Here is a 288358-nt window from a genome sequence, read left to right as displayed (position 1 = left end):
ACAAGCGCATTTGCTCCAACCCCTCAGACAGAGACAAACACCTACAAGATCTCTATCAAGCATTCTTACAACTACAGTACCCACCTGCAGAAGTGAAGAAACAGATTGATAGAGCCAGAAGAGTTCCCAGAAGTCACCTACTACAGGACAGGCCTAACAAAGAAAATAACAGAACGCAACTAGCCGTCACCTTCAGCCCCCAACTAACACCCCTCCAACGCATTATTAAGGATCTACAACCTATCCTGAAGGATGACCCAACACTCTCACAAATCTTGGGAGACAGGCCAGTCCTTGCCTACAGACAGCCCCCCAACCTGAAGCAAATACTTATCAACAGCCACATACCACACAACAGAACCACTAGCCCAGGAACCTATCCTTGCAACAAAGTCCGTTGCCAACTGTGCCCACATATCTATTCAGGGGACACCATCACAGGGCCTAATAACATCAGCCACACTATCAGAGGCTCATTCACCTGCACATCCACCAATGTGATATATGCCATCATGTGCCAGCAATGCCCCTCTGCCATGTACATTGATCAAACTGGACAGTCTCTACGTAAAAGAATAAATGGACACAAATCAGACGTCAAGAATTATAACATTCATAAACCAGTCGGAGAACACTTCAATCTCTCTGGTCACGCAATTACAGGCATGAAGGTCGCTATCTTACAACAAAAAAACTTCAAATCCAGACTCCAGCGAGAAACTGCTGAATTGGAATTCACTTGCAAATTGGATACTATTAATTTAGGCTTAAATAGAGACTGGGAGTGACTAAGTCATTATGCAAGGTAGCCTATTTCCCCTTGTTTTTTCCTCCCCCCTCGCCCCCCCCCCCCCAGATGTTCTGGTTAAACTTGGATTTATGCTGGAAATGGCCCACCTTGATTATCATACAAATTGTAAGGAGAGTGGTCAGTTTGGATGAGCTATTACCAGCAGGAGAGTGAGTTTGTGTGTGTGGGGGGGGGGGGGGTTGAGACGACCTGGATTTGTGCTGGAAATGGCCCACCTTGATTATCGTGCACATTGTGGGGAGACTGGTCGCTTTGGATGGGCTGTTACCAGCAGGAGAGTGAGTTTGGGGGGAGGGGGAGGGTGAGAAAACCTGGATTTGTTCTGGAAATGGCCCAACTTGATTATCATACACATTGTAAGGAGAGTGATCACTTTAGATAAGCTTCAGAGTAACAGCCGTGTTAGTCTGTATTCGCAAAAAGAAAAGGAGTGATGTGAGAAAACATCACATCATGGGGGGATGTGAGAAAACCTGGATTTGTGCAGGAAATAGCCCAACTTGATTGTCATGCACATTGTGTAAAGAGTTGTCACTTTGGATGGGCTATCACCAGCAGGAGAGTGAATTTGTGTGAGGGGGTGGAGGGTGAGAAAACCTGGATTTGTGCTGGAAATGGCCCACCTGATGATCACTTTAGATAAGCTATTACCAGCAGGAGAGTGGGGTGGGAGGAGGTATTGTTTCATAGTCTCTGTGTATATAATGTCTTCTGCAGTTTCCACAGTATGCATCCGATGAAGTGAGCTGTAGCTCACGAAAGCTTATGCTCAAATAAATTGGTTAGTCTCTAGGGTGCCACAAGTACTCCTTTTCTTTTTGCGAATACAGACTAACACGGCTGTTACTCTGAAAAGTATCTTTTCGTGAATTGTGTTACCATATTTGGGTAAGTTTCTTTCCTCTCGCCCACAATGAGAGGACTGTTATTATTTTGTCCTTCATGTAAACCCCACATTGCTGTTAAAGAAAGTCCTGTGCAGGGATCTAGTGAAGAATATGCAACTGAGAACTGTACTGCTGAAAAGATACTTGCAGTGTGTGCCCAGAAGCCAGATCTTGCCTGTAATATTACTGTTTAATTTTGTATGATATCACTGCATTAATGTTTGTAGGTTTTTGTTTTGTTTTTTAAGTTTTCTATTGTCATGATCTTTAATATGCTTAAAAGAGTAGTGGTCTAATCCTGCTCCCAATAAAGTTGATAGAGTTTTGCCAATGACTTCATGGGAGCAGCAGCAGGCCCTGAAATTAAAACAAAGTTTGCCAAGTTCTATACTGATTCATTTCCCTGTGTGACATTGAATTCAATGCAGTTGACCAGGTTTAACTGTAGGGAAATGTTTGTGTAATATACATAATCTTGAAGACACTCAATTAGCTATCCTAGATGAATAGCAAAGTATTTGTGGTGATTTACAGTCACAGAACTGAAGGCTGTTGTTTAGCTCTTTGAAGACGTCTAACCGTTTCTTTTTAATAATACTGAGCCAAACTGAGTAAGCTATTCTTTTTTTTATCAAGTTTACAGCTCCCCTTAGAGTACCCCAGGCACTGCTATACTGTGACAGATTAAACATGTGTGGCACTAATTGGCAGAAAGCTCTTAATTAAAATAAATTTTTGCCAGGCATATACGAACACAAAGGTCAGAATGTCCTGCCGGTTGTGAAGTTTTAATCAACGATGACAGCAAATGTGCCATACATAGGAAGGAAAGGGCACAGAACAGATGTGCAGACAGCTACAGCAATGTCTCAGAACATGATTTATATGTCTGAGTAGGAGGGGCTGATCATCATATCAATGCAGGAAATGCAAATATCATGCTTAAGGAAAAGTGACAATAAAATACCAGGAAGACTGGATCAGACATGTCGGTGTCAACATCTGTTACTGCTAATGAGGTCTAGGTACTTATAATGACGGGGATTCTCAAAAGTAAGTTACACAACCTTGTAATTAGCTATTTTCAAGGAATAACCTAACATTAAACCATTTTTTTCTTGTGTCCTTTCCATCTCTTTGTGATTTGCACAAGGTCGCTATTTTGTAAACATAAGAAATGCGTACTGACAACAAGCACTTCCCTTCTAAGAGGTTCGGTTAATCTCCAATGAAGAATAAGCCAAATTTCTAGCATTTGATTTATGGTGAGTGATATAAAGTACATGTCAAAAAGGAGGTAGTGTGGAGGGAGTAGATATGTACTCCTGCTACAGGCCAGTAGTTAATTACTTCCTTATGAAAGCTAGTGGGTAGACCATGAAGGGAACTGTGGTTCAAGGAGTGTATTCTGGGAAGCTGTTGGTGTGGTACAGTTTATACACTGACCCTTAATGTGAGCTGTGTCCTTATGACAAAATTTATACCCAAAGATTTAAACTGGGATTTCCATGGAGAACTAAGGGAGTTAAGCCACCGCTTTGAAGATGAATGGAAGTTGGTCACCTAAGTCCCTTAGGGCCTATGAATATTCCAAACTTACTTCAGGTGGTTCAACTAATTTAGTTTCAACTATAATAAAATTGTTACAACATATTTTCTAAATACTTATTTATTATAAATGTAAAAAGTATATCAAGCCCATTAAGGGCCAGACTCTGATTCCCTTATTAGCACTTTATGCCATGAATACACCCAATGAAATCCACTTGACTGCTCAGATTGCAGTGTGTTACAATCTAAGCACAACTGGGTCCTTGGGGTTAGACTGTGCCATTTGACATGGTTCTGAGGTCTGGTTGCACCAATAAAGGCTGGTTGAAATTTTTCCATGAAAATTGTTTTGCTGGAATATTGGATTTTTAACTAAAGGAAAATTTTCATGAAATGGGTCTGGTTTCTGTGGGAAATGTTGGCTTTTGTCAAAAAACAGATTGCCCCCACACCAAAACAAATATTATATAAATATATTCTGCAATGTCACTGTGGACTCTCATGGGAGTTGTAGGATGGATGTCGCATGCTCCCATTCTCCTCTCTGGGGTAGGCTCCCAAGCCAGATTTCTTGTTGTGTAATAAACCGCAGTCATGCAACTGCCTCAGGCATGGCTTCCCTCACCAGGGGGAGACTGTGATGCATCACGGGAGATGTAATCCAACCAGGAAATCTGGCCTACAGAAGAAAATGGGAGCATGAGACACCTGAGTTTCAACTCCCATGAGACACCATGACAGTATTTCACAATAGAAATATTTGGGGTGGGGGAGAGGGTGGCCAAAATAGTTCAGATTTTGACTCTGCCAAAAACCTGAAATTTTCCAAGACAAAAATGTTTTACTATCAACTCTAGCACCCACTTTCCCTCAAAGACACTACCTTTAGGCAAAACATCCTTTCTGCTTTCTCTTGTTCCATGAAGATAGGGAGAACAGAGGTATTAATTTGCTGTGGGCCTAAGTCATAAGAATTTACAATGCCCATTTCTAACCCCCATACCAGATCAGCTCTGGTAACTGGTGTTCTGGAGGGTAGGAGCAAAAGATCTGGCTAGTCCTCATCATTTCACACCAGCTGCTCCAGAAGTAAGTGGGTGCTATGATTGGACCCACGGTCCAGGTTGCTTCTGTGGGGGTGTAAGAGGGTTCATATTCCCCTTTCTTCCATTGCATGGGTACATACTTAGATCATAGTCTAGAAAGTGATCAGTCTGAAAAATTCGAAGTAGTATGCAGTTGTTCAGCCATAATGAGAAGGAGATCTGAGAAACAACAACCATGTAAAAGAAGCAGTGAGAGATAAAAAGGCATCTTTTAAAAAGTGGAAGTCAAATCCTAGTGAAGTAAATAGAAAGGAGCATAAACACTGCCAAATTAAATGTAAAAATGTAATAAGAAAAGCCAAAAAGGAGTTTGAAGAACAGCTAGCCAAAAACTCAAAAGATAATAACAAAATGCTTTTTAAGTATATCAGAAGCAGGAAGCCTACTAAACAACCAGTGGGGCCCCTGGACGATTGAGATACAAAAGGAGCACATAAAGACGATAAAGTCATTGCAGAGAAACTAAATGAATTCTTTGCTTCAGTCTTCACAGCTGAGGATGTTAGGGAGAGTCCCAAACCTGAGCCATCTTTTGTAGGTGACAAATCTGAGGAATTGTCACAGATTGAAGTGTCACTAGAGGAGGTTTTGGAATTTAATTGAGAAACTTAACAGTAACAAATCACCGGGACCAGATGGCATTCACCCAAGAGTTCTGAAAGAACTCAAATGTGAAATTGCGAAACTATTAACTCTGGTTTGTAACCTGTCCTTTAAATCTGCCTCTGTACCCAGTGACTGGAAGATAGCTAATGTAAAGCCAATATTTAAAAAGGGCTCTAGAGGTGATCCTGGCAATTACAACGTCTAACGTCAGTACTGGGCAAATTAGTTGAAACAATAGTAAAGAATAAAATTGTCAGACACATAGAAGAACATCAATTGTTGGGCAAAAGTCAACATGGTTTCTGTAAAGGGAAATCATGTCTTACTAATCTATTAGAATTCTTTGAAGGGGTCAACAAACATGTGGACAAGGGGGACCCAGTGGACACAGTGTACTTAGATTTCCAGAAAGCCTTTGACAAGGACCCTCACCAAAGGTTCTTACGTAAAGTAAGTTCTTATGGGATAAGAGGGAAGATCCTTTCTTGGATTGAGAACTGATTAAAAAACAGGGAACAAAGGGTAGGAATAAATGGTAAATTTTCAGAATGGAGAGGGCTAACTAGTGGTGTTCCCCAAGGGTCAGTCCTAGGACCAATCCTATTCAACTTATTCATAAATGATTTAGAGAAAGGGGTAAAACAGTGAGGTGGCAAAGTTTGCAGACAATACTAAACTATTTAAGATAGTTAAGACTAAAGCAGACTGTGAAAAACTTCAAAAAGTTCTCACAAAACTAAGTGATTGAGCAACAAAATGGCAAATGAAATTTAATGCGGATAAATGTAAAGTAATGCACATTGGAAAAAATAACCCCAACTATACATACAATATGATGGGGGCTAATTTAGCTACAACTAATCAGGAGAAAGATCTTTGAGTCATCATAGATAGTTCTCTGAAGACGTCCACAGTGTGCAGCGGCAGTCAAAAAAGCAAACAGAATGTTAGGAATCATTTAAAAAGTGATAGAAAATAAGACAGAGAGTATCTTATTGCCCTTATATAAATCCATGGTATGCCCACATCTTGAATACCGCGTACAGATGTGGTTGCCTCATCTCAAAAAAGATATACTGTCATGAGAAAAGGTTCAGAAAAGGGAAACTAAAATTATTAGGGGTTTGGAACGGGTCCTATATGAGGAGAGGTTAAAGAGGCTAAGACTTTTCAGCTTGGAAAAGAGTAGACTAAGGGGGGATGTGATAGAGGTATATAAAATCATGAGTGGTGTAGATAAAGTGAATAAGGAAAAGTTATTTACTTGTTCCCATAATATAAGAACTAGGGGCCACCAAATTAAATTAATGGGCAGCAGGTTTAAAACAAATAAAAGGAAGTTCTTCTTCACACAGCACACAGTCAACCTGTGGAACTCCTTGCCTGAGGAGGTTGTGAAGGCTAGGACTATAAGAGGGTTTAAAAGAGAACTGGATAAATTCATGGAGGTTAAGTCCATTAATGGCTATTAGCCAGGATGGGTAAGGAATGGTGTCCCTAGCTTCTGTTTATCAGAGGGTGGAGATGGATGGCAGGAGACAGATCACTTGATGATTACCTATTAGGTTCACTCCCTCTGGGGCACCTGGCATTGGCCACTGTCAGTAGACAGGATACTGGGCTGGATGGACCTTTGGTTTGACCCAGTATGGCTATTCTTATGTTCTTATCTGGAGTATTTGATCATAGGTAAGTGCATCATGGGAATTATTTATTTAGTTACCAGTGGGAGGAAGGCTGATGATGCCCATACATCTTTGATATATCTATATCTATCTATCTATAACTATACATACAGTATGATTGATACTATATATATATGTATATAGTATCATAAGGAAGCAGCAGCATTAATTTGCCATCCTGAAGCCCATGCTGCTAATCTACCCCTATATAAATATGGTATTTAATATACTTGGCACCTCTACAATATTATATAAATTTAATTTCCCTTAAATGTTAATGACATTTTATTCTTTTCTTTTCTACAACTGCAATTACAGGAAATTGTCCTGGTAGAAAGATTTTTGGCAACTATGCTAAGGCAGATCAATAGTACCTCAGGCTCATTGTGGTGTAAAAACCCTAATGGAAGGTGAACATGCTTGTTGTAAATGCTTCCCACCAGAAAACTTGGCAATCAGACAAAATATGGGTTGCTCAGATCTCAGCTGATTGTTAATTGGGTCAGTTGATTAAAAAGTCAGTGCAACACTTGCTAATTCTAGTCTTGTATTTTTCATTAGCAAAGCAGATATTTTATGATAAAAAAGCGCATCATCCCCCAAATAAACGTGTTAAAAAGGGAAGACATGTTGCTTTAAGGACACCAAAAGGTCTAGTCTTGCAAAGTTGACAGTACTCTCAGCTCCTGCTGAAGTATCTGAAATTTTGCATCTGCCAGGAAGCAATCAGTTTGGCCTCCAGGGGGGATTTCACCCCTGTGCAGAATGCCAGCTCAAAGTCTGTGCACCATTTAAGCCCTTTGTAAGCCCCATTTTGAATCTTAGTGGGGCTTAACCTGTGTGTACATGCCTTTTACCGGCCTTCTGAAAAGGAGCGAATAAAGTCTAAACAAAATTTTGTGATGGCCAGGGGAGAGGCAGCCAGGTCAGGGTCAAAGGCAGGAGTCGGGACTAGTTACTAAACCAAGTCAAGAGACAGATACCAAGGTCAAGATGAGCTGGGACCAAAGGCAGAAGTCCTGGTTATCATGCCTAGATGGGGGACAAATACAAAGGTTGAGTCAGGCTGGAGTTGAAGGCAAGAGTCAGGAGCAAGATGGGGGCAAAAGACAAGATCTGTAACAGTAGTGAGCCAGAATCTGAATTATTGCTCACACAGCAACCTGGGGCAACTTCCTGGTTTAAAGAGTTGTTGTGGAACAATCAGGTAGCTGCAGGATTCTGTCTCTTTGGCCTCTTTGGTCAGTACTTCCTGCAGTGCTTAACCCTCTAGTAATAGTTGGGTGCTGTTTCACCTGGCTCCCCAGTGATGACATGCAAACCCCTACAAACCCAGGTTCTAGACCAGCAGATTCTTACATATTATCTAAAATGATGTCCATCATTGCAGTTGGATGTAAAGATAAATTCACTGAATTTTTGTGTACACTACTAGACAACAGAAACTAAATTTTCATCCAGGCCTTAACAGGGCCTCAATTTTGCAACACCAAATTGTAGGCCTAAATAATTGTAGGAGAAATTTGTCCCCCATATTTTGACACCTTGAACACCTAGCTACAGGACACCAGGGTGGAAAGTTGGTTCTGTGCCACCTCTCTGCTCCTCCAAACATGGGCTAAATGGGTTCTGAAAAGACACCCACATAATTTAGGACAGGCGAAGTGTTTCTTTAACGTATGGAGGCTGCATCAGCCCCACATTCCCATGGCCATCTCCATGTTCTCCCTTACAGCCACTTCCCAGCCCAATCTACAACCTATGTGAAGACGAAGTGGGTGTATCTGGCTGTTTGTCCTCTGCAGATTCCCCTCTGCAAGGAAGGATCCTTGGCTGCCCTTAGGGCAGTTTTTCTGACTGCTTTATGCCACTGATTTCCTACTTATATTTAATGTCTCCTATTTCAAAAGAAGATGTTGCAGTAGCTACTGATTAAATATTATAATTAGGGCCCTACCAAATTCATGGCTATGAAAAATTTGTCACGGACCGTGAAATCTCCTCTTTTGTGCCTTTACCCTATATTATACTGCTTTCACCGGGGAGACCAGTGTTTCCCAAATTGGGGGTCCTGACCCAAAAGGGAGTTGCAGGGGGGTCACAAGGTTATTTTAAGGGGGTCATGGTATTTCCACCTTTACTTCTGTGTTGATTTCAGAGCTGGGTGGCCGATGAGCAGCAGCTTTTGGCTGGGCGACCATCTCTGAAGACAGAGCCCAACCAGCAGAAGCACAGAAATAAGAGTGGCAGTACCATACCATGGCACCCTTACTTCTGCTGGTGGTGGCTCTGCCTTCTGAGCTGAGCTCCTGGCCAGCAGCCACCGCTGTCCATTTGCCCAGCTCTGACAACAGCGGCTGCCAGCAGCAGTGCAGAAGTAAGGGTAGCAGTACTGCAACACCGCCCCCCACCCCGCAACACCTTTTGAGGTCAGGACCCCCTACAATTACAACATCATGACATTTCAGATTTAAATTGCTGAAATCATGAAATTTATGGTTTTTAAAATCTTATGACCAAATTGACCAAAATGGACTGTGAATTTGGTAAGGCCCTAATTATAATTATGAAAATAAGAAAAATATTGTATTAATCATAAGAGTTTTAAAAGAATCACTTGCAATAAGAATGTGACAGTTGAAAAATTATTTTAAAAGCTTTTTGTAACAGTACTGTAGGATCCTGGAAAACCACCTTTCCTGTATATTGCATTATATAAAAAGATTATTGATTCATTTGTCTTGATTTATTCCCCCCCCCCTTCCCCTTTATACATGCATTGTGACTTTAAGTGACTTTTTGGAGCCCTGAACTTTTTCCTCCCCATACTAGTGCATCTAATGCATCTTTTAGTAAATAATTAGCACAGTAACATACAGAAAATGTTTCAGCAGAATTCATCACCAAATAAGGAGAGCAATTGTTTAGATTCTCTAAAGGTGCATAAAACTCAGTCAATTGGATGAATGTAGAGAAGGAAAAATATAGTTCCGTATTTGAAGGAAAACACAAAAATATTCCCTAACAGCAAATTCTACTCAATTTTAGTTGAGTCTCTCAAGATAAGTGCTGGAAGCCCAAACATTTATGTAATTTCAAGCTAGATTTGACAAAGCACTTGAAAGTATACTGTAAAGAACAGATCGTCAATAACAGGAGGATGGAGTAAAGACCTAATAAGGACTGAATTTTGCAATCCTTATGTGACTGATACCTTAGTCGCACAATGAAGACAGGACTACTATCCCTTTTGAAAAAGGACTAGGAACATGCACGAAGGTTGCAGGCTCAAGAACCAAGTCTTTTCTCAGCTCCATTTTCCATAAGAGGTGATATAAGGAGCAATAACAGAATTTAAGTTTGCAAAGTCAAACCCTTGAAAGTTAGGAAATGCCAGAATTAAGGCTGCCAATTCAGGATCCACACGATAAAAGCAGAAGAAATTAATGAACAGTCCCTAACATTCAGTTATTGCACAGAAAATGAGCCTTTTTTAATGCAATGGGTAGAAAATGCTTTCGTCAGTTACACTTTACATCAATGCAATGAAGTTTCAGGGTGTAACTGAGAGCAAATTTTTGGCCCCTTTTTGCCAGAGCATGTATTTGCATGTTTAATAGTTAGTTTCCATGAAAAATTTAGGTGCCTTTATCTGAAAATTCAACACTATACTCTGGATTGTATTGGTACCATGATAACAAGAGGGTTCAAGCACTAAACGGAGACAAAAAAAGACTAGTGTAGACATACCTTCAAACACATACAATCCAATCTGAATAATTTCCCATTGGATGTAACATTCTGTCTGACCAAGGAACATTGCCATAAACAAATCTCAAGGTTATAAAGGCATGGATCCCAAAAGAAACGGCCACAACATCCCAGCCTGACATATGTAAAAAAGCCATTTTAATCAGTGTTGCTGTATTATTGTCCAACAGCAACTGGTGAACCAACAGTACTTCTAGCTGGTCAACTCAAGTAACATGTTGTAAGCACACACCTTCTGTTAAGCAAGGGGGGAGGAGTGTGGTACAATCCTTGCTAAATTTTTACCAACCTTCATATGAGGATCTTAAATTACACTTACAGACATTAATTAAGCCTCAAATTCACATGGGAGATCAATAAATATTATAATACCCATTTCATAAAATGTTAAACTAAAGCACATTGGAGTTGTATAACTTGCCAAAGATCGGAAAATAAGTCACTCAAGACAGGGAACAGAAGACCTGAATTCTAATCCCCCTTTCTAACCTCCCAGCCACATAATTACCATATCAGACATTACAGATCCAGGCAGTACTACAGAATTGTTTGGAGAATTTGGGGAATATTTATATTCATTTTGGTATAATAGATTGTGGAGGTAAGATAGTTAAGCTTGTCCAATAATTCCCATTATAGACCCTGCTTTCAGTTGCTCATAACTTTGCCAAACTTAAACCATTTAGGCACTATTTCTCTTTGCTGGGGGCTGCTCATGGAAAAAATAGTATGTGATCATGTAATTAAAGACTGTATCATAATGCATTGGCACAAGGGGGCCAAATTAAGGTTCCATGGGCAACCTTATTCCAGACATTATCTAAATTCTGATTCCTTGATTCTGCAGCCTTAACATTGTTTTAATGTCATGTTTTGTAATGCAATTTTATGTAACGGGTTACTTTCAAGTAAACCTTGTACAAGTAAAAACTTGTATAGGGCCATCGCTGTCAAATAAAAACCTAAAGCAAACAAGCCTACCAGGATTTATTTACTGTGGTTAAAATGTATAGAAGTGAAAGAATAATCCCAAATCAACGATGTATTCCATATTATAACTGATTTCTTTTTTTCTTTTCTTCTTTTTAGAAAGACATGTTTCAAGACACTTATTTTAAAGTGATACTGATTAATGAGTTGTAAAGAGAGAACCTATATGCACACTTTTTTGGTATTTAGTAATGTACGGGATTTATGGCACATTTCCATCATAGCACTGATATAACATATACGTTACTTCAAAAGTATTTATTTTGAGAATTCTGTAGTTTATTCTAGATAGCCTTATAACAATTTTTAGTAAGCCATTTAAAATGGAACAGATAGCCCCTGATAATGAAGACTGTACATTTGTAGTAGTTCTTGATGTACTATAGTTCTCTGCTGGAAATACATTGTGAGTTCTAAATGACTTGTAAATGGTCTTTAAATTTAAAAGTACAGTCCTATGGTATAGTACATTGATTTATAACTGATTTAAGGTTGCTGATGAATTTATTTCACTTATAAGTTTTGAAATATGTTTATTTAACTTAAATGAGATTTTTCTCAGTATTTTAAAGGTTTTGGTTTTTTTTTAAATAAATCTTACTAATAGTTTGTGTGCATTGAGTACATGATTTCAATGAAGGTTGCTGTAGTATTCAACAGGTGTAGCAAAACAACCTTGAGAGAGAAGAAGAAAAAATACTGGAAAAAAATTAAGATCTAGGGTAAAATCCTGGCCCTATTGAAGTCCATGAGAGTTTGGTTCACCTTTTAAAAAATGATTATGCAAAATCTGCATCTACTTCCACCAGAGAGCTTTTCATTTTCTTCATTCAGAGTTATAGCCACTGACTTTTTGTCAAACTCTGCAACCTCCCTGGCTACGTAGTGGCCTGCTTGGTGCGTAGGCCTGGAAATATAGCCCCAGTCATCCGTTACTCTAGTCCAATGATACTCAGACAGACTCGTGAGCCACAAATTGCTCTTTAATGCATCTCCTACATCTCTTTCCAGCACATGATCTTAAAACAGTGTGTGATCTGATTATTAACCAGTCTAAGTTACTAGCCAATCAGGGTGCTTTTACTATGTTAATAACCAATTAAATTATGAACTTGAACTAAGTTATTAACTTATTTGCTGTTGACAATTTATTATATATGACCACATATAATATATAAACTAAATATACTACAGGAAATGAAACAATAATTCACACTACTGTGGCTCCTTTGCGTAGTACTGATCTCTAATTGGGCTCCTGAACCATTGATGTGTGAGTATCATTGCTTTAGTGTATATGGCTCCTTAAAACTAGGAGTTCAAAGTATAACGGTAGAAAAGTTCTTGGACTCAATGGGCAGCAAAAGACATTAAAATCCAAGTCCATTGTGACTCTTTTAAACGTCCAAAGTCCTTTTGGCTCCAAAGATTCCAATCCTAGCTATAATAAAGCTGACTAGTAATTTTAACTAGCCTTGAAAAACTGAGGATCCTACACATTAATCAAGCCAAAATCTTCACTTAGACCTTGAGGTTTCTGAACAGTCACAGAATATGCAAAACATAAAAGGAGCTACTTTTTAATGACATAAAACACAACTGAATATTTGAGCTTATATTTCTATCTCACAGCCTCAACTTTATTATAGCCTCACAAATTAACCTAAGTGCTCCTCTAAAGCCTAAGTAATGCACCGATTATTCATCCAAAGAAACATTTCTCAATTGAACTGTTCTTGTATCAATAATGCACAGGTTCAGTAAACTGTCAAGGCTTGTAATACTATAAGTTAAATGGCATTTAACTTTATTGGCTGATGCAGCTTCGTACATCAAGCATTTTGTCTTTCAAATATGAACTGATTAAATTCATCATGTTCTGAAGTGCTAGGCATTAGTGTACAAGGATAAGAGCTTTTTAATTATTTTCAAGAATTTGGAGACAGAAGTGTGGCCTGATATCACCATTGAGGAAAAAAAGGATGAAACTTCTGGTAGGAAGGAGCAGGGAATCGGCGCCTAAGGTGCCACTTTTGATGTGATCAGTGGGGGGAGCGGCCATGCCCCCTACTCCCCGCCTAGCTACACTCCCCCACAGCTAGGAGCCAGAGGGACCTGCCGGATGCTTCCTGGGAGCTGCCCCAGGTAAGGACCGCCAGGACTCCTCACGTCACCCCCTGGCAGGTGCCTCTGTCTCTTAGAGGCCCATGAGACCCTTCTGCCTGGTTCTGGGGGCAGTCAGGGGACAGGGGAGGGGGGTGAATGGGGCAGGGGTCCTGGGGGGGGCTTCAAGGAACACGGGGGAAGGGGGGTTGGATGGGGCAGAAGTCCCGGGGGGGCGGTGGGCAACGACCCTCTCGTGGGGTGAGGAGGGAACCCGTTGTTAAGATTTTGGCAGCTCATCACTGCAGAAAAATACAGTACAACATCTATAACTTTGATACTGGAAATTGTGGGGGAATAACCAAGTTACTCCAAAATTTCTTTGGAACACTGATACACACTTCACACACTCTCACCTTGCAGTCACAAGTTTTCAGGTGCCAGTAGTTGTAGAAGGAAATTGATTTGAATTGTTCTGTGCATAAGCACTTTCCACCAACATCAGTGTGAAATTGACTAGGACCCCAATCTTCATGGCAGTCAGTTTCACACTACTTAGGACAACATGGGAAATATTGGTTTTATTCACATTGGGCCACAGGGGGAGTGGGGAATATAATCTGACACCTAATCAAGGTGCTTCATAAGTGCAATGACTAACACTTTTTCATTCCTGGAAGACATTTTCTGAAGTCACGAGACACACAGAATTGCTGCAAACCCGGTAAAACTTAAAATACTGCTTTAGGCATGAGAATTAAGCCTAAGCTTGGAAAGAGGTTCTACTCAACATGAGGAAGAGTTGTGTAATAGAACCCTCATTCAAAAAATAATGCCCTAAAACTAATTGTTGTTAAATATATATATTATGCATTTAATTTAGCCCTGCAATTATCTTTATACAGGAGGTCAGACTAGATGATCACAATGTTCCCTTCTGGCCTTGGCATCTATGAATGTAGTTACTATAGGCAATAGATAAAAGTACGGATACTGTAAGATTAATATATTTTAGAATAATATAAAATACAGTGTAGTCAATAACTTCATCTCGTAGCATATTGATGCTGCAATCACAAATGAAGATAAAAACTAAATTCAATCATAGGCTAATATTAAAAAGGAAACTTTAAATCTGAATGAAAAAACGTACTATGTTTAGGAACTTTTATGAGAAACTGTAAGATAGTAGGGCCAATAATAGGGGGTTAGACCAAAAGAAAACTCTATATACGCATTTCAAGTAATGGTTCAGAAACCTCAGAATCACTGAAACTCTGACAAACTGAAAGGATCTCTCTCTTACACTTGGATTCTGCCCTAGGTCTCCCGTACAATGATCTTTGTAAGTCCAGTTTTCCCCACAGTTGGTAGTATCGTTCCACTAGTGGTGGCAACGCGGGCAGTGATGTTGTAAATCAGAGAATGTGGGCCAGACCAAGTTTGGGATACTCGTCATTTTTCATATCATGTTCTGAAGTTCAAAAACCTTCTTTCAGGAACCCTGAAATAGCCCAGTTTTACATTCCATTATTCAAAATTATATATATCACACAAAAACTACATTAAAAGAACAGTATTAAGGTTGCAAAAGTCAAGCATTCAAAAGTTAGGAAATGGCAGGGAGTAGAATTGAGGCTGTATTGCAACCTTAATTCTGGCATGTCTACATTATGTTACAGTGTTTAATGTCAAGATCATATACTATTTTTCTAGAGGACAACAAGTTGGTAAGGTTCCAACACATTTGGTGAATATAACGTATTGTAGATGCCTTCTTTAATAACCTATTCTGGCTAAAATGATGTGAAAACAAACTAAACATGACTAGAAGGCAATCATTGACTGGAGTAGAATTGCTAAAATCAATGGAAAATTATATGAAAATAAAATTAAAATTAAATCAAATAAATAAAAACTGAAATAAATAAGAATGTATTAAAAGAGAACACATTGTATAACACAATTACTGCTAGCAGCCAAGTATGTAATAGAGGGTTTTTTTGGAAAAAGGACAGATCCCCCATTAGTGGTATAAGTTATGGAAAATTCTTTCAAGGAAAATAATGACAGACAGGCTTCTATAAGGTCAAGTAGGTGTTATGTTTGGTTACCATTTTTTGAATGTGTACAAAATGAAGGTGATAAAGGTGTTGATAATGATAAAATATTGACAAAACACAAATGAGTCTTTTAAAGGTAGCTAATGCAAGTTAGGAATACAATTTGTTAATACTTGTATGGAAAGTTTAAATGTATATTAATCATTGTAAAATAAACATTTTTAAAAAAAATGTATAAAACATTATTTGAATGTTGTTGGTATTCATCCATTCCTAGCCAGATCTTCCATGCTCAATGTAGTGTTGTAATTTACTCTATTGTTTAGCTGCTATAACATTAGATATATGCTCAAAAGTTGTTTCACTTGTAATAATTATGAAAACTCAGCCAGATTACCATTTGGATATTACTGACATTCTAGTGATCCCCGTTCATGTCTAGATTATCATGACAGAATCTCCATTGTTCTTTTTTTGTTGGGGGTGGGAGTGAGGTGTGGCTGTTTCCCCCATAATTTTGTGGTCTGTAATACATCATTAGGGGCATCAAAATTATTCTCTGTGTGTTCCAAATATGAGATATATAAACCTTAAGCACAGAATGGGAAAGTTTTTTGCCATGTTCTTCATGGCAAGAATCACATTTTCTATGGTCAATGTGCCAAGATTTGCAGTGCTAATCAAGAGCACAATAATCTTTCCAAAAAGAAAAGTATATTCCCATTTGTTATCGTCCTTCATGGGGTTAAGTGAATTCACTGAGTCATTTCATATAGAGGATAAAGTATCTTTGAAAATTATCTGTGCAATCAGGAGATTATCTGTGCAATATTTCTTATCAAGTTGGACTTTAGTAAACCTGTAATTTCTGGTTCTTTCTTTACTGATTCTGTATAAAAACCATGAAAAGTTTTTCTGACATTCACACATTTAGTACCAACAGGTTATTTATAACCAGTCAGCAGTTTATAAGTAAATGTTTGTGTTTTTTATTATTTTAAAATGTTGGATCATATGTCAGATTAGCAGCCCTAGATAATGAAAACCACAGCTTTATCTATACAGCAGATGACAATGGGAAGGAACAGGGAAAGTTTCTCCACATTTTCCTCAACTCTGTTCTGAAAATGCTAGCTCTCGGGGTGAGAGGATAGTTTAAGTCAGTATTCAGCATTGACACTTACACATCCATAAAGAGTGGTTGAAAATCACTCAATTGAGAATTTCAGACTTGCACACAATTTTGATACTCTTGATATTTGCTTTCATACTGAATTGGGACAAGAAAGTCAACATATTGTGGGGGAAGTGTTTGTTTTTGTTAGCTGGTTTGTTTGTTTTTCAGAATGGAAAGTTCTCAAAAAATTAAGTTCAGAAATATTTCATTTTGACATTTGTAATGGCCATTAAACATTTTGATATTCTTGAACTGAAATATTTTGCTGTGGTTTGTTGAACTGAATACGCTGGAGGATAGGGATAGGGTCCAGAGAGACCTAGTCAAATTGGAGGATTGGGCTAAAAGCAATCTGATGACATTCAACAAGGACAAATGCAGAGTCATGCACTTAAGACAGAAGAATCCCATGCACTGCTACAGGCTGGGGATCGACTGGTTAAGCAGCAATTCTGTAGAAAAGGACTTGGGGATTACAGTGGATGAGAAGCTGGAGTCAGCAGTGTGCCCTTGTTGTCAAGGAGGCCAATGGCATATTGGACTGTATTAGTAGGAGCATTGACAGCAGATCGAAAGAAGTGATTATTCCCCTCTATTTGGCACTGGTGAGGCCACATCTGGAGTACTGCATCCAGTTTTGGGCCCCCCACTACAGAAACGATGTGGACAAATTGGAGAGAGTCCAGCAAAGGGCAGTAAAAGTGATCAGGGAGCTGGGGCACATGACTTATGAGGAGAGGCTGAGGGAACTGGGCTTGTTTAGTCTGCAGAATTGAAGAGTGAGGGGGGATTTGACAGCAGCCTTCAACTACCTGAAGGGGGGTTCCAAAGAGGATGGAGCTTGGCTGTTCTCAGTGGTGGCAGATGACAGAACAAGAAGCAATGATCTCAAGTTGCAGTGGGGAAGTCTAGGTTGGATATTAGGAAACACTATTTCAGTAGGAGGGTGGTAAAGCACTGGAATGGGTTACCTAGGGAGGTGGTGGAATCTCCATCCTTAGAGGTTTTTAAAGTTGGGCTTGACAAAGCCCTGGCTGGGATGATTTAGCTGGGGATTGGTCCTGCTTTGAGCAGGGGGTTGGACTAGATGACCTCCTGAGGTCTCTTCCATCCCTAATGATTCTATGAATCAAAACATTAATTTTTAGCTCATTTGGACATTAATATGTGTTTTTCTTAGGTGCCACGGTGCCTCATAGGAATTATAGTTCAAATGGTTCATGCTCCCTGATCCCATTCAACTCTATAAGACAAGCTTCCTGACTAGACTAGATCCCTTATGATTCATCATGGTCACATGAACGTCCATGATACCTGCATTGGTTCAGCCAGAGTGGAGATCTCAGTGCTTCATAGGAGATGTAGTTCAACTAGGAAGCTTGGACTATAGAGGAGAGTGGGAGTATGAGGCACTCAAACTATAACTCCTATGAGGAACTGCAGCAGAGCAGATGAATGTTGATATGGCACATAACACAACATTTCAGTTCAGTACAACAGACCAAAATGTGTCAATTCCAACTTGCCATCAACCAAATATTTTGTTTCAATTTTCTAAGGGAGAACTGAAAAGTTTAGGCAAAACTGAAAGATAAGAACTTAATCCTTCATTAGTCTCTATGGGCCTCATTTGGAAAAGGAACTTAACCCAACTTTTATAATGGTACCTTTTGGACTGCTCATATATTTTTACTAATGTGCAAAAACTTTGATTTGCTTGTGCAAACTGCCTTGATATATGAAAACTGGATAATTTCCACCTGAGCAATGCATGCAGATATACTTTTCAGATGCAAATTCAGTTTTAGCATGTGCCAAAATTTAAGCATCAAAATAAGTATGTGTAAAGTTATGCACTTACAAAGTGTACACAATTTCAAATCCTCCTTTTGAAAATTCAACTCTGAAAAAACAAACACATATCCATCTGGGATATTATACACATAAGCACCTTTAATTGTGTGTGTGTGTTCATTCTCCTATGTATAAAATTATATATGCCGCTCTGACTAACACTTCTGAATATAAAAACTTGTGATGGCCCTCACTCAGGGTTGGTTAGTAGAGAATGCTGAAATGGATCTTTAATGGCCCGCAGCTGGGCAGATTGTTACCGGTATCAATCGGATTCAATGTGCTCAATGCACAGCAGTTTATTTTGAGAAAGAATCACACAAGCAGTAAAATTTTATATAATATGTCTTCTTAATAAGCCTCCATTCCCCAAGTATAAACCCCTCAGTAACTATGTTGGCCTTACTCAGTATCCAGATTGGCAAACAAAACAAGTATAACTACCAGTCCTAGATGGAGACTTCTTTTCTCCTCAAGTACTTGGTCTGTCAAATGTTCCCCAAAGCAGGGTCTTGGTTACCCCGAGCCCCTCTGGTTCAAAAGTCCTCAGAAAGTCAGGGTCTTGGCTACTCTGAGACCCTCTCTCTTACAGCATCACAGACCTCTTCAGATGTTAATTTGGGAACTAACTAACTAATTCTCCTTAGCATTTATGCCTCTTGTTCTCAAAGGAGTCACATGTCCCAGAAATATGCTCTGTGGGCATTCCATTATTGGTTTTTCTAATTAATATTTTAGAAGGGGCTGCAAAACAGTCAGAGATTAAGGGTCAGCCTGTTCCAAGATCACTGATAACGTGTCTTCTGCATTTTCTTTACTTTCATGAGATGGCCATCAGCTGATACGACCAAAGTTTCAAGCTGAAACACACACATAGATAGAGCCTCTGATTAACCAATTTCAGCACTCTTAGTAAATTTCCATACCAACTGTCTGATGCTAAGATAACCCTGCTCCCAGAAACCGCTAGCAAATTCAGATGTGCCAAGCCACACCAAACTCACTCTCACCACATTCATTCATATCAATCACAGTAATTCATAATAATAATTTGGCACTGTCCCAACCGGGAAGCACTACCTAATGCTTAAGGCTTAGGCTGGTGAAATACCAAGGGGTTGTTTGTAGGAGAACCTGGGCTCTGAGCCAGGGCCCTTTGAGGCAATCAGTGCTCTAACACTGAGGGAGGCTTAAGGCAGCTCTCCCTGATCCACTTCCTATCATCTCCCTGCAATTATCCCAAGGTCACCATCTGGGGTAAGGCAGCAACTGTGTCCTCCTGGGGTATGGCCAAGCCTCTTGGGCCAGCTAAGTCCAAGGCATTCCCCTGCTGGGGTAGTCCAAAATAAAGCGGATCAATCCAGTCCAGACTTCATAGAAGAGGGGAATGCTTCCCTCTCAGGCGGTTTCTGCAGCAGGCTCTCCCTTCCCTCAGGGAGGGGTCCTTGGGCTGTTGTTTAGGGAGAGATTCCGCCTTCGATTAGCTTGGCTCCCTGGAGCTGCTGGTAGCAGGTCTGTTCTCTTCCCTAATCTTCCCCAAATGAGCTGATCACTTGCCTTTTAATTCCTTTTCTGGTCCATGGATTTGCTACAGGTGTGGTGGTGTGGGGCTGACTGTGCCCAGAGTAGTTCCTTAACCCCTTGTTGCTCAGTGTGGAGTTTGTACATCCCATCACAGATCTCCAAATAGAAATATAAATTTGAGGACAAATACACCATTAAAGGAAACAAATATTTTTTCTACGTTCCCCAAAAAATGAATCCACTGAACTTCCAGCAGTTCACATTTAGAATGTATTCAGAATAATAGCCAAATTTCCCCATCTGCTTGTCAGTGGTTCCCAGATCAGGTAATGGTGCTGTGACACAAAATATGGACCCTTCTTTCTTGAAACAAACTTGGAAATTTCAGTTATCTATCAGCAATGGCTGTACCCTGGGTGACTTATTAATACTATGATGTAATTATTGAATGAAAGTCAGATTTTCTTAATGGTACTGAAACTCATTATTATGGTGTGTAGACAAGAGTTTGAGCGGCCCCTTGCTTCAGATATAGAGGATTGGTGGGAGCTGAAAAAAGGAGCTTGCAGAGGGTTCAGAGGGTCAAAATTATTAACTAATTCCTACTCACCTTCTGGAATAATTATAATCTCAGTCCATCATAGAGCCTTGTGCGCTGTGCAGGAGTCCCTCTGTACTGAATATTATCATGAAAATGACCAGAGGATCCTCTCTATGGATATTTGTTTGTTGTAAGTGGTTTCTAACTCTTTGACCGGCTCCAGCGTTGTAAAGACATAACTAAGTATATGCTATTTCTTCTTCACTACTGCTAGGTAGAAATTGCTGCAAAATGGAATTCATGGAAATCTATGATCTATAATATCTCTTTTCTTGAGGCATATTATCACCTAGCAGCAGCCCTCCCATATCTGTGTTCTCTATTGTCACCTAGTATATTGACGTTCATGTAATTCTGCAAATCCCCTCTGCAATCTGTCTATTTACACCCCCAGGCTACAAAGTGATTGGCTAAGTGCCTGGACAATGATGGCCAATTTGAAATATCCCCTCAGATTGTTAGCTGCAGCACATATGAAGTTGTGTTCTCACTGCTAAAGGGCTCCTTAATTACTGTCAAGGGACAACATTCAATACTTTTAAAAACGTAGTTCTTAGATTTCTTGTTTTCTAAACAAAACCTAAAAATAATGAGTTAACCATTGCGTATATATTTTGATGAATAGGTTTAAGGCACACATTTGGCATTTTCCCACCAATTTAGTCACTTGGAAAAGGATACATATTTAATATGCACTGAATGAGATTGTTTAATTACTTAGTTTATACTGCACTTTGAAAATCTAAAGAGCTACTGTGCTAAATATTATTATTTATAAAAGTATAGGAAACATTTTCTGCATAAGGAATAAAGGAATAGCCCCTGTATAATCTTTGTGAGATGTGTAGTAATTTTATTCATTTGAAAGCATCGATTTTTATAAATAGAGGTGTGCGAATCTAACCTTGCTCTAAAACTTTGTGGGGAAACCAAAATGTTCTTGAAATATGTACTACTAAAACTGCCTACACTCAACATATATTTCAGACTTTCAAAGTGGGTAGAATTCCCAAACCTCTACACAAAAATTGAGGTTTTGTTGCCATAAAATTGTTTTAATTTGTGGTTCCCAGGAATTCCCCCCCACCCCCTGAGGTCTTTTTTCGCCATTAAGAGTGAGAAAATTTGACCTTTAATTATGAAGAGGTTGCTCTGTCTCTTAATAATATTATATGCATAATATATTGGCTGTTGTTGTTTCCAGTGGAAAACTATTGCTCTAGAACTTGGAAAAGTTGATTGATAGTGGTGTGTAATTTGGGCTCAGCAAATATGTAATAAATCCAAAAACAAAAATAATTACTGTCCTATCTTTCATTCCATTTCATCATGTGTAACCATACCGACACCTAGCAGGGGTCAATAGCAGGATTTGGAGTGTTAGGTGCACAGCAGAGGCCTCTGACACTTGAGCTAATGGAGAAGTTGATAGCAGTAGTAGTCTGTTAACCTCGGTGTGGATCAAGTATTAGAGACGGGTGAAAAACACACTTTGCCAGTCGATTTCACCAGTGGATTTGCGGACTACAAGGGAAATTAGAGGCTAAGGACTCCTGGGTTCAGTTCCAGATTCTGTAGGACAGCAGTTCTCAAACCTTATTACACCATGACCCTTTTGACAACAAAAATTACTACATAACCTCAGGAGGGGGGACTGAAGACTGAGACTGCCTGAAACCCACTGCCATGGGCAAGGGGCGTGGGAGAAGCTGAAGCCCAATGGCTTCTGCCCTGGGTGGAGGGTATGTAACCTTAGCCCTGGGCGGTGGGACTTGTGCTTAGGTTTCAGACTTGCTGGGGCCCAGGGCCAACACCAGCCTCAGTGACCCCATTAAAATGGAGTTGTGACCCACTATGGGGTCCCAATCTACAGTTTGAATCATAGAATCATAGAATATCAGGGTTGGAAGGGACCTCAGGAGGTCATCTAGTCCAACCCCCTGCTCAAAGCAGGACCAATCCCCAACTAAGAGAACCTCTGCTGTAGAGGAATGTTCTTTAGCAGTTAGACACTTGTCCCTATCTCCCCAAGCCTGTCTCTGTTCCCCTCCACTTCTATCAATATCACCCCCTCCGAAAAAAAGAACTTCTACTCCCCTGCTCCTATCCATTCCCCCTATTTTTGCCTATGTATTCCCCAGAATTCTTTTATACATTCCCTCTATTGGCACCTGTCCCATTCTCCTTGCTGTATCTACTCCCCCCAACACACATACCAGCTTTTCTCTCCCACTTCTTTCCCTTCCCCCTTCCAGCTATTTCTACCCTTTTAATCTACTTTCCCCCATCCCTCTGTCTCCTGCAACCCCTTGCCCCAACAAACCCTCCTTTCCAAGTCAAGATGTTTCCTCCTGCTCCTCACCCAGCGCTTGGGTGCCAGTAGGCAGAGCACTGAAAATGCACGAGACATATGCTCGCTGCTCGCAGTTCTAGGACTCAGCAACACAGTGTCCTGAACATCAATTGCAGAGAAAAGTTCAGCTCAGCTCCTGCAGCTGCCATGCTAAGCATGCTTAGTTGCTTTGTGTGGATGGCGTACATGCAAACATGGAAACTGTAAGGGGCTACAGCATGTTCAGTGAAGACAGAATCTTCAGATAATTGAGCAGTGAAACTCTAACAAGTCTCTAAAGAGTATGTGCAAACTGAGGTTTTCCAAAGGCTCACAAATTAACCAAATTTGAGCTTGCTTTCAGAAATAGGGACAGCAAAAAAAGCAAACCCCTGGCACAAAAGGAGAAATTTTCAAATTTCCAGTCTCTGATCCAAAGCATAGATTTACTAGAGCTTCTTTAAATAAATAAATCAAGTCAGTCACGGGGCAAAACAACATATTTTCCCCTAATATCATTCTCAGGAACGGCTGAACCATTTTTTGCTGAAACTGTCCAAAATCTTTCATCCTGAGGTGACACCCAACATGTAAAATATCGGTCCAGTAAAATAAAGTTTGGCAAAGTAATAAGCAACTGAAAACAGTTTTATAGTGGGGCACATCAAAACTTTGCCTGTAGGCGCCACTAACTATAGTACAAAACATACAGCATATTCATATTGGTCATTCAAATATAAATGCCTAGAAAGATCTGTTATGTTCAATATTTCTATAGTCTATCCCTCATATATACATATGCAAATATGTTGTTTCTCTCTATTTTGGACGTTCTAATATTTATTAGGGCCAAAAACACATTTTAAGGAAAATAATTCAAAATATCAAATGTCTGTCTACAACATTCTGCTAAATGATTTGGATAGAAAGGAATTATTTGGCTGCAACTGGCTGTTTGGATATTTTTTTTTTAATTGTTAGCTAAATTCCTAGGCCCCAGAAGTATTGTGACACATGCCAGAGGTAATGATCTAGTAAAATTGAAAAGTGTGATACTGATTAGGCAAATAAAGAAAGATATTTCTTCTCTGCATGAGTCATTACCAAAATGTTTGATAATGTACTCAAGCTTTATGCAGTGACAGACTTTTAGCAATGGACAATTAGGGGAATACAAATAGAGGAACAAACAGAGCTCATAATTGGATAAAAACAGTGATAGTTTCATTTCTGAAGCACAGTAATGGAAATAAATCTGTCACTTCGTAATTTCACTACAGTGGATAAGATTTTAATTTGGAAGGATGATATGTATAGAAATTAAATTTATTCGGAAGACACTCTTGTGTTCCAAAGATTGAAATGAAAAAATGACTCACCCTCTCCTCACAATTCTCACTGACTTATTTGCTTAGTTTTGTTCTTCACAGCTCCTTCCCCATAGCTGTCTAGTATGTATAGTATCTTCTCACCTAGCTACCAAATGAGCTAAGAGGGGAATGCAAATTGTCCCCTGAGACTGGGTAAACAGCTGCCAATATGAGGAGCAAAGAACTGTCCATATGAGGGAATCAGCTTCTCCAGTTGTAGAGTGAGAGTCCTAATGGCATTGATTAATTATTGAGGGGGAAACAAGAAGTAGATGGAAGATAACTTTGTTAAACTGCAGTTAAGGATGGAAAATATCTACCAGTTTGGGGTGGGGAGAGTGTTTTCTATTTACTGAAAAAAAAATGAGTGCTAGAAACACTAAATTCACTTTTAAGATTCTTCTAAACAATCAATGAATAATTGTAAAATATGGAATAATTGAGTGAACACAAGAACCAGGGGTCACCCAATGCAATTAATAGGCAACAGGTTTAAAACAAACAAAAGGAAGTACTTCTTCACACAATGCATAGTTAACGTGTGAAACTTGTTGCCAGGGAATGTTGTGAAGGCCAAAAGTATAACTGGATTCAAAAAAGGATTAGCCATTGATGGACCTATCCTCCATGAATTTATCTATTTGCTAAGCTGGTCAGGAATGTAACCCTGTGCTCTGGGTGTCCCTAAGTCTCTGACTGTCAGATAATGGGACTGAACAACCTCACCACACAAGGGCATTCAGGCCTGCAATGACTCTTTAAGGTATATAGTTTCCTCCACATTATGGAGCCCACTAGTGTGGAATAATCTGGATTTGTGAATCCTGGGGAATCAACCCTGGGCTAGTGTTACTTGTGGGTTGTACGGTGTTACTAATGTATCCCCTCCAAATCAATCTTCCCCTTTCCTTTATATGCTTTCCTCTATATTTTGCCTTGTAAATAAAGTGTACATTGGTTGTTGGTTCATCCATTACGTAGGTGTCAGAGCAGTATATATATCAGGTATCAGGATAGTCACAGGGATAAGTACCAAGTGGGAATCATCAAAACCACATAGGAAGGTAAGGGAGCGTTCCTGACTACTGTAAACAGTCAGGTCGAGACACCACCAGTTAGCGGCTAGGAATCCTGGCCCTTGAAACCCACTGCAGCCAAAGCAGAGGGACACCAGGCAAAGGCTCCTGTTGATGATTAACTGTCCTCAGGGGTATGGTGACCCATAAAACCTTAATGTCTAATTTAGGATGGTCTACCTGGGCCTTATACTCCACAAAATAAATCAAAAGTCTCTCATTGACTAAAATGAAAAGTACAGTCAGGATCAGCCTCTGAGCAGGATTGGCTTCTTGGGCTAAGGAAGAGGGAGAATCCTTCCTCTTTTCTCATGGCATCCCCAGAACTGAAATTTGACAGCAGCAGACAGTCCTTTTATCTGTCCTACTGGGCCCTGATTGGCCTCTGCCTAGTCCCAGGCCGTCTAGCTGCTGAAGGACTATGTCTCTCTCATTACACCAATAGCTGGCCCTGGGAGGCCTTATAGGCAACCCCGCAGATCCAGACTTGCTGCCCTTCTTTTCTTAATGGTCCACTTCCTAGGGCATGGTGCATTAACACAGCATGGTTTCCACTGGGGGATGGGAGGGGATAGTGAATGCCTGGTACACCCTGTAACAATGAGATTCAGAATTAACGTGTGTTCCACAATCAACTTTACTACCCAATTGTAGGGCAGATATTTATTACTTTGTTTTGCCCTTGAACATGCAAATTACTGCTACATCTCTGTGGAAGAGGTGCTACTTCTATTCCTAGTTTTATCTCCAGGAATATCTTCTGTGGTGCTCCTTCCTTACATAGTATTCTTGGTTTCAGAGAAGCAGCCGTGTTAATCTGTATTTGCAAAAAGAAAAGGAGGATTTGTGGCAGCTTAGAGACTAACCAATTTATTTGAGCATAAGCTTTTGTGAGCTACAGCTCACTTCATCGGATGCATACAGTGGAAAATACAGTGAGGAGATTTATATACACACAGAACATGAAAAAATGTGTGTTATCATACACACTGTAAGGAGATGATCAATTAAGATGAGCTATTACCAGCAGAAGAGCGGGGGTGGGGGGAGAAATCCTTTTGTAGTGATAATCAAGGTGGGCCATTTCCAGCAGTTAACAAGAACATCTGAGGAACGGGGGGGCGGCGGGAGGGAATAAACATGGGGAAATAGTTTTACTTTGTGTAATGACTCATCCATTCCCAGTCTCTATTCAAGCCTGAGTTAATTCTATCCAGTTTGCAAATTAATTAATCCGATGAAGTGAGCTGTAGCTCACGAAAGCTTATGCTCAAATAAATTGGTTAGTCGCTAAGGTGCCAAAAGTACTCCTTTTCTTTTTGCGAATACAGACTAACACGGCTGCTACTCTGAAACCTCCAATTCAGCAGTCTCTCGTTGGAGTCTGTTTTTGAAGTTTTTTTGTTGTAATATTGCGACTTTTAGGTCAGAGATCGAGTGACCAGAGAGATTGAAGTGTTCTCCGACTGGTTTATGAATGTTATAATTCTTGACATCTGATTTGTGTCCATTTATTCTTTTACATAGAGACTGTCCAGTTTGACTAATGTACATGGCAGGGGGGCATTGCTGGCATATGATGGCATATATCACATTGGTAGATGTGCAGGTGAATGAGCCTCTGATAGTGTGGCTGACGTGATTAGACCCTATGATGGTGTCCCCTGAATAGATATGTGGACACAGTTGGCAACGGGCTTTGTTGCAAGGATAGGTGCCTGGGTTAGTGGTTCTGTGGTGCGGTGTGTGGTTGCTGGTTAGTATTTGCTTCAGGTTGGGGGGCTGTCTGTAAGTGAGGACTGGCCTATCTCCCAAGATTTGTAAGAGTGATGGGTCATCCTTCAGGATAGGTTGTAGATCCTTGATGATGCATTGGAGAGGTTTTAGTTGGGGGCTGAAGGTGATGGCTAGTGGCGTTCTGTTATTTTCTTTGTTGGCCTGTCCTGTAGTGGGTGACTTCTGGGTACCCTTCTGGCTCTGTCAATCTGTTTCTTCACTTCAGCAGGTGGGTATTGTAGTTGTAAGAATGCTTGATAGAGATCTTGTAGGTGTTTGTCTCTGTCTGAGGGGTTGGAGCAAATGCGGTTGTATCGCAGAGCTTGGCTGTAGACGATGGATCGTGTGGTGTGGTCAGGGTGAAAGCTGGAGGCATGTAGGTAGGAATAGCGGTCAGTAGGTTTCCGGTATAGGGTGGTGTTTATGTGACCATTGTTTATTAGCACTGTAGTGTCCAGGAAGTGGATCTCTTGAGCATAAGCTTTCGTGAGCTACAGCTCACTTCATCGGATGCATTCAGTGGAAAATACAGTGAGGAGATTTATATACACACAGAACATGAAAAAATGGGTGTTACCATACACACTGTATGGAGAAAGAAAAGGAGTACTTGTGGCACCTTAGAGACTAACCAATTTATTTGAGCATGAGCTCACGCTGTAGCTCACGAAAGCACATGCTCAAATAAATGTGTTAGTCTCTAAGGTGCCACAAGTACTCCTTTTCTTTTTGCGAATACAGACTAACACGGCTGTTACTCTGAAACTGTAAGGAGAGTGATCACTTAAGATGAGCTATTACCAGAAGGAGAGCGGGGGGGGGGGGGGAAGGGGAGGGGCGGAGGGGAGGGGAAGAGAGAAAACCTTTTGTAGTGATAATCAAGGTGGGCCATTTCCAGAACTTAACAAGAATGTCTGAGGAAGAGTGTGTGTGTGTGGGGGGGGGGGGGGAGAAACATGGGGAAATAGTTTTTCTTTGTGTAATGACTCATCCACTCCCAGTCTGTATTCAAGCCTGAGTTAATTGTATCCAGTTTGCAAATTAATTCCAATTCAGCAGTCTCTCCTTGGAGTCTGTTGCCTACAGACAGCCCCCCAACCTGAAGCAAATACTCACCAGCAACCACACAACACACTACAGAACCAGTAACCCGGGAACCTATCCTTGCAACAAAGCCCATTGCCAACTGTGTCCACATATCTATCCACGGGACACCATCATAGGGCCTAATCACGTCAGCCACACTATCAGAGGCTCATTCACCTGCACATCTACCAATGTGATATATGCCATCATGTGCCAGCAATGACCCTCTGCCATGTACATTGGTCAAACTGGACAGTCTCTACGTAAAAAAATAAATGGACACAAATCAGATGTCAAGAATTGTAACATTCATAAACCAGTCAGAGAACACTTCAATCTCTCTGGTCATTCGATCTCTGACCTAAAAGTCGCAATATTACAACAAAAAGACTTTAAAAACAGACTACAACGAGAGACTGCTGAATTCGAATTAATTTGCAAACTGGATACAGTTAACTCAGGCTTGAATAGAGACTGGGAGTGGATGAGTCATTACACAAAGTAAAACTATTTCCCCATGTTTATTCCCCCCCCACACACACACACACTGTTCCTCAGATGTTCTTGTTAACTGCTGGAAATGGCCCACCTTGATTATCACTACAAAAGGTTTTCTCTCCGCCCCCCCACCCCCCACTCTCCTGCTGGTAATAGCTCATCTTAAGTGATCACTCTCCTTACAGTGTGTATGGTAACACCCATTGTTTCATGTTTTCTGTGTATATAAATCTCCTCACTGTATTTTCCACTGAATGCATCCGATGAAGTGAGCTGTAGCTCACGAAAGCTTATGCTCAAATAAATTGGTTAGTCTCTAAGCTGCCACGAGTACTCCTTTTCTTTTTATAGTATTCTTGGAAATTATAGTGCTGTGTCAGAAATGTTTGTTTGGGGGATGCTTCCTGAAATGATGTTTCAGTGTCATAGTTTAAACCATCATTTTAAAAGACATGCGGGGGGAGAAGAGGGGCAGAATGTCAGTATCCCCACCCTTTATTATCTTGCAATACATGGATTACAGCAGTGATGAAGGAGCAACTGCATTCAAGAACAGCCAACAAATGTTTGTGTGAATAGTTCTTATAAGAAACTTTGGAGAAGGGAATTTGAAAGAAAACTTTGCACTGCTTAAAGAGTTATTCAGTCATGGTGGCCAGAAATTCCATCTCTCCAGTTTAATAAACTGGTTCACTGTTTAATAAGCAATAAGATATGGCAGGACATAAACTGCATTGCATTAATTCATGCCTAGTGTATTGCTGCAAGCCAGGCGGCTGAAGGATAAGTCACCACCAATGTGACTATGTGTGAATTAGCACTACAGAGTGCTCATATTGGAGTGTCTCATGGCCATTGTACAATGTGATTTTGAAAATATTTATATTGTTAATTAAAGGTTGCAGCACTGCATCTCACTTTTAAACTATACTCAGTGTATTTGTAATGTTTAGGTCTATATGTGGATTCAACTTCGGTGGAGTTCAACCCTTCCTGCACAAAGCCCATTTGCAAGGAATTAAGTGGAAGTGGGGAAATAGAATTTACCCCCACAACCACTGGGCAGTCCCTCTTATCCCTCTCACCCCTGCTTTGCCCATTGCTACTGCCCTTCCTGGGGGTGGGGTGGGGGTGAGCAACTGAAGTCACATACGTGTGGAATCTAGGGTACTACATTTAAAAAAGTAATTGCTGGTAGCCTTTAAAAAGAAGGTTCAGAGTTTTGAACAGTGGCCAGATTCTTCTCCCTGTTGTGCAGCTGTAACTGTGGAGTGAAACAAACAAAAAAAAAACTTGAAATTTTGAAATTTCCCATGCAAAGGAGATTCCTCCTTCCCCTTCTCCCCTCAAATCATTTTGGAAAACTAAAAATGTTTCCATTGGATTTTCCAATAAATGAAACAGAGCAGTGGCTGTCCCAACTCCAGGGGTTCCCCAGGCTGCATCCAGATCTTGGGGGAACATCTTAAGGAGTCCCTCAGAGTCAGGAGATGCGCCAGCAGTGGAGCTAGGAGCCTGGACTACGTAAGATTCCCAGATCTCAGGAAGTCAGGATGACAGGGGTACCCCAGAGCTGCAGCTCTTGGGAGCTCAGGGTCTGCAGCAACCCACCAGGTGAGCTGGTAGGAAATCAAATGGAAATCTGCCTCTGTGATGGTGGAAGTTAATCAATATTGGGATATTTCCACACAAAAAATTCAGTTTCAACAGAGGCATTTTCCAGCAAAAACCTGTATGGTTGGAAAATTCCCAACCAGCTCTAGTAAAGAATGACTGGTTTGTGGCCCCTTACAGAGTCAGTGTGTCTGTTTGCTTCACTATCCCATGTCCCTGAAGGGGTAACTGTGAACGTAGATGCTCACAAGATTAGAGCTCTGGAAAAGAATATGCTTAAATAACTGATGAGTTGGGAGTGGGGAGTTGAGGAGGGGTTGTCAGCACCAGTCCTGGGGCCTTGACACTGAGGCTGTATGGTCCCATTTTCATGAAAAGGTAAGAAATAGAGTTTCTGTGGCTAGGAAGCATGGTAGAGAGGCTGAGGAAAGAGACAGTGCTGCCACCTATTCATATTAAGGGAACTTTAAGGGACATGAAGGAGTACATGGGCCCTAAAGACAGCACTCTGGCAGTGTCCAGTTAGGGGAGCACCACTATGGCTCCCATGAAAGAATAGGCTAGGGATTTGTGAGAGTCTTCATTCTGGAATGTTCACTCTAAGCAACAGGTTGTGGTAAAAATTTGCTGGCAACAAGTTCTGTGTTTAATATATTCAATAGTCAATTTCTGCAATTAAATCAGGCAAAATGTATGGAAATATACTGCACTCAGAGAACATTGTATGATTAGATTCCTTTTAACTAGTGAAAACTAATTAACAACACAATAGGATGTGATACAATGCAACCTTCCCACCCCATATCAAAGTAATTACTGTATCTCTTCTGAACATTATTTCAGGGTTTTCCCCACACCACACGGTACATGCAAGAGAGTTTTTGGCAGGGTTTAGTTGCTAAGTCTGCCAAAATTACTCTTCGGAAAGCTGTAATTCAAGTGGCAAATAAGTTTTTATGGATAATTAGCTGATTGAATGACCATGTGAAGTAGGTACATTTTAATATTCATGGATAATTCCTGTCTATGAATATTTGCTTACTTTTAGGTTTGTTTAAAAGTAATCACTTTCAGATGGTTAAAAAGATTGACTTTCTATTAATAACACCAAAGAGTACTAACTGGGATTTAAAGTGGAGCAAATGATATAGGCAGTGTAGTTGTGCAGTGTGGCATGAAAATTGCATACAATGTTGTGCAGTCACAGGGGTTAAGTAATCCATTATTTCCATGAGAGATAACAGGAACTAGAAGTATGAACTTCATTAATGTAAGAACACTTACACTCTCTCTCTCATGATCTCACAGGACTGAAAGAGTTTCACTCACCACTAGAGTTCTCCTTCATAGTGTGAGTTTGATCTGTTGACCTAGATTAAATAGACACTGGTTTTTCAACTAAGCTACAAGTACACTGTACTTTTAAATGATTAAATCTCCTTGCAGGGAGCCAAGGAGGGAGGACTTTGAAGACTTTCTCTTCTAAGAAACCCTCAAAAGAATCAACAGAAGATTCCCCTGTAGTTCAGAAAAGTTCTAAAGCTAAACTGAGGTTATGTGATTCTTAAATTTTCTAGTCATCATTTGTTTTTACATAGTCCTAACTGCTTTTTAAAAATCAGTAGGAACTTTTTTCTTCTGTCCATTTTTATTTTTAATTAAGCAAGTTACAGTAATCCATAAATCCCAGGAATAGCCCATTAATTTAATGCCTCCATTTTCCAAATTATTAATGTGGAGTGGAATTTTATTCTGAGTTGTCCCATTTCAATAATTTCCACCTCACTATCAATCTCAGCCTGGGCTAGTCCACACAAGAGGTCCACTTCCTAGACACTACAGTGCTAATAAGTGATGGTCACATAAACACTACCCTATACTGGAAACCTACTGACCGCTATACTTACCTGCATGCCTCCAGCTTTCATCCAGACCACATCACACGATCCATTGTCTACAGCCAAGCTGTAAGATACAACCGCATTTGCGCCAATCCCTCAGACAGAGACAAACACCTACAGGATCTCTCTCAAGCATTCTTAAAACTACAATACCTACTTGCTGAAGTGAAGAAACAGATTGACAGAGAACAGAAGGGTACCCAGAATTCACATCCTACAAAACAGGCCCAACAAAGAAAGTAACAGAATGCCACTAGCCATCACCTACAGCCCCCAACTAAAACCTCTCCAGCGCATCATCAAGGATCTACAACCTATCCTGAGGGATGATCCTTGCCTGTCTCCCAAAGCCTGTGAGAGTGGAGCCCTCACTTACAGACACCCTCCCATCCCCCAGCTAAAGCAAATACTCACCAGCAACTACACACCACACAACAAAAACACCAACCCAGGAACCAAACCCTGAAACAAACCCCAGTTCCAACTCTGTCCACATATCTATTCAAGGGACACCATCATAGGACCTAACCACAACAGCCACACTATCAGGGGCTCGTTCACCTGCACATCTACCAATGTGATATATGCTGTCATGTGCCAGCAATGCCTCTCTGCCATGGACACTGGCCAAACTGGACAGTCTCTATGCAAAATAAATGGACAAATCTGACATCAGTAATCATAACATTCAAAACCCAGTAGGAGAACACTTCAGTCTTCCTGGTGACTCAATAACAGACCTAAAAGTGGCAATTCTTCAACAAAAAACCTTCAAAAATAGACTCCAATGTGAAACTGCAGAAATTGAATTAATTTGCAAACTGGACACGATTACATTAGGCCTGAATAAAGACACAGTGGTTGGGTCATTACAAAACCTAAACCTAAATTTCCCCCATACAATTTCCTCCTACTGTTACTCACACCTTCTTGTCAACTGTTTGAAATGGGCCACTCTCATTACCACTTCAAAAGTTATTTTTCCTCCCTTGGTATCCTACCGTTAATTGAATTGTCTCATTAGACTGACCTCACACTCGGTAAGGCAACTCCCATCTTTTCATGAATTTATATCTGCTCCTGTATTTTCTACTCCATGCAACTGATGAAGTGGGTTCTAGCTCACAAAAGCCTATGCCCACATACATTTGTTAGTCTCTTAAGGTTCCACAAGGACTCCTCGTTGTTTTTGCTAATACAGACTAACCTGGCTACCACTCTATATGAGTAAATATGGCAAAGTTAGGCCCTTAGTTGTTACCAAGGTGCCTGATTTATTCAATATTCATAAATGAAATTTTTGTCAGCAACTCAAGACATCATGCCATTGCTACAATAGACAAGATGATTGCACTATGAACTTTATTTTTAATCACTAATGTGCATATTTCTAACCCAACAGAAGGCTGACATAAGAGGTAGCTGGAAATTTTCCATCTGAATGATTTTACAGTGGAAAGTGCAGTTTCTATAAAAATTGAAATTTTACTTGGGAAAATCTCAATTTTTCCATTTTTTTTATTTTGCATTGAGAAAAATCAGTTACATATTTTGTTTTAGGTCAGTTTGACCCAAATCAGAATACTTTGTCTTATTGAGTTGACCATTAAAATAAATTTAATTGCATTTCCCTAGATCATTGCCTTTTAGGATTTGTAGTTTGGGCCACTATTGTCTCTGATAGGCCAGCATCCAAAACAGATTACCTCTCCCATAATGCCATGTAGACCCAGCTGACCAAACTGGGTGGTATATTAGATGCAAACTCTGGATGCATCATGGAAGATATCCTCCAGTATGGACCAGCATCCTTGGATAAAGTATACCTCCTATGATGTCCCTAGAGCCATATGACTCCCCGATGTACACACAGTTCAGTCAGTTGGGTGTGCATTGCACTGTGGGAGATGAAGTCCTCCAGGGAGCACATAGAAGACAATAGGATCCAATCTACACCTTGCATAAGGCAAAAGAAATGCAGTTTGATGTTGATCAAATTTGAAAGGAAGTGTTTCAAGTCAGTTCAACAAAATCAAAAGAAATATGATTTCTTTCTCCATATGTGATTCTATACATCTTTCAGCTAACCCAGACAGTACAAAACAAATTGCCACCCGAGGGCATCATATGGATCTTCCAACTTCTTTGCAATATTTTGGACCCATACACCTTAAGAAGCACATGTGTGGGCATGCATAGCGTTTACTGAAGGAAAGCCAAGTTAAGGATTCTGTGAACGTGCAGAAAGGTGGAGTGAAGAACATGGAGAATCTATTCATTTGTTTTCCCATTCAAACAAAAGTTTTCATATAAGCCAAGCCAAAGAGGGAAACAAACAACTGGTTAAATAAACTTATTAAACAATAATTTGCTAATGAAATTGAAATAGTTTTTAAATGAGGCTGGAGTGAGAAATAGTGGACTTTTATAAAAGAAAACAAATTACAAAGCCCATTTTTGAAGGCTTAGGTCAATAGAACTCTTTTAGTTAAATTCTGATGTCAGTTACACTCAGGTAAATCAAGAATAGCTCCAGTGCCATCAATGATTTTACTCCATAATTACATCAGTAAATATAGTACAGATCCATATTCCCATAGCTCTATGCACCTTTAATGATTCCAGTTAGCACACATAGAATTACATTTGTATAATTATAACTCAGGACTGACTTAGTTTCTTTGTTTGAGATATAATACTATATAGAAAACAAATGACCATCATCATCAAAAAGGTAGTGATCAATGATCAATTGGACCCAAACTCTAGTGTCAGCCTCTATTATCTATATCCATTTTACATTCAACACGTAATGAAGAGGTGTATAAAAGAAAAATAGATTAATAATAACTCATAAATAACAAGAAGAAAAAAAATAAAGGGAAGAAGATTGAATATGAAGGAAAAATTAGCCCTTCAAAATTCAGAAGCAATCATCTGAATTTCAATAAAGGTAAGAACAGTCTAACATAGCAAAGATTCTTCAGACTTGTTAGTTTTCAAATTAGAGGATGCATGCGGCATAGTGCACTTTTACAAGGCTGTAAAATAGTCACATTAATGGCCAATATCTTTAAAATCAAAAGTCTGCAAAATTATTCACTTGCCATGCCACTAAATATTAATGACATCTAATCCTGTAGTTTATTAACCTTTTACATTAGTGGTCAGAAATGAAACATGCTGGGAACAAATGCATGACAGAAGGGAAAAATGTTTCTGACGGCTATTGGGCTTCCTTTGACAGTTAATAAAAAACCATCAAGTACATATTATGTTAGATTAACCAAGATCTGGATTCCACATGACATGTCATTATTATTAAAGGCAAGTGGAGGGTATTTTCAAATACACCCTGGAGTGATGCATGCTAAAATGTGTATGGCAAACTCTTGAATGTCAAGGACATTTTGTGCAGTATGTAATGGAAAACTGCATGTAATGTGCAATTTGGGAACTATTTTATGTACCTCTGAAGACCTCAAAGCATCACAATGAATGTTTTATTGTAAGTGGTCACACTTGGCTGTAGGTCCAAATGCATAGCAAATATTTATGGACAATCACAGTTTGGTGAGAGAGATTGTGTTAAAGCAAAATCTGACATAAAGGAAAGCCAAATTTTCTCCCCCCCACACACTTTTTTTTTCTTTATTTCATTTTCTGTGCTAACATGTGAATTTATATTCCAGCTTTCATTTTATTGTTGTTTTGTGCTTCTAAATACAGTAGTATCTCACTAGTCTTGACTTCATTATTCCACAAACCCCATATATTTCACAAGGCCTACTGGTCTTACCCAACTTTTCTGCATAGATTTAATAGAGGATTGTATTGAGGTTTTGTATTGTTTTCATTCCTTTTTTGTTCAGTCACAGTCCCTTACATGACCACCTAACCCAGACCAGGGTGTACAAAGACCCTAAGCAGTGAGTCTGACATTAGGCAGCTCTGGCTGTGTCCACATATTTTGGGAGCTTGAGTGCCAGGCAGAACTATAGGCTCCTCTTTGTGTCTTTAAAGAGGATAATCTCCTTTAGGCTTATTACAACCAAATCTTATCTCTTCTCTCCTATTAGAGCTGCTACAACCTTGACAAAACACTGCATTTTAACTACACTGAATGTGAGTTCCAAGGGCAGGGTGATAGGTTTGACCCCCTTTCGGGGTGCCATCTGATGTGCTGGGGTCCCACTGAGCCCACCTGTCCCACCAGTTTGGGTACCCCCCCCACTCTGTGCTACTGTGTCAGGCTCTCAAGCCCCCTTCCAGCACACACACAGGTAGGGACACACCCAGATTTAGAATCACACAGAGTTTGCAATCAGCTCTGTGTGGGAGGGCTCAGCTTGGGGAATTGCCCAGCACTCTGGGGAACACACCCTCTGGAATGTAAACCCAAAATTATATTGTCTTGCATTGTTTAGAAATTTATAGAGCACAAACTCATGAAATTCGCCCCCTCCCTCAATGTGGAGGAAGATATGCCTAGCTTTCTAAGCCCCCCGCCAGTTCTGAATGGCAAAAACTGCGGTTTGGATAAACAAAAAACAACTTTGTTATCTACAAAAAGTGAAATTTAAGTGATTATAAGGGATAGCAAACAGAACACAGCAGATTACTGAGCAAATAAAACAAAACATGCAAACTAAGCTTAATACACTAAGGAATGCTGGCTACAAATAATAATTTCTCACCCTAAATGTTGTTTCAAGCAGGTTGCAGAGTTTCTTGAAGGTAAACTGCACTACTTGCAGCTTAAATCTTCAGGGATTTCTTTTACAGGCTGATCTTGTCTTGTTTGGGCTCACCCCTTCCTCCCCTAGCTTAGTTCTTTTGTTTCTTCAGGTGTTTTCAGCAGTTTTCTTTCTTGGGCTGGGATGCAGTTGAGAAGAGCCCAGATTAACTCACTCCCCAGCCTTAAATAGGATTTTCATATGGCAGGAATCTTTTGTTTACCAGTTTTGACCCCCCACCTCCTTCCCATGGAGAAGTACCAATATTTCAAGATGTATTCTGTACCAGGTGACACGATCACGTGACCCTAGCGTGTCAAATCAGCTTCCCAGGAAACTTCTCAGGAAGGAGGGTGATTAGTATCTTCAAAGCTCTATTGTCCTTCCTAATGGCCCATCCAGGCTGATTGCAAACTGTCTGGTGGGCGTTCCCCAAATACACACAGTTTATATAATTATTACAACTAGTCAATATTTCTAACTTCAGATACAGAAATGATACATGCATACATATTAGATAATCACATTCAGTAAATCATAGTCTTTCCAATGATACCTCACATGACACATCTTGCATAAAACATCTTAATTATGTCATATTTATATCAGAAGTATTTTTCTATGAAGATTATAGAGCATAGGATCACACACATCTTTTATGTTCTGTCCAGCACACAATTCATCCACAAATAATAATTTTGTATCATTTCATGAAGTTAAAAGTTAAAACAAAACTTGTGAAAATACATACACAAAGCGTTTTTTACACCACAGCATCCTTGATTGTTGTCAACATACTTCTGTCACATTTGATTGCTTAGTACCTCCCCATTGGTGTCCTAGTCAGTGTGAATTACCAAGGTTCTTCAGTAGGGGTATGTTTTTCTTGTTTTTTTCCCTATATAATACCTAGAAAGGATAATCATGTGCACTTCAGGGTCAGAGGGTCATTCGTATAACCCTTAACCAAGATTTAGGGAGACTTTATAAATGATGATCAGGACAAAGAATATAGGTGACACTGGCCATGCGTTAATGAGATCCATGTCCTTTCTTAAATGTAGTTGCCTGGTTGAAAGCATAAGGCCAAAGAGGGAATGTATAGCTAAGTGATTCATTTGCATGAAACACATAACAGAGTCATAACTCTTCAATATGCTCATTTTCTGCTCACTATAGTGATCAGTGAACACGTAGTGTTTAAAAGAAATCAGCTTAATTTTGTGTCCAATTCCAAATGACTGTTCATGACAGCAACACAAGATACTGAAGCACCCCACGCAGACTCTGTCTAGGGGTATGTCTACACTACGGAATAAGGTCGAATTTATAGAAGTCGTTTTTTTAGAAATCGGTTTTATATATTTGAGTGTGTGTGTCCCCACAGAAAATGCTCTAAGTGCATTAAGTGCATTAACTCGGCGGAGTGCTTCCACAGTACCGAGGCTAGAGTCGACTTCCGGAGCATTGCACTGTGGATAGCTATCCCACAGTTCCCGCAGTCTCCGCTGCCCATTTGAATTCTGGGTTGGAATCCCAATGCCTGATGGGGCTAAAACATTGTCGCGGGTGGTTCTGGGTACATATTGTCAGGCCCCCGTTCCCTCCCTCCCTCCGTGAAAGCAAGGGCAGACAATCGTTTTGCGCCTTTTTTCCCTGAGTTACCTGTGCAGACGCCATACCACGGCAAGCATGGAGCCCGCTCAGGTAACCGTCACCCTATGTCTCCTGGGTGCTGGCAGACGTGGTACAGCATTGCTACACAGTAGCAGCAACCCCTTGCCTTGTGGCAGCAGACGGTACAGTACGACTGGTAGCCATCATCGTCATGTCCGAGGTGCTCCTGGCCACGTCGGCTGGGAGCGCCTGGACAGACATGGGCACAGGGACTAAATTTGGAGTGACTTGACCAGGTCATTCTCTTTAGTCCTGCAGTCAGTCCTATTGAACCGTCTTATGGTGAGCAGGCAGGCGATACGGATTGCTAGCAGTTGTACTGTACCATCTTCTGCCGGGCAGGCAAAAGATGAGGATTGCTAGCAGTCATATTGTACCATCTTCTGCCAGGCAGGCAAGAGATGAGGATGGCTAGCAGTCTTACTGTACCATCTTCTGCCGAGCAGCCATGAGATGTGGATGGCATGCAGTCCTTCTGCACCGTCTGCTGCCAGCCAAAGATGTAAAAGATAGATGGAGTGGATCAAAACAACAAATAGACCAGATTTGTTTTGTATTCATTTGCTTCCTCCCCTGTCTAGGGGACTCATTCCTCTAGGTCACACTGCAGTCACTCACAGAGAAGGTGCAGTGAGGTAAATCTAGCCATGTATCAATCAGAGGCCAGACTAACCTCCTTGTTCCAATAAGAACAATAACTTAGGTGCACCATTTCTTTTTGGAACCCTCCGTGAAGTCCTGCCTGAAATACTCCTTGATGTAAAGACACTCCCTTTGTTGATTTTAGCTCCCTGAAGCCAACCCTGAAAGCCGTGTCGTCAGTCGCCCCTCCCTCCGTCAGACAACGGCAGACAATCATTCCGCGCCTTTTTTCTGTGTGGACACCATACCAAGGCAAGCATGGAGGCCGCTCAGCTCACTTTGGCAATTAGGAGCACATTAAACACCACACGCGTTATCCAGCAGTATATGCAGCACCAGAACCTGGCAAAGCGATACCGGGCGAGGAGGCAACGTCAGCGCGGTCACGTGAGTGATCAGGACATGGACACAGATTTCTCTGAAAGCATAGGCCCTGCCAATGCATGCATCATGGTGCTAATGGAGCAGGTTCATGCTGTGGAATGCCGATTCTGGGCTCGAGAAACAAGCACAGACTGGTGGGACCGCATAGCGTTGCAGGTCTGGGACGATTCCCAGTGGCTGCGAAACTTTCGCATGCGTAAGGGCACTTTCATGGAACTTTGTGACTTGCTTTCCCCTGCCCTGAGGCGCATGAATATCAAGATGAGAGCAGCCCTCACAGTTGAGAAGCGAGTGGCGATAGCCCTGTGGAAGCTTGCAACGCCAGACAGCTACCGGTCAGTTGGGAATCAATTTGGAGTGGGCAAATCTACTGTGGGGGCTGCTGTGATGCAAGTAGCCCATGCAATCAAAGATCTGCTGATATCAAGGGTAGTGACCCTGGGAAATGTGCAGGTCATAGTGGATGGCTTTGCTGCAATGGGATTCCCTAACTGTGGTGGGGCTATAGACGGAACCCATATCCCTATCTTGGCACCGGAGCACCAAGCCGCCGAGTACATAAACCGCAAGGGGTACTTTTCGATAGTGCTGCAAGCTCTGGTGGATCACAAGGGAGGTTTCACCAACATCAACGTGGGATGGCCGGGAAAGGTACATGATGCTCGCATCTTCAGGAACTCTAGTCTGTTTCAAAAGCTGCAGGAAGGGACTTTATTCCCAGACCAGAAAATAACTGTTGGGGATGTTGAAATGCCTATATGTATCCGTGGGGACCTAGCCTACCCCTTAATGCCATGGCTCACGAAGCCGTACACAGGCAGCCTGGACAGTAGTCAGGAGCTGTTCAACTACAGGCTGAGCAAGTGCAGAATGGTGGTAGAATGTGCATTTGGACGTTTAAAGGCGCGCTGGCGCAGTTTACTGACTCGCTTAGACCTCAGCGAAACCAATATTCCCACTGTTATTACTGCTTGCTGTGTGCTCCACAATATCTGTGAGAGTAAGAGGGAGACGTTTATGGCGGGGTGGGAGGTTGAGGCAAATCGCCTGGCTGCTGGTTATGCGCAGCCAGACACCAGGGTGGTTAGAAGAGCACAGGAGGGCACGGTACGCATCAGAGAAGCTTTGAAAACCAGTTTCATGACTGGCCAGGCTACGGTGTGAAAGTTCTGTTTGTTTCTCCTTGATGAAACCCCCCGCCCCTTGGTTCACTCTACTTCCCCGTAAGCTAACCACCTGCCCCTCCTCCCTTCAATCACCGCTTGCAGAGGCAATAAAGTCATTGTTGCTTCACATTCATGCATTCTTTATTCATTCATCACACAAATAGGGGGATGACTACCAAGGTAGCCCAGGAGGGGTGGTGGAGGAGGGAAGGAAAATGCCACACAGCACTTTAAGCACAGCACTTTAAAAGTTTACAACTTTAAAATTTATTGAATGACAGCCTTCTTTTTTTGGGGCAATCCTCTGTGGTGGAGTGCCTGGTTGGCCGGAGGCCCCCCCTCCGCGTTCTTGGGCGTCTGGGTGTGGAGGCTATGGAATTTGGGGAGGAGGGCGGTTGGTTACACAGGGGCTGTAGTGGCAGTCTGTGCTCCAGCTGCCTTGCTGCAGCTCAACCATACACTGGAGCATACTGGTTTGGTCCTCCAGCAGCCTCAACATTGAATCCTGCCTCCTCTCATCACGCTGCCGCCACATTTGAGCTTCAGCCCTGTCTTCAGCCCGCCACTTACTCTCTTCAGCCCGCCACCTCTCCTCCTGGTCATTTTGTGCTTTCCTGCTCTCTGACATTATTTGCCTCCATGCATTCGTCTGTGCTCTGTCAGTGTGGGAGGACAGCATGAGCTCGGAGAACATGTCATTGCGAGTGCATTTTTTTTTCTTTCTAAGCTTCACTAGCCTCTGGGAAGGAGAAGATCCTGTGATCATTGAAACACATGCAGCTGGTGGAGAAAAAAAAAGGGACAGAGGTATTTAAAGAGACACATTTTATGAAACAGTGGCTACACTCTTTCAGGGTAAACCTTGCTGTTAACATTACATACATAGAACATGTGATTTCGTTACAAGGTCACATTTTGCCTTCCCCCACCGCTTGGCTACCCCCTCAACCTTCTCCCCTCCCTGTGGCTAACAGCGGGGAACATTTCTGTTTAGCCACAGGCAAACAGCCCAGCAGGAATGGGCTCCCCTGAGTGTCCCCTGAAGAAAAGCTCTCTATTTCAACCAGGTGACCATGAATTATATCTCACTCTCCTGAGGATAAACACAGAGAGATAAAGAACGGATGTTGTTTGAATGCCAGCAAACATACACTGCAATGCTTTGTTCTACAATGATTCCCGAGTACGTGTTACTGGCCTGGAGTGGTAAAGTGTCCTACCATGAAGGACGCAATAAGGCTGCCCTCCCCGGAAACCTTTTGCAAAGGCTTTGGGAGTACATCTAGGAGAACCGCGAATGCCAGGGCAAAGTAATCCTTTCACATGCTTGCTTTTAAACCATGTATAGTATTTTAAAAGGTACACTCACCAGAGGTCCCTTCTCCGCCTGTTGGGTCCAGGAGGCAGCCTTGGGTGGGTTCGGGGGGTACTGGCTCCAGGTCCAGGGTGAGAAACAGTTCCTGGCTGTCAGGAAAACCGGTTTCTCCGCTTGCTTGCTGTGAGCTATCTTCTTCGTCCCCAAAAACCTGCTTCCGTATTGCCTCCATCTCCATTGAAGGAGTCAAACAACACGGCTGGGGTAATGGTGGCTGAACCCCCTAAAATGGCATGCAGCTCATCATAGAAGCGGCATGTTTGGGGCTCTGACCCGGAGCGGCCGTTCGCCTCTCTGGTTTTCTGGTAGGCTTGCCTCAGCTCCTTCAGTTTCACGTGGCACTGCTTCGGGTCCCCATTATGGCCTCTGTCCTTCATACCCTGGGAGATTTTGACAAAGGTTTTGGCATTTTGAAAACTGGAACGGAGTTCTGATAGCACGGATTCCTCTCCCGAAACAGTGATCAGATCCCGTACCTCCCGTTCGGTCCATGCTGGAGCTCTTTTGCAATTCTGGGACTCCATCATGGTCACCTCTGCTGATGAGCTCTGCATGGTCACCTGCAGCTTGCCACGCTGGCCAAACAGGAAATGAGATTCAAAAGTTTGAGGTTCTTTTCCTGTCTACCTGGCCAGTGCATCTGAGTTGAGAGTGCTGTCCAGAGCGGTCACAATGGAGCACTCTGGGATAGCTCCTGGAGGCCAATACCGTCTAATTGTGTCCACAGTACCCCAATTTCAAGCCGGCAAGGCCGATTTAAGCGCTAATTCACTTGTCAGGGGTGGAGTAAGGAAATCGATTTTAAGAGCCCTTTAAGTCGAAATAAAGGGCTTCATTGTGTGGACGGGTGCATGTTTACATCGATTTAATGCTGCTAAATTTGACATAAAGTCCTAATGTAGACCAGGGCTAGGAAACTCAACCCCTAAAGGCATAGTTCCCAATACCGCATCTTCCCTTCCCAGCAAAAACATAACAAAAACATTAAAAAAAAACCCAACACAATATAATACATAATTAAAAATCCTTGTATCCAACTGTTATGTTTACAGAGATGTCAGATAAAAACATAAAAATACACTGCAACCTTAAAGCAAGAGTAACACTATTTATTGGAATTCAGAACAATAACACACATTAATCTAAAACAGGGAGAGAAAAAGCAGGCTGCTCCCAACATCAGGGAACAACAACTCAATCCACTTTACAGTAGGCTGGCTCTCTGGAGAACTGAATGTGCTAGGCCCAGATTGTATGCTTCCTTACAGAGCCTACTAGCCTGCAAGCAGGACCAGGAAAAAAAAAACATATAATTTAAATTGCACTCTATAAGTTTAAAACAGTTTTTTCATGTAGCATACCAACCTCATAACCAAATTTACTACTGATGTTCTATTAGTCTTTAAGGTGCCCTGAGATATCACTTAGCCCTCAAAGACTCCCTTTAAACATCAGCACTATTGCTATTTGAAGGTGTCAAGTCCACTTACTGGTTTCAGAGTAGCAGTCATGTTAGTCCGTATCCGCAAAAAGAAAAGGAGGACTTGTGGCACAGCTCAGAAGTGAAATGTAGCTCACGAAAGCTTATGCTCAAATAAATTGGTTAGTCTAAGGTGCCACAAGTATGCCTTTTTTTTGTTGAAGTCCACTTACAATGGTTGTTACATGTCCTGGGGCTGTATTGTCTTGACCTGCTGTGGTTGTTGTCTGCTTCTTTCCTCTTATCTCATTCCCTGCTTGGTTTTAGAGAAGTTGTCACTTATTCCTCCTCAGTATGACTCTATTTGGTGTGACAACTTCATATGACTCTAAGGCAACATCTTTTGACACCACTGCTGCTTATGACCATTTTGTCACCCATCGTCAGAATGCATAAACTCTTTTTTTTCGGCCAAGAGGTGGCAGCTTCCAGAACCCCAAAACATGTTGACTTTTAAAATTTGTCTTTTTGACCCTTACATGGTTCCACAAATCCCCAGTGACTCTAACGTGAGTTTCCAACAGTGAAGACATTCTTTTTTTTTTTTCATTTTTTTGTTCAAATAAATATCAGCAGGTGCAACCAGGCTTCATTAGTGCCATTCTGTAATTTAACAGGGTTGAATATGGATCAGAGCCTGACTCTGCAGCCTTTTTCTGAAGATGCTTTATTATTCTGACAGTTTTCCACCAAGCTGTTGGACTGGAGATAATGGGGACTAGTGATCACATGACTAAATCCAAACTTCACTGCAAACTGCTTAAAACTCATGCCCACTAAACTGTAGCCCTTTGTCAGACATTACTATGTCAGGAATGCCATGTCTAGCAAAAATAGATTTGACATGCACAATCACATGTTTAGCTGTAATATATTCAAGTAAGACGCTCAGGGAAGTAAGAATAATGATCTAGGACAAGTATGTATTTTTTTCCAGCCAGTGTAAATAAAACTATCCCCATTTTGCTCCAGTAGGCCATTTATTCCTGTGCCTCCAACATGGGCTCTTTCACTTGACTAGGATTGCAATTTTGGCATATATGACAAGCTTTAACAGCTTCTTCAATGCCATTGTTCATTTGAGGCGAGTATAAAAAGTCTCTAGTCCTTCTCAGAGAGTTTTTAATCCCTACATGACCTTTATGTATCCTTTTAAATATCTTTTTCTGTAAGACCTCAGGGATCACAATCCTGGTGCCATTTCTAGTCCTGAAAGCACCCCTTCAATTTATAATAAAGGCTGGAAACATGCTGCCCCAACCACCCCTCCCAAAAGCCTTAATTATTTTCTGCACCATATCATCCTCAGCAATAGCTCTGGTAATCACAGTCCACATATTATCTGAGACTGGATAGAATTTTTTTAATCAGTTTGACCTGTAAAAAAATCAAACTCTGGACTTTTCTCCAATGCATTTTGTCAAATGCTCTATAATTATGTCTGCAACCATCAGATCTCTCCCAGGTTTGTATTCTATTTGCAAATCACACATTTGTAGCTCAAAAATAATTTCTGTATACTCACAGGGTTGTGGCAAATCCCCTTTTCAGCAATGGCAATATATGGGCTATGGTCAGTTTCAGTTAACATCAGCCTCCCATAAATAAAGACATGAAACATTTTACACCAATAGACTAAAGCCACAGCCTCCCTCTCTATTTGAGCATACTGACAGTTTCTGTTAGCACCCATGATTCATAAGCCATGACTCTACACTTTTGATCATATTGCTTTATACCACAACCCTTGGTAAGTTGTTCCAATGACTAATGATTAGCATGCTACAGGGAGTCATTCAGATTCTAGGTGTTGTAAATGTCATCGTGTCTCAGTGGGTCACAGCTGAAGATGCCAAATTCAGGACAAACTGCTGAGAAATGGGGCAGACCCACTCCAAATTGATGGTTATTCTTCCATTAGATTTAACAAAAGTAAACTTCTGTCTCACCAAACTGGTTAACAAGAAGTCAGAAATGCACTCTCCTTAGGCATTCCAGCTCTTATTTCACCACCCAGATGCTAGACTTTGTGATGAGTGGTTATTTAAAACCAATTTAATCAAACAAAGTGTCCTTCTACTCCCAAGAGATCAGCCAAACAGCCAGGTCAATATTTAACTCAGACCTTACCAATGATCACGTGATTGCCAATCCTTGGGTATCTAATATCTAAAGGTTTATTTAAAAGAAAAAAGAAAGAGGAGAGAGTTTAAATGGTCAAGAAAAAAAAACATACACTTCTTGCAAAGTTCTTGTGCCAAGTTTGAAGCAGTAATGTTACAGAATGCTGGCTTGTAAAATCTCTAGTAAATTCCAAATTATTGGAAGGTCCTCAGTCCATTGGTTGGAATGGTCCTTTTAGTGTAAGTCCAGAGATCAGAGCAGAAAAGAGGCAAAGTGGAGACACTTCCAAGGTTTTTTTATACCTTCTCCCAGGTGGCGGAAACACTCTGAGTCTTAGTTTGTGGGAAATTACAGGCACAAGATGGAGTACAGGGTCACATGATCAAGTCACATGTCCTTACATGTTTTGATGACTCATAGGAGGAGCCATTACCCATATTTTGGCTAATGCATCCACTTGAAGGCTCACCAGGTGGGGACAAGCTTCTTCTACAGGCACTGTGAGAGCTAAGTGTTCTTTGATGGGCTATAAGTTTGAATAGCTCATTCATAATGTGCTGGCTAGACTGAATGTCAATTACCTGGTGGGTGTTACCACAGGACAGAAACATTTGAAATATTAGTACTTACTCAATATTCATAACTTTAGATACAAAGATGATATGTGCATACACACAGGATAATCATATTCAGCAAATCACTTTTCCATTGATACCTTACATGACAAACTTTGTACAAGATTTGTTGCAATTGTCTAATAGTGGCAATATTAATGATATAAATGATCATGTTTCAATCATAAATCATCACAGTATATGAACCCGAATAAAGCAGAATGCCCAGATTTCAGAATAACTACTTAAAAATTCATGATACTGTAGGAACTTTATGGGAAAATAATTATCAAAATTTCAGCAAACATTGCATCGTATTTTAAAGGCTGATCTGACAACATTAGTATCTCAAAGTCTGCCTAAGAAGCAATGTGATAGTTACTATAAGTAGAAAGACAGAATGACAGGCTGGCTGATAAATTTAGTTCCAGGTAAATCCAACCAATCACTGTAAAATGGTCTCATAGAATATTTAACTAAACAAAACACAGCAAACCACTTTATGTTATTGATTAGAAGCAGTATATGTTTGTATGCATTGCATTGGACTGAAAATATTTTGTTGTGCTATGTATGAAAGACACTACAGAAAGAGATGTGTTATCTGGCAACATTGTACAAATTGGAAAGCTCTATAAACTGGCATTTTGGGATGGAGTATGGGGTGTGGGCTCTGGGAGGGAGTTGGGGTGCGGGATGGGGGTTGGCGCAGGGGGTTGGGGTGAGGGAGAGGAAGCCAATGGGGCATGCAGGGGTGGTGCCTGCGGTCCCCGGCCAATGGGAGTCATGGAGCCAGTGCTTGGGGCAGGGTGGGGGCAGCACATGGAGCCCCCGTGGCCATTCTTTGGCCTAGGGGCATTGACCTTGGCCAATGGGAGCTGGGGGGGGGGCACCTGCGGGCGGAGGCAGTGCGCAGGGCCACCTGGCCACACCTCTCCAGATATTTGGCCATTGCAGGGAGCCACGCAAGGGGAGTGCCTCCAAGATCCAGCACCTCAAAACTCCTCCCACACTGCCCCGAGCCCCCTCCTAGATCCCACATCCTGTACCCCTTCCCATATCCCAACCCTCAGCCCTGAGCACCCTCCTGCACCCAAACTCTCGCCCTGATTGTTATCCAGCATGTTGTGGGATTGGGGGGGGTGCCGGTAAGTCCAAAATTCTGGTTAACTAAGGTTTTACTGTATAAGGTTATCAATTTATAAATAGGGAAACATTCACTGGTGTATTCTTGGTGTTTTGTGCCATCCCCATAATGTAAAGCAGCCATAGCATATGAGTGAACCTCTTTAGGTCATAGTGTTGTCATAGCCTGATCTGAGCTTACTCCAGGGACTGAGATGAAGGTTACCTTAGTAGTCAGCAAAGTTAATATCAGTTCTTTTTTTTTTTTTTTTTGTAAAATGATCTTAGCACCTCTACTACTCTCTCCACCAATACTCTCCTTTGTATCTTTCGGAAGCTAGTAGTACTTGAAAAAATACACTATTTGAAAAGTCTGGAATTCAGAGATGGCAAATTGTGATCTGTCATCAGTAGCTATTTCTTCCAAAATGAAAATATGTGCTTTGGGACTCTTATAGGAACAGCTGATGTGTGGGCCTAATGAGAATTTCCACAAAACTAGAGGAATCGCTGGCTACCAAAAAACGATTCCCTTTTCTTCACACAGATCTAGGATTATTCTTTTTTAAGGCCTATCAAGTAATTCTGTGGGTAAGAGATTCTTTGTATTGTGACATTGTGGGCATTCTGCAAAGCTGTCATAATTCTACTTTTGTATGCAGTGTTGTTGTAGCCAGTCAGTCACAGATTAGAGACACATTAGGTGAGGTAAGATTGTCTCTCTCACCAAACAGAAGCTGGTTCAATAAAATATATTACTTCACCCACCTTATGTCTATAATTCCACTTTGTGTGTTAAGTCCTACCTTACACTAAGATATCACGTCCACTTTTTGGCTCCCTTCCTCCCTCCATTTTGTGAAATTCTATTTCCGTCATGCATCCTTTCCAATATATTATCCTTTAAGTACTGTGGGACTGCAATAAACTTGTCATAGCTACTCAGACATTCAACTTCTGAGAGTTCCACTCTTATTGCACAGACATTAGGGGCTGGATATGAGACCCTTGGTAAATAACTAAGCCAAATGTGTCATAAATTTGGATATCGTGTACAGCTGTGTATCAACACTAGTGGTTATTTTCATCCATTCCAAGTGTGGCAGAAGAGGCTGGCACCCTACTAAAAAAATACACTCCTATAGTGCTTTGATATTATCCCCAGCTGCTGGAAAATATGAGCAATCAAAATAACTCCTCAATAAAGTGTCAGCTACTACTAAGGAATTCCTTGGTACATATTCTGCAATAGGCTTAAATCTCATCAAGTAACTGAGCAATCTAAAGGCATCTACTGGGCAAATGGTCTATGTCTTCATGTTTATTAATGATGTGAGTTGTTTGTGGTCTATCACTAGATTGAAAGTATGAAGACCTGCAAGTATCTTGTAAGTCACAAATACGCTCGCCAAATCTCCTCTCTGCTCCCAGACTTTATCATACCAAGATAACACATGGACTTATATGTGCGAGTTAAGTGTGCTGTTACATATATGTAAGTCACATTATAGAATGACAAGTTAAGACATATGGACACATGTCCCTTACTGTGACTGGAAATAGATAAAATTTTAGTTTATGGGAATTAAGAAGAATCTTCCACATCATTACAGCAAGTTTTTAAAGTCACTGAGGCTGATGAAATAAAAATTAAATAGGAAATAAAACCCTGTACCATGATAAAGGAAAACACTATAGTTCTTAGGACATGTGATTGTCAGACAAGTTGAAAGCAGATACAGGGGGGAAAAAATCAGAGCTGCAGTTGAAGTACCACCACCTAAAAAGTCCTGGAACTCATGTTTATAGTGTATATATAAACATATATATATATATATATATATATATATATATATATATATATATATATATATATATATATATGTTGTATTAAGCTGTGATTATTACTATAAAGATTCCAAGGCCAGAAGGGACCATTCTGATCATCTAGTCTGACCTCCTATATAACACAGGTCACAGAACATCTCCAAAATAATTCCTAGAGCATATCTTTTAGAAAAAAAAACAGTCAATCTTGATTTAAAAGTTGTCAATGATGGAGAATCTAACACCATCTTTGGTAAGTTGTTCCAATGGTTAATTATCCTCACTGTTAACATTTTACATTTTGTTTCCAGTCTGAATTTGTCTAGCTTCAAGTTCCAGCCATTGGATCTTGCTATATCTTTGTCTGCTAGACTGAAGAGCCCATTATAAAGAATTTGCTCCCCAGGTAGATATTTACAGACTGTAATCAAGGCACCCCTTAACCTTCTCTTTGTTAAGCTAAATAGACCTATCACGAAAAGGCATGTGATTATGAAGCAATGCCATTTTGTGGTTCTTCTATGAATCCTCTTCAATTTATCCATATCTTTCTTGAATTGTGGGCATCAGAACTAAACACAGTATTCTAAGCCTTCTTTTTTGGTATCCAAAGACCACATTAGCCCTTTTGACTACCGCACTGTCTTGGGTATTCATGTTCAGCTGATTATCCACTATGACCCCCAACTCTTTTTCAGTCATTGCTTCCCAGGATAGAGCCTCCCATCCTGTAAATATGGCCTACATTCTTTGTTCCTAGATGTATACATTTCATCATCATCATCATCATCATCATCGTCATCATCATTCCCTTAACCGCATGGGTCATTGGGGCACCATCACTGATGAGCAATCAATCAATTGTCTCCACCCTGACGATTGGGTGTCAGTGCTTGAGTCTCTGCAAAGTCCATTCCTATCCACTCTTTTATGTGGTCAATCCATCTCTTCTTCTGTCTACATCCCCTGTACTGTCCCATGGAGAATGTTACTTGGCGAGGCCAGATGATCGTGTTACAGGGCCATACCACTTCAGCTTGTGTTTCTTCATGGTCATCAGGAGGTCTTCATATGACCCAGCGCATTGGGTAATGATGTTGCAGACCTCTTAATTAGTGACATGGTCAAAGTAGGAGATGTCCAGGATTTTACAGAAGTATCTAATCTCTACTACCTGCATTTTCCATTCAAGTTCTGCTGTAAACGTCCATGTCTTGCACACATACAGAAAAATAGAGATGACCCAATGCATGCAGCAGTTTCAGTTTGGATTCCAGGGAGATGTTCTTATTCCTCCAAATTGGCTTTAGATTTGCCACTGCTGCTATTGTTTGTTCAGTTCTTGCCAGAATTTCTGCCTTTGATCCTTCATCAGTGATTATTCAGTGATTATTATACCCCCAAATACTTGAACTGGTTCACTGTCTTCAGGTCTTGTCCACTGACAGTGATATGTGAGCTGATCCTGTCACGTGTGTTTGTCATCAGCTTGGTTTTCTCTGCACTGATTTCCATGGCATATTTTGCAGAAGTTTCATCCAATTATTTCACAAGGTTGGCAAGTTCCTCTTCGCTGCCTGCCAGGCCATCAATGTCATCAGCGAACCGAAGATTTGAGATTGTTCGTGCCCCCCAATGCTGACTGTGCTTGTGTTATCTTCTTGGGCATCAGTCATTATGCTCTCCAAGTAGATGTTGAACAGTGTGGGTAAAAGAAGGCAGCCTCCAACAGTGGTGTGAAACCACTCTCCTATTGTGCCATTGACAAGAACTGCACTGCTGGCCTTGGCATACAGTTGTTTAATGGTAAGAATAAGCTTACAACCAACTTTCAACTTTTTTCGTGGTTGCCCAGAGAGCTTTATGCCATACTCTGTCAAATGCCTTTCTGAAGTCAACAAAGATTTGGTTAATGTCCTGTTGGTATTTTAAGTACTTCTCACATAGAACACAAAGGTTGAAGATCTGTTCTGTGATACTTCTTCCAGCATGAAAGCCAGCCTGTTCTTCAGTGATTATATTCTCTGCTCGTGGCTTTAATCTGTTCAGCGTGACTTTCAACATCACTTTGCTGGGATGGCAAATTAAGCTTATGGTCCAGTAATTTTGACACAATTGCAGGTTGCCTTTCTTTGGCAGAGTGATGATTTGTGACTGTGTCTACATGGAGGGCCACTCACCGATCTGCCAGATCTTGTTGAGTACATCTATTACTATTTCTCCTCCGAATTTCGTCAGTTTGGCTAGGATGTTGTCAATACCTTTAGCCTTTCTGTTCTTGAGTGATTTCACAGCTGTTTCCACTTCTTCATGTAGTATTGGAAAGTCATCCTCCTCTGTTGAATCTGGGCTGTCTAGGACACTAGGCTCTCCATTTTTCTGGCGGTTGTATAGAGCAGAGCAGTAGTTTGTCCACCTATTGATGGTGTCCCTTTCTTCCGTAAGACTGTTCCCTTCTTTGTCTTGAATTGCATTAGCTTTCGTCCAACTTTCCTTTGTCAGATCTTTTACAACATGGAAGGATAATTTGCTATTTTTATTATTGATATACTCTTCAATTTTAGAGCATTGTTTTTCAATCCATATCTCCTTGGACATCTTCATTCCTGTACATATGACCATGCACTTAGTTGTGCCATAGTCCTTCTGCTCCCATATCTAAACCCTGGAAGCATGTATCTGAAGACAAGTACAGAGTGTAATTGCATGCTAAACTTACTATACTGTTCAGCCACTAAGTGTGCTTATTTCAAGCTAACCTTAAAGCAGAGCATTAAAAGGATCTTATGACAGACACGTCTGGTGTGTACAAGCAAGCTGTGTGACCAGTCTGTATCTGGTACAGAAGTACATGATGTGGTGTCAAAAATGGGATAGGAATCCTACAAGGTGTATGCACACTGTATGGTTTAGCATTGCCTCTTAAGGGGTTTGTCACCTTTCAAAAATACAATATCAGCAATAGTCCATTGAGTTCTTCCACCTTTTTTACTAGACCCATCTTGGCTGCCAACTGTGGCTGAGAAGTCTCTTGCTCTATGGTCCTTTGATCACATACAAAGACAAAACACTGTGTATTCAGAGTGTAAGTTGTTTTTGTGATGAACTGGTCCATGCAGTGCAGAGTACCTCCATGGCTTTTCAGAGTTGTGTCAGGTGACTTCAGCTTTGGGTGTGATTGAAGGGGATTGTAAGTCCCTCTGAGATGAGTGTGATGTCAGTTCCTGAGTCCATTTTAAAATCAATAGTCTTGCCATGATTATTTAATTTCACTCTTCATGCAGATTCTATGTCTTCACATATGATAGAGCCCAGAAAAAATTACTTTTGATAGTCTGCAATACAAGTCAACTCCCTGACAGCTTTGGCAGCTGCGAAATGTCCATATTTCATGTATTTACACTGGGCATCTCTGACTGGCCATGCATCATTTCTTAGGATATGACTTTTTCCACACATTGTGCAAGTAGGCTGAAATTTGTCCCTCTTAGCTTGAGAATTATTTCTCCTTGCCTCGGGGATCTTATAGTAGCAACTTTTAGCACTCATATTGCATCTGTTTACAGCTTCTAAGCTAGTGTCTTGTTTTTTTAAGTCTGACAAGGATAAAAATTCTTTTTAACTGGAGCTGCTGTGAAAGGGTTCTCTGTTAACTTAATAACCAGACTGTCTCTTATATTTTTATGTTTTGTTTTCCCCAAAAAATCAGTTTTCAGCAATGTATATAGAGCTCTTCTAAAACATGCAACATTTTCCCCTTGTTGTGTAATTCTCTGGGGAAACCCACATTTCATAACCTATATTTGTCTGAGGCATAAAGTATGCATCAAACATAGTAACAAAGTTGACTAGTAAAGGGTTATGACTGTCTTACTCATATACTTTAAAGTCAGAAGGGACCATCTTGGTCATCTAGTCTCACCTCCTGTACATTGCAGGCCACAGAACCTCATCCTCCCATTCCTGAAATAGACTCCAGATCTCTGACTGAATTACCAAAGTCCTCAAATCATGGTTTTAAGATTTCAAGTTACAGAAAATTCACCATTTGCACCAGTTTAAACCTGCAAGTGACCTGAGTCCCATGCTGCAGAAGAAGGCGGAAAAAACCCAGGGTCTCTGCCAATTGCTTCCCAACCCCAAATATGGTGATCAGTTAGATTCCGAGCATGTGGGCAAGACCCAGTAGGCAGATACCTGGGAAAGAATTATCTGTAGCAACTCAGAATCCTCCACATCTAGTGTCCTGTATCCAGCAGCTGAGGATTTTTGTCTTCAGTAAAGTCAGTCAAAGGATTTAAAGATACACTCTGCTTCCTTCCACATCACATACATTAAAAAAAAAATCCCTGTCTATTTCCAGTTTCTTCGGGTTTGTTTGGAAATTGAAATTTTTCAAAATATGGCTTCCAGTTTGTCCATTGTGAAAACATGTCAAAGCTGAAGTTCTCTGGGGCATTGAAGAGTTGCATGTTGATGTGATCCTGCAATCTTTGTTGCTGTTTTCCTTCTGTTTGCAACCTTTGTTGTTTTTCTTCTGTTTCTGTTCTTAGTTTATTCTTGACACCATGTCATGTACTTCTGTGCTAGATCACATGCAATCGAGACTGACAGTTGAGAAGCTATCAAAGTCTATAGGTTGTTCCTCAGAACGAACAAACAACAGAGCAAGCTCTACAAATGGCAGATGCAGAATAAGATGACAACAACTGAAGAACTCCAGATAAATCACAGCAAGTCATTGCAACTAATGGAAAGCCAGATAACCAAGTTATTATGCATTTGGGTCATGCAATTAGAAAACTAGTACAATTCAGAGACACTTAATAGATGCATCTGTACTGAACTTTAAAGATAGCATGATGGTGTGTGTATATTTTGTAAATGGTAGGAATGTAACACTTAGTGGGCAGTATAATTGAATGCTAAACTGTATTATACTGTTCAGCAACTCAGTGGAGATATGTATAAAATACTTCATTTAAAGCTAACCTTAGCCATACCCAGCAGAGCATTAAAGGATCTTATAATGAACATGTCTGGTGTGTAGAAGTTCTTAAACCAGAACATATCTGGTACAGAAGTACATTACACAGAGTGAGTAAGTTAGCCCACCGGAGGTGTATGGGTCAATACATGCTTCAGCCTATGGCATGGCCCTGTACCCATGCCAGTGTGCAGTGAGGATGGGAGCAAGGGGAACATACCAGGTCTTGAGTTTCAATAGTCTTCCACCTCCATTTCTACAATACAATGACCCCTTTTCTACCTGACCCTTACTTAATCTGTAAAAGGTCCCTGTCCCTCCCCGCATTTTCACCCATAGTAGCGGGCTGTGCTGACCACATCAGAACAGTTTTCTGTTGCACTGTTGGTTAGGACAGGTGAACATGGACCCTGCTCTGAGAGGAGCCACCTGACCACACTTTCCTCAATGACTTCTTCCAGAGCAACAAGTGCATTTACCTGTACAGGGAAATTTCACAGAGGCTGGAGCAGGCAGGCATTGAGCAGATTCTGGCCTAGTACCAGGAATACATCAAGCTTCTGAGGCTCCTGTGCTGGAGAGCAAAAGACTCCAACAGTAACTCTGGAAGGGCTCATTGTATGTGCCCCTTCTACAACAAGCTTGACTTGGTACTACCAGTGGTCTTCCAGTACAGAGCCTGAAGAGGCTAACAATCCCCTCCTCAGCTCTGTCAGCCTTGTCACCTGATCGGATGCCAATTAGAACCAGAACAAGGGGGGCAAAGGGGACTCTGGAGGACACCCTAGAACACCTGGAAGATGAGGAGAATGGCATTTTGCACCTTTACCCAGAGAAGCCGGTTGAGAAGTCTCCCCAAAAAGCCTGATGTGGATCCTGAACCGCAGCAGGAACCAGAATCATAGAATATCAGGGTTGGAAGGGACCCCTGAAGGTCATCTAGTCCAACCCTGAAACTGAGTCTGGTCCCCACCCTCCCTGCCAAAAGCTCCTCTTGCTCTGGTGCTACATTCCTGATTTTAAACTCAGCGTCTTCCCGCATCCCTGCCCCAGCCCTGATCCCCCTCCTGCCCTCCGAACCCCTCAGTCCTAGCCCAGAGTACCCTCGTACATCCCAAACTCCTCATCCCCAGCCCAGAGCCCGCACCCCCTCCCGCACCCCAAACCCAATTTTGTGAGCATACATGGCCTGCTATACAATTTCTGTTCCCCGATGTGGCCCTCGGGCCAAAAAGTTTGCCCACCCCAGGCTTATGGCAACCAGCTGCGGGTAGATCACAGTGCAGTTTGCCTGCACATGACCTTGACAGTGGACTTTGCAACCTCAAAGTGGTTTCCAACTCACCGATAGATGTCTACACTCATATGGCTTCCCTGAATCGAATGTTCTGGCACTGGAGGTGTGGTGCAAGCTTGTCACACAGCTCCATGAAGGTCAGTTACTTCATTCAGAAGTTTTGAAGCCAGTTATGCTCATCTCAGGTTTACAAAACAATGTGATCTCTCCAAAGTGTGCTGATTCTTCCACACCAGAAGTAACAGTCCACCTATGGGTGTATCATGGCAATACTGGCATTCATCATATCTGTTCCAAGTGACCAGAATGGATTGTCATTCATGCTCAGCCATCTTCAGCGTGTCAGAAAATTCTGTCCAGATTCCCTCCTGCATTTCGTCAATTGCCTGCTCTACCTCATAAACATTTTGAACCACAATAAGGAGCAGGAGCAGAACCATATCATCATCTAGTTACTCCATGTCTTCCACCCAGCTTGGCAGAAATGAGAGGTGAGCAGGAACTGCCATCGGCAAATGTGTGAAGGCAAAGGACTGTACCAACAACACACAGCTATTCCTAGAGCTTCTTCTGTGATGAACAGTACCAGGGGTTCAACCACCAACATGGTAGCACTAATGTCATGTAGCAAAAGTGGCAGTGTGCACACGGGTATACATGTGTACACAGAGTGATACCTGTGTCCAGCACAGCTATGTGGTCACTCGATGTGGGTATAGCATGCACCAGGGTAGACGGGGCCTTAGTCTCTGAAGTTAGGCTGATTTTTCTCCTCTTTATCTAACAAATACTACAAGGAATGTCACATAAAAACAATATCTCTCATGTCTGTCCTTCAAATGATCCTAACTGCCTCCGAGTTCTTAGATTTTACAGAGATGTTGCAGTTCTGTGCACTTCTATTAAATATCTTTCTTCGGCATATTATTCATTCAGTAGTAACCTTTGTAATAAACCTCTTAAGATGAGACCTGTATCTCATATTGAAATTACAGAGCTGTTATTTGTAACACTTCATTTCTTGTATTTAGGGATCTTTTAAGGGGCATAACATTGCTCAGATAGTCCATCATTATTAGTTATTGAACAATACAAGGAGTGAAAGAGTATCAAAAGGAGTTAAGGGTGGACTCTCCCTAGGGGAAAATAAAACAATATTTTATCTCCATTCCCCATAAGTGCAGATTTGGAAATTTCTGTGATCCTGGGACTTCACAGACAGTATAAATAAGATAATCGTCAAAAGTCACCCTGCCAAATACAAAGAAATAACATGAGCTGAAGTGCTGAAGTTCATACAACCTTTATTATCATTACATGAGAAAAGAAAAAGTGATGTGCTGACTCAGTGGTGTAAATATACTGTGATTAGTTTAGCATATTTAGTGTCCTCTTCTAGATGTTGAATAATGGCTTAATCTAAACACCATGAAATTGTTTGAAGGGAAGGTGCTCTCTTCCTTCCACTTTAAAGAACTTCATTTAGAAAACTTTAAAAACATACCACAAATATTTTTCTTTGTTCTTACAAAGAAGTACTTTTGGTAGCCACATGTGTTTCAATGTCCAAGACTTTTAGAACTAAAAGATGAAACTGGCTCACTGGAGGAATGTAGGCCCATGTTAGACCTGGGTGAATTACGCTTTTCAATTAAGTTTGGATATTACCATGAGCAACATGAAAAAGAAAATAGTTTGTGTTAAACTTGTAGTGACCCTTCAGGTTCAGATCGAGGTAATGAAAATAAAGGAAGCATAGTTAATTTCACACCAAGTGCTGTAAATAATTGGTTTGAAAGGCTTAGTCCTGTAGTTGGGAAGAAACATGGGAAAATAAGATATGAAGAAGACCTAGAGAAAGAGGCCCAGCCATTAATTTTGTCTTGACTAGGCAAAAGAATAGCGTTCAGCCCTAATTGCCCTTCTGGTCTTAGCTAAGATCCGATAACCAGCAATGACATGACTTGTTTGTTATGGCACATACAAAGACAAGGTTTTAGAGCAGTGGTGGGCAAACTGCAGCCTGTGGGCTGCATGCAGCCCATCAGGGTTATCTGATTGTGGTCTGCGAGACATTTTGCTGACATTGACCATCAGTAGGCAGGGCCCTCTGTAGCTCCCATTAGCTGCGCTTCGCCATTCCCAGGCAATGGGAGCTGCGGGAAGTGGCGGCCAGCACGTCCCTGCAGCCCACCGCTTCCTGCAGCTCCGATTGGCCACGAATGGCAAACCACGGCCATTGGGAGCTGCAGGGGGCCATGCCTGCAGATGGACAACGTCAGCAAAATGTCTCGCAGCCCCCAATCAGATTACCCTGGTGGGCTGCATGCGGCCCACGGGCTGCAGGTTGCCCATCACTGTTTTAGAGGTTTCTTTGTCAGAGCTTTCCCTTACCTCTCTAGAGTCATGCCATGATGCAAAGGTACTTCCCTGGCCTAATCCTGTTTTGAGTATCTTGGCCAGTACTTATAACTGTATTGTTGGTAGGATAGAGAATATCATAGAATCATAGAAGATTAGGGTTGGAAGAGATCTCAGGAGGTCATCTAGTCCAACCCCCTGCTCAAAGCAGGACTAACCCCAACTAAATCATTCCAGCCAGGCCTTAAAAGCCTCTAAGGATGGAGATTCCACCACTTCCCTAGGTAACCCATTCCAGTGCTTCACCACCCTCCTACTGAAATAGTGTTTTCTAATATCCAACCTAGACTTCCCACACTGAAACTTGAGACCATTGCTTCCTGTTCTGTCATCTGTCACCACTGAGAACAGCCTAGCTCCATCCTCTTTGGAACCCCCAACCCCTTCAGGTAGTTGAAAGCTGCTATCAAATCCCCACCTCGCTCTTCAATTTTGCAGACTAAACAAGCCGAGTTCCATCAGCCTCTCCTCATAAATCATGTGCCCCAGCCCCCTAATCATTTTCATTGCCCTCCGCTGGACTCTCTCCAATTCATCCACATCCTTTCTGTAGTGGGGGGCCCAAAACTGGACACAATACTCTAGATGTGGCCTCACCAATGCTGAATAGAATTAATTCCCTCAATCTGCTGGCAATGCTCCTACTAATACAGCCCAATATGCCATTAGCCTTCTTGGCAACAAGTGTACACTGTTGACTTATATTCAGTTTCTCATCCATTGTAATCCCCAGGTCCTTTTCTGCAGAACTGCCACTTAGCCATTCAGTCACCAGCCTGTAGTAGTGCATGGGATTCTTCTATGTTAAATGTAGGACTCTGCACTTGTTCTTGTTTAAACTCATCAGATTTCTTTTAGACCAATCCTCCAATTTGTGTAGGTCACTCTGGACCCTATCCTTACCTCCAGTGTATCTACATCTCCCCCCAGTTTATTGCAAACTTGCTGAGGGTGTAATCCATCCCATCATCCAGATCATTAATGAAGATGTTGAACAAAACCAGCACCAGGACAGACCAGTGGGGCACTCCGCTTGATACCGGCGGCCAACTAGACATCAAGCCTTTTATCACTATCCATTGAACCCGATGAACTAGCCAGCTTTCTATCCACCTTATAGTCCATTCATCCAATCCATACTTTTTAACTTGCTGGCAAGAATACTGTGGGAGATGTATCAAAAGCTTTGCTAAAGTCAAGATATATCATGGTCCACTGCTTTCTCCATATCCACAGAGCCAGTTATCTTATCATAGAAGGCAATCAGGTTGGTCAGGCGTGACTTGCCCTGGATAAATCCATGTTGACTGTTCCTAATCAGCTTCCTCTCCACCAAGTTTTTCAAAATGGTTTCCCTGAGGACCTTCTCCATGATTTTTCCAGGGACTGAGGTGAGGCTGACTGGTCAGTAGTTCCCAGGATTCTCCTACTTCCCTTTTTAAAAGATGGGCACTATATCTGAATTTTCCAATCATCTGGAGGTTGCCACGAGTTTTCAAAGATAATTGCCAATGGCTCTGCAATCACATAAGCCATCTCCCTCAGCACCCTCAGATGCATTAGATTTGGCCCCAGGGACTTGTGCATGTCCAGGTTTTCTAAATAGTCTTTAACCTGTTCTTTCACCACTAAGGCTGCTTACCTCCTCCCCATACTGTGCTGCCCAGTGCAGCAGTCTGTGAGCTGACCTTGTCTGTGAAGACCAAGGCAAAAAAAGCATTGAGTACTTCAGCTTTTTCCACATCATCTGTCACTAGGTTGCCTCCCTCATTCAGTAAGGGTCCCACACTGTCCCTGACCTTCTTGTTGATAACATACTTGTATAAACCCTTCTTGTTACCCTTCACATACCAAGCTAGCTTCAACTCCAGTTGTTCTTTGGCCTTCCTGATTACACCTCTGCATGCTCCATCGGGGGCATGCATATTGGCTGCAGTATCGGCTTATATTTGTATTCTGTATGTAGCCAGCATTAGGTGGCTTTTGGACTAATAAAGGAATGCTTGTATGGAAACTGAGTCATGGTAAACCACAATAAACTTATTTGGAACTAATTTCCCTATGTCCACAAAATGGGGCACAACAAGAATGGAGCATTCACAAATTATTAGGCACTTTGAAGAGTGCTGATAGGAAAGGTGATTACAAAATAATGTTTCTACCAATAATGACTGGAGGACAATTCCATTTTGTGGCATCTTTTGAGGTATCAAAGTCTGTTTTTGTTCTTCATTGGAACTGACATTGGAAGAGAAGGATACTGGAAGGTAAAAATGATCATTTTTAAAAATGTCAAACTACACATACCTTTATATCTGTCTATCTATCTATCTATATATATTATACATTTATACACACATTGAGCATCATTCTCTTCTCTGTTGCCATACACTGAAGCAAATCAGGATTATCCTCTCTGAAGTCAGTGGAAATACATTTGTGTAAAACCAAAGTAAGTGACACACAAACCAGGGACTTTTAAAACACAAGATGGGGTTGGTGAAAGGCTTTAAATTTTTATTCCTCAGTTGAAACTAGCTAAACATTTGCAAAATTACAGGCAAAGTAAGCAATTTATGCTGATCTCTGAGCCATTGAAATTGTAGTTGTTTGGCTTTATTTTCCAACTACTTGTCCATATGGGATTGTCCTAGTTGAAATGTTTTTAATGGAAGTGCATTTATGCATAATAGGCAAAAAACAAGAAAAAAATAGTAACGATTGATGACCATTTTTGATGGTCTAAGAAATTCTACTTAATACCATTAGTCAAGAAAATAGCTCTTTATATAATTGTGGCAAATATCAGTTCAAAGGTTTTAGGTCTACATTTGGCTCTTTCACATATGGAGATATATTTAATTAAGAGTCTTTAATATTCCCCCATATAGATTAGGGGAAAATCTTTAGGTTTTTTTCTTACATGATACTGCATGTACTTGTAAAATAGTTGATATTGTGTGGGCTCTTAATGAAAAATCTATGGGTCACATGAAAGCATGAAAGATCTAATATGCGTACAACTATGCTGAATACTTAATACAATACAAATAATGCTGAATATCTTTTATACAAAATGTGGAATTAATACTCTATTTGAGATATATATGCTGTTATCCTGGATTTGAGGGGTGTGTGTGCCCCAGAATGTGATCAAGCCAATTGCAACCATATTATGTGCATTCAGCTACTATGAATTAATGAAATAGAACACCACATAGTATAGGGTTCATTGGAAAGCAGGCTTTTAGATACATGGTCAAAACTTGCTGGCAGTTTCTGCTAATCAGAATGGGAGTAAGGAAAGAGAAGTCAACAACTGAGACGGAAAGAAGATAAGTGGATGGAGGACCTTGAGTCTAGACACCTCTGATATTAAAAATTTATTAAAGTTAGAAAAAGTGATGATTTATTAGGGGTCATTATGACCTATGTGTTTTCTAGAAGTTAATTATAAAAGATTAGTTAAGTGTACTTTGGAGCAGTCCTCTGAAGCCATCTTGAGAGATATTTTTTCCTGACACCTTTTCACCCCAGTGGGTGAGCAACTGGCCACCGTGAACCTGCTGTTAATTACTGAATACCACTCCAGATGTTAAGTAAATATCTGGGATGTTCTAAATTTATTGCTTATGTTTGCGTGTACTTAAATCTAATAAACGGCAGCGTTCGACAAGAGCATGCTTACTTGCATTTAATCTTTAATCAGACAGAATTGCTGTGTTCTTATTGCTTTATTCCTGACACTGCTTGAAGTGAAATAGTTAAGTTGCTCCTGCTGTGGGTTCTGAAAACCCTGGGTAACAATGTCTTATCAACACCACCACCCCTTTTACAAGAAGAAGCAGTATTGTTTACAGTATCAGTGAAAGAAGTCATGGCCATGAGTCAGAGGATTTCCTTTTCACTATTCTATTTTTAATAATGTTCAGGGACAATTTTAACCACAAGCAACTTCCTGAGGCTCAGGGTAGGTTCATCAATCTGGCCAGAAATCCACCTATGGCAGTGGGGCAGAAAGGCCTAATCTCTGGATTTTCAGCTGGATATTAAAGGCTTTCAGCTCCCTGTTCATATCCTCAGTCTTCATGTCCTGCCACAAGAATTATTTTTAGTTTTTATCCCCCATCAGCTTACACAAGCCACACTCATAACTATGGCTGGACAGGAAGGAGGTCAGAGTGTGGCTATGACTATTACCTCTTTAAGTCAGTCGGTGTCTTCCAGGTTAATCTTCCTGGCTTCTCTCTGCTCTCAGGTTTCAGAGTAGCAGCCATGTTAGTCTGTATCCGCAAAAAGAAAAGGAGTACTCATGGCACCTTAGAGACTAAGACTTAGAGACTGTAGCTCACGAAAGCTTATGCGCAAATAAATTTGTTAGTCTCTAAGGTACCACAAGTACTCCTTTTCGCTCTGCTCTCAGTGCCTCATTACAATGTTTTTAAATAACTCATATGGCCATGTTTAACAAAAGGTCGTCATACATAATAACATTACTTACAAATGTTGAATGTTCATGGTATTATGTGAATACTTTTAGAAGCTTTTTTTAAAACAGAATTTAAAACTGACCTTTCTTCAGAAAAAAAAGAACCATTTCCTGTACCTCATAGACTTCAGAAGGATTCTTTCACCAACTCAGCCTCAAATAATTCTTTCACAATAATGATGACATCACCACCAACTGCCACTTTAGACACAACAAATCCTGCATCTTGGCAGTGGGTTAGACTAGATGACCCTTGCGTTCCATTCAAACCCTACGGTTCTCTGATTCTAAGGGACCACTTCACACAAGAAATGATCACATACTCCCACAGAAGAAAAAAATCAGTAAATCTACCTGATGATCATGCAAGAAAACCAAAACAACAACAACAAAACCCCCATAACTGCCCACAAGTGGAATCGACTACAATAACTGTACAACTCACAGAATACCACCTCTGGGAGATACCATGAAATCAGGACCCACCATGTGGACACAACATGACACCCAAATGTCAATTTATCAAGACCACCCCTATCTGGACCCGAATTGTCTATACTTGCAAATAGGTTGAACTTCTGCCCCACCTCAAAACCTGATACTGTACTTACACATGGAGAACTAAAATAATTCTTTCACTGACTCTGCCTCAAATAATTCTTTCACAAAAATGATGAAACCACCCACAGCTACCATGTCCCCACTGACAGTCATAAGTAAAAAGAATCATCTGACTGGACACCCCACAGTGGATGAAACCACATATTTGATCATTATATTGATCGCTTATGAAAAAAAATTGACTGTGAAATCCTTAACAAACATCACATCCACCACAATTCCTCCACTGCTGAGAGAACAACTATGCAGTCTCTGAAATCCAATGAACAGCTAATGATCAAACCAGCAGACAAAGGGAGAGTCATCATAGTTCTTAACTGTGATAATCATGTCAATTAGGCCAACCAACAACTCACCAACACCACCTGCTGTAAAGGATTCAAAGACGACCCACATCACAGTTCACCCAGGAATTTAAGGATATTATCAAATCCTTCCCCAAACAACTCCAAGAGAAACTTTACAACCTAATCCCCCACCAATCTACACTTGGGACCTTCTACATGTATCTCAGATACACAAACAAGGGAACCTAGGAAGACCCATAATATCTGGCCATGGCATTCTTACTGCAGGAATGTCAGGACTCATAGAAATCATCCTCAGACCTTCTCTGCTTATGCAGATGGTCAGCATTAAAACACTGGTCAGAGCTTATTTTACGATTTATTGAGCCTCTTTCTGTATCATCCCTAATTTCCAAGTGCCTGGGTGTCTCTACTTTACAGCCTTGGTGGTTATAACTCTCCTTAGGGACATTCTGGAGGTGGGGGTGCTTTATCAGCAGCAGAAAAATATTTTTTTTAAATTTTAGTGGTGAACTCCCTGAGTTTCACCCAAAGCTGCTTTAATGTGGGGAGAGGGGAGGGGAGTTAAGGTCTCAGGCCTACACAGCAGCTTCCTGGGAGAGTGCCTGGAGGTGGCAACTGGCTGTCCCTGCCCAGACCTGGCTTCTGGTGACAGTGGACAAGTGAGCTGGAGTTGGCTCCTGTCCCTGGAAGCCAAACCTGGACAGGGAGTGGGCTGCTGCCCCTCCCCAGCCAGGCTCTCTCCCAGGCACCAGGCTACACTGCATGGAGAAGCATCTGGGAGAAGCTCTGTCCCACTCCCCGCCCAGGCCTGGCTGCCAGGGAGGGCAGCTGAACATGCTAGGGTGGGAGCCCACATAACTGGAGGATGAGCCCTCCCTCCCCGCAGGTAACGTGGGGCAAGGGGAGAGTACTGGTGTCCCAGGCTGAGTGCGGGACAGGAAGGAGATATGTGGGGAGGTCACTTGTCTTCCTCATTTTGCTGGGACCCCCCCCCCCCCCATTATGGGGAGCCATCAGTCATCTATGCCCAGAATTGTACCATCTTGCACTGGGCACAAACCTGACCAGTGGAAAAGTTTATTAAGTTTGCCAGTTCTGCAAAGGAAAGTGGGCATGCACCAGCCTTTGTAATCTGATCTGAGATTTCCCAAACACTTCAGCCAAAACACACAGTTTTAGGTAAAATATAAAATAGATTTATTAATTATAGAAAGATGGATTTTACATGATTATAAGTAGTGAGCATAGAGATCAAAGTTGGTTACCTAAGAAATAAAATAAATTTGTGCTCTAAGTTCTATAAACCAAACAGGATTTGAATTGAGCAGTGTCCCACCCTGACAGATATTGCAAGCAGGTTACAGATCTTCAATACACAGGCTGGAACTCTCCTTCAGTTCGGGACCATCCTCCCCAGTTCAAAATCTTTGTCCTGACTGGTTTCCAGGTGTTGAGTTGTGGGACGAGTGAGGCCAAGTGATGATGTCACTTTTCCTCTTTTACAATTTATTCCAGTTTTCTGGAAAGGTCTTTTGCTATGATGTGGGTCAAGCAGTCTCCATGTTATCTCTGAGAGGTCTCCATTGTTCTTTGGAAGTCTTTGGGAGTGTGGATTCTCTTTAACAGACCATCTGGCTCCTCCATTGTTGCACCTGATAGGCTGGTTGTGGGTGTTCCCAATCTCACAACATATTTCCATAACACACATATAGAAAACCTTCATATCTTCCTATACAATGATAGCACATACAATCCAACAGGATATTACTGTTTAAACAGATCAAGACTTTTAAAATGGCACCTTACAAGGCATACTTTGTATAAAACATATCAGAATTATATGGCAGTGGTGAATATGAGGGTTCCAGGATGCTGTTTTGAAACATAGAATGCCACAATACCCTACTGTATATAAAGAAATACACAGGCAATCACTCTTGTCTTCACAGATCCAGTAACCACCCCAAACACACCAATTAATTGGTTATCTACAGCCAGGCACTCAATACTACAGAATGAGTTCTAAGGAAAAAGTCCGGGATACATACTATCCTGGATACATATCAAGAGAACCTGCTTCAATACTGGAAAAATAACAAAACACCTTTGACTGCACACGCCTTGTTGGCTCCTATCACCCCACAGTGGAACTCATACGGGGTATCATTAAACAGTTACAACCCATAGTTGATGGTGACCACATTCTGAAAGAAATCTTTCCCTAACCCCCTCTCCTGCCCTTCAAAAAATGCCCCAGCCTCGTCAAGCTCATCAGAAGAAGAAAACTCCAAGCAGACCAGGAAACACCAAATCAGAGTGACACCAGAGCCTGCCAGAACAACAGTTGCCACATCTGCAGATATATCTCCACTACTATGATAGTCAGTACTTCCCAAAACACACCTTTCGAGATCCATGGGTTCTACACATGCCTATCACAACATGTGATGTATCTCATGCAGTGCACTAAATGGCCCAACAATTGTGTGGGTGAAACCAGACAATCACTATGCTCTCAAATGAACTCACATAAAAAAATTGTGAAAGACAAAGACACCACATTACCTGAGTGTGAACACTTTTCACAAAACAATCACTCTATATCTGACCTTCAGGCCTCTTCCTCAAAGGAAACCTCCATCGCATCTTCAAAAGGTTATTTTACATTCATAAAAATTTCCTAGACACTAAAAATCGTGGTCTTAATGAAGATGCTGGATTTATGGCTTATTACAACAATCTATAACCCACTAAACCCCCCTTTTTTGTCCTATGACTGCAGAAGTGTTTATGGGACATTTCACCTTGAATGGTCTTTTAGAATTTGTGGTAACTGCTTATGATAAACAGTCTCTTCCATCTTGTATTTAGCTGTGACACTCTGAGCACCATTCCCAGATCCAAAGAAAAACACTCAAAAACTTGTCTCTTTCATCAGCAGATGTTGGTCCAATTAAAGATATTGACTTACACATCTTGTCTCTTTGATCTTTTCAGAAAGAAGAAGTAAACTGCAGCATGAGAGGATGCCAAACACTGAGTAATGATTTTGAAAAGGAAGAGATGTTTCAACATTTCTCTGCTCCCCACTTGAGGTTCTAGCGGTAGCTTTAACAACAGCTTCTCTTTGGCTTATTGTTATAGAACAAAAACTGCTCATCACAAAGGTTACTTGAAACTCAACTGGATATAATATTACTATGGGTTTGACTCAGTGATAATTCTTATCCTTCCTGCTGTGTGATGGGAGTAACATTGGAGGAAAGAAATCCAGAACTCTGCGTGCTGCTTGCCATGTGTTAGAATCCTACCTTTATCATGAACCTCTAGTTAATACACAATATAAAAATCATATTGCTCCCACTGCTATTGTGCCTTTGGGTGTCTGCATATGGATACTGAACCTTGGTAACGTACAAAGAATCATTCATCAGCTTTAAGCACAGAACAGCTTCCAAAAGTATTATAAAAGACATAGGAACATTGCCATAAACTCTTAGACCTTACCTGATTTTTCAATAGCTCCATATATAATTTTACTACTGAAAATTTCTTGCCCATACTTTCCAATTATTATAAAGAGTAAACGCCTGGCCCTCTTGAGATAGTATTTTTTATGATCAATTGTCACAATTCTCCTTTTCCATCATGGAAAACTGAGTGCTTAAAGCAGTGAACAGAATACCACATTTTCAAGCCTGCTTTCCATCAATCTGAGGCTCTTTTCTACTGCAGTTAAGGAGGACAACAAATTATCTGTTGGTACTTAAAACCTCCAAAAGCCTCAGAATAGTTTTATACTCAGTAACTCTTACCTCATATTCTCATCACCAAGAAGCCCACTAGGGGATCCCCCAACTGGCAAGCTCCGTGAGAAAATTTCATTTTTCTATCATTTTTAAAGTGAGTTTTTCTCAGTTATGAACACTTCCTTCAGAAGTCAATTGCAAAAATGTATTGTCTGTAGGACATATTGGATTGTTCTTTTAGAGTGACTATAAAACTGGCATGGTGGGGTTCCATTTTGCTGTCTCTCAGCGATTTCCAAATATGCTCAGTTTCAGTTTGCCTGCAAAAAGATATTTAATCTGACTATCAAGCCTACAAATTCAACCTGGGCTCTGAAAGGCATGTTGGGGTGGGGGTGTATCTCTCGTTCTTCTCCAACATCATTAGTGATAGCAATTCTGTATGACCAATTAGGTACCCGTTCAATTCCATTATCCTAACTTTCTTATTTATTGTTGTTACAGTAGTTCCCAGAGCCCCATTGTGCTGGGAGCTGTACAGACACATAGTAAGATCTGTTTTCTGACAACTTACATTCTAATTCTGAGACAAGTCATGATAAGTGGGTTTAACAAATAGGAGGAGGAAAAAGGGAGGGAGAATGAGAATAAGAGGAGTAGGGTCACATAGATCCCCATCCAGCAAACTCTTAGGCAGGTGTATAGTGCCATCGACTTCAACTTTAAAGCTAAGTATGCAGAGGCGCAGTCGTTCTGAGTTGCCCGGAGGGTGCTTGAACCCTGTTCTGCCCCAGGCTCCGACCCCACTCCACAACTTCCCCCAAGCCCATACCACCACCCTGACTCTTCCCGCCCCTGCTCCATCCCCCTACCCCATCTCTTCCCATGCTGTTCCACCCTCTTCCTGCCCCAAACATGCCCGCCCGGCCTTCGCTCCTCCCCTTCCCTTCCAGTGCCTCCTACATGACACTGAACAGCTGATCACCAGCTGGAAGGAGCTGCTGGCGGGGAGCAGGAGGAGCTGATTGGGAGGCTGGTGGTGGGTGCTGAGCACCCACTATTTTTTCTCTGTGGTGCTCCAGTCCCAGAGCACCCACAGAGTCAGTGCCTTTGTAAGTATGTACCTAAATGTTTGCATATTTACGGCCATAGTTGTATAACCCTAACTACTACACAACTCAATTATTCCAGTTAAATTAAAGGTATTTTTTAAAAATTATATATCTATCTATTCCAGTTTCTTTGAACCTGTCTGATTCCACTTAAAAACCCTAAAAGGAAAAAAAAAAGACAGGGGCAGAGAAAGAAGTAAATTAAATCTTTTTTTTGTTGTTTTTAAATCATTGTCTTTTCCAGTTTCCATGTTTGCATATAGAACTTATATATATATATATATATATATATATATATATATATATATATATATATATATATATATATATGGAACTTGGTACACAATTCTATTGATAATACATGGGACAGATTATAATGTAGCTGTGAGGCTGAAGATTAAAAAAAATCAACTCTCCGTGGGTCTCAGGTTTTGTTTTTTAAATAGTGAAAAACACAACCAAACAAAACAGTTTGGGGCATCAGGGTCTGTTTGTTTTTGTGTCTTTGGTTGACCCGGCACTGTTTACACCAGGGGTTAGGTTGGTTTAAATGTGTTGCTCAGGGGTGTGGATTTTCCACACCCCTGAGAGATGTAGCAATGCTGATGTAGGATCCCAATGCAGACTAGTCCTAAGGCTTGGTCTACACTGGGAAACTAGGTCAGTATAACTACGTCACTCAGGGGTATGAAAAATCGGCACCCTTGAGTGACGCAGTTAAACCAACCTAACCCCTCATGAAAACAGTGCTGGAGTCGACCTAGCTACTGCCTATCGGGCAGGTGGCTTAGCTATGCCAACAGGATAAGCCTTTCAATTGGCATAGGTAGCATCTTCACTGACATGCTACAGCCACGATGCTGTGCTGTTACAGTTTTCTAAATGTAGACAAGCCCTAAGTGCTCTGGAGCTAAATCTGTAAACCGCAACACCTGAAACCATCTATAAACAAAGCTACTTCATCAGGGCAGCTCTTCAGTCCCTAGGCTAGAGCACCTGGCCTAGCTTCTAGGTAGCAACAATTTTCTCCCCTTTGAATTTTGCCCAACCCTCTTTTAGAGGTTCTGAGTCTCAGGGTGGTCAACACCGGGAACCTACACTGGCATAGCTGCATCTCTCAGGCATGTGAAAAATGGGGCCTGGAGTATTCTGTCATGTAGTCCGAAAGGGAATACCAAACATCTAGCAAGCCTTCTAAAATTAAGGATGTCCATATGGACACTTAATAGTAATACCATACATATTATTTGCATATATCTTTACACTGTTTTGCATATATAAACTTATTCAAAGAATGGTGTTTAATATTATTGTATTACTAGCAATTAAACAAAACAATCCCTTCTAGATAGAATTTAATATAAAATATTGTAGACTTAATTAAGCAGTTAGAGAACCACTGTGCTGTTTTATGAGACCATAATTTTGTTCCTGAGTGGATAAGCTATGAGGCTGAAGGACAAGTAGACCATCCCGATGAGAGATAAAAATGATTTCCTCATAAAACAGTGCAGCGGAAGCATTTTCACTATTATGCTGCAGAGGTTGTGCCTTTTAATACAGCAGACTATAAAGATTGGGTCCATTATTTAGGCTCAGTCATGACCTTACCTATACACACACACAGGGGAGTAAGTGGCATAAGTACGCGCATAGTCCCTTGTCAGGGCTGTCCACATTATGGATCACAACACAGCACTGGGAGAGCAGCCATCACTGGGTGGCTACTCTTCATCCTGGTCAGATAGGCAAGGGGTGGGGGAGTCAAGGCTCTGGCCCCACTAAATGTATCAGCCAATGCAGCTGAGACAGTACAGGGGCAGGAAAGGGGGGTAAGCATTTCCAGGAAAATGGCTGGATCAGCTTACTTCCTCAAGGATGGTCATGTGGCTAAGGTGCTGAAGTGAGACTTGTTATGTTGCTGCCTCTGCTAGAGACTTCCCGTGTAACCCTGGGCATGTCACTTAATCTCTCTGTCCATCAGTTCCCCATTTTACAGATAATTTAACTTCCATGTCTTGAGAAGTGTACCAATGTTGTGAGGAGAAACACATTAACAATGGTGAGGAGTTCTGATACTAGCAAGGTGGTAGCCACATAAGCCAGTACATAGATAAAAAACTGAACGAACAGTCAGAAGGGAGGTACAGCATGAGGAGAGCAATAGCACTGAGCTGCCAATCAGAGGGAGGAAACTGAGTCCAGCTGATAAGTATCAGTTGCACAAATTGGGGAAAAGGGTGGGAGCAGACAGTAAGGCTTGGTCTACACTACAGTGCTAGGTCAACATAAGGCAGCTTTTGTCAAGCTAATTATGTCAGTGTACACACTACAGCCTCGCTCCCACTGATGTAAGTGCCCTACTGCACCGGCATAATAACTCCACCTCCACAAGTCTCTGTGTAGACACTGAGGGTTACTTACATTGACTGTTGGCTAGAGCTGTGAAATTGACAAGAAAGCCACTCACAGCTCAGGCTGTCACCCCAGGGACAGCTAGAACTCAGATGCCCCCGCCCCCGGCTTCCACTCCCAGCTGGGCAGAACCCCAGTAGGGTTGCCATCTTACTGTTCACTGGACCCCAGAGGCCCCACCCCTTCTTTTCTTCCCTTGAGGCCCCACCCTCATCACTCGCTCCCCTCCTCTCACCTCCATCACTGGCTGGATTGTCTCCACCTCCCACCCCCCACCTGGGCTCCCTCCGCTCCAGGGATGGGATGGGAGCTGCTGCAGCCTGACAAGGAGCCTACCTGCAGGTAGGAGGTTGCCCCAGCTCATCGGAGGCTGGCATGGGTTAATGACCCAGCACCTACCTCTGTCCTGCAGTAACTGGACTTTTGGTGTCCGGTCAGGTGTGCTGACCAGACACTGACCGATCCCTTTTTCGAATGGACTTTCCAGTAAAAAAACAGGCACTTGGCACCCGGACACAGTAGCTAAAAACTGGACTGTCCATGTAAAACCTGGATGGGTGGCAAACCTACTGTCTGGGCTCTGCGCTCACAATTCCCCTCTCCGAGCCGGGGTGCTGGCCAGGTTCCCCACTCAGAGCCAAGCTGCCCCAAGGGCCCAGCTCCCAGCAGAGCTGTTGCCTGGGCTCCTTGTGCCTGGCTCCCCACTTTGGAACCAGGCTGCCCCTGAAGTCTCAGCGCCCCGCTCCCAGCTCCCAATTCTCCACCAGGACCACAGGTGTTGCCCAGGCTCCCAGCTCCTCACTCCCCACTGGGACCCTGGCTTCACTGAGGCTCCCCACTGGGCTCCAGTCTCCCACAGGTTGATTTCAGTTTGTAGTGTACACTGTTGACTACTATCACATTGATTTCACCAGCTGTGCAGGACTGAACCAGCAGCCTAATCTTTATCACCTGATTTTTTAATCTACCAATTTCATCTGTGGCAGTAGTTTCATGAAGGTACAACTTCTTGTTCTTTTTCAAACATTTTTAATCCCCTACTCAATATATTTTTTAAACCAGTGATACATCAGTTCACACATACATTCTGGCATCTATCCACCTTGCTGATGCACTTCTGCATTTTTGAAAATGTAGCCTAATAGACATGTGGTTTACTATATTATTTCTTATGACTGAGTTTTATAGACTTTCACAGAGAAAGATGTGAGGGGGTAGGGGGGTAATATCTTTTATTGGACCAGCTTCTGTTGATGACACAGATAAGCTTTCAAGCTACACAGAGCTCCTCTTCAGCTCTGGGGAAGGAAACAGAGAGTGTCTGACTCTGAGCGAAATACAGATTTTTGGGACAGATTGTTAAGCAGAATGGGTAACATGTCAGAGGCAGTCATTTGAAATCAAGTGGGCAATTGTGGGTTATATTGTTTGAAGTGGGCAATTAAGGGTAGCAGGCAGCATGGTGAGTTTCAACTTGTAATGAGCCATAAAAGCAGGGTCCCTGTGAAGTCCATGGTGTTTGGTGTCTAATCATAGTTATGAATTTAAGTTTCCAGACTCTCCTTTTGAAGGTGTTGTTCATGGTTCCTTTGAGGACATGTATTAAAAGATCAGATCGCTGTGTGAAAAATGTTTGCCACAGGGGATACAGTGTTTTTGTCATATTTTCCATAATTCATTTGAAAACAGGGTTGCAACTTTCTAATTGCACAAAACCAAACACCCTTGCCCCACCCCTTCCCTGACGCCCCACCCCTGCTCCGCCCCGTCTCTGCAGCCCGGTTCCCACTCACTTCCCTGCCTCCCCCCGCCGACACTCGCTCTCTCCAGCCCTCACTCACATTCACTGGGCTGGGGCAGGGAGCTGGGGTGTGGGAGGAGGTGAGGCTTCCAGCTGGGGGTGCAGGCTCCAGGGTGGGGCCAGAAATGAGTGGTTCAGGGTGTGGGTTGGAGCTCCAGGCTGGAGCAGAGGTTTGGGGTGCAGGTGGGGTGAGGGCTCCGGCTGGGGTGCAGGCTCTGGGGTGGGGCTAGGGTTGAGGGGATTGGGATGTAGGAGGGGGCTCAGGGCTGGGGCAGGGGGTTGGGGTGCGGGAGGGGGTGCAGGATGCTTGCTCCAGGAAGGAGTTTGGGTGTGGGAGCAGTTTCAGGGCTGGGGTAAGGGCATGGGGTGTGGGAGGGAGTGCAGGCTTAGGATTGGGGCAGATAGTTGAGGTGCAGGAGAGGGTGCAGGGCTCTGGGAAGGGTGCAGGATGCAGAAGAGGGTGCAGGGTGAGGGGCTCTGGGAAGGAGTTTGAGTGTGTGAGCAGGAGCAGGGGCAGATAGTTGGGATACGGGAGGGGTTGCAGGGTGCAGGCTCTGGGAGGAAATTAAGGTGCAGGAGGGAGTTCTGACCTGGGGCAGGGAGTTTGGGGCTCAAGCTCCAGCCAGGTGGTGCTTACCTCAGGTGGCTCCTGGTCAGTGGTGCAATATGGCAAAGGCTGTGGATCCCGGCCAATGGGAACTGCGTAACTGGTGCTCGAGGCGGGGGGCAGCACATGGAGCTTCCCTGGCCGCACCTGCACTTAAGAGCTGGACATACTGGCTGCTTCCAGGGGCCACGTGGAGACAGGGCAGGCAGGGAGCCTGCCTTAGCCCTGCTGCACTGCCAACCAGACTTTTAATGGGGTGTTCCAGTCTAAAACTGGATGCCTGGCAACGCTATTTGAAAACATAGAGATTGTCTGTTTTCACCTACATAATTTTAATCAGGGCATTCGAACATTCTGAGATACACCACATAGTTTTGTTTTTTATTTTTCTTCTCTGATCTGTTATGATCAGGGGACTGGGCTAGATGACCTCTCGAGGTCCCTTCCAGTCCTATCATCCTATAATCTGGGAGTAATTGAAGGAGTCTGCTTATTTAAATATATGCTCTTAAAGACATGGCAAGGGTACCCAGATCCTGGGATGGGCACATTTTGTTTGTTACTATTAATGTAATTTGCATCTAAAATAAACAAACTGCCTAAAATGTCTCCCAGGGTAAATTTGGAGTCACGTCTACTTATGATGGCCCTCTGAACAAAGAAAGAGGAGTAGGGAGATAGTTGGTTAAAAAGTTGAAAAGTTTAAAAAGTTAAAACAAATGATGTTTTTAAAAACAGTTTCCCACAATTTTTATTTTTCAGAATGTTTGTATTTCAGTGAAAATCCCAAATACCTTAAAAATCTGGTTTTACATTTTTTAATTAAACTGTACAAAATTAAAATAAGAACTGTTTCTCAAACTTTGATCATTTCATGTATGGGAAATCTGGAATAAGGATGGAGTACTGTCTTTTACAAAGGGGAGAAGAGAGCACGATAAAGAGTACAGCCACTGTCAGTGAATCTTGTTAGCACAGGTTTTTAAGATTCCTGATATTTTATACTTTCGCTATGTCTGAAATTTCAAGGCGAAGAGGCGTTTGCATTTATCTTGGTGCTTCTGCTTATGATCCTGACCAGAACTTAGAAATGCAGAGGTACATGGATGTACATACACAGACAAAATCAATCGGGGAGGGGGGAAGGGGAGTAAAAAAAAACAACCATGCACATTATCTTACTAAAAAATTATCTAAACTCTATCTAACCTCTCAAGTTTGTTTTGAGTCTAAGCCAGAAGTTCAATGACTGACAAGCAAAAAAAAATATATTTGTATGGTTTAAACAAAAAACAAAACAAAAGGGAATGAGAGTTAGGATTGATCTAATCCTTGATCCACCACAGACTTCAGTATAACCTTCGGTAAATCGCTTAACCTCTTTTTGTATCTCGATCAGTGGAACCAGTCAGAGGGCCTGTATTCCCTGGAGGGATTGTGATTGAAGAGAACAACAGGAAATGGATGGAGTTAGACTGGAGGCAATGCAGACAGGTGGACAGAGTGATCCACAAATTGATCCACAAAGTTCCACTTGTTCAACTTAATCTGTGTTCAGTTGAACTCTTTGCAAATGAAACTCTGTCTCAGCCTCTCTGTTTGCAAAGTGGGGATGATCACACTTAGCTACCTCCTAGGGTTGTTGTGAGTCAGTTTATTAACATTTGTAAAGCACTTTGTCCTTACTGGAAAGATTACTTTAGGAACATATGAAATTCTGAGCTTATACTACAGTCTTTTATTGCATAATTTTCTGTGACATTATTTCCAAGAGAAATAGCAAAGTGCTTGACTTTTTTACACACATCTTTGAATAAGACTGACAGCTAGATATTGGCAAATCCCACCTACAGTATGCTCTGATTTTATGATGTGAGATTTGACATGTTACATTGTACATAGTTCAAGACAAAGTTTATCTTGATATTTATGAGTAATGGCATTTAAAGTGAATACAATTGAAATAACTGTTGTTCTATTTTCAGTGATGTTAGATGCACTAATAATAAAAATATTAACCCAGGAGAGCTAGAAAGCCCAAACTGAGTTTTTAAAATGTGTAATCCTTCTGAAACCATTCTCCATCCCAGATTGTATAAAAAAAGGGCGGGGGGGGGGAGGAGTTTTAAATAGAAGCAACATATGTCCAAATGGTAGTGCTCAAATGGTTTAATTTGTGCTAATTTTCAGCATATGTTTTCTAGTATTATCTGATTCTAAATGCCATTCAGACAGAAGTCTGTGGGCCTGATTTGCAATTGTTTGCATTATTGCTTTTAACATTTTATTTTGGGCACTTGTGCAGAAATCAGGCAAATTAAAAATTCAAATATGAGCAAACCATGTTCAAACTTAATTTATCACCTGAAGTGAAACAGACGTAGACTGATTGAGGTAAGAATCCTTCACTTCTCCTGTCCCTAGTCAACAAGAGTAAGGTTTCCCCATCTGCAATAGTCTCCAGATTCTGTCTTTGTCTTGCTCATTTATGTTTCTTTTACCTCCCTACTAATATTTGCTCTGCCAATAGGTCTGCACATCTGACTCTTCTTCATTTCATCACCCAACCTTCCTTCAATTCTCTCTCACTTTTGGAAATGCATTGGTGAAGTCAAGCATCTCGGGTGGAATTTCTACTGGGCCTGGCTTCCATTAACTATTCTATTAAAATCTGATGTGCTCTGTGCCATGGTGAGCAACTCCCTTGCTAACATACCTCAGAACATGTCATAAAAATAAAGGGAAGGGCAAAACCCCTTTAAAATCCCTCCTGGCCAGAGGAAAAATCCTCTCACCTGTAAAGGGTTAAGAAGCTAAAGGTAACCTCGCTGGCACCTGACCAAAATGACCAATGAGGAGACAAGATACTTTCAAAAGCTGGGAGGCGGGAGAAAAACAAAGGGTCTGTGTCTGTCTCTGTGATGCTTTTGCCGAAGACAGAACAGGAATGGAGTCTTAGAATTTAGTAAGTAATCTAGCTAGAGATGCGTTAGATTATGATTTCTTTAAATGGCTGACAAAATAGCTGTGCTGAATAGAATGAATATTCTTGTCTGTGTGTCTTTTTTGTAACTTAAGGTTTTGCCTAGAGGGATTCTCTATGTTTTGAATCTAATTACCCTGTAAGGTATTCACCATCCTGATTTTACAGAGGTGCTTTTTTTTTTTTTTTTACTTCTATTAAAAGTCTTCTTGTAAGGAAACTGAATGCTTTTTCATTGTTCTAAGATCCAAGGGTTTGGGTCTGTGGTCACCTATGCAAATTGGTGAGGATTTTTACCAAACCTTCCCCAGGAAGTGGGGTGCAAGGGTTGGGAGGATTTTGGGGGAAAGACGTGTCCAAACTCCGTTTTTTCAGGAACCCAGATAAAGTTTGGTGGTGGCAGTGGAAATCCAAGGGCAAAGGGTAAAATTAATTTGTACCTTGGGAAAGTTTTAACCTAAGCTGGTAAAAGTAAGCTTAGGAGGTTTTCATGCAGGTCCCCACATCCGTACCCTAGAGTTCAGAGTGGGGAAGGAACCTTGACAGAACACATGGTATGTCTATGTCCTAGAAACTGAGACTCAGAAGAGAAGCTTTCCAAGAGGTGCTGGGCTCTTCAGTGGGATGTTCAAAGGTTTCCACCTTTTTTTTTTTTTTTGAAAGGCCATTGGAAGGAGTGTGTGTTTGTTTAGAGAGCTGCTTCAAGAAGAGAATAGGCTGTAATCCTTTTGGGGTTGAGAAAAGAGTACCCATGCAAATCCTAAAGGTTACTAAAGGAGGAAGAGAAAGGAAATTAAGTAATATTATTGAAAGATACTGCCATTTTGTTTATTATTAATTGGGGTGTGTATATAGGTCTAGATATAAAGAAATCTGGACACACACACTCAGAGAGTGCCTAAAATCCCTGTAATAAATAAAGCCCCAAATTCTGCAAATATACATATGCTTAAATTGTTTTACGCACATAAAGAGTCCCATTGATTTTAATGGGCCTCCTCTCATGCTTAAATTAATCATGTAAGCAAGTGTTTCCTGTATTGGGGCCTATATATAACTATGTATTATACATATATTTGTATCAGGGAATTTTAAAATTAAGATACAGGAAATACGTATATAATATAAGAAATTTGATGTATTAGTGAAATATTTTTTGCTGCCGATGTTATTTCTAAAATACATCTTTACGTTTGAGAGTCTGAAAAAGTATTGTGTGTTTATATGTGCTTTCATAAAGAAAATAGGAAACGAATCAGGATTTGATCTTCATGTTTGAGCAAAATCCTTCATGAAGGGTATGAAGTTCAGAAGGCAGCAAAAATAGATTGTATGAATTTAGTACTGTATGATTATTTAAGTAAGGGAAAATTTCAATGAACTTCAAGGGACACTGACAGCCTTTCAAACTGAAATTTAGACTTTTTCTTTTAAGTGTTAAAAATAAATCAGTTATTGCACTTGCTAAAGAGCTCCTCTGACAGGTTTTTTTTTTTTTTTTTTTTTCTGATTTAACAATCACCTTTTCCAGTTTGAAAAAAAAAAAAAAAAAGCTTTTCTCTTCCGTATTCTTGCATGAAAGAAACACATGAATAACAGGGCAATCTGACTGTCTTCTGATGGGAAACTGAAGTTAACTGTAGATAGTTTTTTTTTCACATGCACAAAGTATTGAAACAAAAGGATTAGTCTTCCCGGCCCCTCTTATCTTTCCTTCATAGTAATCGTATGTGGTATTTCTAAATTGTAAGAACAGCAAGCACAAAATGTTCCAGATGGAAGTGAATTGGAAGAGATGTTGTTCCTTTAAGACAGTGATCTATTTGATTCTAGGTCTTTATATTACACAACACAGATAAGCAGGCTTAAGAATTGGAAATGAGTAATATCAGCACTAAGAAGGACCTGGTTTAGGGGGAAAAAAATCCAGCTGCTTTCCATATCATGAACATCTTTTTTCAATAGAAGACATATGGATTTTTATTTCCGTTCAGAATCATCCCCAAAGTGAACAGTTCAAGCAGCCTGCTATTTTTTACTAAAGGAATTAGCTGGGACATATTTGTGCAAACATAGGGGTGGAAAACAGACGAAGGCTAGGCCAATGGTTCATAAAAAACAAAATACAATGCTTTCTTTCAAGCACTAGAGTTTCTGGAGCCAGAACATAATTGTGTCAATGTTCCCAGTTAGTTGTACAGAAAAAGAGTCAGAAGTATCTGTTCTTTTAATGGCAGTGATGTCAGCCTCAGTTGCTGTCATGAACCAGGACGACCAGAAAAATAAAGTCAACAACTGAGAACAAGTTTGTTTTTAATACTACGCTGTTGAATCTTTAGGTACTGGATCAATGTCTGAGCACAATCAGAAAAATGAGGCAATTCTCATTTGAGGAACAAAGACTCAATTATTTGGAAGCTCGGGGAGGAGGATGAACTTTGGCAGAACAATTCTATGCAAAAGGTTAATAATTCATGGAACAGCTTGTCACAAAAGGCCACTGAAGCAACTATTATAAATGAGTTTGTGACTCCTATAGTAAAGACCCCCTGAAACAGTGTACTCAGTTCTCGGGGAGCATATGCAACCAGTAGTAGGCCAACCCTATACATTTACTGAGGGAGGGTTACACTTTTTAGTGTCTTCCAGTGTAGACTGCTTTTTTTGCGGTACTTGAGGCGTGCAAGTGGTAAGGAAGCACCAGAAAAATGGAATTCAGATAAAATAAAAGGACATCGTGTTCATGTAGTGTTTTATGTTCTTTTAAGAAAAAGACAAGTTGCATAGGCAGCCAAGTTATTGACACTGGGATTCAAGAAATTAGATTCTATTCCTGGATCTCTCTTAGTGCTTTATTAACTCAGGCAAATCATTTCACCCCACGATGCTTCATCTTCCTCATCTGTAAAGTGGGTCAAATGGTATTTACCAAACTCATGAGCATTCTCCGGCTGGTAGATGATCTACCGGGGGTTTTATAGGCCACCTGTAGTAGTTCAGAGCTTTACAGCTTTTCTACACTACACAATGTTTTTGTTCTGTGACCATCTTTTTGTTGCGTGTTTGTACAGTACAGAGCACAATGGAGTCCTTGTCCATGATTGGGATCCTAGACACCATTGTAGTACAAAAATGCTAGTTTTAATTAATGCTAGAGTGAGTTCTGTTTGCAACAAGTGATGGCCAGGAATGGATCCGAACCCCAAAGAAACATAAAAGAAAGGAGAAAATCAGTCACCAGAGAAAGACTGAAAAGATTTACACAGAAATCAATGCACTGACAATGGTGATGAGAAATCGTATCCATTAGTGATTGAAAATTGACAAACTCATGGCTTCGATAAGGATCTCAAAAGAGACAGGGAGCCTCATGATGAGTGCACAAGAGCAGTCCTTAAGGATTAATTGTGTTCAAAACAAAATTTTGACCAACAGAACTGCTCCCCAAACTGCAGAATGTGTTTCATAAAGGGAGAGATGTAGAGCATGTGTTGAGTGCCTGCAGGAGCCTGGCTGGGAGAATATATATGAACAGACACAATGAGGTCACCAAGCATCTGCATTGGAGCCTCTGTGGCAAGTATGGATTTCAACAAACCATGCAGTATTACAACCACAGAAATGAATGAAGATTTTATGAGACCTGGCAATTGTCAGAGACCAAACACTGCAGGCAAACAGGCAGGATGTAGTTGTGGAAAGGAAGACAAAGACCATGTTAATTGATATCACCGGCAGACAGCCACATAGAAGAGAAACAAGAAGAAAAGATGTCGAAGTATGAAGAACTCTGCCATGAAGTGAAGTGATTATGGAAGACTAGAACTAAGATGATTCCAGTGAACATTCATCCCTAAGAGTGTGAATGAGCAACTCAGAAACCTGTTAGGAGTGCAAGACTTCATAATTGGTGACCTCAGCAAGACAGCTCTCTTACACACTGAGAACTAAAAGGAAATTCAAAGGAGAATGAGTGCATTTGAACACCTAAACTCCTGACTGCCCAAACCTAGGAAATCAGTTTGCTGGAGGATTTATTGGTGGCTCATAGGGGAAAACAATGTAGACAGTAGCTTTCCCTTTTTTTATACTGAAAGATCTTATAAAGAAATAGCCTTCACAACATACAGTAACAGCCAAACACCACAAACATGATATAATATTGTAGGATAACCAACACTTTGCCCCAGGATTGGGGAAGTCGCAAACAGCTTCTTTGCATGTACACACCTTCAACTACTCTTAGTCGATATTAGACAGACAAAAATTGAGCTCAATGGAATTCACAAGTGTAAAACTACTGTGTGTGAGAGTCAGGTTGTCAGAGTAAGGGACAAGGAAGAGAGCTGTGGAAGGCAAATGCATTTCAATGAAATTAAAAGTGTTCATACTATAGGTTTACAAAACCACAGCATAAAGTTATGTACATGGTTATTTTCTCTAAAATCTTTCTGGTTATTGATTTTTCCATGCAAGACCATTACAAACTCAGAACCACACTCTGTACACCCACATAGAGTCTGCAAAGGTTTAAAATATATCGAGTGTTTTTAATTTCTTCGGTTCCTAGCAACAATGTCCTTCAGGGTTCTTTATCACAACAGCTCAGTATGTTTTCCTCAAGAGACCACATCTCATGTCAAATTCATGCTGCAAAAAAGAAGCCCAAACACAAAAGTAATATTTTGTTAAAGAACTAAATTTCTTAAATAAGAACAACACCAACAAAATATTGCCGAGAGTTGTCACTATTGGTTAGCGTGTCTGCTCAAAGTTCTCAGAGAGTATGACAATCTGTATAACAAATAGTTTTCCATTATATTAAATCCTTAATGTGGGGATAAAAAAAGAATGGCTTCTGTGACAACTCTGGGTGAGAATGCTTGCTTTATTATGGTCATATCTTTCCCGCTGGCTACAGTTGTAGAGCCTGAGTCAAGGGAACAATATATTGTTACCTTGGCAAGAGGATTTTTAAATATGTGTTCTGGTGGAATGGACAGAAGTGTTAGAGAACTTTTATTATTTGTTTCAAGGACTGGTAGGGACAGAGCGATATGGAGTCAGACAATAGTACTGAATTAATTCCTGATGAAACAGATGGGATACAGTATCTTCCCTTTGATTGGTGAATATGTCCCATGCTATTTATCCTAATCACATTTTACATGCTTTTAATTTGTTCCTGTCATCTGAAGATGTCAAAACATTTTACAACCATTGCTGAATGAAAACTCATCACTCTCCTTTGAGGAAGGCACACATTCTCATTTTAAAAATGGCTCAGACAAGGAACACAGGTAATAGAGAAACATTTTCTGATTTGGGTGGCTAAAGTGCTGTAACCATGTTGATCCCAGCCCAGGAGATGAGGGATAAGATATTTTATTAGATCAGCCTTTGTTGGTGGAAGGGACACATTTTTATGCTTCACAGAGCTTACTCACATCTGGAGAAGGTAACTGAAGTGTCTGAGCTAAATAAAAGATGAGAACCTAGTATGTTTAACAAGCAGCCCCACCTTGTATTTAGCTCAGATGCTCCAGTTACCTTCTCCCGATCTGAGAAACAGCTCTGTGAAGTGAAAAAGCTTGTCCCTCCCACCAACATAAGTCAGTCCAATAAAAGATTTTTAGCCATCCAAGAGAGGCAAGGTAGATAATACTAGGCAGTTAGCCACTGAAATAAGTGGCCTTATTTTCAGTTGTGATTACTGACAACCCACAGTTTAGGTGCCTACCTGTAGGTAGGGGCTCACATATGATTTTTTTTAACCAAAGTAATTTTCAAGGTTGCTTAAGCAAATGGTGGCATAGTTGGGAATAAAATCCCATAGTACTGACTTTTAGTCCCTGGATTTAGTCCATTGTCTCAAAACACCACACACCAAATTCTGCTCTTGGTGCTTCAGTTCAATATTCTTGTCTTTCATAATGTGAACAGGAAAGAAAACAAAACCCTTCATGATGAGAGCTTTGTTATTGTCCATAAGAAAAAAACCCAAAATCCTAGAGCTTGAACCTGCATGCAAAACTCTCAGTGATATTAACGGGAGTGCAAGATTTGCAAATTTGGGTACTTAAGTAACTAGGTTAAAATTACAAGTTAATTTCATTCAAATAAAAAAAGAGGTGCCTAAAAGAGGCCAAAACCGAATAAAGAATATTTTAAACTCAGTGGATTTTTTTGATTGTGTGATCCGGTAGGGCACTGGACTGGGAGTCAGGAGGCCCTGTTTCTACTCCCAATTTGATCAGTTAAACTCTATCCCTGTTTCTCTTCCCACTGTCATTGTCAAATTCTTTGGAACTGGGGCTGATTCTTCTGATATGTAAATACGGCATCTAGCATGATGTGTTCCTAATCCTGGTTAGTGCCTCAAAGCACTAACATAATATAAATATTTCAGATACCACTGTGTAGTAATGGTTGGCAAATGACTTGATAAATGGTGTCCACCATTTGTTTATAATCTATAAAACAAGTACAAAATAAAAAAAAACAAAACAAAACCCTGCATCTCAAATATATGAGGCTGCATAATATGTCACCTATTCTGTACAATATCCTAAAGGAATAAAATAGTCTTGAAATGAAAGGAAGATACATAAGAACTGATACGTGGGCAGGTTGACAAACAATTTCCCTTGTTTCACAGCTCACCTTTTGTTATTTCTGATGATGGTCTTAGCCAAGAGCTGTAACTTTTAAAAAGGAAGCTACGCTTTGAGTCTGTTGGTTGAACTAATATTCCCGCTCAATTTTTTTTTCCTCCCAGAGCTGTTAGCACGGGCTGTGATACTAATGCAGTAAGAGCAATGTAATGTGGGGGGTATGTGTGTGTGTGTGTGGACCATATTGAACTCCCTCTCAAGTTACTAGGACATATTTTTTATATTTTTAGAAAGAAGTATCAAATCTTTTTTTAGCAGATGCTCACAATATCTGCACCCATTTTAGTCACTATAAAAAGCCCCTCAACCCATGTGAGAACTGCTGGAGATAGACTATGTTCTGTCATTCAAATTAAAACCAGAAGTTCCAACTTAACTTTTTTCCCCACTTGGTGAAAGGGCTCGTGGAACAACAAATACACGAATAAACTAATACTCTAGATACAAAGGGTGTACAAGGTACAGGGAAAGAAATGTGTTTTTCTAATCTCTGATCAATTAAAAAGATCAGATATTGAAATATTTGGATGGAGACATTGAAAAACATATTGCTATCCATCACAAAGAGCCATTTTGGAAAGCATTCTAGACCTAGAGATAAGGGGCCAGATTCTCCTCGCACATCAATACAAGTCAGTAATGAAGCCAGAGGCGTTATACCATGTAAAAATCAGTGACTTAAGAGCAGTATTAGGCCAAATATTCCAAATATTGGAATGAAGTTGATGAATACAGATGCAATCTGAAAATAAAAATAAAATGTTTACGTACAAAGAGAAGGAGTGTTGCCTTTTCAGTGTAAGATTACAGTTCTTAATCCTACTCAGTCATCAAAATTCATTTCCCTCAGATGGATTCTGAACGCCTACTTGATGTGAGTTGATTTGCAGTGTATAGGAATCCAATGGGATTCCTGGGTCTTCCAGTTAGGGACCATTTCTTTAACTTGTCTGTGAATCCTCATCAACACTTATGTTGCTGTATAAGTAATCACCACCGAATGTCACCACCTGTTAGCATTAAATGGTAGACTTATTGACAGAAAAGCCAAAGGTTGAATGGAGATACCCTCTCAGTCGTTTTGATAGTCTGGGTGGTTTAAGGAAGAAGGCCACCAGTGAGGTAGCATGGGAAGCTTTCTGTCCTGAGGACAAATGAAGGAATTGGATCTGTACAGCTGTTAGTCTGGCACTTTTCATGAGTATTAACCTCACTTAAGGGGCAGAGGGGAAGAATTGATCACAAAAAGCAGCTAATAAGAGCTAAACTCCAGCAAACACAACATTCATTGATACAGAGTGTAAGCTATAAATAGAAGCCAGTCATCTGCCTTCTGTTTCTTCTACCTTATACTATATGAACTACTGTAAATTGGGGCTACAAACAAATATGAGAACAATTGTTTGATGCCACAGATTTACACTAGCTGAGGATCTGGCCCATGGAATTTAAATTGTGTGAGATATCTAGCAGAAATAGGCCACTGCCATTCATTGCCAGATTCATCTCTGATGGAAGTCTATTTACATGACTATACAACAGTATCAGTCTAGCAAGAGGAAGACTACCACAATACACTCATATATTGGTTTCAGATTCAAAAAGTATGGTCCTCATGGACTATAAATACCACTGAGTTTTTAGCTGCCTGGCCAGTTTTTATGCAAAATTCATTCCCGGCACAGCTGGGTATGTTGTTTCTAACTACTAAAGGCCAACTCTGAATACTGAGATTGGAGAACAATTGCCATTGTTATCAGGAAACAGGGAGATCTTTCATCCAAAGCATATTACAGCTGTTACAGATGCTAGTATAGCTTCCATCTGTGATAGTGATGAATGGTGTGCAAGTGAATTAATGCTGAGATACTGAAACACAGAGAAGGAATCCTCCAAACGGGAGAATTGACTTTACTGGGAGACCAGGTATGGAATTCATTATTTTACTTGCTTGTCTGTTTTTGTTCTTTCTAAAACAGAGGGCACTTTAAATTAGTAGATTCTCCTCCCAGACATTCATTTAGGCTGTATATTTTCAATGGAGGACATTATGATTTTGGAAGAGGCATAGGAAGCAGTACAGTTTTACCTGCTCTACGAGTTTATTAGGGCTTGTTACATCACTATCCTACTGCTGTATATATTATTTAGGGGAGGTGATGTTTCAAATAATCTATAGATTTTTATAGAAATTGAGTTTAGAAAGGAATGGGAGAGAACACTGGCATATGTGATCACCTATGTGGGGCATTTCTGCCATGGATATTGATCAACAAAGGCATAATGCTACAAGGAACTGAGTGTTTTCTATGTGGTGCTGTGCATAGTTAACTGGTTAAGGTGGGAATTGAGGGCACACAGTAGCTCATTGAATCATTTCCCAAGTCTCCATCATTCTGTCGATATAGTTCTTATGCCTTCTGCTCTTCCCCTCACCTTTTACCTGCAATTCTGCCACACTGCAGCTTTAACAATTTATTAAGTTCCCTCTTCTTGATGCGTCCTATCCCTTGCATCAATCATGCCATCAATCCTGGTTTCAAGATCCAGCATTGTTTTACTATTTATTTCTGCCCTACTTTCTTCTAGTTTTCCCTTTCCACCCCTGTACCCCATCACTGATTTGAATTTATCTCTCTCTAGGACCACAAACTGACTGGCTATGTTTATTTTAAGAGTGTTTGGGTATACCAAGCTAACCCATCTCTTGTATTGAGCTATATTAAAGTATATTTGTAACTAAATAAGATAAATTAATAGTATAGCGTTTCACACCTCAATACCTCAGTCAGTCACTATCTTTTAATTATGCATCTTGGCGTCTTTAATTTTTCAGCATCTAATTTTCAAACTCTTCAAAAGATGGCTTAGGAGTCAGCAGCATATATAGTCCACCAATCCTGATGGTGGTGTAATGTAGCAACAGTATCATATGCCTATGCTGCATATATAGGTTTGGCAGAATCCAGTTTTTATTTGTTTATCATTTACACACATACCAATGCTGGAGCTCTTCTTTTTATCTGTTTAAATTCAGTTGTGCAAACTTATGGGTTTTAAGCATTTTTTAAATTTTATCAATTTAATTTGTTTAGTTGCAGGAAATGATGGCAGTGTCATGACAGTACAGGTGATGATTCAAGAAGTTAAAGCTTTATAACAGTTAAAACAGAACTGTCTACATCACACGTCAAAAGATGCAAAGTAAAAATCATTAGGTCAACCTAATAAGTTCTCCAGCAGCATTTTTGTTCCTTTATCTCTATACATTTTGATTATTAATGGAAACATTTGTCAGTCTGTGTGTGCGGTGATGTCTACATGTACTGATATTTACCAATAAAATCCCCTAATCCTTCCAAGACCGCATGTATAGCAGGTAGAAGTGGGGGTATTACCAACATCAGAAGCAGCAAAGGATTGACTCATGGGCTATAGGCCTTCTCTGACTTGTGCCAGTAGCTGAACTGGCTTTTGGGGAAAAGGGGAAGGTCATATCGTTGGCTGCTGTTCCCTTGGGTCTTGTATAAAGTGGAATTGACCTCAACTCGAGAACTGAGCCCACTGAGCCTGATCCAACACTCACTGAAGAAGCCTTTCCATTGATTTAAGTGGACATCAGAGCAGACCTGTTGATTTCATTGGGAGTGGAAAGTGCTCAGCACCTGTCAGGGTAAATTAAAATAGAGAATATTAAAGGATTCAGTTTTATGTTTCTGTGTCCATTAGTAGGGAAGTATATGTTTGACAGGAGGCATTTTCTCATTCAGGAGCAAGGAACTGAGTGAAAATGTTTTTAAAATTCATTTTCATACTGACCATATATTTTCCAAGCTTTTCATTTTTGCAATTTCATGGAAACAGGAAAAAAAAATTCCTGGGCCCAACTTTGTTCACTTTAGTCATCAGGATTAATCCCATTGGTATAGGTAAGGACACAATTCCTACTTTCATTATTATCCTTCTGCTTAATTCCCACCCAAAATTATAACCCTTTGTGACAGACTAGTTTCCACTTGACCAATTATGATGTCACAAAGAGGAGTGGGAAATAAAAATAGGGATTAAGGAGCAAGTATAGTTTAAATCCTACACAGAGTTCCTGTTTTAATGGCCATTTTCTTAATCACGAAGAATACAGGGAAGAGAAAGTTGGAAATAGTTAACCTATTGTGGCATAGGACCATATTCTATGGACTTCTATGCTTTCTATGGACCATATTGTTCAATGGTTTCCTAGATTGTCAGTGTTTTTTTTTAGGATTAGAATATGGAGCCCTGAATACAAGAATACAAGCCCTGAATACAAGAATACAAGCCCTGAATAAGGGGCAGCACAGAGTTGTAAAAGTCACAGTTTGGTCCCTAGTTAATCCCTCAACCTTTGTCCTTGCTCCAGGGAGATGTAATATGACAACCCTTTCCCTGATGCAAGTTGCTTCTCCTCCATGTCTTAGCTATGCCGGCCAAAACACCAAGATGTGGAGTCACTTTGCCTGCCCCTCTTTGTCTGTTGCCCTTACCATGCAGATGAGCAAGGAGTTGCCACCTTGAACCGTAACTACCACTGATGCAGCTCTGTCATAGTTCTCAGGCTGCTGACAGGCACGTCCTACCAGAGAGGTGCTTAGAAGTCCTTATGGTGCCTCCATCTGCCTAAGTAGGAGCCCCAATTACACAATGTTTAAAAAATCTTTTTGGATTGATGAGGATGGGCCTTTTGGCTCCCACTCTCCTAGACTTACTCAATTCTCAGATTGTCTAACTCCAACAGGAGCAGAAGGGAACGGCACCAACCACCTAATCAGCTTGTCTTGGGGCTTACCCAACTTGTCTTTACCACCAGTATACCAGAGTCACTGTTTCCCTGTATATGGAGGAGGGAAGAAGGAGAAGGGAGAGAGGAATGATACCGAGGGCCTTCATTGAGGGTAGTTGCCCAAACGCTTCCAGGAATCCCCTTTGGGAGCTATAGCACTGCCATCTGGCCTCTCCCCTCCACTGCTCAGCAACTGCTGGGAACTTCATGTTTCTAAATCCTTATTCCACCCTTGACATGACTGATTGGGCTGGAAAAGCAGGACCAGCCTTGCCCGCAGCAGGTTTTTAACACCTTCATCACTGGTGCAGGGTTTATACATCGCATCATAGGCTGTTTATATGCCTCTTTACTCCCTTTTGTTAGCGTGCAGGGAAAGCCATGTACTCTTCTTTAGATACCTATTGAAATAGAGGATGTCTCCACTGCACTACTCTGTGGTGTATTCTGAAAAGAGGTCAGAGTATCGACAGAATAACTACAGATCAGATGCTAAAAGATGGATACATACAGAAGTCATGATTTTCATCTAAGGATCTCCAAGCACTTTAGAAACAGCAGGCCAAATCCTCTGATGATGTAAATTAGTACAACTCCAAAGTCAGTGGAGCTGTGCCCGCTTACACCACCACAGAATGAAGCCCAATTAATTAAGCCTTGAAACACCTCTGTGAAATAGGGGGAAACGGGGCATAGTGGCAAAGACACTTTCTAAACTTGTTTCTCAGATTTTTGGTTCTTTTTGCATCTTCTAGCTACCCTTTCCACATAAGACATGTCACGGGCACTAAAGAATTCCACTTACTCATCAGCTCTCTGGCAAAAGGTTTTGACTCAATGCTAAAGTGATATTTTTATACAAATTACGTGTCTGGGTTGATGTGGTGGAGAGGCAGTTACTGATGAGTCAAACATTCAGCCACTGGATAGAGTGTTGGACTCTAATGTAAGATTTTAAATAATTCTGTTAGATACTATTTGTGTCTAAATACAGAGTATAATAAACCAGCCAGACAAACATGGTACAGTCATTTGTATGTTTGTCAGATTTTATTATGTAGTATATCTTCCTTTCTATTATGCAAGATAGCAAACCTTCGTACTAAGCATGAATTTAAGGAATGAACAGGCCACATGAGGAAATCCCAAATGAAGAAAAACATGGAAATTAATGCACATGGTGGTCACTGTAAGACCTTCAGAGGGCAAAAATCCTATGAAACCAATAGTGTGGTAGAAATCAGCAAGCTTATTGCAGAGTCGGTCCTCAATGCTACGCTGCAAAGTAGATGATCTCCATTATAAGTGGTTTTCTTGTTATATTAGAGCACAGAAATTTCAATTTCTTTAAAAAATGTTATTGCCCATTGAAACTTCTTTATGATCTCAGCACAGGAGAAAAAAATAAGGCAAATGTTGAAGTGTTATATCAATTTGATCATTGTTAAATGTAGTTTAGTTTTGATTTTGCTTAAAAAAAAACACAAAGGAATTTTTTTTTTTTTTTTGCTGGTGTAAGTTGGGAAAACTCTAATGAAGTCAAAGGAGCTGAGCCAGTTTAGACCAGAAGTCAATTTGGTCCTAACGTTTATCAGGTTTAGTTGTTTTTTTGTGATGCCAGATCTAATATTAAAAAAAAAAAAAACCAACCCACCAAACACAAACATGTACTTGCATTCAGCTATTATTGGTATATAATCCTTTCTGGATCTGCTCCCTGCTGTTCTAAGTATTGGACATGCAGACAGGAAGACAATATCTGCCCTGAGGAGTTTGTTGACTCTAGAAAGAATATTGCAGCCTAAAACCCCATATTTTTTCCCCTAAAGGAGAATCAAAACTAACCCTGTGTGTGTTAGAAAAGGTAATCACTTACTTCACATAAGGAAATTCACCCAAGTAAGGGTGAAAATCAGCGTGATCTGTTGGCTAGGGAACTGAACTGGGAGTCAAGGGACCTCAGTTCATATGCGTCACAATCAGGTTGATGTGACAGACCATAAGCAGTCAGAGCCCATTGCCTTTTCAGTCGACCAGGAAAATGATCCACAAATAAAGAAAGGTTCGTGCAAAGTATTACAATATCTTAGAACTTTCTACTTTAAGAGTGCATGTGGCTAGTCCATTGTGTAAATCTGTGTTTTCAAAATTTGGACACAAACACAGTTACTTAATATACCACAACAGCTGTAAAGCAAATATGGAGACCTGTCAAATATATAACAGATTTGAAAGTGTTAAATATATATTTTACCTAATGCTACATACATATTTATACAAAAAGAAACTTTTTTTTTTCAAATCAGCTCTCATAGTTGGACAATGTATTTTGTTTGTTTTATAAAAATTAGGGATAGTCAGCTGTGATAAAACAACATACTTTAAACAATGAGAATGTGAACAGTGAGTTCAGATGAAGTATCTTAAAGATGGTTTCAACAAATTAAATGATGTTTATGTCAAGTTTAAATATTGTTGCTTCTCCACTGATCAGTGGCAGATATCCAATTTCTTCTCCAATAAAAAATTGCCCTGCAAGGCTCCAGTGATGTTGGTTCTGTGCATATTTTAGTACAACTTGATTTACAAATATACACCACTTTTGGAATAGAGGAGGCGTCAAACAGCACACAGGCAATTCTCTTTTTTCCAGGCATCTTAGCCCAGCCACTAATGCCCAGTTTGCTGGGACAAACTCTACCTGGAGAACTGACTCTAGTTCAAGAGATTAAGCCAGAGAGCAGAATCCTTTGCTCCTTGCCACAGCTTCCCAAGAAAAGCTACAACACCACCACTAACAGCAATATATTATTTCTTCCAAGATTAAATCCTAGCTCACATACTAAGAAGAACTTGTAAGACTATGTGTAACAGCACCGTTTGGTGAACGCTGGGTATAACAATACATATTTTTTGCTGTAACATTACTTAAGAGTTGCTGTCATCCCTATTGTGACTATTGATTTGCAGTATTATGTCTGTGAAAACTTTTAACATCTAGTCAGATGTCTGTATACCACAACCCTATCCGAAAAAAATCCATTGTATTTAATAATGTGCTATGTTGCCTCCACATTGAAGAAAAGGCATTGTTATGCTACAGCTGCTAAAACTCAGTTACCATAAGCTTGCTGTGAAATATAATTTTGTGAAGTCTGTATTTCTGCATTAGAAGAGACATCTTTAGTTGCAAGGGGAAGGTTTTAATTGCTTTCCCTCTGCTGACCAGGATCAGCTGATTAGTATTCAGACTAAACCTTAGCCATCTCATTCTTAGGCACTGGAAAAATAAGGAAAATGCATCATCCAGATGTCACAATAAGTGGAGGAAGAGCTCATTGGGCCTGATTCACACCAGCTGAGAATCAAGCCTACTCACATTCCAAATTACACAAAGTCTCCCCTATAGCGTTACCTACACATGAAAAGGAAGAGAGGTGGTAGAACAGCATCCAGCAGGTCTTCCGGGTTCATGGCCAGGCAAATAAAGAAAACCCTAAATGCATTATTGTTAAAAATCTCATAAATGTGGGTAGCAATGCTACATTCTCCTCAGTACAATCACAAAAAGAAAGGAACAGAGTCACTGAGGAGCAACTCCTAATCTATCACATCCCTGTCAGATCGCTCAGCTGAGTTAGCAATATCTTGTCATCAGAAGTATAAATAGGCCAATGGCAGAGCTATTAAAGTCAACAGGAACATCTGACCTTTGACCAAATTAGTGAAGTTTTTAAAACCAAAACCAAATTTGAAACCATGCAACTGATAGGTACATAGAAATTTAGAATAATTCACATGAAGATGAAGCTACCCAATGATGGACTGTCCAGTAACATTCCCCAGAAAGGGAGGTTCAGGGTGGTAATTAATAGAGTCATTAACATTAAGTATTAGCTTATTTAGCAAGGGCATAACCCCTCTTTGTTTGAGAACAGCCTGTGTTCTGCCTTCCAGAGGGAGATGTAGTACTATGCCCACCACTTGCCTCAGTTTCCCTTTACCAGGACACTTTTAAGAACTCACTTACTTTCCAGTTACCTTCTCAGCCCAAAGTTCTTTAATTCATATTTAAATAGTATGGCAGGGGAAATATTTAGTTTATCTAAATATAATATAATATTTTATGTATATATTATACTCACAGCAAATAAGTTAATAACTTAGTGAAGTTGATAACATAATTTATTAACAACGTAGTAAAAGCATCCTGATTGGTTAATAACTTAGACTGGTTGATATTAAAACATTATGTGATTTAATTATTATATGCTGCAAAGAGCCACAGAAGATGCACCAAAGAGCCATTTGCAGTTTGCGAGCCACAGTCTGAGTATCACTGGTCTAGAGTCACTACGCCGTTCACTAGAATTATTAATTCTAGTGGTCTAGACTTTAGAGAAGTGTAGGGGACACTTACTTTTTGCCTCTATTACATCAGTGATCTAGAAAACATAGAAAGTCTCTCTCTGATTTGCAATCTGTCAGATTTGGAATGTGGGGGTTTTTTGTTTGTTTTTTTTTTCCACCAGTGCAGTAGTCTCATTCCTTTCCTCTTCATTTGTCAGAGATTATTTGTTTACCAAGGGATAGGGGCCATTGTGTCAACACCGGAAGACAAAAATACATATAATCTATTTCTATTTTGGCCCTTATGCCCCTCCACGGTCTCTTAAATATTATCCCTGAATAGCAGATGAAGAACTAAAACTAGTGATGGATGTTATCAAAGCAGTCATTGAAATTTCTATAAAAGGTGAGCTAAGCCAGGTGCTGAAAAACCCAGTCACCACTTCCTTTCAATGATCACAATCAAAAGGGTTTGCCCTTCCCTTGATTAAGGTTCTATTTGGAAATTTGGCTCATTTGTTTAAAAGCTTAAGCATTCAAGCAGCTGATGTACCATAGAATAAGTTAATGTAGGTGTCCAAAGGTATTACAGAAAGTGAACAACAGGTAGGGAAACCCAGAGTGTGTAGGATTGATTGTCAGTATAGTTTTATGTGCGTGAAATGTGGTGATCTTTATTAGAATGGCACAAGGAACATCACATTGCAGTAAAATAATTTTGATGACATGGCTTGGAAATTGTAGGCCATTTATTTTCTGATTCCCAAGGTTGTTGTGATAGACTCATGGGGAACATGCAATTAATTACTCCCATTTCAGATTTAACAAGGATTAAAAAAACAAAGGACAAGAAATAACAAAGATATGCTAAAGGAATATAAATGCAGCAGATAGTTATTATATAGGAGATGTTTCCTTAACACTGTAGAATACAATGCAAATGTTCTGAATCCTATGCATTTGATGACAGTATGAGTGATTCAGACTCTCTGTTTAATTTTTTGCATACAAAAGAAAAATAATAAAAACAATATGCTTAGTTTATTTCATGTTATGTTACTAAATACAAAATTTGTGAACAATAAAGATACCCAAGCTAAACTGGATGGCATAGGTTGAACATTCTACTTAGGTTAATACAGATGTTTTAACAATGAAGTAATAAAAAAGTTATAGAAATATTTTAAATATAACCTTTTAAGGGGAACTTTATGGGCAAGTCTCTCTCTTGCCCATGAACCCTGCTTGAACATTTGCTTTGTTCATACCATATCCCGTATGCAAAGTCACCCAAAAAAAGAATGAACAAGTACCATTTTTGTCTCTGCTGTTGTGTGAACAAAGCCTAAAGTGGTATGCTTTTAACTCATATTTTGTACAAGTAGCCTGTGCTCTCTAAAAAGGGTTGACTTTTTGTTTTGTTTTGGTTTTTTTAGTCCTCTCAGGTTACTTTGTGTGACAAAGTTCCTCCTCTACCTTGGTGGGTCTTGCGCTTACTGGTGGATTTGCTCGCCTTGGAGCTTCACAGCACCCCTCAGCTTGGCCGTTTTTTTGTACCCACAGTCCAGGCCGACTCCTCCTGTGCCTGACCAGGAGTTGGGAGGTTTGGGGGAACCCGGGCCCATCCTCTACTCCAGGTTCCAATCCAGGACCCTGTGGAATGCAGCTGTCTAGAGTGCCTCCTGGAAAGAGCTGTGAGACAGCTACAACTCCCTGGGCTACTTCCCCATGGCCTCCTCCCAACACCTTCTTTATTCGCACCATAGGACCTTCCTCCTCGTGTCTGATAATGCTTGTACTCCTCAGTCCTCCAACAGTCCATGTTCTCATTCTCAGCTCCTAGCGCCTTTTGCTCCCAGCTCCTCACACGCGCACCACAAACTGAAGTGAGCTTCTTTTTTAAACCCAGGTGCCCTGATTAGACTGCCATAATTGATTCTAACAGCTTCTTGATTGGGTGCAGGTGTTCTAATCAGCCTGTCTGTCTTAATTGTCTCCAGAAGGTTCCTGATTGTTCTGGAACCTTCCCTGTTACCTTACCCAGGGAAAAGGGACTCACTTAACCTGGGGCTAATATGTCTGCCTTCTATTACTCTCCTGTAGCCCTCTGGCCCGGCCCTGTCACATTTTATTATTCCCATTTGCTCTCACTCTTGAAGAAAAGTACTGAAGTTGCAAATATTTTATAGTATATTTTAATTAGATGCTCACAATAATATTTATCTTGTGAATGAAACCCACCAAAGTATGGACATTCATTTAATGTAGAAACTCCTTCCTCAGTTCAGCTTCATGTGCTTGTATGTAGAAGAAGTGAGGTAGGTACAAGAATCTCAATCTGCTGTTGGTCATTTTGAGGGATCCTAACAAAGAATTACTCCAGATCTTCCTTAAGCTTGTGTTCACAGTAACGCAAGATATATTAAGAAGACACAATATTACTAACATAGACATACTACTTACAGATTCCCTAGACAACAAAGACCTCACAGAGGATTTGATAACATTTCTGACTCATTGATGGTGTCCACAGGACAAGTGACCAAGGAAACTTTAATATCCACGTTGGCAACACCTCAGACATAGTGGACCAAATCTTCTTGTCCCCTCAGTCCACTGATAGATTTCCAACATGTGACTTTATGTGCAACTCACATAGCTGATCAGACTCAAGACTGGATCCTTAGCCTAGAAGCAGACATCAGAAAAGGTAGGAGCAAACCCTTCTGATAGAGCACTACCTCCTCAAAGAAGAGATCAAAACAAAACAAGGAAATAAAAGATTCTGCCTTTTATGGCTCACCCCCATGGAGCCAGATAAAAACCATGCCCATCTGAAGAGCTGAGAAGTGGACAATCAGTCAGATTCTATAAGGTGACACTGGCAGCTGCTACTGACACACTCATGCCGACCTGTATGCTTCACTTCCATCATTTCCACAGAATTCCATAATTACCAGTGCCTGGCAGTTCTGAATAAAACACTGTTGGCTGAAGAAGAATCCCAGTAAGACAGGGCATAGGGTTGATGTTGGCGTAGGAGAGGAAAATGTTTTGAAGACCAGAATGTTAACATCATAGAATCATAGAATATAAGGGTTGGACGGGACCTCAGGAGGTCATCCAGTCCAACCCCCTGCTCAAAGCAGGAACAATCCGCAGCTAAATCATCCCAGCCACGGCTTTGTCATGCCTGACCTTAAAAACTTCTAAGGAAGGAGATTCCACCACCTCCCTAGGTAATGCATTCCAGTGTTTCACCATCCTCCTAGTGAAAAAGTTTTTCCTAATATCCAACCTAAATCTCCCCCACTACAATTTGAGACCATTACTCCTTGTTCTGTCGTCTTCTACCACTGAGAACAGTCTAGATCCATCCTCTTTGGAACCCCCTTTCAGGTAGTTGAAAGCAGCTATCAAATCCCCCCTCATTCTTCTCTTCTGCAGACTAAACAATTCCAGTTCCCTCAGCCTCTCCTCGTAAGTCATGTGTTCCAGTCCCCTAATCATTTTTGTTGCCCTCCGCTGGACGTTTTTCAAATTTTCCACATCCTTCTTGTAGTGTGGGGCCCAAAACTGGACACAGTACTCCAGATGAGGCCTCATCAATGTCGAATAGAGGGGAAAGATCACGTCCCTCAATCTGCTGGCAATGCCTCTACTTATACATCCCAAAATGCCATTGGCCTTCTTGGCAACAAGGGCACACTGTTGACTCATATGCAGCTTCTCGTCCACTGTAACCCCTAAGTCCTTTTCTGTAGAATTGCTGCCTAGCCATTCGGTCCCTAGTCTGTAGCGGTGCATGGGATTCTTCCATCCTAAGTGCAGGAATCTGCACTTGTCCTTGTGGAACCTCATCAGATTTCTTTTGGCCCAATCCTCTAATTTGTCTAGGTCCCTCTGTATCCTATTCCTACTCTCCAGCATATCTACCTCTCCTCCCAGTTTAGTGTCATCTGCAAACTTGCTGAGGGTACAATCCACACCATCCTCCAGATCATTTATGAAGATATTGAACAAAACCAGCCCCAGGACCGACCCTTGGGGCACTCCACTTGATACCGGCTGCCAACTAGACATGGAGCCATTGATCACTACCTGTTGAGCCCAACAATCTAGCCAGCTTTCTATCCATCTTATAGTCCATTCATCCAGCCCATACTTCTTTAACTTACTGGCAAGAGTACTGTGGGAGACCGTGTCAAAAGCTTTGCTAAAGTCAAGGAACAACACATCCACTGCTTTCCCCTCATCCACAGAGTCAGTTATCTCGTCATAGAAGTCAATTAGATTAGTCAGGCATGACTTGCCCTTGGTGAATCCATGCTGACTATTCCTGATCACTTTCATCTCCTCTAAGTGCTTCAGAATTGATTCCTTGAGGACCTGCTCCATGATTTTTCCAGGAACTGAGGTGAGGCTGACTGGCATGTAGTTCCCAGGATCCTCCTACTTCCCTTTTTTAAAGATGGGCACTACATTAGCCTTTTTCCAGTCGTCCGGAACTTCCCCCGATCACCATGAGTTTTCAAAGATAATGGACAATGGCTCTGCAATCACATCGGCCAACTCCTTTAGCACTCTCAGATGCAGCGCATCCGGCCCCATGCACTTGTGCTCGTCCAGCTTTTCTAAATAGTCCCGAACCACTTCATTCTCCACAGGGGGCTGGTCACCTCCTCCCCATGCTGTGCTGCCCATTGCAGTAGTCTGGGAGCTGATCTTGTTTGTGAAGACAGGGACAAAAAAAGCATTGAGTACATTAGCTTTTCCCGCATCCTCTGTCACTAGGTTGCCTCCCTCATTCAGTTAGGGGCCCACACTTTCCTTGACTTTCTTCTTGTTGCTAACATACCTGAAGAAACCCTTCTTTTTTACTCTTAACATCTCTTGCTAGCTGCAATTCCATGTGTGATTTGGCCTTCCTGATTTCACTCCTGCATGTCTGAGCAATATTTTTCTACTCTTCTCTGGTTATTTGTCCAATCTTCCACTTCTTGTAAGCTTCTTTTTGGTGTTTAATATCAGCAAGGATTTCACTGTGAAGCCAAGCTGGTTGCCTGCCATATTTACCATTCTTTCTATACATCAGGATGGTTTGTCCCTGTAACCTCAATAAGGATTCTTTAAAATACAGCCAGCTCTCCTGGACTCCTTTCCCCTTCATGTTGTTCTCCCAGGGGATCCTCCCCATCAGTTCCCTGAGGGAGTCAAAGTCTGCTTTTCTGAAGTCCAGGGTCTGTATTCTGCTGCTCTCCTTTCTTCCCTGTGTCAGGATCCTGAACTCGACCATCTCATGGTCACTGCCTCCCAGATCCCATCCACTTTTGCTTCTCCTACTAATTCTTCCCGGTTTGTGAGCAGCAGGTCAAGAAGAGCTCTGCCCCTAGTTGGTTCCTCCAGCACTTGCACCAGGAAATTGTCCCCTACACTTACCAAAAGCTTCCTGGATTGTCTGTGCATCGCTGTATTGCTCTCCCAGCAGATATCAGGGTGATTTAAGTCTCCCATGAGAACCAGGGCCTATGATCTAGTAACTTCCATGGGTTGCTGGAAGAAAGCCTCGTCCACCTCATCCCCCTGGTCCGGTGGTCTATAGCAGACTCCCACCACGACATCACCCTTGTTGCTCACACTTCTAAACTTAATCCAGAGACTCTCCATTTTTTCTGCAGTTTCATATTTGAGCTCTGAGCAGTCACACTGCTCCCTTATATACAATGCAACTCCCCCACCTTTTCTGCCTTGCCTGTCCTTCCTGAACAGTTTATAACCATCCATGACAGTACTCCAGTCATGTGAGTTATCCCACCAAGTCTCTTTATTCCAATCACATCATAATTCCTTGACTGTGCCAGGACTTCCAGTTCTCCCTGCTTGTTTCCCAGGCTTCTTGCATTTGTGTATAGGCACTTGAGATAATTCACTGATAGTCCCTCCCCTCTCGCACGCTCCTGCTCTTGCTTCCTCCCAGTATCCCACTTCCCCACTTACCTCAGGGCTTTGGTCTCCTTCCCCCCGTGAACCTAGTTTTAAGCCCTCCTCACTAGGCTAGCCAGCCTGCTTGCGAAGATGCTCTTCCCTCTCTTCGTTAGGTGGAGCCCGTCTCTGCCTAGCACTCCTCCTTCTTGGAACACCGTCCCATGGTCAAAGAATCCAAAGCCTTCTCTCCAACACCACCTGTGTAGCCCTTCATTGACTTCCACAATTCGACGGTCTCTACCCAGACCTTTTCCTTCCACGGGGAGGATGGACGAGAACACCACTTGCACCTCAAACTCCTTTATCCTTCTTCCCAGAGCCACATAGTCTGCAGTGATCCGCTCAAGGTCATTATTGGCAGTATCTTTGGTGCCCACGTGGAGAAGCAGGAAGGGGTAGCGATCCGAGGGCTTGATGAGTCTCGGCAGTCTCTCCGTCACATCGTAAATCCTAGCTCCTGGCAAGCAGCAGATTTCTCAGTTTTCCCGGTCGGGGTGGCAGATAGATGACTCAGTCCCCCTGAGGAGAGAGTCCCCGACCACCACTACCTGCCTCCTTCTGTTGGGAGCAGTGGTTGTGGAACCCCCAACCCTAGGACAGTGCATCTCATGACTTCCAATCGGCGGAGTCTCCTTCTGTTCCCTTCCCTCAGATGTATCATCTAGTCCACTCTCCACATTAGTACCTGTGGAGAGAACATGAAAATGGTTACTTACCTGTATCTGTGTTGCTGGTACATGGACGCTCCCCTTTCTTCTTCTGGAGGTCACATGTGCCGAAGTTCTTCACTGTCCTCCTGTCCCCGCAGTGCAGCCTGCTCTGAATCTTCAGAACGTTGTGTCCGTAGAAGCATATCCTGACGTCTGTCCAGGAAATCTTCAGTTTCTCTTATGCAATGCAGGGTCGATACCTGTTGCTCCAGACCTTGAACCTTCTCTTCCAATATGGAGACCAGCTTGCACTTTGTACAGACAAAGTCGCTTCTGTCCTGTGGAAGAAAAACAAACATGGCACTTCCAGTGAAGGTCACAACAGCTGAACACTCCGCATCCATATTACCTTCCTTCTATGAGCTTCCTCAGGAGTTGTAGTAACTACTCAGAGAAGCTGGCAAGATGTAAGCCTCAGTGGGCTCTCCCCAGGTGAACTCCCAGGCAAACTCCCTCTGTTAGCCTCTCTGCTGTTCTCAGCTGACTGGCTTTTTAAAACAGTCAGGCCCACTCAAGGCTCACCTGGAACAAAGCACTCCCAATTCACACTTTTCAAACAACCAATCAAGCACATGGTCAAACTGTCAAACTGACACTGACCCCACAACAGACACTCAGATCAAGAGTCTGTCACCAAGTTGTCAAATTGCTCTTCCCTTGGAGTCCCTTTCGGACTTCTCACAATTGCTGGAATCTCAACTACCTCCAGCTGTGAAAAACACCTTATTCCACATGAGACTGGTTAAAAGACTGAGTCTCATCCTCTCAGATAATTGCTTTGTCACTGCGGTCCACACTTTTTGTCCCCCAAGCTGATTACTGCACCATATTATCCAATGGAATGTGCACTTCAACTTTACAAAAGCCTCAGTCAGTCCAGAATGCAGCAGCCTCCCTCCCCCAAAAATTCTAGCAGTTCAGAGAATCTCATTCTGGTGATCTGCTCATGACAATGTGACACAGAAAATAATGTCAGTTTCAAAATTGTGATCCTAATTTTTAGGACACTCCATAGAACTGGTCATGGGCATTTCAGACAACACATCTCTGTAGGTGACAATAATCTCTCTCTCAACAGCCCTGTTCCTCAGGAATTAAGACATTAAAACCTCAAGGGTGAAGCTTGGGAGAGTGGGAGACAGGGCTTTCTCATCCACTGGAGATTATGATCACATGAATTAGAATTAAGAGGAAGAGGAGCATAAAGCAATGGAGACAAGAGAGAAGAGAGAAGGAGGAAATAAAACTAAACAAAAAATAAGCAGAAAAATTTAGAATCAAAAATTAATCTGACTACCTCAGGGTAAGTGAGAAGGAAAATCAGACCATTGGCTAATTGTAAATTTTTGGCTTCCAACTCTTTAGGAAGTACTCAAATTTTACAGTAATTGGTACCATTTCAAAAATGCATGTGGGAGACAGAGAAAGAGAGAGATTTGGGTTTAGAACCAAATCCATATCTTATATTGAACTAATAGAATCAGGTTCAGTGTTTCAAAAGTACTTATAGGTTATAATCTGCAAAGAATTATTTTAATGAGGACAGGACTGACCAGATAAGGGATATATGTTTTTAGTCATAGAACAATGAAATGTTACTTACAGGACTTTAAACAAAAGTAAATTAAAAATGACAAATAGAGACAGACATTTTCCTCACTCAGAACTTTCCCCCACAATCAAAATATATTTCAGTTCACATTATGGTAAAACCAAAATACAATAACAATCTGCTGTGTTTTATATTAAATGTCATTTTGTTCATTCATTTTCAGTTTTCCTTTACACTGTATTGTAGAGAAAATCTTGAAATGTCCCTATATAACAAGTATGTGTCTAGAGACATATAGCTATGTCATGTAAGTGAAAGAAATAAGAAATAACCAACTGCCATAGATAATACTCCTATGCTTTTTGGATCATAATTTCAGTTAAGCAAAAAGGCAGATTTTGTTTACAAGTATGCTTTGACATTTGAGTTCAGTTATCACCATGGTAGAATACTAACCTATTAGGTCATTTACATCATCTAAATGGGTGTCTGAGTAACACAACATTCAAAGAGTAATTGAGAACAGAATAGTGATTGTATCCCATCAAACCAGGCTTTATAATCAAGTAAATAATACTTGGAATGTAGCAATAGGCCAGTTAGATAGAATGTCTGATTGGCTGATATTTAGACTAGGAATTTGGATTGAAATTTGACAAGAACACTGGAGAGAAGAAAATGAAAAAAATATATAAAGATTTCTTTCAAAAAGAATTGCATGCATAGCTAAATATAGCTATAGTTTGAGTCTGAAAAGGTATTCTCTGTGAAATTGATGGTTGAAGACTGAAGTCTAGAGATCTGACAATTCAGGTGTGGTAGAGCATCGGCATCTGGCACTGCAATTATCTGCATATCTTCCACTCACAAATACTGTCTTTATTTATTCAGACTAGTCTTATATCAAATCCATGGCTCTGGGCTCCTTTGCCATGCAGATAACAAATAGAAAAGATAGAAAGTAAAACTTGACCAAAGCAGAAGCACTTCTTTCTCCCGTACTACTGAACATGATTTGATCCAGTCATATGACTAATATAGTTTAAAACAACACACACTTTCCAACAAGATACACATTCCACTCTCAGTTGCCTCAGTCCTTTGCCGATGACCATTCAAAGAGCTGGTCTTAGCAATGTGCCTGAAAAGTCAACAAATTGGGTCTCTTTCTGACCTTGTGGGAGGTAGGAGGCCATTACAGAGAATGTTCTGCCAGAAGCTCCCTCACATTTGTAGTGAAGAAGAAGATCAAGAGTCTCTGCTCCTTGAATACCCAACTCAAGTTCACAAGTTTCACATTGTCACAATATACCGCAGCAGGCAGTGTCATACCGTTACACACTTAACATTGCCTGTTCCTTTGGATTTCCTTACTAGAATCATTTATATACTTCAAGAGCTTTCTATCGTTGATTAGCTACCTATTCATATGAAAATGGCTCAGCTGGTCCAATCTGTAAAATATGCATTCATTTAATGAGGATCCTGGCACTGGAGGTATGTGGAATCTGTTACATACTAAGTGAGGCTTTCTTATCGGAATATTGCAGAAAGCAGAATGTGCGTTAGCAAATTATTTTTATTCACAACACCAACTTTAATCTCCGTCTCATGAGTCATAAAATACCAGATGATCAAAATAAGAAAGAAGAGTCCCAGCCAGGGTTGGATAAGGTGCTGCTGGAGTTCTAATGTCCTCACTTTCAATATAGCTGGGAAGTTTCTCAAGAATTATAAATCCATGTTTTTGTAAATGAAATAGGCCATGACGTAAACCTAACAGTAGAACCGTAATTAATTTTTTTAGCTATACAAAACAGAGAAGCCTTTGGAAGAAGAAACAAAAGTAGTCTGCTGTTCAGGTGATTCAAGATGGTTTAAATAAGTGTTAACACAAGACTTCACTCAGAACGCAGACTAAAGCTGCACTATTTTGTGGGGTTGGGCTTGTTAAGGAGAGGGTGGAAAACCTTTTAATTAAATTATGCACATATCTTTGAACTTCTTGCATTAGGTCAATATCCTAAAGAGAAAGAGGACTCGATTCTGTACTCTGGCCCCGATTCAGCAAAGCATTCTCTCATGAGTTTAATTTGAAGCACATAGATAGTGCCATTGAAGTCAATGAGACTATGTATGTGCTTAAAGGTAAACTCATGCTAAAATACATTGTTGGATCAGGGCCGGACCACTGAACACTTAGGAAGTTCATGCATGTGCTGAGAGGGAAGTTTTTCTCCCACTGTTCTAGACAGACAGAATAAAGAGCATTCCGTTTCCTTTCAGGAAGCTCTGATATCCAGATCAAATAGGTTGAGCTGCTCAGATAAATGATCCTTACATGTTGGGATGCCGACTCAAAATAAGCCTTGTAAGCTTTTCCCATCCTTTTACACAGTGACTGTGCTGAACTGGTACAACTGGCCCTGAAATATTTAGTGAAACTGTGACAGACTAGAGAGACAGGCTGACAGTGTTTCCTGCCTTTGTTTGCCAAGTTTTGTCCCTCTTGATTGTAGCTTTGGCCTCTGTGAACAACTCCCTTAACTTAAAGGGCCAAGAAGCCCAGAGGGTTAAGTGAGCATGAAAACTCTCAAATGAAATACAAAAAAATTGCAACCAGACAATTCAGTCTATATAACTGGATCTGATTAATATATGTTTGTTCTTCTGGGCCTGCTCTGACCCTCACTGAAATCAACACTAAAACTCACCATAATTAAATGACAGTAGGCTCAGTAATGGGACCGTATTTTCAAAAGCAAATGCCCAGAGTTTTATTGGCAACATGGTTAAAGGTTACAAGATACTCAAGCACTCAACTTTCTGGTTGGCTCCAATTGGGATGGAAAAGCTGCACCTGGATCAGTGGAGAAGAAATGAAGAAAGGGTGAGCTGTGTTCCTTTCCCCTGCAGCCCTCAAAGAGGGAAGACAAGGAGAGACAGAGAGAGCACAAGTGCCCACTCCCTGCATTCACACTCCTCAAGCACCTCAAGGGGCCAGAGCGGAAGTCTTGAACAAGTTTTTGCATTAGCTAGACTGGTTTGCCAACGCATAAACCTCATATAAAACCCGACAAGCTTCATCCTCATACTATGGTTAGAACAAAACACACACTCAATACATAGTGACAGTGAAACGAGGCTATACAAGGCACTTTGTATCAAGATAGCTAGCAATATGACTTGCACAGACATTTTGTCATTATAAAACTCTTTATATCTTAACTGACAAAATGTCAGCCAGGACACTTTAGGCATCCTGCATATAAATATTTTTGGAACTTCAGATGAAGATCCATGAGTCTCCCAGTAAAAACTAGGACATATGTTTTCTTTAAGGTTGAAACTCTTGTTTAAACATAATATACAATCCACAGGATAAGGTACCATCTTTTATGGGAAATAAAGACCCCAATGCACTTTTCAGCTAATAGGTATTACTGAAGCAATGGGCAACAGTGGCAAAAATCTGCTACAGAGCACCCTGCAGTAAAATCAAACTAAACTGATAAATTCTATCAGACGCTAGTGAACATAAGACATTTTTGAAGTATAAAATGCCCATTAAGCTCAGCATGCATACTTTTTTATGGTTTAACTTATTCCCATGGTTCAACTTCTCACCTTTTCATCATATCCATCAATCACTTCCTTGTTTAGAAATAATTCTATGCTAGGAGTCTCTTGAACTCATTTATACGCTTTCCTTTATTCACATGTATTTGTATCTTACTCTATGGATTTATTACCCTTTGTATGAACCAGTTCTGTTCCAGTTCTCTATTTGTTCCTAGTGTATAAAATTAGAAAATGTTCCCAACTTGCTGAATTCTTTCACCAATGCATATTAAGTTTTATCAGTGACATTCATAAATTGGAAAACTAGATTTGAACCCATCTCTTGGGACTTGATGACATGTTTTTAGCCATGCTGACAGAGCTCATATGTTCTTTTGAAACAATTCAGAACATAGTAATATTTCGAAGCAGGAAAATGTTTTCCCCCCCCCCATCTGTATCCACATGGACACATATTTTACACTATTAAATACATACACAGATTAATAATAAACCCAGATCATGTTCTACTTGAGCTTGATATAAGGGGTATTGATATGTGCTCAAAAACACATAGGTCTAGATTTTCTGCTCTTATTGTCTGCAGACTTTCCATTTCAACTGGGTGCAGCAGAGAGGGATGATAACCAGAACAACAGTTGAAGTTCCCAGATTCCATGGCTGGTTCTACGCCAACAGTGGTCTCTTTGGACTTTGAGTAGCCTGGGCACTGCCCTAAGCTTTGCCAGTTGGTAGTAGTCACCCGCAGCACACTTTGGTTACACCCCCTTTATGCTACCCGCACCGGGGGTGCAGTTAAGGATGGTGTTGGTGCTGGTTGCATACATGCTGACTGAGCACTGCAGTGTGCAAAGGGAATCCCCATTTAGGGAGATGCAGCCAGTTTCTGTTCTCTGTGCACCACTCTGGTGGTAAAAGAGAGAGGAGAGTGTGAGAGAATATCCCTAATATACTGTATATTAAAATAGGATTATAGCTGTATTTCAGGGTAATTTTTTCCCCCAAATAAGACACTGCTCCTCTAAATGCTTACATGTGTTTAACTTTTCAATTATGAGCAGTCTTACTTTAATCAGGCATATGCATAAGTGTTTGCAGGATTGGGACCTAATTAGCTTGTTACTTAAACTGTGAAAGAAATGCAGGGTTGGGTTTATTTTGAAAATGGATTTTATTTTATTCCATTGATTGATAAGAATGGGCTGAGTAGGCTTTACTTGATGGAAAGATTTTTATCGGTAGGACTTTGGTTTGTATTTGACTCAGGTAGACATGGTCTGAAATTTGCTTAAATCTGGGGTGGCTGTTTAGTAGGATATAAAAAATTAGATGATGGTGACAGTACATTTCCTGGGAGACAAGGTTCTCATAAGCAAAGCCACCTTCAAAACAAGCACACTTTGGCAGCTTCATCAAAGGGACCAAGGATTAAATGAGTTTAGAATAAGAACTATTCTCTCTCTTTTTCCTAGAGATGGATAGACATCTTTGCTCCTTCTCTTCAATTGCACAAAGCAGACCTCAGCTGCAACCAGGGGCTTGTCTTCACTGTAATGTGAGCTCGTGTTACCTACACTCAAGTTAACTGTTTGTGAGTTAGCCTAGCTCAAGAGAGATTGGTCAAACAACTAGGGTTACCAACTCTCCAGGATTGTCCTGGAGTCTCCAGGAATTAAAGATTAGTCTTTGATTAAAGATAATGTCATGTGATGAAACCTCCCGGAATTCATTCAACCAAAGTTGACAACCCTGCAAACAACACTCAAAGTGCACAGAGTGATTAGATTAGCACCACAGAGTCGCTGAGTCCCCATTGTGTTACTAGCTGCAGCATCAGCAGCACTCATGCTTTCATCCATACCTTCTAATAGGCTGGCTAGGTTGAGTAACTCAAGCTACAGATATGCAAGTGTGGATAGGAATTGGGGCTGGGGCCAACACTTGAGCTAAAGCGAAGATAAGCCCTAAGCACTGATCCCCAAGTGTTCAGTTTTTGAGAGTCTAGAGAGACACAAACAAAATAAAACTGTGATACGTGTGAAAACTATGTCCCACTTGAAAAGAAACCGAAAAGTTCTCTCTTTCTTTAGTTGTTTCATGACAGAAAGGGAGCTTTCCTAACTATGTCTCTCTCTTTCTGGGTTTGGTACTGATGTTAGCAATGCTGTAAGCTCAATGGAACAACTTAGATAAAAAGTTTTATAGAAAACTAAAGGATGTCAATTTTTCATCAGTATTTGGGGGATACAGTGCAGTCTGCATTCATTGTTTTGGATTCAGAGATTAAATGTAAGAAAAACTTGGGCCCTCCCTTTCTGGTATGTATGGACTTAAAAAAATGGGGGACATAGGATCCAATATTTCAGAACCGATCAGCTCTCTAACTAGTCTGTTATGCAGGAGTAGCCTATACAGGGAGCAGGAAAGAAAGGACAAAGAGAAACAGTGATGTGTGTTTCAGAGTAACAGCCGTGTTAGTCTGTATTCGCAAAAAGAAAAGGAGGACTTGTGGCACCTTAGAGACTAACCAATTTATTTGAGCATAAGCTTTGAATTTGAATATTTGAATATTTTAATATTTGAATATTCTCTGTGTGTCTATAAAGTCTGCTGCAGTTTCCACGGTATGCATCCGATGAAGTGAGCTGTAGCTCACGAAAGCTCATGCTCAAATAAATTGGTTAGTCTCTAAGGTGCCACAAGTACTCCTTTTCTTTTAGTGATATGTGTGACATCCAAAAAGAGTTAAGCAGCTCTCAAGGATGGGGTGGAGTCTGTGACTCTACCCCTCAGAAAAGGACACATCAAGCCTGATGGCTGTACCACCTATATATTTTTATCACCATGTCAGGGAGCTTCCCTTCCTAATCTTTCATGCTGTGACTGTGGATGCTACTGTGGATGCAGGACCTAGCCGGGCAACAGGGTTCCTAAAGCTCCTCACCACATACATGCTTTGTAGTGTGCCTGGACGGTCAGGGGGCGGGGCAGAGAATTTCAAAGGGGAGAGGTTGTTGTAGAGAATACTCTGCCAGCAGCCAAGTCAACATGCTTCTGTTGAGAAATGAACTCTGCAAACAAAATACTGTGCACCTGGTTGACTGGACACTACACGAGTGTCGGATTTTAGTGGAATTACACTGGCATGAAACTGGAACAATGCAATTATGAATCAGGCCCAGTACTCACAAAATGAGAAGGGACTTATCCTTTTCTCATATTATTATCTATCCCTTCCTAATGCAGGAGAAATGTTATGTGCTTTTTTCACCACTTCTGTGCAGTAAGCAGCTGTACACACTGATGCACGGCTCTCTTTTTCTACCAGGTTGGAAACTAAAGGTATGTCTCCACAGCAGCTGGGACTGTGCTTTCCAGCCTGGGTAGACAGATATGCACTAGCGCTGCTTGAGCTAGCATGCGAAAAATAGCAGTGTGGCCATAGCACCCTGGGCAGCAGCTCAGGGTATCCGTCTGAGTACATAGCCAGGGGGTCGGGCAGATCTGTGCTTGGTGGCCAGCCCAAGCTGCTGCCTGTGCTATCCCAGCCACACTGCTATTCTCAGGGCACTAGCTTGACCAGCCCTAGTGCACGTCTGTACCAGTGCTGGGCACCACACTATCAGCTGCTGTGGACACATACCATAATTCTTAGACTATCCATTTTTAGGAGTAGCTTATTTTTCCCCCTTCCGAGGTATAATACTTTGCACTTGACGACAATGAATATCATCTGCTATCGTGTTCTTAGATACCTGTTTTAGATAGGTATGTTAGCAGTACCATACCATTACCCTTGTGTGGACATTCTGAATATTTTTCTGTTATCCGATGATGTTGCATTTTACTCTTCACCCGTGCTGTGTTCCCTCTCTCTTCCTCTTATTTCTATATGTGACAACCTTCTGACAACCTAATGACCTCCCTCTATTTAAACCTTTCCAGATAGAATCCTGAACATCATGACCTTCATCCTTCCCATTGGTTTTGTCCTTGACAGGCTCATAGAACTCTTTCCAACTTTCATCTTCACCCTGTAGCACCAACAGACCCTTCTGCATTCTCTTTGTTCTTATTGATATACTTGTAGGACAGTCCCAGTTTTGGGGTCTTTTTCTTATCTAGGCTCCTATTACGCCCCACCCCCTGTCCTGATTTTTCGCAGTTGCTGTCTGGTCACCCTATATACTTGCTAGGTAGAGCAACTGTAGCTGCCTCTTGGCTACATTCTTTGAATTTATGTTTCTCACATACTTGGGTTTTCCATGTTAGAAGTTTCCCACTGTGCATTGTGTATCAGAGCACAGTCTTTACACTGTGTAGCACTTTGGGCCCAGTAGCAAGTCTGTCATAGATGTTGAATCTTGCAATTTTACCAACAAAGATAGGTGGCTCTGGGAGATGCTAGCATTATTTAATCTGTCTCTAAAAAGGTTTAGTCTGATTGGGAACATGACTGAGTTTGAGACTGGTTCTTAGTAAAAGCAAATTGTTTTGCTCATTCCTCAGTAAAACCATAGGAATGCACAGGGCTTCCCTAGGGCTTGACAGAAGTCAATGGAAAGCCTTCAAGTGACATCCATGAGTTTTGGATCAAGCCTTTAGCCTTTATCCTTCCTCCAGTAATACCTCCTGTATTTCCAGCAAAAAAGAAGAAAAACACTCCCTTTCTTAATTGCCACTGTAGGGTGTGTCAGTGGCATTTGTTGCAATTCAGGAAGAAGTATAGGTGAAAGAAGTTACAAAATTACACTTCAGCGAAGGATGCAAAGGTATTTAAAAAGATAGTGAGTGAAACCAGAGACCCTTACAATTAATTTATCAAAGTGTTTGCCATTCCATTTCAAGGCAAATTAAATAATATTGAGCAAAAGAAAGTTAATCTGTATCTAGAACATTTTAATAAATAGTTTTAAAAAATAAGCACAGATGAGTTGGCTCTAGACAATTCTTGTTTATCTTCCATCTCTGTCTGTCTTTGATGGATGTTGTTCATGCTCTTTTGTTTACGGTAATAAACAGGTTTTTAATTTTCGTATCTTCTATCTCTCTAGTGCCGATCTGTGATGGATGATGTGACAAAAGATTCCTCAGTAAATTCTGAATGCTAAATAAATTAGTAATGTAAGAAGTGGTGCTGCATTCACCTTTGACAGCATTACAATTGCTGCTGCTCTCCAACTTGTTCCCATCATTTGCTCAACCTGTGTCAATAATATTAATTCTGCACAGGGCTGATTTACAAAAGATACATAGTTCTCTTCAGTAATGATGCACAATATTATATAGTACTATCTAAGCTGCAGCGTTTGGGTTTATTATTGCAGAGAAATTACTAGTGAGCAACCAATAGTACCACCAGCTGTTTCTAAATGCCTGCCCATCTTAGTGTATGCATCTTCCATGATCCCTTGATATACTTTCACTTCCTCACAGAGTGGCACGTCCTACACTTTGGCAAATGTTGCTCTAAGGTTTATGGGTGTTTGGATACAGGGACTGGTTGTTTTGGTTTAATGTTTAGTTTGGATTCTTTGTCTGTTTTAATACAGGGGAGCCAAGATTCAGTTGTTAGAAGTTCCTTGAATGTTGCCAAAGTGCTCGGACCAGAAATGGAGGTGATAAGACTCAAACCGTCCTTTGGCTTTTCGGTGTGAAAAGTAAAGGAGGACTTGTGGCACCTTAGAGACTAACCAATTTATTTGAGCATGAGCTTTTGTGAGCTACAGCTCACTTCATCGGATGCATACCGTGGAAAAGTGTTTTCTTTTAGAAGTAATACTTCTTTGAGAAAGGACAATGAAACCTTTTATACTGTAAATTGAAGAGTTGATTTACCTCTCATCATCACTAGTTTAATGTCTCGTTTCACCTGAACCAGAGCTGTGTTTGGCACAAAAGAATGGGAAGAAAGAACCTCTTATGCCTCCCTAGTTCTTAGGGATAGCCTCAGCACAGATGCTACTTAGTGCAAAAGTCACAGTCTGTTCTTAAAGAGATGAAAGGGTTATATTCACTGAATATATCTTTCGCTGCACGTAGGTCAAGCAGGTCAAGTAATGAACATCCACGTCTTTTTCCTCTTTCCCTTGGAGCCCCAGCTTATCACTCTTGCAACACACCATGGGCCTGAACCTAAGTCTCAGAGTGCTGCTTACCAAACCACAAGGCCAATCATCACAGCTGGATCTTTCTAGTCATTGCTGGTCCCACATGACCATTTTCAGTACTAGTGAGGAGATGAAGGACACTGTGTCCCAGAGCACTTTTATATGCTCCAGATTCAATGGAAAATAATCATCATTGTCATAATACATAACAAACAAAAACCTTTGTTCCACTATAATTCTAGGGATATGGGATAGTCTATTTCTCAGAGATTCAAAATGCAGTACCATATTGCTGGCATAGCAGGTGGCTTCCTTAACACTCCTAAACTAGAACAGCAGTGCCAAACACGAAGGAAGATAAGTGTAAAAGTACTATGTCAGGACAATATAAATTGTGAGGTACATGGGAGGAAGTAAAACAAGTTATCATCAGTACCTCAGACCCATATTTTAGCTGGGATGTCTGCATCTTAAAATTAAAGTCTAACTTGAAAGTCACTGTAAATACAAAAAAAAAAAAAAAAAAGAAAAAGAAGCAGCAGCAGCTCAGAGTGGAGAAGAATGAAAACCAGGCAATAAAGTAACAGGGGGAAAATTACAAGGTAAAAATGTGGCAGTTTACCATTCCTTTTCTGTACCAGAGAGAATAATGGAGGGTGTTTGGAGAGGGAAGTATTCAAAATGCACCTGCACCATACTAGGTTTTGTAATATAGTTCTGCAATGAAAGGAGATAAAACCTATCCACTTATTATGATGATTCTCAGCTCTAACTGTGTTAGGAATACAGTTCTGATATCTAATCATGCTTCTAGTCTTCTTTATCTCAGCACCAAGATTAGGAGGAAACAAGTTAGATGTGACAAACCACAGCACAGTTCACTGCTACCTGCTCCTTATTTTTATAGATTTAGTCAACAAAAACAAGTTGTGAAAATCTGTAAAACATTATTATGAAAATGATGCTCTTATCTGCTAAAAACAGAATTCCTAGAGGAGGCTCAAGTCTGTGAAAAATGGTCCCTTAAAGGGACAATGTCACTGATGTGAAACAACTTTTCTCAACTAAGACATGTCAGATTGCTAGCACTGGACATCAGTGGGAATATGACTGCATGAAAAAAGTTTAAACTAACTGCAGGAAAACAGTCAGACTTCAGATGTCCCCAGCTTTATTTGAACAGGTAGATTTGAGAAGAGGGACAAAAAGCTTTGAATAAAAGATTTGTAAGATTCCTCTGAACCTGGAAGGGTTTTGCTTGTTATTGTTTTCAAGTGCTTGAATTGTGCATGCCACAGCTGCCTGTGCAGCATGCTTCCTCTCCAGTATGCTTCCAGCTATTTAAAATTATGATATGCAAAACTGAAACCAGTAATTGTGTTTACAGGTGAACACAGTGCAAAAGAGTTCTTTTAGTCTAAGAAGCATAGGCATACTGCTGCACCAGTGTACAGCCCCATTGAAGTCTGCGAGATTCTTCCAGACTTCATTAGTCCATCTGTGCACTGCACCACTGTAGGACTGATGCCTATCTTTGGATGGGATCAGTCTAATTGAAGCACAGGTTCGTAGTAAGGAAAAATAGCTACTGCCTGTGAGATATTTGGTGACTTTGATAAATATGTTAGTCTTCAGCTCAGTTCACTTCACCTCCCCCCCAAAAAAAATCTTAGTTTGCATGATTTTTGGTTGTGGCTATTAAATTTAATGTAGTGTTTTCAATATTCCCTGATATTGCCCATTATTATTAATATAATCTCAGTAGGACTTAGAAGCCCTAAACAAGATCTAACTTCATTGCACATGGCACTGTACAAATATAGTAAGTGACAGTCCCTGCCCTTAAGAGCTTGCAAACTAAATAGACATGAAAGACAAAGGGTAGGAGATAGAAAGCATTTATTATCCACATTCTACTGATGGGGAACTGAAGGACAGAGAGACTAAGTGACATGCCATAGAGAAAGTCTGTAACAGAAATGTTAACTGAATCTAAATTTCCTAAATCTAAATCCACTGCATCTTCTTTGTCCCAGTCCAGTGCCTTAACTATAGGACCTTGCTCTCATACTGGGTTTCTCTCAGTACAGGGTATGCTCCAAATAAGGCATCACAATCAAATACTATGCTGTGGTACAAGCTAGTTTTATTTCATATTTTAATGCCAATCAGTTTAGTCACAGCAGAAGCTCAAACGCCACAGAAAATGAACTACCCTTGCAGTGCTAGAAGTTAGCACTTCAGGTCAGGATTAAGGTACGTTGGAAGTTCAGTATGTGATTCATCTCTGCTGCTCACTTTGTCCTTGCTTTGTGAATAAATAGAGAACTGAAGTTTACATGGTTTTCAATATGGCACCAATCACGAGCACCGAAATCACTTACAAAAACAGAATCAAGCCATATTCACAAGTAACACATAATAGATTATAGAAGCCCATTCATTTGCTTTGAAAAAAATCTACCTTATCTTTGTCCCATTAGATGAACCATGCACAATGGAACTTAGGGTACCTTGACACTTAGCCCTGGTCTACACTAGGACTTAAGGTCGAATTTAGCAGCTTTAAATCAATGTAAACCTGCACCTGTCCACACGATGAAGCCCTTTATTTTGACGTAAAGGGCTCTTAAAATCTATTTCCTTACTCCACCCCTGACAAGTGGATTAGCGCTTAAATCGGCCTTTCTGGGTCGAATTTGGGGTACTGTGGACACAATTTGATGGTATTGGCCTCTGGGAGCTATCCCAGAATGCTCCATTGTGACTGCTTTGGACAGCACTCTGAACTCAGATGCACGATTGTTTGCCGTTGCTCTGATGCAGGGAGGGGCGACTGACAACACAGCTTACAGGGTTGGTTTACAGGGAGCTAAAATCAACAAAGGGGGTGGCTTTACATCAAGGAGTATTTCAGGCAGGACTTCACGGAGGGTTCCAATAAGAAATGGTGCACCTAAGTTATTGTTCTTATTGGAACAAGGAGGTCAGTCTGGCCTCTGACTGATACATGGCTAGATTTACCTCGCTGCACCTCCTCTGTGAGTGACTGCAGTGTGACCTAGAGAAATGAGTCCCCTAGACAGGGGGCGGGTTTGCAAATGAGACATACGGTGACAGTGAGCTGAGCAGGCTCCATGCTTGCCATGGTATGGCGTCTGCACAGGTAACTCAGGAAAAAAGGCGTGAAACGATTGTCTGCCTTTGCTTTCATGGAGGGAGGGAGGGAACAGGGGCCTGACGATATGTACCCAGAACCACCCGCAACAATGTTTTAGCCCCATCAGGCATTGGGATCTCAACCCAGAATTCCAATGGACAGCGGAGACTGCGGGAACTGTGGGATAGCCACCCACAGTGTAATGCTCCAGAAATTGACTCTAGCCTCGGTACTGTGGAAGCACTCCGCCGAGTTAATGCACTTAGAGCATTTTCTGTGGGGACACACACACTCAAATATATAAAACCGATTTCTAAAAAAACGACTTCTATAAATTTGACCTAATTTTGTAGTGTAGACATACCCTTACTGAGACTGTTGAAAGGGGTCTCAAATGTCCAGTCCTAAGCACTCAGGAGCACACTAGTTGTTACTTAACTAGTGTGGGAACTGTCAGTTAACGGAGGGGAGAGAGCTTCAAACAAATACAGAATTCAGTCAAGAGGGTTAGTGTCATAAATATAAAGGGAAGGGTAAACACCTTTAAAATCCCTCCTGGCCAGAGGAAAAATCCTTTCACCTGTAAAGGGTTAAGAAGCTAAAGGTAACCTCGCTGGCACCTGACCAAAATGACCAACGAGCAGACAAGATACTTTCAAAATAGCTGTGCTGAATAGAATGACTATTCCTGTCTGTATGTCTTTTTTGTAACTTAAGGTTTTGCCTAGAGGGATTCTCTATGTTTTGAATCTAATTACCCTGTAAGGTATTTACGATCCTGATTTTACAGAGGTAATTCTTTTTTACTTCTATTAAAAGTCTTCTTGTAAGGAAACTGAATGCTTTTTCATTGTTCTAAGATCCAAGGGTTTGGGTCTGTGGTCACCTATGCAAATTGGTGAGGATTTTTACCAAACCTTCCCCAGGAAGCAGGGTGCAAGGGTTGGGAGGATTTTGGGGGGAAAGACGTTTCCAAACAACGTTTTCTCAGGAACCAGATAAAGTTTGGTGGTGGCAGTGGAAGTCCAAGGGCAAAGGATAAAATAGTTGGTACCTTGGGGCAGTTTTAACCTAAGCTGGTGAAAGTAAGCTTAGGAGGTTTTCATGCAGGTCCCCACATTGTACCCTAGAGTTCGGAGTGGGGAAGGAACCTTGACAGTTAGTGTTTTGAATTTAGATGAAAGGGGACAAGTGGGAAAGGACTAAGTGGGTCTGGGAGATAGAGTCATTCACCCTAAGCCTCTGGATGGACTCAGGGTTGGATCCCTTACCTATGAAATCATTTGCTATTGTTAGCCTGCATAAAATGTTTGTCTGTAAGCCTGCAATAGAGCTAGGCTATTTTAGTGCCAAACTCCTGAGAAAAGGACAGTGTGTGACTGTCACTTTGCAGATGCAGAACAAAGAACTACAGATTTTATTTTCTTTGTAAAATAGTTTGGTACAAATACACAGACGGGTGCATCTCTTACACCAGAGAAAAGAACATCCTGCAAGATGAGTTTAAAACGGTTGGAGAGAAGGATCACTATATATTTGGAACGTTGCATGTTTTCACCCAATGAACAGCTCCTCTAATATTTGTAGTTATGAAGATCATCTCTTTCCAGAAGTTTTTCCTCAAGCTGCAAAATGGTCTTGACTGGGAAAGATTATTTGTTGTTTTTTCTTCCATAAGTAGGTTCGATCTGTGGGAAACAGCATGTAGATTTGTTCTTTCCCGAGAGAGCTGATGTGCTTCAAAATGTATAATGGACCATGGCATGCAGACACTGAGGGTATGTGCTTTAGAAATACGAAAAACAACAGTAATAATATATCTAAATGTCTCTGACATTCTTGTGCCTCACTAAGCCCCCCATTACTAAGCCCCCAATGAAAATGAGTAGGAGAGTAATGGAAAATTCATTCTACCTGTTGTTACTTTGGTGTTAGTATCTCAGTGTCTCCCAGCTGCACCATTGCACATCTATTTCACTGGTTGCAATATTTACCCAAGATAGAGTGGCATCATCAATTCTGAAGACACAGACATGGTCATATTTTGCTGCCCTTTTCATTCTGCAGACCATCTGGCAAGCAGAGTCACCTTTCATAGATCACTCCCTCTTCCAATACTCCAGTCACCCCATAAATGGTTCTCAAACTATTTAATTTTGCAAGGACTATGAAAACCACTGGTGCTCTGTTGACCACGATGTGAACATTTCTGATTTAACATGAATCAATGCTACATAAATGTTTACCATTAAAGAAGGCTTCTCTAACACTAATTTGTTAGAGAAAAAAAATCCATTACTCTCAGTTTCCCGGTCAGTCTGTTTTAATTTACTCCAGTGACCAGATTGGGCTCTGGCTGGCCCTCAGATTGCAGGAACATAAAGGTGCCTTAAAGTTGCCTCAGTCCTTTTTTGCCTTACCCTCCCATGACCAAACCTTATCACCAAACACTACTTGGCTTGACCAGAGAATCCGGCCCATCGTATCTCCCACATTATGACAACCTGATCCTTGGGAGGCCACTAATGTGTTTTGCTTGCTGGAAGCAAGAAGAGTTATAGAGGTAGATGAAAACAAAGAGGTACAGTACTTACTTCATTTTAAAGTGAAAAAGGTTTTAAAGGTATTTTGTTGTTCTCTAAATTGTGAAAGAATAAGAATAAAGAAATATTCAAACAATCCAGCAAAGAATGGAGAACATGTGTTTGCTTCTATGCAAAGGCACACTATGGGCAACAATGTTCAGACTAAAGGAAAGACAGATCCTGACCACTTTTCCAATCACTTTGTATCATTCGGAAAATACAAAATCTGGAAACCCAGTGGATCCAACCTCCTAAGGATTCCTCCTCAGGTTGTAAATAGCTACTGGAGCAGCTCCTATGGTATAGCCCTCACCCACAAAATAGGATATGTGTCTGGATAATCTTGAACCATGGTGCTCCCCAACTACTTTCAGGATTCCTCACCTGTAAAATGCAGATAATATGTACTTACATCAAGGGATGTTGTGGGAATAAAATAACTGAAAGTCTTAAAGTGTACAGTGTTCAGATGAAAGTGTTCAGATGAAAAACATTATATACAGCACGTGTAAGTACCAGCACTTCTTCACAGGTCAGTTTACTCAACACTGGAGAATGCACTACTATGAAATAGGTCCTCTCAGAGTCTCATGTTCTACCCTAGCCAGACCAGTTTAACATTAATAGCAGAGGCTTTAAAGGGGACTGTTTGAAAGAGAGAGCGTGGGGAGTGAAGGCTGTTTGAAAATGTTTTATATGGCACAAATCTAGTCAACATATTTTTTTCAATATATATTACCAACTTGGATATTATTCACATATCTGTTAACAGGGTCAAGTGATCAAAAGAGTGTTACTAGCAAAAGTACACACACAGACACACACACCCATGAAGAACACCAGCACAATACCAATGTATCGATAACATCTCTCATAATAGGGCCCCTGCAAAGGGATGAAAATGATAATACAAATATAGCATTAGGGTAGGATTTTAACAGAGGGCTTTATAAGGCACACCATATTTAGAAAACATTTTATTATTATTACAATTATTCATTTTCTGTATCATGTCTATGATTTTCTCCTCTTCATCAAGACCTGATTTTTCCGGTCAACTGAAGGGTCACCAGCAGAACGTGCTTTCCACAGCAAGTAGACTGGACTGAAAAGTAAATCTCACCCAGGGAGAAAAGAGTTTAACTGCAAAAAGCTTCAGTGAATACGCTTATCCCCCATACTGAGAATTCAGACCAATTTGACAGAATAAATTGCCTTGCTGCTCAATGAGTCCCTCTAACAAGTACAGATTACATGTTTAAGACCTGTTGTTGCCTCCAGCCAATGTACCCAGAAAGAGTGTTAACTGTCCCTGTCTCTGCTTCCCAGATAGTAAAAGGAATTTGGCTCCAAAGACTGACTTCTAAGAGAAAGCGAAGCGGAATGCTGAAAAACACAATTAAAAGAAGGATAAATATGTGAAAATGTTTACCACCACCAATTGGCATAACATTCCAGACATATTAAGTAAAGTTACGCTTTCAACTAAGAGTATAATACTTTGTTATTTATTGGAATGCAGAAGAAAATGAAATTTCACAAGCCCCACATATTAATGTGCCAGATGGGGGGAAGGGGACCCATGTTATAGATTCTGCTAATGTGACTCCTTGAAACAGTTAGAGCTTCATGCTGTAACAGGCTGAAAATTAAGTGTAAATTCATCAGTTTAATTATTTCTTTTTTTCCTTTTGTGGGGGACATATTGAAGACCAGACATCTTTTACTTAATCACTGATTACATTTGTTGCAGTATATGTCTGTAAAACAAGTGTGGCAAATCTATTGCTATGCTGTATTGTCAGGAGCCCCAGTTCCCCTTCCTGAGTTTGTAGCTATGCTGTATGAAAAACAGAAAACTCTCTTTCCCCTGCTGGTGGTTTGAATTGCTCTAATTTGTTCTGGTAATAGGCCCCAGATGTCAGAGTATAAAAGGAAGCCGGACCCAGCAAAAAGATTGCCATTCTGACCTTCTATTGAATTCTAGAGCTCTTGCCCTCTTTTGTCTTCTGAGAAAATCAAGCATTCACAAACATGCTGAATGGAGTGGAAAAAGCAGCCTGACTCTTGTGAAAAAAGTCACAAACAGAACTGAGATGGCCGCTTGCCACTTTCCCTGTCAGGGTGACATCTGCCACTGTTTGTTGAGCTGCCTTTTGTGGGGGAAAAAGGAACCTTAACCTCAGCAGGGCTGTCTCTTACTTCCCCCCTCCCTTCTGCCCCCTCCATCTTTGTAGCTGTTTCTTTTTCTTCTTCTTCAGAAAGGCTTTTATTTTTAATTCAGTCTTTGGAGTCTATCTTTTAGGAAAGATGAAGGGTGTATCTTATGGGCTTTTTTCTTCTGCAACTAGCGCCCTGACAATTCCTTTTTCTCCTACTATGAGAATTTCGTTTATAATATTTACCACTCCATTTGTCTTGGCAAAACAGGTTTACATCTGTAAAAATGCTCAGTAGAATAAATGCTCGGTTGAGTAAATCAAAGTGAATACAGCCAGATGCCTGCTAGCATTGATAAGAGTCCACATTCATGATAAAGTCAATCAACTTCTACACAATTTATGTGTCTTAGCCTATAAACTACAGTTTTGGTTAACTGATCCTTGGCATGTTCAAGGAAATCTATGCAGGGCTATATTTTTTTGTTTGTGGGAAAAGATAAGGTTCAGAAGCAATTTTTTAAAAACATGTATTTCAACTATTAAATTTAGCTTGCATGATTCTTACTCACATAGGACTAGACTGCAGCTCTGCCACAAGCACTGAATAAGGGGCAGCATGCAGCTGTGCTGCACCAGGAGCAAACTAAGGATCATAGTGTGACTCAGGAAAAACTTTGAATCACAATATGGCACTTGGTTCCCCTCTTGTTCCAGTGAGAAAGTATTCTGGGTCATCCCAGTATTGGCATAGATTATTTTCCCCTCCAACTTGGTTCAAAGGCACTGGCCAACACACTGTGGAGCAGAGAGAAGAGGCCCCACTGAAGACACTATCTGCACAGTCCCATATGGACCTACGTGTACGCTGAGTAGCCTGTGCAGAAGAGTTAGGTGCTGGCTACCTGGAAGAATATAGAGTGAGTGATCATTTTGCCTACAGCACAAAAATCAACATTGAGGGTTTTCACCATTTTGGGGTCAGATTCTGCAGCCTTTACTCACATTGCATAGTATTTACTCATTTAAGTAACCCCATCCAATGTGTGTCATTGTTCCAGCATGGTGCTCTTTGGTAGTTAGGAAAGCAGAATTGTAGAAAAGTCTGTTTTGTTTAATGTGCAGAGCTCAAATGAGAAAAAAAGTCTATCCCTCTTTTTGATTTTGTGCCTCAGGTTCAAGAGAGTGAAAAACAAGAAACAGATTTAGGAAAAAGGTAAGGAGTCTCCCATCTTGTTCATTCTTTAGGATTCAAATAGTACATCTTGGGCAGCTAGGAAAAGGCCCCCAAAAGGTTTGTGAAACTGTTAAATTATAATTATTTGCTCATTGCCTTAGAAAAAGCATGTCACTATTCAGAAGGAAGCCTGGGGCTCATTCTAGAGGTAATGGCTGTAGAGCATTCTCTGCAGCCACAGCATTCTCCATTATTACTAGAGAAATCTTTCAGTTGTTGCTTTAGATTGATTCAGCATGACAGAAAAGCCAGTTAGCTACTCATATGCCTTGAGGTTTTTTAAAGCTGTGAGTACAAAGGTTTTACCTTTTGTAACAGGTATGCCATCATGTAGCCAGGCTTTGTTTAGGACTGACAACCACAATATTTATGGATTGGGCATCCATGGAATTTAGCATAGGGCCAGCCAGCAACCCAACCCTATCTCTGAAAATGTTGTCAAGCAAAAGAACTGTAGCCTGCCAGACTCAACATCTAGAAGATAGAAGAGAGTTATATGGGTCCAGAGCCTGTTGGAGATTGGTGTCCTAGAAGTGAATTAAACCTGTGTCCAGGATCACTGAAACTTTAACAAAGATCACTGACTCTTTTTCTAAACAAAGGTTGACTTGGGGGTTTTGTGACAAATGCTTTGCACTTTCCTTACTGCATTTAGTATTACCTCAGAACTAGAACACTAGCAATTAGCTGAAACAAGTTTCAGAGTAACAACCGTGTTAGTCTGTATTCGCAAAAAGAAAAGGAGTACTTGTGGCACCTTAGAGACTAACCAATTTATTTGAGCATAAGCTTTCATGAGCTACAGCTCACTTCATCGGATGCATACTGTGGAAAGTGTAGAAGATCTTTTTATATACACACAAAGCATGAAAAAATACCTCCTCCCACCCCACTCTCCTGCTGGTAATAGCTTATCTAAAGTGATCACTCTCCTTACAGTGTGTATGATAATCAAGGTGGGCCATTTCCAGCACAAATCCAGGGTTTAACAAGAACGTCTGGGCGGGGGAGGGGGGTAGAAAAAAACAAGGGGAAATAGGTTACCTTGCATAATGACTTAGCCACTCCCAGTATCTATTCAAGCCTAAGTTAATTGCAACCAATTTGCGAATGAATTCCAATTCAACAGTTTCTTGCTGGAGTCTGGATTTGAAGTTTTTTTGTTGTAATATAGCAACTTTCATGTCTGTAATCGCGTGACCAGAGAGATTGAAGTGTTCTCCGACTGGTTTATGAATGTTATAATTCTTGACATCTGATTTGTGTCCATTTATTCTTTTACGTAGAGACTGTCCAGTTTGACCAATGTAAATGGCAGAGGGGCATTGCTGGCACATGATGGCATATATCATTGATCATCATACACACTGTAAGGAGAGTGGTCACTTTAGATAAGCTATTACCAGCAGTGGGTTTGTGGGGGGAGGGGGGAGGGTGAGAAAACCTGGATTTATGCTGGAAATGGCCCAACTTGATTATCATACACATTGTAAGGAGAGTGATCACTTTAGATAAACTATTACCAGCAGGAGAGTGGGGTGGGAGGAGGTATTTTTTCATGCTTTGTGTGTATATAAAAAGATCTTCTACACTTTCCACAGTATGCATCCGATGAAGTGAGCTGTAGCTCACGAAAGCTCATGCTCAAATAAATTGGTTAGTCTCTAAGGTGCCACAAGTACTCCTTTTCTTTTAGCTGAAACAAGTTTGTCTGTTGTTCTACAGTGTTGCTGTGCACTGTTCGGATGTTGCTGTGTTTCACTCCAGAGCTAGCGGAGCTTCAGGATTAGATGAAGTGATTCTTACATTATCATCATCATTACAGTTCACAAAGCATGGAAGGTTGTATATAAATGTAAGATATTATTTTCAGCAGCAAAATCAGATAACGTAACCAAGTAAAAATCAAATATAATGCCTGCTAGACTAACACTACTTCTCCCAGGACTCATATTCTTTGGAGATTTCTATTTAAGTCTTCCCCCTGCCCATTAATCTCCAGTCCATCTTCTCTTTTTACATTCTACAGCACTAGCTGACACACACTGGCAACAGCAAGACTAGCTCACTAAGGCAGCTGCTTGTACCCTGCTAACATTGGCCACTGATATAGCAGCATGGTGACACATAACAGACAAAGGTCACTCAACTTCTGTCCCTTGGTTATTCATTTCTACACAGGTGACTAGCACTTCAAGATTCCTCCTCCTAGCCTGTCATGTTGCTTCACAGCAGTATGAAAAGTAAGGACAACTCTAGCCTTGATAAGGTCTTCTTTATTAAATGTTGCTTTACTGATAGTTCAAAAATATATGCTCCCTTGCAACTGTTAGCCAAACTCAGATGAGGTGCAGTAGAAAAAAGATTGTATCCAGTAACAATTGCCACAACAGAAAAATTCCAGGAAAGAAAAGAAAAGTGTACTTGTTAAAGATAACCTATTAAATCTAAATGGAAATATGTAGTGGAGGAATCGTATATCTGCAGGGCTGACATAAAAATAACCTAATGTGATGCACAAATTCACTCAGATACCTATGATACTAATTTTTGTTGATGCTGAGCACTTTAGGATATATTCCATCACTGGCACCAGACTATTTATCTTCAAGCAAAAGAGCTTTCAGCAGTTATGCAAGGTCTTTTATTTAACCAGGATAAACTTGTATAGCACAAATAAGCCTAGCATTTGGGTATTCCTTTTTGGCTCAAAAGAATTTAATACAATGTATATATCAGCATGTGAAACCTATTTTACTTTCTCAGCATTCTCCTTCCTCTCATAAATTTGTCCTAGCTAACTTTGTGTAGGAATGAACAGCACATTCACTGATAGGTTGCTACAGCTGTAATTTCGGTCTGACAACAGTATAAACCTCAAGAACACTTCTAAAATATTCAAGTTCAGTAGTGAAAGAACTTGTTCTGAAGAAAGGAATACCATTGATTGTTCTGAGTCCCTGGTCCCTAGCAAATAAAGGTGTGCGGCTGTGAAATCCTCAGAAGTCATGTGTGAGCCCTTGACATGATCTAGAAAAAACTGTAAATATACCTGATGTTATAAAACTGAGAATTAGAATATAAGGAGTCAGATTTTCAGATGAGCTCCAGCCCCTACAGTGGCTAACATAGATTAAAGTGCGAGGAAGACATCACCAATTTTGGTGGCTGTTCTCACAGGTCTTGACGTCAAATTACATGATGACCCGGCATCATATTATCTGGTGGTGATAGGACACAGCAAGAGGAAAAGAATAGGGACAAGAAAAGAAATATATCTTCAAGCAGTTGATGTCCCCAGCAGAAGGACAGAGCTAAATAAGCTAAACTTTCTGACTCTGACCCAGAATATCACTTAAGCATATACTTCATTTCATTGCCACAAAATACAATTGAGGCCAAGAGCATAGCAAGATTTTTTTTAAAATTAAAGAAAGAAGATTAGGCATTTATATGGACAATAAGAACATTCACAGTTTCATTAGATAGTTTTAAAATATTAGAATATTCAAAGTCCTTTGAAGTCATAGAATCATAGAAATGTCAGGCTGAAGGGAACTCAAGAAATCATTTAGTCCATCCCCTTGTGCTAAAACAGGATTAAGTCTACCTAATCTATCCCCAACAGATGATCATCTATCCAGTTCTTAAAAATCTCCAGTGACAGGGACTCTACAACCTGCCTAGGTAACCTGTTTCAGTGCTTAACTATCCTTATAGTTAAGAAGTTATTCCTAATACCCAACCTATATTTCCCTAGCTGCAAAGTCAGGTATTGCAGTCTATTGCCCTGCCACTGTTGGGTTGTTCCTTATTAAATGTTGCTTTTGTTTATTTTTAAATGTCCCAAGCAGTAAATTTTCCACCACCTCTTTGGGAAGACTGTCCTAGAGTCTAACATAATCCTATTGTTTGGATGTTTTCCTGGTATTCAACTTTAATATTCTACATTTTATTTTCAATCCATTACTCCTATTTATATGTCTTGTATTAGCCAAAATAATTCTTCTATTTTTTTTGTAATAAAACCCTTCATATAGTTTTAGATTGTTATCTTGTCCCTTCCCTTTATCAGCACTTAAGCAGGTTGCATAGACTTAACCCTTTAAAGCCCAGTCTGTCAATGTAAAGGGGTTCAGAGTGGTCTAAGGGTCCTTAATTGGAATGACAATCTGTCCCATACTCTTTTCTTGTGAATTATTTCTCAGAGCCCCCAATAATTTATTTTGCCTTTCTCTGAACCCCTTCCATTTTGTGAATATCACCCTGCTAATGCAGTTCCCACTATACTCCAGGTATGTTTGCACTCTCTCTCAATTCAGAACAATATGTAGGTAGCCCAAAAGTGTATTAGCATTTTTTTTTTGCTGTCACGTCATGTTGTAAACTTATGTCTAATTTGTTGCCCAGTACATAACAGTACCAGAAACCAGCATAAAGTGAAGGTTATCACTGAAATACCCAATGCAAAAGTACCCAGTGTAACAGTACCGTGCATAAGCCCCCAAATGCTCACATATCTGAAGGCTTATCCTGAGTGACTTCATTACTGGAAGTGCGGCCTCAGGTAGGTGACACATCCAGGAATATTAGAAAGGCACTAATATTTCCTGTGTCTGTCCCCAAACTGTAAACCAGCTCCAATATTACCATAGGGGTGTACTTCTAAGAGAAGGACACCATCATTTTAAAACAGTGACAAAGTTCATTGTAGCTGGGGAACAGTAGTTAGAAAAAAGAACAGGAGGACTTGTGGCACCTTAGAGACTACCAAATGTATTTGAGCATAAGCTTTCGGAAGCTACAGCTCACTTCATCGGATGCTTTCAGAATGTATCTGATGAAGTGAGCTGTAGCTCATGAAAGCTTATGCTCAAATACATTTGTTAGTCTCTAAGGTGCCACAAGTACTCCTTTTCTTTTTGCGAATACAGACTAACATTGCTGCTACTCTGAAACCAGTAGTTAGAAAATGAGTAGAGGTGGTTGGAACGTTTTAGACCAAATAAAATTTCATGGAAATGTGCTGTTTTGAGAAGAGGTACCAGTTATGATTAATCAGGAAGGTTTTTGAGATCCAGGGCATTCTGATCACTTCTAAACACGGAGAGAAAGAGAGAGACCTGAATCAAAAACCATGCAGAACAAAACCATATTTCTACATCTCAAAAGTTGTCATGAAATGGAAATATCTTCTAGACAGGTATAAAAATAACCATACTGGATTTCTTTGACCCTCAAAAAACACTCCAAAAATGGGATAGGGTGCTTCCCATTTTTAAAGGTCATAGGAGTAGATCTCTCTTGACTGATATCAGTGCTGCTACTGCTCTTTCATTTGCCTCCCTCCAAGCAGTCACAAATGAGCAGATCACCATATTATACGCCCATGTATCAGGGTGGAATCCAGGACTGTGAGGCTGCAATATTAGGTAGCAACTAGAGTCTTCCTCTGCCCCAGTAGGATTCTGCCAGTGCCTCTGGCAGGATGATAGAGCTCCAGACCAATATGGTTCTTCTCGAGTCCCAGGTAGGGCAGACTGAGACTTACTTAGCCTTCCCTGACCCTCTAGAACTGCAGTTTCTGGCTCCTGGGATTTCAATATATATGGGCTGTGCAGAGAAGAGCAATAGAAGAAGAATTCAAGGAAGAAATGTGCTTTGAGGAGAGGACTGGGTGAAGAGAAAGCCCCTGGGGGGCAAGAAATGAGACACTTCTTCAGCCATAGGAAGCAGTATTACAGAGACTGGCACATAGAGCAATAAGGAAAGAGGGCTGTGAGGTCCATAGGGAGCAGGAGGAAATGAGAGCAGAAATAAAGATGGGGTGAAATTAGATGAAGCTTTAAAGATTAGAATATTGAATCTGATGCAATAAAAATCTAAGAAGCCATGTCAGGATTCAAGGTTGAGAGTGATAAAGTGTTGGGTGCAGAGTTTTGGATAAACTGGAGGGGGGAAACTGAGACGGACCCAGGGGATATTACAAATATCATTATGAGAGATTAATAAGGTCCACAGATATATTTCAGGCAAGTGGACAGAAAGGAAAGGACAGGTAAAGGAAATATATTGCAATTTTATGTTGTACATGTTTGTGTCTGTCCAATAAAATTAGTAATGTGTGCTGGTTTTGTGAGGCACTAAAATTATATTTGATTATTACAATAAAATAAAAAAGGGAGTTAGCTGCTATCACATCTGGAGGACTGAGCGTCTCCCACCAACCAGTAAAATAGTTGGTTTGGGGTGATAATGCTAAATCATGATTCAGAATCACAATCCACCACTATTTTTTCCCCCTTCTTAAACGTCAGGTAAAATCACTGAAGCATGAAGTGGATTATTTAACTCACAAAGTGATAATGCGCAGCACTGTTAACACTTACAGGCAGGAATGAAACCTGAAGTTGTAGTAATCTTACTGTGGTTAAACAGATAATTATGTAATTTCCTACCTTGTGATTAAGAGCCCCACGCCATGGGAAAAAGGCAACAAATTGTCAAATTGCCATTGTTTGATTTCTGACAGAGGCCAGGACCTTCCCCGCCTCGTTGTGGCCTTCATCACCCCCCTGCTCAACTGTCTGCTTTGCATTGCCTGCGAAGGGCAGAACAGACTGCTCTTGCAGGAGCTGGAAATTGAGAGGCAGTCAGTCTTTATAACAGGAGAGGGCAAAAGCCAACTCTCCACACTGAAGATTTCAGAACAGCCTGATGAATGGCTACTTGCACTTCAGAGAGAAGGAGGGGAGGAAGGAAGAGAGGCCTGCGATGGTGAGATTGAAAGCATTAACGTTCTACACACTGTTCTGATATACGTCTGAGTTGGCAATTTAAAAGCTATTTTAATTTGTCCCCAGCACACTGAACCATCATTGTTTTCACCCTAGTAGCTTCAGCAAGTGCAAAAACAACAGCAACAACAACAAAAAAAACAGCCCCACAACCTGAGGTATAATCATGTTTTGTTTTTGTTTGTTTTTCCGATCAGTGTTGTGGTTTGGAGGGCATGATAGTGAGCTACAGGAGTCATTATGTATTCATTTTGGTGGTTTATTTTAGTAAGCAATGTATAGCTCTTTCCAGATACTTTATTTTCTGCTCATTAATTGAGTCCCCATTTATGCTGTTCCTTTTGCATTAAAAGATGTATTGCACTATTTAGAGCCTTAATTTAGCCCATATGTCAAAACTATATCTAAATGAGCCACTTACAGTACTTTAGTGTGAAATACAAGTCTCTTCTCCCCTGCATGACCATATTTTTCCCTTTACAGATTTGGCTTCTTCAGTGAAAGTAAAGTATTGTCCTTTAATCAAAAGTGAAATAAAACTGTATTACCAAGAATAATACTAAAAATTATGGGAAGAAATACAAATATTGGGATATCGCACCAAATCCTGAGCATATAATATGCTGAAGGTTTTCAGGGATATTTAATCCTTGGAAAAATAGGTCAGATCCTCAGATGGTGTAAATTGACTAAGCTGCACTGAAGTAAATGGGGCTGATTTACATCAGATACATTGTTCTCCAAACAGCAGACTGTATAGTCCTACGATAATTTTGAATGCCATGCATTTCTTTTTTGGAAAGCCTTATTAAAAAAGTAACTAAGTTGTTTTTCCTGTTATCTGATCATTTTTACCAAAATATATTATTACCCTGCATGTTCCCTAAAAGAAACTCTTCTTGTAAAATATTCTCTTTTGTTGCCAATGTTGTTATACAGTAGAACAGGTAACTGCAGCGTATGTAAGAATAATGAATATCTCTCTGAAGAATCAAGACAAACCATTTTCCTAAATTCTCTCTCAAGGCTGGTGAGGAGTTCCACCTGTTTTGTCAATTTTTCTACTGTAGAATTGCCAGATTGAGCGGTTGGATGAAATCCTAGCACCATTGAAGTCACTGGAAAAATCATAATTGACTTCAGTATGATATCACTCCTTCTGTTCTGAGTTTCCACTGAGAAATTTCTTCTACTGGAGAATTTTATCTTTTTTTTTGCTATTAGTCCTGCACTGGGTCAGATTCTAAGCTTATGTAAACTGGCATAGCTCCTATGAAGTCTCTATTGAATTGGACACTGAATCCAAGACAATACATTTACAGTTGAATATGGGAAATGTAGCTCTTTACCCCTTCTTGGCTAGCAGAAGAGTGATTTTTTTTTTCCTTTTGGGAGTTTCACCTTTGCCCGGTTAGAATGTGTATATAACTTGCATGATGATACTGATGTTCACAATAATGATGTTTGTCATCTGTTCCATTGCCAATGGGATCTGCTCTCTCCCATTAAGCACTATGCAATAACTCTTCATTCTCACAGTTTTTAATTCTACATTCTGAGGGCTCAGTGAACTTTTGCATTGATTTATGTACATAAGGTTCCTTCTCTGTTCTAATGGTACCAATCTCTACTTTCCTTTTAATGAGGAAAGACTGGGTGTGTCTTTTAATGATTTATGGGCACATACCATTTTTTCAAAAATCTCAATTAGTATTTATCTAGAACTTTTTTTCTCTATCCTTAAGAATCAGAACATTTTCTGAACAGGTCCTTTCTCGTTCTGGCAGTACTCTTTATTTATATATTGCTTATTACAAGATAAATATTATTACAACCATGGCAATGTTGTAATAATGATATTTAACATCTGTTCGTTTTATATACCAACTGCTCCTCACTGGTATTTTATATACCAATATACTCCTCACTGTTTCCTAATTCATTACAAAATTTAAAAAGAAGTCTATTGTCAACACTTCAATTCAGTCTCAGGCTATATTTGACATCAGAACATTTCACCAGGTTAGGACCCACTGGTTGACTTTGTTTCTTAGTATCAGAACATTTTCAAGACTTGTAAAATAAGAAATAAAACAATCCCCAAATTCTACGTGGAGTTTGGTTCTAATGGAATTTGGGGTATCAGTATTGCATTTAGTCATACTATAGGCACACTGACGTTTGTTGTAAATAACCCCCTGGTACCCAGTGCTGAGCAAAAGTAATTAATTTCCTAGTTATGGGGTCTTGTTATGGATTTGACACACATGTGGCCAACTTGACTGCTCTCATTTTTTGTAACTGTGTAAGCAAGTTAAATTTCAGCAGCACCTCTGCTGTAGTTTCTAGTTGCAGAGAGCTTATAGCTCAAGGTAAGGGACCTTTTCACTACTTTACATACATTGGACTTGAAAACTTTTCAGTCCCCTGGGACTAATGTGGCACCTGATCCATCAATGTGGACTAGAGTAATTTTGAACCCAAATCTTGAAGGTTATTGTTGAGGTCAGTAGTTGCCAAGAGTACTGCATAGCACATCCCGGTACTCATACAGAATCATAGAATATCAGGGTTGGAAGAGACCTCAGGAGGTCATCTAGTCCAACCTCCTGCTCAAAGTAGGACCAATCCCCAATTAAATCATCCCAGCCAGGGCTTTGTCATGCCTGACCTTAAAAACTTCTAAGGAAGGAGATTCCACCACCTCCCTAGGTAACACATTCCAGTGCTTCACCACCCTTCTAGTGAAAAAGTTTTTCCTAATATCCAACCTAAACCTCCCCCGCTGCAACTTGAGACCATTACTCCTCCTTCTGTCATCTGCTATCACTGAGAACAGTCAAGATTCATCCTCTTTGGAACCCCCTTTTAGGTAGTTGAAAGCAGCTATCAAATCCCCCCTCATTCTTCTCTTCCGCAGACTAAACAATCTCAGTTCCCTTAGCCTCTCCTCATAAGTCATGTGTTCCAGTCCCCTAATCATTTTTGTTGCCCTCCGCTGGACGTTTTCCAATTATTTCACATCCTTCTTGTAGTGTGGGGCCCAAAATTGGACACAGTACTCCAGATGAGGCCTCACCAATGTTGAATAGAAGGGAACGATCACGTCCCTCAATCTGCTGACAATGCCTCTACTTGTACATCCCAAAATGCCATTAGCCTTCTTGGCAACAAGGCCACACTGTGGACTCATATACAGCTTCTCGTCCACTGTAACCCCTACGTCCTTTTCTGCAGAAACTATTTTTTTTCAGAATCCCATTGACATTAGTAAAGCTCTTCATGGTTCTCCTTGCAGACATCACTAATGTATTTTTATTGATTCTCCATTTATCTAGCTATCTAGTGATCTGATAAAGACCCTCTCGAAACAAATAAAAAGCTCCCATTAATCTTGCGCATCAGATATTTGGGGTTGGGGAGGTTGTTATTTTGCGGTCACAAATCCAGTTCTTAGCCAGAGTTCCAGAGCTAGGGTATCCCTTGAGAAAAAAAAAAAGCAGGGGAAAAAATCACTGTGTAGAAGGCAGATGGGCTGGAGACTCAGGTGCAGTAAGAGGAAAGGAAGTCAGAAGCCACAAGGGAAAGAGATCACACTGGAGCAGAGCTTCCTCTCCTGCTTCTGATTCCAAGTATCTTGACATGCACTCTTCAGTCTGCTGAAGAGCCTTAACCACAATCACATAATCAGTGTACCATGTTGTCAAAGTTGAGAAACCTACTTCTGATGGCTAGCAATGGATGTCCCAGTGTGGCTCAAAATAAAAAAGGAAGTAAACATTCAACCTATGCAAAGTTTTTGCAATATGTCCATGTCAATCCTTTCTTAGAGGCACTTCCCAAGTGGGAGACTCTTAATGCCCACTTCTGTCTTGGGATTTCTCCTGAGGCCACAAACAAAGATACCAATTGTCATGTTAGTCTTTATGAACTGACCATCTATCCACTAAGATGTGGTTCAGAACACCAACTCATTTCACTTCAGAGGCCATCAGATTGTAACAATGACTTTAGGACACTACTGATTTACTATAGGTGGGATCTGAACTGACATCTTCACCGTTATTGGAAGGGGTCCATTATTAATCAGTTGATCTATCCCACTCCCCACAAAGAGTTTCTGTCTTTGCATTCTGTTCAGGCCCAGGCCTATGAAACCTGGAAGGGCTTTGTGCTTCAGTCAAACTCTAACTATTGAGGATTAGGAAGCCAGGTTATCCCACAACTACCTACTAAAGGGTTTCTTGTACCTTCCTCTGCAGCACCTGGTACTGGCCACTGTTAGAGACCAAAGACTGTATTAAATGGACCACTCACCTCAGCCAATATAGCCGTTTCTGTGTTCTTTTAAATAACTGTAGTGCTGATAAACAGTCTATCATGATATGCTATCAAGCAGAAACTCCAGGAGCTTGAGTGTCCTGAGTGCAAAGTTTTTTTTCAGAATAATCTATGACCCCCTCCCCCCCGCCCCCAAGACCTGGACCTGCTGGCTGATTCTAGGGTGCAAGCAGCGTGGTGCCAAGACAGGCAGACAGCCTACCTTAGCCCCCCTGCTGTGCCGCTGACTAGGAGCCACCCAAGGTAAGCCCACGCACATCCCAACCCAAAACACCAACCCCATGCCCCAGCCCTGACCCCCCCAAACCTGAAGCACCCTCCTGCACCCCAAACCCCACATTCCCAGCCCAGAGCCCACACCCCAACCCCCTGCTGCAGCCCAGAGCCTCCTCCCACAACCTGAACCCCTCAACCCTAGCCCCACCCCAGAGCCCTCACCCCCTCACCTCAACCCGCAGCCCCCTCCCACACTCCAAATCTGTCAGCCCCACTCCCCAGCATGGAGCCCCCTCCTGCACCCAAACCCCCTCATCCTGAGCCCCATCCTAGAACCAGTGCCCCCAGGCCAGAGCCCTCACCCCCTACCACACCCCAACCCCCTGCCCCAGCCTGGCGAAAGTGAGTAAGGGTGGGGGAATGTAATGAGCAGGGGAGGGGCTAGGGTGTTTGGTTTTGTGCAACTAGAAAGTTGGAAACCCTAGCTAAGGGGCTGGACATTACAGGAAATGCTCTGAGGGTTTGGGGGCTTAGGAACCTGTTACTACCTAACAGGTCGTACAGAGAGAGTGCAAGGTCTACAAAGTCTTGTAAGGGAGTGCTGTGCTGCAATAGGCTGTTCGTTTTAGGGAGCTGATCCGCAGCAGACACAGAAGACTATTTCACTCCAAGTAGTTGTGAGGTGACTCTGTACTTCTTGGGAACAGCACACAAACACTGTGTATTACAGGGTTTTTATAAATGGTTTTACTGAAGTAAAATTCTTTACATAGGCACAGTAGTTTTTGAAATGAGCCAAGTTAGTTGTGCATTCATTTGCTGCATTGCTGCAGAGATTCTTTAGCAGGAATATACAGGGACAAAACAGTGTAATTTTCATTGGAGATGTCAGTTTAACAGTGAAAGCTGCCTTTATTTGTTGATTGATTGGGTTAAAGCAGAAATACTTAAAAGCTGTTAATGTTCCTTTAGGGATGTGCAGAAAAACTTCATGAATCAGAGGGGGGGGGGAAACCAACCAGTCAACCAACCAACCAAAAAACAAAAACAAGAACACTTTATACTTGAATCAGTGGACATGAGCAAAAATGTTTATGTTCTATATTTCAGAGAATTTAGTTTATAATTCAGGTATTAAAAATTACCAAAGGAATTATACTTTCTCAATAAAGATGTGGTGTGTATGATTTAATCTAACAAGTGATTAAAGCACTGTCCCTATAAATATCTCTGACTTCTCTGTTGAATCTCTAAACTGAACAGAAATTAGAGACTAATCGTCTCTTTTGAAATTGAGGCAGTGGGCAGGAAGGGGAGTGCATGCATGTGAATAAAATTTTAGCAACCTTGCTAGAGGACCAAACAAGGTTACCACAACAAAACTTAAGCACTTATATAACTCTTCTCATCCATATATCTCACTGCTTCACAAAAGAGGGACATATTGTCTTCATTTTGTAGACTGGGACACTGGAGCACAGAGGCAAAACACTTAAACTAAAACACGCTTAAATACTTTCCTGAATAGGGATGGCCTTAAGCACATGCTTATAGTTAAGCAATTGCTTAGCCAAATCAAGACGTCGAAAGCCATTCAGCAAGTCAGTGGGAGAGGAACCGAATCCAGGTTGCCTGCCTTCCGGACCAGACCCTATCCAATAAACTATCATACTTTTGAACCAGCAAATAGACTGACATTAGAGCAGTGTTTTCTCCAGGTCAGGCTTAAGGTATATTTGTAAGGCAGAGTTTAGACTGGCACATGCCATTCCATTTTGTTCTCTGTAATAGGCCATGGAATTATTGAAGCTTTACACCTGTAAGCCACTACTTCCCTCATAAGAAACCCACTGCAAATCAGTGATAGCAACAATTTAAAGCAAAAAAAACCCTTGGATTAAAGATATGTACAAATTTGCATCAATGTGAGACACGGAGTGCAAATTCTACCTTTGGTTATAAGCAGAGGTTCCTGTCGAAGTTAAGTGGATCCCAACGTGTGTGTGTGTGTGTGTGTGTGCACGCATGTGCGTGTAAGGAAAAGTTTATCTTTAAGTGTGAATATTTTATAAGCTATTAAATAGAAAGAGAGAACAGTGTTCCTCTAGGAAGAAAATGTGAAGTTTTCTATTTTTAGAGCTATTTTTTCAGCTTTATTCTGCTCTGTTGTTGTTTTACACCAGTAACTCCACTGCATTAGATACAATAAGTGAGAGCAGAGTCAGACCCTTTTGTCTTTAAGGAGAAACTGAGATAAATTCTTGTGCTAATCTGTTTTTTTCTAATGAAGTCCAGAATCTTTATTAGAATAACAAAGAAATCTCAATAACAATACTTTGCAGTTATACAGGGCTGACTTCCACTGACTTCAGACTTTGGACTGAGCCCACAAAGAATTTTATCTGAGATTCTCAAAGTACTTTACAGAATGGGTAAATATAATTACCCTGCTTTTACAGTTCAGGAGTCATAAGGCAGACAAGTAACCTGAAAAAGGCTAAACAGTAAATCACTGGCAGAATAGGCAATAGAGCCCAGGACTCCTGATAGCCTATGTCCTGCTTGAACCAACACACTATAATAGCATCATACTGTTTTTAGCTAATTGGATCCCTATGCCCTTTCAGACATCTTGAAGTAGACCTGCTTAACAATAATAATAGCCATCTTTTCATTTCAGGCTTTTCCACTGTTTGCAATCCCTTGACCTTGCTGTTTGCAAAGTAGGCTGACTGACTGTGGAACTGAGTAGGCCGAGCTGCTGCATTAGCTGGTTCTCCATCTGGCTGGTGGTTAGTTGGCTGTCTCCCAAGACAGGAGTGACCTTGCTGCTGGGTAGCTAGCTCTTAATCTGATTGGGACCTTGCTGTTTTGCTTCTAGCATGGTTTCCTCCACTCCTGGCTGCCACGCTAGCTGGTTCTCCATCTGGCTGGTGGCCAAGATGACCCATTTGCAACTTCTCCATCTGGTTTATTCTTGGAATGATTTGCCGTCTGTTGATAATTTAATATAGTCACCCCACACACTCCTCCTACAGCCTTGCTACTGTATATCCTCACTTATTTCTGGCTTGATTTCTGCCTAATGCAGAGACTGAATCTGGCTCTATTTTTCTGTGCCTCTTCTTCTGTTTCTTTACTGTTCTGCTCTAGCTGGCAGAAGAGCCACCTAAGAATCTCTCGTCTTTACTGTCACTTTCCTCATTTATGCAGCGTTCCATTAATAGTTTGCTGTAGTCCTTTGTAAACCAGCTACAGAATCCGTCTTATATTGTAATTGTATCTTCATGGTCTTTTCCAAAACATCCATATCAGCCTTATACACCTGTTTTGTTTGTTCATTTGTTTGTTTTCACCCCTCTGTTGGTAAAATACTGCCTATTATAACATAGTCACTTTGTAAGCATTACATGAAAACAGACTCTAGCCATTCAAACTCCAGAAAATAGAATGATATCTGTAAAACCAAAGTCTTGTCTCCTTTGGATTGATAATAAATAGTTCATGATTATATGTTTTGTAAATGCAAAACACTATATAGGTGATGTGGATGATTATTCTATTATTACAGATCCCATCTCACCTGGGTTTGCCACAGAATGTTCCCTCCCTACTCCTATTGTGCAGTGTTGTATATTTGGACATCTAGTTTTGGAAACTTTAAGGTTGCTGCATCTCAGTTGTACTATATACACATTTATTTCAAGATCCTCAGTTAGTTTAAAGCAGCGTCCTCTGTATTGAAATCAAGGAGCGAGACCAACATTTCCTCATCTGAGAATCTGACCTATATTGTTCAAATGGCAGCATCTGTTAACAGTTATTACTCAGTGGTATATGAAATATCAGTTATTTCTAAATCTATTATAAGTACAGGGCAAACTTGTGGTTTTTCAGGTTCATTTTTGTGGTAAACTTTGGCCAATGCTAATTCATTAGTAACGATCTCTGCAATGACATTCATCAGAATGAAAAATCCATTCATGAAAATATTACTATTAATTATTACAAGGGTGAAGCCAGAATTCTGAAGCTCAAATCCATTTGGTCATGGGACACTAGATCCACAAAGGGAACTTAAACTCAGAGTTGCAACACTTGGCATTTAGGTTCTGTGACCCCCCCCATCTAGAGGTAGATGTCCAAGCCAGGTCTGCCCTTTCTTGCAAAACAACAACGAGGAAGAGGTGGTAGAGATGCTGGCAAATTAAATTGGGGAAAAAAACAGAAAATGAAATCTAAGATAATGCTCACTCTGTAAACTCTATTTTCAGTGCTTACAACTTCTTTTGGGCACTTCTTACTCCCACCTCTGCTAATTACTTTGGCTGTAAGTGTATGTCTACACCAGGGATCGGCAACCTTTGGCAAGCGGCTTGTCAGGGAAATCCACTGGTGGGCCAGGATGGTTTGTTTACTGCTGCAGTTCACCATTCCAGGCCAATGGGGGCTATGGGAAGTGGCGGCCAGCACATCCCTCGGCCTGCGCCACTTCCCGCAGCACACATTGGTCTGGAACAGCGAACTGCGGCAGGTAAACAAACCATCCAGGTCTGCCACGGGCTTACCCTGATGGTCCATGTGCCAAAGGTTGCCAATCCCTGGTCTTCACTTAGAGCTAGGGATGTGATTCCCAGCTCGTGTAGTCATACTCACAATAGCTCTCATCAAGAGAAGGTGATAAAAATGGTACTGTAGCAAGTGTAGTATAGGCAGCAGTGAGCAACAGCATGAGCTAGTTATGCTGAGTGCAAGACCACCTGAACCTCATGGGTGTGTACTTCTCACAGGTAGCCTGTGCGACCACTAGCTGCTGCCCATGCTACCCTGGCTATGCTACTATTTTTAGCACACTAGTTCAATGAAAGCTAATGTGAAGATTCATAGATACTAAGGTCAGAAGGGACCATTATGATCATCTAGTCCGACCTCCTGCACAACGCAGGCCACTGAATCTCACCCACCTACTCCTGCAAAAAACCTCTCTACTATGTCTGAGCTATTGAAGTCCTCAAATCATGGTTTAAAGACTTCAATGAGCAGAGAATCGTCCAGTAAGTGACCCGTGCCCCATGCTACAGAGGAAGGCGAAAAACCTCCAGGGCCTCTTCCAATCTGCCCCGGAGGAAAATTCCTTCCTGACCCTAAATATGGCGATCAGCTAAACCCTGAGCATATGGGCAAGATTCACCAGCCAGTTACCCAGGAAAGAATTGTCTGTAGTAACTCAGATCCCACCCCATCTAACATCCCATCACAGACCATTAGGCCTATTTACCATGAATATTTAAAGATCAATTAATTACCAAAATCATGTTATCCCATCATACCATCTCCTCCATAAACTTATCAAGTTTAATTTTAAAGCCAGATAGATCTTTTGCCCTCACTGCTTCCCTCAGAAGGCTATTCCAAAACTTCACTCCTCTGATGGTTAGAAACCTTCATCTAATTTCAAGTCTAAACTTCCCAATCACCAGTTTATATTCATTTGTTCTTGTGGGAATCAACATCCTACCTCCAAGTGTAGGAGGTAGCCTAATGCAGAAAGAGTGTGAGCGTTAACTCTTTCCTTTGAAATAATCCCACTTAGCCTGTTTCCAATAGGGAAACAGGTTTATCTCAACCTTTATTTTTCTTTGCTTTCAACTAGTAATCTTTTCAGTTTGAACTAGGTATGAAGAATGCAGCAATTTAAAGATGTGCCTTCTGGGTAAAAAAAAAATGAAATCCCAGCTCTCAAGTGTGACTGGGATTAATCACACACAAAACTAATTACTATACTAATTCTTGTAAAAATCAAATAAACCTAGTTTCAATTAACTCATTGTGGTAACCTTTGTGAAGAAAATAAAACTACAATCAGTCCAACTTAGTAAACAACTCAGCAGTAGGGATCCCTGTTTAAGGAGGCATCTGGGTGCAGGTGCAGCTGCTGCAGCCAGAGGGAGTTCATGGCAGCATGGCTTAATTCTACCACCAGGAAACAGTGGAACAACCAGGGGCCAGAACTTTTGTGGTGGAGCAGAATTACTCTAGTCTCTGGTGCCTATCTTAGGATATACAGGGGTCCCAAATTGGCTCTGTGACATATTCCAGGGTGTGTGTGTGGCGGGGGGGGGGGTATCAACCTCTAGCAGAAAAATGTAGAGGGGGATCCCCTCTGAAAGGGGATTCTTCAGGAGATTCCCTTGCCCTGAGCCCATTCCCCTGGGTTTTAGCCTGTGCAATGAATGGAAAGAGTGACAGAATTTGAGTATGTTCTCTTTCTGACACAATGCACTCCATAATAGCAATATTAATTGCACTGTTTAGAAAAAGAAAGATTCACCTTTGGAAAGGCATGACTACACTATAATGTTCAGATTATTTTCATTAAGAAGGTTATGCACCATTTCCACTAATTTTCACACATTTACTAAGTCTACACTTTTCCCAAAGTAATTATGTTTTGTTGTGATTCATTAAACTCCTATCCCCATTCAAAAAGGATTCCACAATATGGAAATGCAGAGTCAAAGATGGAGGAGGAAAAACATAAATAGTACATAAATGCACACAATTAAGGAACAATATTAAAAACCAGATAATGAAATTGATTGTCACGATTACCAAGGGAAGGGGTCCGATTTGTCAAAAGGGAAGTTACAGCTTGTGGTGGCTACTTAAAGCAATTATCCTATCTATAAGGAAATGGGATTATTGTGTTATTCATCCATTGATATTGCATATTGTATGCACACCTTTTGGCTAAAGATAATTGACCAATTTATGGTTTCTGGATTTATTGTTAATACTTGTTGCTTATAATAGTTCTAATGGGGGAGGTAGGATTTAGCTGTGTGGATGTCATTACCAACAAAAGGGCAAAAAGGGAAATATTTTTATTCAACATAAGGGCTTCAAGCTATATTGTGAAAGGGAGATGCACAGATACAATGCCTCCCAGTGATTTCATTGGGATGGTGTATCTCAGATAAGGACAATGGCCATAATCCAAAACACAATCACTAAACAAACTGAAAGAGGCGGGTAGAGGCAAAAAAGGCATCCTTCAAAATTGGAAGATAAATCCTACTGGGGAAAATAGAAAGGAGCATAAACTCTGGGAAGTCAAGTTTACAAGTATAATTAGGCAGGCCAAAAAAGAATTTGAAGAACAACTAGCAAAAGACAAAAGCTTAGAGCAATTTTTTTTTAAGTACATCAGAAGTAGGAAGATTACCAAACTATCAGTGGGACCACTGAATGATCAAGGTGCAAAAGGAGTACTCAAGAAAGACAAAGCAGTGGAGGAGAAACTCAATGGATTTTTTGCATCAATCTGCACTGCAAAGTATATGAGGGAGATTCTCACATCTAAGCCATTCTTTTTAGGTGACAAATCTGATGAATTATCAGAGATTGAGGTGTCATTAAAGGTAGTTTTGGAACAAATTGATAAATTAAACAGTAATAAATCACCAGGACCAGATGGTATTCATCCAAGAATTCAGAATGAACTCAAATTTTAAATTGGAGAACTAACTATGATAGATAACTATGATATGATAGATAATCAGCCTCTGTATAAAATGACTGAAGGATAGTTAATGTAACAGCAATTTTTGAAAAAAGCTCCAGAGGCGATCCTGGCAATTACAAGTCAATGAGCCAAACTTCAGTACTAGACAAATTGGTTGAAACTATAGTAAAGAATGGAATTATCAGACATATCAATGAACATAAAATATTGGCGAAGAATCAACACAACTTTTGTGAAGGGAAATCATGCTTCATCAATCTATTAGGATTTTTTTAGGCGGTCAACAAACATACAGGCAAGGGTGATCCAGTGGATATAATAATGTGCTTGAACTTTCAGAAAACCTTTGACAAAGTCCCTCATCAAAGGCTCTTAAGCAAAGTCAGCAGTCATGGGATAAGAGGGAAGATCCTTATGGATCAGTGACGCGTTAAAAGACATAAAACAAAGGGTAGGAATAAATGGTCCATTTTCAGAATGGAGAGGGGTAAATAGTGGGGTCTCCCAGGGATCTTTATTGGGATCAGAGGTATTCAACATACTCAGACAATCTGGAAAAAGGGGTAAACAGTGTATTTCAGACAATACAAAATTACTCAAGATAGTTAGGTCCAAAGTTGACTGAGAAGAGTTACAAAGGGATCTCAAAAAGAAAAGGAGGACTTGTGGCACCTTAGAGACTAACCGATTTATTAGAGCATAAGCTTTCGTGAGCTACAGCTCACTTCCTCAGATGCATATCGTGGAAACTGCAGCAGGCTTTATATATACACAGAGAATATGAAACAATACCTATTCCCACCCCACTGTCCTGCTGGTAATAGCTTATCTAAAGTGATTTCCAGCACAAATCCAGGTTTTCTCACCCTCCACCCCCCCACACAAATTCACTCTCCTGCTGGTGATAGCCCATCCAAAGTGACAACTCTTTACACAATGTGCATGACAATCAAGCTGGGCTATTTCCTGCATAAATCCAGGTTCTCACATCCCCCCCACCCCCATACACACACAAACTCACTCTCCTGCTGGTAATAGCTCATCCAAACTGACCACTCTTCAAGTTAAAATCCAAGTTAAACCAGAACATCTGGGGGGGGGGTAGGAAAAAACAAGAGGAAACAGGCTACCTTGCATAATGACTTAGCCACTCCAAGTCTCTATTTAAGCCTAAATTAATAGTATCCAATTTGCAAATGAATTCCAATTCAGCAGTTTCTCGCTGGAGTCTGGATTTGAAGTTTTTTTGTTTTAAGATAGCGACCTTCATGTCTGTGATCGCGTGACCAGAGAGATTGAAGTGTTCTCCGACTGGTTTATGAATGTTATAATTCTTGACATCTGATTTGTGATCTCAAAAGGGATCTCACAAAACTGTCTGACTAGGTTACAAAATGGCAGATGAAATTCAGTGCTGATAAATGCAAAGTAATGCACTCTGGAAAACATAATCCCAACTATACATACGTAATGATGGGGTCTATATTAACTGTTACCACTCAAGAGATCTTGGAGTCATCATAGGTAAATATTTAAAAACATCTGGTCAGTGTTCAGTGGCAGTCAAAAAAGCTAACAAATGTTAGAAACGAATAGGAAAGGTATAAATAATAAAACAGAAAATATCTTAATGCCACTATATAAATCCATGGTATGACCACACATTGAACTCTGTGTGCAGTTCTGGTCAAACCATCTCAAAATATATATTAGAACTGGAAAAAGTACAAAGAAGGAAAACAAAAATGATTAGGAGTGAAACCCTGGGTGTCCCTAAGCCTCTGACTGCCAGAAGCTGCAACTGGATGATGGGATGGATCACTCAATAATTGTCCTGTTCTGTCCATTCCCTCTGAAGCCTCTGGCACTGGTGACTGTCAGAGGACAGGATACCAGCTAGACAGATCATTGGTCTCACCCAATATGGCCATTCTTATGTACACCCCAATGAGAGATTCTCGTTGACTTAGGGTCAGGCTCAACATCTACTAGAATCCAGGGGAAGACAGCCACTACACAATCCTTAAAGAGGCTGTAATGCACCTTCCCACTATTTCTGCTAGGACCCATTGGCTGGTCTGTATGTAGGGTCCTCTCCCTCCCTATCCTTGGAAAGCATGGACTGCTGCTCTAGCCTGAAGTAATCCTTACACTTATAGACTTCCACTGTGTCCACTGCCTGCAATATATGAAACAGGAATGTGTGTGTGTATATATTTCCTTTTATTGTGCATCCATCTGAACAAAGTTGAACCTGCATATTAGGTCAGTATCTAAATATCCCTCAATTTCTTATACTATTTCTATTAAATTGTAGGTTACATAAATATGTAGGGGCGTTTTTTTTGTTTGAGGTTTGTTTGTTTTTTTTTGGTATCATTGATGAGCTGAGAATTCATCAGATTAAAGCCCTTTCTAAGAATGAAACTCCCGGAGATAACCTTCCCTAATACTGCTCATTGCACAGTGATAAAAGCACCATGTAAAGACATACACACAAGAAGCCAATTCCAGTGTACACCACATTCCCATTCTGTTGGCACTGTTCAAAATCCAGGAAAGATGCTAATATATTCTGGATCAGTATGTATTGACAATTTATCTATTAGCCAACTATTTGCGTTTCTAGAGACAGATCTCATTTATAGAGCAGTGCCATAAAACACATCAATTTGCCAGCAATGGGGACACTTGGAGGCCATTTGACTGGTTTCCATTAACCTCTTGCCAAAATGTTCAGTAGTTTTACAAAGTGATTATTTTCTTTCCCCCCTCTTTCTCTCTCTCCCTTTAATGACCATGCTGCACTTGTGATTTATTTTTTCACCTTCTCTAAGATCCATAAATCTTCCTAAAATTAAAAAAAAAAAAGGCAGCTTTGTTTGTGGTGCAATACTCATTCTTTTTCCATACTCTGCTCTAGTTTCAGGGTTCTTATGTTCAGTGTGTAAAATTCAACTCTGTGCAGAGGCCCAGCACAAAGCTTATCCATCACTGAAATCCAATTTAAGCCTCTCTCTCTGTATAGTCAGCCCATTCTGTACGTTAGAAGGATAATTTTAAACAAGGCAAGAAGAAAAATTATAAGGTTTGAATCACATTTTTTGCCCTGAAGGTGAAAAAAGATTTGTCTGACTTCTCCTTTGGGATGCCAAAAATTCCCACATTAAGACATCCTTCACTATGGTGAAACCTCCACATAATGGGCAAGGAATACATACAGATTTTTCTGAAGTCCACTGTAAAGGGGAACACTCACTATCGGTGTTGCCTAGTAGTCAGGCGAGGGAGCAACAAGTTGTCTCCCTCCTTGACGAACTCCCCTTTACATATATATCTGTAACTGGATATATCTAACTGGGGCTGATTCCCATTTACTGCCCTGAAAGCCCAAGTGCTTCTGCATATGCAGCCCCAAGAGGGGCAGGGGAAGGCCGGGAGCAAGGGCCAGAGAGCAGAGCAGGCGCCAAGCAGCTGCCTTGCAGGAAAGGGGAATGGCAAGGCTCCTGGCTCAGTACAACTAAGGGGTGCCTCCCATGTGTCAGCATTGCTTCCTGCTCTGGGCAAGCTCTGCACAGCAGTGGGGAGGAGATGAAGCCGGAACTGCTGCTACCAGGAGAGGAGCAGGAATGGGGAACATGCTCAGCCAGGCAGTAATGGCACTTCTGGCCAACTGTGCTGCTCCTCTGCCACAGGGAACTTTGGGATACAACCAGAGGACTTCCAGAACCTAGTCAAGCTGGGGCCCTGGGCACACAGGAAAGCAATTGGGCTCAGAGCCCTAGGTCCCAGTTTAACATGGGCTTAGACCCTCCAAACTTGCAGAATAACTTTTTCTCCCACAGCAAATTAAAGAACCACAAAGAAAGTTTCTGACCTTCGCAATCAGTCTCACTAGTCTCTCCTCTGCAAGCTATATGAGGTTTGTGTTGCCAGATGTCAGGCAATGAGAACTCCAGGCAGTACTTCCCCTGACCTCAGAGGAGAGCTTCCTTCTACCCCCTGCCTTCTCCAAGTGGCTCTGCTTCTCTTTTGAACCTCACCTCCAGCTTGTGCAGTCTCTGCAGGTGTGGCACGGCAGCACTGCCTGAACCAGATCTGCTCCTTAGCCCCTTGTTCTACAGTGTGGGGTATACAAACATCACAACCACTAATACAGCTGGATGAATCTACCAGAGTGGTATCATTAGAAAGCAGTTTTTCAGTGATGCCTGCCCTCTATTGTGCTAAATTGAGAGCTTGTCCTACTTTAATTTGTTTTATTTTAAAATCTTATTTTTTTAAAGGTTGCCAGTTGTCATTTTCTTTCATCAAAAGAAAGTGTTATAGCCAATGCTTGTTTAACCGGGGGAAAACAACTTGAGTTCTTCAAACAGAGTAATTATTCTATTCTGAATATTTAAACAAACTTCTGCTGCAATTCTCTTCCACTAACCCTAACCCACTAAGCCATCACAATAAAAACATTAAAAAGGTCTCATTTCATTATATTTAAACAGTAATGCAATACTAAACTCCCTGGCAAAAGGGTGGAATGAGGTTGAATTGCAGGTTGTTTAGAAAGATTGGTTAATGGGCAAAACCTCAAAATTATTTAGTGATTTTGATAAGTACCCATTTTTGGCACCTTATTTTAACTATCCAGATAAGCACCTAATGGAAATATCCAGCGCTCTTGACTATATAAAATTTCTTCTGGCCAGGTAAAAATATGAAAAAAAAATCAGCTGGAATTCTGTCACTCTCCCCTCCCCCAGCCCCTGCCCCAAATACCCAGGTAATATTCACTAGTATGAAAATTAAAATTTCATTTGTTTTTAAACTCAGCTTCTTCCAACCTTCAAAAACATTTGTTTCAAAAGTGATGGGCAAATGTTCAGGTTGTTGCTTAACTGTAGCTGACCTAGTTTGCCTATTCCTTTTGATTGTGATACAGATTTTACTGTCAGCAAGCAGAGGTTCTCCCCTGTAGAGATAGCTGATGTTAGGTCTTTCATGTGTCTTGGAGGGAAGCTGTGACAACAGTCAAGGTGACAGTGTCTGCTGAAAGGTACCATCTTTCTGTGAGATACCTCTCTGTTGGAAGTAGTGGACTGTGACCTGCGAGATTCAGGGAAAAGATATCAGGGTAATTTTATTTGTCACAATATGGCAGTCCTAATTATTTACTTTGAATGTTTATAACAAAAAGTTCTGGTGGTAATTAGTAGATGTATTAAAAATCATTGTTTTATCTATCTATACATCAGTAAAACACATTGGGATGTGCATCACTAGCCAAACACATAGCCAGGGTGATTTTATGTGGTTCTTACCCTTTATTGCCAAGAACTTACTTTAATGTTCCATTTATTTTCTCATACAATCAGTCGTCCCCCAATTTGGTGGTCGCCGCTGAGCTAATTTGCTTTGACCACAGTCTGGGAGATGATGTTCTGTTCTCCTCAGAGTAAATTATTTGGGAGATTTCCTCTCACAATCATGGGAAGCCCTCTCCCTCTCAATATGGCCATTTTAAGGCAGCAAAAAACTTGCTTAACTTTTTCATAGCTTTGAAAGTTGTGCACACAGTGCAGCTTACCCTAGCCCATCTTTCTGTGCCATCTATTGCTGCAAGCTTATCTGCTTCTGGCCAATGGTTCCCCATTTCATGGGATAGGTGTGCTTATCATAGCTGGCCAGTCCATTTAATCAGTTCTACTTTCTTTCCTGTTAACCTCTAACTTCCAGTAGCCTCCTATTGTCCTTTCTCTTCTGTATGCACTTAGCATGCCCTACTTACGGCTCATCTACATGGCCTCACAGTCAGGACTATGGGAGTATGAATTGTAGCGTGCACTAAAGTGTGTTGTAACTGCCCCATGTAGACCCTGCTAGAGCAAACTAAAAGGTACCTAGTTCACATTAACATAATCCTAGTAGTTCAACACAGCAACACTACAGCAGCAGGGTTTACACAGAGTAGATACAACTTTGATGCGCATATAACAGATATGACAATATTCTGCAGTGTCTTGGACAAACCTTATGGAATTAAGATAAACATTATTTAACTAAGCTTAATACTTTTGGGGTCCATTGTATTAAAAACACAATTGTGTGTATTGTATTGTGAAAATATGTAACTTCTCCTGTAGATTGACTAATGCAATCTCTGGGAAGGAGTAGGACCTTGAAAGGATTTTGGAACAATATTTGTTAAGTGGATTTCCTAAGAAATATTTGTGTTGAAGTCAATGCAAATGACCCCCCTCTAAGTTTTGAAGCTGTGCATTGAGGAAAAACTCATTGCCTACTGTTTACATGCTGCTGAAAACTCCAGAAAAGGACCCCTGAATGGTGTAAAGGATGGGCTAATTTTTTCATGAGTATTGTAGTTCTGACCTGAGGGTGTTATGGAGTTGTGACCATAGAAAAGACCCCTTGGAGGGGAGTGAGGTCTAAGAACCCAAGTTGGAGACAGTTGCAGAGAACTCTGGTAAGCTTATTCTTTTATTGCTTTGAATATATTTTCTCTGTAATGCTTTTATCCTAAGAATAAATGTGCATGCATAGGAAGTACTTTGTGATGGAGTAATTGCCAACAGTTATGCTATTATTAGTCTCTGTTTAGGCTCCCCATCTTTTGTTCAGAGTAACACAGTCAAGGCAAGGAACCATTTATCCTGAAAATACTCTGGTCAGAAGAGAGACAGACATGGGTCTCTACCCAAAAAAGGCAATGACTAGGAGCTGGAAGTCTGAGACAGAGTGCCCTTGCTGAACCACAAAGGGGAAATGCAGATATAGTTGCCCTGAACAACTTAGACTCCTGGCTGCAGGTCTGTGTAGATAGCCTAGGTAAATTCCCATCACCAGTTTCTGTCCACAGCCTTTTCCCATCTCCTCAATGAGTGAGGATATTGCTGTGTTCTGCCTATTTCTACGTTATTGTTGGTTCTGAGTTAACTTTCATCTCCACTGGAGAAATAATGAAGGATGACACAAATAGTAAGAGCAAAAGTATTTCTAATGCAGCAAATCTCATCATACCACTGTCATGCCATCCATATATCTCCACTCTTTGCAGATACAGAAAGAGGGCTTTCACAGCATAGTCTTACATGTGTAGCCCTTCAGGTCATCTGCTAGAGGCTAGACCTCTCACTTTATTCTTTAAGGAAGTGCTGTGATGTGACAGACAGTTCTGGAGACAGACATCTTAAGCTCTAAAAAGTCTGTGTCGTCAGATGGTATTTTGCACCTATTCACATGCTCTGAATCCGATGCAGATTCACATTTCTTAGGAAGTTACAATTCCTTCCGAGAACTACCACTTCAGAAGTAAGAAGGAAAATCTGACTTTAAATCTTGGTCTAGCCTAAACTTTAAAGGTGTGATGTTAGATCACATTAGTTAAAAAGAAAAGGAGTACTTGTGGCACCTTAGAGACTAACCAATTTATTTGAGCATAAGCATCTGATGAAGTGAGCTGTAGCTCACGAAAGCTTATGCTCAAATAAATTGGTTAGTCTCTAAGGTGCCACAAGTACTCCTTTTCTTTTTGTGAATACAGACTAACACGGCTGTTACTCTGAAACCTCACATTAGTTAACTTACTCCAACATGCTCTGAATTCTAGTCAGGACAAAGCAAGTTGTATTTTAGCATGTGCTCAATGGGTCAAATTAAAGGCTAGAAGCGAACCTAAGCATATCAACAGAAAACCTTTCACCTCCTGATCATCTTCAGGGGAGACTTCTGTCAAAAGTAACTTTTACGAGCTATCAGGTGAAGAAGAAATTTTATGCCAAGTCCAGCATAGGCATCCTGTAATCTCATTTTCTAATGAGGAACCTGCAAAATATGGAATTGCCAAATTCAAGAAGAAATCTATTAAATCCAGAGCAACTTCTTGATCCTCAGATGAAGGGTTAGCCATTGACTAGTTAAAGTAAAAAAAATCTACAGACACATCCTTCTTGAAGGAAAAAAAAAAAAGATAGGGACATGTAAGTCAGGTCATTTGATCAGGAAATAAAAACAGCTCTGTGTGATTTAAGTTAGTAATCTCACAGTGCAAATATCAAATCATCAGAAGTGAATAGCTGAATGAATATTTTGCTGTCAGTGCATCTAGAAATTAATTTGCACAAATGATTAATTACACCAATGCAAGTAATGAACAAGGCCACAATTCCGCAAGCTGTTTTGTATAGGAGGACCTCTGTACCCATGCAGAACACTTTGCAGGGCAGGGCCAAAATGATAAAAATCCACAATTGATACGTGGACAATTTGTGAACAGAATAAAGGGCTAAATTTGCCGGGGCCGGGGGAAACAAACAACGACAACAAAAACACTGAATTGCTGGTGTAGCTTTATGCAGGGAAAGAAAATAATCCCCTTGCAAGTTTTTCAGACCTTAACCAGGTTTGTTAAACCTGAGTTTCACTCAGAAATAATGCAGTCAAATTATAGTAATTTACATTTCCTTTCCTTATATAAAATTAGCTGCCAATAAATAAGTAAAAAAAAAAAAAAAAAATGCAGTTATTTACAAAATACCCACTTTAAAAAAAATACCATAAGGTAATGTTTCACTTCACAAAATAATTAAAATGGGTCCAAATGAAGCCAGATGAAATGAATATAGAGAACAAATAGATATCTTGGAATTTATGCTCTCTCTAGTTGATGAGAAAATTTCAACCACTTGTGTACAAAAAATTGTATCTATGATGACCATGTCCTGAAAAATTTTCCTGAACTCTTCTGGCCTTCAACTCCCCCCCCCCAAAAAAAAAAAAACACATCAAAAGCAAGCTCCCCACAGACTAGGAAACACCAACCCAAATCATCACCCTGCCCCATAGGTCCTGCCAAAACAGATGAAAATCCTCCAGATATAGCTCCACTAGGGCTGACAATCAATTAAAAAGAATATTGCACAATTAAATCGCACTGTTAAACAATAGAATACCATTTATTTAAATATGTTTGGATGTTTTCTACATTGCCAAATATATTGATTTAAATTACAACACAGAATACAAAGTGTACAGTGCTCACTTTATATTTATTTTTGATTAAAAGTATTTGCACTGTAAAAAACAAAAGAAATAGTATTTTTCAATTCACCTAATACAAGTACTGTAGTGAAATCTCTTTATCATGAAAATTGAACTTACAAATGTAGAATGTACAAAAAAAACCCCTAAATAAAACAATGTAAAATTTTAGAGCATGCAAGTCCACTCAGTCCTACTTCAGCCAATCACTCAGTCAAACAAATTTGGTAAAAATTTTCAGGAGATAATGCTGCCCACTTCTTGTTTACAATGTTTCCTGAAAGTGAGAACAGGCGTGCACATGACACTATTTTAGCCGGTGCCGCAAGATATTTACGTGCCAGATGCGCTAAATTCATATGTCCCTTCATGCTTCAACCACCATTCCAGAGGACGTGTCCATGCTGATGACAGGTTCTGCTCCATAATGATCCAAAGCAGAGCTTCATTTTCATCATCTGAGTCAGAAGCCACCAACAGAAGGCTGATTTTCTTTTTTGGTAGTTCGGGTTCTGTAGTTTCCATATATCTGAGTGTTGCTCTTTTAAGTCTTCTGAAATCATGCTCCATACCTCATCCCTCTCAGGTTTTGGACGGCACTTCAGATTCTTAAACCTTGGGTTGAGTGCTGTAGCTATTTTTAGAAATCTCATATTGTTACCTTCTTTGTGTTTTGCCAAATCTGCTGTGAAAGTGTCCTTAAAACAAACATGTTCTGATCATCATCCAAGACTGCTGACATGAAATATATGGCAGAATGCAAGTAAAACAGAACAGGAGACATACAATTCTCCCCCTAGGAGTTCAGTCACAGCATCATCAGCATGGAAGCATGTCCTCTAGAATGGTGGCCAAAGAATGAAGGGGCATACAAATGTTTAGCCTTTCTGACATGTAAATACCTTACAATGCTGGCTACAAAAGTGCCATTTGAACGCCTGTTCTCACTTTCAGGTGAGACTGTAAACAAGAAGTGGACAGCTTTATCTCCTGCAAATTGTAACCAAACTTGTTTGACTGAGCGATTGGTTGAAGTAGGATTGAGTAGACTTGTAGGCTTTAAAGTTTTACATTGTTTTATTTAGTTATTTTTTGTATATAATTCTACATTTGTAAGTTCAATTTTCATGATAAAGAGATTTCACTACAGTGCTTGTATTAGGTGAATTGAAAAATACTATTTCTTTTGTTTTTTTACAGTGCAAATATTTGTAATCAAAAATAAATATGAAGTGAACACTGTACACTTTGTATTCTGTGTTGTAATTGAAATCAATATATTTGACAATGTAGAAAACATCCAAAATATTAAATACATTTTAATTCGTATTCTATTGTTTAACAATGTGATTAATCGGGATTAATTTTTAATTGATTTTTTTAACTTAATCGCGTGAGTTAACTGCAATTAATTAACAGCCCTAATCTCCACTGCTATGTTGATTAGTACCCCCTACTACACACCTTTCAAGATTTAAGCATCTGACGCATGCCTGCCACAACATTTGGTGTACCTCATCCAGTGCATCACATACCCAAATAACTACATGGGTCAAATTAGACAGTCATAGAAATTATAGACATGTAGGACAGCAAGGGACCTTGATAGATCATATAGTCCAGTCTCCTGCATTGAGACAGGACTAAGTATTATCTAGACCATCCCTGACAGCTGTTTGTCTAACCTGCCCTTAAAAACATAACATGAATGACATTTCACAATTTCTTTCTGTAATTGATTTCAATTATTAACAATAAGGAAGTTTTGCCTAATGTCTAACCTTTATCTTCCTTGCTGTGGTTTAAGATCATTACTTCTTGTCCTGTTCCCAGTGGACAAGAAGTACAATTTATTACCCTCCTCTTTATAACGTACTTGAAGACTGTTATATTCCCCACTCAGTCTTTTGTTATTCAGACTAAACAAATCCATTTTTTTCAATCCTTCCTTTGTTGGTCATGTTTTCTAGACCTCTGATCATTTTTTGTGGCTCTCCTTGAGACTTTCTCCAATTTGCCCACATCTTTCCTGAAGTGTGGTGCCCAGAACTGGACACAGTACTCCAATTGAGGCCTAATCTGTGCTTATAGCATTCCTGCTAAAACATCCTAGAATGATGGTTTGTTTTTTTTTTTGGGGGGGGGGGCAAACAGTATGACATTGTTGACTCATGTTTATTTTAGTTTGTGATCCATATAACCCCAGATACGATGACCAGATAGTAAATGTGAAAAATTGGGATAGGGTGCGGGGGGTAATAAACACCTATACAAGACGAAGCCCAAATATCGGGACTGTCCCTATAAAAATCAGGACATCTGGTAACCCGACCCCCAGATCCTTTTCTGCAATACTCCTTCCCAGGCATCATTTCCTATTTTATACTGGTGCAATTGATTAGTCCTTCCTATGTGTAGTACTTTGTACTTGTCCTTACTGAATTTCATCTTACTTATTTCAGACCATTTCTGAAGTTTAAGATCATTTTGAATTCTAATCCTGTCCTCCAAAGCCCTTGCAACCTTCCAAACTTAGTATCATCGACAAGCTCTATGAGTGTACTCTGTCATTATCCAAATCATTGATGCAGGTATTGAATAGAGCTAGAGACTCACCTTGATTGTGAGTCATTGATAACTACTGAGTACAGTTTTCCAACCAGCTGTGCATCCACATTATTGTAGGTTCATCTAGGCTGTATTTCCCTAGTTTGTTTATGAGAAGTTCAAGTGAAACAGTATCAAAAACCTTTCTAAAGTTGAGAAAAACCACATCTGTTGCTTCCCCCCACATCCACAAGGCTTGTTACCCTTGTCAAAGAAGGTTGGTTTGAGTGATTTGTTCTTTACAAGACTATGTTGACTGTTACTTATTACCTTATCTTCTAGGTGATTACAAATTGATTGGTTATTTGCTCCATTATGTTTATGGGTACCAATAATTCCCTGGGTTGTCCTTATTCCCCCTTTCTATATATAGGGTACTATATTTGCCCTTTTCCAGTTCTCTGGGATCTCTCCTGTCCTCCACAATTTCTCATAGATAATCAGTAATGGCTCAGAGATCTCTTCAGCCAGGTCCTTATGTATTCTAGGAAGTATTTTATCAGGCCCTGCCAAGTTGAACATATCTAACTTCTCTAAGTAATTTTTAACTTGTTCTTCCCTATTTCAGCTTCAGATTCTACCCCTTTTAAACTGATGTTCACTGCACTATCATATGATTACTGCTAAAGTTTTTGGTGAAAAAACAAACAAAACAAAAAAAGGCATTTAACACTTTGGCTATTGCTATGTTTTCTGTTATCATCTTTCTCTCCTCATATTAATGGCCTACCCAGCCCTTAGGCTTCTTCTTGCTTCTAATGTATTTGTAAAATGTTTTCTTGTTACCTTTTATGTCCCTAGCTAATTTAATCTCATTTTGTGCCTTGGCCTTTCTAATTTTGTACATGCTTGTGGTGGTGGGTTTATTTATATTCATCCTTCATAATTTGACCTAGTTTCCATTTTTTTGTATAACTTTTTTTTGTGTTTCAGGTGGCTAAAGATCTCCTGGTGAAGCCAGAGTGGTCTCTTACCATATAACCAAACTTTCTTACACATTGAGATAGTTTGCTCTTATTCCCTCAATAATATGTCTCTTTATAAAAACTCCTGAACCTTTTTCTTTAGACTTGATTCACATAGGAACTTACCAATTCTCTGAGTTTTCTAAAGTCTGCATCCATGAAGTCCATTGTCTGTATTCTGCTGTTTTCCCTCTTACCATACCTCAGCATCATTAACACTATCATTTCATGATCACTTTCACGCAAGCTGCCTTCCACCCTCAAATTCTCAACTAGTTCTAGATTTGATTCTGACAAATAGGAGGAAGAGCCTCTCCCACAGTAACTTTTTTTTCTTTGTATTACAAATGATGGAGAAAGTGATCTCCAATGCATTCCAAGAACTTGTTTGGATAATCTACCCTGCCGTACCGGCTGTCTGTGTAGTTTGAATACCCCACCAACACCAAGTCCCGTGCTTTGGATGATTTTGTTAGTTGATTTAAAAATAGCCTCGTGTTTTCCTAGTTAGGTGCTGTACAGTAGTCCCCTACCATGACATCAGTATATTTGAAAAATGTAGAATACATCCAAAAACATGCATAATAAATTGAAATTGGCATAGTACAATTAAAACTGATTTAATCACTACTATATTTTTAATCTCACAATTAAGTGCAATTATCTTTTAAAATAATTTGACAGCCCAAATTATAATCATTTTATATTCTCTATTATGGTAGACTAAGGTTTGTTTTGGGGTTTTTGTGAAAACTAAGCATCAAAATTAGCTTTATTAGTCAGTTACAAGGAAGATAAAATGAGACATTTCATAAAGTGTCAGAAAACAAGAGGCAAGACAAAGCTATACTATGGATATGGTTCTCTCACAGTATCATTTCTGTTCAGAAACAAGGAAAAGATTCGGAAAAGTCATTGCTGGAGAGCAAAAACACAGACTGCTGAAACCCTCTCCTCTTTTATATAATTTTTGTGACTGCTCTAAATTTATCATTTGCTTCCCTGATTACTCCCTAAACAGACGGCATGTCCCTTTCATTTGCAAAATACTCTCACACAAGATGAATTACTTTCTTACCACTTCGGTTACATGCCAAGAAGTACTTTATTTTCCACTAGAAAATAGAAAATAATAAGCTTGTATTTTGCTTGCTGGATCCTTCTGCATTTTAATTCTGGACTCTCAGTGAACTTCAGAGGGGCCTTATGATGTTTAGCACAAAAGTGCCTGTGTTCATACTTTTACTTCCGGCACTGAAAATAGCACGCAGTAAGCAGTGACATACTGTGAGTTTTCAAAACTAAAAGCACAAGTGTCTTACTGGCAGGAAGCTGTAACTTCTAAAATTTTCTGAGGAGGAGGCTGAGAAGTTAAAAGAGAATTCCTTCCTTTTCTTCATCAGATGTTTAATCTGATTTTATACTACTCATTGCTTTAAGACTAGGAGGGCCCGGAGGCCTCAGGTATGTTTGTGATATTTTTTTCTTCATTATCTGTACCAATCAAATGCAAAAATGTTTAACTGAGTGCCTCTAGTATACATCTGAAAGATCTACAAAGGCAAAACCAGAAGCCACTAAAAAACCCTTCAGTAGCCGGGCTCTGCTTCTGTACTCTTTTCTCAAAACTTACTGGGAATCTTGTAATTGTTGGAAACTTGACTTTATTTACTCTGATTCACCTGATGGAGTCATTGACTACACTTGTTCTGTATACCTTGCATGTTAGAACTCTCCTGCTGATTATCAGTCTGTGTCCTGAAAGGCATTCTCTCCTGACAGTTTATGAAAACATCTACTCCATAGTCATCCAGGAGATTTTCTTTTAATATGTTCACAATTTCTGTGACTCTACAGAAATGAGAGAAAAAGCTTCCTGCTGTCTTGAAGAAACACTTAGAAGTGTTATCTGTTCCACAATTCAGCATCCTACTGTAGGAATAAGAAATGTTTAGCCTTCTATGCTGTACATGCACATATCTGATCCTATTTCACTTTATAATTCTATATCTGACAATCAAAATGCCTTTCAGGCTGCAGAAAGTTATTGCTGTGTTTTTATTAGATCTCACGTGTAAAATGGTGCTTGCCCGAAAAACAAGATTTTTCAAACATTAATAGAGTATACCATAAATATATTCTAACTGAGCTTTCCTTTGTAAACCCGCTATTAGCCAGAAGTAAAATTTCCAAGAATATTGGTGGGGTATTTTGCTTTTCTTTCATGTACAACATTTCTGAGGTTAGACTGGACTAAAGAAGACAAGCAGGAAAAAAAGAAGAGGTATTTAATAGTTGAAAATACATCATTTCAATGCAAAATGTATACCAGTGTGTTGAACTTTAAACATCATTGTATTATGAGATATATGGGTTATTATTTCACCACTATAATATATGATAACTTGGAGACAAATTCTGCTCCTATGCAAAAAATCACTTAGTTTCAGTGTCACAATAGTGTTAAGAGTCACAATAGTATAACTAAATACAGAATTCTGTCTGTGGACTCAACCAAGAATGATTGGAGAGATGTATTTTAAAAACTTTGGCTTATCTCTGTTGTACATGATTGAACCAGACAGATAATGTGGTGTGTGTGCGCCTATAGAGCTCTGTTTTTATTGCCTTTTCTCACATTAATTAATTCATCAGACTTATGGCCAACTAATGGACAATGAAATCCATGCATGGAGACATTTTTAATTAAGGGAGGAGTGGAAAGAGTTTAATATCACTTGGGGTATCAACATACACTGAGGAGAGCCATACATAATAGAAGAGGTTAAAACAAATCAGTACATTTGGATTATTATTAGAACTGCAATTTAAACTATTTTTAGCGATGTCAGATATTCTATGAAATGCAGCATTGATTTCATATCTGTGCAGACCAATGTTTAGAGTTTTCACAAATTCTCACAATAATGACTTCCTATTTCAGTGACTACTGAGAATTTATTGACCCAAGTGATAAATATTGACCAAGATCAATAAATCTTGATATTCTCTTATATTCAATAAAAAGTCAATATATGTGCTATGTTTAACAGTTGGAGCTGGATTGATGCCTATAGTTAAGGTTGCCGATCACTTTTCATTTTAATGCTGTGTTTTCAGTTGCTTGTAACTTTATAAATTTTAACTATTTGGGCTGACATTTTCCATGTGTAGTCTCTGTCTCAAGTTCAATTTTACTTAAATTATATTAGGTTTGATCAAAAAAAATGTTTGGCCATTACCAAGAATGTGATTAGTGCAATATTTGCAAACCTCTTTACAGCTTATGTGGTTTGAAACAGAAATTTGAAATGTACAAGGGGGCAATGCTGAGACTGGAGAGATTCAGTCTGTCCCCAAGAAAGACCACACATCTGTCAGGATTATATGCCAGAGAAAAATCTCATTTCCACATGTGCAGTAGAACTTGTTCCACACTTGTCCCTTCATTTTGTGAATGTTCCAACTGCACTGCACCTTGTTCCCAGACCCCATAGAGCCTCTCTTAGTGAATACCTACAACACACAAAGCTAGAGCTCTAGCCAGGGGAACAATTCAACCAAAGATTACCTCCTCCTCCACTTACTGCTATTTCTCCAACACTTTTATCCCAAGAAAATACTCTTTAGCCTAGAAGAGGAGGCACTGGACTTGGATACAAGACCCCAGGTTACTAGCATTAATCACAACCCTTAGCTCATGCCCCTACCTTAGGAATAAGGCAAACATATGTTCCCCATTTTACAGAGAAAGTAACTGAGGATCAGAGAGCTTGCAGAAGATCTTGCACTGGGCAAATTGGAAATACAACCCAAGTTTCTAATATGGCAGAGTCATATGTTATTCCTTTAAGCATATTGCCTATTGAAATGAATATGACAAATATATGCAACTAGCTATGGTATCTTTAAAATGGGGTTACTCCTACATACTTCCTTTGAAAGACACAAATGATAAGGGCTAAATAAATGAAAGCTTCGTTAACAAAAAGCATTCAGGACCCCTAACTCTCACTCTGTTCTCTAATCACTGTATCACTCTTCTCTATGAACCAGGAATAGAATTCAGGAATCCAGAGTCTCAGCATTGTGCTGGTGTCTAGCGAATAACTGTGTGACCAACTGGCAAAAAGTGTATCATTTTGCCATCAAATGACTGATGTACATGGGGCATAACATCCTATTTCTATCAGTTGATTGAGTTACTACTCATTTAGGTGAAGAGGTAAATCAAACCATGCTAATGACCCATGTGGGAAGTTGTTACCCAACTGATTTTTCTTTTCTTTTTTAAATCTCATAAGAAATTTTAAAAATCTGCATTTTTTTTTGGTTTGTATTTAAGGATGCAAAATCAAGTTAAGAAATGCTAGAATTAAGGTTGCCCAAACAACTTCAATTCTGCCCCCTTGTGCATTATGATACAGTCTAATTATTTACTCACAAACTCTTTTTGCAGAGGCAACTTTAATTTTGGCATTTTCTAACATCTGAATGTTTGACATTGTAACTTAAAAATATTTGTGTGTTTGGTATGGAATTATTGCATACTAGGAGCAAAATCCAATTCCCATTAAAGTCAATAGCAACACAATATTTGACTTTGGTGAGAAGAAGTGTTGGCCCTATGCATTCATTATTAGGATAATTCAATTCTAGCAAGGCTAAAATTCTTCTGCTAAATCAACTTTGTTCCATCGTTTCCTAATTCCCTTAAGGATCAGCTTATTTACCCAGAGCAGCATGAAGTAAGATAAGAACATAAGAACAGCCATACTGGGTCAGAGCAAAGGTCCATCTAGCCCAGTATCCTGTCTTCTGACAGTGGCCAATGCCAGGTGCCCCAGAGGGAATGAACAGAACAGGTAATCATCAAGTGATGCATCCCTTGTTACACATTTCCAGTTTCTGGTAAACAAAGGCTAGGGACACCATCCCTGCGCATCCTGGCTAATAGCCATTGATGGACCTATCCTCCATGAATTTATCTAGTTCTTTTTTTAACCCTGTTATAGTCTTGGCCTTTACAACATCATCGGACAAAAAGTTCCACAGGTTGACTGTATGTTGTGTGAAAAAATATTTCCTTTTGTTTCTTTTAAACCTGCTGCCTATTAATTTCATTTGGTGACCCCTAGTTCTTATGTTATGAGAAGGAGTAAATAACACTTATTTACTTTCTCCACACCAATCATGATTTTATAGACCTCTAGCATATCCCCCCTTAGTCATCTTTCCCCCCCCTAAGCTGAAAAGTCCTAGTCTTATTAATCTCTCCTCATATGGCAGATGCTCCATACCTCTGATCATTTTTGTTGCCCTTTTCTGAACCTTTTCCAATTCCAAAATATATTTTTTTGAGATGAGGCGACCACATCTGTACACAGTATTCAAGATATGGGTGTACCAAGGATTGATATAGAGGCAATGAGATATTTCCTGTCTTAATATCTATCCCTTTCTTAATAATTCAACATTGTTTGCTTTTTTGACTGGAGTGGACGTTTTCAGAGAACTATCTGTAATGACTCCAAGATTTCTTTCTTGAGTGGTAATAGCTAACTTTTTGTTGCCAAGTCACCCAGTTTTGAGATCCTTTTGTAGCTCTTTGCAGTCTGCCTGGGATTTAACCATCTTGAGTACTTTTGTATCTGCAAATTTTGCCACCCCACTATTTACCTCTTTTTCCAGATCATTTATGAATATATTGGCTAGGACTGGACCCAATACAGATCCGTGGGGGACACCACTATTTACCTCTCTCCATTCTGAGAGCTGACCATTTACTCCTACCCTTTGTTTCCCATCTTTTAACCAGTTCCCAATCATGAGAGGACCTTCCCTCTTATCCCATGACAGCTTACTTTGCTTAAGAGCCTTTGATGAGGGACCTTGTCAAAGGCTTTCTTAAAAGCTAAGTACACTATATCTACTGGATCCCCCTTGTCCACATGCTTGTTGACCCCCTCAAAGAATTCTAATAAATTTGAGAGGCAAGATTTCCCTTTACTAAAACCATGTTGACTATTCCCAAACAAATTACGTTCATCTATGTGTCTGACAATTGTTCCTTACTATAGTTTCAACCAGTTTGCCCGGTACTGAAGTCAGGCTTACAAGCCTGTAATTGGCGGGGTCACCTCTGGTGCCCTTTTTAAAAATTGGCATCACATTAGCTATCCTCCAGTCGTTTGGTACAGAAGCAGATTTAAATAGTTAGTTACAGACTACAGTTCATAGTCCTGCAATTTCACATTTGAGTTCCTTCAGAACTCTTGGTGAATATCATCTAGTCCTAGTGACTTATTACTGTTTAGTTTTTCAATTTGTTCCAAAACCTCCTCTAATAACACCTCAATCTGGGACAGTTCCTCAGATTTTTCACCTAAAAAGAATGGCTCAGGTTTGGGAATCTCCCTCAAATCCTCAACCATGAAGACCGACGCAAAGAATTCATTTAGTTTTGCCACAATTGCCTTATCCTTCAGTGCTCCCTTAGCATCTTGATTGTTCAGTGACCCCACTGGTTGTTTAGCAGGCTTCCTGCTTCTGATGTACTTATTTATTTATTTTGCTATTACTTTGAGTCTTTAGCTAGCTGTGCTTCAAATTCCTTTGGGGCCTTCCTAATTATATTTTTACTCTGCATTTGCCAGAATTTATGCTCCTTCCTATTTTTCTCACTAGGATTTAATATCCACTTTTTAAAGGAGGCATTTTTGCCTCTCACTTCTTCTTTTACTTTGTTGTTTAGACATGGGGGTTCTTTTTTGGTTCTCTTAGTAGGTTTTTTTAATTTGGGATATACATTTAAGTTGAGCCTTTATTTTGGTTTCTTTCAAAAGTTTCCATGCAGCTTGCAGGGATTTTACTTTTGGTGTGGATAACAATTGTTAGGTCCTTTTACCTTGAAGTTAGATTCCTCATGGTCATGTCAACTGAACATTTTATTCCTACAAATGTATTAAAAATGAGTAACAACCCTAAATGTAAAATGGCACCATAACCTTTTCCCCCTCAGTCATATAGATTGTATAGACCATATTTAATTTATTCATTCTTTGCAGGTATTTCTATAGCACCTACCACCATACAATCTGCAGTCTAAGTCCTCTACACTGCAAGCAATAAAACTGCCCAAATATAGCATAGGGTGCCAGCATACCTTTCCAACACAGCCACTTTACAGAATGGAGACTGGAAAATGTGAACATAATTAATTGTTGGAACAGCTTAGCTAAGGATATGGTGGATTCTCCATCACTTGCAGTGTTTAAGTGAAGGCTGAATGTCTTTCTAAAAGAGATGCTATATTTGAAACAGAAGTTAGGGGGGAAAATATTAGGGGACGTTCTTTGATCTTGGATCATAATAATGCTCCCTCCTGGCCTTAAAAATATAAATAAAACTATGAGTCTACAGAAATCCTGCCAATAGATTGAATTCCAGGGATATTAGTAGAAGCTGGTAGAAACATGATTGAGAAAAATTTCAATAATTTGAAGAAATACTGAAATTTACCAGGTTTAGATCTCAGGAAAAAAAGTTAACCAAAAAAACCCAAGGCAAAGAGGTGTGTTATATAGCATTTTCTCAGTGTACTCAAGTTGAGGTTGACATGTATTTTTGGTACGGTCACAGGTTTGGATACTACATAAAATGCTTTGGTGTCCTAGTCCCCTAGACTCTCACCTTGGGGAAAATTAGCTTAAGAGTTCCAATCCAATGAAAATGTTGTGATATATTAAAAGATGAGAAATGTGAACATGTACTGAACTAGTGGTCATTTCTCAGAGATTTGTAGATAAGCAGCACCCTGAATTTTATCCAGAAGATAGCCAGGCATCACAGGACAAATATTATGTATGGTCTTTATTCACAAAATAGAGCACTAGGAAACAAGACTGAAAAAACAGAGTGGGAGAAAGAGGGGTTATGTTTCCTAGTGTTATATTTTATGTGTATATAAATAAAATAATCTCAATATTTTGTAGTATATATAACAAAATATTTAATCTATCAGATCTGAAATATAAATATTACAATAGGTGTAGCAAGTTATGTTTAGAAATAAATTCACATATACACTCTGAGGCCTGGTCTACACTATGGGGTTAGGTCGAATTTAGCCGTGCTAGGTCGATTTTAAAATGACTGCATCCACACAACCAACCCCATTCTGTCGACTTAAAGGGCTCTTCAAATTGACTTTTGTACTCCTCCCCCATGAGGGGAGTAGCACTAAAATCGACCTTGCTTGGTCGAATTTGGGGTAGTGCAGATGCAAATGGACAGTATTGGCCTCTGGGAGCTATCCCAGAGTGCTCCATTGTGACTGCTCTGGAAAGCACTTTGAACTCCGATGCACTAGCCAGGTACACAGGAAAAGCCTCAGGAACTTTTGAATTTCATTTGCTGTTTGGTCAGCATGGCTAACTCAGCAATACAGGTGACCATGCAGTCCCCACATAACTGCAAACAAGCTCCAGCATGGACCGAAAAGGAGACACTGGATCTGAATGCTGTATGGGGAGAAGCATCTGTGCAGGCAGAACTCTGATCAAAAAGAAGAAATGCATATATATTCGCCAAAATCTCACTGAGCATGTTGGAGAGAGGCTACAACAGGGACACACAGCAGGATGCATGAAAGTTAAGGAGCTCAGGCTAGCCTACCAAAGGAAAAAGGAGGCAAATGGTCACTCCACATCAGAGCCACATACATGCCACTTCTATGATCAGCTACATGCCATTGTAGGAGGGGGACCCTACCGCTACCCTACCACTGTCTGTGGACACCTGCAAGGGGGAGAGTCTCATACAAACAGGGAGGAGGATTTTGTGGATGAGGAAGAGGATAATGTTCAGCCGGCAAGCGGTGAATCCATTCTCCCTGGTAGCCAAGACCTTTTCATCACCCTGGAGCCAATACCCTCCAAATGCTGGATCCCCAACCCTGAAGCTGGAGAAGGCACCTCTGTTGAGTGCACATTTGTAACTACATTACAGGGTTTAAAAAAAGAAATAATGTTTAATTTGCCCCGAAGCATTGGGATGCATTCGTGGCCAGTATAGCTACTGGAAAAGTCTGTTCACATGTCTGGAGATGGAGCGGGAATCCTCCAGGGACTTCTTCATGAAGCTCTCCTGGAGGTACACTGAAAGTATTCTGGACTCATTGCAGCACAAAGCATGGCAGCGAATGGTCCTGGGTTTTGGTCATATTCTAGCAACATTCGGTCTATATCTTTCTGCGTTAGCCTCAGGAGAGTGATATCATTCATGGTCACCTGGTTGAAATAGGGGAAGTTTTGTAAGGGAACAGTAAAAAGGACCCTGTTCATGCTGGTCTGTTTGTGCTTGGCTAAAAGGGATCTTCCCAGAGATGGGATTGGGGGTGGGGGGGGAGGTGTGTGCTGCACATCCACCCAAACACCACAGCCCCTCCTTTTAAATGTGAAGGCCAAAACCATTGCTTGCTATGGAAAAGGATGGCACTGCAGTTTGAAACCATTCCCACATGTTATGCATAAGAAGCCAACCCCACGTACCCTTTGCCTTACCATGGCTGCTGCATGGAAACCAAATTCTGTTGCCCAGCTGTATGTAATGTGTCACCATACTGTCAAGTGCTCAATATAAAAGGCAAAATGCAACCTTGTACCTAAAGCACATGTGCTGTCTGCTGTGAATTGCTTGATTCACTGTGCAAGAGTCTCCTTTTTGTTCTCAGAAATGTATCTTACATTTTATTCTCCCTTTTTATCTCCCCACACGTGCAGATGTTTCTAGGCTCCCCCTATCATCTCTGTCCCTGAGGTTATTGCCTATTAGAAGGCGGGAAAAAACAAAAAAACAAAACCATACACTCACGATAACATGTTTTCTGAGCTCATGCAGTCCTCCCACACTGATAGGGCACAGCTGAATGCATGGAGCCATTCAGTGTTAGAGGCTAGGAAAGCATTAAGTGAGTGCGAAGAGCAGAGGCAGGAGGTGGTGTTAAGGCTAATGGGGGAGCAAATGGACATGATGAAGCATCTGGTGCAGCTGTAGGAAATCCAACAGGAGCACAGACCCCCCACTGCATCCAATCTATGACTGCCTGACGTCCTTCCCAAGTTCCATATTCTCCTCACCCAGATGCCCAAGAATGCAGTGGGGCGGGGGAAGGCTCCGGGCACCCAGCCACTCCAGAGGACGGCCCAAGCAATAGAAGGCTGTCATTGAAACACTTTGCTTATTGTAGCCACACTACAAATCAATGTGGCCTTGTCCTTTCCTCCTCCCCCATCCCACCCTACCCAGGCTACCTTGTCAGTTCTCTTTTTTTTTTTTTTTAATTAAGAAATAATGCATGGTTTCAAAAGAATAGTTACTTTATTTTGAAGGGGGAAGGGTGGTTGGCTTACAGAGAATTAAAAACCAAAAAAGGGGAGGGTTTGCATCAAGGAGAAATACACACAACTGTCACACCAAAGCCTGGCTCATCATGAAACTGGTTTTCAAAGCCTCTCTGATGCGCAGCGTGCCTTGCTGTGCTCTTCTAATTGCCCTGGTGTCTGGCTGCTCAAAATAGGATGCCAGGCGATTTGCCTCAACCTTCCACATAAATGTCTCCCCTTACTCTCACAGATATTATGGAGCACACAGCAAGCAGCAGTAACAATGGGAATGTTGGTTGAGCTGAGATCTGACCTAGTCAGCAAACAGCACCAGCGAGCTATTAAACATCCAAAGGCACATTCTACCACCATTCTGCACTTGCTCAGCCTATAGTTGAGCTGCTCCTTACTACTGTCCAGGCTGCCTGTGTATGGCTTCATGACCCATGGGAGCAAGGGTTAGGCTGGGTCCAAGGATAACTGTTGGCATTTCAACATCACTAACAGTAATTTTCTGGTCTGGGAAGTAAATCCCTTTTTGCAGCTGCTCAAAGAGCCTGGAGTTCCTAAAGATGTGAGCGTCATGCACCTTTCCTGGCCATCCCACATTAATGTCAGTGAAATGTCCCTTGTGATCCACCTGTGCTTGCAGCACCACTGAGAAGTATCCCTTGTGGTTTATGTACTGGTTGGCAAGGTGGTCCAGTGTCAAGATAGGGATATGCGTTCCATCGATCGCCCCACCACAGTTAGGGAAACCCATTGTAGCAGAGCCATCCACTATGACCTGCACATTTCCCAGAGTCACTACCCTTGATAACAGAACATCAATGATGGCATTGGCTACTTGGATCACAGCAGCCCCCCACAGTAGATTTTCCCATTCCAAATGGATTCCCAACTGACCGGTAGCAGTCAGGCATAGCAAGCTTCCACAGGGCTAATAACCACTTGTTTCTCAGCTGTGAGGGCAGCTCTCATTTTGATATTCCTGTGCTTCAGGGCAGGTGAAAGCAACTCAGAGTTCCAGGAATGTGGTATTACGCATGCGAAAATTTCTCAGCCATGGTGAATCATCCCATACCTGCAACACTACGCGGTCCCACCAGTCTGTGCTTGTTTGCTGGGCCCAGAGTCGGCGTTCCACTGTATCAACCAGCCCCACTGCCACCATCATGTCCCAATTGCCACAGCCTGTGCTTTCAGAAATATCTGTGTCCATATCCTCATCAAACTCGTCCTTGTGCTGGTGTCTTAGCCGGGTTCTGCATATACTCCAGGATAATGCGTGAGGTGTTTACAATGCTCACAACAGCAGCAGTGAGCTGAGCAGGCTCCATGCTTGCCATGGTATGGTGTCTGCCGGAGAGCAGAGTTGCAGCGGAAGCGGTGGATGTCAACAACATGGAGAAATTTGCTATTGAGACTGAGCTCATTTACAAGAGCAGGAGAGCACAGTTGTAGCGGAAGCAGTGGATGATGGTTAGCAGTCGTACTGCTCCTTCTGCTGACAGCAGCACCCAGGACGCAACAGCAGAAGTGACAGTAAGCTGAGCTGAGCAGGCTCCATGCTTGCCGTGGTATGGCATCTGCACAGAAAAAAAGGCGCTAAATGATTGTTTGCCATTGCTTTCACTGAGGGAGGTGCAACTAATGACATGTACCCAAAACCACCCACGACAATGTGTTTGCCCCATCAGGCATTGGGAGCTTAATCCAGAATTCCAATTGGCAGCAGAGACTGCGGGAACTGTGTAATAGCTACGCACAGTGCGCCACTCCATGAGTCTATGCTAGCCATGGTAGTGAGGACACACTCCAACTTAATGCGCTTATTGTGGACATACACAATTGACTGTATAAAAAGAGATTTCTAAAGATCAACTTCTATAAAATCGACCTAATTTCGAAGTGTAGACATACCTTTAGAGGGCACAATTGTGTCCCACAGTACATGCCAGCACAGAGGAATAATTGGGGGGCAGGTATGAAGAGCTTTCTTGTTTCCCTGCATGAACTACCCATATTGCAGGTTGCCACATGGAAGACAGAAGAGCCCATGTGGTGCCATTATTCACCCTCCCATGCAAGTGTGAGAGGCGTCGATAAGCGTAAATTAGGAATAGACAGTGACTTGATTCTGCCTCCCCCAATGCACAAGCCATCACAACTGTGTTGCTGCAGCGTGGGAAGTAATCTCCACCAGATCCCGGGCTAGTGTAGATTCCTTTTTTCCTGGAGCCTGGGGGAAACCAGAGATCGTATTGTGTTTCCATCCATGGTTGGGCTGCCCCTTTTCCAGAGCTTGTGCTAAACCCACAATCTATCTTAGTGTACTTATTAAAGTATCTACATTATTAAATCAGAATTAAATTATTTGAGAATGTGCTTGCACTTTAAATGCACATGTAAGGGCACGCACTCCTCAAACTTTTTGTACGTTATGTAAAGGTAGTTTAGGGCCCAGATCTGTTTGCATTGAAGTCAGAAAGCAAAAATGAGTTCAGTAGTAACAGGATCAATCCCTAAAAAATGCCACTGGAAACTTTACCATGGTTATTCACAAAACATCAAAAAGAGTTCCCTTTTGAATGTTGAAAGATGAAGAGTTTTCATTTTACCTCTTCTGATACTATGAAATAGCTTCAGCTACAGTATGTCTTCAAGGCCCGTGGAAAATTGAACTCTTTTCCCAGAGTGTTTAAAGCAATAGAAGTGGCCACAATCTCTTTATACAAAATGACTCTTTACTTGAGGGAGATAGAAAACATTGTCAATTAAAGTACCAACATTTTTTCAGTGACTGGATTTCTGCTGCTGCTTTTTAAGTTCTTATATCTTCTTTTCTGTTGAATTCTCAATAATGCTTTAAAATAAGGCTCCCAACATTTCTTAAGGCACACTTGTAGCCTACATTTTGTGTTTTCAAAAATTTCGTATTCGTGATCGAGGGCTAAATTGTGGCTTTTTCCAAGTGCCAAGATGTTAGCGAGGCCATATTTTGGCCCTAACGGTGGGCAAGTTAGCATCTTTTTATTTCATTCATGGTATAGCTCTGGAAAATAAAAACAAATTCCATACAAATTAAAAAGATGTTAGCCAGTCCTACATAAAGAAAATCTGTCTCCCCCACCCCCCCAACAACAAATGTAACAAATTGAATTGGTTTCAAAAGGCCAGATTAGATTGCTGATGTGCAGGGCTATTTTCATAAAGAAACTGACCCATGAAATATATAAAAAGCATTTGGAAATATCACATGGAGACAGACTGTGATGATGGTTCAGCTTTTCATGTGTGCATTTGAGAAATATGCTAATGTTATAAAATAAGGCCTTTTTGAACAGCATAAGACAAGTAGTGTTTTGTGTATAAAATATTATGCTTTTCAGTTCTTTAGCTCAGTCTTTAATCATTCAGTTATCCTTTTGTGAAAAGCTTTTCTCCTTTGAAAGCTTAAGGGAAAACGAGACCTGAACCTGAAGTACAGCTATATAAAAATACAGAATATTGTAAGAAAGGTATATAAAAATATGATAATAGATAGTGGTGTTATAAGCTGCATGTAACCATATCATTAATGGAAGCTCAGTGAACCCTGAGATGCTTATCCAGGGGGTCAGGTTGTGAGCCCTTTTTTCACATTTGTGAGCAGTTACTTACCTAAATCATTCTGTTACTGTCAATGGGATTATCTTTGCAAGTAACTGCTCACTCTTAGGAATAATGTGGTGGCAGTTTGATCCTAGTTAGCAAGCTTTTTACACTTGGACAATACTAAAGATTTCATAATTTAAAGAAAACACCTCCACATATTTTTCAAAGTCTTTCCAGGTACATTGCACTTTTTTGACCTGAATTATTTTAAATATACAAAATGTCTGACTGGAACAACTAAGCAATAATGTTAACAGCTGTAACAGCAGCTATGTAAACAAAGCAAGAGGCATCTTTACAGAAACTCTTATATCTCTGTCAAGGTTCCTTCCCCACTCTGAACTCTAGGATACAGATGTTGGGACCTGCATGAAAACCTCCTAAGCTTACTTTTACCAGCTTAGGTTAAAACTTCCCCAAGATACCAGCTATTTTACCCTTTGCCCTTGGACTTCCACTGCCACCACCAAACGTTTATCTGGGTTTATTTATTAGGAAAGCGTGGTTTGGAAATGTCTTTCCCCCCCCCCCAAATCCTCCCAACCCTTGCACCCCACTTCCTGGGGAAGATTTGGTAAAAATCCTCACCGATTTGCATAGGTGACCACAGACCCAAACCCTTGGATCTTAAGAACAATGAAAAAAGCATTCTGTTTCTCACAAGAAGAATTTTAATAGAAGAAACAGTAAAAAGAATCACCTCTGTAAAATGAGGATGGTAAATACCTTACAGGGTAATTAGATTCAAAACAGAGAATCCCTCTAGGCAAGACCTTAAGTTACAAAAAAGACACACAGACAGGAATATTCATTCTATTCAGCACAGCTATTTTCTCAGCCATTTAAAGAAATCATAATCTAACACATATCTAGCTAGATTACTAACTAAATTCTAAGACTCCATTCCTGTTCTGTCTCCGGCAAAAGCATTACACAGACCAAATTGTTATGTTTGTGTTGAGGACACATTTCCATATATACCTCTGCAAAGGGAGGGATACACTTCCTTTCACATACTCCTGATCTTGGGGAGTGCTGGGGCAGAGGGTTGAACTAACCACCAGCAAAAGTAAGAGCAGCAGCATTACAATCTGCTGTGATTTACTGGAAATATTGCACTAAACAGGCTTGAGACACTAACATGATAAATTCCTTCACACACAAAAATAAGAACATGAAAAGATAGACTTAAGGGATTTTTAGTCTTGTCCAAAAAAGACGTTTTTCCATTCTTTTGATACTTGAGAAAAGGGAAGGGTTGATTGTTTTAGCGTTTCAATTCAGGAAAAACATCCAAGAGATCAGCTGTTTATCCAAATCTTATCTGAACATCTTCAGTTTTAAAACTGAGCTAGGAAATAATGTAGCCAACAAAATAATATTTTTTAAGTCACCAAACATTCTCCCAAGCTGGAGAAAAAGAACAAACAAACTTGGATTTGGGTAACATTTTTTCCCATTCTTATTTGTCTGAACAGATTTATCCATCTTTACCTGAGATACATGATATACATAAGGTATAAACTAGGAACTACCCAGGTTTAAACTCTAATTTAAAGAGTAACATCTTAAAAATTATGGTCTTCTTTACTATTATTATAAACACTGAAGTAAGTGGGACTGCTTAAAATAAAGAGATATGCAATTTGAGGAAGGAGATCAGAATCAGACACTAAAAAAATAGGTTGAGTCATTTAAAATAGGACTGGATAAAGCACTAGCTAATCTAAGGGAGGAAATATTTCACTAGCATGGGGATAGACAAGATGACTAAGTATTTATCCAGAGAGGAACAATCATTGGGGGGGGGGGGCAGGGAAGAGAGAGAGAGAGAGAAAGAAAATAGGACTCTGCAGTCCAATGGTTAGAGTACTCTCCTGGGGGGTGGGAGACCCGGGGCCCAGTCTCCCGGTTCCAGTCACTCTTTTGTTATTTATCCACAGTGGAACACCTTCAGCAGAGGAAACCCAATTCAGAATATCGCATAGCTCAATGGTTAGAGTACCCCTTGGAGAGGTGGTTCACTTCTTTTTTCCCCCTTCTGGCCGAGAAGGAGGAATTGAACCTAGATCTCATTTCCACCATCCATAAAATTATTTGGATATTGTGTTCTGGAAAAGCCTATTTGATAGCTAATCTTCAGGTATCAGGTATTTGATTGCAGCATTTTGGCATAATTAGCCTAAATACTGGCAACAAGGAAAGTAGGGGTGCAAAGGTGGCATAAAGCTCATATTTTTGCTTAACTGGTCTTGGGCTGGGTGGGTATGGACACAGTGCCTGTATTCTGGTCTACTTTATACCAGCTAGCCAAGTGCTCAGGGAGATACATGGCAGTTAGACAGAAAGTCCCTACAAAAGTATTGGGGTCATAAAGGCTAGTTTAGGAGCATCCCTATACCACCTAAGAAGCTCCCTACATCAGGATGATCAGTCCGAGGACATTTATACCAGATGTAGGGATAGTTTTTGCAGGATAAATGTTTTTATAGTACAGAAGCTGGGCCCTTATGTAGAGGTTGGGAGATGACAAGCGTAACATTTTTCTCCTGAAGAGTGAACATGGACTAAGTAAATATAATGTATTTCCCACCATGAATGGTGTATTTCAGTCATCACATCTGGGTATCTCTAGTCACATTTCCTCTCCCCTACAAACATTAGTTTATATCAAATTTTGTTTGGTTTGAAGTCAGATAAACAATTAAATTCCTTACCACCAAAATCCTTAAACAGGACAAGGTTGACAAAACAGCATTAGTGAACTCTTATATGCATGTACCTACTCCATATTGTATACCTATTAGAGCCTGTAGCACAGTGACCAATTACTGAGCACCCCCTTGTGGCCAAGGGCACCTCTACAGTGCCCTGCCTGTTTTTCTCCTTCACAGGGCTCCTTCAACAAATTCTACACAGTCCAAAGAAAAATTAAAACTTTTCCTACCTGGATTCAATTTATTCAGTCCTCAGGTACGCGCTGGCCCTTCAGGCTCCAGTCACATGTCTTTCTGCATTAGGCAGGGGTGTATGTAAGGCTGTTCCAAGCCCTCTTTCCCAATGGTGGGTCACAGCTCAATATCTTGCCCCCCTGAAGTTGCTTCTTCAAGCCAGCTACAGCCTCTCAGGCTTGTTTCCTAGCTTCCTGCCTCCCATGCTCTCAGCTACTCTCTCATCCACACCCTTCCCTGCAGCTGCCTTTTATATAATCAGGTCATACCTTTCAGGTTGGGCTCATCTTGTAATCAGGACTGGCTTAGCCTGAGGCTCTTCAGTCCACCGGCAAGCCACATTGTTACAGAATCTACCTAGCAGATTGTCCATTCCCAGTGTCTTTCTGTTCTCCTGATAAATATATATTGTGAATGGTATCTCACTGTTACTTTCCACTGAAACAATTTTAAGAGCCTCTTAGCAATCGGTATGCCTGTCTTCCATATTTAGAAAGTCAATTTTAATCTGTTTTAAAGGCATGGCAAAAAGCATTGCATGAGAGAGGAACAATGATCTATTGGGTAGGGCACTAGCCTGGATTTAGGACACCTGAGTTCAAGCCCCTGATCCACCATAAATTCCCTGTGTGCATGGGTGCCAGGTTTGTATAATTTTTGGTGGTGCTCAAGCACAGCCATCCTGTCCATAGGACAAACTGGGGCAACCATCCTAGGCCCCACATTTTGGGGGAGCCCACACTTGAGGGGGGATGCGGGGTCCAGGGCAGCCTGGGGAGTTAGCAGGGGGCCTGGCACTGGCAGCAGTGAGCAACCCGGCCCCAGTCTGCCTCGCTCCGCTCTGCTCCGCACTGAAAAAAACCCAGTAACTTATCTAATAATAATAATAGATAATAAATTCAACTCATAATTAATAAAAAATGTGTGTATACTGTATATGAGATTATTACATGAGAAACGAAAATGAATTTGCTTTGGGATTTTACAAGGCATTTATATCATTTAAACACATTTGGTACCCTGAGTAATAATAAAACTTCTTGCAAATCACATAAATAGGGAACCGATGGTCCCCTTCCCTCACTCCATTGCAAAGGCACAGGGGTTATTGCTGGCTGCCCTAGGGCTGTAGAAAACCCTATGGGCAAAACATATGGAAAGAAGGGGATCAATTTATACAGAGGGCTGAAGGGGGACTCCTATAGTGCATTAATTAACACTTAATCAATGCATCACAATTAAATACATTGCAGAGATAAGAACCTGTAATGACAGACTTTACTTCATGAGACGCTCCAGAGAAAGAAGACCCAGATGGAGTAATGGTAGGGAGAATCCTAGGGAGGTCAACGTGCGTGCGTGGTAGAGGGAATGGACAGAGAACAAGAGTAGAGGCAGAGTGGCTGCAGGTTTGACCCAGTCTTCTGCCTCTCCCCTGTGGGTGGAAGCACTGATCACTATCACTATAGGAGGGAACAATAGAATGGAATGCCCAGAAGAATGAATAACTTACAGACAATTTCCTGAAGGGACTCTTACTCTTGCTGAACTTTTCTAGTTCCAACATTTACATTTCTACATAGGGTGGTTTGGCGCACAGAAATAAAAATCTACACATCTTCCATGTGTTTTTGGACAAATGGAAAAAAAACAGGTGCAATTCAAGTGACTTTTAAAATTGCCTATGAAACTGAGTTAACAAAATAAATGAGCTTATGAACAACCAGAAAATATATTTCTCAAGTGAAAAACTAAATGGACTTCTTTGCAAAGAAATTGTAAGTTTTCCTACAGGAAAAGCCACAAAGTGTCTGGAAAGGAAGAGTAGATTGAATTACTTGCCTCTGTGAAATTAAATACCCAGATAATTGCTGTGCCTGTGATGATGATGACCAGGGCTTGCTCACCTGTGGTGTCCCCTCCCCGTGCTGTGGAGGCATGGCCAGGCAGGTCTACATCTGCAAGCAGGCCCCCTGCCTCAGGTGCAGCTCCCATTGGCCGCGGTGGGCAATAGGTTGTGAGCCTCCTGGCCAATGGGCTCGGGTGGGGAGAGGGAATGCAAAGGGAGAGATTGTAGGGAGCTCAGGAGCAGAGGAAACAGGAAAGGAGCTGTCTCGGGAGGCTCAAAGGGAGGGCTCTCTGGAGAGGGGTGATGGGGGCACAGGAGCTGGTGGGTGTCTTTTGGGGAGGCAGGGGCTTGTGTGGGTTTCTGGGTGGTGGGGGGGACTGATGGACAGAGCCAGCTGCATCCCGGGTCTGCTCTGTGGTGGGGGCGGGACTGTTGTTCTAGCCCCCCAAGGAATCCCCTTCTGTACTCTATATTTTATGCCAGCCCCTGCGTGCCCATTGCTGCTCCTTTCCCCTCCCTCAGGCTCCATCTCTCTGTCCCCACAACCAGTGGCGGATTAAAGATTTTGCCGCCCCTAAGCTCTGAAATAATTCCCGACCCCCCCGCCCCAGCTCACCTCCACTCTGCCTCTGCCTCCTCCCCTGAGTGCGCTGCTGGGTCCTGCTTCTCCCTGCCAGTGCTTGTGCTCGAAACAGCTTCACAAAGGAGGGGAGAAGTGGGGGGAACACAGAGCACTCAGGAGAGGAGGTGGGGCCAGGGAGGGGATTTGGGGAAGGGGACCAATAGGGGCAGGGAGAGGGCGAGGGATGGGGGTGGGGAAGGGGTGGAGTTGGGGCGGGGCCAGGGGCGGAGGGCACGAACCCACGCCGGGGGAAGCGGCCTCTGGCTGCTATTATAAATTTGCTGCCCCTGCAAATTTGCTGGCCTAGGCATTAATACGCCGCTGCCCACAACCCCCCGGCTGTGTCTGTGCATCTCTGTCTGACAGTGACAGACTCCTGCTGCTATCTCTGCCCGGGGCTGAAAGCTGCTGCCTGTGGCTCCCTCCCCCTCCCTGCTGTGGAGGCGTGTCCAGGCAGCTCTGGCACCTGCCCCTCACAGCTCCCATTGGACAGGAGCTGGGTCAGCACTGGGGACGGAGGGGGGACAGACAGATGGAGCCGGAGACTCACTTCCGCTGAGACTCACCTCCGCTGACATACAGGGATGCTGGGAGGCGGGGGGGAAGCTGCTTGTGGGGAGGTGGGGGAGCTGTCCTCAAGGTGAGAGCACCCCACGTTGCTGACCCAGGGCACGGGGCCCCACAAAGTGCGGGGCCTGTGGCCCAAACATTGGTGGAGCCGGGCCCACCTTTATGAATACTGATGGATCACAGGCACCACGGGCCAATATAACTCGCTGCCTATGCCTGTGTTACTTTGGGCAAGTCAACTTGGTCTCTGTGTCTCAGTTCCCCATCTTTAAAGTGGGGATAATAGAACTTCCCTACCTCACAGAGGTGCTGGGAGGATAACTATATTAGTGATTGCAAGACACTCAGTACAATAATGCCTAAGACAGAAAAATAGAATATTGGTAACATCCAGAATGGAGGCTAAACCCAAAATGTATTTAATTCTCTCTCAGGACCCTGTGTTTTTTGATGGCAAAACACATTAGGACCAACAATTGACCTAAATCTCAAGTTGGCCCTCTGCATAAATTTATTCCAGAATAGTCATTTAAAATTCCCTCTCCTCAATCTGCTTCAGCAAAGCGTCAGTATAATGTTTGATGTACTGTGAAAGTACAGCTAACTGCTCCTTTTGGCCTTGATGAGCATGAGTTCTACATTGTTTACCAAGAGCACCTGCACATCTCCTAACGCTTTGGGTGGGATTTTCAAAAACTTTGTATCCATTCACATCAGTGGGAATTACTATGATGTCAGTTGGAGTGGTCAGGCCAAAGCTGCATGCTTGGGAAAATCCTTGTCAAAATTTTCAAAAGTGCCATCTAATTATGAGCATCCAACTGTAGACCCCCTGGGCCAGACTTTTTCTTTGAGATAAACTCCATAGTGAGACAGGATCAGAAATCTAGAAGGGCCTATAGCATATCTCTAAGAGATCTCCCCAGATAGGAATTCCTACACAGTGGTGTAGCCCTGAGTGGGCATAGAGCCAGTATAAGAAGCACATCATCTCCTGCAGTTTCCAGCATAGAAGGCATGTAGTGGGTGGGAAGGAATGAGGAAGGGGTGTAGAACAGAATCTAACCCTTAGGACCTTCACTAGGAGATTCTGACGGTTCACAGATCCCGCTGACTTGTGGGTGCTCACAAAATCAGCTGTCCATATCTAACATTAGTCACCTGAAATCAGAGGCACCCAAAACTGGAGGCCAACAACTGATCCATGTAAGCTGTGCTAGGGGTAAGGTACACCGCCTTTATTGCCCCTCAGTTCTCAGGGTGACTGGGGACACTGGTGTACCTGAAAGCATCTGAAGGTCTTCTCTAATTGATTTCCATTGCACGTGACCCCAACAGTCCATTCCACCAGTGGAGGACTGCCATAGTGTAATCCTCCCTTTTCTCTATCTATGCTTCCTACCCTGAAAATCTTCTTATGCAAAGAGAATATGTTTGGGAAATGGAAGGTGCTGTTGTCTTGTGAGCCAGCCTTAAACTGGGGTGAATCACGGGATTCCACGCTAAGAGTATAGTGTAGGTGTTGGTCTGTCAACAGTAAGAAGTTCTCATGGGGAGGGAATGGAGAGAGATCACAAGTACAGCTCACCCTAAACTGTGAACACAAGGTGACAGTAAGGTTAGAATATTTAAAATAATGAAAGCAATAGTCTCAGGTCCCCACCTCTGCTACCCATATCAAGCACGCCATATTAAAGTAAGTGGAGTCGTCAGAAACCCCAAGAGAAAGTGACATAGCTCCATGGGAGAATCTAGTGGTCCCATGAAATTACACATCTAGGCTATTAGATTTTATAGTATGGGTTATATAAAATGATGAAAGCTAGAGATAGGAAAAGACTTAATCGATCATCTAGTCCAGTGGTTCCCAAACTTGTTCTGCTGCTTGTGCAGGTAAAGCCCCAGGCAGGCTGGGCCAGTTTGTTTACCTGCTGCATCTGCAGGTTCGGCCAATCGCAGCTCCCAGTGGCCACGGTTCGCTGCTCCAGGCCAATGGGAGCTGCTGGAAGCGGCGGCCAGTAAGTCTCGGCCCGCGCCGCTTCCAGCAGCTCCCATTGGCCTGGAGCAGCGAACTGCGGCCACTGGGAGCCGCAATCGGCCAAACCTGCGGATGTGGCCAGTAAACAAACCGGTCCGGCCCACCAGGGGCTTTACCTGCACAAGCGGCAGAACAAGTTTGGGAACCACTGATCTAGTCCATCTCCCTGCCAGTGTAGGGTTGGTTCCAATCGTACATTTAATCTTATATACAAAGATTATGAATAGTTAGAACAAGTTAGGGCAATTAAAACAAAGTGGCCTATATTCTCCACTGCTTTTGCACCTAGTGTAATCATTTACACTTGTGGTTTTCAACCTGTGGTCCGCAGAACCCTGGGGGTCCACAGACTATGTCTAAGATTTCCAAAGGGGTTCGCACCTCCCTTTGAAATTTTGTAGGGATCTGCAAATGAAAAAAAGGTTGAAAACCACTGGTTTACACTATGGGAAGTCGGTTTCACATGCTAACCAATCAGAATGGTAGCATTTTAAACATATCACAGTTATAAATGACTGCAGGGAAATGAACCCAGTTCTCACATATGAAATTATGCATAGATCAAAGAACACACTTATAAGTGATAAGTGGTCAGAACTAGTGTGTGACCTCCATACAATTAATAGTCAAAGATCTGGTGTTAGAGACTATAACAGGCTGCTTGGAAGGCCAAGCTACCTAGCAATTGGCATGCCTGACCTCTGGCCCCTTGTTTCCCTCCTTGAGTTGCCTCATTTTTGTAGGTGGTGGGGTAGCGGACACGGGCCCACCCTCTCCTCTGGGTCCCTGCCCAGGGCCTGTATGAGTCAACCCTTGAACAGGGAGCCCTACCACCAGGGAGTCTAAATCCTGCTCCCTGGGCTACTTTCTTCCAATGTCTCTTCAGTCTGGGGCATGGACCCTTCAGTCGAATTTGCTGGGGTGGCTTTCCTCCTATAGCGTCCTCTCATGGATCTTGGGTGTCACCCTGCCATGGTGTTATGGATTGGGAGGGAGGTTGTCTGGCCTAGTAATCAGAGCAGGAGTCCTATGTAGTAGGCAGAGAAGGCATCCAGGTTGGGGAATGAAGGCAAGGGTCAGCACCAGAGTCAACTGTCAGTTACCAGAGCAAGGGGTCAAGCCAGAATCAGAACCAGGAATTGATAATGAGGGTCAGAGCCAAGGTCAGATACCAAATGCCAGAGCACAGTGTCAAGCCAGAGTCAAGATCAGAAGTCAGAGTCGGAGCCAAGACTGGTCACTGAGGATCGGATGTGAGTCATAAGGACAGGAGGAGACGCAAGGATCAACTATGGAGCAGGAGCACAATGGAAACAGGAGCACAGGCAGGAGTAAGGCAGGCACAGAGCAGGTTGAGTGCAAGAGGCAGGTACAAGCAAAGTCCAATACAGCCACAACAGGAAACTACTTTGTTGCTCAAATTTCCTGTTCCTCCTTCTGGTATAAGTAGCACAGTCGGACTGATTGGTGGAGCAGTGTGATCCTCCAATCAGAGCTCCTGTGGGTGGTGTCTTGGCTGGGACTATAGCCTTAGTAGCTTCACAGCCCACTGGTTTCAGCAGCCATTGGGTGGAAGCTAGGATGTGGCAACTGTCTGGGGACCCCAGGCCTGTGTTCCAGATGTGGGACAGGCTCCTTTGGGCAGGGAAGCTGCAAATTTAGTGAGACCAAACCCCACAATGTCTCTGGGCTTCAGTTACAGAGACTCCTAGGTATCTTCCACAATCACCCTTGGCTAGGGGGACAGTATGTGCTCAGGCAGGTAGCTCCTACCTCTTTACCAGTCAGCAATGAACTAAGCCAGGCTCTCTCCTTTTCTCCCCCTCCAGAACTGGCATTGGCTGCATGTATAAGAGGGCAGGGCTAGCTGGGCCCAAAGACTCTCTTTAACTCCTGCCATGCTGGTGGGCAGTTTCTCTGCTTCATCACAGAGACAAATACATAGAGAAGCAAGCCACTTCTCTGAACTAATGGTAATGTGTCATTTTTTATTACTTAATTTTGACACATTCCATCTTGACATCACAGAACATAACAGATGACTGCATCACATCACACATATTCCAACATAACAGAATTCAAATACATCAAAATAAATGGCACATCTCATGACATACTGATGTAATGCATCAAATATTTTCCAAAAGCCTTTTCCCCTGCCCGGTTGCACAGCTTGCTCATTATTTGGGCAAACAGTGCTCTTCACAAATTATATTTGTAAACTAGAGCAGGGAGAACAGAGGACTGGCCCACCAATTTTCATTAGCTTGCAAAACCAGAAGCACTTTGCCCCCTGCTACTACACTGTCCACGCTATTTTTACAGAGCTTAACTGTTGCACTTCTGAGACCTTTTTTACTATGCTTATCAAAATAAATGTCTAATAAATTAATGACACATATCACATTCTGTACCTTAATATGAAAAGAATTAGTGTTACTGAATTGTGTTCTCCTGTTCCTATCCATCCATCTTGACCTCCTGATTGCCTGAATATCAAACACAAAGTGCTTTTGTGCCAGTACGGGACAATCAAAACACATCTCTTACTATTAAGGAACTGGCACCTATTTATTAAATATATATATACACATTTCATTACACATTCAGTGTACTTTATAGATAATACATAAATAATTAAAAACCTCTACTGTCTGCTGAATCTGAGTTCTGGCTCAGCCAGACAACTGAATTAATTCTTGTCCAATCAGTTACTATGGCAACATTATGGCCTGCCCAATTTTGTCCAGCTCACGATGAATTGTGTTCAGTGGTCACGATCCCTGATTTTTGCAAGAAGGAGAATTATGTGGGGAAAACCAACTTTAAAGGAGAAAGATTATATGGAGAAATTAATTTCATATTGTTTTCCTGTTGTCAGGGTTTACTTTTTGTAGGCAATTGTAAACAATTCTAAAAGGCAATCAAAATTAAAACCATCTTTGTGTGTTTTATACATATATATTTACATACACCTATATGTGTGTCAAAGTTTTTTTGGATGACAGTCAGCCATCAGTGTAGAGGCCAGAGAATGTCCCAATGCAGCACAGTAGCTGAAAGGGGACAGATATAGCTACAAGGCAGGACCACAGGGAGATGTTACACTTTGAGTCTGGCCCAACACCTTTGAAGTTGATTGAAAATACCCATTTGCTTCAAAGGGCTTTGGAGCTGTAAGGCCCAGAAGGTCTCAAACCCAGGCCTGTCGAGTTGCCATGCAAACACTGCCACGCAATGGCAGCTCTAACCGGCTCACAATTCCCTACCCATGCCCGACTGCAGTCACAGACCACAGGCAATCCTGCCTCAAGGGTTTCAATAGACAGCAGCCTCATGGTGCCTAATTGGCTTTCCAAACAACACCCAACTGACCTGATACCTGGTATAGACCCTTGGCCTGATCTGTGACCTGTCTCCAGTCTTACCCTTCTGTCTGAACCTTGGCTTGATCATAGGTCTGACTACTGGCCCTAATACTGACTTCAACCCCAATGGTTGTTCCTACCTACCGAGCTCCTGTCACTAGAAGTGACTACCTTTGTCCAGGATCCTGACAGAAGCAGGGTCTCCTACAGTGCAGCTTTGCATAGGTCACTGTGGCAGGAGTAGTGGTGGAGCTTGGAGAAGTATGACCACTAGGTCCACAATTACACAAATCCAGTTGTCAGAAAAATACAGAGGGCTGCTGAAGTTCATGACCACCATTTGAGTCAGCTCAGGGTGCAGCTGTAGACATAACAGGGCTGAAGAACTACCTCCTACAATCCTGCCCAACACTGGGAAGTAATTTCTATTCATCTAGTCCTCCATAGCTCCTTACACAAAGTCCACTTTAAGCTTTGTGCAGAGTGTGGAAGAAGTGAATGTATAAGAGAGAGGGAATTTAAGGCCTCCTTATGTAACAGATTCCCATTTTTATATAAAAAATCAGTATCAGCATGCAAATAGCATTTTTCTTAATCACCAGTAATATCAACCATTTAGAGGACACAGAATATTTTTCATACTTGTGAAAGTATTTTCTTCCAACTATTGTTTATAACAACTCATTTGAAAATTAAATCAGTTTCCTCATGCAGAATTTACTGACCTCCTCACAAAGACCAGTGTGTTTCCATAGAGTTGCTCATAAACACTATCCCCCTGATAGGATATTTTTTAAGAGTTTGAAATATTTTCTGGAGCAAAGCCCTGCACAAGCACAATAATTTTTGAGAGGCAGAGTCCTTTTCTAAATATGATTATTGTTCACTGTGGATTGAACTCCATGGTGTTATATAAATATTTTATTAATTGTTACGAATTATACCTCACAGGTCATGGACACAAACTGCTGCAAATTATACCTGATAGGTCACGCACAGGAACTGCTACGAATTATACCCGATAGGTCACGTACAGTTCGAGTCTAGGCTGAGGCACACGAACAAAGTCCACAACTGCAGAGTTCCCAAAGATACTAAGTTTATTACGCTCAAGCATGGTGCCCCACTGCTAATCAGGAGGGGACCCCGAATGCAGGTTATACAGATATTATATACCTTTTAGCAAAGCATGTTGCCCTCGTGCATCAGAAACCTTAGCCAATAGACAAACCCTTCCCTTATCTACCACCTATCCCTGCTAAGTGCATCCCCCGTGCTAAACCATTACTTCAACTACACAACATGGTTTTAAAGCAATGCACTAGTAGCCTTTCTTATCAGGATGGGAGGCTCGCATCAAGGCCAGGAGGCAGGGAGTTAGGAACAGACAAAGAACAGAAACCGGGAGTCAAGACAGGCTGGAAACAAGGGGTGGGGGGGAGGGTTCACAGGAATGCAATATCTAAGGAACACTCCTCCTGGTGCATGATGTGTTTGCTTTTAGACAATGGTGGGCCCCAAACCAAAATGAAGTCACATATGCTAACTTTTCCTTAAAATAATAATTATAGTAATTAAATGAACTTTACAAATCAGTATGAGAGAAAGCAAACCAGGTCATAGCTAGTCTGAGTCTCCTTAATTATTTTCTGACAAGTTACCAAAACCATGTTGTGACAAGTTCAGTCACAGAGACCCTCTTGGGACTGTCACTTGATGTACTGAGACTACCTCTGAGCTCATTTTCTCTACCAGTTTGGGCCTCCAGAACACTATCTTGTTGAGCCAGATATGCTAATCTGCTGCAACACAGACCCAAGGTCTGACCCTCACCCCCAAAGCTGCAGACTTTACTGTAAATGGCTTAGCAAGTGCTCCTGTCTCAAGCACCCAGACACTCAGCTCCAAATGGGATCCAAATACCAAATAAATTTGTTTTATTCTGTATGAAGCTTATGCAGGGTAAACTCATAAATTGTCCACCCTCTATAACACTGATAGAGAGATATGCACAGCTGTTTGCTCCCCCAGGTATTAACCAGTTACTCTGGGTTAATTAATAAGCAAAAGTGGTTTTATTAAATATAAAATTAGGATCTAAGTGGTTCCAAGTAATAACAGATAGAACAAAGTAAGTTACCAAGCAAAATAAAACAAAATAAAACAAAGCACACAAGTCAAAGCCTAATACATTTAAGAAACTGAATACAGGTAAATCTCACTCTCAGAGATGTTTCAATAAGCTTCTTTCACAGACTAGACTCGTTCTTAGTCTGGGCTCAATAATTTCCCCTGGTACAGTTCTTGTTAGTTCCAGATCAGGTGGTAACGAGGGGATTTATCATGACTGGCAACCCCCTTTATTATGTTCCATTCCCTTTTATGGCTTTGGCACAAGGCAGGAATCTTTTGTCTCTCTGGGTCCCCACTCCTCCTTCTAAATGGAAAAGCACCAGATTTAAGATGGATTCCAGTACCAGGTGACATGGTCACATGTCCTGTGAGATCCCAAGCCTTCATTCTTCCTGGTCTGACTCACAGGAAGGCTTGCAAGAAAACAGAGCCATTTACAACCAATTGTCCTAGTTGATGGGAGCCATCAAGATTCCATACCACCATTAATGGCCCACACTTTGCATAATTACAATAGGACCTCAGAGTTATATTTCATATTTCTAGTTTCAGATACAAGAATGATACATTTATAAAAATAGGATGACCACACTCAGTAGATTATAAGCTTGTAATGATACCTTACAAGAGACCTTTTGCATGAAGCATATTCCAGTTACATTATATTCACATTCATTAACATATTTTCATAAAATCATCTGGAGTGCAACATCACACATGTATTGATTTACGTTCTGTCAATCACATGATACAATAGCTTCTATTCAGTAACCCAGATAATGTGAAAAAATGCAGATACACAAACTCTGCTTTAGCAATAATATATTTACAAGATTCACATAATTCTTTTAAATTTTGCCTTGTTACTTTGATTCTTTATGTATCCGCACATCTCATTGCACATTTTGAGCAGCTATTTATAGAAACAACCCCCTTCCATCCCAGGACATAGTCTTAACAACAGTTATAAATTGTCTAATTCTCTGTTAGCTGCCTAAACTTCCTACATCCCAGGACAATCCTGCCATCTTCCAGAGCCTCATGTTGTTTTCCCAACTTGATAACCCAGCATCCAAATCCCTCCTGTCCCAATGATATTCCTTGTCTTTGAAGGAAGGCTGTGATTCACTTTGCATCCCATGAACTCTGCTTGTTGTTCAGCTGCATGATTTATTTCAGAACTACATAATAGTCTACCTTTTTAACAAGGTCTGATCATACAGCATCTGTAACACTCTTATTTCCTGCTCCAATCTCTTACTCACCTGGATCTGGAAGGTAGATATCAACTCAGACCCTACAGTGTTATACACTAACCACATAGCAACAAGGCCAGCCCTATATATAGTGTTTTGCTTAGTAATTTGAGACAATTGTGACAGGCTTTAAAATTTAAAATGCAGTTCTGCCATCTACAAAATATGGGACTCTTCTAGTGGATCTTGCATGGTTTCTGAAAAGTTCAACCCAGCAACAGAATATCACTTTAATAATAATATTTTGAATTACCCTACCAGAGCCAAAAACTACATGGAAACTCCTTGCAGATTTTGTCTAAAATCTCCAATGAGTCCTAAAAATGGTGAAGAAAACTGCAACTTTTGACAACATTCCATCCTGATTTCTAGTATCCTAGTATATGACTGTGGACACAGGATACTGCTCTATGTGGAATAAATGAGGGACTAAACTGCTGGAGACCCTCTATAGCTATTGTTTCCCTCTAACTCCATTTAGGTTCTAACTCAGTGCCTGGCTACTTTCCCAACCACTGCAGGAGAATTAAGTTAACTTTATTTTGTTATGCATTCTGAAGGACAGCCTCTACTAGTCACTCACTTTTTCTTTGTCATTTGCTTCTAATTCAGATTCCGCTCCATTAATCCTCTCACGCTCTCTCAAACTGGCCAGGATTTATTTTTTAATGTGGACTCATTCTGTTTCTATCTTTTCCCTCTGCTGGCTTCTCAGCTTGAGTTGTATCTCTTCGGGAAAGAGAAAAGTATGTAATAAAGTTTAAAAATCTACAGTTTGATTATGCATTTTAACACTACAGTGACATAGAAAGCACTGAAGATATCAAACACTATTCAGTTTGAGATATGAAAAATGAGATTACAGAGTTGTAGTAGCTCTTGAGGTAGACTAAATTACCTTCTGAATGAGTCACAGAGACTTTAGTTCAACAACATAATATAGCACAATTTATTTTTTTACAATAGTGTTCTATGAAGCAAAATATCAAAAAAGCTGTACAGAGAGCTATGATAACATTTAACAGAGTTAGCTACAGAGGCTCATGTAGGTAAAGAGGGAATAATGACATACAAAGATTGAAGAGAGTTAGGAAACTTGGATCAAGGTGCAATAAAGTATTCTGGCAGATAAGTTACAGTAGTGGTGATAGAACTGACAGGTGCTTTAGTGAGCAGGTAGATGATCAATCTTAGACCCAAACAAACAGGCAGGTTTTAAATTAAGATTGGAAGAAAGAAATTGATTTAATATCTTTATGAGAGGGGAGGGAGAATTCTATGTAGGCTGGGGAGAGCAAGTAAAAAAGTGACTCAGCATTGCAGTGAGTCAAGGAAGATAAATTGGACAGACAGATAAAGTGGGCAGGGAATTTACTGGATGTAAGGTCAAAGAAGAAGGGTAGAGAGCACATCATAGAGATGAGGATGGGGTTGATATAGTCCTGTTTCTTTTAGATACACAATATTTGGCCAGCATCCAAGATACCATGAAGAGTAGGGATTTAGAAGAATTAAACCTGCCTCCAGAAAAACATAACAGCCCAAAAGGAAATTGATTATTTTACTAATTTTACTAATAACAATAGCTTTTAATTTTTGAGGCATTTGTGCCATGAAGCCTCTGGCTATATTTACATTTGGGATCTGATTCTCCCATTTAATATATATGCAGAGTAAGTGCAAACAGGAAATATAAAATGCTACCATACAAGCGACTGTACCAGGTGCAGAGCAGTGGAAAAGAGATGACTAAGGGGGGATAGTCCCTGAAGCCCGTGCCGCTTCCCGCAGCTCCCATTGGCCAGGAACGGCAAACCACGGACACTGGGAGCTGCGGGTGGCCATGCAAACGTAAGCAAACTGTCTGGTGGGCCGCCAGCAGATTACCTTGATGGGCCACATGCGGCCCATGGGCTACAGGTTGCCCACCAATGAACTAGCCAGTTATTCCCCAATTTGGAAATGTGCATTTGAATTTTCCATCCCATGAGAAGTATTTTTCAGTTATCTTTAAATAATTTCATCTTGTTGATTTCACACAAATTAGCCAATTTGTCAAGATCCTTCTGAATTCTAATCCTGTCCCCCAAAGTGCTTGCAACCCCTCCCATTTTAATGCCATCTGCAGATTTTATACACACACTCTACTTCATTATCCTAGTAATTAGCAAAAATATTGAATAGTAGCAGAGCCAAGTTTAAAGGACTTTATTAGATATTCCCTTCCAGTTTGACAGTGAACCATTGATAATTGCTCTTTGGATATACTCTTTCAATGAGATATGTGCCCATCTTAGAGTAATTTCATCTAATTTCCCTAATTTGCTTATGAAAATGTTACGTGGGACTGTGTCAAAAGCCTTACTAAAATCAAGTGTCCAAAGATCCAGGGATTTGGGTTTGTGTTCACTTTGTAACCAGTTGGTTAGGATATTATTCTCAAGCCTCTTCAGGAAAGCAGGTGTAAGGCTTGGGGGGATATTTTGGGGGAACAGGAATTCCAAGTGGTCCTTTCCCTGATTCTTTGTCTAAATCACTTGGTGGCGGCAGCATACTGTTCAAAGAGAAGGTGGAATTTGTGCCTTGGGAAAGTTTTTAACCTAAGCTGGTAAAAAATAAGCTTAGGGGGTCTTGCATGCGGGTCCCCACATCTGTATTCCAGAGTTCAGAATGGGGAAGGAACCCTGACATGGCCAAACTGGGCAGTCTCTACACAAAAGAATAAATGGACACAAATCTGACAACAGGAATCATAACATTCAAAAACCAGTAGGAGAACACTTCAACCTCTCTGGCCACTGAGTAAAAGACTTAAGGGTGGCAATTCTGCAACAGAAAAGCTTCAAAAACAGACTCCAACGAGAAACTGCTGAGCTTGAATTAATATACAAACTAGATACCATTAACTTGGGTTTGAATGGAGACTGGGAGTGGCTGGGTCATTACACATATTGAATCTATTTTCCCATGTTAAGTATGCTCACACCTTCTTGTCAACTGTCTAAATGGGCCATCTTGATTATCACTACAAAAGTTTTTATCTCCTGCTGATAATAGCTCATCTTAATTAATTAGCTTATTACAGTTTGTATGGCAACTTCCACCTTCTCTGTATGTGTATATATCTATATCTATATATCTTCTTACTGTATGTTCCATTCTATGCATCCAATGAAGTGGTCTGTAGCCCACAAAAGCGTATGCTCTAATAAATTTGTTAGTCTCACAGGTACTCCTGTTCTTTTTAAAATCAAGATGGATCACAAATACTGCTTTCCCCCTAGCTAGTAGGCCAGTAACCCTGTCAAAAAAGGAAATTAGGTTGGTTTGGTATGATTTGCTTCTGACAAATCAATTCTGGATATTATTTAACCACATTATCCTCTAAGTGTTTACAAATTGATTGTTTAATAACTTGCTGCAGTATTTTTCCGTGTATTAAAGTAAGGCTGACTGGTCTATAATTCCCCAAGTCCTCTTTGTCCCCCTTTTTAAAGATAGGAACTATGATTGCTCTTCTCTATTCTTCCAGGACCTCACCTATCCATGAATTCATGAAGATTACTAATGCTTCTGAGATTGCTTCAGCTAGTTCCTTAAGTACCCTAGGTTGAATTTCATAAGGCCCTGCCAACTTATCTAAACAATTAACCAGTTCTTTCCCTATTTTGGCTTGTGTTCCTTCCCCCTTGTTGTTAATATTAATTCTGCTGAGTATCTGGTCACCATTATCTTTTTTAGTGAAGACTAAAGCAAAACATGTATGAAACACCCCAGCCTTCTTGATGTCATCAGTTATCAGCTCTCTTTCCCCATTAAATAGAGGACCTATACTTTCTTTCCTCTTTCTCTTTCTCTTAAAGTTTTTTAAAATCTTCCTATTATTGCTTTTTATGTCCTGTTCTAGGTGTAACTCATTTTGTGCCTTAACCTTTCTGACTGTCCCTATATGCTTGTGCTATTCTTTTGTGCACCTGCTTAGCAATTTGTCCATATTTCCATTTTTGTAGGATCCCTTTTGACCCTTTCAGATCTTTAAAGACCTCCTCATGGAGCCCTATTGGCCTCTTACTGTTCTTTCTATATTTCCTTTGCATGATAGTTTGCAGTTGCATCTTTAATATTGTCTCCTTTGAAGTTACCATCTCCTTTGAACTCCTTTTTCCCCTTAGATTTTCTTCCCATGAGACTTTATCTACCAGATGTTTGTTTTTGTTAATCTGCTTTTTTGAACTCCATTGTCCTTATTCTCCTGTTCTTTCTCCTTCCTTTCTTTATAGTCATGAAGTCTATCATGTTATGATCATTTCCATCTAAATTGCCATCCGATTCACTACCAATTCTTCCCTTTTGTTCAGAATCAAGTCTAAAATGGCTGTTCCCCTAGTTACCTCCTTTCTGAAACAAAAAGGTGTCCCCAATACATTCCAAGAACTTACTGGAAATTTTGTGTTTTTCCCTATTACTTTTCCAACATATTGCTGGGTAGTTAAAGTCCTCCATTATTACCAGGTCTTGATTTTTCGATATTTTTTATTTGTTCTAGAAATTACTCATCCACCTCTTCTTCCTGATTTGGTAGTATCATGAGATAAACCCTATTTTAAACATCCTTTTATCTTTACAGAGAGACTCAACAGTTCTGCCTGTCATCTCCTCTGGACCTCATAACAAGTTTCTATATTCTTAATATATAGTGCACCACCACCTCCCTTCCTGAACAAGCTATACCCCTCTACACTAAGGTTCCAGTCATGAGAGTTATCCCAAGTTTCTCCGATGCCAATTAAATCATAGTTTAGCTTATGTACTAATACTTTCCATTCTTCCTGTTTATTCCCCATACTCTTTGCATTTATGTAATAGGCATCTAAGGTGTTCAACAGATTCTGCCCTCTTGTTGCTCCTATTATCCTATTGGCATTTTCCAAAATCTCATCCTCTGTTATGGTTACTTTTTATGTTTACCTGAGGGCTTTTGTTACATTACTATGGAATGTAATATTACTCACATATAAGTGCCTAGATCTGATCTCATACTGGTTTCCCATTGGTAACTCCGTCAGAGTTATTCCTGATTTACACCAATGTAAGTGAAAGAAAAATCAGCCCATCATGATTTGTCAGATAAGGCAGAAAGACAGACCTAGCTGAGGATACTAAAGCTTTAGACATCTTTGAGACTATCTCATTGATTTCAATGTGAGCAAGATTCAGGCATTTATGTTGTTAGTTTTTACATGGGAAGACAAATTTGAATGAAGACAAAAAGGAACCAAACCCCAAAGAAACATAGTGGAATGTCTCAGGAAGTGCTTTCCTGAAAATCATCTGACAAAACAGATTCAAGTGTGTTAAGTCACAGAATGTGGTCCTTTACAAAGTTATGCTGACAAGTGGTGTTACAGTACTAAGTCATATCCTGAAGAGTTGACAGTGTTCCTCCAGAATTTGCCCAGTGAGTCAAATATTTTGTAATTGGATTTGCCATTTCTCTACAATAGAAATTGGGTACTGAAGGGAGTGATTTTTGTTGTTGCCACTGTGTTTGGGTGTTTTTAAATCATCAAAACATTTATGTTAAGGACATGGTGTCGGGTTTTTTTTTTTTTTTTGAACACACAATGCACAAACTATCTTCAAAAATATCTATCTAACAGAACACTTAGAAAAAACTACAATTCAAATATAACATTTTCTTACTTTAGTCTGTAGATTGTACTTCAAGCATTGACATAATTGAATTTTTAGAGTCCAAGCATCTGTTTGCTAAATTGATTTCTTGATTTGAGATCTCTAAATAAAATTGCTATAGTTACGGAATGACTGTAAAAGTGAATGTAATTTGTCATAATATTCAATTTGCAGATAAAGATTTCAATTTTTCTTCAGCTTGGTAGCATCCAGCTGCAATTTGATTTAAATAGGGTTTGGTTTTATACTAGTGTAATCTGTGAAGGAGAGCAGGAGATAATTATTTATTCGTCAGTGTTAGAGATAAACACTATTTTTAATCAGAAGTTTAATCAGATGCATTAAACTTCTTACCCATATTTTAATATCTGCTGGCAAATGCTAAGTAATCCAAGGGGATTTGGGATTGAGCTCTTCTACAGGTATATCATAAACTCTGTGCATAATCTCTTTTGTGTGACTGCTATGATGTATTGCTCCAATTGTGATGCTGGCTTGGAACAACCTTTTAGTTTTCAGGCTTAAACTCCTTAAAACAAGCATTTGATATAATTGAAGCAACAGTTCTTTAATTACAGTATAAAAATACTGCTGATAATGAGCCAAAAATAGCATTACTTCTTTTTTATTAAAATCAGACAGTGTATATTACACAATAATAAATATAAAAAACTCCCCCAAGCAACCTCATTCGAATTAGATTATTCAAATTGCTTATTTCAGTCTGATGACACAGGCTGTCCTCTGCTTCTGCAAGCAGACAGTATGGCACCGGCATTGCTTGGGCTAGGGAAATGCAGAAGGAGGGGAGCACCTTTCTGGAACCTGTGTAAGCTCCCCCCTACTTGTTTCATGCAGAGCCCTACTGGGAATTCCAGCAGACTCCATTACACTAATTCAGCTGTCCTCTGTTAATTTCTTCTGATCTCTATTCATTTTTTTTTCAAATAGTCTCTGTTGGTTTCAGTTGAAAGACCAATAGTTCTAAGAACTAACAGGGCAGGATTATGGCAATGTTGGGCCCTATTTGGGCTGACCTGAATATAAGCCTGCTTTCAGCCTCAACCCCCTGCAACTCCCTCTACATCTACTCTATGTGCAGCAAGGATGCATAGGAGCTACTGTTAGGGTAGGGGAGCCACTATTCCCATAGAGCTCACTGTCTGTGGGGGAAGGACAGCACCCTCACAGAGCCATTGGCTTTGGCGATAGTCCTCTCAATGTCCCTCACCCACAAACAGAGCCGTCTACTCATGTGGCAGGAGTGGTATGGATGACATGTCTGTCCTATGACTGTTTGGATGGGGAAGGCAGTCTTCACAGAGCTCTCTGTTCAGGTGGAGGTTGAAAAGAATGGCAGTGGTATGCTACTGGATCCTGTTCTCCCGCATGTTGACAGAAAAAAGTACAATGGTGGCATCTGCCATTGAGGTAATCTGAGGGGGATAGAAGACTGTGGCTCAAACTGTGAGTGACAGGCCAATCTGTAGAGAAGTCCTACCCTTCCAGAACACCCAGGATCTTCGTCCTCATTTGCCCTCCCCAGAGCCACAGCAATGGCAAAAGAGGCAGTGGCCTTGGCTCGGTGGAAGACAAGCATCAGAGATAGGCACAGAAGCAGCCTCAGTTTCCCATCTAAAGTATGGGAGCATTAGCCTAACAACTCTGAGCCTAGGACTTAATCTAGTCTCAGGAACATATAGCCCCAGGAACCAGAAGATCAACAGACCCGTTGTTGTGTTCCAAAAAAATGTTGGCCAAATAGAACCAGTAGGAACATGTTGGAAAATATAATTTGGAATTTGGGTTGGAGGGGAGGGGCATAAAGGGCCAGCTACTTTATGCAGCATATTACCATAAAGAGCAACACCATCGCAAATGGCTGAGAGTAAATGTTTCTAAAGTACTTAAATGAAAGGGGCTTAGGGGCTTAACTCATTGAAAGTCAATGGGACTTAGAAACCTAAATGCGTAAGTCATGTTGAAAACAGGACATAAGTACTTTTGAAAATTTTTACCCAGAGTCCTCCCACCGAGCACTGTGGAATCTCCCTCCTGCAGGAGATACCAGGGAATGAGGGAGAGGTACTGAGCAGTGGTTTGGAGGGAAGGAGACTCTGGATGGGTAGTCCTTGCCTGAGGAGGATCTTAGGGACCTGAGCATTTATTAAAGTGATAACACACCTGGCTATGTGATAAAAATAACAAGAGGAACAAAATGTAAATAGTTGCACTAAAAGGCAATTGCATTTGATAGTGACTTGCTCCTTACAATATTAGTCTCCCTGAGTCCTCGTTATAGTCCCAAGAAGTGTCCTATGCCTTTCTTTATGTTTTGAAAAAGCAGTGGCCAAACAAGATTTCGAGGAGAAAGTGTCCCCTCTTACAACACCACACCATATTGTCTTTTACTAGTTTTCCAAATGTGCTTTCATTCTCAGCACCTCCACATGTAGGATTCAGTAGGAAGTGCAGCCTGACAACAAAGATGCTGATTCTTCTACCATATCTAACATTTAAATCAAGTCCTTTGGCTTTTGCTATTGTGACCAATTCTTTGTGTATTTTTAATGATGTTTTCAGGGAGAAGTAGGTAAGAAGTACCTGCAAAAATACATTTTGAGACATGGTTAGAAGGGGCCATTAACTCTTTTGCAGGGTTATGTTGTGCCTATCCTCTTTCTCCCTCTCTTTCTCCTAGTCATGCACTGTGATCCTGTCCCCACGGCTGGTATGCATGTTCTTGCAGTGGAGTGAAAGAGATGGAAGTTCTGGGCTCCAGCACACTGTAGTTGCTTGCACTGTCCTAAGCTGTAGAGCAGTGATTGAATACTAGGCCTCAGGAATGGTCTAAGTTTTGTTATCACATACACAGATGCAAATCCAGACAGCTGGAATCAAAGGAGCTACTTCAGATTTGTGCCTATTTAACTAAGGGTTGATTTGGACCCAGGTACATTAGTTATGGACCTACATAAATATTATACATATGCCAGGCCAATGTATATTGTGACATTTAAAATAAAGCATATGTTGCATCTAACTAAGATCTCAGAAATTAGATTTATTAGTAGGAAACAAAACATGACAGCAGTTAATGACCACTGTATGTATACAGAGATTGTGACACAGTTGCCAGACAATCATTCAGATATGGCGGAGTGCATCAACATTAGTCATTCTCAGGTTGGCGAAAGGCTTATCCATACTGGTATACCTCTCCTTAGAGGTGGCAGGATTCACTCTCTTGAGGAAGAGATGCATAAAAGTTATCCATACAATAGTTTTTTTAAAGAAAAAACAGAATGGCAAAATGGAAAACAGGAGAAATGGTGAAAATCTAGAAATATTATGCAAACATTTCATAAACTAAATGAGATAGGCCTCCTCAGCTTAGTTATAGAAAAAAAAGGAAAGATACCTTACATCTTTCAAAAACAATGTTCCTCTCTGACAACTCACAGGTCAGCCTGATAGCACCCTTTGAGTGATTCCACAATCCACCCATGACAGACATTGTATCACCCTATATTATACCAGATGATATCAAGCACTGCAAGGACACAGCACTTGAGAAGAGTAGAAGAAACTGTGTTCTTATTGAGGCAAAAGTTGCATTTAGGAAGGGTTAAGTAAACTCCATCTGGCTACACCTAGCTTTTACTCAGCCATTTCAGCTGGTCATAACACAGCAAAGGGCGGACTAGGTGCATGCAGATGAATGAGAGAATACAATGAGTTACAACAATATGCCATAAAAAATGGCACATTTACCTACTCATTCCTTATGTCTGCTTATCATAGGGAAGCCCTGGTTGAAACATATCTTCAATAGCTCTTGCCAGCTCTCTTGCCGGCTTCTCTCCAGAGGCAGAATTAAGGTTGTGGGCCAACTTGATTCTGTATTTCTTGGTTTTCAGAGGTTTAAATATATTCATATTCTGGAAGGTACAAGGCATGGCTGGTCAACCTTTACTCTGTGTTAACAAAGTTTTTGGCAGTTAATATTACAATTCACTTGCTCAGACTACCTTACAAATATTAACTAACTAATCCACACAATTCCCTTGGAAGGTAGATATTAGAGCTATTTGGGAAGTTTAGTCAAAAATTAAATTTCAGTGAAAAAAGTTGTAAACTTCTACAAAATGTCTAGTGCCTTTTTTGGGGGTGGGGTGGGGGGTTAGCTCTAATAAGCATAATAATCACTGAAGTGACTTACCTAAGGCCAAAAAGAAAGTTCAGTGGAGCCAAGATTAGAATTAAGGAATTCCTTATTCCCAATGCCATACTCATTCCACTAGATTGAGTGTGTTCCTTTTTCTAGTGTAGAATGCACAGTATTATTAAAAGAACTAAAGAGTAAAAAAGTTACATCAGACTATCCTTCACATAGGTTCCAAAAAGATAAAGCTATAATTAAAAAGCAGGAATAATAATGAAGAGGTTCTATCACACCAAACCTGCTGTAATTGGTCTCTATTTACCATCTTGGTAGAATTCAACAACAGAAGTAGTAAGAACTGGATTATTCATAGATTCCAAGTAACATCCCTGCTCTGTGATGATTCTGCATTTACAATTACATTGAGACTTATCCGTTAGACAATTTTTAATCCATTTAATGTGTGCTGTGTTCATTGTATATCTTTCTAGTTTTTCATCAAAATATTATGTGGTACCAAGTCAAACACCTTAAAGAAGTCTAAAAATATTATGTCAACATTACTACTTTTATCAACCAAACTTGTAACCTCATAAAAAGGGTATCAAGTTAGTTTGACAGATCTATTTTCCATAAACACTCGTTGATTTGTGTTAGTCACATTACCCTCTCAATTCTCGATTAATCAAGTCCCATATTAGCTGCTCAGTTATCTTGCAGGAATCAATGTCAGGCTGACATGCCTTTATTTATCTGGGACATCCCATTTACCCTTTCTAAAAACTGTCATAACATTAGCTTTCTTCCAGTCTTCTGGAACTTCCCCAGTGTTGCAAGAAATACTGAAAATCAACATTCATGGTCCAGCAAGTTCCTAAACTGGTTCTTTTAAAACTCTTAGATGCAAGTCATCAGGATCTGCTGATTTAAAAGTGTCTAACTTGACTAACTTCTGTTTAATATTCTTCAGCAATACTAGTGGAATGGAAAGAGTGTTATCATCATATAATGAGACTATATCATCCATCCAAAATACAGGACAAAACTATTGAACACTTTTGCCTTTTCTGAATTATTATTAACAACTCTACCAACTCCATTTACTAATGAACCTATATCTATCTATCTGTTGGCCATAGATTTCCCCTTGTGTCACTTTGATTCCCTTATCAATTTTCTATTATTCCTAACTTGTGATTTACATTCATTTTCATCAACTTCTCCTTTCTCCCATCTGTGTTGAGAGAGAGAATGCACTGTCTTCATTTTTCCATTAAAGCAGGTCAGTTTTTAACCAGTATGACCTTCTTCCTCAGTTATGGGATTGTGGCTTTTTGGCCATCTAGTAGGGTGTCCACCATTTGGCACACAGGGAAAGAATTAATAATTTCACACCTATTATTGCACAGATGTGTTTTTTTCCTTAAAAAAAAAAAAACAGTTACAAAGAAAAACAACAAACCATACACATTAATTATATAGTTTGATCCATATATGAGTCATCCCTTGGGAATTACAGAAATAATAAAGATAACATTTCAAATAAATTCCATACTTACTGGTTGAATCCTAAGTCGCTGGTGGTATACAGTAGCATGTTTGCTGAGGTAATCTTTTTTCAAAGAAACATATAACAGCTTACATTTTAATATAGTAAAATTATCACTAGCTTGTCATATAAAAGACATATAATCAAATACCAGATGCATAGCTGAAGTTGTGAAGGTATTCTAACTCTTCAAGTCTTCTACTGAAGTAGCTTCTTCTAAAAAATATTTACAAACCCCCTTTTCCTCAAAACCTACTAAGAAAAAAATAAAGGTTATCAAGAACTCAGAAAGTTTACAAATAAAGATACATTTCACTACACTGATAGCAATATACACAACAGATGTAAACTGAATATTATGTGGTTATACCTATCCGCCAGATGAAATATTTAATTCAAGAAGTTGTTCTAATAAAATTTTACCTGAACCTTAATATTTTCATTATAAAAGACATATGAGTTGTCCATATTTTGTTTTTGTTGTTTATTTCTTGCCTTAATCTCCTCCCCAAACGCAATAAAGAATATTTTCTCCCATTTTAGATAGCAGTGCAATGTAACATGTAATATTCTGTGTAATGAAATAACATGGATATGATTTATAATATGCTACTGCCACTGGCTGATGTAGCAGGTTTGTCTGTTCAGTCAGCAGACCTAGTGGTCAGGCCCTGCTGTTCCAGTCTCTCTTTCAGTTCATTGTGCCCAGGACTCCCTGAATGGGGGTCAGCTTGGTTAGTTTCCTTGACAGTAACCTTCTAGTCCAGCCCATACTAGGGCTAGGCATTGGGTAATTTGGAGTGGGTAGGGGGACAGAGGCCCTCCCACTCTACCAGATCCTGGCCCAGGGCCCTGTAACTGTGACAGCACAGTTTGGCCTTCACTCAGCTCACTTCCTGCACACCTTTCCCTGGGCCACTTCCTACCCATCCAATGCCTCAGTTTGTAGCATGTTATTTATTTATAGTCCTTTGCAGCCTCGTAGTCTTAGGGCTGTTGGAGAGAACCTTCTGCTTCCCCCATCCGTGGTCCTCCCTATCCCTTGGATGATGAGGGGACTCCAAGGCATCCTTGGAAAGAGCGTCTTCTTCTCCAGGCTGTGCTCCTCCTGGAAATGACTTCTCTCCTCCCTGAGCCTGTGCTGCTGTAGCTCTCTTTATCCTGCTCCTTTCCTCAGGAGCATGCTTTGCCATGTCTGAGGAACAGAGCTTTCCTGTATTGCTCCATCCTTTCCCCTGCCTCAACTACAGTGTGAGGTTTATAAACTCCTTCAGAGCTGGGTTAAACCTCAGTGAAGCTAGTAGGTTAACAGTTGCCTTTCATTCTGGATAAATGTAAAAAGCAAAGGAGTTCCTTTTTAGAACCAGGTAGCTGAAGCAACAGGAGCACCGTCCAAAACACAGAGACATGGCTAAGCTTGAGAAAAAGCTGAGCCACGAGACTCAAAGTGCTTCCCTGAGGACTGATATTGCAAAAGCTAAGGCTAGGGCATTGATTTGTGGATCTGTGTGCATCCATGTGTTTGAGGGAGGCCGTGAGAAACACCTCAGAAACAGACATAAAGAAGGAACAGAAAGCCAAGGAGACAGCCAGGAGAAGCACTGGAAGCATGGCCCTAAGAAAAAGCCTAGCGAGAGAAGTTTTTGGGTACTGTGCTAGCTGAAAAAAGTTTCTTTGCTCACAGCTCCAAGCCTGTCTCCTGTAGTTTGATTCTTATTGTGTTCAGAGAAATTTGGACTTGTCCCATTCTTTATAAATAAACAGGATTGCATCAAAGAAATACCTGACTCCATCATCAATTTTTCCTACTTGTGGAAACAATCCTAGTGGAAACGAACCTAACAACTCAGGTCAAAAAAGGGGCAACACTACCATGATAGGAATATAGGAAATTTGAAACCTGATCCAACTAGTGATACATCTAAAATAGTATGCTGTTTCTGGCTATTTGTGGAGAAGAAAGGAGTAGAACCCTGTGATGGTCCTTGGGGCACCCAGGACTGTAAGCCACCTTCTTACCCCTTTCTCCAGCATGAGGAAGTCTTGCCTGTGCCTAGCTGGTTGTCGGCTCCCTGACACAACCAGCCTTGCACTCTCCTCTGGTCTATGGCACCCTTGTCTTCATCTTGCAGGTTACCAATAGGTGCACCCTAGTCCCCCTGGAATCTTTCCCCTGTGATATCTAGCCCCTGACACTACTAACTCACAGATATTCCAGATCCTCTGCCCCCAAAGCTGCAGTGTACACCAGTTCATCTGTTTTACCTTAATCCATCACTCCTGCATTACACATAGCATGTGAGAGCACTTACAATAAAAAATAGGTTTATTTTAAAAATAATAGAGATTTAACGAGAAACAAGAGAGAGTGGTAGAAACAAATGGTTATAACACACACAAAAAATCTTAAAATGTGAACCTGGGTCTACATTATCAATAGTTACCTTTCCTAGCTAATAAAGTAAAAATCCCCCCCCCCCCCAAGTTCCATCCATTGCAGAGCTGGCTGGTATCACAAGAACCAGGATCTCAATGTTCATGAAAACACCCTACTCCACAGGGGGGTTACTAAGTGAATAGATCCAGAGATCCTTTCTCTCCTCTGTATTTTACTAAAACAGTCTTTTGCTTCTGTTTACAGACAGGGCAAACCCCTGTCTTATTGTAAAAATTCCTTTTTTTTTTTTTAACTTTAAGAGGTTTTGATTGCTTGCAGTTTCCTCTGTTGGTTTTCCATTCAAAGTTTTAGTATTGTGCAAGGCGAAGCAAATGAGCCTTGCAATGCATCACGAGCTAACCATAGTGGGTAACAACTCTCTTCTGCCTGAATGGGTTATCACTGATACACTTTATGCCCTCGTGACTATTTTTTACTCCAAGTCCTTTCAATACAAATACTTAAATAATACCCATACATGTATTTCACAATTGTTATGAATCTCTGTATATACATTACATTGGGGTTCCCAAACTGTGGTATGTGGACCCTTGGGAGCATGCAAGACATCTCTGAAGGCACATGGGATAAATTGTGTAATGGTGGATTTCATGTATTAATTTCTTTATTTATTGAATTTTCATAATTTTCATAAGCTTTATAATACTTTGGGAATTTGTTATATAAAATACAGTAGTTAATTTACTTCAAGATATACCAATGAGAAGACAGTTACACAAAGATGCTGACATACAGAGCCCTCACTTCCAATCACTATCCAGCATGGGTTCAGTTGCCCAGCAACTGTTCAGTGTAACTGAGCTCAGAATTTAGGGTTTTCCTTTCAGTTGTATATGTTGCACTATAACTATATCTGTACATAACAGTGAAACATGGATAGTTGGCTAAAGACAGTTAGTGTTAAGAAGAACACACAAAGTATGAGTCATGAGAAGTGTAGGCAGCTGGTAGCTCTGGAAGGGTGTATGCAATAAGAAAAGTTGGGGAACCTCTGCATTACTCTCCATAATAAATATCCTGTAAGATGTTTAGTGTAGTGAAAGTTTGGTGTAGTGAGTTTTTCAGGTTTGAAGGAGAGTTGTTTCCAAAGAAGGGGGACTTTTGATAAGTAGCCTCTGTGTCACAAACTCCAGAAATAGACTATTGTGCAATATGATGTCCTTGGGGTAAATTTCTTCCTAATCCATAACAAGTTAATCACCACAGCCCCCTAAAAAGTTTCAGCCTGTCTAGTATTACTGCAGTTGATATTCCTATTATTCTTATCAATGTAATAGGTGCAATCCAACCTAAGTATGGGGCAACATGTAGCCGCACCGTTTGAAGAGTAGGGCAGAGACCAGACTATTATGTTGAAATGTACAATCTGGTCCCTATTTCCCTCTTGCTCCATGTGGAAATTATCTGTGTAAGCCCTTTTGCTTATCCATCCAAACCCTTCCTAAATACAACCTCCACTTGACAATAAATTGGATTTTGTTTCTTTTTTTTTCTCATAAAAGAGGATCATTTATGAGTTCAAAACCACTCACTGTTAAAAATCTCACACTTTTTTTTTTTAAACTGGACTAATATTTTTACATATTTAGTGAACGGTATGCAACACCTGAAACCAAGAACAATGTTTATCCCCCTTAAATTGAAGGTTTGCAATGGAAGTAATTACAGCATACTGTAGATACAATACTATTCTATGAGTATCATAGCCATCATCTCAAATAAGAAATACAGGAGAAATGTATTAATTATGTTCTTTCAGTTGTCTGTCATTGATGGCTAGCTGTTGAGTGCCTTCTTAATGGGTGAGCAATAGTAAGTAACATAGTATTATTCTGTATACTTATTAAGTTGATGTGTATACATACAGTGTTTGTCAGATGAGTTTACTAACAAACTTCGATTTCCTTCTGCTTGAAATACTAGTTTATAACATGCTTGAAGGAGACTATTAAACTGGATGGGTAAGATGGGTAGCATCAGAATGGATGGGTGAAACACAAGCTAATGTGTAGCCAGAAGCAGGTTAAGCCAGAAGTAGCCTAAGCACAAGCTGAACACCTGTCAGTTGATTTAAGTCATGATTGAAATAATTTTCTTTATGAATTATCTCAAAAGGCCACATGGTTTTGATTTTGTTCAGCATGTTTTTCCTTTGCTATGAAATACAGTACAATGAACTGTATATGTTAGATTCCAATGGCTTCTTTGCCCAAATTGAGAGAGATTGTAAATCACACATCAGTGAGGGTGAAATTCACCCTCTGTGAAGAAAAGCCCAAGGCCTATGCACTACTTAAGTCCTCTGTAAGCTTTATTTTTGGAGCTAAAGTGTACCTTTTTCTGGCCTTCTCACATGCCTTGAAATTAATCCTTATTGAGTGTTAAGGAATATGAGAGGGAGATTTTCAAAGGTACAAAGTGGGTAGGCATCCAACTCCCACTGAAAGTTGATGGCAATGGAGCACCTAACTCCAATTCCTTCCTTTCAAAATCTCCCCTATGATACTACAGCTTTGATATGGAAGAAACAGAAGAATGTGCATGAATGTAAAAGCTAAAACATACAACTCTTTATATCTTCCTACTAGCACTTTTTCTTTTCTTCTCGTCCCTCAGCATGTAAAATTTCTTCAACTTAAATTCCTTTACACCCACCTAAAAATGTGACACTTTGCATTATAAGTGAGAGACATTTCAGTTTCTTTCCAAGTAATTCAGCCTTGTGCGATTCCATTCCTTCAGGGCAAGCATGTGTCCCCAACCCCAGGCCAGGTCAAGTGTCTTTAGTTTGTGTTGGTATTCATTACTATTATTATTAATATCATCATGCTTAAGGGTAGGTGAATAGATGTGCCTGGGTAGGTAAGGACACATGACAGTTGTTCATGGTTAAATGGATGTATAGCCAGATGTGTCGTCACTGCTGGAAACCTCCCTTATATTCTAAGAACTGACGGACATGGAGTCAGCTCATAAAACAATTTTTTTCTCATACCTAGATAACCCCATAGCCCCCAGAGACTGGGTTTACGAGTAAGGCTTTAACAAGTGTGTGTGGCCAAGTATTGCAGAATCCTTTATTTCACCTCAGAGAGGATGGCCATTCTCAGTCAAGCATTGCACTTTATTTCAAACTGACAGTTCTGTTAATTCTGTCAATGCAGGATCCACTCACAACAAATGATAATAGCATACATCTTGTGCAAAGACTTGGCTTACCTAAAGAATATTTTGTGTGATCAGTTAAACTGACTGGTGGAACCCAAGGGCTTCCAGGCTATATTTTCCTTTCGTCCGTTTAATTGAAAATATGAAATGTCAGAGGAGGTAGAATCGGATGAGACAGTTAATTTCTATTGATCAGGAAAGAAGAGATGTGCACATTTTAGCTGCTTCTTCTTACCACGCTAGCTCCTTTGGCATTTTTAGCAGGATGATTTTGTTGTGATAGGAGGGAGGGAATGAGGAGGTTAAAAACAACTGTAGGCAATCCTCCATTTTAGCTGTCAGTCATTAGGATCACCCAGGCTACTTATTCACCCTTCAGGCAGTTCAGTAACTACAGCTCAAAATGAGCACTGTCTAAGCAGAAATGTACAATTATTCCAATCAAATTATTGCTGGTCTACACAATACAATTATCCAGCTTAATTTGGAGGATGAATTAATTGAAGGGTGATTTTCTTTTTTGCATAGATGGTCCCTCTGAAGGGATTTCATAAAAAGGAAATTGAATGCAGACTTTTATACCTTTGAATCCCTAATAAAATACCTCTCTTTTTTAATCAGAAGTTGCCTTTCTTCTGGTTCTTCTCTTTTAGGAATAGAAGATTTTTTAATCGTAAAAATTATCTGTTAGATTAACATAGAATCAATATTTGTAAGGGGCTGGGGAAGTGCTACTTTGTAAAAGCTTTTCTTTTTTTTTTCCTTCCACAGATGAATATTGATTGAAAGGAGGTTTCAGTATGAATTGTTATACTTGGCTATCTCTTCTGCTAACACTTGGTCAGCTACGGCCTTGCCTTCCAAGTATGCAGAACCATAACACCCACAAAATGAAGCAACCTTTTGCAACACTTCAGAGAGTCAAACGTGGCTGGGTATGGAGCCAGTTTTTTGTGCTGGAAGAACAGATTTTAACAGAGCCTTTGTGTGTTGGCCAGGTACGTTCTGTGGGAGGTACGGCAACATAGAGTGCAACATTTTGACTTAACAAGTTGATTAACAACTGTTTGCATCATATAAATCTGGCCATCGACAGAGCAATCACCTCCAGAGATTTGGAAGTCTGTGCTCAGAGGCAGGAGGGAAAGTGCATTGGCCGAAAGGTTTGTCAGATGTCTGCACATTTCCCCTTATTATGGTCCTAATCTTACAATCAGGAAGATCATTGCAGGGTCGGAGCCCTACATATACCAGGCTTTTACCAGTGCTACAATATAAGTCCTTAATCTTCCTCAACACCAAATTCATTATGCAATTAAAAGTAAAATCACACACAGTAGATGTTGTCATCAGACTTTAAATTTTCCTTTTATCTTCTGAATGAAAGCTAAGGACTCATTTATCAACATCTGGCAATTTGCTTATGCTATTTTTGGCACTGTATGAAAGCAGCCATACTGAGTGCAATGCAGTTTACAAACAGTATTTAGCATGATTTTCTATTACACTAAGTAGCAGGTGATTTACCCCTCATTAATTTTTAATGAAGCAGTTTAATACTAAATCCTTTTACCATTGAGAAGCTATAGGAACCTGCATGGTTCATTAGATTAATGTAGCTTTAGCACAATGAGCAATTATTTTTCAACCTCTTTTAAAATTGTGCATTAAGATAATTTTCTAAATGAGATCTCCCTCTCTGCTTATTTATTTTTATTAATTATTATTATTATTATTATTATTAATAATTTATTTATTTAGTTGCTCTTTTTTTTTCAACCAGAAATAACTATAATCTCTAGATCTGGTGTCCTTTTCTGTAAGGCACTTTCTAGATGAATGAACTGAAATAACTTTAACCACTAATTAACTAGCACTAAAATTTAATTGGGCCCAGAGGGTGAAGTGCTCAAAATTCATTAATTACTTTTTCACAGCCCTTTCAAAGTAACTAATGTAGAAGTATGATGTCTCACTTCTAAAGGAGCAAGTGTAGATACAGCATATGCTTTTGTGGCTAGGAATTTAGTTTCATGCCAAAGAAATGCTATGATTTCCCTGACCCTTAATATAATTCTTATATTCTTTCCTTCTTGTTCTTCACAGTAATACAGGTAAATTGATATGGAATTGTAATTGAGGATTATGATTAACTTATTGCTGTTTAAATCAGCCACATTTACTTGTGATGTTCCACCAAGAAGCACATGTTCTGTTATCAGTAGGGAAGTGACAATCTAAGATCAGCCAGTGTCTTTTTAGTAAATAAGGCCCTGCAGGGAACTGAATCAACAAGAGTCCAAAAACAGACTGTCTCTGTTATTAACTGTCACTTGTTCCAGCTCACAACTCCCCTACACACTCTGATTATACAATCAGATCTTATGATTCTACAACTTCAATTTTAAATCAGTCCCTCCTAGATTTGCAAATGTAAATAAATCTTATGAATCCCTTTGCAGTGATCACATATGTGAAAAGGTATGTCTCCATCAACATCACATTTGGAATTATTTTGGGGCTGTTCTATGGCCTGTCTTATACAGAGGTCAGACTAGATGATCACAATGGTCCCTTCTGGCCTTGGAATCTATGTATCTATAACCCCAGATATATTCTTAAACCAAGTACATAAAACCTTTTGGGCCTAATTCTCATTTGTAATACAGGACCGTTTACTTTGCTGTTATGCCTCTCTGACTTAATACAATTTACACTCACTCTAAGGTCCTTTTACATCACCAGGGTAGCACAAAGAGTTCTTAGTGTAAATAAGAATTAGGTCCTTTGTATGGATCTGCAATAAATGTTCAATATAAAAAGTCTCCTCTTTTTATGTAATATGGTCATGTCACCTAATACAATCTTTTGGTTACAAGGATGGTAGCACAACATTGGTTAAGAGACCAATGACCAATGAGACCAGCTGATTGTTTTACAGCTGATTTTTCTAAATGCTGTAAAATCCACCTGCTTACATGGTTTGTCTTGAAAATCAGTGCATTCAATGGGCATCTGGGGGTGATGTTAGTGGTAGAGCTGGTTGGAACATTTTCATTGAAATTTAACTTCACAGAAGCTGAAGAATTTCATAGCAATATTCTGGTTTTGATTAACTATTTGTTGGGAATGCGGGAGGAGAAGAGAGAAAAAGAGTCTCTCACACTCTATAGCTTGGTAGATACGGTACTAGCCTGGGATGTAAGAAATCTAGGTCCAAGTCTCTATAAGGCTAATACTGATCTGGGATGAAGGATTCTGCTCAGAAACAGGCAGAACAGGCACTTAAAACTGGGTCTTCCATATCTCAAACCGTTATCCTAACCACTTGGACATATACATATGTACTGAATCAACAAGATCTGGTTGTGGTCCAAAACCAGACATTTTGAACCAATTACATTTCATAAAAAAATATATAAAAAGTCTCGGTTTTGTTCCAAGGTGGAATGAAAACAAATTGTGAAACCTCAAAAGTTGCCACAAAACAAAATGTTCATCCTCTGATCATCTCTAGTTAATGGTCTAAATGTGAGGTTATTTAAGCAAGATACAGCCCCATTAAAAATAATCACATGGCATCAACATGTTTTGGTTCTTATAACACACCTGGAGCTCAAACTATTATGCTGATCTTCTTCAAACTGATATCACCTACTCAGGACGGATCTCAGTTAGTGTCTGGCACCTAGTTGTGGGGAAGCAAGTGTCCTTGTGGGGAAGCAATATTTTAAAAAGTCATTCCAGGTAAAAGTTGGGTCTACATTGTGGCTAGAGCCAAGATGATGCTCCAGAGTTATTTGCACATGTGCAGCAGTGCTATTATTCTGTTGCAAGTTAGTGTTTGTAGGTAACCTGATCTCAAAGTAAGTGTGTGGCTCAAGGTGACCTGCCGTACTCATTGAACCTGAGCAACTACCTTGAAACCTATTCCATATGCAAGGCCAGTTAGACCAGCAGAACTGCAGGGTCACAATGTGTGGATGAGATGGTGGTGTTTAGAGGAGGGATTTGTGTTTATTAGGAACTGGGGAACCTTTGGGGAAAACAGGATCTTATTCAGGAAGGATGGGCTCCACCTAAACCTAAATGGAACCAGATTACTTGAATGTAAATTTTAAATGGTCATAATGGAGTTTTTAAATTAGCGGCTGGAGTACAGCCAACAGGTACAGGCGAGCACACATTTCTGACAGAGACATCCATTAGGGGATGGCGTATTAAGGGGATACTATATATCTGAGTAAAGAGAAGAGGACAGAAGCTGATAAAGTACAGGAAGGAACCTGAAGAGAAACTGTCAAATGAAAAAGAGTCCCACTCAGTTATATCACAATAAGGCAGACTACTAGATATTGACAATTTTTAAGTGCTTGTATGCAAATAGTGGAAGTCTAAATACTAAAATGGGATAAACTTGAGTGCCTGATGTTAAATGAGGATATTGATATAATAAGCATAATAGAAACTTAGTGGAACAATTGTAATCAATGGGTCACAGTAATTCCAGGGTACAAAATATATAGGAAGGACAGAGTAGGGTCATGCTGGTGGGGGAGTGGCACTATATGTGAAAGAAAGCATCGAGTTAAAAGTTGAAAAACCTTAAATGAAACAAAGTGTACCATATAATCGCTATGGATGGAAATCACACGCTAGAGTAATAAGAGTATAGCACTACAAATATGACAGGGGATGCATCAATCAATAATTATCCTGTTCTGTTCAATCCTGCTGAAGCATCTGGCACTTGTAACTGTCAGAAGACAGGATACTGGGCTAGATGGACTACTGATGTGACTCATTATGGTCATTCTTATATTCTGAGACGCTGAATCCTACACTTGGCAGCTTTCTGAGAATGTGTATTATGTGTATACCTGCAATCTGCAGGGCTTCTTCTGAAAGTTTGACCTGAGAGCAAAGCTTCTGGTTTAACAACTGATATTATAAATACTCTGAAATTCATATGCACACTCAGATTTTACTTTAGAAGTATTATCAAGGAAAGTACCATTATGTAAATAGAAAGAAAATGAAAGACTCTAGCAAGCAGCAGCATTAGGGTAATGGAATCATGGCATGTGCTCCTCAATCATTTTGTGAACAAGGGGACTGCATGTGATCAAAGGAAAGCAAATAGCTGTGACTTTCATCAATGTCAGCATGATCAAAGATGTTGTTGAGAATCAGGAAATTTATTTATAATTAGGTGAAAATGCAGAAAAAAATGGAATTTGCATTTTTAGAGAGAATATTTAGTTTTTATATTTTGTGAAAAAAAAAATAAAATAGAATCCCATTTATCTGAGACTCCATTATCCATTCTTCTGTATTAACTGAACTGGGGCTGACAGAGGGACCCCTTCATCCATGTCTGAAGCTCTACAATTATCTGATTTTTTTAATGATCTGATCTGGCCCCAGTCCCACTTAGATCAGATAAACAGGGTTCCCCTGTATCAATAAAACATTGTGTTCAACTGATACCAGTATATACTGTGGCTAGGAAAATTAGAGTTCAGTGTTTCATTTTAATCATGGAAAAATGTGGGTTTTTATGTTTTTTATGTTATGTTTTTATTGGAGAACTTTGTTTTTTTTAGTAGTGGAAAACTAGGATCCCCGGGCTACTGCTTCCTGCAGCTCCCATTGGCCAAGAACGGTGAACCATGGCCACTGGGAGCTGCGAGTGGCCGTACCTGTGGACACTCAGGTAAACAAAGCGTCTTGCGGCCCACCAGGGTCTTCCCCTGAACAAGCTGCAAACCAAGTTTCTACAAGAATTCATCCAACGTGCATAAACCTAAGTTTCATGCCTATCAATTTTACCCTTCAAAGTGATGTGTTTTTTTTCTAAAAAGGGGGTCCAAAGGAAATATCAAATAGAAAACAAATCACATAGCCTTTTAAAAAACAGTTGTAACAAATCTCAAATTATATTCTCCCTCCCTATAGAAAAAAACAAGCAGTGTGAAAATGACAATCAACATTCAAAAATGCTATTCTAACCTGAAAGACAGACTTTTAGTTCATCTTCTTCCCTATACAAATGGAAATCCTGGTGCAGCCTTAACTGTAGTAGCAACTCTACCCATCCATAATATTTGTTGTGCCACATTAGAGCCAACATTGAAGTTGTTAGTTGAAATTGTGGTAATTTGGTCAACGGCTTTCTCAGATATAGCCCCCACAATAAGTTGTTGATTTTAGTTTCAAATTGAAGTAAAACCTACATGCGTACCAAGATTATCCTGAAAATTGGTATTCCACAACACGTGGACTTTGGGAAAGGAGGAAGGAAAACACCCATTTTGATGAATGGGTCAGTTCACATCTCTCAGAGCTGTTGTGTCGGGCTGTATTCACCTCCAGGGGATGTTGTGATTCATCTGAGAACCACAGAGGGTTTTGCACTGCCCCTGAAGAGAAGTATAGAGTCTGAGTCTTCCCTCCTTGCTGACTACAGCTGGAAGATGTGCTCTTCACAGCTAGAGCTAGGTAAAAAAATGTGGACAAATCTTTTTTTCATTTCTAAAAAAATGCAGATTTGGTTAGACAAAATATTTAATGAATTCATGTTGAATTTGCATAATTGCTGTGGCTGAAAAAAAGAAAAATCTGAAAAAAGTTAAAATGATTTTTCAGTTCAAAAGGGCTTTTCATTTTAAATTTTACCTGGATTGTATTGATCTTTAAAAGATTAAAAAAGTCAAAATGTTTAATTTTGGATCAAACAAAATCTTTAGTTTGACCTGAAATGGTTTTTTAAAACTGTTTTGCTGAAAAATTTTAAAAAAAAGTTAGGTTGGCCCAAAACTTTTTTTTTTTTTCCAGGTCAGCAACTGAACTGACAATTTGATAATTTGCACATATCTACTTACAATCCTTCAGTTACCGTCTTCCTTCCTCCCCATGGTCCTCTCAGCCCTATTGGGGCCATAGAGAGGCAAGGAGAAAGTCCAATCTGATAGCTGAGTGCAGTGAACTGTTCTCAGAAAGTGTCTATGCGTACCCCACAGGTGCATCTTAGTCATACCCCTCTCATTACCACTGCTTCCCTAAGGAAAATTCACAAAACAAACTTAAAGCTCTGAAAGCCAGAAAATACAGAGTTAAGGTTCACATCATCCCCACCTCCATAAGCTTAACTCTGTCCTCTTTCAGTGATGCCACAATCTACCCCAAGAGACATTGTAGCATTTTATCCTTCCATATGATATGGAACATGGCAGAGCACACAACATGTGGATACAGTAGGAGAAACTGTCAGACCACATCCCCACTAAGGCAAAAGTCACATTTAAAGCAAGCTTAGTGAAAACCAACTGGATCTGCCTGGCCTGCACTCAACCACTTCCCCTACACTGAACAAACCACTCATTAGTCACCAGATGTTACCACCCTTTGGCCATTATACTAAGGACTTTCTGGAACATTACCTGCACTTACTTCTGCCTTGTAGTGCACTGTCACATACACAACCAGATTGTTACAAATTCCAATGGCTAGAACTCACTATTGTGCTCCTCTGCTTGCACAGCCTACATAGCTCAACACTGAAACAAGGGGACTGGGGAGGGGCAGGACTTACTTTTCCCCTGAACAGATCAGACCCACCTCTGTGTACCTACCCCAGCTGCAGGAACTTACCAGAGGTGGGTCTGATAATCCCCATGGTGCTGGGAGTGCCCCAGCCAGGGGCTCCTAGCTGCTAGTCCCAGCTGGGCTGGAGAGGCACCAGATTTGCTCTTCCCCTGCACGGCTGTGCCTGAGGGGAGATCAGACCCACCTCCACCTCTGGCAACCTCCTGCAGCTGCAGGAAGCTCCAAGACTGCTGCCAAATTCCGGAGCTTCCTACAGCTGTGGGAGGTACCTGGAGGTGGGTCTGATTTCCTTCCAAGCTCTTCCGTGCAGGGGAAGAACAAGTCCTGTGCCTCCTCAGCCTGGCCAGAACTAGCAGCTAGGAGCCTCTGGCTGAGGTGCTCCCAGCAGCATGGGGAAGATCAGACCCACCTCCACCTCCAGGACCCTCCTGCAGCTGCAGGAAGCTCTGGGGGTGCTGCATTCAGAGCCCAGCTTTGAAGGCAGTGCAGAAGTGAGGGTGGCAATCCTGTGATCCGCCCCTTACAACAGCTTTGCAACCCCTCCCCTATGTTACAAGGGAGTGAAATTTCAGATGTAAACATCTGAAATTGTGAAATTGACTAATTTTCATATCCTATGGCTGTGAAATTAACCAGAATGGACTGTGAATTTGGTAGGGCCCTAATCATAGGGCAACCCTGGCTGAAACATACTTACAGTGTTACCCCAGTGGCTCTTGCCAGCTCCAGAGAGGGCAGAGTTTAGCTTGTGAGAAATGACAAGGCTGGTGTGTACCTTAACTCTGTTTCCTGGTTTTTAGAGTTTTAAATATGGGTGCACTTGACATTCTGGAAAGCTATGAGACATTGCCAGTTAACTGTAACTGTGCATTAATGAAGTTTTTGGGAAGTAAATAACCATAATTAGAGCCTACATGAGGGACTATCTCTCTGCTCATGGTACACTGCCACAGTAGCAGCCAGCAGAGGTCCTGATTCAACATCCCCCTTGATAGAAAAGAGAAGATGGCTGGCAGTTCATTCTTCACAAGGTCATGATGGAACTTTGACGTGCCTTCTTTTCCCTGGTCCCAAATAGCGTGGATTTGCCAACTTTCAGCGTGTGATATAGAGCCCATTCGTTTCACTGACTTTTACAGAAAAGTAGGGAACAGTGAAGCACTAGCTAATGAGTTGAGATCTGTATTTGGAGGGAGCTTCTGCTTGATAGAAGGAATGAAATGACTGAGACTGGATTTTTAATTTTATATAATTGGCAGTGTGCTCAGAGGTTGTGTATTGGCACTGATTATGATTCAAAATCAAAAGGAAATAAATGGAACATTATAAAATAAAGGACATGTTGGAAATTGGTGTTCTCAAAATACCATAATTATAGATCTTTGGCAAATTAGAACTGCATAAATGGTGACAAAAGTGCTGTTAATACTAAGAAAATAATCATGACAGCACGAACAAATGCGGCTGGACCAAAATTGTCCCTGTGGCTCAGCATGATTAGAGCAAACCTCATCTTAGCTACAGGAACATAGACCACCACTTTGTAAAGAAAGGAGAAACAGCAATCAATTATTTCAAAATAAATAACACAGAATTACTCCTCCCACCCTCCTCCAAATGGCTTTGTATCCATTTACTATTACTGTATAGGTACAGTGCCACTCTTGTTCAGATTTAGATTTACTATTGTTAATAGTTTAGTATAATAGTATATTATACAAAAGTATAAGAGTATATAGTATAATAGTATATAGTACAATAATATAGAGAAATATATATAATATATATAGAGAGAGAAATAGTATATAGTATATATATAGAGAGAAATAGTATATCTATATCTATATATGAAAAAAGGAAGAACAGTTTTTCACCCCTTCACTACCCTGTTATATAGATATATAGGTCCCAATTCAGCAAAGCACTCAAACATCAAACATTGATGTCAACTGAACTTAATTATGTGCTTAAAGTAAAGCAGGTGCTTATATGTTTAGTTCAATTCTGGCCATAAATCAACAACAACTACTGCATGGTTGGATGGATCTATTACAATACCCTGTAGCCTCAGCCTTGTATAAGATCCTAAGAATGCTCACTGTTGACCAGATTCATATAGGTCTGAACAAAAAAAGCTATAATTCTTTTGATTTATTACCCAGAAAATAAATAGTAATCTTTTTCCCTTGTAGCTGAAGTCTGATTCCGACAAACATGATGGCACTTTCAAATACATTTTGACGGGGGATGGAGCGGGAAGCATTTTTACTATCGATGAGTATACAGGTACAATTCATGTGACACAGAAGCTTGATCGAGAAGAGAAACCTTTCTACACTCTAAGAGCACAGGCAATTAACAGGAATACCCAGCTGCCCGTTGAACCTGAGTCAGAATTTATCATCAAAGTTCAGGATATCAATGATCATGAACCAAAGTTCTTGGATGGACCTTATGAAGCCACTGTTCCCGAGATGTCTCCTGAAGGTAAAAGAAAGTCAAGAACCAACTCTTTTTTTCCCAGGTTGCTCGACAGTTATATTATTTTAAAATATTTATATCCTATTTTATAGATTGCCTTTCATTCAGAAGACACTCTATAAAGGGCTCCAGAAGGGCTCTAGAGCATTTTCCCAAAGGGGAGCTCTAACCCTGCAAAGACTTACAATGCAGGCTTAACTTTAGTATGTGAGTAGTCCTATTGAACCCCTGGGCATGTTTACCTTTAAGTATGTGAGTAGCTCCATGTGCATAAGTCTCTGTAAAATCAGGGTTGTAATGAGCAGATATATAACTATGGTACATCCCTTCATACACCAATGAAACACAGCTAACTTTCTAGGCTTGAAAATAGTAGTGTTGAATATCAGGACACAGCAACATTACATTTCAAGACAGGCAGAATATTGTATCAAGTTGAGGTTGCAAAGGAGAAGCGAGGGAAACAGAATCTAACATTCAAATTTAAAGTTGGCTAGGACACCAATCCTCTAATCTTTCAAAAAGTGTCACTATCATGTTTACTGGTCACAACATGTCTGTTCTTCAGGCTTATATCCATGGAAATCTATCATTATACATTTAAATTGCAAAGGCCTATAACCTCTATTGACTCCTTTAAGTACATAAATGTAAGCTCAAACTAAATGAAAATTACTTGATCACCTCTTTCAGGCTACTCTGATTCTGTATGATGATTAAATCACAAGCTTTTATTACACTCCATGTAACACACCATGTACTGTAAATGGAACAGAAAAGAGTGCCTTTCACATCATGGGTAGTCAGTATTTCCCCTTAGTGCCAGATTTCAAGTTTACTAATCTGGTTTATGCTGGGGATTGTGTGCGGATGCAATAGGGTGGCGTGGAGCTGCACTGTCCAAAGGTACAATTCCTTCCCAAACTTTCTGGCAGTAAGAGTGTTCACACTTCACCATCCTTTAGACTGGCGGCACTTGTTCCCTAATCCTTGCCCACTCAGTTTCTCTCCATTTAGAATGAATTATGCTCTGGAGGTGCAATAAGGGAAACACCTCTGTATTCCTTAAGCATGGAGACAGAAATTTTCCCTGCCCCCTGGATAGGCTGCATTAGAGGGGAAGGGTCTTGAAGGTAATTTGTATTCCCTCTCTGTCCCAGCATCCCTATGTTAGGGCCAGACAGAATTTGGACCAGGATTTGGAATATGTCTGGAAGGTTGGTACTGAACGAATAAGTAAAGATGCCATACTGTCAAAAAAGGAAAGCCTCACAGCCTCACAGCGAGATGTAAACTACAACTTCCTGTGCCAGTCTGGATCTCAGCTTCCAAGAAGGAGAGATTTAGTCCAGAGGCCAGCAGGCAGTACTTCCCTCATGTAAATATAGTAAAGGGATTTGACCCAGTATTGGGATATATGATTTAGAGTGTGTTCAATGTGATTGCACTGTCATTGTTCCTATCCCCTCTCTCTGAGAAAGTGGGAGGAGAGGAATTGACAATTGGAGGAGAAGAGGTGGATGGTGGAGGGACAGAGGCAGGCCAGGGGGAACCTGAGAGAGAGACAGAAACAAAGTCAGTGAGTAAACTGAGAGAAACAGGCTGAGGGGAAGGGTAGACAGATGGACAGAGGGAAACCAGGACTGAGAGAAACCGTGAGTAAGTGGAGAAGCTGAGGATGAGCAGAACAGACATTTGTGTAGGAGAGGGTCCCCTGAGTTCAATGCTGGCTGGTCAAGTCAGTCTGTGTTTGATGGCATGTTCCTGAGCAACCATTCCTGTAGGTTCCTGAGCATTGGATCTGGTCATCTCCTGTCATTGATTCATAATGTCCCAGAGATCTAGAACAGGAGAACCAAAGGTCCTTCAGATCCCGTGGGTCTGGTTAAATGTGCACCACCACAAGTAAGCACTACTGGAATCAAGTCCATCTTTTCAGGAAGTCACGAGAGGCACATGGGGCTCAAAGACTGTCTTGAGTATTAGACAGCACCCAGTGAGATATCTGGGGAAAGGGGAGCCCAGAACTAATAATAATTATAATAATAACAATAACCTATAAGATAATAGCCTCTGCATACTGAGATAGATATAGGTTTTTTTCTTTATTTAGAGAGTTATATTTAGTTAGGTACACTTAGTAGTAAGTTAAAGTGTGTGTGTTTATTCAAATAGTTATTTTTTATTATATGCATTCTTCATATATTTAATGTTATTGGAAGTAGATGGAAACCAGATGCTTTTGTTTTGATTTAAATAAAATCCCTGTTATGTTTATTTTTTGACAACCATCTTATCTATCATTAAATAATCATTTATCATGGTGTAACACCCACACCCTGCCCCCAGCTCTCATCTCATGGTCAGTGATTTTGGGATAGGGTGACCCTTGGATGTATTTCAAATTATAACATGATAACCTACTCTGAGAGGCCAGTTTACACTCATTTGGACTTCCCATAGAGGGAGCACTTTCATTCTATAGCCAGGGATCCATAAGACCGCACTAGCAGATGCTACTGGCAGATCCACTTAATCAGCATATCTACCACCACCAGGCTATACCCATGTCCTGACAGTGATGATCACTTTGGGGCCTGTTCTGGGCCCTTCACTGCCACAGAATTCTGTCCTGGCAGACATTTTGGCCTTAAAACCCCTCCATTTAGGGTTGCATGGAGGCAGGCATAAACCTAGAATTGGCCCTTAGTCTATGTAATTGATATTTAGAATTGACTATACACATGATACGAATATTGAATTAACATAAAAATAGGAGCATAAACAGGCATCAGTAACCCAAGAAAAATGGTTTTAAAATGTAAATATTCTAGAAAATGCCACAGTGGAAGATGAATTAATAAGGAATTAACGGCTAAACCAAAATGTTTCACTTCCCTTTGGTTTCTGAATTTACATGTGTACATTAACATTAAGTGTTATTTGTATATTTGTTTCCATTAAGTATGTGACAGATAAATTCTTGTCCATGAAAAGTGCTGATGTGACACATCAAGAGATTGTAGGCCAGATCCTCAGCTATGGAGCCCGTGAGCAATGCCACTTTATATCATGTGAGTTTTGGCTCAATATTTTTCTATAATTCTTCAAAGAGCTACAACATGGGGTGCAGCTGTGAAAGCTTTCTTGCGCTGTACTGTCAATTAACCTCAACCTTGACACTTACATCTCCACAGGAATAAACTTGGGCCTTGACCTCTTGGCTGAGCCTGCCAACAAGGGTGACAGTTAGGGCCAATTGTAGTGGTGATATGTGTGTGTGGGGAGAGAGGGTATGTGGAGACATGTTCCCAAGAAACCTTTTTTAAAGCCTCATCTTATTTCAAATAGTCCAGCAAACTGCTTTTAGATGATTCTAAAATAATTAGTGACCTGGGATAGAAATTGACCACATAAAATGAAAGGCTCAAAACCCTATAACCAATCCCCTGAGTCATCTATTATATATTTCCATTCTAATATCACAGGATTATAGAATAAGATGAATTAAATATTCCATTTGGTTAAAGGTTTCTTTTAATCTAAGATATTCCTCTGAGACAGGGATCGGCAACCTTTGGCACGCAGCCCACCAGGGTAAGCCCCGTGGCGGGCAGGGCCTGTTTGTTTACCTGCTATGTCCTCAGATTCGGCCAATCTCACCTTCCACTGGCCTTATTTCACTGCTCCAGGCCAATCGGGGCTGCAGGAAGTGGCGCGGGCTGAGGGATATGCTGGCTGCCGTTTCCATTGGCCTGGAGCAGAAAACTTCAGTCAGTGGGAGCCGTGTTCGGCCGAACCCGCAGACGAGGCAGGTAAACAAACCTGCCCATTCCACCAGGGGGCTTACCCTGGCAGGCCGCATGCCAAAAATTGCCAATCCCTGCTCTGAGATCATGTAGCACTTGTACTTCGACAGTGCTAGGGAAATTTTACAGATCTAAAGCCTATATCCTCCCCTTAGCACAGAAAGTACAAAAGTAAACTCCCCCAACCTTACCTGAATGGGTGATCTCTGAGGAGACTCTCTGCATGCTTCCCTCTTGGAGAGACACTTGGTTTACAGAAGTGATAGATTCATGGTCTTCTGATCGCCCCGAGTCATGAACATAAATCTAGGTGAAAGCCTGCAGATCTGTGGACACCCACATGAAGCAGCTTTCTTGGGGTGCACCATGGTGTGGGAACCCCTGCAGCACTGACAACATGGTCATTTCAGGAGTTATACTGCTACAGACAACTCTCATACGCACATTGGCTGAACATGCCCCTTTACCCTCACTCATACCCTCTTTAGAACTCAGAGTGGTGTTAAATACTGGCTACCAGTTGCTGCATCGTGTGTAGAGACTGCACCCTGAATCTGGACAAAGCAAGTAGAGTCAAGCCAAAGACCTTAGTTTCTCGGCATCCTAAAACATTAATTCCAGTAAAGGGTCCTCTAACCTGCCAGCAGATGGAGACTGGAAACAGCAAAGCTTTGTGATATCAACCCCATATCAGTTCAGCAAACCAGTTCTTCTCTCACAGCAGACATAGAATTTCCCTTGGCTGAGTTAAGCATGTCAGTTTGCTTTTATCTTTTAGCTTAGGTTCCCTTCAGATCTGGGCATCACCTAGTGAGGAAACAGCACTACAAGGCTCTGTGCTCATCTTCTGCATTTGGGAAAGAGTTCTCTGCCGGCAGACAAGCACAGACCAAGGAAAATAAGGTGACAGAAAGCACTGCCTAGCCAAAGACAATAATGCATTACTTTTCCTAGTATGACACAGAATGTCCTCGCCCCCAACACTGACCTGCCACATACACTGAAAAATTTAGCCCAAAGTTAGGTTCAAGTACTAATATTTATATGAACATAAATGAAAATTAGCATAAGAGTATGCTTTCTAAGATCTCCCACATCTGCGGGATTTAAATTTTATTAGGATTTGTTATGCAAGTGTCATAGTAAATGAAACATGTATCAGTAAATGGACTCTTTTGGGAGTACAAGACTATGGTTTTCCCTCAGGCATTTGGTATGATTTTACATAAAGTGCTTCCCATAGCGCTATTAAACTCCTACAAATGCAGTACATCTTATAGAATGGGTAGGAGTCAGATTCAATGATATATCAATATGTAATATTTTTAATCTATTTGGGGACTAGTTAGAAAAACAAAAAGATATTTCCTATATGACTCTCCTGTAGCTACCTAATATGTTATAATAGGTAAACGACTCTGATGTTTGCACCATAGGAGGCACCAATAATAAAGAGAACAATTTTATCTTTAAAGAGAACATACCGGAAAGCAGTGTACCCAACTTAGATGGTAAAGTAGTATCATAAAGAAAGTGTAAATTGATTTATTAACTAGATCTATGTTTGAACACATAAAACACATATTTGGGTCTGAACTGTTTTATCAGTATTGTGTAATCTAACTGTATTGTATTCAAAGACACAAGTGTGTGAAAGCTGATGGGTATGTCTGAGTAACTTGCATCTTCGGCATACTAAAGTCAAGTTCATTGTCCTTTCCAAACTTCCATTCCTGCGTAAATGATACTTCCATAAATGGTATCATAACTCTGAACAATACCAATTAGGCCATCAGTTATGTCATTTTACTCCTGGAACTTCAGAAAATTGCTTAAAAATGTGTGAGCCCATTAGTATAAAGTACAACATTTGTATTTGCTGATTTATTTTTTAATTCCAAAGAGGAAGCTGAAAGTATTGTTTATACTATTGTTTCAGGGATGCTAAGTAGCAGTGGCAACTTTTTATTATTCAGGCATAACTGCTCATGTTGACACGTTTAATGAAGAACTATTCCACTGAGGTAACTTCTTGCTTTTGTATGGTAATACCCATACAGAAACATCTTCCACTTGAGGTGAGCAATTCAAAATTGGAAAGGAATCTCTCCTTATTGGGCTGCCTAGTACCAAGTCCACATTTAATCTATGATGTGAAATCTCATTTCTTGGGAGATGTGAGAAGCCAATCCCAAAATAAAGCCCATCCCTTTCAAAAATATATTCCACATTTTAAAATGGAAGTTCTCCTCCATCTGAGGTTCAAGAAGGAGAGGAGCATTTACCCCTGCCTTGAGCCTGGCCTCTCTTTATCAGATTACCACCACTTGCTTACTTCTCCTTTTATACCCTGCACCTAGGCCTGGCAGAGCCCACCTGTATGAGCTCCATGCTCCTTAGCCCTTCCTTGCCTGCTTCTATACCTCAGCAGACCCAACACAGAACCAGAGGGATTGGACTGGAGCTGCCCAAATGGGTAGTACTACAAATCACAGCTTCAAGTATTCATTTTTTAATAAAATGAGTAGAAAATAAAACATGGCCTTAACTGAATAAGATCCAATAGGCTGTAATCATCATATTGCAGTCACATAAGCAATCTCTTTTTCTGTGTATCTATATCCCCGATCTATTAAATATAATCCCATAAAATAGCACATTTCTGAGCTTTACTTTTTATATTTTGGTTCCTGTTTCAGAGATGGCATTAATCATACACTGTATCCACTGGATTATCCACAGTGGTAGCTTTTGTCAATATTAATACTCAGTTACTTCAAAAGGGCTGCATTATTTTCATGCTTAACAGTGATTTTCATATGCAGGAGTGGTTCAGTGAGACTGATCTCTGGTGACCTTCTGTTTCTAGATCACAGTTTGTTTTGAGTTAACATTTATGTACTTGAGTGTATATATATATATATACACCCCTTACTCATCAGTCATGTTTGAGAAGGGTGTTGCTTCTGAAGTTGAAAGCCTCAAATATTTGCGGTTGTTGAAGATTAACCTGTCAATTTATCTTTGAAATTTCTCACCAGCAATAGAAAGATGTATATATCACTAGTTTGATCAGTGGCAGAGGGGGATAATGGGTCGAAAAAGTGTGGTTGATGCATCCCTTGATTTTGACTGCACCTCCCCTCTGGCTTGCACCGTTATAGCATTCCCCATCTGTTCCCTGAAATGCTTCATGGTCTCCTCCATCCCCTGGGGCCAAGGACACACTCCACATCTAGCCCTTGCAACTCTGTCCCTGGAGCTGCTCAGTTCAACCACAATGGGACCCCCTTCCTGTCTCCCCATACTCCACACCCCCAGCCTCCCTCCCCTGCCTGCCCCACCAGCAGCAGTAGCATGAGCCCAGAGTGGTGGCAGCAGCAGCTGGGGCAGCAAGATCCACAGAGACTGGGTGCAGAGCAGCAGGTGCAGGCTGGCACCAACATAGAGCCAGGTGGGTCACTGCATTTGTAGCCACAGCCCCAATCTCAGACACAGGTGCCGAACAGCTCAGGGCTGCTCTTGGTAGTACCCATGATCTTATTTGCTAGGGGGGTGGGGAGTGGCTGGGGGGAGGGGCAAGAGTGCTTCCTCAGCAGGCACAGCTTATTTGGGGGAAGCTTCCTGCTCATTGGAGCCCCTGGGAAAGGGGCAGGAGCACTTCCCCCTAGTGCAGTAGAGGGCCACTTCTGGCTGCTCAGAGCCCCAGCCACCCCCTGCACTGGGCAGCGCTACCATCTTCATACCACGCCATCACCACTGCCATTTATACCATTTCTGCCCATCTGAGGCCTCAAAATTTGCAGACCTAGGCAGCTGTTTAGTCTGCCTATAGGTTGAGTTGATTCTGCATAATACGCTTGAAAAAGTGCCACATATACACCTAAAGGCCATGAGAGTGTGTGTGTGTGGGGGGGGGATCTCTCTTCTCTCCACCCCCCACCCCGATTAGTTTCACTCTGAGACTGATATTATAGGCATGTTCTGCGGGTGGTATTCTGTACTTGCTCTAGACACAGAACTGCTCTTGAAGTCAACAGCAAAGGAACAGCATTTTGCTTCAGAGTAGCCAAGTTACTGATTCTTTAGTCTGAGAAGTTTCTAAAAGAGTATTTTAGTATCCAGAGAGTGGCCTCCACTCAGAGCAAGATATGTTGAGAGGATACTGTATTTTACACTCATGACCCCAGACCCTCTGGGTGTTGCTGACTTAATTATCAGAGAAAACATGCAATGGGAGAGACTGTCTTATGATAAGATGTTATAATGTGATCATATGTTAGAAAGTCATGGAAAGTGGCTCTAGGTCTTGTTTTTCCTCAAGTGAGGTAGCTATTTGTATTCTTATATAGAAATCAGGTAAGAAATAAGATAAACATAATCATTTTCTTATAAAATGATGATGCTGAGGAATATTTCTTTGCAAGGATATCCTCATGGATGGCCCATGGGGATGTTGTCAATTTTGGATCTAGGACATGACTGACTCCCAACTAGAGATGAAATCATGTTCTCTAGATTGATTTTGCTATCTCTTTTGCAGTAGGAAAGGCTCATTAAAGGCCTCAAGGATATAAAATGCTATCAGAGTCTTGTTCTATTTCCTGGCTGCTTTGCTTGTTAACAGTTTTTTTTTTTCTATCAGCTCCTCTGTAGGTTTTAAATTAGAGGTTCATACAATATTCGTCTTTTGTTTTGGCTTGTTTTTTATGTGGAACACTTTAATAAAACATCTTTAAACATATCCAATGGAAAATAAATCTGAAAGTAGCCCATTCACATATCATAAATTAGAAAAAAACTGAGGACAATATACAGTATTTGCCAATATAGAGATAAAAATCCCACTGGAAAGGCGCAAGTTAATCTTTCTTTTTAATATAAATAGAAAAGGAGAATGGAACCAGAACAGAGGCTGAAGAAGAGAAGAAATATTAAGCCTTCTATTGAGCCTATTTTTGGAATATACACTCTTCCATTCTCTCTCTGAACTGCAGGATGACATAGCTGGGTACATGAAATGGTTAGAAGTAGGGTCACCAGATATCCCAATTTTATAGGGACAGTCCCGATTTTGGGGTCTTTTTCTCATATAGACTCCTATTAACCCCCACCCCCATCCCGATTTTTCACACTTGCTGTCTGGTCACCCTAGTTAGAAGTAAGGTACAGTGTACTATTCTATTCTAAGTTATATAGGTTTTTATACCACACTCATCACCATAGTACCTGAGCACCTTCCAGTACTGCATTAAGCAGCATGACTACATATCTATCACAGGTTTGTTTTCTCATTTGCTCTCCAGTAGAGTGTCTTGTTTTGGCAGTGTGTACCTTATATATATATATATATACACACATACTGCTGCTATGTAGTTCTGTTAGAAGGCAAGATCAAAGAAATGAGCCTTGCACTGGAGCAAAAATGTGAAGTGGTTTGTAATAGTCCCTACTTCCTGGAGGAGTTAATTCCACAGCCTTAGACAGTTTCTGGAGATTTTGTCTCCTGCACAGACAAGATTTACTCTTAATTTTGAGAGTCCAGCTGTGTCACAGGAACATAGTTGTCAACCACAGTCTTTGTCCCAGAGCTTCAGATGTTTTTTTTAGACACCCTGGGCCTAGGCCATGGAGTGCTTTGAAGATAAGGACCAAAGACCTTTAACTTGTTTTTAAATTATGTGGGAAGCCTATAGAGAGTGGAAGGTGGGTTTGATGTATTTGTAGCAGCCTTTGTTGCTGAGGAGATGTGCTACAACATTCTGAACTACTTGGAGTTTCCTAAGTGCTGAAGGATTCATGACCAGGGTTGACAGCAATGGAGTGTGCCTTGCACCTGGAAAAGAATGTGAACCAGTCACTCCTTGATCTGCACAAGCTGGCAACTGACAAGAATGACCCTCATTTGTGTGTCTTCATTGAAACTGTATTTGAAGCTGTAATCCAGTGGAGCGGTGACAAAGGCCAGGTCTTCATGCACCAAGATGGAATGGTGTTTCCAAGCAAGATGGAGATGGTAGAAAATCTTATTTGTAGATGCTGATATGTGAGAGGTCAACCTCAGAAAGGAATATAAGAGTACTCCTTTACGGACTGAATTGACCAATTGTGGGTACACTGTGGTTGCAAACTCGTTGAAATCTTGTCCTCTGCCCACCAGCATCACCTCCGTCTTGATCAGCCTCAGCTTCAGCCAGCTTTTCTTCATCAAAGAGCTGATCTCATCCAAACATTGGGCCTTTTTGGTGGTGGTTGTGATATGGTCAGATGTGTTGAAGGATAGGTACAGCTGTGTATCATCAGCATATTGCTGTCATTTAAGTTTTGATTTGACTAGTTCACCTAGTGTTTGTGTATAAATCCTGAAAATAACCAGAGAAAGAATTGATCCTTCTGGGACTGTACAAGTAACAGGTCTAGTGGTGGAGGTGCAGTTTCCCATCATTACTCATTATGTGCATCCCTCCAGGAAGGACTCAAACCATCTTAGTGCATTACCCTGAACCCTTGCATCTCTCTCAGGTAAGACAGCAGAATCTTGTGGTAAACAGTGTTGAATCTTGCAGAGCGGTCCAGGAGGATGATAATGGTTGTCTGTCCTCTATCCATTGACAGCAGAAGATCAACCATCAGTACCATTAAGGCAGTTTCAGTTCCAAGTCCTCACCTGAATCCAGATTATGCATGGTTTAGAATGTTAGCTTTAGTTAGATGAGCATTTAGTTGGCCTTTTGCTAGCTTCTCTATGAGCTTGCTCAGGAATGAGACGTCTGACACTGGGTGGTAGTTGGCCAGTACTGAATATCTAGGGTGGGTTCCATACAGTATGAATTGTTTTATATTAAATGGGTAAAAAAAAAAGATGTAGACAAAGATGAGACAAGAAGAGAGAATCAGACACTGGTTAAAAGCTATAGATATGCCATGAGAGATTTATATGTTATTTATACGGCAAACAGTCATTTCATTTTAAACAAATGTATATATATATATATAAGAAATTTCTTAGTTCACTTCTTTTCTTTTCAGGTACTTCGGTGATACAGGTTACAGCTACAGATGGAGATGATCCTGCTTATGGCAATAGTGCCCGGTTGCTTTACAGTATTTTGCAAGGACAGCCCTACTTCTCTGTGGAGCCAAAGACAGGTATTGTTAGATCTTCCTATAACCCAAGCTTAATTCATGAACTCTCCTAAAATAGCTGTGTGTCAGATAAAAATTACAATAGATTGTAATCTTATTTTCTCAAGACAGCACAAATATAATTTCCTCAGATCAGACAATCTACCTACCTGTAGCACCCACAACTGTAGTATCTGAATGTCTCCTGATTTATGGCTTGATCCTGCTCCTGCTCAAGTCAATGGAAAAACTCCCATTGACTTGACTAATACAGGATCAAGTCCTTAGGGCCCAATCTGGAGACCATTTAAGTCAATAGAATGAGTCATATTTACTTCAGTTGTTTTTGGATGGCGCCCATAGTCACTTCATTAAATAAAATGGAATACATTTCACATAAATCTAAGAAAATTTCAGCCTGCGAGACATTTCAGATATCTCTCTATTTTTAAGACATATATAAAACTGGTTCAAATAATAGTCACGATGCAAACATTAAATTCCAGGACATATAATAATAATACTCCCAAGTCTATAAGATTTTATGCTTAACACCTCAAACAAAATTTAATCAGCATAATTTATTTATGCCTCAATACTTCTCTGAAGTAGGGAATATTATTATTCTCATTTCAGAGATGAGTAAGCGGAAGCACAGAAAGTTAAAAGACTTGCTAAAAGGTGAAAGTGAGACAGTGGGATACCCAAGATATATAAAACAAGAAGCCCTAACTTCCAGCACAAGGCCACATGTGCTATGAACTAATTAGTATGTATATTGTTGGCTGTGGCCATCTACTTAAAACTTGATGGCATTTGTCTGTTTGTCTGTCTGTCTATTTGTATGTAACACAACAGCTTTTCAACACAGAATCTGATCAATTCCAAAACTTCAGGGAATATTCTATGAACCAATGAGCAGAACCCTATTGGTTTGGGGGACCACGAGGGACATGTGTAGCCCCCTTTACTCTGTTTAACCCAGCTTCAAGTACCTCTGCAACTGTATAATGATTAAACCACTGGTTGATGGCACCAATTAATGCCTTTGAGCATAACAATATCCCATTTCTGTCCATCCTCCCAATAAAATTTAAAATGGCATGAGCAGAGAATGGGGGACATTGTGTGGGGGAAGGGCAAATGGGGAGGGGGCACATAGAATCCCTAGCATGGGGGAATGGGGATGCATACAGAGCCCTGGCATAGGGGAATAGGAAACTCTTGCATGGTGGAAAGGCATCACCCAGAGCCCTTGGCATGAGGGAAGGGATGGAGGGTGCAGGGAACCCCTGCAATAAAGTATGATGGGACGGTGGCACATGGGTGGGAGTGTGGGAATGGAAGAATAAGCTCAGCCTGCAGATGTTATGAATTGTGAGAGCTCTTAGTGCTACCAAATCTGGTGCTTCTTTTTGTACTCTTAATGTCCGGTCAGATATTGTAAATAATGTGCTTAGCTAACTGTATCTTCCAGGTGTCATTAGAATTTCTTCCCAAATGGACAGAGAAACTAAGGAGCAATATTTTGTCATTATCCAAGCCAAAGATATGGTTGGGCAAATGGGTGGATTTTCAGGAACAGCAACTGTAACCATCAACCTCTCTGACATCAATGACAACAAACCCAAATTTCAACAAAGTGAGTAAATGCCAAGAAGTTTTATTATTACACAAGAAACGGTGGGGAAAATTTAGTCCTAGTGCAATGTCAGTGAGTTCAGTGGTATACCCATTTAGATCAGATCTACATTTTGCCTTTTGTCTCATATAGTCAAATAAAAGATTGATAAACCAATAACTTTTCCATAAAAAAAATAACCTGGACTAAATATCTTGAGAGCTCAAGCCAGTGCTATGTTTTGTTATAGTTTTGAGATAAAAAAGATACCTTTAGGGAAGTTAAATACAAAAAAGGAGTTTTTTTCTCTTGGGATTTAGGGCATATTTTTTCTTTATTACTGTTAATATATTGACAACAGTAAAATTATGTTTATCTGAGGATAAAAATTCTTTCTTTCAGGACTGACTACTTAAACAATAAATACAAACTGAACTAGTAGGGAAGCTATGCATCGCCACTGCTATCTAGCATGCAGCTGCATTCAGGAGAAAGAAGCACACTATGCTAGATTAATACAGAGATCTATATTTTAATGGCAGTCTTCCCAGAGTGTGCATATGTAGAGAGGAGCTTTCACACCACTAGTTTTCTGCACCCTGTGGTCACTGATCTGAAATAAAGGTTAATTGTAAAAGTGTGGGAAACAAAGGTGGTTACAGAATGAAGTGGTGGGAAATAATTTGGACTTAGATACTTTTTATTCAGAAACCTACAGTAAATAATAATGATGTTGCAAGTGCACACCATTCAAATACTGTAAACCAGTTGGGTCCAACTTTTCAGCATTAGAATTAAACTTAACAGCTGGATTCCTAGTCTCACTGAAGTTAATGTGAGCTTTGCCATGGATTTCAACTGAGCTAAGATTTCATCCAGCAGTTTAAAAAGGCCACAGGGCCACAATCAATATTCTATTTCCCTCTGCTCAGGCATAGGCAACTGAGCTGCTATGCTGTCCTCCCTATGGATCCCACAATCTAGCAAGAAAACAGGAAGTGTAGAACCTTAATCTTCTCTCTCCTCCCTTCGCTTGGCCAGGAAACTGAGCTGTAGGCAGTTAGGCCTAGTGGTTGGAGTGGGAGTCAGGGCTAGTGGTCGGAGTCCAAATGCCAGAACCAGCAAGCAGAGCCAAAGGTCAGAACTGGCTTGCTAGGAGCAGGAGGACAGGAGGGGAACAATGCTTGGTGCAGGGTAGGATCTGGACTGGAGCTGTGGAGGAGCAAAAGAGGAGCAGGGCTTGGCGAGAGACAAGCACAGGGAGGCAGAGAGAGTGTGGGCGTTGAGCAACCAGTGAGCTACCACTGCTGCTGAGTTTAAGAACCAGCCTGTTGGCTTCCTCAACGAATCAGGCAAGGCAGTTCATCAGGCATCCCAGCTGGCTTGTTAGGGTGTCAGGAGTGCTGAGCAGCTGCAGCTGCAGGGACTTACTCGATCCCTATTCCTGCAAAGTAGCAGGCTAGCAACAGGGTCACTGCTGAGCAGCTCTAGTAGGAATATGACAGAATCTGCTCCCAGCTCACCTCAGAGTGGTTTCCCAGGCTGCAGGGGAGCAGTTGTGATGCAGTTATGGAGTTGCTGCCCCCTAGTGCTTCCTCATGGGAATGATGCTGATTCAAACACTTCCCTTTGAAACTCACATTACCCAGCTCAGGAGACATATTTTCAATTTATATTCAGGCAAACATTTTTTTCTTAAATAGTCACCCCCCCATGGCCTCAGGTGAGTGTTTCAACGGCCACTACTATTCCCCAGGCCACAGGTTGCACACCACTGCTTTCAACTGTTACTGTTGACAAAGTTGACAATATTTAATCTAAAGGTACTTGGCTGTTTCTTTAAGAGTTCTACTACATGAATATCTCTGAGGCAGCACCAGCGGGCTCTACCATAGGCAAAATCATGGCAGAAGACAGCGACATAGGGGAGAATGCAGCCATGAATTATGTCATCGAAGGAGATGAGTCACTTGTTTTTGACATCATTACTAACAATGAGACCCAAGAAGGAATTGTTATATTAAAAGAGGTGAGGCATTAAAAAACTCACTAAAATGACACATATCATAATCTTTTAAAATAATAAAATAATAACTACTACTACTAAAACAACAACACTGCATGTTGTTGTCTCCATGTTTTTCTATCTGGCTTCTTTAAGCACTAATAATCTGACTGAAAGTAGGATCTGGAAAGATGTGGGGAAAAACAACCTCACTAGCTTAGAAAGTAGAATGATATTTTTGGTTTGTGGCTCAAGCAGTTGGGGTCTGGATATCTGGGTTTTATTCCCAGCTTTGTAATTGTCTCTTTATGTGATTGTGGGAAAATGTCTTCATCTCTCTGTGCCTTGTTTCCTCACCTGTAAAATGGAAAGAATAATTGGAGAGGAGTGTTCTGAGGCATAACTCACTGTTAGTAAAGAATGTTAAGATCTTGAGATGGAAGGTACTTCTGTGTATTAGTGAAAAGTGTTATGATTTCTTCACTGAAACATACTCAGGAAGCTTCAGTTGTATATGGGACTTACTTTAGCATCACATAGGGAGAAAAAGAGTTAGCTACTAGAATTGAACTGATGACAAGTTTTCATTTTAAACCTTGAAGGGGAGGGAAAAGACAGAAAGTAAGTTCACTGAGTTGGTTACCTGTGTTCTCATGGTATGAAAAGCCAAAAAATATTCTGTGATGGAGCTAGAGAGCACAAGGTATTTACTCAGACAATGTCAGCACTTCTGTGAAGTATGGGAGACTAAAGAATTTTATGTTGCTGTCTTTTGCCCATTTGGAACAGTTACAAGGAAAGGAAGCTATTTCGCTAATATTTCCTGTTATAGTTTGTATTACTAACCCTGACTAAACAGATAGTAGGACAGACAGTATGGTCAGAGAGTTATTCTTCATTTGTTTTTTTAAAGGGGAGGCAGAGTTATTTTTTCTGAAGACTAAACTTTAATAAACTCAGTCTGAGCATCTGAAAATTAATTAATTCCCCTTATTCTACATGAAAATTCATATGATGTATTGTATAGTGTTAACTCTACAGGCATTAAGAACATAAAACCTACATTAGACATAAGTGACGAAGTAAAGGAAGCTATCCATTACAATACTATTAAATCATAACATCAGAGCAAGCCAAGGAAATCAATCTTTAATAGTGAAAGCAAACTAAAGTAAGACAGATTAATAATTAAACTGTTATTGCAGTGTGTGTATATGTGTGTGTGTGTAACTGCTTTTAAAACATTCCCAAAAGAAGTGTACCACTGTTTCTTGTCTTTAATCTTACATCAGTCATTAATGTATTATTAATTTTAAAATTCTAAAAAAAAAAAAGAAGAAGGAATATTCCACTTCCCACTTTGTTTGTCGACAGAGAGTGGATTATGAGAGCAAAAGGAGATACAGTGTTAGAACAAAAGCAGTCAACAGGCAAATGGATGGCCGTTTTATGAAGGAAGGGCCCTTTGAAGACACAACCATTATCAAGATCAGTGTGGAAGATGCTGATGAGCCTCCAGTTTTCACCTCACAGAACTATGTGATGGAAATCGCTGAAGGGGCCACAAATGGTTCCTTGGTTGGTGCTATCACTGCCAGAGATCCAGACAATGCCAACAGTCCCATCAGGTACACACCGTACAATGTAAATAGGTATGCTAGGAAGAAATGATTTAAAAAACAGGGCTGAGATATCAAAGGGGCCCCAAGACTATTCAAGTGAGAAAAATTCCCAGGGGACTCTTTTCCATTACACAGGTCTGTGCTTCACGACTGAACTAAAGTTCACCTACGTTATGATAGCCTGGATATCCTTAAGCCAAATAGTCTGGAATAGTAAAATGTCATTTCCTCCCTCTGGGCTTAATCCTGACCCCTGTACAAAGCCTGAATAAATGGGTGTTGTAAATCAATTCTTCATAGTAGCCAGTGGATGGAAAAATAGATCAAATAGTGGCCCTGTAGAGGATATGGGGCAACAGCAGAACTGTGGTGCCATGTTCACAGCTAAAACCTCAGGCCTGCAGTAGCACAGATGTCAGGGTGTTCTGAATAATTGCTGATCCACTGGCTATGCCCCTATCCCTACTCCAGCCTGCTCCCCAAAATCTCCTTTACAGAGGGGCAGAGGGAAATATTGTAGTGCTGTGTTATGTTTTAGACTTGGGTAGGAACAGTGTCCACTCCAACAGCCAGGATCTAGCCAGCTAGCTCTGTGTAACATAATTGTACCAGTTTCCTTCTCTTTCAGCCTTCTATGACTGGTATTTGCCCCAATAGTGAAATTTTATACTGAACAATTCTACAAACTATGTATTTCACAATATAGTTTTAATGTATCTTAAGGCAGGGCACAGCTGATTAATCTTTAGCATTTGATTTATAATTAAAATAGCTTGTAGAGTCAGTTGATATAATTGAACATCACTTAATTTAGACAACCTAAGGTACAGTATAAACTAGTTTGGTGCAAAATAATACACTAGTGTGGACTACATTATCAAGTTCTTAGTAGATGATATATTCTATTATTATTTATGCTTCAATATACTATAGATTTCTAATATTTTTGTCTTTTATAATACTAGTTTCCTATTATATTATTTTAAGACTTAGTCTGGGGTAAAATTAAGTTAAAAAAAGTACAAATATATGTACAGAATTTTTCAAAACACTTGGTGTTTTTTTCTCAGAGAATTATAGCATCTGTACCAAAACATGTAAATACTGTGAATATTTATAACATTTGTATAGTATATTTTTTCAAAATAAAATATTACTCTAGGGGTTGCTGTGATGTAAATGTGTGTCGATTGCCCCAAACCAGCAATGTTTAAGCAGGGTTGTTGCACCATAGACTTCCTTTAAGATGGAACATTTCATTTTACAGTGTGCATCAACTATGATTTTAAGACATATATATGTATGTTTTTGGGAAAGTATATGCATATGCAGCCAATTATTTAACAACAACTCAGCTGTCAGTGTTTTCTTATAATACAAAAACAAAACAAAACAAACCCAGGCCTGATTGCCATTATGGACACTAGTTTGCAAACAGCAATATATGTTATAATAAATGAAGTTTATTTAAAACAAACAAATGTCTGAAATCAGAAAAAAAAACAGAAACAACAACAAGAAAAGATTGCGTGGGGAGGGAATATGAGAAGATATTCTCATAAATGAAATATGTTTGAAGCTGAGTTATAAATCCCTGAAATAGCAGTTTATAAAGGAGACATTGACAAGTCTCTTGCTAAACTAAAGTGAACAGACTACAAGCTAGTATGGTAGTTCTTGGATTTAGTATCTTGCTGATTTTCACACAGGATGCATGGTAACTATAAATTAAAAGTTAGAGAGTCATCCAACCACTGGCATTTAATAAGGGCTATCAGAGAAGAGTCTTAAGTGTCAATTTGTTATATAAAGACTTTATCAAGCAAAATGAAAGCTGAAGAAGAAGAGGGAATTGTTAAGTATGGGTATTCTGCACAGGACCAATGCAGACTTTCTGAGTATGCGCAAATTTCACTTCCAAGAAATAGCCACCTACTGTACCTTATGAATAAAGCCACACATTTAGTTTTATCTTTTTAAAAAAAATCCAATCATTTAAAAATCTCTGACATTTTAATTTATGTATTTGACTTCACTCTCTGCCTTTTTATAGTCACTCATATGTGGCCAATGATAAGAATGTAACTATCATTCCACCTGCATTTTGTATGTTTGCATATGAACATGGCACACAGAGCTTTTCAAATGATGGCTGTTGCAATAGAGCTTCAAGTTGGGCTCATTGCAGTCATTTTTCACTTTTGGATTTTGTACCTGGGGTTAGCAGACACCTCATTACAGATAGCCAGATGCCTCTCTTTTTCCCTAATGCTCATTCCTTCGACATCATAACATGTCAGCAACAATAAAATAGATTTACCATTATACCTCTACTTAGTTTCCAGTGTTATTCATTTCACAAGGCATTTTTGCTGTTTCTTTTCAACCAAGTCATTCACCTGCTGTGAGACCGACTGAGAAATAAGAATGAATAATGCATTTTAGATTCAGTTCACATTAATATAGATCTGACGCATATTTAGTTTTATGAAAAGAAGAGCTTTGATCTTGGCAGCAGTGAATTTTAAATGTTTATAAGTGTACATTTTTCATAATTTCTGAGCTGCTGCTGCACACATTTATATGTATATATGCACAGCTCTGTTTTCTCGACTGACAATAGCTTTATACGTCCAAGCTGCAAGATGGAACATTTCAGTATTAGGCAACCTCTTTACTCTTTTGGTGCAGGTATTCTATTGTCCACAGCACGTATTTAAAGAGATTGTTCAGCATCAATGCACACAGTGGAACAATCATTATAACTAAGCTTCTGGACCGAGAGACAGCTGCTTGGCACAACATAACTGTTACAGCCACAGAAACAAGTGAGTAAGAATTTAAGGAACACTATGTTTTGTATCCTGCATGCACTTAGTGTAATTATCATCTGAACATCCTTTTTTTAAAATGGAGAATACATGCTAATTTCTCATTATATTGCTGTTTCTTGTTACATTAAGGAGCATTATTAAAATGATGAGTTCAGTGGAAGCAGGATGTTTTTGAGCTCCAAGGTCTTGTGCTCTTTCATAAAAGATGACCTTATTAAAAAAAAAAAAGAAAAGAAAAGAAATTGTAATGAGATGAAGACTCTAACACTTTCAAGTTATACTGAAGCATATGAATTGCTCCCCTGGTGCAAGATCTTATGTTATATTAGACCCTGGTTAATTTCACACCAGATTTTTGACTAGTGTAAAATTAGCCAGGGTCTAATTTAACACCAGTAGGAAACCTGTATTTCAAATTAATGGTTAATGTGGGGCCTAAATCAGCTAGAGTTCTCTACAGTGACAGTTAAGTCTGGGCATTATCCTTTATATAGATTTCACCTGTCAGTTTTGTCTGAAAGTCAAATGCAAATTGCCTCTGTTTGTGCTTTCAGTTATCCAGCTGCCCTATCTTTGGGACAACATTACGGAAAATGCTTGCTTGCTAATTTGGAACTGGATGTGGCAAAATGTGTTTCTTCTCAGTTAAAATTAATCACATCATCCATAGGAAGAGAAAAGGTCAACAAAATAGGAGGATATCAATGGATGAACTACTTATTGCCATGTATTTTTTAATAACTAGCATGTGGTTTAGACATTGTGTCATATACATTTGTTTTTTATTATGACTATTTAGAAATATGTGTAAGACAAGGTGTGTGAGGTAACATCTTTTATTGGACCAGCTTCTTGTCTCTGGTGAAAAAGACAACCTTTAGCTATATGTTAATCCAATAGATTCCCCATAAGAAAGCATTCCCCATGTATATATCAGAATAGTAGATGCAATAGTGAGCTTAATATAGTAAAGTTGGTGGCAATAGTTACTGCAACCCTCATTTTATATTTGTGAACTGATAGTCTTGTTTGAATTCTTGGTTTATCTATGAGGTTTTTAACACAAATGTATCTTCTTTTTCACTTTATTGGACAGCTGGCGGGTGATATGGTGTAATGGAAAGCATCTCTGGCATATTTTTGTCATATCTTGAATAGGTCTATGGAAACATTGCAGGATGACTTCAGTCTAGGATTGTGACTTTTCTGTTTAGCTAAACACTAAAAAGGGAGAGACCCACACATTACAATTGAATGAATGTCTCCTGAACCAGAAGAAATGCCAAGGCTTTCAATGTCAAGAAATATTAAGATATGTATTGTAAGAAGAGGGAGCCCTTCTCATTTTGCTACATTTATTCTCCAGCTCTTTAATGATTATAAGGTCACCATTTAATAAGATGATATCCAGAGGTATTAAAGGTGTTTCACATTGGTTTGGATATCCTTGAAGATGATTTACTTTATCAATAAATAACATTTAACACCTGAATAATAATCATCATGTCTATCCTGTGGACAAAGCAATATTTTCTTGAAAAACAAAGAAACTATGGGTGGAATTCTGGCTCCATTGACCCCAATGGCAAAACTACCATTGATAACAGTGGAACCTGGATTTCATCCCATATGGGCCATGTATGGTTACAGTCCCTTTGCACCAACCAGATGGCATAAATCCAGCTTCAAATCCAGTAAGTGTCCTGGCATCTGCACCATAGTCATGCCTCCATCCCCAACCATTTCTCAGTATAGGGGGCTGAGGGGCACAGGGATGAGTTCCACGGCAATCCTCCACTGATGTAAGTTGCATTAAGGAGCATACATCAGTGGCACAACATATGGTATGTCTACTTGTGCCAGGTCTGACCTTGAGATTCTCAGAGCCAGAACCAGATGCCTAATGACCCTTCTTCCATCATGCACTGTGTGGAGTTCCAATGCAACAGTGAATCAAGCCAAATATTTTCTGTCTTTTGGTAGGTGCTAATCTGCCTATATAGAGTACACCAGGGATCGGCAACCTTTGGCACATGGCCTGCCAGGGTAAGCCCCCTAGCGGGCTGGGCCGGTTTATTTACCTTCCGTGTCCACAGGCTTGGCCAATCGCGGTCCCACTGGCTGCAGTTCACTGCTCTAGGCCAAAGGGGGATGCAGGAAGTGGCGGCCAGCACATCCCTCGGTCTGCGTTGCTTCCCGCAGCCCACATTGAGCGATGATAGGCCGAACCTGCAGACGCAGCAGGTAAACAAACCGGCCTAGCACACCAGGGTCCTTACCCTGACGGGCCACGTGCCAAAGGTTGCTGATCCCTGGAGTACACAATCCAAACCAGAAATAATAGCACTCTAATAATTCAAACAGAACAAGAAAACTTGAGCCACCAGACTGACTTGAAGGTGATTTGTTCATTCACAAAAGGAAGGTCATTAGGGGCCAAAATGTTGTCTGCCTCCAAGTTCTGTCAATTGAAGTATACATCTCCATCAAGTACTTCTGATGGTGACAGCTGACTGAAACATGGGACAACGTTGACTCTAATTTGCTATTTCTTTGGATGCCCAGAGGTGTGGTTCGCTACCAGCTCTAAGTAGTTACCAGCAAGAGATAACAGAAAGCACCATCTGTCCTGAATAGTTCAGCATACCACCCCCCTTTTATACTGAGCTTCAGAATTTTCTTTTGACTACAGAATTCACAACTCTCTCCAGTTCGTAAGCATGGAAGGTAAAGGATTTAACTCACCTCTCCAGTTTTGTCTGATAAGTGTGATTTTATTGATTAGCCTTTCAATTTATATACAGTTCTTTTATATTTTTAGCTTTTAGCATTACCATTCAATACTTCCTTCCTGCTCATCTCCACTAGGAAATGAGGTGGGAGAACACACAGTCACAACCTGGCTCAGCTAATCAAGTAAGTGATCTGATTTTTTTTCCATTTAAATTTTATTTACAAGTGAGCTTATTGTGGGGGGGGGAAATACTCATTGACTCTTTTTGTCTTTTAGGTTTTCGAGGAATTCTTTTCACTGATCGTCCACTTTAATGCATTTCTCCCAGCAATGTTCACATTTCAATGCCTGATTCAACACATAGTATAATTATTTAGGTCAATATTTTCAAAAACGGATGCTTACAGATATGCTCTGGCCCCTAAATGTGTGGCCTGATTTTCAAAAAGGCTGAGAAACCAGCATCTCCCACTGAAGTTAACAGGAGCTGCTGGGTGCTCGGTACTCATAAAAGCCAAGCTACTCAGACTAAGTTTAGGCATCTTCCTATAATTCCAAATACAGTGTTTGCCATTTAAATCACGCTTCTATCTTTGAAACACTTTCCACTCCCTCCAGCCCAATACGCAGCGTGAAAGCCTGGCCCTATAATAGTCAGTGGGAATTTTGCCATTGACTTCAGTCAGGCCAGGATTCCATCTGTAACATTTTCTTTGTTTCTCATTTTAATTAATGCTTTTAGCCCAACACTGTTCTTTTGTTTGCTTCCTAAAAGAAAAGGAGTACTTGTGGCACCTTAGAGACTAACCAATTTCTTTGAGCATGAGCTTTCGTGAGCTACAGCTCACTTCATCGGATGCATACCGTGGAAACTGCAGCAGACTTTCTGCAGTTTCCACGGTATGCATCCGATGAAGTGAGCTGTAGCTCACGAAAGCTCATGCTCAAATAAATTGGTTAGTCTCTAAGGAGCCACAAGTACTCCTTTTCTTTTTGTGAATACAGACTAACACGGCTGTTACTCTGAAACCTGTTTGCTTCCTGTTACACATACATACATACACACACAACCTCACTCCTCCTAGTCTGATAAAAAATGTCACTGCCAACACATAGGGTGACTCCAGTCAGTCACAGCAACAGAGAGGACACTGGAAAGTTTTCCCCATATTGCTCTTCTCTCACAAACTATTTCTCGCTCTGGAATGACTCTAGCAAATAGTGGACATCCTCTTTCAGCCATGGTGTGGTGCATCTCTGTGCTACTCTGAAGCAAGCCCACCCCGTCTGCCTTGGCTGAATTGCTACAATACATCTCATACTCTTCCCAAATGAATCTGCAGTGTCATAAATTTGTTTCATTCTCTTACAGATTCAGTTAATAACAATGAATTACTTTGAAATCTTTTTTTGTTTACACAATGATGACTGAGATACCTTTACTTGGTTATGTTGAGTATAAATTACTTCTGTTTTTTCTGAGAGGCCTCTGTTTCTTCCCAAGGGCATATTCTTCTTGGCATCATGATTAGTCCTAGGCTTTTTTCTCCTACCTCACTTTGGATTGGCCTTTGAGAGTCCAGAACTTCTTTAGTTCTCTGCACCTATTGGATAGGATTTTATCACTAGGGACAATCACATTATTACATTAGCAAACTTTGTTTTGATTTCTGCATGATTTGGCCAGTTTGGTCTCCAATAATTACTGCTACAACCTTGATTTCTTCTTAAAGAACCTTCCTAGACACCAGCCACTCTGTTACTGTGGATCTTCTACTGTCTTGGAATCTAGCTGTCTCTCAGCTTCCTCTTCCTCTCATGCAGACTGTGCTCTGCGTAGTAAATGTTCTGCTTATCGTATCATAGGCAATGAGTAAAATAGCTATGCTCAGATCCAGATATCCTCATTTTCTTGCGCAAGTGATAAGTGGTGAGACAAGAGGTACGTCTTTCTGCATAGGTATTGACCCCTTTCCCTCACCATGCAATGTGCAGCAAGGGTCTAGTCAGATGCCACCTGGCCAGTGCCAAGGACTGCAGAAGCAACTCTGTTCCCCCTGCTACCTCAGTTAACATTCCCTGGACAGATATTACACAGTTGTGACAAATAACTCAATAGTACAATATTTCATCTCAAGAAAAACCTCTTGTGTTCTCTGAGGAAGGTGCTAACTAGCTATGTGGGGGTTTCTGGCCAAAAGCTAAGAGAAAAGTTTGGAATCTACCATTAGAAACAGAGAAATGTCTAAAAATACCAAATGGAAGGGTAACTGGGGAAAGAAAACAAGTGTGAATGGTAGTTCGTGGCCAGGAGGAGCAATATAAACTTCCGACACTCACATTTTCAGAGGGTGCCATCAGGCCAATGAAGTGTCCATGCAGTCTATAAATGGGCCAATCAGGCTCTGAGGGCAGGAACTAAAATCAGCCCACTCCACTAAAGCTCTGTCCATGAAGCTGTCAAGAGGGATGGCGGGGAGGCGCTGCTATTCCCTCCCATACTAGCCAGGAATTCAGAGATGTATTCCCTCTGCCATCCCAGCCAAATCTCCTCACCACATACCTGCATCAAATAGGGTGAGGGCTGCAGTGTCAAAATTGTTTTTAAGATACTTATTTTTTCCATGCTTGTGTTATGTAAAAAATAGCCCAACCAATTTTATTGATACATTCCCAATCAATTCTTATTAACATTAAGCATGAGAAATTTCATCTCAAAAAGAAATCTTTCAAGAAATATATGAAGAGGTTAATATAAGGAGTTATCATGAATTTTGATGCCTACTATTGATGCCTACCATAGATCAGCCCAGCTCCAGTGGTTTCAATGGGGCTCTGCCGCTACTCACCAGTTACAGATCTGACCTGATTTATTTACAGTTATTTCTGATACCGTTCCCTCTTGCATCAGCTCAGATTCCAGTGTTTGTTGATCTTCATGATCCATTTGACTCGTTTTCCTGAGTAGAGGAAGCAGCCTGATGGGAAGGCTGGTCACCAGGCAGTTTATGCTAGCACACATTGTCAACTACTGTGAAGGGTCTTGCCAATATCAATCATGCTGTACTGACAGACCAGGTTGTGCCATTCATCAACAAGAATGTACTACAATGGTTCTATTCACTGGAAAATATTATGCTTCAGCTCCTGATCCAGTAAAGCACCTGAGTTTAAGCATGTGAGTATTCCTGTTGACTTCAGTGGGACTATGTATGTACTCAAGTGCTTTGCTGTATTGGGGCCAAAGTGGTATGTTTATTAGGGTGCCTGTGACACGTACATTCTTGTACTGTCTCTTTCTCTCAGTAGAGGTTTGATTCAGTAATGTGAAGAGTGCTTCCAAAAGTTGTTGATCACCCTCAACCGCCGTGCTCCTATTGACTTTAGGAGGCATTCTGTGAATCTTTTAATAAATGAGCAAGAATATGTCTAGGTCTGATTTGCATACAGATTGTGGACCAGTATAACTATTCTGAGTAGGGTGTGATTTTTTTTTACTGGAATAGTTATATCAGTACCCTGTGGCCCAGGAACTTCTTTGTGCCAACTGGGTGAGGGAATGGGCGGCTGGTCCATGGACTTTTAAAGGGATCCCCTGGGTCAAATATATGCACAATAATTCACAAAATGATGGCATGTGAGATTTCTACTGAGAGCCAGTAGCTCACTGGGTATCATAATTATCTCAAAATGAATGTACAGATAACACCTAAGGAGTTGGGCATCTATACTGGAAATTATATTCTCAGTGCCTTGGAGTTTAGATAAACATGGTGACATGCCTCATACCAGTTCCTTCCAGGCAGGGGGTAATAGAAGCTATCTCACTGGCTGGGAATTGTGTATTGTCTGCTTCACAGTACAACTCTATTTACATACTGAGCTAAAATTCGAAGCAAGAGATTGTGAACTATATGAGAGAGGATATTTACAGGAAGAAATAAAGCAGCAGGAGGGAATATTGTTTCCGAGTAAAGACAGTGGATTGTTGGAGTGTTTCAGGGGAGCAGAGGTACCCCCTGGCATCTCTCACTGAGGAGGCAAACTGGCAGCGTAACTTATATCATGAATGAAAGATCAACCCTGGTTGAAAAACACTGCAAGGTCTTCGGGGTGAGCATTGATCTGTAAAATATGAAAGTAGAAAATTAAATAAATCTAAGTTCTAGAATTTGAGTTATGATTTTATTTTATATGCAATCATCTTTTGTTTCCAATATTTCTACTTGCTATCATTTGAATCTTTACTCTTTGTTAAATAAACTTTTGCTTGTTTTCGCTATGAACGTATCTAAGTGTTGTGTGTTAAGGAGTGCTGTGATCTAAGAGGAAAATTGTAAGCTGCTACTTTGGAAGTAGCAAATCTGTGAAGTCTGTTTCTAATGGACCAAGTCTTCGACACTCTAGGGAGATGGTCAGAGGGGTTGTAGCAAGCCTATCACTAGACAGTAGAGCCTGATTTGGCTAAGAGGGGAGTGCTTGTGTTTCCTGTGGCCAAAGGAGTCAGGGAGCTGACACATGGCAGGCACAAACAAGGCTTCCTCATGCTAATGGCAAGTGGTAGCGAGGTGTCTCATAACCCCCTGGGAAGCATTACAACCCACTACTGTGGACACCATTATACCAATAAAAGATGCCCTATACAAGTGTAGCTAAATCCCCTTTCCATACCAGAGAAAGATATTAGTACAGCTATACTAATATAACTGTATCCACACCAGACGGGTTGTATCAATATAGTTAAAATGATACAACATAGGCTTGTAGACAAGACCTAAGAGGTCATCCTTTTATATGTAGGCGTATTTTGAACAAAGGTGCTAGTTTGGGAAAGTTTGGAAATATTCAGGTTTCTGCACCCATCTGTGTGCTTGGAGGCTTATGGATATGTTGTCACCCATGGGCCTCATTTCTGTAGAATACAGTTTCTCAACCCGTGGGCATGAACCAGAGGATGGTGCATCCATCCTGATTGGTTTATGGCTAGAGCTGGCTGGATATTTTTGAAACAGTGGGAATTTTGGGGAAATTTGTTTTTGCCCAAACCTCTGAAATGTCAACTAAGACCAGCTCTAGTGGCATCCATGACTCCAGTACTCTACAGTGTTCTGCATGGGCAAAGCCCCATTACAGTCTATGGAGCTCTGTGCTGGTACAACAGTTGGCATGCATTGACCAGCTTGTAGGATCAGGTCCCATAGCTTCCTTTTAAAAAATAAATCAATTTATAATCCAATGGATGAATTAACAAATCCAACATTTAACGAAAGCATTGTGGATGATTTTAAAATTGCCTTTTAAAAAAAATATGGTGGTTTGTGGAAGGGTGTTTTTAGACAATGGATTAACAGAAAATAATCATAATCATAATAATAATAATAATAAAGAGAGATTCTGCTTTACAATTTTGTCTGCTTCTCGAAATGAAATACAATATCAGAAAATCTTCTTGGTTGCTGCTGCAATCTTATAATCAGAAGTGTTACCTTGCTAAAATAATTTTACAGCGCAATGGATAGGAATACCCCAACCAATTAATATTTTGGGCAATATTTGTGGGCATCAGTAAGGATTTCCTTCTCAGCTGAAGATTGTCATCACTTAATAGAAAATTTGAATACCCTTATTTCTTGAAAACATGCAATGGGTTAGAACGTAACCATTGATTCTTGATGTCCTTTCCTCCTTTTATTTAGGAAATCCAGAACAAATTTCTGAAGTAACTGTGTATGTTCAAGTTCTTGATGTTAATGATCATGCTCCTGAATTCCCAAAACACTATGAGATTTATGTGTGTGAAAATGCAAGATCTGGACAGGTAAGAGGCTGAAAAGTTGTTGTGTAACCATATTGTTTCCCTTTTCAGTGACCTAAGACATTTGGCATATGGTATTGCTATTTGCTTGAACCCAGTTTATTTCGATATTACAAATGCAGGATAATCGCATAGAGTATAATATTTCTTTCCAATAAGAACAATATCCCTGGCAACCAAACAAGAAAACATAATCTTAGATGGGTAGAGAAGGAAACTGGTAAAAAAAAACACCACAATTTTAGTACAGTTTAATGTCACAGAGACAAAATCCTATTGGGACTGAGATTCTCAGCAATTATGTATAGCATTTTGAGAGGATTATTCATTGTCTTTTAGAATACAGTAAGGTTTAAATCTTTAATTATGTACCCTGATCAAAAGCCCATTGAAGTAAAATGAAGTCTTTCGGGTGCTATTAGCATATTTTAATGCTTTAACTAAAAATGCAATGATATCATTGTAGTAAATAATATAATTTACAAACAAATATTTATATCATCAATATTTTTTTATTTGTTCATAATTCAAAATGACATTGGTTTTCTTTTCTAAAGTTACTACTGTTGCATAATGTTGTTGTGTGCTGATGAATTGCTGTTGTGTTCTGCCCCAAAGATGACTTCTTTTCAGGAGTAGGTGAAGAAATCTCTGAATTTACATATAATTTCCACGGTGCTCTGGAATCCTCTAGGAAGAAAGGCACTGCTGAAAACAATAATACACATTAATGAGTGGAATCTCACCACACCTATCTGAAGTAGGAAAATAATATTTATCAGAGCTTACAGGTGGCAAAACTATAGAACAGAGATTTGTTCAGTCACTTGCTCAACACCAAACACTCTTGGAAGGAATAATAAGAAATTGTTACTGAAATGCATAATTATCACAGTCAATGATTAAGATGTTTTACTTAACTTAATGGTATAAAAAAGAGATTGTTATGGCTGATGTGTAATATAAATTTTACCTTCCTTTACTTTTAACAGACTGTTTTTGTAGGCTTTCCATATAGATACATAGATATTATTAATGTTTTTATATTTTCATCAGAAGGAGTCTAGAGATAAAAATTAGTATTTTTATGATGATCACTTAACAGATCAATTTAGATTTTAGAATTTATATATAGTGAGAATTAATACAAGGCAATTAAAGTTGTAAGCTTCACGTTATGAAGCTCTAAATGGTTTAGTTCCTGCCTAACTCAGATTCCAATCCATAGCCCACTGAATGCAATGGAGCTCTTTCAAACTCTAAGGGCCTGATATATAGACTACTGAAATCAGTGGAAAGGTTTCCATTGATTTCAGTCAGCTTTGAACAGTCAGTCAAATACAACCCCTCTTTTTGGCCATCTTTCCTCAACTGACTCTATGATGGCCCAGGGTTGTCCACACAATGGCAATGGTAGATCAGGGTTTGTGAGGCCATCATGATAAGCTGGAGTGCTTGAGGTAGCTTCCCCCCTATTTATGTCTGAAAAAGGTATTGAGGGGTATTTTCATTGAAGGGCTCCTACCTCTGGAAATTGCTTCCTTCCTTAGCCTAAGAGAGCTGGAGTTTGTTTACTTTCATGGGGCACTGCAAAGCTTACCCTGTATTCTCAGGTTTGTCAGAATGGGGAGGAGTTATTGAAGGGGAAAAGTTCCTTATGCTCTGGGATTTGGAGGATTTTATTGTTGACTTCAATCCAGTTTGTAAGTGAAAACAAAAAGCAAATACATATAAATACATTATTTGTGAATGATTCAAGAGCATAAAAGGGCCATATTTTAGGAAACAAAGGAACTATAACAATACATAGAATAAAATGCCCTTTTGCTTAGCCAAACTCAAAGACAGTGGGGTGATACTATAGCTTATATCTAAGAACAATGCTAACCTTGAATTACATTTTCTTTTCTTTTTGGCAGAAAACCCCCCAAGAGTATTAAAAAGTTCTCAGTCTATTTTTAGCAAATTACTTTTGCTCTCATTTTTTCCTTGTTATATTATGTTTCCTAGCCCCTGGAAGTGGTTCAAATAGAAGAATTGCATTTGGGTCCTTGGGACTATCATCTGAAAAGATAGCTTGACAATAAAAAAGAATGTAAAAGAAGATGGATATTTTTGGCTATGGTCCAAATCCATCCATCAGGTTTATCAGACATTTTTAATGGATTTTTCATTTTCCATTTTATCTTATAGTTCTGCACCTTCCTATAATCCACACATCAACTGCATAGTAGCCAGGAAGGCAGCTTCCTTTTGCACATCGAGAAACCACTTTCACTGCACTACCAGTATTAAATCTATTATGTTCAAAATAACCTGAGCATGAAAGGTGCTATATAAAATAGAATACTATCCTATTATAGCTATTGCTAGCATCAGATCTAATAGAACAATATTAGTAAACCATGTGGCTGTTGGATTCTCTCTGGATTCACATTGAATCTCTTTGACCTTACCACTATATATATATAAATAATAGGCTCATCCGTTTTGGGAACTTGTTGACCACAGTGTGACAGTTTTTCTTTATTGCTTTTATTACAGTAGTTACAAACTCCGTTGAATTCTATACCAAAATCTATAAAAATGGCCAGTAAGCAAAATGGACCAAATACATCCCTGGTGTAAGACCACAGATGTCATAGCAAGAATGAATTTAGCCCAGCAAGACTTACTCACTGGGCATTAATGAATTGACTCTAGCTCAAAACTGCAGCTTGAGAGATTTAAATGTACTACATCAAATGACTTTCTGGGATAGGGTAAGTGAGTTGAGCATCCAGAATGTGTCCAGTTATATGTATAGTAATTTCAACCCCCTTGTGGCTCCTAGTCTTTCTTCATATCAGGCAAGAAGCAGATTTCAGCTGAAGACAAGCTGCACTGAGTTCACCTACATTTTGAATGAGTGCTGTCTTCTCTAATGTATATTTGTTTTGCATGAATTCTTCTAATTTGATGATCACACATGAACTGACTTTGATGTTGTAGTTTACTTTGTAATTTTACTTATTAGATCCAAAAGCAGAGACTACGTAATCTGCACTTTGAGTTAGAGATCAGAAAAAGCCATGCATTTACCCAACTACTTAGCATATAATAAAATAGCCAGTAGTTATAGTGCAAGTGAAGAGAATTTATGTGATATTAGCTTCCTATAAAATGAATTGTAGCACACAGACACACACACACACACACACACAGACACACACACACACAAAACCCTCACAAAGAATACCAAGTTGTATATAGAACTGTCTGTACATGATTCAGGTTGAAAATGAGCAGTTTGCAAAAATAGACCATTCCTAACAAGTCATGTTTTGAAAGAATTTTTGAAATCAGGAGAGAGAAATTGATGGGTAAGACAACATTTATTATTTTACCTTGGTATGTCTATTGATCATGTACAAGTAGCACATAAAGAGGAGTGATAAGAAAACAGGGAGGACGAGAAATGGGGATATCTCCATAGACAATAAAAGAAAACGGAAGTAGTGTGTAGGGATTTAAACCTCCTCTTGCCCTAACTGAATCTGCTGATGCATGGGAATCCAGCTTCTGGTATTTTGAGAGGGTATGTAACTATGGACCAAGTTGCCGTATTGTAATTATGGTTAGCTAAAGCATGAGCTTTTCCTGACCACATAGTTGAGGCTGATCTGGTAGAGTGTGCTCATACAAGAGTTGTCCAAAAGTGGAAATAATTTCAATGAATTTTAAGGAGGCAACTTGTGAATAATTTCAAACAATGAATACCGTGGATAACAGGTTGTGAACATTTAGTACACTTCTGGCAGGCCCATGGTTTATCCAGACTGACAGCTCCATCTACCTCTGATAAATCTGGCAAAAAGAGCTGAACTTTCATGTAAAGAATCAGTGGACTTGACCACTCCAAGGAAAACTCCAAACCACATCTCTAGGGGAAGAAATAATGGATACATTTCAGTTTAAAAACAAATGCACGTTTTCAAATTGGCTCATAGATTATTAGAGCTTCCAGATTAATGAGCTTCAAAGTAACACAATTCATGGCAATTAGATTTAAATCCAATCATCTTATACAACTGTATGAAAGCAATACCTAACCTCCTTATCTTTTTTCCCGACATCAAGCACATAGGATTTGTAGATCTTGATTCACAAGCAGTTAGTGCAGAACTTCTCAAACTGTGATGCTGCCTTCACTGCACTGCACTGAGGTGCCAGCCTGTCCCAGGTTAGATGCAAACAAGACTAGGGAGACTGGAAAAATATATCTTTTTCTTTCTTTCTGGATCATTTTTACTTCACACTTAGAAAAATCAGAGCTTTCTGTTGCACTTAATCATTTATAGACTTATATGGTTTATGTTGATTCCTAGTAAAAATGATCCAATAAGAAATAAAGATTAAGACATTTCCCTACCTATATGTTGACAGTATTCCTTCAATTCTAGGATGAAGCTCACAAGATACATGCATATGCTTAGAATAGTCAGAAAGAGGCAGGTTTCCCATTCCCCCCTCCCTTATTTTTTCCTCTCTTTTTTTTTTAAATAGCAAAGACATAAACAAGGAAAAAGTCAGCTTGTTATTATTCCAGACTGAAAATGAACTTGTCAAAGAAGTATTCATTTTGCTTAGTTATAACTGATACTGCATGGAAAAATATATATACAGATGCCCACATTTATTTATATATTATTTATTTAGCTAGCTAGCTATACATGATGTGACAGGGTCAGGCCAGATGCCTACAGGAGAGTGATAGAAGGCAGATATATTAGCCCCAGGTTAAGCAGACCCTTTCCCCTGGGTAAGATAACAGGGGCAGTTCCAGAACAATCAAGAACTTGCTGGAACCAATTAAGGCAAACAGACTAATTAGGACACCTGGAGCCAATTAAGAAGCTGCTAGAATCAATTAAGACAGGTTAAACAGGGCACCTGGTTTAAAAAAGACCTCACTTCAGTCAGTGCAGAGCGCACAAGGAGCTGAGAGTGAGAGGATGTGCTGCTGGAGGACTGAGGAGTGCAAACACTATCTGGCATCCGGAGGAAGGTCCTGTGGTGAGGATACAGAAGGTGTTGGAAGGAGGCCATGGGGAAGTAGCCCAGGGACTTGTAGCTGTCACACAGGTGTTACACAAAACACTATAGACAGCTGTGATGTACAGGGCCCTGGGCTGGAACATGGAGTAGAGGGTGGGCCCGGGTTCTGCCCATCCCCCCAACTCCCTATTGGATACAGGATGAGCTGACCTGGACTGTGGGTCCCATTAGAGGGGAAGGTCCCTGGCCTGTCCCCCGATCCACTCGGTGGACCAGCAGAGACTGTGGGAATTGTTTTCCTTTCTTTTCCCCATGCTGGCCAGTGATGAGGTTAGCTGAGTGAATGGCAGGTTTGAGCCACTAGCAAAAGTGACCAAACAGAGGGCTGCTGTGAGTCAATGAGGCAAGGAAATCCGCCAATAAGTGCAGGAACCACCAAGGCAGAGGAGGAACTTTGTCACAATGAATTAATAGTGAAATAGCAGACCAGCTCTGTTGACTTGAAACTGCAGATATTTTGAGAATTCCAAACATGATGGATTTGTAATGATTTGTTTCCTGACTAGATGGCTATGTTACTAATCAGCACAATGCAATTGTAAATTGAGAGTATCAGAATCAAATAAATAATTAATAGTTTCTGTGATAATGTCAATCTTCAATGAGCTCCATGTGACCAGACTACATTGTCTGTATGGAGCTCACCACTGCATCAGTATCTTGGTTAGCTATATAGTTAGCCAATCATGGAATTGAAAGAATGTCACATGACATAACTAACCAATAAAGCACAAATTGCTAATTATGAGGTACAAATTTTACAATCAAATAGTCAAACATTGAGGCTCAACTTTCATTTTTCCTGAAACTCACATTAGTAAAGTTCAAAAATTGATGGAAAATGACCATGAAACTGCCATGAACACAACCAAATTGTAATTTGCTTTTGAATTTAAGCAAATATTTGTGGAATACACACAGCCATACAGTTTGTCAGCTATAGGCATGGAGATTATTACCATCAAACCTGCTGAGATAGCCACATTAGTTTGTTGAGTACATGATAGAATAGCATGAGGAAGCTGGACCATGGCTTCCAGTTCTGTACTGGATACATGCATAAGCAAATGGCTTCATTCTCTAGTTCTGTCAATATTGCACTATCTGTGACAATTACATTCACTTTTCAAAAGATAATCTTGCATCTATTCTCACAATAGTGTTGAGAGAGCAGCTTTCCCTGCTATGATTGGGGCTAGTTCGCTCTCCCCCCTTTCTGCATAGTTGAATCACCCTAGATACTCTCTAGTTCTGGGAGAAGAGGAAACATCCCATTATTCCTAACAGTTATGTAGAAGACACCCTTTTGTCTGATGTGGGAGACATCCCATGCAGTAGCAATCAGTGTTCTAGCACTGCCAAGATAAGGCTACATAGGACTTCTGTTTCTCCATGGGATCTTTACACAGATGAAAGATGGCTTGGTCACATGAACAAGACGGAGTGCCAGGAATATGGGGCACCCACAACAACAGCATATCCTGTTGCTTTCACACTTGCCTCGTACATTCCTTAAGTATCATGGCAGAAAAGACAGATATCATGATACTCCCATGATTATTATCTTGCCTAAAAGGAAATGGAATTTTATGTTTACTTAGAACTTTGAATGGAAAATATTTGTAATTGGGGGAGATTTTCGAAGACAAATTGCAGTTAGGTGCTGGGCTCCCATTGGCTAAGTGCCTTTGAAAATCTCCACTGTAGCACCCAAAAGAGTGACGGTCTCTCAGCTTCACTGTGTTCAATGGGAGTTGAGTGTACTCAGAGTCCTGGACGCTCAAATCCATATACAAAATGAAGACACAGTGACTGATAAAATAGAGTCACGTTATTCGAAATGGACATGACATTTTCCTAAGTATCAAAGATTCAGGTCTGGATTTTTGGTTTGGGTCCTTATCTAATTAAAACATACTTTTAAGAAACCAGTCTCTGCTAATGAAAGAAACAAATTGGCTTTTGTAGTGATCTGTGAAGATCTTCATTGAATGATGTACTTGATGATGCATAATTCACTGAATAGCAACTGATAATAGTGATAAATACTTGCTCTTTGCAAGCAGAAATATTGCTCATTATATTGAGTTCATCTTGGTTGTTTATTCATGTAGATGGAAGATATTATTTTCAGGGCTAAGATGTTAATTTTGACTTTGTTCTCTTGCAAATGACAATCTGCTTTGACACATTTGTAACTAAGGCCTGTTTTGTTTTATTGAAAACCAAAACAAAAACTTCCATAATCAGTCTATCATAATTTCCAGAACCAACAATTCAGCACATGGGTTTGTCACCATCTTTCACTTACTGCCACTATAATACATCAGTTGAATGATGCTGCTATGTTTATGGGCTGGAAGGAAATAGCTTTTGCACTAGAGGGTTGGTTCAAATGGAGAATGATATATTTTTCACCTTGTGGGAAAAAGGAAAGGGCAAAATATTTTATATATGATTCTTGTTTGCATATGAAAACTTTATTTACACTTTGCATTTTGATTCTGGAAGCCATTTACATTATCCTAGGCATTTAATGCTTATCTCCCTCAAATCAACACAAAATCAAATGCCATAATGGCAGGACACTAAAAATACATTAGAAAACCGATAACCCCAACAAGGTTACAATTATATACATTTATTTGCTGCAGAATTTGTAGCCTCAGCAATTCATTATAATGGCTGACATTTATTGTGTTAAAAGAAAGTAAATAGTGTTTATTCTTAAACAGTCATGTTTATTCGCAGCTAATCCAGACCATCAGTGCAGTGGATAAAGATGATTCAGTAGAAGGCCATCATTTTTACTTCGATCTGGCTCGGGAGGCCACAAACAACTCAAATTTTACTGTCAGAGATAATCAAGGTAGTGTCATTCATGTAGCTTTTTAAAAATCCCTTCATGAAATATTCATGCTTTAATAGTGCTCACATCACCATCACATCCAGCCATACAGAGAAATGTTTGGTGTTAAGTTTGAAATAGGGCAAAAGAGTTATCATGAGCAAACTTTAATAATAATATAATCCAATAACCTCATGTAGAATAAATAGTCCTTTTAGAATCTAAATAACTTTAATCAACAAAAGATAGTATTATAGAAGAGAGAAAAATACTTAGCACAAAATCAAGAAAAATAGATTTATATTACTTAATAGATAGTTAAATATAGTATACGTTATGGAGCATAATTTTAACTCCTAAATTGTCACATATTGGTGTTAAAAAAAGAATATTAGAGAGATGCTGTTAATAGGGGTTCACTCTTTTACTCAGTTCAGCAAAAATAGAATTATAAACAGAAGCACAATTCACAATTATGTAACTTTGCATCCTGTTACATTTAAAACTGTATGCATTGATTACTGATGACATGATATGAATGACTTCTCTGCATATCCTAATGCTGTACCATTTTGGTATTGATCCAGATGCTTCAAAAGAATGGTCTAGGGGGTCACCAATCGAAACTAATCTGAAGGGAAAACTTAAGTTTAACAGCTGGTGATATTACAGGAAAGATGACCAGTTAAAGTCAGTCTTCTGAGACTTAGAAGAAGAGCTTCTTTCAAACTCAACTAAAATACACATTACTTATATTGATTTTGCTAATTATTTGAATGTCTGGCTAGGTGAATAAATCAATGGGACTAACTTTTGGAAAGTTCATTCTATAGGAAAACTAGTTTTCTTAATGTCTTCAAAAGGAAAGGCAATGTTTTAATACATATTTAAATTTCTGGTTTTCATTTACCTCTGACCCACTGCTAGGAGGTGGAATCCTACGTAGGGTCGCTAACTTTCTAATCACACAAAACCAAACAACCCTGCCACCTGCCCTGCATATTTTTCCAACAAGCTACATAGTTAAAGTGTTTCTAAGCTGAAGTCCCTGGCCAAAGTAGCAGGAGCACACTTGGCCCCTGTTTTGAGGTTGTGGATGCTCACAACCAAGTTTGTCTGCCCCCCCCCCACCACCACCTATCAGAAAGCCATCCTTTGAATGTTGAACCTTTTGATTAGCCACTTATACAATATGCTCTACAAACAGCTGGACAGGATGGTAGCTGGTTGCATGGGTCCATTTCAAAAAATCAGTTCATCAGTTTGAATATGGGGTAGGTATTTTTCCCCACTTTTGGGTTTGAACATTAATACAAAGTTCTTGGTCAAATTCTGCCATCACTTCTGGAATACTTGCATTGAAGTAAATGGAGTTACTCTGGATCTACTGATGTAACACAGAGCAGAGTTTGCCCTCCACACATTAGGTTACCAACAACCACAGATATGCAGGCAAACAAAACTGAATGTTTATATTTGTTCATTTGTTTTGCATACTTTGTTGAAAAGCTGGTTTTACAAAACAAAGCCTGGGGGTTGTTCTGATCAGCCATATTTATATTGCAAAGTACAGAAGGTTTGGATAAATGGCTCTGTATTAGGCCCATTTTTATATTAATTTACTAAAGAAAATTACTGTATAAAACAGTAATGAGTTGTCCCTGGAAGCTGATTTGCATGGTGCATTATAACTGATGCTTTGTTAATCTATCAAAATTGAAATATCTCATCTTGCTTAGAACATCCTGCATTTTACCTGGTTTTGGTGATTTATAAAAGCATTTAAATCAGTAAAGTCCTCCCCACACTTCGCTTTCCTGTGTAAATGAAAGACTATGGGCCTTACTCTGATCTCAGCTTCAATCTCCTGGGTCCAACTCACAGCAGTTGGATCTAAGCCACCCTACCTTTACTGTGACATTTTCTGACTCTCAGTCTGACCTTTTCAGAATGTCATTCATTGCAAATAAGGATAAGTTATTAGCCAGATTTTTTTATTTATTTATTTTTGTTAAAGTGACAAATATCTGATACAAATACTTCATCTTCTAGATAACACAGCTGGAATTCTTACAGCAAAAAATGGCTTCAGTCGACAAGAGCAGTTTGCTTTCTTCCTGCCAGTCCTAATTGTGGACAATGGAACCCCCTCACTTACCAGCACAAACACCCTAACTGTCAGCGTCTGTGATTGTGATACTGAAGCCAGTGCCGAGTCTTGTCGATTTGGAGCTTTCATGTTTTCCATGGGTCTCAGCATAGAAACCTTAGTTGCAGTTTCGGCTTGCATACTAATAATATTAGGTAAGAAAAAATAAGTGAGATGGCTTTAGTATTTATATATGTGTCCCACTGCCCTCTTCTGCTATATGCGAGACTTGATAATTTGAATAGAGGTTCCTTGGTTTGGCTGAGCTAATTATGCTGTTGTGTTTATTGTGTTTCACTGATTACAAATCAAATTGGTTCAGTTTACAAGTAAAAAAAAAAAAAAAAAGTCTTTGTAACTGCCAGCCCTGAAAATCTGGCCAAAGTGTAGGTGTGTTCCTGTATGCACATCTATCATCAGCTGTCGTAAAGATGTGGAAGGCTAAAATCTTGTCTTAGCACACATAAAACTAAAGCAGAATTTAGCCTTACAGTTGAAATTTAGCTGACAGTTCTACTGATGATGCATGAGAAGGAATAGAATCCAATTCTCTCCACCATAACTGTGTGGTTCTGTAGAGCTAAGATAATTTTTTACTGTTTCTTTTTATTTATTTTTGTCATAAAGGAGGCTGCTATGACTCTGAATACAGAGTTGATCTGTTGAATAATAAAGTGACATATTTACATAGTCTCTTCTTCAAATACAACCATTCTTATGTTACTCTTCCCCTTTCTTCCCTACCTCCGCGTCTGTTGATACAAATTTAGGAAGCAGAGTGCTAGGCCTGATGTGACATATGCAGTCTGTGCACTAAAATGTTTCCTCCATTTAGACAGATTCTACTAGTTTGAGATATATTCCCTATAAATATAGGGATAGAGTGTGTTAACCCCTTATGCCTGCACAGGGATGAAGGTTCAAGCAAGAAGCTTCCCCTTTTGCCCTGCTGTGAAAGGACTGCTCACAGTAGCAGGCCCTGCACTCCTTGCACTCTGAGTGCAGAAACTGTTTGTTTCTGCTCTTTTCTCAGCCCACCCCCATTCAGAGTAGATCTAGAGCACAAGGGGCAGTGATCTGGTCCGTCCAAACTTTCAGTGTGAGTTTGAGCGAGACTCAAATACAGACCTTCAGGACTGTAATCAAGTGCCTTAACTCACAAGTTGCCAAACTGTGATGCATCTGCCCCCAAACATGTCTGGACCTGCTCCACAAACACTGCATCAGGAAGCCCCCATTTTGATCTACAAAATGGAGGTCTTCACATAGCATAACCTCATACATACAGTGCGTGCGAGGTCATGCTGTGCAGAAGTTGTCATTTTCTAGATCACAATGGCAACCTTGCAGCATAACCTAGCATATATGATGCATGTGAGGTCACATTTTGTGGAGACCACCATTTTGTAGAGTATAACATTGGGCTCTTGTTGCGGCATTTGTGAAGCAGGTTCAGACATGTTGTCTGTGTAGAGATTGCTGTGCAGACACCAGTTTGGCCATTTGCACCATGCAGCTGTGCAAGTATCCATCTGAGGGACTTGAATGCAGAAAATCCTTATCTGTGGGTAGCAGCCTCAACAAGAGAGCCTCCTCTCTGCTTGAGCTAGTAGGAACCTGTGCTAAGCTTTTCTGAGATGGGAATCTGCACTAGGGTGGGGTCCGTATCTTCTTTCATGCCACCCTGAGTACCCTTGTCACTTGAGGATAAAGAATCATTTTGCTGCCCTAGTATCACCACACAGGGCCTTCCTAAGTCCTGGCCTCATTTGCTGAATAGTGAATTCCTCTTTCAGATTTGTGATAAGAAACACAGAGGACTCATTTTTTTACCCAGAGTATCTGCTTCAGCCTCCAGCAGTGAATCTAATGGTGCAGTTATGAACAAAAAAAAGAGTCCAAGAAACATGCTTGAAAAATATAATGAGGCTTTCTTTGATTATGACTTCACCAGTGATTTGATCAAGAAAGAAGAAAGGCCAAAATGCCTGCCAGAACACAGTGTCACTTAGAGAAAGCATAAAGCTTAAGAAGCTTAAACAACACTTAAAAACCCTTCACATGGAACACACAGACAAACTAAGGATATTTTTCCAGTGTCAGAAAGACAAACTTTCACGTCAACAATTGCAATTCAAAAGAGTCATGTTCATCTCTGATCATGCTCAAAAGGCATCATTTGAGGTGAGTTACCACGTTGCACAGGCCAAGCAGCTTCATACAATTGGAGAAACTTTGATTTTGCCAGCTGCAACTGATGTGATTAACATAATGTTTGGGGAAACTGAAGCAAACAAGCTCAAATCCATACCACTCTCCAACAACACAGTGAAGCAAAGGATCAAAGTGACAGCCGCAGATCAAGAAAACATACTGATGGAGTATCTGAAAAACACAGATTCTTTTGCTCTTCAAGTTGATGTGAGCACTGAGGGTTGTGATGCAAATTTCTTGGCTTTTGTGAAATACACATGAGATGGTAGTTTCTGAAGACATTCTGTTCTTCCTCTTCCAGGACACAAGATGGTGCAAGATGGTTCAATGTGCTACATGGCTACATGCAAAACAAAAAATTATGGTGTGATTGCATGGTGGGCTTTTGCACAGATGGAGCTCTGTTTATGGCAAGCCACAAAGCAGGTGTGCATGCCTTGGTAGAGAAAGTAGCTCCTTTGCTGTGTGAACTCATTGTATGATTCAAAGAGAAAAACTAGCATCTAAAGCTCTGAGTCCAGAGCTATGTGAAGTTTTGCAGCAGGTCTCATCTATTGTGAACTACATCAAGACTCAGCCTCTTCACGTGTGCCTCTTTGTAAACCTGTGTGAAGAAATGGAATCCAATCATGATGTGTTGTTCTTTGACAGTGAAGGTTTTTGGCTCTTGAGAGGGAAAGTACTGGGATGATTTTTTGAATTGAGAGACAAGCTGCATGCCTATGTAATGGATTGCAAAAAATACTGAGTTCATTGATTTTTTCTGGGTGACCAAAGGAAGATATGCCTTCTGTCCTATGTAACAGACATATCTGGGAAACTGAATTAATTGACAGGTTTCAGAGTAGCAGCCGTGTTAGTCTGTATCCGCAAAAAGAAAAGGAGTACTTGTGGCACCTTAGAGACTAAAAAATTTATTTGAGCATAAGCTTTTGTGAGCTACAGCTCACTTCGTCAGATGCATGCAGTGGAAAATATAGTGGGGAGATTTATATACACAGAGAACATGAAACAATGGGTGTTACCATACACACTGTAACAAGAGGGATCAGATAAGGTGAGCTATTACCAGCAGGAAAGTGAGGGGAGGGTCGGGGGGGGAGAAACCTTTTGTAGTGATAATCAAGTTGGGCCATTTCCAGCAGTTGACAAGAACATCTAAGGAACAGTGTGTGGGAGGGATAAACATGGGGAAATAGTTTTACTTTGTGTAATGACACATCCACTCCCAGTCTTTATTCAAGCCTAAGTTAATTGTATCCAGTTTGCAAATTAATTCCAGTTCAGCAGTCTCTTGTTGGATTCTGTTTTTGAAGTTTTTTTGTTAAAGAATTGCCACTTTTAGGTCTATAATCAAGTGACCAAAGAGATTGAAGTGTTCTCCAACTGTTTTTTGAATGTTATAATTCTTGACATCTGATTTGTGTCCATTTATTCTTTTACGTAGAGACTGTCCAGTTTGGCCAAAGTACATGGCAGAGGGACATTGCTGGCACATGATGGCATATATCACATTGGTAGATGTGCAGGTGAACGAGCCTCTGATAGTGTGGCTGATGTGATGAGGCCCTATGATGGTGTCCCCTGAATAGATATGTGGACACAGTTGGCAATGGGCTTTGTTGCAAGGATAGGTTCCTGGGCTAGTGGTTTTGTTGTGTGGTGTGTGGTTGCTAGTGAGTATTTGCTTCAGGTCAGGGGGCTGTCTATAAGAAAGGACTGGCCTGTCTCCCAAGATCTGTGAGAGTGATGGGTCATCCTTCAGGATAGGTTGTAGATCCTTGATGATGCGCTGGAGAGGTTTTAGTTGGGGGCTAAAGGTGATGGCTAGTGGTGTTCTGTTATTTTCTTTGTTGGGTCTGTCCTGTAGTAGGTAACTTCTGGGTACTCTTCTGGCTCTGTCAATCTGTTTCTTCACTTCAGCAGGAGGGTATTGTAGTTGTAAGAATGCTTGTTAGAGATCTTGTAGGTGTTTGTCTCTGTCTGAGGGGTTGGAGCAAATTCGGTTGTATTGTAGAGCTTGGCTATAGACAATGGATCGTGTGGTGTGGTCTGGATGAAAACTGGAGGCATGTAGGTAGGAATAGTAGTCAGTAGGTTTCCGGTATAGGGTGGTGTTTATGTGACCATCACTTATTAGCACTGTAGTGTCCAGGAAGTGGATCTCTTGTGTGGACTGGTCCAGGCTGAGGTTGATGGTGGGATGGAAATTGTTGAAATCATGGTGGAATTCCTCTAGGGCTTCTTTTCCATGGGTCCAGATGATGAAGATGTCATCAATGTAGCACAAGTAGAGTAGGAGCATTAGGGGACGACAGCTGAATTAATTGAATACATGTCTGCAAGGAAAGAACACCACATCTTTCAGCTGAGTGATCACAACACAGGATTCACAAAGAAAATTGTTTTCAGGAAGAATAATTTGCTGAACATAAACTGTGAATCCTTCCTCAAGCTTTGCAAGTTCCTGGCTGACACACAGGTGATGGCTGAGTATCTCAGATGGCTGAAGGACCAGTTTGTATCGTTTTTCTCCAACTTGGACATGACAAAGTATGATTAGATATGAAGCCCCTTTCAAAGCAAGGCTGATGCCATTGGTTTGCCAGCAGCTGAAATCAAACAGCACAGAAATTTCCTGTTATCGATTCCTGCAAGGAACATATACTCAATATTCTTTCCCAGAGTTCTGAGTCACTGTCATGAGATAAAAGGGAAGGTCCTCTCATAGAACTGTAACTGGACTGGTTAAAAGATAGGAAACAAAGAGTGGGAATAAATTGTCAGTTTTCAGAATGGAGAGGTAAATAGTGGTGTCCCCTATGGGTCTGTACTGGGTCCAGTCCTATTCAACATATTCATAAATGATCTGGAAAAAGGGGTAGACAGTGGGGTCACAAAATTTGCAAATGATACAAAGCTACTCAAGATAGTTAGGTCCCAGGCAGACTGCAAAGAGCTACAAAAGGATCTCTCAAAACTGGGTGACTGGGCAACAAAATGGCAGATGAAATTCAATCTTGATAAATACAAAGTAATGCACATTGGAAAACATAATCCCAACTTTACAGACAAAATTATGGGACCTAAAGAGAAAGAGATCATTGTGGATAGTTCCCTGAAAACATCCACTCAATGTGCAACTGCAGTCAAAAAATCTACCAGAATGTTGGGAATCACTGGGAAAGGGATAGATGATAAAATAGAAAATATCATATTGTGTCTTGAATACTGAGTGCAGATGTGGTCTCCCCATCTCAAAAAAAAAAAGATATATTGGCTTTGGAAAAGGTTCAGAAAAGGACAACAAAAATTATTAGTGGTATTGAACAGCTTCCGTATGAGGAGACATTAATAAGACTGGGACTTTTCAGCTTAGAGATATGATACAGGGTGATATGATACAGGTCTACAAAATCATTACTGGTATGGAGAAAGTAAATAAGGAAGTGTTATTTACTCCTTTCCATAACACAAGAACTAGGGGTTACCCAATGAAACTAATAGGCTGCAGGTTTAAAACAAACAGAAGGATGTATTTCATCACACAACACAGTCAAACTGTGGAACTCTTTTCCAGAGGATGTTGTGAAGACCAAGACTACAAAAGGGTTAAAGAACTTGATAAATCATGGAGGCTAGGTTGGTCAACGGCTACGAGCCATGGTAGACAGTGATACAAAACCATGTCCCTATCCTCTGTTTGCCAGAAGCTGGGAATGGGTTCCAGGCGATGGATCAGTTGATGATTACCTGTTCTGTTCATTCCCTCTGAAGCACCTGGCACTGGCCACTATCAGAAGATGTGATGCTGGGCTGACCCAGTATGGCCATTCTTATGTTCTTATGTATGGTCAAGAAGTACCTCAGAACTGATAGTGCCATTCACGAGCATGTATTTCTGTGAAGCTGGATTCAGCATTCGTGTCCGTCAAGTCTCAGTATCGATCTACCATTGATGTCACATCAGAGATTAGATGTGCAATTTCTACCTCACTGCTGGACATGAAGAAGCTGTGTCACAATATGCAAGCCCATGCATCACAAAGAGCATTAAGTAACATACTTAATGCGTAAATTCCTTGGATTCCTTGGCTGCTGTGGTGCTTTGTTGCTATCTTAAGTCAAAGGACACAATAAGCCTCAAAATAGGCTCACACAGGCAAATAATTTATGAAACCCTGCAGTAACCACTCAGACACTGCACTTCCATCTAAATGTAATGCACAGTAATCCCTGCTAGCACTAGAGTGTTCATTTAGCATTCCCTTAGATGGATGCATCAACCCCTGTGAGCTTGTTAAAGAACGTGTTTCCTATGGTAACATTGGCATAGCACATCATTTGACATGCTACAATTTCTGATAGCATGACATGGGCAAAACACCATCCATCATCCAAAGATGTGGGTCATCAAAAGCAAGGACAACTTTTTCAGTGCCTCCTTATCAGCTACTATCAGAACTATATAAACTCACCAGCACTAGAGTTATTTCACAGATGGTGTGATTTAAAAGTCATAAGTTAGGCAAACATAATTGTTTCACTGGAAGTGAAATTTTAATTAAAAAAATGAGTAGAATCTCAATTTAAAATTGATTCCACTGTTACAAAGGGCATGATAACGAAGAGGTGTTACCTTTCTAAATCGTGCAGCTATGGCATGAATTGTACTTGTTCTTCAACCCTTCAGAATGCTTCCTAAGAAAACTATCCCCAAAGATGTAGCATCAGAAACGAGAAAAATAATTTTAAAAATGTTCCAATATATTTTTTAAAATAACAACCCAAACCTTTATGGATAAATATTTTCTTAATTGCCCGAGTTTAGCTAAAGAGGTCAAAATAAATGGGAACTATTTCTTCTTGTCTTAGAACTTTGTTTTAAATTGTTGAAAGTGAATACAAAGTCATCTTAAGGAAGCCCTACATATTTTCAAGTGAAGCATATCATGAGAAAATAAACACTTTATTTTACCCTCATTACAAAATAAAACCTCTGCTAGCCTATTTTGTACAACAAAGAGTGGGATATCACTAATCACAGGAGAGCTGTGAGGCTTGAAAATGAAGACTATGGGCCTTACTCTGATCTCAGCTTCAATCTCCTGGGTCCAACTCACAGCAGTTGGATCTAAGCCACCCTACCTGTACTGTGACATTTTCTGACTCTCAGTCTGACCTTCTTGCTATTTGCCTTAGATAAATGGACTGGGGCTTATGATCTGCTATTAATTAATAATATTAATATCTATTAGTATCAATTAATATCTGCAGTATTCAAAGTATTATCTCTAGCAATTATATGGAAGTACAAAGAATATTGCAGTAACCTTATCTATTTAAATGAGGTAAAACTGCCACGTTTCTAAGTACCACAAGTGTACTGTGCAATATTGTGTTTTGGATAAAGAATTGCTGTTTCCAGAATTGTCAATCAAATTTGTTTGGTTTATTTTTTAAGCTTAAAACTGAATTCAGTTTTCAGCTCTAATTAGTTACAAATTGAAATCATGCATCGTTTTGGATCCCATTGTGTATTTGAAATGGACCCTTCAGTTTGGGATGAAGTGAGCCAGGATTTGGTGCAGGGAGGGTGGCAGGGGGGAAATGAATGCTTATTTTAAAAAAATAAACAAATGGAAAATCTTTTCTATCTGAGCCAGTCATTCTACAATTCAAGCTTTTATGTCAGTTACAAAGAAGGCATTCTTACAGACAGAGCTTGCTGGTGCACAGATATGAGGTACAACATCCCCAAAATCTTATTTCTCAAATGTGCAAGACCTGCTACTAGAAACTATTGGATCAGATGCTCACCTGCTTAGCTTAGGTTCATTGAAGTCAATGGAGTTGAAGCAATTGACACCAACTGAAGAGGATCTAACCCAATAATGTTACTTTTTTATTTCCCAGCCCTTCCAGTGGTTTTGATCTGGGAGAAGGAAATGAAATTTTGAATGGAGCATTGATATATTATGTAATAAAACAAACGAGTTTCAAACAGCACAAGTAACCCATGATTCCCTCACTGCTCCAAACTCTCATTGGCCAAACAAATTGCTCCATTTCCTTAACCCATTTTATAAATCCCTTTGTAGCCATTTCCCCACCAAAAATACTACATCTTGCAACCATAAATCCACAAAAATCACAGCTCTACAAATCCATCTAGATTGCTTGAGTTTGCATATGCTTCAACATTAGGAAGTTTTATTACCCTTAAGACTTTCCAAACACATAAAAAGGCTCTGATTCTTTTCTTTTTTCTTTTTTCTTTTGTGTCAGTGTTTTTTTTGGCAATGCTGGTTTTAAGGCAACGGAGGAAGCAGTCCCTATTTCCTGACAAGCCTGAAGAGTTCAGAGAGAACATTGTCAGGTATGATGATGAAGGAGGTGGAGAGGAGGACACAGAGGCTTTTGATATTTCAGCACTCAGGACTCGTACTGTTATGAGAGAGCACAAGTCTAGAAGAAACATCACAACAGAAATCCAAAGCCTTTACAGACAATCTCTGCAAGTTGGTCCTGACAGTGCTGTGTTCAGGGAATTCATTTTAGAAAAGCTTAAAGAAGCTAATACAGATCCTACTGTTCCACCATACGATTCCCTTCAGACATATGCATTTGAGGGGACTGGCTCACTGGCTGGATCCCTCAGTTCTTTAGGATCAAGCATGTCAGATGTGGATGAGAATTTTGATTATCTTACTGAGCGGGGGCCAGACTTTAAACAACTAGCATGCATGTATGACCCCATTAAGAGTGCAACGGATTAGCAGCCACTAGGGGCCACATTTTCAAAAGTACTCAAATCAAAATCAAGTCTGGATTTGAAAATGAGACCAATTTAAGCATCAAAAAAAGTGGCCAGATTTTCAAGAAGAGCAGTTCAAAAGGATAGTGGATGCTGAGAACCTTTTGAAAATCTGCCCGTGAGCATCACTCTGAGAAGTGTTGAATGCTCAGCAATTTTGAAAGTCAGATTTTATTCAGTTGCTTGCATACAAGCTGCACTTCTTTGAAAATCTAGTTCCAATGGTGGGTGCTTAAAACAGGTCCCACAAGTACAGGAAAAAAAAAACAAAAAAACTATGGTTCCTGGAAATACTCGACCTAGCTTAGGCTTTACAACTATTTTCAAAATTAAGGCTGACTTGTAGGGTTTTTTTGTTTATATTAATTAACCAAAGTTAAAGCTTGCATATTTGTATTATGTTTGGTAATATAAATTCTATTGTGTAAAAAATGTAGACACCAGAAATATTTTAAATGATTGCCATAAACACTTACAAAGTCCTCTATTTATTTTTTTAGCATAAAATTAAAGCAAATACCATTTTTAGCTGTGTAGAAATAAAGGCCTGTTACAGTCAACATTTATTCACTATTAAATTTGAATTTTTATTAAACTGCTGGAAAGTGTGTTAAATTCTTAATTAATTTCTCAGTTAATGCATTCAAAAATTATAAAAGACAAAAAGTATTAGGTTCAAGTTTGAATCAATATTCAACTTATATAGAGTAGTATCAACCATGTTACATTTTACTGTGCATAGCATCAAATACAATTCATATTTGGGCTTTTCCCCTTTTATAAGAGCTTAAAAGATGACTGATTTCCCAGCACAGATATTTTTTATTATGGAATATAAAATTAGCGTCAGTACTCAATTTTATTGTAACAGTATTAAAGATCTTTAAAATGCTAAGCTGATGTATATAAAACTTGATGTATAACATTAGATAATAAGAAAATAAAACACTTTAATGTTAATCCAGTTCTTCAGAAAATGATCCCACATCATACTGAAGGAATCGAGTCAGACTTCAAAATTAATTTCCCACTGTATTTTTTACACAGTCTTTCGGGAGTATTAAATTGTCTCAGAACTATTCCCTTTCACTTATCTGTATGGTGGATCAACAGAAATTTAGTGTTCTAAAAACCATCAAATATATTCAAATGCTGACTAAGAGAGGAAGGGTCTGCCTTATATTTATTCACCATTTTTTCCATTAGTTGTTTATTTTACAGCATCTGCAACATGTAATCAATTGAAACATTTCAACAGCTGAAAGCTGGCATCAGGAAGAGGAAAAGCAATTAGCTTTTTTGTTTAAGCTCTCAGGTAAGCTCCACTGAATTACAGAAAGCTAGGCATATCTTATACAAGAAATGAAAATGCATGAAGCATAGCAAACATCACAGAGCTTGTACAATTGTTTGTTTATTAAAGAAAAACAAGGGATGTAGTCTAAGCAGAAATGCCAGTACAGAAACACTTTAAATACCTGCAAGTTAAAAATAAAACACATGAGAAAGTAAGGGAATTAGGACACAAAGGGGTATGAGTTCAGAGAAAAAAAACTATGGATGCTATTTGTTCTTGAAACAATATTATCAAGCATGTGACTAGCAGCCGATGAACCAGCACATGTATAATGGGGAAAAGTTGAGGGTTTTGTTCTTTTTTTGTGAGAACAATGCTAAGTTCCTCCATAGAAGATTTGTCACAGAGTAACTTTAAAAGATGCATGTCAGTTAAGCATTGCAATAATAGATCAAATGCTTGTATGGGACGCAGACAGATGTGACAAAAAGGTTTCTAGTTAGATAATATTGTGCATATCAATCATTAGCTCCATGGAAAAGAATGGGAATGAGACAACACATGAGCTTGTATTTGTTTGTTTTGTGGGATGGGAGTGTGACGGGGTATATACAACCCACACAGATGAGAAAAGTGCCAGAGTCCCTCTGTGTGGGGCTAGTTCCACCCCTTGGTCCTGCCAACCATGTATTGGAGGGAGGTGACCTTTAAAAAGGAATAAACTGCAGTCAGCTGAGAGGAGAGATCACCCTTAGCAGGAAACTGCTGGAGCAGCTCCACAGGGGGGAACTCCCATCCAGAAGATCTCCACTGTGACCCTATGAAGAGTCCAGCAAACTCCCAGGGCAAGCATGACAGCATGAGCCTAATTCAGGAGCCCCACCAGAGGGACTCCTTGAAAACCATTGCACAGATGCTGTACTTTTGGACTTTTTCCATTTGAATGGCCCTAGTAAAAAGTTATTTTGGGGTATGCTGGAGCATTTAACTTTCCTTAGAATCCTCTATCAGAAGGCACTTAAGAAGGTCCACAAAGGGGAGAGTCCCCTTGCAAGAAGTAAAAAACTGGGCCCTCTGCATGAACCATCCAGTGTAAATAAGTGGGTGTAGTGAGTGTCTTCCACCATCTGGGAGAAAAACATAAGGGAGATCTTTTACAGGGAGTACATATCAACATCCAGATTCTGAAACCGTAAGAGGTACCATACTCCACAATTGGTCCCATTGTCTTTAATTGAACCCCTTGTGGAATGGAATAGCATTCATTATGAAGAAGGATGTCAGCCTCTGCATCTCAACATGGATTGTGAGAAAATGATCACTGTTCAATTGTTCAGACAGGGGACTAGGATACAATCCATGATTATGCTGATATTGCCTTTCATCCTGCTTGAAGTTGTGTTCCATATATCATCCAGTTTGAGTGTATATTCATGTAATAATTACAAAATTATTTAACTGTGTCCTATTGGTTCATTGTGTTATATATCTCCTTCTAGTACAGGAGCGGCCAACCTAAGCCTGAGAAGGAGCCAGAATTTACCAATGTATATTGCCAAAGAGCCACAGTAATATGTCAGCAGCCCCACATCAGCTCCCCTACCCTGCTCCCAGCGCCTCCCACCCACCAGCAGCCCTGCCAATGAGCACTTCCCCTTCCCTCCCCGCACCTCACGATCAGGTGTTTTGTGGTGTGCAGGAGACTCTCAGGGATGGGTGGGAGGAGCGAGGGCACTGCAGGCTCAGGGTAGGGGGTGGGAAGGGGTGGAGTGGGGGCAGGGCCTGTGGCAGAGCCAGGGGTTGAGCAGTGAGCACTCCCCAGCACATTGGAAAGTTGGCGCCTGTAGCTCCAGCTCCAGAGTCGGTGCCTACACAAGTAGACGCGTATTAACTTCTGAAGAGCCGCGTGTGGCTCTGGAGCCACAAGTTGGCCATCCCTGTTCTGGTAGCTGCTTCACATAAAAGGGTAAGAGACTACTACTGTTACCAGCTAAAGAAATTACTCCTTTAGCTCAAGTGATAGAGGACCATGCTTCTAGTCATGAGGGTCCTGCAGTTAAATTCCACAGTAAGCAGCCGTCATTGTAAGTTGGCACTGGAGTGGATTTCAACAAGATTTCTGATAATGAGGCCCAGGGTCAATCATGTGGACACATATTTATATATGATTAAAAAAAATCAGCAAATCACTGGTCTGATCAATTGTAACAAATCCTGTGTTCCTATATTGACATGATCAAACATTATATAAGTAAACCATGTTTAGTTTGGCCAAGCAATGACCAAAGAGGGATATTATTAGAAGTCTACAAATATAAGAATGTAAACACCAAGAAGAGACAGGAATTACTTAAATAGATTAAAGGGATATATAATAAGGATAATGGGATGAAACTAATAAAGAGAAAGTGTAAGCCGAATACCAGGAAATAATTCCTCATTGTGAGATCTCTTACGCTATGGAATGTTACGTTCACAGCATAAACAAAGAGCAGTTAGATAAAAACATAAATACTCTTGATGGAAAAGTTGCAGCTTAACCCTATTTCTTATAATCCAGAATGATAACACATGAAAACACAAAAGAGACAGAGCAGGCTTCCCCCTAAAGCAGAGATGGACAACTCACCCCATCATTTTCTAGGCTGTCTCTTTCCATAATCAGTCTGATTGCATGCTTTCTTACAGAGCCCCCTATCCTGCAAGCATGAACAGGAAATCACCCCCACTCAAAGCAATAGTTTGCAATTCCAACTTAGTCATCAAAACACCACCTGGAATAGTCCTCCTAAGGAAAACCTCCATTACTTAGGTCATCTAAAATCAGACTGGACAATTCAGTTGAATAGGTGCATAACAAACAATACTTCAGTGGCAGGGGGTCATTAATTCCTAGTCTGGAGTTCGTGACTCATGGGAAGATTATAAACATTTTTCAGAAGAATCATGACCACTTTCCCATTCTTCATGTCTCTAAGGGACATATTCTTTTGTAACATAGGGTAACAATTTGGAAAAGTTTGAGAACTGCTGAACTAGAGGACCTAATGATAGGTCTTTTCCACATCTAACTTCTGATCTTGTAGTGATTTCACACTTTGGTATATAAGGAATACTCTTATATTTTGAATATAAGGAAATACAGGCTACCTGTAAACTTATTATAAATTTGGTATAACAAAGCAATGTGAAGCAAAAGTTATGTGTTAACACATTGTGACTTATGAGTCATTGTTATGATTCAAGGGGAGAAAAAGTCTTGCTCATTCACTTCCCAAAAAATGTGTCATTTGCCTTCGTTTGCATTTCAAATTGTATTTTTATGATCAGAACACTGAGAAACTCTTGGTTGCTGCTAAAAATAATCTCAAGAATATTATTTTGGGTCAGACCAATGGTCCATCTAGACCAGTATTCTGTCTTCTGACAGTAGCTGGTGCCATGTGCTTCAGAGGGAATGTACAGAACCGTGCAATTATCAAGTGATTCCTCCCCTGTTACCCAGTCCCAACTTTTGACAGTCAGAGTTTTAGGAACATCCAGAGCATGGGGTTGCATCCCTGACATTCTTGGCTAATTGCTATTGATGGACCTATCCTCCATGAACTTTTCTAATTCTTTTTTGAACCAAGTTATATTTTTGGCCTTCACAACATCCCCTCAGAATGAGTTTCACAGGCTGACTGCATTGTGTGAAGAAGTATTTCCTTATATTTGTTTTCAGCCTGCTGCCTATTAATTAATTGTGTGACCCTTAATTCTTGTGTCTATGACGGGATAAATAATACTTCCCTATTTACTTTCTCCATGCCACTCATGATTTTATAGACCATTATCATATTCCCCTTAGTTGTCTCTTTTTTTAAAGATGAACAGTCCCAGTCTTTTTAATCTCTCCTCATATGGAAGCTGTTCCATACTCCTAATCATTTTTGTTGCCCTTCTCTATATTTTTTTCCAATTCAAATACGTCTTTTTTTGAGATGGAGCAACCGGAACTGCATGTAATATTCAAGATGAGGGCATATTTGGGATTTATATATTGGCATTGTGATGTTTTCTGTCTTTTTATCTCTCTCTTTCTCAATAGTCCCTAATATTCTCTTAACTTTTTTGACTGCCATTGCACACTGAGCAGATGACTTTATGTAACTATACACAATGATTTCAAGATATAATTCTTGAGTGCTAACAGCTAATGTAGACCCCCATAATTCCATGTGTATAGTTGAGATTATATTTTCCAACATTTTAGAGATAATCTTTAATTCACATAATGTATCCACATCTCCTGCCATAAATACTGTCATTCTTATACTAGCTTTGCTTGCTAAATTTGCATTGGAAATACAGTTGTTTTAGCATGCGTACTTAATCGTACAGGGTAACCATGTCAAATAAGAGGAAGATAGGACTCAACAGACAGTATATATTATTATGCCTTAAAGTAGTTTTAATGCACACTTTTTCTCTGAAAATTCCACTCTAGAAGTGGGAGTTAAGAGAGTTTATATATTACATATGGCAAAGAATGAGTTTTACCCTTGGCTCACAAATCATGAGAATAGAACACATAATTGTTTGACATGCCAGTAAAAGCATGTATACATAAAAATATGGTCTGGTATTATTTATGTAAGGTTAGACTCCTTTTCACAGTAGTAATTTACATCTCATATTCACATATCAAAAAAAGATTAATCCTTCACATTCTCCTCTCAGTTTCAACACATAGGGTGCAAGAGGTCAGGGGAAATTAAATGGTGCACTGGTTGTGTGCTGGCCCTTGGCACAGGGGTGAATTCTACCCATAAAGATGTAAAGGGATATAACAACGATCAAGACCATGTATGAGGTTCAAATCCAAATCTACAGGCATTGGCAGGCATGAAGAGCACCTGAAAAAAAGGGGAAGCATTAATAGTGAGAGGACATTCTACTTTAGAGAACGTTAACAGCCATCAACAGTGATCTACAATAGTAGATGTCACAACAGAATAATCTGTGCTATCTGAATGTTGAAACTTTTACATTGTGTTTCAAAACTGTATTGTTTTCTTTTATAATATAGCGGTGAATATACAGGTCAATACAGGCCAATACATAAACTAATGTTGTTTACTCCTATGTAAGTTCTAATGAAATTGGTATGAGAAGAAATATGGAATAATCACAAAATACAGTTTTTTAGGAGTAAATTCACCCCATCCCCACACAAAGCACAGACACATTTTGCAAAGGGAATTTTGGACCTCAGCAACAGTTATTCTAACCTAACATCTGTTACAGCCCCTCTGCATTAATAAACAAAGGTTCCAGGTGACAGGATAGTATTTAATTGCAGTAAGCGCATCTGCAATCTACTTCCAGGGGCCTTCTGCATGCTGGCTGATTTGGAGACCCACTTCAGATACAAAGGATGTGCAGAGGGCCCCTATGCAGCTAGTCCACACCCAGTGCTACCCTGGAGGATTCACAGTGAAGAGGCCCTTCTTTAAACACCATCACATTGTGGACCAAATTCTCTTTTCACCATCAGATAATATGATTTTGTAATGAAAATCACCCCAAAACCAAAACCAAGTCTGCTCTCCCTCTGTTGTGTGGAGTGGGAGAAGGATGTAGGGATCTCATGCCATCCCCAACCCCCATGTACTTTCCTTGAACAACAGCAAACGTGTTTTTTAGGGTGGGGTGGACAATCAATGCACAACTACACAAATCCACCAGTTATTCCCCACTCTCTTCAGAAGGGGACATGTGACTATAATATAGTTCCATTGACATTGCATGAGCTGAAAAGGAAGATTCTTTCTTCCCTAGAACCACTCATATGCCCAGTCCAGATCTTCAAGCTCTTAGCATAAAAGGAGGATTTTGTCTTCATAGAATCATAGAATATCAAGGTTGGAAGGCACCTAAGGAGGTCATCTAGTCCAACCCCCTGCTCAAAGGAGGACCACTCCCCAACTAAATCATCCCAGCCAGGGCTTTGTCAAGCCTGACCTTAAAAACCTCAACGAAAGGAGATTCCACCACCTCCCTAGGTAACACATTCCATTGTTTCACCACCCTCCTAGTGAAAAAGTTTTTCCTAATATCCAACCTAAACCTCCCTCACTGCAACTAGACCATTACTCCTTGTTCTGTCATCTGCTACCACTGAGAACAGTCTAGATCCATCTTCTTTGGAACCCCCTTTTAGGTAGTTAAAAGCAGCTATCAAATCCCCCCCTCATTCTTCTCTTCTGCAGACTAAACAATCCCAGTTCCCTCAGCCTCTCCTCATAAGACATGTGTTCCAGTCCCGTAATCATTTTTGTTGCCCTCTGCTAGACGCTTTTTAATTTTTTCACATCCTTCTTGTAGTGTGGGGCCCAAAACTGGACACAGTACTCCAGATGAGGCCTCACCAATGTCAAATAGAGGGGAACGATCATGTCCCTCGATCTGCTGGCTAGGCCCCTACTTATGCATACCTAAAATGCCATTGGCCTTCTTGGCAACAAGGGCACACTGTTGACCCATATCCAGCTTCTCATCCACTGTAACCCCAAGGTCCTTTTCTGCAGAACTGTTGCCTAGCCATTCGGTCCCTGTAGCGATGCATGGGATTCTTCCGTCCTAAGTGCAGGACTCTGCACTTGTCCTTGTGTAACCTCATCAGATTTTTTTTTGTCCCAATCCTCTAATTTGTCTAGGTCCCTCTGTATCCTATGCCTACCCTCCAGCACATCTACCTCTCGTCCCAGTTTAGTGTCATCTGCAGACTTGCTGAGGGTGCAATCCACGCCATCCTCCAGATCATTAATGAAGACATTGAACAAAACCGGCCCCAGGACCGACCCTTCGGGCACTCCACTTGATAACGGCTGCCAACTAGACATGGAGCCATTGATCACTACCCGTTGAGCCCGACAATCTAGGCAGCTTTCTATCCACCTTATAGTCCATTCATCCACCCCATACTTCTTTAACTTGCTGGCAAGAATACTGTGGGAGACCGTGTCAAAAGCTTTGCTAAAGTAAAGGAACAACACGTCCACCGCTTTCCCCTCATCCACACAGCCAGTTCATTTAACAAGGTTTAATAATTCTTATTAGGGAGGAACTAACCAAGCATGCTTTTATTTTTACATTTGAGGCCTATTTCGAGGGCTAGTGTTCAAACTTTTTTTTTTTGAGAAAAAACAGAAAAATTACAACAAACAAATTCTATGGTTTATTTTAGCAATTAAAACTCATTTCATAAACATCTCTCTCTACCACGCTTATCTGACAATCTTGATCTCATGATTGTTTTGTTGTATTACTGTTGCATTTAGAAGCCCCACTAAAGACCAGTTGTCTCAGTTGAAATGCACTGTGAAAACACATTGTATGGGGGCAGTCCCAGTCCTGAAGGCTGTACAATCCAAATACACTAGACAGACAAAGGATGGGAAATGACTTGCTCCAAGTCACACAGCAGTTCAGCATCTGAGCTGGAAATACAACCCAAGTCTCCTGATTTCTAGTCCAGTGCCTTTCTCACTTATTTTACATACATACATATTTTGGTTTTGATGCATTATTGGAACATTTCAGTTAATTTTTGTAGCTCTAGGCATAATTCCTTAGCACCTCAGGGGAATACAGCTATTAAACTAAAAATGCTGTTTTCATCTGAGCTGACTAGGTCTCCTCTCTGTTTCTGTAGGTCACACTGAACATTTTTTCTCATGTGATCACTGTAAAGTCAGGTCAAAGTAATGCAACTGCTTGCTTTTGTTGATGATGATTTTTTCCCCACAGGAACTAGACCATGAGGGCATATGAATAGCTTTTTGAAATACAAACAAGTGCAAGTTAAGGGCACAGTATAGGAGCAAGGCTGTATGTTAGAAATAAAGAGCACCATCAGCATTTTTGAGGATGATCTTTTTATTCTCCATTAACTGTGTGTACCTTTTCTTAGAGCTTTTTGGGTTCCCTGTTGCAAAAGGGATCAAAGCAGAAAGTCCACTCAAATGTGGGTTAAGTCTCAAAGTAGGTGTGGTGATAAATTCTAATCATCGATGAAACTCCTCCATGTGCTTGGGGTTCAAAAGTTTGTGGGAAGAGGTGTGATGGAATGTGATGAAAGGAAAAGAGCTGAGCCCCTTCCCCACCAAGTCCCCCATGTCATTCTCTCTCAGCAACCAGGAAAAATTCCAAGAGGAAATTCAGATGGTAATTAATGGTGTTCCACTCCACTGTAACTCCCTTCTGCAGCTTCCAGGACACTTTGGTGAATGGTCACTTGCAAATGAAGGAGTAGGTGGCAGCATGACTCCTATATGACCTGTGTCAGCATGGGGAAGGGGGACCCACTGAACAACACAGAGAGATTAGCCCTCCCTAGAGATGACACAGGATCCAAAGAAGTTAGGTTCTTAGTTCTCCTTTGAGCCAGACAACATGCAGGATTTCAAAGTTAAATCACTTGAGCGGTCACCAAAATTTTAGTTTGAAACCCCTCTCACCCGAGTTGAATATTCTCCAATTACAAATATCTGCTATTTGTAAGTATCCACCAAAGAGATCAGATGAATAATTTTCAGAGTGCTGATTTTTCACAAACTGTTGATTTCAACCGTTTGTTTTTCAATATTTGAATAGCTGCTCCTCGATCGGAGGACAAACTTTATCAGGAGAATGACAAAACTTTCAGGGTACGCAAATATGTTCAGGGACACTAGTGGCGATCTAAGAATTCACAAATAAGTTAGACAAAGAACTCACAAACATAGAGATGAATTTGAAGTTTTCCGTAGTGTTTTCTGTTATACATAAAAAGAACATCAGAAAGTAAGTCATTACTGAGACAGTGTATAGATTTCAGTGTAACAGCTAATGCAAAATGAGAACAATCTAGTATCATATTCCATCCTTTGTAGATTAAATGGGTCCTTGCAAACATTATTGAAATAATGTATTAGGTCGGGCACAAGATGTGATCTAAATAAAAAGGAATAATATTTCTTGATACTGATTAGCCCATCCAGCTCTCTGATTTTCTTTTGCAGTATGTAGGGCATGAATCTACTGCAGTGGTTCCCAAACTTGTTCCGCTGCTTGTACAGGGAAAGCCCCTGGTGGGCCGGGCCAGTTTGTTTACCTGCCTCATCCGCAGGTTCGGCCGATCGCGGCTCCCAGGCCAATGGGAGCTGCTGTTTCCAGCAGCTCCCATTGGCCTGGAGCAGTGACCTGCGGCCACTGGGAGCTGTGATTGGCCGAACCTGTGGACGCAGCAGGTAAACAAACCTGCCAGCCCACAAGGGGCTTTCCCTGCACAAGTGGCAGAACAAGTTTGGGAACCACTGATCTACTGCTCCTGAGATTCATTCATTAATATTACAATTTTTAGGCTCTCTCTCCAGAGACTATCCCAACAGTTTCAGCTTTTCAAGTTATACCTACTTATTGATCTACTGGCCTGAACAATTTTACCAGGTGTGCACTTTTTGGTCAGAGCATTTCCACTGATGAGTCCCTCATGCTGTTCAGGAAGAAAATCTTTTTTTTTTTTTTCCGAACAGTAAATTCCCATGAAGCATGACCAGTAAGAAAATAAACTCAACAAGCTATTTGAGACTTCGGCTAGGTCTATATACCATTGCAGCCCACACTGTCAAACACACTCAGAGCTGGATCTGCCTGACTGCTCAACTGCTTAAAGTCTAATGAATAAATAACATGGAACTTCATTTTCCCTTTGCAAGGCACAAGATGCCGTTCATATATATACTGACAAATATAAGAAGAGCTATTGTTTTAAATGCAGGACTCAATATCCTTCTGACACAGTAACATCAGATTCTTGAAAAACTGTTAGGAAAGGCTAGTCAGGACAATTGGCTAAATAAGAAAAGCAAAAGTCTAATGACAGAGTTCACTGTGTATAAAAACCCACTGCGGGCATTAAATGATAAACAAGTAAAAAGCGTCCAGCCACCCTATACTATAAAAGTGCAACTGCATTTCCCATCAAAAGAAGGCTATTCACGGCTATAAGAGGATCTGGTACTGTGGTGGTGAGGAACATATAAGTAGTTACATATAAACCTACATGGTCAGTAGACTGTTAAGAAATATATGGAGGGAGAACACTAGCCAGGTCAAATAGTGGAGTCCATAGATACAACATGGAAAAGCTTTGATCTGGTGCAAAAAACACAAAGCACATATAGTATGGTGCACTTAGGAAACACCTTTGTCATTCACTGAACCCCATAGTGCAGTCACTTTTTTCTCAGAGCAACTTCACTAAAAACATAGGTTCATTCTATTTGGAGCGCCATAGATTTTGCTATAACTGAGTTCACTTTGAATTCTCTTCTTAATCCAAACCCAACTGAGTGAAACTGTGTTATCAACACCAGACTTCTAGCTGTGTGCAATTTCCAGCCTTGTGTTTGTAAGTGTGGACTACTACTGAAGTTGAGATGTGGACCACTGGTACTCCAGCCCAATGAATGAAATTTCACCTATTCCTCAACTGAAAGTCTCACTCTCCATCCTTTAAAAAGTATAGAAGCTGCATGAAATAATGCTTAGCCCTTACTGTAAACAGCCTTTTAAAAGTTCTGTAAACTTTAATTAATTAGTGTTTACCACCTTCCTCCCAAAAATAGGTATTCTTAGAATTTTACAGAGGTGGAAATTAAAGCAGAGAGATCAAATTACTTGACTTTGGCAACAAAGATAATCATTAATAGTAGGACTAGAACTCAGGAGTGCCTAGTAGCCTTGCCTGTTCTTTAACCATGTCCTTCCCTACAGGCAAAGATAGGAATGTCATACAGAACCAGAAAGAGAGCCTCTAGATTAACACTATTCCATTGCATGCAGGCGATCAGAGCAGAGGATCATAATGGTTCCTTTTGGCTGCAAAAATCGATGAATACTGGAAGGAATTATATGGAGAAAAAAATCAGAGGAGGGAAGATATTACTATCTGAGTTAACAGAATTGCAGCAATACAACAGAAAAAAAAGTTTGTCCATTATGCATATTATCTGTGTGTCAAGGCTCCCCAAATAGGAAAACTGTTTTAGTAACTAAATGGGCAATATATTTTTAAGGGCTGGAAATGAGTGATCTTGTATATTAATTATATCTAAAATGGTTCTAGCTAAGGGGAAAGAAACGTGCATGCTATTAACTAGCAGAAGCCATCTGGCTACCTAAAAGGCTGCTTGTAGAATCTGAGCCCAAGGCAAAGGATATTTTTTTAGCCAGATTTGGGGGAGAGGCAAGCAAGTTTGCTTCTTACATTGTAGTTCATATATTAAGAGAGGGAGAGCATATAAACCCTTATTTCTTAAATCCCTACTATTTCTGTAATATCCAACAATTCTTTGCTATGCAAAAATGATAACCGTTAGATCAAGACTTGAAACCATCCAAAATTTACCTGAATTCATAATTTATTAGAAACTTAACACTTAGAGCAGTTCATCAAAAGTTCACAAACATGGCCAAATTTTAGAGTGAAGCTGAGTATATTTTGCGTGGTTTTACTGTGAAACCATTAATTTGCAATCCACTGAAAAGCATAGTGAAAGTGAATAATTTGACTGAGTTTTGAGTTCATTTCAAGTTGAAATTCAAAGAGAGGAATGGAAATAGCAAGGAGACAGAAGGTGTGGGCCTATGAGGTTCAAAACCAAAGAAAAATATTTTTGCGACGCCCCTGAGAAACAAATCCACTGGCCTTTGTATAGTTCTGCTAATAATTTAAAGGTAGGCATACTAGAAATACTCTATTTCCACACATCCCTTCGGAGAGTTGGCTACAATGCATAAATGCCCTATTTCTCTCCCCTCTGAGTACCTTGCACTAGTAGCCAGTGCCCTTCACTCACCTTCCACACTCTCAAAAATGTATTAATTTTTAAATGCCAGGTTTTGGTTGCCCTATCTAGAAATGATTTTGTAATCTCCCCTTCCCCCCTTTTAGTTCATAAACTAATCATTGAACAGGGACACGTTCCAGGCAACAGTCCAGCTCCAATTGACATTACAACTTTCAGAAACTTCCTCTTTGTGCTCCCAGATGCCTCCTTTTTATCCTCCATGCTTCCTCATCAAAAAGCTAATTATCCAATTTACAACACATGTTCTAAACCCCTAATACCTGAACCTGGTACACCAAATCCCCAGTGCACACTTAACCCCATCATTTACAAAATAAGAGCAATGAAAAAAAAAAAAACCTACCCTTTAAACTCTATTTTCAGATCCCTAAACTGCTACATGGCATAGCCTGCAAAACTGATATTAGAGAAAGATGAAATTGTCAATCTGCAGTAGTTTCTAGAGCTTGTGAGCAGACAAGCACCCATCAAAGCTCAAGAGGAAAAAAAATATTCCTAGAAAATCATTGCAGTGAAGCCTCAACGATCAATACTGAATAACCACATAAAGGATTAGGAAAAAAGAAAACATATATCTTAGAAGTGGTGTTAAAAATCAAATAAAGTCACATTGGAGATATTTTAAAATTCTAGTTGCTTTGACCATGAAGTTACTTATTGCTAGTGTGGCTTGCTAAGCCTAATGTTGACCAAGAAAGAAACACAGAGCAATAACATAACTGCAGATAGAAGACTGTGAGTTCCTTGACCAGCGAATAGGCCCATTAAATTGTTTGATTTTAATTTATTCACCTTCTGCATTTGTATGGGTATAGTATTCTTAAGTTATAGCCCAATATGCCACAGAAAGACTACTGAAAATATTGGTCCCTCTCCTGTGTTATGCTGGAGCTGCTTTGCATGGCGAGAGCATCCCAAGATCTTCCTGGAGTGGAGAGAAGATTGGCCATGGCATTTTTGAATTTTAATACAGTATGTTTATAAAGGAGATAAGGGTTTGGAATCTCTATAGTAAAACAAGCATTCAGGAAGTATCTGCATCATTATAATTTGCCTATGAAAAGCATAGATATTTTTAACTGAAGGATTTTTTTTCAAAATTATTAACAATAATTATGGCTATGTTTGCAACTTTTTATTTGCTGACCATGGGAAATAGTTTTCTCATCTATGAGAAATGTTCATGGCTTTATGAGAGACCTCTGGAGCCAGTGCTTACTGAGAATTACTTTACAAGCAGCTTCCACTAAGTAGGTGATTATATAGATCCTTTCATGCTCCTGTGTTAGGTTAAATGCTGATTATTGTGTTTCTTTTCTTTTCTTTCCTTTTCTTTCTTTCTTGCTTCTTTTTTTTTAAACCTTAAGGTGATTTATATGGGTTCAAGTATGAGCATGTAAAGCATAGATGTGCTACAGTAGGGTCTATATTTTATAGCATAGAGATTATTGGTGGGAAAATCCTGATATCCAGGATTAGCTTCACATTGTGATTAACTTTTCAGATGGGATATTTAATTCCGGGGCTTAATAAATTTATGTCTGTTTTCAGCAGAACACTTCAGTTGGAAATATACTGCTTTAACATAAACCATCTCTTTAGTCTGTATTCTCTTCTTTATTCTTTCTTTTCTTTGGTTTTCTACCACACATTTCCGCAAAAAAAACTTAAACATTGACTTGCAAAATAGATATAGGCAAAGCTTGCAAACTTGGAGATTTCATGAGCCTCTTCAAATAGATTTTCTGGTTTTAGAGCTAGTAAAAGTTTGCAACATTTTCTTTCCTCTAATTTAAACTTTTGTTATTCAAATATGATTTTTTTAAAATTTATTCCCTCGGCAGCAGAATCATTTCTGGGGCAGAAGCACAAACATGAGATCTTCTGAGTGCTAGCCTTGACTTCTGTTCCAGATGTGGGGTTTGAGAAACTTCACTTCATCACTCACAAACTAGACACTTCTTTCTCTTGCTTAATGAAATCTAACAGCCATAATGGGCCAGAATCTCCTCTCACTTATATTGGTTTTGTGATAGGCTTCCATGGAGTTACTCTCAATATTCACTGGTATAATGGGCAATTCAATCTGATAGAGTCCAGGATCAGTGGAGACCATCAACACCTCTCTCAGAGAGGCTAGGGTGCAACTGCTAGACATTTGCTCAGGAATATAAATAATATCATTCTAGATTAATCCAGTGGTCCTTTTAAACTAGTGCCTTCCTCTGATGCTCGACATAGATGGCTCACTGCAAGCTGTCAGAAACCTGGCTCTCACCTATTATGGAGTGACACGCTCAATACACAGGAAAGATTTCTTGAAGTCCAGTTCATTTGGAGGTTGGAAGCAACTACAATTTGATTTTTATAATCCTATCTAATGAAACTAAAGTTCTCCTTATCTATCTACATGTATAATCCTATTTTGAATCCCGGCATTTAGGTCATGCATACACTCACTATCATGAGTGCTGTTTAGCCTCATGAGTAGGCCCATTTTCTTCAGTGAAAGGTGAAGGTGAAAATCTTTGAAAACCTTTGAAAATCGGACTACAAATTTAGGTATTGAAATATATAGAGAGAGGCCTGATTTTAGGCATCCAAATGTGAAAATATTAGCTTTATCTCTCTGTGTCTCAGTTTTCCCATCTTTAAAGTGGTAACAATTCAGTTTTTCCACCTTTTCTGAGTGCTTTGGGATCTATGGTTGAAAAAGTCTTATGTCTTATATCAGCCAATGATGTGGACTTTGGATCTGCTGGCCCAGTCCTCTTTGATGTACCATGCTGTGTCACACAAATTCTTGGGCTATACTTCTCAGAGCTCTTCCTGATGGGATGCAAAATGAAATATTCCGAGAATCCAGCATCAGAGAAACTAAGTTTGGGTTTCATGAATGAATCTAGCAAATTGCAGAATGAAGAATATTAGAGAACTATTGGCAAATTGCCACATGGAATGTATGTTCTATGTATAAAATGATAACTATATGTAAACATGAAGCACCAGCTCATTAGCTGGTGTAAATTGATGTAACTCTCATAACTTCAAGTCAATTGAAGTCAATGGAGCTATGCCAATTTACGCTAGCTGCGGATCTAACCCATAATTTCCAAACTTTTATTAAAAGGTAGATTAAATGTAAATTCATTTGGGATTTTGAGATAGGAAATCCATGAATTATCAAATTTTAAGGCTTTGACGAGGCATACTGAGCAGGAAGCCTCAAATATTTGGCTTAATAATATTGTGATAAAATTTACATCAACATTTAACCCTGCAGCATTTCATGAAACCATTTAGAGGATAAAATAAAATATCTTGATTTCTATGAGATTATATGTAGTATAAAAATGAATGAAATGTATTTGACGAAGTAACACGTAGAGCCATAGGCTGACCACTGTGAATGCTATTCAAGGGAAGAATTTAACCTTTATTGTATCACAGCATATGGTGAATTTACAGCTAGTTTGGAATGGATAGCTATGCTCCCATAATGTTGCATGAGTTAAGTTTTCAAGTTGCAATAACCTTTATATGACTGATTTAATTATAAAACAGAGCACTGTATGTGACAGCAAGTGATTTACGATGGAAGATCCAGTTTTGTAACCTGTAACGGTCACTAAATGCTTTTAGAATGTTTGGGCCTTAAAATTCTATTGTTTGTCCCTTTGGGAAATTGTTCTGTTTACTACAGTAGATCTGGTGGGCTTGGGGTGTGTGTGTTATTATTAAGTATTACTGTTATTATTTATAATAAAATAATAATAATCATTTTGCAAATCATTCTTAGAATAAAATAAATAAAAAGAATGAAGCATAAGGAGTTCTGACCAAGTGGAAAATATTATTGCAGTAAATGCATAGTAATACTTACTCCATACATTAAGAAATCATGCAAAGGGAAATACCTTATTCCTAAAGATCTGTAGTGAAGAGAATGGAGGATGGATCATGGTCTTGGTCTTCTTTTTTCCTGCCTCTCTTCCTCCCAGACAGGAGCTACTACTGTTCTGGAGCTGCAGTATCTTCTGCCCAGGGCACTGTGAGAAAACTGTGAATAAGCAACCAGTTCACACAAATGGGTGATGGAGCTTGGAGGGTGGTTACTGTATCATGATCAGTGGAACTGCAGTCAGAGGGCCCATGTTTCCTAGAGGAACTGTTCTCGATGGGACACCAGTGGAACAGGGAAGGTGGGAAGTTAGGCTGGAAGCAACTCGGCAGCAGTTCTGCAGAAAAGGACCTAGGGGTTACAGTGGACGAGAAGCTGGATATTAGTCAACAGTGTGCCCTTATTGCCAAGAAGGCCAATGGCATTTTGGGATGTATAAGTAGGGGCATTGCCAGCAGATCGAGGGATGTGATCGTTCCCCTCTATTCGACACTGGTGAGGCCTCATCTGGAGTACTATGTCCAGTTTTGGGCTCCACACTACAAGAAGGATGTGGAAAAATTGGAAAGAGTCCAGCAGAGGGCAAAAAAAAATGATTACGGGACTGGAACACATGAGTTATGAGGAGAGGCTGAAGGAACTGGGGATGTTTAGTTTACGGAAGAGAAGAATGAGGGGGGATTTGATAGCTGCTTTCAACTACCTGAAAGGGGGTTCCAAAGAGGATGGCTCTAGACTGTTCTCAGTGGTAGCAGATGACAGAACAAGGAGTAATGGTCTCAAGTTGCAGCGGGGGAGATTTAGGTTGGATATTAGGAAAAACTTTCTCACTAGGAGGGTGGTGAAACACTGGAATGCGGTTACCTAGGGAGGTGGTGGAATCTCCTTCCCTAGAAATTTTTAAGGTCAGGCTTGACAAAGCCCTGGCTGGGATGATTTAATTGGGGATCGGTCCTGCTTTGAGCAGGGAGTTGGACTAGATGACCCCTCCTGAGGTCCCTTCCAACCCTGATATTCTATGATTCAACTCTGCCTTATTCACTTATTCAGCTTAAGCTGTATTCATCTTCACTCTTTGTGAATGAAACAGTTATGAGTGCCTTTCTCATCCCTCTCTTCCCATATCTTGAATTTTTCATACAGTCAGAACTTACCCACACTGTCTTGCCCTCATCAGTGCTCTCAGCCATTCCCTTTAGTGAGCAACAATTTCACCTGGAAGCTCAGAAACAGACATAGGTGCTGACTCTGTAGGTGCTCCAGGGCTCAAGCACCCAGCAAAAACAAATTAGGGGATGCTCCGCACCCGTAGGGCTAGATTAATCTTTTGTGGGCCCTGGCTCCAGGACCATGGCCCAGCCCCCCTGCTCCACCTGTGCTCCACCCTGAGGCCACGCCCCCACTCAGCCACTTACCCCCCAAGTCTCCACCTGCCGCTCACACGGGGGTGGCGGGAGAGAGAGAAGAACCCACCGGCAAAAACAAAAGTCAGCGCCTGGGGAAACAGACACACTTAAATGACGCACTAAGGGGAGTAAACGCGTTACTTGTTACCAGGTTGATTATGAGAAGGGTGCAGTTTGTATAATTAATTAAGGGGAAATTGTGCAATAGTAGAAAAGCCTCATTCCCTAACTCATAAGAATCACCACGCCTAACTTCTATATGCCTAGAAATCACTGGGATTCCCTAAGCCTGAGTTAGGGCTCAGCATCCCTATACAATGAATAAAGGGAGACATGCACCTAAGAACTGGATTCACAAAAGTCACCATGATAAGTGTCTCCCTGACTAAACTGGCCAATGGGAAATGCTGAAGAGATGGGTATGTCTTAAGCCCCATCCCTCTCGCAGAGTTCAGTGCCCCCCTCTCCTTGGGATTCTCAGTGGATTTAGGGCATCTAAGGTATTTTTGTGAGAAAGAGGAGAAGTTCCCTCCTAATCTTAGCCCAGTGGTTAGCATATTCATCTGAGATGTGGAAAAACTCCCTAAACTGAGGCAGGGAAGGCTTTGATTTGGGATTGCCACCTTTCAGGTGACTGCTCTAACAACTAGGCTATGGGATAGTCTGAGGTCAGATTCCCTCAGTTTCTCTTGTTGAAGCTGTTTTACTGTGTATAAATAATTTATTGGAGCAGGAGACTGGATCTCCCACATCCTGGATGAATGTACTAACCACCATTGGGTTAGGCATCTGGACACCTAAAGTAAAGCTGCTGTGCATGTGTCCAGAGGCTGAAACAGAGGCTCCTAAGGAATTTTATTGAAAACACTTATAGGTGCCTAAACTCATTCAGCACCCAAGGTTCGAGAGATGCTGAGTGGAGGGATTGTGGATACCAGTGGGACCTGATTCTGGGATTTAGGTGCCAAATGTGGTAGTTAGACAACTAAGTCATAGAATCAAAGAATATCAGGGTTGGAAGGGACCTCAAGAGGTCATCTAGTCCAACGCCCTGCTCAAAGCAGGACCAATCCCCAATTTTTGCCACAGATCCCTAAATGCCCCCCTCAAGGATTGAACTCATAACCCTGGGTTTAGCAGGCCAATGCTCAAATCACTGAGCTATCCCTCTCCTTTTGTGAATCTAGCCATGAGCATCTTGATAAGGAGCATTAAAACAAAGAAGATGCTTAAGTTATTTCCTTATATATTTTGGAAATATTTCACTCTGTCATGTGCTCCTACAAAAAATGTGTAATAGGGTAACGGTGAACAACCAGAGAATCATGTTGTGATGTTCCATATAAGATGGAATTAGGGAAGTTAAGAAAAAAACTACCATCTGAGCTCTGAAATAATAATACAGTAATATTTTCTTGACAAGTGTACTATAAAAGGTATCAAGGGTTCAACATGAAGGCACTGGAAATGCCCAAGAGAAAATGAAAGCTACAGGTTTAGTTTCAATGCCTTTCCACCTTAAGCTCTAAGGCCTCTCAGTTACAATAGTGCAGATCAGGAGTAACTCCACCTAGGGCATTGGAGTTAACTGCATGTAAGAGCTGTATGTGTGAGAAGAGAATCAGTTCCAATAAACTTTGTATCATTAATAGAGCGCTTGCAATAGCAGTTTCTACATTTACACAATCCTTGAGGGCTATGTCCCATTTCTAAATGAGATTCCTTATTAAGAGTAAATGAAGGAGAAGAAACAGATATTTAACCTTCAGTCAAAGAGATAAATATTATTTTGTGACAGGGAGATATAGTGCCTTTCTATATAATTAGTTTTGGCATAATGACATTTTGGGTACGGATTGTTGCAGGCATATTGATTGTTAGATTCATAGATTTGAAAGGCTAGCGAGACTATTATGATTACCTTGGATGATCCCCTTGGCCCATAGTCACTGACTAGGCCATGTCTATCTTATTAATATCTGGATCCCTCAACTGTCTCTGAAATGATGGACTGCATGCTCCCATGAAGGGCTCTGTGAAAGTCAATGGGGATCTTCATAGACACTGAGGTCTGCCTGCATGAGTTCAACTGTAGTATTTGGGTCTAATTCAGATACACCCGTTTGTGTTGAAAATAAAGTCTTTAAAATCTAACATGGCTATGTGTGGTGATCATCTTCAAACATCTGTCTTTTAAAAAATGAGCATGAATATCTTTGGGCATTTTATTAAATTCTTAATAAAAGAGAAGAGGAGCAAAAAGATCTATGTTTGCTTTGTTTTGTTTTCAGGAAATGATTGCATTGGCCAGTGGCCACAACCTGACTAAGATATGAATCTTATAAGAAGTGTTGTATATGATATTCACTCTGCTGATTATATTCATTGAAATAAATGGTAGCAGTGGGAAAAATTATGGGTGAAATGTAGAGTGATATACTGCAAACTAAAGTTATTTCAAAGTCAAACAAGCTGCTGCTCAATCAAAAACCAATCAAAAGTAGAGGGCAGAGTACTAAACAGATAGCAACAGAACTTGCTAAGTTTATATATTACATTTGGATGAAAAATGGCTTTCCCCCTTAAACTAAAATTTTCACAGAGAAATTTTTATTTCTTTTGAAATTTTCCATTTTTTTTTCAGTTAAAACCTGAAATCCAAAAACTTTTTGATTTTTGAAAAGCGAAAGAAACCAGAATGGATCTAAAAACATTTTGGAAAAAAATGATCTTCAAAAATTATGAAAAATACTTACCATTTTCTAACCATTTCTACATATGCATATGCAGAGAGGAATGCATTAATAGCTCGGAAAGGAAATTTTAACAAAAATGGTGTGAGGAATGAAAATACAGGAACCTTAATATTATATTATTGAACTCAGTGTCTGACTACTTGGAATGATTGAAAAATATATATTAATTAGGAATTAATTAGTTTGCACCTATACAGCCTTGTGTTGTGATTCCATCGGATCTGACAAGCTCTGCAGCAGTGGATGGGTCATAATTAAGACAATTTTACAAAAAATAGTAATAAAACTAATATAATACAAGTACTGTAGTGCAATCTCTTTATTGTGAAAGTGCAACTTACAAATACAGAATTATTATATTTTTACATAACTGCACTCAAAAACAAACCAGCGTAAAAATTTAGATCCTACAAGTCAAAGCATAAAGGGGCATATGAATGTTTAGCATATCTGGCACATAAATACCTTGTAATGCCAGCTGCAACAGTGCCATATGAATGCCTGTTCTTACTTTCAGGTGACACTGAACTAGAGTCAGTGTCCCACCAAATAAAATTTCTCAGGAACACAATTTCTTAATAATCCATTTAGAAATTTTACACAAAGAACAAATACAGCAGTATCTCTTGTAAATGTAAACAAATTTGTTTGTCTTAGTGATAGGCTGAACAAGAAGTAGGACTGAGTGGACTTTTATGAGCTGAATTGAAAAATACTATTTCTTTTCTCTTTTCTACAGTGCAAATATCTGTGATCAAATTTATAATATAAAGTGAGCACTGTACACTTTGTATTCTGTGCTGTAATTTAAATCAATATGTTTGAAAATGTAGAAAAAAGATACAAAATATTTATAATAAATTTAAATTAGTATTCTATTATTGTTTAACAGTGTGATTAAATTATATTAGGCCCTATGTGTGTAATTTTGTAAGACACCCTGGGGAAAAACAACAACAAAACCTTCTCATATATAGGTACTTAGAAATAGATAAAACTATTGCTTGATGCATGGCTGGTACAGGTAAAGCTCACCATGGTTAAACTTTGTTTAGTATAAAAGTAGTGTCCTTCCTTGCTAACAATTTAACACATTCTGAGCACTACATTATTTTCTATAGATCAATCATCAAGCCTACTGCTACTGTCAGCAAGGCAATCTACCATGAAGGCAGAGAGGTTTATTTCGCAAGCAATGAAGTCCTTGAGCAGCCTGAGGCCACTAACGTGGATAATCTTAGCTTTGTTTTCTATTTAACTTTCTTTCCAACAAGCTAAGACACTTCCATGTAATATAACAAATCCTACTTCTCTCTCTTTTTGGGGATACTTTACGCTGTGTGTGTGTGCTTGCATTTAAATGTACATTCCCAATGTGACAACTAGAGACAGTGTCCCACCAAATAAAATTACTCAGGCACACGATTCCTTAATAATCCATTTAGAAATTTTACACAAAGAACAAATACAAATACTCATTCTCTTTTTTTTTACTTTCTGTTCTCCAACTCCCCCCTCCCTGAAAATTATCGTTATTATGTATTTATTTATTAACTGTATTAATTATAGTTGTGCTCAGAACCTCCAAGAAAATTGGAGCCCCCAGGGGTGCTGGAACAAATTGTATAGTGGGGGAACTGAGAGCCATTGAACCAAACCATAAACCCTGTATATTACAGAAACCACTTCAAGCCAGGGGAATGCCCCCCACCACCCCGCCCTGCCCCTCTAGTTCCAGCACCTATAGGCCCCATTGTACTATGTGTTGTCTGAAAAAAATCTGATTTGTATTTATTTTGCATTTATTTGTTCTTTTTCCTATTTTTTAATCTTCTGCTACTTACGGAGTCAGCCAGTTGGTTCCCTCCCACACTGTAATGTAGAAGCTTAATTTCTGATAATCACAAAGCAATTTTGCTTTTTACTTATTGAAAAAAAGAACTCAACTGTACTTGCAAAGCAGTTTCCTCCCTAAATTTAGTATTAATCTAAGCATTTAATGTATATCATTTCTGCAAAAGAAAACACAATTTTAGAAATATGTTAAAAGGCAAATTTTATTTTTAATGTAAAAGTGGCTAGTTAAAAGATCACTTTCATAGTCAACAGATATACAAGCCTACTAATCTCTATTTTCACACACAAAAAGCAACATCTCACCAGGTATCAGAGGGAATACTGAAGCTAAAATTGCATGAATAAAACTGTTCTGAGCCACATTTTCAAGAATATGGCTGCAAAAACAATACATAGAAATATTATTCAAAAAGTGTACAATTATATAATGTGAATACAATTGTGGTAAACATGGGTACAATCATAGAGAAACGTCTGCAGACATTTTTGTTTGCACGCTGCACATCCAAGACTTGATCCTTGAATACATAAACAGGGCAATCTAAGGTAGGAGTAGAAAAATTATTTGATCTCAGTATTTGGCACTGATGTTACCGCTGCTGGAATACTGTGACCAGTTCTGATGTGTCCACTTCAAGAAGGATATTGATAAATTGTTGGGGGTACAGCGAAGAGCCGTGGAAATGATTAAGGTACTAGAAAACATGCCTTATAGTGATAGATTCAAAAAGCTCAATCCATTTAGTTTAACAAAGAAAGAGGTATGCAGTGATTTGATTGTAGTCTATAAGTACCTATATGGGGAACAAATATTTGCTAATGTGCTCTTCAATCTAGCAAAGAAAGTTATAACATAATCCAATGGCTGGAAGGTGAATTTAGACAAATTCACACTGGAAATGATTAACAGTGTGGATAATTAACCATTGGAACAATTTACCAAGTACCATGGTGGATTCTTCATCGTTAGCAATTTTTAAATATAGACTGGATCTTTTTTCTAAAAGATATACTCTACAAACTATTTTAGGGAAGTTCTCTGTCCCGCATTGTACCTGAGCCCAGACTAGATTGTCACAATGGTCCCATCTGGTCTTGGAATCTATGAATACTTTAGCTTTTGAAAAATTGTCACAGTAAATATTATCTATCTCAAATGTGTATCTTTCGAAGACAAAATAGTCATTCATAAAATATCTTTCTCCCCTTTTTAACAGACCCCTGATCTGTGTTCTTTGTATAATCCGTGGGATGTAACATAAATAAAATGACTTTGATATAGCATCTTTAAAAAAACACCTCAAAATACTTCACGCTATATACACAATGTGCTTCAGAGGTGCTACAACCAAAGGGAAGAAGAAAGAGAGCATTCTGAAGTTGTTGTGCTTCCTTTGCATACTGAATTGTATTAAGGAATACAACCCAATGAAAATGGATCCAATCAGTAAAGAACATAGCTCATGTGTGTTTAGGCAAGATGTTCTTTTGCAAATATTTTTCAGTGGTCAGATAAGTAGAAACAACATCAATGAAGTAATCAGGGGAAACAAAGGGATGCACATATGATATGATGGCAATATAAAGCTTTTTCCCATATGAGTTTGGGACAACCACAGTACTCAGGAGAGTCAAAAGCATGAGGCCGTTCATCTTAAAAGAAATAATAGCAATTAGTTAAATTGAGATGAGTGTGATTTTGGGGGGGGCGGAATTCCATATTTGGAGTCAGGTTGATTTTTTTTTCAAAATACCAGCTGTTTGAAATTAGTTATTGAAATAAAATAACCTGCTAGAAAACTGTTACCTTCTATTCCTCTAATGTGAAATCTCCTGTCTCTTCACAAATTACACTGCTTTGAGATGCACCATTCTGAACAAGTGACAGGTATTAACATATGCTAAACCCTTCAAGATTAGAAACCTGATCTTTATGCCCTTGGAAAGAGAAGATTCCTAATTCAGGACAGGATAAATAGCATTTCCTTCTTGACTCGAAGGACACTGAAATATTGCACTTTCATAGAGAATATCAGGGTTGGAAGGGACCTCAGGAGGTCATCTAGTCCAACCCCCTGCTCAAAGCAGGACCAATCCCCAACTAAATCATCCCAGCCAGGGCTTTGTCAAGCCTGACCTTAAAAACTTCTAAGGAAGGAGATTCTACCACCTCCCTAGTTAACGCATTCCAGTGTTTCACCACCCTCCTAGTGAAAAAGTTTTTCCTAATATCCAACCTAAACCTCCCCCACTGCAACTTGAGACCATTACTCCTTGTCCTGTCCTCTTCTACCACTGAGAATAGTCTAGAACCATCCTCTCTGGAACCACCTCTCAGGTAGTTGAAAGCAGCTATCAAATCCCCCCCTCATTCTTCCCTTCTGCAGACTAAACAATCCCAGTTCCCTCAGCCTCTCCTCATAGGTCATGTGTTCCAGACCCCTAATCATTTTTGTTGCCCTTCGCTGGACTCTCTCCAATTTATCCACATCCTTCTTGTAGTGTGGGGCCCAAAACTGGACACAGTACTCCAGATGAGGCCTCACCAATGTCGAATAGAGGGGGATGATCACAACCCTCGGTCTGCTCGCTATGCCCCTACTTATACATCCCAAAATGCCATTGGCCTTCTTGGCAACAAGGGCACACTGCTGACTCATATCCAGCTTCTTGTCTACTGTCACTCCTAGGTCCTTTTCCGCAGAACTGCTGCCTAGCCATTCGGTCCCTAGTCTGTAGCTGTGCATTGGGTTCTTCTGTCCTAAGTGCAGGACCCTGCACTTATCCTTATTGAACCTCATCAGATTTCTTTTGGCCCAATCCTCCAATTTGTCTAGGTCCCCCTGTATCCTATCCCTGCCCTCCAGCGTATCTACCACTCCTCCCAGTTTAGTATCATCCACAAATTTGCTGAGAGTGCAATCCACACTATCCTCCAGATCATTTATGAAGATATTGAACAAAACCGGCCCCAGGACCGACCCCTGGGGCACTCAACTTGACACCGGCTGCCAACTAGACATGGAGCCATTGATCACTACCCATTGAGCCTGACAATCTAGCCAACTTTCTACCCACCTTATAGTGCATTCACTAAACTGTGAATTAAACTGTGACCGTTTGGGCCGGATCCTAACTGGTGTAAATTAGTAACATTCATTAATATTAATGATCTACTCTAATTTACACCACCTGAAAATCTGGCCCTTTGTGTATAGAAAGTCTAGGTCATTTTCCATGTGTTGTAATGATAAAAATTGCAATTTTCCTCCCTTTGAGCCCCGGACTGTTTGATTTATGTTAGTTAAGGCATCAGGCTCATGGCGATGAAGGTCTCAGTCTCGCAAAGATTGTCCAACTCTGAAATAGCTAAACATTGTTTCTGAATCCAGTTTTCAAAAAAAGATTCAACTTTGGACAGAGACCTAGAAAATTTGAGCTGTAAAGATGAAGGTTTCAGATATTTATGGGAGAATGAAAACATGGGGGAAGAATAATTTCAGCTGGTTAGAAAGCTACAGGAAAAATCACAAACACTTTCATAAAATATTGTTTCTGTTTTGGATGAAATTTCATTTTCATTGACATTTTTCTAACCAGCTGTACTAATAATAGAAACTTTAAAATAAACTTTATAAGAGTTGCCAGTATCACTTGTAACATGTATTCCAAGTTCCCAGTCCAGAAAAGTATCTAAGTAGATGCTTAACTTTAAATTAATAGGATTAGATTAGGTCACACTAAATGATCACAATGGTTCCTTTTGGCTTTATAACCTATACATCTATGAATCTATTAATGTGTTTAAAGTTAAGCATGTGCTTAAATTCTTTGCTGGATGGGTGTCTAATAAATAAAGGTTGTACGAAAATCACATGTGATTTATTGGTATGAACACTTCACTATAAACTAAAATTGTTTTTGAATGAAAGGCTAGAGGCATAATGTTATTAGAGGAATTCTAACTCTTCACTGCGCCCAAGAGACCAAGTCCCTAAAACATTTGAATTTGGAATTTTTAAGAAGGAAAGAAAAAAGAACAAAAAAAAAAAGAGGAAATTGAAAGATTAGAGGGAACATTAATCTAATGTTGTTCAATATTTTGCCACAGTCCAAAGAAGGCCCTGTGGCTGAGGCATTACCTATAATCTTATTTTCTCTTTCTAGAGTGTATTTTATTAATGCATTTTTGTACCACTGAGTGAAGGAACACCAGGCTTTTATCTTTCATTTAAAATTAATAAGGAATATATCACTGTGTTAGGAAAGGATGGCAAAAGAAAAGTCCTTTCATTGCAATAGGAAGTACAGTGGTTAAAGGAGAAGTCTGGGCCTTAGGAGACTTGAGTTCTATTCTGGTACTTACTGACTTTTTCTGTGAACTCTGACAAGTCATTTAGCCTTTTTCTACTGCAATTTCCACAACTGAAATATAATGTCATTGTGCACATCTCTAATGTCATGTTGTAGGGATGAAGTGCAGCTTTATTAATTTCCCTGTTGCATTATTGCACACCCAAGATGATATCTGAGATTTTCAAAGCATTGACACAAGATTTGGCTATACATGTTCCATTACAGTTAAGATGTGTGGCTAAATGCCATGTAGTGCTCTGAATTTCTCAACCCTATTTCTTAGTCCCAACCATATTATTTTTTGTTTATTAAACTAATTTTTTTGGGGAGGGGGGAAACTATTCAAAACCATCAGTACAAACTGCAATGGTCCAGAAGCAAACCTTTTTCAAGTTTTAAAATGATTTGGGCAACTCATATTTCCATCATTATTTATTTTTCTCTAAGTTTCCTGTTTCCATTGCTGCACTTCTCTTCTGAAAAATTAAAGCTCAAAGGAGCAAGAAGGAAACTTAAGATACCTGAAGAGGTGGATAGAATCTGATTCTGTTCACAGAACAAAATATTTGCATGAGATACTGATTCTTTGTCTCAACATTGCATGCTTTAATTTATAAATTACTGAACAAAGAGAGAAGCACAAACTGGGTAAGAGACAGACACAGGCAATCAGTCCATGTATTTAAAAAAAAAAGTTGAGTGTGCACCCCACATGTAAAAAGAAATCTAAGTCCTCATCTCGGGTTTGGTCCTGCCTGTGGCACATAGGGTATGGTTATCACGCAGATTGGATCTACAACAGTGCTAAGGACAGGTCAGTGACCCTGCCAGTGAAAATCCCTAGTTGCAGCTGATGCAGGGAGCTACACACGTATGGCCCCCACATAGTGGGCAGAGGGCAGAAGGGATGTGATGATGGGCAGAGTTGGGACATGGTGCTACACCCACTGAAGATGTACTATCCAGGAAGATGGATCTCCTCCCACCACCAAATTCCCCTATGCCTACTAGCTACAAGTGTAAGGGCCATCTTCACATACAGGGACCTGCAGACACCAAGCAACTGTATCACAAGGACCATGCACTTGAACTCAGGCAACCCTGCTACAGAAGGGGCACATCTGAAAATTGGCTAGGTCATGGTGTCCCTACTTCAGAAAGCCAAAGATCTAACTTCAGACAGAATTCCTTTCCCTGCTCTATGGTAGAGCTGTGTGCTCCTTTGAAGTGCATGTATTATCTTTCCACGAGAGCCTCTCCCCTGGTATATGAGCAGGCTTTGGCTTGTGTTCTGATCTGTGGGGTGCTTGGCACACTGCTGAAGTGCTCCATGCATTCAGCAATGCTCTGAGAATTGTGCTGTGGCAGTAGCAAGCATGTACTGGTCATTAAATCTATACCAATATGCATCAAGTAGGGATTTGGTCCAAAGTGCGTGAAATGTGGAAGGGCTAGAGAACTCTACTCTCAGTCCAAAGTCAATTAATGAGGCAGCTGGGCAACCCTGTTTCTCCTCTGTTGTGTCCCTTCTTGCCATGATGACAATTCCAAATAAAGACCTACATATCTTCTGTGCTAGCTGTTTGGAGTGTTCAGACCACTAGATCTTCCCAAAAGGAGTAGTGGAGATAATCACCCCTATTTATTAAATGGAGTATTCCTAAATGTAGAGGTTTTCCTGTACTAAGCATTTATGTTAGTTTCTTCATTAAAACATTGGGGCCAGTCCTGCAACCCTTATTCCCCCACGTACACTAGCTCACGTGAGTAGCCCGATAACTCCACGGGGCATGTTCATGTGATGATGGGATGCAGGCTCATGTTTTCTATGAACTAAATATAATAAACATTTTCTGGGTAAAAGCTTCAACCAGCTCTACATTTCAATAAAGTATTTTAAAATGTGCTTTCTCGGGGACTGTAATGCACCAGAAGTCCATGGCTTTAAAACATGTTGAGGTCTAATGTAACTTAACTATATGTAATATCTCAGTAACATAGATTGCAAAAAAAAAATGTAAACAGAAATACTAACAATGCTTCATCCTTTTTGTAAGAAATTGATTTTAAATGGTGCCAGTCTCCTGAGTGCAACTGTGAAGGGAGCTTCAAGTGGCCAAATTGTCAAGTATTTGTCAAGTAACTAGTCTGGTGGGTAGAGGGAATGCGGTGAATTTAGCAAGGCTTTTGACACAGTCCCACATGACATTCAGATAAGTAAGCTGGAGAAATGTGGGCTTGGCAGAACTACCATTAAGTGGTTACAGAATTGGTTAAACAACTGCAAACAAAGAGTAACTATTAATGGAATTATGTCATATTGGAGGGAGGTCTCAAACAGGATTCCACAAGGATCTGTTCAGGGTCTGGTGTTGTTTAACATCTTTGTTGATGACCTGTATGTAGGAATAGAGAGCACATGGATCAAATTTGCAGATGACACAAAGCTGGGGGTGGTTGCCAACACTTTGGAGGATAGAGCTAAAATTCAGAGGAACCTTGATAAATTGGAGAACTGGGCTATATACAACAAAATGAAATGTAAGAAAAACAAATGCAAGGCCCTACACTCAGGGAAGAAAAAACAACTGTGCAACAACAGAATAGGGGATAACTGGCTTGACAGCAGCACTGCTGAAAAGGATGTGGGAGTTGTGGTGGGTCACAACCTCAACAGGAGTCAGCAATGTGATACTGTTGCAAAAAAAGCAAATGAAATTTTAGGTTGCATTAATAGAGCAATAGAATACAAGTCACAGGAGGAGATATTACCTCACTACTTGGTGCTGCTTAGGCCTCATCTCGAGTACTGTGTCCAGTTTTGGTCACCAATGTATAGAAAGTATGTGGAGAAACTGGAAGGGATCCAGAGGTGAGCAACAAAGATGATGGAAGGGATGGAATGCAAGTCATATGATTAAAGGCAGAAGAAACTACATATGTTTAGTTTGGAAGAGGAGATTGTGGGGGGACATGATAAATACTTCAAATACTAGAAAGGCTACCATAAAAAAAGATGGAGGCAAGTTGTTCTGTCTTGCCACAGAGGACAAGACAAAAGGCAATTTGTTCAAACTAGAATAAATCTTAGGGAAAACTTCCTAACTATAAGAACAGAAGGACAATGGAACAAACTGCTGAGGGAGGTTGTGGAAGCTCCTTTGCTAGAGGTTTGTGGGATAGCCATCTGTCTAGGATGATTTAGACATGACAAATCCTGCATCTTAGCTGGGGATTAGACTAGGTGACCCTTGCAGTCCCTTCTAACCCTATGATTCTATTTTAGCCTCCAATTCTCTGGATATTTGTGCTAATGCAGGCACCCTTCATTTTATTTTCAGTATCCAATTTACTTGAGGATAGGTCCATGCTAGCTCTCTATCTGCAAGATCAGAGCACTAGAAGCTGAAGAATAAAGGGAGAAAAAAAGAGAATTAATTTAAGTCTTCGCAAAATGACCATTTTAAAAATTGTATATCGGTGTCCACTGAATAACGTAATTTATTAATTGATACCTAGTTGTATATATCTTGGGCTGAGAACTGGAACAAAATCCATGCAAAGGTTGAATGCTTCTTCAGGGTTGGATGCCCCAACCAAAGGGACCACACATTTGACAAGATGCCTAGATCAGAGTAGTTGATAAAGCTATCGTGATTTATTTTTTGCTATGCTGCTTACCCAACAAGTCCATAAACCTATATTACCTCAATTTATACTTCTTTTCATAGGGACATAAAAGAAAAAAATGGCTGAAGTGAAACTGAGAAAGAGAAGGGAGGAAATAACAGAAAGGGATGCTAAAAGAAGAATGTAGACCTTTTCACTGTTCATAGGTCATAGATCCTATAAATAAGAAACGTCTAGGTAGATGAAAGATAGCTTTTCTACGGGATTTTTGAAAGACAACTTTTCTACAGGATCTCTGAAAACTACTGGTAAAGTTCATTAAAATCAACCCCAAAAACATTCCATTGATAGTTTTTGTGATAGATATGGTAATGTCCTGCCAAACTTTGGGAGACCCTATTAAATTGTTTTAAAGTATCATTGAGGTCCGTTGTATTAAATTAATATTTTATATATTACTATGGCCCGGAATTGTATGCAACCTCTCTAGGAGGGAGACGTAACAGATGTGAGGCCTGGGAGTTCAAAGGACTATATTGAAAATGTTCCAGACAAGAATAAACTTTTGGGATAATAAGTATGAAATAGATTCCTGAGAAATACCTTGGGAGAAGTTAACACAAATTCCCAACCTTTGGTTATACAAAAATCCAGCCTTTTGAAGCTATGCCCTGAGGAGAGGGTCTCTATCTGTTGATTACCTGTTCCTGAAGACTGGAGAACAACGATCCAAGCTGGATAAAGAAACACCTAACTGCCCAGCCGGGGTTCTGGTTCTGAATCTGAGGCAATTATGAATTTGTAACCATGGAGAAAACCCATTTGTGGGTTTTGAGGGACTGACACCTACCAGAACCTGAGGTTGCAGTTGAGGTGATGGTAAGCTTTTGTAGGATACATGAAAGTTCTCTTATTGTTTTCATATTTTCTCTGTAATGCTTTCACCTGAAGAATAAATGTGCTTATTCAGGAATATATGTGCCTCTGAAGAGAAAGTAAAGTGCAGGCTGGCTTTCTGGGAATATCACAATGAAGGTAGGGAACTGTGTAGCCTGGAAATTCCCCTGTCAGCACGGGAGAGAGATGCGAGTCTTCACTTTAGTGACGTGATGGCTGGAAGCTGGAAATCTTTACACGGGCCACCTGGAAGGACCGTGGAAGGGAAATGCAGGCACAATTTCCCTGAAACTGTGACAGTTTTTATGACTGACTTTAGTATGGGGTATTGTATTTTAAAGAAAGAGTTTTGTAATATCCTTATTTAATGAACCCAACATTTTAGGTCAGAATAAATTCAGAACTCGATTGTTACTTTAGGCACATACCCACCATGCCATGTTTGGGTATGCTGTATTACCCCACAATTTGTACCAGACAGACAGACAGCCCAGGCTCTTTAAGACAAATATAAGTCACTTCACTCTTTTATGTGGAATGGATTATTCTCTTCTGTGCATCCAGCCAGTGCTCTGCCAGTGATTAGCAGAAGTATCATAGAATATCAGGGTTGAAAGGGACCTCACGAGCTCATCTAGTCCAACCTCCTGCTCAAAGCAGGACCAATCCCCAACTAAATCATCCCAGCCAGGGCTTTGTCAAGCCTGACCTTAAAAACTTCAAAGGAAGGAGATTCCACCACCCGCCTAGGTAACACATTCCAGTGCTTCGCTATCCTCCTAGTGAAAAACATTTTTCCTAATAGCCAACCTAAATCTCCCCCACTGCAACTTGAGACCATTACTCCTTGTTCTGTCATCTGCTATCACTGAGAACAGTCTAGATCCATCCTCTTTGGAACCCCCTTTTAGGTAGTTGAAAGCATCTATCAAATCCCCCCTCATTCTTCTCTTCCACAGACTAAACAATCCCAGTTCCCTCAGCCTCTCCTCATAAGTCATGCATTCCAGTCCCCTAATCATTTTTGTTGTCCTCCGCTGGACATTTTCCAATTATTTCACATCCTTCTTGTAGTGTGGGGCCCAAAACTGGACATAGTACTCCAGATGAGGTCTCACCAATGTCGAATAGAGGGGAACGATCACATCCCTCGATCTGCTGGCAGTGCTCCTACTTATACATCCCAAAATACCATTGGCCTTCTTGGCAACAAGGACACACTGTTGACTCATATCCAGCTTCTCGTCCACTGTAACCCCTAGGTCCTTTTCTGCAAAACTGCTACCTAGCCATTCGGTCCCTAGTCTGTAGCTGTGCATGGTATTCTTCCGTCCTAAGTGCAGAACTCTGCACTTGTCCTGGCTGAACCTCATCCGATTGCTTTTGGCCCAATCCTCTAATTTGTCTAGGTCCCTCTGTATCCTATTCCTACCCTCCAGCATACCTACCTTTCCTCCCAGTTTAGTGTCATCTGCTAACTTGCTGAGGGTGCAATCCACACCATCCTCCAGATCATTAATGAAGACATTGAAAAAAACCGGCCCCAGGACCAACCCTTGGGGCACTCCACTGGATACCAGCCACCAACTAGACATGGAGCCATTGATCACTACCCATTGAGCCCGACAATCTAGCCAGCTTTCTATCCACCTTATACTCCATTCATCCAGCCCATACTTCTTTAACTTGCTGGCAAGAATACTGTGGGAGATAGTGTCAAAAGCTTTGCTAAAGTCAAGGAATAACATGTCCACTGCTTTCCCCTCACCCACAGAGCCAGTTATCTCATCATAGAAGGCAATTTGATTAGTCAGGCATGACTTGCCCTTGGTGAATCCATGCTGCCTGTTCCTGATCACTTTCCTCTCCTCTAAGTGGTTCAGAATTGATTCCTTGAGGACCTGCTCCATAGTTTTTCCAGGGACTGAGGTGAGGCTGACTGGCCTGTAGTTCCCCTGATCCTCCTCCTTCCCTTTTTTAAAAATGGGCACTACATTAGCCTTTTTCCAGTCATCCGGGACCTTCCCCGATTGCCATGAGTTTTCAAAGATAATGGCCAAGGGCTCTGCAATCACATCCACCAACTCCTTTAGCACTCTCGGATGCAGTGCATCTGGCCCCATGGACTTGTGCTCGTCCAGCTTTTCTAAATAGTCCCGAACCACTTCTTTCTCCACAGAGGGCTGGTCACCTCCTCCCCATGCTGTGCTGCCCAGTGCAGTAGTCTGGGACCTGACCTTGTTTGTGAAGACAGAGGCAAAAAAAGCATTGAGTACATTAGCTTTTTCCGCATCCTCTGTCACTAGGTTGCCTCCCTCATTCATTAAGGGGCCCACACTTTCTTTGGCTTTCTTCTTGTTGCCAACATACCAGAAGAAACCCTTCTTGTTACTCTTAACATCTCTTGCTAGCTGCAACTCCAAGTGTGATTTGGCTTTCCTGAGTTCACTCCTGCATGCCCAAGTAATATTTTTCTACTCTTCCCTGGTCATTTGTCCAATCTTCCACTTCTTGTAAGCTTCTTTTCTGTGTTTAAGATCAGCAAGGATTTCACTGTTAAGCCAAGCCATATTTACTATTCTATCTACACATCGTTATGTTAAGTAGAGACAGGGCTATTATATACCCCACTTCCCTCCACCCCATCTTGCCCATTTTCTCTCAGAGGGGACTATTGGGCAAGTAGCCCCCTGCTCTCCAGACTGTGTCCAGATTCAAGTCTTATTTTGCAACAGGTTTTCCCTCCATCTTGACTGAATCATAAAGGGATCAAGTTGTCTAAGATGTCCTAAACACTCCTAATTCTGCTGGTGTGGCTTCTTCTTATCTCTTAAATGGATCCCTCCCTGGTTCTGAGAGAGTCAAAGGTCCAGTGACTTGAGCCCACTCTTTATCCCAGTATATTTGTCCAGTTAGGGAACTGAAACAATTATTTTTAACTACACGTGCCAATCACATTGGATAAC

The 288358-nt window shown here is 40.3% G+C and overlaps 1 protein-coding gene across 7 annotated transcripts; it reads left to right on the top strand.

Moving 5' to 3' along the window:
- The first annotated feature begins 84677 nt into the window (after window positions 1–84677).
- On the top strand, window positions 84678–253942 carry LOC140906869 (cadherin-19). Of its 7 annotated transcripts, none has more exons than XM_073331695.1 (15): window positions 84678–84925; window positions 119187–119227; window positions 125781–126025; window positions 126112–126203; window positions 197385–197611; window positions 206414–206708; window positions 217541–217660; window positions 219114–219278; window positions 221102–221286; window positions 222637–222890; window positions 225576–225712; window positions 234149–234270; window positions 242116–242233; window positions 244265–244516; window positions 252864–253942. In XM_073331695.1, exons 5-15 carry the CDS (start codon window positions 197414–197416, stop codon window positions 253352–253354), a joined length of 2337 nt encoding a protein of 778 aa, XP_073187796.1. In that variant the 5' UTR covers window positions 84678–84925; window positions 119187–119227; window positions 125781–126025; window positions 126112–126203; window positions 197385–197413; the 3' UTR covers window positions 253355–253942. The 7 variants fall into 7 exon arrangements, with proteins under 7 accessions (XP_073187796.1, XP_073187795.1, XP_073187798.1 ...); XM_073331694.1 differs by adding an exon at window positions 114946–115045 and having other exon boundaries at window positions 125781–126203; XM_073331697.1 differs by lacking the exon at window positions 126112–126203.
- The last annotated feature ends 34416 nt before the right edge of the window (window positions 253943–288358 follow it).

The sequence above is a fragment of the Lepidochelys kempii genome, chromosome 2, assembly GCF_965140285.1.
Source record: "Lepidochelys kempii isolate rLepKem1 chromosome 2, rLepKem1.hap1, whole genome shotgun sequence".
NCBI lineage: Eukaryota > Metazoa > Chordata > Testudines > Cheloniidae > Lepidochelys > Lepidochelys kempii.
This window is presented reverse-complemented; position numbering and strand designations above follow the sequence as displayed.

Coding starts and splice junctions, on each gene's coding strand:
- LOC140906869 (XM_073331700.1), top strand. CDS start 197,414: ATGAATTGTTATACTTGGCTATCTCTTCTGCTAACACTTGGTCAGCTA. Junction 225,713..234,148: donor TGTTACAGCCACAGAAACAA/GTGAGTAAGAAT, acceptor CCTTTTATTTAG/GAAATCCAGAACAAATTTCT. Junction 242,234..244,264: donor TACTGTCAGAGATAATCAAG/GTAGTGTCATTC, acceptor TTCATCTTCTAG/ATAACACAGCTGGAATTCTT.